The sequence below is a fragment of the Agelaius phoeniceus genome, chromosome W (assembly GCF_051311805.1).
Source record: "Agelaius phoeniceus isolate bAgePho1 chromosome W, bAgePho1.hap1, whole genome shotgun sequence".
Classification (NCBI taxonomy): Eukaryota; Metazoa; Chordata; class Aves; order Passeriformes; family Icteridae; genus Agelaius; species Agelaius phoeniceus.
Genome location: NC_135301.1, coordinates 5,899,741 through 6,188,098, shown reverse-complemented (window position 1 = coordinate 6,188,098; position 288,358 = coordinate 5,899,741). Strand labels below are relative to the sequence as shown.

The window sequence follows — 288,358 nt, the reverse complement described above, 5'->3', positions numbered from 1 at the left end:
GGAACACAGAAGCAGGTTTGGGGACATGCAGTGGGTGTGCCCCCACCGAGGGAACCCGGGGAGGGGGCGGGGACGCAATGGGAAGAGGGGGCGGGGACAGGGGGAAGGCAGGGGGCAGGGATACCGTGGGAACAGGGGGCGGGGACACCTGGTGATGTCACATCGGCAGACGCCCCCTGGGAGGAGTAGAGGGGCGGAGCTGAGGGTAAAGCAGGTAGAGGAGGGAAGGTGTCACGAGGAACAGGAGGAGAGGGGGATGGGGAAGGAATTTTGGGATGCTCAAGGGGATCTTGGGAAGAAGATGACCAGGTTTGGGAGGGTGCCACGTGGCATCCTCCATCTTGGGTACCCCCTAGGCACTGGGGGCCATTTTGGGGGATCACTGCTCTCCGAAAAACTGACACGTGCTCTGGGTTTCAGAGCAGGGGAAACGGTGTTTTGGGAAGTTTTCCACGAGGCCTGGCCAGGGCCTTGTGGACAAGGGAACTCAGGCATTATAATCTGCTCTGGGAGTCGACTTCCCAATGCATGAGCAGGATTTGCTCTCTTTAAAATACCAAGTTTTGGGTTAAGAAGTTTAGGGCTGGAGGGGGGAGAACCAGGGAGAGCAGAGGTACATGGCTTGATACTGGGCTTTTTCTCCAATTCCCTTTGTTTGAGCAATGCTGTCCGAATTTGTAAGCTCCAGAACACAAATTTAGCTGAAGATGTATTCCCAGACTGTCCCAAGGTTATCAATTCATGCCCTACTTTATCCCAAAACTTCCTCAGGAAGTTTGTGGATTTCCTCAGGAGAAGTTTGTGGGAAGTGTAGAAAAAACCACCTTATAAACTGTTTCAATTTTCCTTTAGAAAACTTTACATTTGCACTAACTAAAATTCCAATAATATCATAATACACTCCTTTTTGTGCTGTGCTTAATTTCGAGCCCATGTTAGATGTAAATGGCACAGAACACAGTCCCGCTGACCGAATACAAAACCAAAATCAGCTACCTATTTCTAAAAAAGACCATGGCTAAAAAGCGATAAAGATGCAAAAGCTCTCACAATGCAGCTGTATACACTGCTTTTAAAATTGCCATGGCAGCAGCAGCAGGGAGTCAGGACCCACCCCGGCCGTGTGGAGACAGACAAAGCCTCCCCCGCCCGGGAACCCAGCCCCCCCCTCGCCACGTGGCGAGCCGAAACCGGGGCCGCCCCGCGCACGTGTAGAGACAGACAAAGCCTCCCCCATGCCGAGAGAGCTCCCCCCCTCGCACTGAGAGAGAGCAGGCTGCGCTGCCGCGCCAGGGGGAGGGGCAGGCAGTGCCGTCCCGCTCCTCCGAGCCGGCGTGAATTCTAAAAGCGGCGAGAACACGCCGCACAGTTAAAGCTTTACACAGTATGAATCGCCTTTGCTCCGCAGGGCTGCGCAGCCTAGATGCAAGAGCAAAAAAGAAAGGACACGTCTCACGGCAGAGACGGATTTTGAGGTTCTACCCTCCCAAGGAGCAGAAATACTCACCGAAATCGAAGCTGTTGCTGGCAAAGTCAGGCAGGCTGGTCTCTTCACTGAATAGGACCCCTTGGGCAGGAGGGGCTCCCCTATTCTCCCCTGGAAAATTCGCTCACCAGGAAGGAGCTGTTTTTCCAAAGGCGCAATGCGTTCCTCGAGGCTTCTTGTAGGTTCAGTCCCAAAGTCTCTCTGGAGAGCTGTGCAATCACAGCTCTTCCAGCGGAAGCAAAAGCTGCCGTAACTCTTTTCCAAAGTTCTGAGATTCCTTCTGGGGCTGCAGATTCGAGCAGCCTCACGTTGGGCGCCAATATATAGAGTATTAGTCCTGATGTTTCCGGGTGTGTCATGCCTGGCTTCGTCTGGCTCTCTCTGCTGGACCAAAGGCTGCAGCTGTGGTGTTTTCACTGCAGAGATACCTTTGGCCGGCTGGGTGCTGCAGCTGGGCACTTGGAACAAATCCAGGCAAAGTAGGAACTCAGTTTACCTTTGGTGGAAAAGGTTCAGGCGACAGTGAAGAGAAAAGGAGCGGGTTCTATCGTAGAGTCTTAATCCAGAGTTTTATTTCAGCATGGTAGACCTCTGAATGTGGTAACAGCTCACCGATAGACCACCCCAGCCACATGGTCTCGTGTCCTTTTAAGCCCCGGGGACAGGGGGAGGGGAGGGACAGGTGAGGGCCAACCAGGTGTGAGGAGGGGAAGGCTCAAGGGATATGGACGCTAGGACAGGCCAATGAGCCCAGAGCTGAAGGGCATCTGCCAACCACACGATGCCTTGCTGGAATGTTAAGATTGATGGACAGCTCTTAGGCAGGAGGGCAAAAGGGGGAGGGGGAAAGGTTGGCACACCTGAGGGGGTTGGGATAGGTGAAACAGGAAATCACACTGCAACACATCCTGCTTCAGGAGGGCTGGGGGACAGCAGGACTCCTGGATAACTAATCAGTGTGATTAAGCAGAAGCCCCTTTATTGTTTACATTATGCTCTATTTATACATTCTAATACTACTGCACAGGCGATCACGCATTTCTTCATTGGTGCCTCTATCTTGTCCATGTGCTCTGCATGCACTTTTGAGGATATATGATTGGTTACAGTCCAGTGTTTAAAGGCTCTCCTTTATCTAGTTCTTGTGGTCTTGGCATTTTGTTTCTCAGCCTTTTTTTTTTCTTAATTTAGCACAATTTATGTCTTAGTAACCTTGATGAATTCCAGAGGGCTCCGATAAGAAGAACTAAAAATGGTTTGTCTGGAGCACACTGTGGCCTAAGCTGTTTAAGTACATTTCTACAGAGGGCATTCCAGGCTCTGCACAAGCTGCTCAGTGGCTCTGCATGGTAGCACAGGGATGGACAGAGGATTAGCATCCTGTTGCCAGGGCCAGGCTAATCCCTGGAGATATGGCTGGCCCTAAGCCTGTGCAGTGTCCGGAGGGAGCCACACAGGCTGGTTTCACTGTGGACATTTTGATAAAAGTTGATGATTTTACAACTCAATTTTCCCTCCATGTTTCCTGCCCTTTTCCCCTCACATTTTCCATACTTCCCCCCCACACACTTCTTGTGCTTTCCCCATACTGATTCCTTGCCCTTTTTTCTCCTCCAATGTCCAGTCATTTTTCCCCTCATGTTTCCCTCTCTTTTCCCCTCAGGCTTTTCACACTTTCTCCCTCACGTTTCCTGTCCTTATTCCACTCATGTTTCCCACTCTCTTCCCATCATGTTTCCTGCCCTTTCTCCTCTCATGTTTTCCTCCCACCCTGTCCCACTCACATTTCCCACCTCTTTAAATAGCTGGCAGATGGGGGTACAAACTGTCTTGTGGTTTTTTGCATGTACAGAGCAAAGCTGCAATGCTGCATTAATGAATCTATTGTCTGTTAATGGTCATCTAAACATATGCCTCACAATGGAGAGTCCTGCCTGCCCTGCACTGCTCTGGCCTGGAGACACACCGTGCCTCAGGTAGGCCAGCCTCAGGAAGCCCAGGGGCAGTGCTAGGAATGACAGCCATGGCTGGCCAGGCCTCTGGCGGGAAAGCCTGCAGGGAGTGGCAGGAGGCACTACCTCCTCGGATCAACGGCCTTGGCCACCATCTTTTGCCTGGCGCCAGCCCCTGCAGCATGGACCCCGCTCCAGTCCCGACTGCTGCTCCTGGGTACGTGCTTTCTGGGAGAGGCATACACTGTTTTCTGTCTCTGTAGGGACTGGTCTCAGCTGAGGCTGCCCCTGTTAGCCAGACAGCCGGCAGGACAGACTTTCTCACTCTGGCAGCAGTCACTCCCTGTCTCCCTCCCTCCCTCCCTCCCAAGCATGCCCGTGCCTTCCATGCTCATTCCGGTTTGGCAGCGCACAGAGATTGGCTTTTCAATCCTGACATTTGAATGATAATGGACTCTCTAGGCTGCTCTGCTGTGGGGTCACTGCCTTGGGACGCGGTAACACTTGGGACAGCTTCTGGCGACAGCACCCAAAGAAATGGAGTGGGACTCGAGGGTCTTCTGGCCTCTGCGACTCAGGACCGCAGCATTCCTGTGCCTGTCGCTGGGCAGCCGTGACAGGTCTGTAGGAACAGCAGCTGCTCCACCCTCCCTGGGGGCTGCTGCTGAGTCGCTTCCTGTGTCCAAAAGCATGAACGCAATCTGTGGTCTCCCCTTGCAGGTGCTGAGAAGAGCTGCCCGCGTCCTGCGGGTCGCAGAATGGCCGGAGATAACTATGAGGAAATTCTCAAGCACTATGAATTACATGGAACAATCTGCACAGGTGGGCTCAGTCTGTGAATGCGAACAAGTGTGTGTGTATGTGATGTATCCACTCACCTCAACATTTATCTGAGAGATTAACTATTACTTCAGAGTCTGTGGGTGTGAGAAATGACTGCTCACTTAAAAAATTTAAAGGGTTTATTAAACCTTAACAAAAATACAACAAAAGGACTAAATAAGGAAAAGAAGGCCTGGAAGCTGCCCTCATGGTTGCCTACCACATGGCTGTCTTGTCTTCAAAATGGATGCTTAGTCTTTTTTACTCCTGGGGGTTGCATCAGCCAACCCTGGCCTCTCCCAAAGACTGTCAATCAACTCTTCTTTGCCATTTATTGGTGGAGACTGCTTTCTTGTAACTTGATTGGAGGGTCAGGTGTTGTCATGCCACCCCCCACACCCCCAGCAACAAGCTTTTCCATTCCCAAATACCCCATGTAAGTGACACATGTGCGCGCCTTCTTTCTACCCATCCTAGACAACCCAGGCTGTCTGATGGCAACAATACGGGGGGGGGGGGGGAAGGGAACTATGGGGAGAACAGAGGACAGCTAAACTTCAATAACATAACTATACATCACTAAAGCTTCTCTAAATATTCACACAATATTCATCCCTTAATTGCGAGAGCCAATCATCTTATTATCCATCTATAACAAACCCCCCTTTTCTTTTTTATAAGTTATTTGGCTCAAGCAAATAATTTGTTGTTTTTTTGGGTTTTTTTATGAACTGCTCAGGTTTTTCTTGAATCAAGTTTGATTTTAGATTAGTTATAATAGCATCTGTTGATGTGGGTGAGGACAGTGGAAAAGAGTTTTAAGCAAAATGATTGGTGGAGTTTGTGAACAGAGGTCCATTATGGCTTTTACCCCCACCTACCAGGCCTACAGGGTTGCTGCCTGAAGCAGGGTTATAATCTTCTCAGTGGCGAGTACAGGGGCCAATCTGGTCTTGCCCTCTGGTTCCCACCATACTTCAGTTTTAATCAAATAATTTTAACACATTTCACTGTTCCTCCCCTTAACAGATACTTGTAATTTTCATAGGACAATTATATTATTGACTAATATAATTTAAATTCTCTGTTCAAAATATTACTTAAACAGTTATATAAAGCACTTAGAGTAGCCGTGAGGCTTTCATTTGTCATTCACAAAGTACAGTGTCAGAACCCAGGACGTCCCTCTGGCTGCCCTGGATGGCTTGAGCCCCTGCTAGGGGGCTCAGAAGCCTTGGCGTGAAGCCAAAGACACCTATGCTTTTGATTTTAACCCATGGAGAAAATTACCAACTTTATGTGAAGATTTACAAGCCCCAAGAGTTTAAGTAGAATGATAGTTTGTCACAAGATAGAAAAGTAGATTTTTGGGTTTTTAGAATGGGGGTTCAGAAGCCAAGATGGAGGGATTTGGGCGTGCCTTGTCCTTCTTCTTTCTTCTCCTTAGCCTCCATCTTCTGGGTGATGGTGGTACTTTTGGATTGGTTTAGAGTAGAAACACACTGTCTAACATAGGTGATAGGTATTAGAAAATTATTGTAAATAATGTACATGTAGTTTTTAGTATAAAAAGATAACACTGCCTCTGGGGCAGTCAGTGTGCCACAGACCAACTTGCTAGACAGACCTCAGCAGGTCAGAAAAAGAATGTTATCTATAACACAGAAAAAGAATGTTATAGATAACAGAAAATAAACAACCTTGAAAACCACAGCCGTGGAATCCTGACTCCTTCTTTGATCTTGGGGCTGGGAAAAAGAGACTTTGTAACACCTCGGGGTCATCTCGACCACAGAGACTCCAAGATCTTGGTTTCCCTGGGTGGGCCTGGGCTCGGGTTAATGAGCTCAGTCCACTGAACATCAGATGTTGAATCCCAGCCCGGGAAGAGGCACACCATCGAAGACAAATTCCAGAACAGACAACTTGACCTCTGCCGAGAGACAAGTTGCTTCAAGCTCGACCTGGAAAGGAGGAAATCCGGAAGGCGCCTGGGAATGCCTCACCTGTGAGCTGCTGGCCAGTGACCAGGACAACCTCTGGATCAACCTTGCAGACAACCCAGCTTTTGGTGACAGGTCAAAATTGAGAACATGGGGCCAACATATTCCCAGGAGCAACTTAGCGTTTTATCCGCTCTACAGGGCGTGATGGCCACACATCCTGTGGAGATTCCTGAGAAAGAACTCAGGGACCTTTTGCTATGGGTGCGTTGTAATTATCCACACTCAGAATCCCATTTGTTGTTTGAGCCAGGCTTTTGGCAAGAAATCAACAGACACCTTTATCATTTGGCAACAAAAAAGATAGAACGGCCTTGAAGCTTTTATCTCCAGCGAGAATAATGCTGGAAGCAATTTCATGGAATACCACGGGAACTGCCAGACATCAGCAGGCAGCAAATATTCCCCCAAGAGTTGGGGGAGGGGAGTCGCCTTGCTATCAGCTAGCAGCAGTTGCTCCTGCCAATCCAGGAGGAGCAGAAATAATTCCCACTGCAAAGGTGCGGGAGGAACTGTCATCACCCCCAGGGTCTCCAGGGTCCCCAGACATACCTCTACCGGTCCCGAGAAAGCTTAAATTAGAGATTTTCCCAAGCGAGTTGGAGTATTTGGATTTTGCCTTTTTCGAGGCTTGTTATCAGAGCAGAGCCTCACCACGGAGGCGGCGGGACCATTGGGGAGGGGGGCGGAGAAGATTGCGGGACCCAAGGGAGAGCTGCCTCTTGGCAACTGGCAAAGCTGTGCCGCGGCAATGCCAGGCGGCCAGCAGCAGCCAGGGGCGGCTACGGAGGCAGCAGGGGGGCCCACAGGGGCAACAGTGATGGCACGTGGGGCGGAAACGGCTCGCGCGATTGCCGCGGGAGGCCAGCAGCGGCCCGGGAAATGCTTACGTATTCTAGGATCTGCGTCGGGAGGGGCCAGGCCAGGCGGAACAGGGCACAAGGCCACGGGAGCGGAATATACGGTGCCGGCGGTGGTGTGCGCGGTGCCAGCAGCGGCGGAACGTGGCGGACACACGCTGATGATGCAAAACCCGGAAGTTGGAACGGGGGGGTTTTTCTCCTGTTTCGCAGACGCGGCAGAGGTGCCGGCGGGGTGGGATTTGCCGGCGCTGGGTGCAGGTGTTGACGCAGAGTGGGGAGGGGCGGGCCCCAGTGGGGATCAAAGCAGGGCGGAGACACCAGACCCGGAATGGGATCGGGGCAGCGAGAGTGACGGTTGCGGGGAGGAGGAAGGCATTCCCGAGAGCGCAGCTGTGCCAGAGCAGGCTGAGGGGAGCGTGGCCAGGGTGGAGATGTCCGCACTGCCGTGGTGACACAAGCAGGGATGGGGTGTGGTCAGAGAGGAGAGTTCTCAAGGCACCACCACGTCACAGTTCCCATGGCAACAAGCGCGCAGCCATCCCCAGCAGCCAGCACAGCCTCAATCTCAGTTAAAATCTTAAATTGGAGGGTTTCCACAAATACGGCAAATGTTATGTGAGGCACTCAAAAACCTGCCAGAGCCACAAGCTGAGAATTTTAGCAAAAATATGCAACCATCGCAGCCGGTCACAATGCTGACCCCAGCCAGTCGAGCGACAGCGCCACCTAGTGGCGGGACGGTAACATTACGACATTTCTTTCCGGTCTCATATAAAAGAAAAGCTAGTTCAAAGGGAATGTATCCAGCGCAGCGAGCGAAACATCTGTCAGCTCCTGAACACCATGGGACTCAGGACATTCCTGCTGAAGCGCAGCAACAGGATGATGCAGTACATATTACTGCTTCAGTGGGTGTTCCAGATTGGATGGTTCCAACATCAGAAACTGCTGGCTCATCCAGCCAGGAACAGTCAGTTTTGATGCCAAAGGGAGTTGCTAAATTTCTTTTACAGTATATAGATACAGCTCCAGAATCTTGTCCAGAGTTTTTGGCTCAGCTTCCACAAGTTTTTCAGTCAATGCAAGGCAGTTGTGCTTTTTCCTCATCAGCAAATATTCCTCTTTCATTTATGACTGTTGGATCCTCATCTTCACAGAGTTTGCAAGCAACTCAAGAATCTCAAATCCCTATTCCTCATCCAGGACCAAGGGCAACACTAGGAGTGTCAACGCCTCAGCAGGGTGTGCAGATGCCACTGCTGCCAGTGAGTCCCAAGATGGGAGAGACTGCAGCATGGCAGCAGCCACAACAGTTGGCTCCACTCTACAGGCAAGTGCCCATGGAGACACAGGTACCTACAGCACAGACACCTCCAATGATAGATTGGGCAGATATCAGGAAGAAACTATTGAAAGAAAGAAATGTCCCTATGATTGGCACAGGAGACATTGCAATGCCGCTGAATTACGATCCACAGGGCCAGAATCCAAGGTGGGAACGATTAGATCATGAAGTAGTCAAAGATCTAATCAAAGTTATCAGAGACAATGGCCTGGGATCTTCATATTTTAAGCAGATTTTAAAAGTCACTTTTAATATATATGATTTAACACCATATGATCTTAGGTCTCTTGTGTCAATGATTCTCACAGACACGCAAGCCCTCGTGTGGGACACAAGATGGAGAAGAGCTCTTGGTGAGCTAAGAGCCAGGTAACAAGGCAGACTCAATGCAGCCATCACCATGGCACAGTTAGCAGGTGATCCTCCTGAGGACAACCCAGTACAACAAGCGCAAAGACTTCCACGAGAGGTGTAGAGCAACATGAAGGAAGCAGCGCGAAAGGCAATTTTACAAATTGCACCAGCAGGAACTCAAGACACCATTTATACAGACATCAGGCAAGGTGCTTCGTAATATTTCTCTTCGTTCACAGATCGTCTCACACAAGCAGTGGACAGACAGGTGGCTGAAGAGGCGGAAAAACCACATCTACTTAGAAGCCTTGCATTTGCCAATGCTAACCTGGAATGCAAACGAATCATCAGTGCAATGCCAGGTCAACCCTCTCTGGCAGAGATGGTGGAAGCATGCAGCAAGGTGGGACCACCTCAATACGTTGCGTCCATCTTGGAAGAACAGATGGAGGGAATGTTGAAAGCACAAAGTAAAAGCTTCAAAAAAGTTCTCTCAACCTTTCAAAAGAACAACAATTCTAAAGGACAATGTTACAAATGTGGAGCCCACAGGCACTTCAGGAAAAACTGTCCACAACTTGCAAAGACTGGAATATCACCAGATGTTTGTCCAAGATGCAGAAGAGGAAAGCACCTTGCAAGTGAATGCTGTTCTCAGATGGATATGGACAGAAGACCTCTACCTCTTCCGGGAAACTCAAAAAAAGAGGGCGAATCATCAATGCGCAATGAGTCAAGTGATGGCGATGACGCAAGATCAAACACCGAAAACAGGACAATCATTGGGGAACATCAATCAGACTCCCTCAGCAGGACAATCAGTGGAATCCCCAGTGACCTAGAGTTACTACCACCTGGAGCACAGTGCATCCTGGCAGGTTCTAAAATGACATGTTTCATGGATGAAAATCATGCAGTGATATCCACAGCTGTCACTGGAACTTGGCGGAAAAGACAAGATTTTTTAATAATAGGCAAAGATAGAAGCAGCATTCTCGGACTCATCATTTATCCTTCGATCATCTCGGCAAATCGCAACGAAGAGTTGACAGTTCTATCTAAACCTCTTCGACCACCATTGATTGTTCTGGAAAATACCCCAATAGCCAAAGCTATTGCTTTGCCACCCCATGCAGCAGAACGAGTCATGCCGGTGTTTGATCAGCAAGACCTTTCTTCTGGTGACCATGTGGAAGTTCATGCTTCCTGGGTGAAACACATAAGTCGAGATTGACCCATGGTCGCCTGCCAATTGACCTGCAGCGAAAAGTCGGTCACCATCAGACGGATGCTTGACACGGAGCCCAATGTCACAGTCATATCACACATCTTTTGGCCCCGGGAATGGAATTTAGTCACACCATTGGGTTCTCTCACAGGCATAGGAGGAAGCTTTATATGTCTGCAGAGCAATAATGCAATTGTTGTCTCAGGACCAGGGGGGAAGACAGTGATCATTCATCCTTTCATTGTGCAGAAGCCCATCACAGTATGGGGAAGGAACCTCTTAACACAATGGGGCCTGAAATTGGAAGTGGATTTTTAGTGGGGGTCACTGTGGCACACACCACTCTGAAACTGACCTGGAAAACAGACAATCCTGTCTGGGTGGATCAGTGGCCCCTTGAGGGAAAGAAATTGAGTGTTTTGAAGAAGTTGGTCAAAGAGCAACTGCAAAAGGGACACATCAAACCAGCGAATAGTCCCTGGAATTCTCCAGCATTTGTCATTCACAAGAAGACTTCATGGAGATTACTTCATGATCTCATGAAAATCAATGAGGTCCTTGAGGACATGGGACCACTTCAGTTGGGACTTCCTTCTCTCTCCATGATTCCGAGACATTGGCCACTTGTGATCATTGATCTCAAGGATTGTTTTTTCCGCATCCTACTTCATACAGATGATGCTCCTCGATTCGCGTTCTCTGTCCCAAGCATCAACAGGGAGGACCCTCTGTAAAGGTACCATTGGGTTGTTCTACCACAAGGCTTGAAGAACTCGCCAACTATCTGCCAATAGTACGTGGCTCAAGCTTTCTCTCCAGCATGGAAAAAATATCCAGGGACAAAAATCATTCATTATATGGATGATTTTCTCATTGCAGCAGCAAAACAACAGGACCTGCAAAAAGCTCGTGACTGTGTGATTGCAGAAGTGCAAAAAGCAGGATTGGAAATCAGCACTTCGAAAATTCAAGAGATCGCACCATGGAAATATCTGGGATGGAAATTCACGGGGCAAACAATCAGACCGCAGAAAATAGAAATCAGCTCAAAAATCAAAAATCTGCAAGACTTGCAACAATTTCTAGGAGAAATCAACTGGATGAGACCAATCTTGGGGATCATGAATGATGATCTCTCATGGCTTCTCAACCTTTTAAGAGGAGACAATGAAACCAAATCTCCCAGAACTCTCACACCAGAAGCACAGAAAACCCTTCAGAGAATTGCAGAGATCATCCAGCAGAGACGGGCACATCGTTTCGTGACTTCACTGCCCTTCTATCTGGCAGTGTTGGGGGAAGAAATACAGCTGTATGGTTTGATTTTTCAGTGGGATTTGTCTCAAAGAGACCCTCTTTTGATCGTAGAGTTGATTTTTCTATCTTACAGGTCCCCAAAAAAAATCCTCACGGACCTGGAGATGTCAGCTCAGATCATAGTGAAAGCAAGGACACGGTTTCTGACAATGGCAGGCAAACACTTTTCAATAATCTACCTACCCTTGTGTCCTGGTTTAGGGCAAATTTGGGAGAGAATCTCCAAAGGGGGCCCCTCCAGAAAGCAAACCCACACGGCCCCTCCCCCCAACCGGTTCGGGAAGAATTCCTCGGAGAGAAGTGGAAAGAACCTGTTTATTTAACAAGCACAGCACCCCCCAGCACACAAAATGAACAATACCGGATGACACCACTCTTTCACCGCTCTGAAAAATATGAAAAGTTCAGAAAGTCTCTCTTGGGGGTAGTCGCTCTGTTATCAGTCCCTCCGGTGCTGGGGCAGCTGCTGCAGGCCACAAGGTGCAAACTCTCGTTGTTCCAGGTCCCAGTCTGGAGCAGGTTCAAGTAGGTCCAAAAACAAAAAGGAGAAACAGTCCAGGAAGAAATTTGGACTGTTTAGCTAAACTAGATAACGAGCAGAAGCAAGAGCAAACAGAAGCAAAGCAGAAGCAAGAGTGAGAGCAAAGTGAAAAGCCAGGCAAAAAGCAAAAGCAGCACAATGTACTGCCCTGTCTGTATGTCCCGCCAGCCGTGGGGGAGGGGCTGATAAGAAACCAAAACAAAACATTCACTCTTCAGAGCCAGTCTTGAAGGCACAGAACATAATATCCAGCATAAACAGCACACACAAATGGGGATACAAGCATCCTAATGTCACCCTAGGACACCTTGAAAAAGCAATATTTTGATTGGGCAATGCAGAAATCAAAATATTTGCTAATTGCGTTGTTAGAATATTCCAGTACTTGCACAATCCATTTTCAGCCATAGATTACTGAAAGCAAAAATAAGTTTTAGGGAAAACCCAAAAATAAGTGAAGAACTATTTGACGGGATGATGGTATTTACTGATGGTTCAGGAAAGACTCACAAATCAGTAATCACGTGGCAAAATTCAGTTACAGGACAATGGGATTCAGACATAGAATGCAAGGCTCACCACAAATTGTAGAATTGACAGCAGTGGTCAGAGCTTTTGAATTGCTCCAGCAACCCCTCAATTTGATCACAAATTCAGCATATGTTGCGAATGTGGTCAAAAGACTGGAGGGATCACTTTTGAAAGAAACAAACAATGAAATTTTATATTCATACTTATCATGTATGAAAACACTGCTGTAAAACAGGAAACATAAATATTTTGTTACCCACATCAGAGCACATTCTTCTCTTCCAGGACTTTTAGCGGAAGGAAATGCTCATGCAGACAAATTAACCATGTCCATTTTACAAACCTTGCCAGACATCTTTGAACAGGAAAACGGAGTCATGAATTTTTTCATCAAAATGCATAGGCACTGATGGAATACTTTCACATCTTGAAAAGCCAAGCAAGGGAAATCATCAGTGCTTGTCCAGACTGTCAGCTTGTACAGCCACCTGCATCCACAGGAGCAGTCAATCTGAGAGGATTGCAGAGTCTCCAGTTGTGGCAAGCTGATGCCACAAAGTATCCATCTTTTGGGAACCTCAAAAATATTCATGTTTCAGTTGATACTTTTTCAGGGGCAATTTTTGCATCATTGCACACAGGAGAAACCGCACAACATGCCTGTCCACATTTTTTGCAAGCATTTGCATCATTAGGGGTGCCACAAGAAGTGAAAACAGATAATGGTCCAACTTATACAGGGAAAGTGCTTGACAAATTTCTGAAAAAGTGGGGTGTCAAACATACCTTTGGTATTCCCCACTCTCCCACAGGTCAAGCGATCATTGAAAGAACACATCACACCCTAAAATCCCTTTTGGACAAACAGAAAAGGGGGGAGGCCGAGGCAACGCCTCACATGCGGTTGAACAAAGCTTTATATGTGTTGAACTTTTTAAACGGCTCTTTTTCAGAGCCCATTCCACCAATAATTAGACATTTCTCAAACAGCACACAGGCAAAACTAAGGGACAATCCTTTAGTTTTGATCCAGAACCTGGAGACAGGACAAATTAAGGGTCCTTTCAAATTAATAACTTGGGGCAAGGGTTTCGCTTGTGTCTCCACAGGGTGAGGACCAAAGTGGGTGTCGGCAAGACACGTGAAGCCCTACTGGACCCAGAAGCAAGCAGACATGGACCCCGAAAACAAAGAGGCAATCACACAGACGGAAGCAGAAGACAAGACCACGAACATCTCCTCGATCAACATCTAAGGAGTTCAGTACAGTAACAGGGCAGTTGTGTTAGTCTATCAATATACAAGAATGAGTTCACACATTTATAAGTTGTAACAAGTCTACAGGAAAGTTAAGGCACGAGGTAAGAACATAAAGAACAGCAGTTTGAATGGGTTGGTTTGTACTTCTGTTATAAAATAAGTTGAACTCTACACACTTTAAAAGAGTGTACACAGGGAGTTAGGAGCTACTCTGGTCAGCAGAGCTCAGTAGTGACACATACACATTGACGCACACAAACACACACGTCTGTTTTCTCAAGTGGGACAGCAGCCAGATGCACTGGGCTGTGCATCCAGAGCCATGTTTCTGGGTGTGCTCAGCCCATGTCTGCACATAGTGGTATGTGCAGAACTAGTACACACACATAGGTACTTGCTTATTGGTATAGAGACTTGGTGTACAGAGGTACCTGTCAGCAGTACACACTTGTACACACACACAGAGCTGTGCACACTCTACTTGTGTAAGATTCCGTGTAACTCGGGCTGCTGTATGAGACCAATCCGGCTAGCACTGGACTCTAACCCACACAGTCTTACATGGACAAAAGTAAAAGACAAGAAGCGCTCTTCTCCACATGGGGACGAGTGTCCTGTTTATTGGCTTGGGACGGGATGCTTCTGGTTCCGGCGACCACCCAAGTGGAAAAGAGGGCATGACATTCCTGAAGTGGACTTTTATACCCAAGGGGATGGGGATGGGGGTGGGGAAAGAGGACCGCGGCCAATGGGATACCATTGAGGAGGGGCGAGGAGAGGGGTAACCAGGGAACAGTCAACCAGGGTGTATAGCAGGGGGGTGCATGAGGGATACACTATGTGATGGGAGAGGGGAAATAACAATCTACATGATGTACCATACTCAGTACAAATTTCCCATCACCCAGTGCAAAACAACAACTAAATTAACTATTTAGTGCAATACAACATACTTGCACACACTAGCACACATGTGCCACAGAGACACTCACTTATGTACAGTCTCTACTAATGCAGACGTGCTCACAAACACAAGACTTACTCGTACATAGAACTTGTGTACATGTCGCTGTCGAGGCGGTCACGACACAAAGCAGAGACCACAAGCAGTCTCAGATGGCAACTCTTTTTTATTGAGCATGGCTGACCTTTTATACACTTTCCAATTGTTTATACTTCTTCTACCCTAACTATTGGCCACAATAAATCAACATAACACTATTGGTGAAAAGTTACAGTGACTTCAACTAACTTTCTAAAAATACTTCATCCAGCTGCACAGTTCTCTTATCTTTCTTCAGTTCCTCACTTCTCTGGGTCTCCTTGAGTTACAACCTTGGAGATAGCTGCTTATCAGCTTCTTCTTGCTTCTCAGCTTCTTCTCGCTCCTTTAGCTAACAGGCCTGCTGTTAGCCCCTTCCACAATTCCCCTTTTTTGTTTTCGAACTGTAAATACAGCTGCTGTAGATTTTTGCAGGGCCCTTTGCAAAAATCCAAGCAGACAGGGGAAACACAAAACAACAATCACAACCATCAACAAAATTAACATTCCCATTTTTAATACAATCGTTCCTGCCCTTCATCCATCTTTAAGTGCTTTTAAATTTCTCAACTACTTTATCCTATAAATTTATATGTCTAGTACTCAAACCTTAAACTATAACCACCCCAAGTGCTCAAAAGGAGATGCAGGAATACTAGAACAAAGGTTCCAAAAAACCTGCATTGTCCTGATCGGTGCAAACCAAAACCAGATGCTTTAATTACTATGAATGCACATTAAACTGATTAAATACATGTCCTGATATATGGCATTAGCCAGTGTCATCCGCACCTTCTGCTTCAGCTGCGGAACCATCCATCCTCTCCCTTCCTGCACGCTCCAGATAAGGTTTCACACAGCGAGCAGGAACCCATCAAGGACCATTATCTGTCAAAACACAAGCATAACCTCTCCCCCATGTTATTAGTTCCACTGGACCAGACCACATACCAGTAATTAAATCCTTGACCCATACCTTGACATTTCTACGGAAATCTGGTTGCTTAGAATTCAAAGAGGAAAAATGGTAAAAGATTGGAGATAACTGTGAGTCAGGTTGGGGATGCAAAAAGTTTAACACATAAACAGCTTTATCTAATCTCACTTGAGGTGACTCCTGTTGCATTCCCCCTTTTTGTTTTTGAACCTGACGTTTAAGAAGACCATGAGCCCTTTCAATGATTGCTTGGCCCGAGAGGACATGTGGAATGTCTGTAGAATGCTCAGTGCCCCAAGCACGAAAGAATGCTTGCATTTTCTGCGAAGCATATGCTGGGCCATTATCTGTTTTTACATGACACGGAACACCTAGGATAGAAAAAGCATGATAAAAATGATGAATAGCATAACAAGCTTTTTCTCCTGTGAATGCTGAAGCAACCATTGCATGAGAAAAGGTATCAACTGTGACATGAACATACTTAAAGGGACCAAATTCTGGCATTTTAATAACATCAGTTTGCCATTCCTCTAAAGCAGAAAGACCCCTAGGGTTGGTACCATAATACTGAGTGACATGAGTCATGTGACAGTCAGGACAAGAAGAAAGAATTGATTTTGCTTCACCAGGAGACAATTTGAATTGATGCTGTAAAGCTTGAGCACTGATGAAAAAATTGATGAGATAAAATTGCCTGCTGCAACACATTAGGTACAGTTTTAATTGCAGCAGCAGCAACGAGAGAATCTACATAGGAATTACCTTCAACAAAAAATCCAGGTAATGATGTATGGCTACGAATATGCATGATGAAGTAAGGATGTTTTGGAGCACCAATAACTGTCCATAACTTCACTAACATGATAAACAATGGCTTCTCTTGAATATTATACAACACTGCTTGATCTAAATGCTTAACCAAATTGGCAACATAAATGGAATCAGTAACTATATTTACAAAACCAGGAAACAAAGTAAAAGCCAAAAGAACAGCAGAAAGTTCAACCAGTTGAGGAGATCCCTGCTCAATCATTGTCTCATATTCCTGGTGATCATCCTTTCTCCAAGCAACAGCTGCTTTTCCGGTTTTCCTGGATCCATCTGTAAAAACTGTTATACCTTCCACTGAAACAGGAGAACAAATTTGTTTCCCTTCAAAAGGAATCTCTTTGGCCAGTTTTAGAACAGGATGAGAAGGCAAATGGTATTTTATTTGGCCTGTAAAACAAGATAAGGCAGATATTGCAACTCATGATTATTTTGAAAGCACCATTCAAAATACCACTGTTGTACAGGTATCACAATGGTCACAGGGTCGCGTCCCAAAATCTCATGACAACACCTGCGGCCCTTGATGATAATATCTGCAAAAAGCTCATAAAGTCCTGGAGCTGTTTTCTGAGATCTGAAAGATAAAAATATCCATTCCAGAATATGCTGTTGATCTTCCCAATTATCACTCCATTGACACAGTATTCCACATGATATTTCATGGTCCTTCAAATTAAACAATTGAACATCAACAGAGGTATCTGTTCTGTTCACAAATTTGTGTCCTAAGGCTAATTCAATTTCTTCTAGGGTCTTTTTTGCTGCTGGGGTCAATTGCCTCTCATAAGCAGAGGAAGTGATGCCTGAGAGCAAATCAAACAATGGTTGCATCTGATGATTGTTTATGCCTAAATATGATCGAATCCAACCTATTAAACCAAATAATTTCTGTACATCAGTAGCAGTTTTAACATCAAATTCTAACTTCACAGGTTGAGGCATAACTTGAGTGTTAGTCACCAACATACCTAGATAGTTCCAAGGCATGTGTTCCTGCACTTTCTCTGGGGCAATGATCAGACCAAAAGCTTTCAAATTTGTCACAGCACATTGTTTAAGAGCTGATAACTGTTGTTTGTTGTCAGATGCCAACAAGATATCATCCATGTAATGATAACAGTAGCAGTTATTAAATTGCTCCCGCACTTTTGACAAGGCCTGTGCCACAAACCATTGACAAATAGTTGGCGAATTTCTCATGCCTTGGGGGAGTACACTCCATTGATATCTTTTATTGAGTTCAGCATTATTAAATATTTGTCCCCGAAGTGTTTCCGGGTGTGTCCTGCCTGGCTTCGTCTGGCTCTCGCTGCTGGACCAAAGGCTGCAGCTGTGGTGTTTTCACTGCAGAGATACCTTTGGCCGGCTGGGTGCTGCAGCTGGGTACCCAGAACAAATCCAGGCAAAATAGGAACTCAGTTTACCTTTGGTGGAAAAGGTTGAAGCGACGGTGAAGAGAAAAGAAGCGGGTTCTGCCGTAGAGCTTAAATCCAGAGTTTTATTTCAGCATGGTAGACTTCTGAATGTGGTAACAGCTCCCAGACAGACACCTGACTGCATGGTCTCATGTCCTTTTAAGCCCCGGGGACAGGGGGAGGGGAGGGACAGGTGAGGGCCAACCAGGTGTGAGGAGGGGAAGGCCCAGGGGATATACAGGCCAATGAGCCCGGACCTGGGGGCATCTTTTGAAATTCTGCCAACCATACGACGCCTTGCTGGAATGTTAAGATTGATGGACAGCTCTTAGGCAGGAGGGCAAAAGGGGGAGGGGGAAGGGTTGGCGCACCTGAGGGGGCTGGGACGGGTCAAACAGGAAACCGCACTGCAACACAGCATAATTTATGGAAGGCACAGTAAAAGCAAATTTTTCTTTGTCTTGCTCAGCCAATGGAATAGTGAAGAAACAACCTTTCAGATCAATGACAACTATTTGCCATTCCTGTGGAATCATCGTAGGTGTAGGAAGGCCTAGTTGTAAAGCTCCCATTGTTGCCATTATTGCATTTATCTGCCGTAAATCATGTAAAAGTCTCCATTTTCCCCATTTCTTTTTTATTACAAAAACAGGGGTATTCCAGGGGCTGAATGATTCTTCAGTATGTCCTTCTTGCAATTGTTCTGTGACTAATTCTTGCAGGGCAGTAAGCTTTTCGGTATTAAGGGGCCACTGGTCAACCCAGACAGGTTTATCTGTCAATCATGTCAAGGCTACAACTGGACGTTCATTGCCCTGCATCACAGTGGCCCCTAATAAAAATCCATAGTAATTCTGACGCCCCATTGAGATAAACAATCTCATCCCCACCAACTTTGAGGAGCATCAGCAACATAGGGTCTAATGTTAGCTTGTTGGCCATCAGGATGTTTCACATTAATTACAATGGCTGACAAACCACCTGTTGTAGCACCACCCAACCCCAGAAGTGTGACTGTGGTCACAAGGGTTTTCAGGATGAAGAAGAGACGAGAATGTTGACTCCATGATCAGAAGGCTTGATTTATTATTTTATGATATATGTTACATTAGACTATACTAAAAAGCAATAGAAAGGAAAAGGTTTCTTCAGAAGCTAGCTAAGCTAAGAATAGAAAAGAATGAATAACAAAGATCTGTGTCTCAGACAGAGCAAGAGCCAGCTCTGCCATGAGTGGTCAAGAAATCCAAACACCCACAGGAGACCAATCATGGGTCTACCTGTTGCATTCCACAGCAGCAGATAACCATTGTTTACTTTGGTTGCTGAAACTGAAGCTTCTCACAAGGAAAAATCCTAAGAAAGGATTTTTCATGAAAGATGTCTGCGACACCAGAGTCCAAAACTTGCATGAGTGAGAGGCCACGATTGAAGCCAGCAAAGTCACAAGAGTATTGTGACATCTGCTCCAGTGTCAATCAAACCTGTTACTGATATAGTTCCTGGATGACATCCACTGGCGGTGAGAGTGCATGTCTTTTCTGGATGATTCTCCATTACTTTCTCAGTCCAGAACATTTGAGACTTGAGGTACTCCTGTTGATCCAAAACTTCCTGTGCCATGACTTCAGTCCACTGTATTTGGAACAGAACTCACAAAAGGTACAATTTGAGCAATGCAAGTTCCTTTCTGAATAGTGACAGGAGGGTCATCGATGGATACCATGGCATGAATCTGTCCTAAATAATCAGCATCAATAAGCCCTAGATGCACATGAATACCTCTAAGTGTAGTACTTGATCTTCCTATCAAAAACGCACTCAATCCCCATCCTATCGGACCATAGGCATTGCGGGGCACTGTATCTATTTCTTTTGTCAGAATGGTTACTGTGTCAGCGGTGGGTATATCAATCCCTGCGGAACCACTTGTTGCCCCTGAGTATTGTTCGCAAATGGGTAGCTTTGCAGTGCTGGGAAGGCCCGCATTTGCTGTTGTGGTTGTTGGGGTATTTGTTTTCCCATGCACCCCTTCACGCTCCTCTTTGCGTTTCCCTGCAATAGCTGACCATTTGCATGATATTTACTACTGCATTGTTTAGCATAGTGCCCAAATTTAGCACAATGATTGCACACAACATTACTACTTGCACTTGACTTAGATGTTATTTTCTGGGTATTACACTGTGCCCTTACATGCCCTTGTTGTCCACAATTATAGCATTTCGATGAAGGTCTTAGAACTACAGCAAGAGCTGCCATTTTATGCTCGACTGAACCAACTTTCAAGCAAGCAGTAATCATTTCAGGCAATGTGGGTTCCCCAGGTAAAGTGTCAATAATCTTTCTGCAGTCTGGGTTTGCATTTTCTTTAGCCAATTGTATACACAATTTGTGTCGCAAAGATTCATCATCTACCTGTTTTTCAATAGCTGCAGCAAGCTTTTCCATAAATTGCAAAAATGGTTCTCTCATCCCTTGTTGTGTAGTAACATATCTCTGTTTTGGAGCTGCCATTTCCATTGTTTTAATTAAAGCACTCATGCCAATTTGCTGAGCTTGTGCCAAAATCGAAGGATCCCACCTTGCCTGCAAATCTGGGTAAGCAAAAGGCCCATTGCCCAGTAAGGCATCAACACCCATAGCATGACAAGGATCATGTTGAGGCAGCTGCATATTTGTTAAAGCTGTGAGCTCAGCCACTCGCCTCCAAGTTTCTTGAAATACACTGTATTGTACTGGCTGGAATAGAATTGTAGCAAGATGCGTGATGTCATAAGGTGCAAGCATATCTGCATTAATTACACATAATAATTGCATTACCTCTGAGGAATTAATACCATACTGAGCCACTTTTGATTGGAGATCTTGCACAACCTTCCAAGCAAAGACGTGATAACTATCATCCTGCCTTGTTCCAGGAGCTGCTTTAAAAACTGGAAAAGCCATAGGGTTATCACAGGCAACATTTGCATTAGTACTGTTCTCCTGAGGTACTCTGGGAGCACCTAATCTTTCTATCATGTCCCAATTCTTTTCTTCAGCTGCTTTCTTCCTAACAAATTCCCAAAACTCCTGAGGCTGTCAAGGAAGCACAGTTACTTGACATGGGAGCAAAGTCCATGGGGCAGTAGGGCTAGAGCTATTAGTAGGTGAACTGTCAACAGTTCCTTGCCCCAACTCAGGTGTTACTGCAGGCAACTCATCACTTGATTCGCTGTTGCTGTCACTGTCAGGTAACGGAGGATACGACCTTGCTGATTGTTCATGCAGCTCAGCGGGGAGCGGGGTGGCAGATGGCTGGACTAGAGCAGAGGGAAGTGGGGGGACAGACGGCTGGGTTTCTCTCTCCGCTAAAGACATTTCAGCTAACTGGCGTAGCGGTGTAGTATATATAGGCACCATCACGAGCTGCTGTGAAGGTGTGAGATAGAGAGGTTTAAAGGTCTGATAAGGAGATACTATGGAAGTTTGCCCAGAAGTTTTGGCAGCTTTCCCAGAAGCTTAAGCATCCAGCCCAGAAGCTCTGGAAGCTTTCCCGGAAGCTTTGGTAGCCTGTCTGGTAACTTGCATGGCACCTGCACCTTCTTCAAGGATAGATTCACCAAGTTCCCCATCAGAGGCCCCCTCTGCCTCATCCCCCCGTCAGTTTCTGTTATCAGCCCCTATTCTTTGTCCTCATCCCACTCTGCTTGTTCTCGCTCTGTTTTCCATTCCTTCAATGCCTCAAAGAGAGATCCCCAAGTAACAGCTAGATCGACAACAGTTTTATCTCCCACTCAGATGACTTCCCACAGTCTGTCCCCAACTTTTTTCCATGCTTTAACACTAAATGCTGTGTCAGGATCAGTGCCAAAATCCTGTGATTTAGCCTACAGCAATATACTATGAAGGGCATAGTCCGAAGTATTAATTCCCTTATTTCTTAACAAAACTTTCCATGTAGCCAAAACAGTCTATTTCTCTTTAGATAAATTATTTCCCATTATTACTAGTTGGTGGCTTGCCTACTTCCAGGTGTCTTGATAGGAGAAAATCAGGTCTGGACCTCCCTGTGGCTTCCACCCGCCACACTCAGCTGCACCAATGCCGCCTCCCCCACTACATCCCAGTGGGTCACGGCTGCCAGTTGCTAGGACGTCATATGGGTCCAGACAGAGTATATTTTTAAGGGTGTTGTGTCACTCGGCGATCACCAGGTGTCGCTATCGAGGCGGTCACGACACAAAGCAGAGACCACAAGCAGTCTCAGATGGCAACTCTTTTTTATTGAGCATGGCTGACCTTTTATACACTTTCCAATTGTTTATACTTCTTCTACCCTAACTATTGGCCACAATAAATCAACATAACACTATTGGTGAAAAGTTACAGTGACTTCAAATAACTTTCTAAAAATACTTCATCCAGCTGCACAGTTCTCTTATCTTTCTTCAGTTCCTCACTTCTCTTGGTCTCCTTGGTTACAGCCTTGAAGAGAGCTCCCTATCAGCTTCTTGCTTCTCAGCTTCTTCTCACTCCTTTAGCTAACAGGCCCACTGTTAGTCCCTTCCACATGTACATTAACATAAGCATATAAATCTGTGCACACTAATATGTGTAATATGATCAGCACACATATCTTACACAGGGATGTGCTCACACTTGCAGAGCCTGTGCACAAACTTAGTAGCACCTGAGAGGGGCTAATTTAACACACATGTATATAGTAATGCACATAACACGTGTACACCTTGGTACTTGTGTGTGCACCCAGAGCTGTGCACACCTGCACACACAGGTATTGTATGTGTAGACTCACACACCTTAGTACGCATATACCCATAGATACACACTGGCACATACGTGTAAAGCACTCCCCAGAGCTCTTCTGGGAAGAGAGTAGTAAGACATCTACTGTTTGTTACCACCCTGCCACTTTTAGGCAGTATTTTACCCTCTGTGCCTTTGGGGTGGGAACAGACAGTGTTGTTTTAAAGGAAAGGTTAAAGAAAGACTGTGTTGGATTGTCTTCTGTCTCTTACCCTACAATGGCAGGAGGGCACAAAACGGAGCACTTTTTATTGTTTTGTCTTTCCTAGGGGCTTGATCGGCATGAAGGAGAGGTCATTTATTTAGATTGTGGAGATTTGGACAAGTATTTCTCTTACAAAGAATAATTTCAGCATAACAAGTATAAAAAATGTGGCTTATCTCCTTTATAAGGAAAAGAGGTTTCTCCTTTGAAATGAATACATGTTAGAATCAGAGAGAAAGGCACTGAAAAGAGAGATAACAAGGCATAGCACTGGCTGTCCCCTGTTCTCAGAATGATGAAAATACTGAGGCACTTTCCAGTAGATGAGACTGAAGACTTTGAAATGAAGATGTGTTAAATTTTCAAATTCTCTCAGTGTTCCCATGGGATATATTAATATGTCTCATCCTGTACCTCTATTCCTTTAAGACTAAGTATAGATTTGTTGCATCTTCTGTTGCATCTTCTCTGAAGAGGGCAATGCAAAAACCAAACCCAAGTCCCCTTCCCCCAGCTGCTTAAATAAGAAGCTATCTTTCCTCTCGTTAGGCAAAATTCAAGAGGATTTCTGATATAATGAACAGCATTTAGAAATATAATACAAAAATTCTTATTAAACTAGTTTCTGAATTGCCCAAATTATTCAATACAATCAGGCAGTGTATCAAACTTCCCACACAGAGAGAACAGTTTGGCTCTGGTATCATTAAGATGTCATGTCGTTAACAGCATTTCTGTGTAAAGTCTCCACAAGGTATTTGGAAACTGCTTGCTCTGGAAGGCTTTGCAAGTTTGCAAATGAAGTTATTTCAAATGCATTAATGAAAGCAGAATGTTAGTAGAGGTTTCCTAATTTATTTCATAACTTCAATTACAATTGGATCTGCATACAAAACTGTGGGATTCACATTCTCTGGACCTGAGAGAAGCAGTGAGAGAAGCAGAGAAAAGAATGATCAAAACAATTCTTATTCGCTGCTCCTGTGTTGTGCCAAAGTAGAATGCAATATGGAGATTGTTTATCCAAAGTGATGGTCTTTTGTTTCCTTGGCCTATCAGGGCCAAGCGCATGTCCAGACTGTTGGTCAGCAGACAGTCACAAGATTCTGGGCAGTTGAGTTGAGCTGAGTTGAGTTGGGTGCTTGTGCAGATTCAGTTTAGATGTAATGTAATATAGTGTAATATAGTATAGAATAATATAGTATAATAAAATAATTAGCCTTCTGATATCCATGGAGTCAGATGCATCATTTTCTCCCTGTGTTGATGCCCTGCTTTCCGATACAAAACCTATCAGTAATGTACAATATCCAAATATGTGACAGTGATTAGGTAATCCCTACAAGTGTACTGTTCAAAGAGTAAATAAATAGGTTCTGGCATTCCTCACCCTTTACACAGCTACACTGTTGTGTTTTGTTAAGGGATACTTCTTACCTTTTAACTAAAGGGGGGTACTTGTGGTCCCTATCATTGTGGAGGTTTGTTCACAGTTCATTCTAATTACAGGCTCTCTAGACAGAGTCTGCCTCTCTGATAGACTACAGGCTTTCCTGACAGAACCCATCTCCCTGATTAGTTAGGCGAGAGAAAGAAAGGAGAGGGGAAAAAAAAGAGAAAGAAGAAGCTTTGCCTTCTTCTTGAAAAATAAAAGCAAATCATTAGCTTATACTCTTGGAACACTAGTGGAAGCAGCTGCCGAGCCGCTCATGTGGTGCTCTCGTGTTCGCGTGGTTCTACGCTGGTGAACATCGCAGGGGTGTCTCCGCAGCCTGGTGCCCCTGGGCCAGCCCCTCCAGGCACAGCTGCCCCCAGCATCCTTGAGTCACCACCCCCTCCCCGTCGAGCTGGCACTGCGTCTTCGTGCATACCCGCTCCGTATCAGCTCAGCCCCATACTCGTGGGTCATGGAGAAGCCCGTGCATAACCAGGAGTTTTCGACTCTCAGCGGTTTCCACACAGAACATGTCCTGTGGCACCACCGCCGGGCTAGTGACCTCTGCCATCCACAAGGTTCTGGCACAGCCAAGCCCACCCCCAACCCTTGGCAGCTCTGTGCACCAAGCGCCCCACGTGCCCAGCCACACCCAGCAGCTGCCCCTTGCCGCCTGCGGCCCCCACCACCCGTGGCTCTGCACCTCCATAGCTCTCGGTCCACAAGAGCGTGGCCCCCACCACCGACAGCCCATGCCAACGGATGGCCTCCAACGCCCTGACCCCCGGCAGTGCCGAGCCCAAAGGCTCTTGGTGCCCGTGGCTCTTGCTGCCGGAAGCCCTGTGCCTCCAAACTCCTCCAGTCCATGAGTGCAGCCTTTGTCACTGGCAGCCCTGCACCGGCAGCTCTGGGCTCAAACGCCCCCAACCGCCAAGGCCAACCCTAGTCAGGTCAGTAACGCTGAAAGTCACCGTACTGGGTGCCTTCCCTGGCCCACCACTGGCCGTGTAGGCCAGCACGGTCCCTGGCTTGGAAACCCCGCGCGGTCTCCAGCTCAGAAACTCTGTGCACTCGGCGAGAGCGAAATAGTTGGCAAAATATTTGCCACCGGCAGCCTCCCCGCTTCCCACGGTCTTCCGCCGCTTTTGGGCACTGCTGGCCACACAGTGCCCTGATTTCAAGAAAGCCACCCTACCAAGCGTGGCCATGAAAGTGACTCTATGCAGACTCAGCCCCTGGCCTCCTCTGCTCCCATGGGTCAGGAGAACCACCACGGCAGCCCGGGAAACCTCGCTCGCCCTCTCCTGTGGCCCCCATCTGGGAAACCCCATGTACTTGGCCCATCCCGAGCAGAGGCCCCGCCGGCGCCGGCCACCACCAAGTCACCACAGGCAGGCATGTGCCTCAGCTGGTAAGCTCTGGAAGTTATTGCGCTGCTAGCGCACTAGAAGCTCACAGCACCGAGCGCTGCACACCCCGCTCCTCCAAGTGGAGTAGCTACGCGGTTTCCTTCCCCTCCCCACATGCTGTGACCACTCGCCTCGACATGAGCACCATTTCTACTGAATGATGACTTTCGCCATCACTAACACCGTTTCAATCTGGTGATCCTCAATCTGATGTTTCCCGATGCTCTTGGGTCTCCATAACTCTAATATCTCTCTATCACATGCATCCTGCCAGCCACAGGGTCCTCACTTTCTACAGGATCCCTGCTTTCATCTCCTACGTGTCCCGCCTTAAAATGTCTAACCACCCCCCTTGTCTTTAAGGTCCAATGGACTTTCAGAGTGGGTCCCGTGTACGACTTGCCTGGAGCTGGTTTTTGTACACTCGGATTACAGACAAAAATTTGACCAAAATGATTATGAGGACATTTTAAGCTCCATATCTACCCCAAGCACACTCCCGAAATTACTCCACTCATACTTCAAGCATACATGCACTCAAATACTCGCAGTCCTCTGGATTTGCATTTTTCAGGGGTTTGGGTTGTTTTCTTCTTCCCCCTTTTCTTTTTTGTTATTTAGTCCTCTCTTGTCCCCGGTGCTGACCTGCAATCACTGATGGTTGCAGGAGAACTTGATGGAGCTGTTGAACTTGCAGCAGAGCGCACTTCTCCTTTGATATCTTCTGCAGCCACAGAGACGAGGTGTTGATCGTTGATGAAGCCCCATTTTGTGAGAAACAACTGCTCACTTAAAAAATTTAAAGGGCTTATTAAACCTTAACAAAAATATAAAAAAAGGACTAAATAAGGATGTGAAAAATGCATATTATATGATTGGCTTTTAGCAAATATTAAAATTAATATTATATGTGTTATGTTAGAAAGTTATGCTGTATTAACTTTCTTAAGTAGTGTGTTAAATATAGTTTTAGGTTATAACATAATGTTAAAATAGAAACTATGCTATGTAAGATACTTTTTCTAACTAGCTCAAGGAGAGATAACAGTAACAAGACACCAAAAACCCCAAGAGAAAAATTATTGCTTCCTTATCAGGGAGAACCAGACTTTGAGGTACCAAGACGATTGATTTACAAGATGAGGGAAGAAGTTGACAATAATCAGAGAACACCCTTTGTTTGAAAATAATTTTTGAATCATCTATGAGATGTATGAATATGTAATAGGCTATTGCTTTTAAGAGTTAATCCTTTGTTAGCGAGCCATGCTTTTTTGAGGAAAGCATCCGAACGTTCGTAATTTTTCGGGGTTTTATTGTCCTTGATTGTCCTAACTCTGATTGTCCAAATTCTTATTGCTCTAATTTGTATTACTATTTTTATAACCATTTTATTACTATTAAACTTTTACAATTTTAAAACAAGTGATTGGCATTTTTCACAAGGAAAAGCAGGCCTGGAAGCTGCCCTCATGGCTGCCTACCACATGGCTAGCTCATCTTCAAGATGGATGTTTTAGTCTTTTATACTCCTGGGGGGTTGCATCAGCCAACCCTGGCCCCTCCCAATGTCTGTCAGTCAGCTCTTCTTTGCCATTTATTGGTGGAGACTGCTTTCTTGTAACTTGATTGATTGGAGGGTCAGGTGTTGTCATGCCATGCCCCCTCCCCAACGCCCCAGCAACAAGCTTTTCCATTCCCAAATGCCCCATGTAAGGGGCACGTGCACGCCTTCTTTCTACCCGTCCTAGACAACCCAGGTTCTCTGATGGCAACAATACTGAGGAGGGGAAAAGGGAACTATGGGGACAACAGAGGACATCTAAACTACAGTAACATAACTATACATCACTAAAGCTTCTCTTAATATTCACACAATATTCATCCCTTAATTGCGAGACCGAATAATCTCATTTTCCATATATAACAGTGCATCATGTTTTCTCAGTGTATTTTGCAGGGCACAACTGTGGAAGTGTAACTTGAAGGTGGTGGCAGCAATTGCTTCTTCCTCTAGCAATGATGCTACATGCTGTGCATATGGTATTTGCTTCAGGGAGACTAAAATCAGGGTGAGAAAGCTTGTCACCATGCAGAGCTTTATACATCTCTGTTTCAAATTCTAGGTGGATTTGCAAAGGTAAAAATTGTGCAACATTGTCTCACTGGTGAAAATGTTGCAATAAAAGTCATGGACAAGCTTGCTTTATAGGTAATCCAAAAGATACTTCAGAGCTAGTAATTTGCTGTTCCTGTGGAGTTCTCAGGAGCACAGGTGCGACCTGTCACTGTGGGCTAGTGGTAGATGCTGTAGAGTTGAAAGAATTTTAATGGCACCATGTCCAGGTTTAGAGCAAATTTGGGAGAGAATCCCCCAAAGGAGCTTCGGTAGGAAAGCAGATCCAATTGGCCCCTCCCCCCAACCCATCCGGGAGAAAATACCTCCTTGGAGAAAGGTGGAAAAAAACTGTTTATTAAACAATAAAACCTAAACAATATCAAACAATAAAATCCCTTGCTGCTCCAAAAGAGATGACACACTAACAAAGTCCCTCCCTGGGTTGCAGCTCAGCTCACTCAGTCTCTAAGCAGTCCCTCCGGTGCTGGAAATGTCACAGCCCAGGCCTGGCCTGGTGTCCCACAGATGCAGCTGCCGGTGCTCCCCTGGGTGTTCAGTCCAAAGCAGGTTTCAAGAGGTCCAAGGAAAAGGGAAAAAAAACACAGTCCAGGGAACTTCTTTGCCTCAGCTAGCTAAAACTAACTAAAAGCAAAAGAGAGCTCTGTCCCGCTGTCTGTCCATCCGCAGACAACAACAGTCCAGGAGCAGGAATGTTGAGGAGTGAGTACAGTGTCTGAAAAAAACCTGCCGCTTCTTCTCTCCCCCCCTTCACTCTCTGGAACACTCTTAAAGGTGCAAAACTTATTATTCAACATAAACAGAATGAGACGATAGGGTATAAAAGCATCATATAGTCAACCCAGGACACACCATAAATCTTGTGCCCTCATGTGGAGAGGGCAATGTTCTCTGGATGTAAAACTGAGGCAGTTACAGCTTTAAATATTAAATAACTAAAAAACTATTGTAAGTCAAATAGAGTGCTGATGAGAATAGTAGCATTGTACATCTGCCCCTTTGGGTTTTATTGACCGGTGTGTGAGGAGGGCAGGTGAGCAGTGACAGAGCTGGTGCTGGTTTGAGTTTGAGCAGTTCTGATGTGCAGGCTTACTGTGATGTACAGGCGGTCAAACTACTTGGCAATTTCATACCTTGCTGTTGTGATCTTTTAGGATGACTTGCCTTGTGTTAAATTAGAAATCAATGCCATGAAGGACTTGAGTCACCAGCACATTTGCCAGTTGTATCATGTGATTGAGACACCCAAGAAAATATTCATGGTTTTAGAGCTAAGGAATGGTGTTTCTGCTATGGCAAAAATCTCTGGGTTTAGCTGTAGCAGTAGATGGTAGCAGAGTCCAAATGAAACAATTCTTAGAAAATCATCTCAATGATGAGTATGTCCAAGGTGCTGTAGTTTAAAAATGAAGCTGACAATGTGTTCTGTCTCATTGTAAAAGCCACTTTTCACTGTTTGCAATAAACAAACTGATTTAATTTCCACCTCGCACTCCAAAAAACAGCACCATAAGGATTTGCGGGACCTGAGAAGTGCCATCAATTTGTTACATCTTGGGCAGTTTCTGTCGCCTGTGCTGGTAGTGTGATATGGATGTGGCAATCATCGAGCAAGAGTTGGGCTCTTGGGCTTGTTGGATCTGTGGCACACTGGCCTGGGGCATGCCTGGGCACTGTGGGGATTAAGCAGAGGGAAGGAAAGAGAAGAGTGCCTTCTCACTGTCCAGTGCCCTTGTTCATGTTTACATTTCATGACTGTATCCCAAATGTATTCTTTTTTTCCTGCTTTCATGCAGTACTGTCCTGGAGGAGAGCTGTTTGATTTCAGCAATTGCTTATGTGCACAGTCAGGGATATGCCCACAGGGATCTCAAACCAGTAAGTCTGAACAGTAGTCAAATTTGCACAAATAATGAAGACCCAGTGTCCTAGGTTGACTATATGATGCTTTTCTCCCCAATCGTCATGTTCTGTTTATGCTGAATACTAAGTTTTGCACCTCTAAGACTTGTTCCAGGGAGGAAAAGGGGGAGAGAAGAAGCATGCAGTTTGTTTTCAGACACTGCACACACTCCTCCACATTCCTGCTCCGATTCGGTCTCCTGCTGGGTGTAGATTTGCCCCCGAGCAGGCTGCACAGGCCAGATAGCTTAGTCCTTTATGGGGACAGACTGCCCAAAAACCCAAGCAGTTCTTAGCCGCTGGCAACCTTAGCAAGCTTAAGGGATATCAGCTCTTTTAGTGATTATCAGCTCTTTGTGATTCCAGCTCTTAGCTTGCAAGGTGCTGTGTAAGATCCATGTCTCTCGGGCTGTTGTTTGAGTCCACTCTGGCTAGCTATGGACCCTGGCCCACACGGTCTTACATGGACAAAAGCAAAAGAAATGCTCTTCTCCACGTGGGAACGAGTGTCCAGTTTATTAGCTTGGGAAGGGACACCTCAGACTCTGGCGACCTCCCAGGTAGGAAAGAGAGGGCGTTGCCTTCTTGCAGGGGACTTTTATACCCGAGAGAATGGGGGCGGGGGAAGAGGACCGCAGCCAATGGGATACCATTGAGGAGGGGCGAGGGGAGGGGTAACCAGGGGCCATACCACCAGGGGGGTATAGGGCACAGGGGTAGGTAAGGGAGAGACCATGTGATGGGAGAAGGGGAATAACAATCTACATGACATAACATACTCAGTGCAAATTTCAAATCATCCAGTGCAAAACAACAACTATATAAACTATTTAGTGCAATACAACAGTGCCGCAGGCAGGCAGACACAGGGCAAGAGAGGAGAAGGCCGTTCTGATGTTCCGCATCAATGTCTTTATTGGATGGCCTGCGAAGGGTTCCAGCGACAGCGCTTCTCCTGAACTGGGCTAACACAGCCCATTATATAGGGTATAGGGGGATCAGAAATATTCCAATAGCAGGGGTTAAGGAGAAATGACCTATGGGCTTACAGAGAGATAAGCAGGTGTACGAAAGGCGGAAGACAGGGGCTTGCCATGACTTGGCATTTCCTATCTTTAGGTCTCTGCCCTCCACGGGGCCCTAGTAGGCCCTGTGCCTGCTACAACTCCACTTTCTGTTTTTAGAAAAAAAGCGTTCCCTATATGAAGCAGTCCAGCTGGAGAAAGATTGTCCTTCTCGGATGTCCCGGCTATCTATCCAGCACCGCTAGCAGTAGTGGGAGCACTATCCCAATCTCCGTGGTTCGGGACAGCACCTAAGCCAAACGCTCTGTGCTATGACAGCAGCGCGACCTTGTGGTAGGACATGGCTTGGCTTATGGCTACAGTCAGCAGAAATAAGAGAGCGCTCTCCAGCTGTGGTGAATCCAGGTTTATTGGGTCCCAGGGGAAACCGACAACTGAAGAGAGTGAGGTTGCAACAGCTTATAAGGAGGGAGGGACACAAGGGAGGAGTCAGTCCTTGGACGAAGAGGGTTCCAGAAAGGAGTGGGATACAAAAGATTGACTTAGGGAGAACACCAATGGGGATAACTTGAGGGTGGGGCCCCGGCCCCTGAGCCAATCACTCGACGCTCCAGCTGGAAGTTTCTAGAGAGTTCTAGAGAGAAGGGTGGGACCGCCGAGTGACGGACAGGGCACCAGGGAGGGATTTGAGAAAGGGTACATTGATCTGCAAGGCAACTGGGGAGGAGTTGGGATAACTGGCAGCATAAAGGAGGGAAGGGAGAACCAGGGCAGAACCATTGCATGATAGGGGGAACAGAACAGTCTAACTTATACAGACACAACACAACACCTATAGTTCTCTTGAAACAGTGAACAAGGCATGAGAACATAGCTAATGCATTAACAACTACAAGAAGAATCCACAACATTCCCTTAACCAAAGATGCAACCCATCCTGTTAATCCCCATTGACTGAAAAGGTCATTGACGCAGTCTGGGGTTTTTTCTACTTTCAAGTTCTTCACGAGTTCCTTCAGTTTCTGGATGTTCGCATTGATGGATTCCGAGCATGAAGAGAGATTGAAGCAGCACATCCCTTCGAAGTCTTCACAGCCGTGTCCGTGGGCAAGCAGCAGGAAGTCAATCGCTGCTTGATTTTGGAGTGAAGCATGTCTTGTGGTTTCTTCTTCCTTTAAGAGATTGCTCAGGGCAGCAGATGTAGCGTTAGCTTGCTTACTGAGCCAGCACCCGAGGTGATTTATTTCACTGAGGGCTTTAGCTGCAGCTACCCATGGTAAGAATAGGGAGACAGCGATCTTTTTGGGTTTGTTCCAATCGTATAATTTGGGATTGCAATTTTCATCAAATTCAGTGTAGGACCTTTTGTGGCGTTTTAATTCACTTTCTTTTTTCCAATTATGTAACAGGGTGATATTTGGAGTGAGGGTAGAAAGTTTTCCAAGGGTACAGGGGCCTCCCTGGAGTTGGGAGGGGATCCCAGCCCATACTCTGTCACCACAGATGAGAAACATTCCCTTGAGTAATACTTTGCAGTGGAGAGAGGACACAGAGGTCACACAAGCTGTGTAATTGCACCAATCGGGATAGTTATAGGCTTTGTTAATGGGTGATATGTCTTTTCTAAATGTGTTTTTTGTCTGGTCAATTTCTGGCCAATTGTTTTTCAGACGTCTAAAGTAAAATCTGACACAGTATGTGGCCTTGGAGGACCCCAACAGGTCCAATTCTTGGGGTTCCTCTAGAGCATTGGGCAGCATTTTTGTCCACTCGTCCCAAGTATCTACCAGGTTGGGTCTCTTACCTGTGGTGCGAAGGAGCTCTGAGTTAAAGACGGGCCAATCATCTGTTACAAAGGGAATTCCTACTAGACATGTGGAAAGTGGATTATCAATGCTTCCCATGGACAAGCACATGTTGTCCTGTTTTAATGTTTTTGCTAAGGTTACCCAAACATTATGGCTAGGCTGTGGGCTAATCCAGCTGAAGGCATACAGTACGTAAGAACATCCAGGCAGTAGTGAGGACAGCACCAACGGAAATATTTTTCATCTTTGGTCAGGAATGGGGCTTCTGTTAGGGAATATAAGGAAATTTGTTATCTTTATGGTGGGAGGGGAGGGTTTTCTTCCTTGTTTCTTTTCTCTGTTCCTTCCCCTCCTCCCTCCCCCCTTTTTTTTTTCTTTTCTTTTTATTTCTAAGCTAAGTGAGGGGGAGTGGGTATAAGGTTAAGGGATTTTGGAAAAAGTTAGGAAAATGGAATAATAGTGTTTTTTAGGCTACAAAAGGGGTAACAACATATAATTCAGAGAACACTTGTGTTCAAGCTATCTTTGGCTTATGATTGGATGCAGCAGAATGTTATTCAGCTTTCTATTTTGTCTGCTGTCAGGTCGTGGGGCAGTCTGTTCTTCTGTTTGCGGGTATTCGGCGATGTCTTCATTTCCAGGCAGAACTGGTTTGTTTTTGAGGAGGTCTTGTGTTTGATTCAGGGCAGTACTTGTCATCGTTTGTAGGAGTAGTGTTTGCAGTGCCTAGGTATGGTTTTATGTTTTTTCCTGGGTACCATCTTGGACCAGATGGTAGTAGCACGCAAGCATATCCTCTACCCCAGGTAATCAACTGGAAAGACCCAGAAATGTGGTGGTTTTTGGGGTCCTTCATGAGCACAGGTGGTTTCTCAGTGAGCTTTGCTTGGGTGGTATTTGCAAAGTGGCGAAGTATTGGTGGGTCAGGCTCTGATGCTGTACAGTTTAGGAAGTTGATGACATAGAGAGCCTTGCAAAGTCTTTCCACTGGAGATATGATTCTTGTGTCTCTGTTCTGTTGATTGAGGACTCTTTTGAGGGTTTGATGTGTCGTTTCCACGATGGATTGTCCTGTGGGGTTTACAGGTATGCCGGTCTTGTGTGCTATTCCCCATTCACTGAAGAACTCCTTTAACTTACGGGAGGTATAGGCAGGTCCATTATCTGTTTTGATCTCCTTTGGTACTCCTAGGGTGGCAAAGGTGAGGAGGAAGTGTTTTATTGTGTGCTGCGTAGTTTCTCCTGGATGTGAAGATGCAAATACTGCTCCTGAAAACGTGTTGACTGACACATGCACGTATTTTGACCTTTCAAAAGGTGCGAAGTGAGTCACATGTCTGCCACAGCTTGCAGTTGTTCAGACGTTGGGCATTGACTCCCGTCCCCATAGATGTTATCTGATAGTTTTGACAGTTTGGGCATGTAGCAACAATAGCTTTTGCCTGATCTTTTGAGAGCTTGAACATTCTGATAAGGGGAGGTACATTTTGATGAAAAAAAATGTGTGTGAAAACTTTGCTGGGGCAAAGATGTTAGGAACATTAGCAGTTTCCATGGCCACGGCTAATGCGTCCACTTTCCTGTTCCCTTCTGCAATGATACCTGGGAGGTCAGTGTGTGACCTCACATGCATTATATGGTAAGGTTGCTTTCTGTGGGAGATTAAGTGTATTATTTAGAAATCAATTGGTATAACTTTGGAGTGGAAACCTCTTTGAGAAGAGCATGTTCTGCTCTCATAGCTATACCAGCAACATAAGCTGAATCTGTGACCAGATTGAAAGGTTCATTTTTGAATTTCTCAAAGGCTCTGACAACAGCTGCTAACTCCGCAATCTGTGGAGATCCCTTCACTATTTGTATGTCAGATTCCCAATTTTGTGTCTGAGGGTCTTTCCATGTCATTACAGACTTGTGGGAAGACCCTGAGCCATCTGTAAAGATGGTTAGAGCTTTGAGAGGTATTTTACATTGGACTAATTTTGGGGTCAGATGAAAGGTTACATCACGATTAAAAAGTTTGTGTTTTGGGATGTGAACTGAAATTTGGCCTGTATAGCTATCTAGGGCAAACTGAACATTTTCATTGGTCTGGAGCAAATCCTCCAAGTCCCCAGTGGTAATTGGCAAGTATATGCATGTGAACTCATACCCTGCAAGAGAGCAGAGGCGAGTTCTAGCCTTTTTTATTAAATGTGCCATGATTTCTTGGAAGGTGGTATTTGTCTTTGTAGGTTGGTTGTTTGTAAAGATCCATTCCAGTATCAGCAAAGAGTCTCGAAGCTGAGTGTCCCATTGAAAAATCAGTCCATAGAACCGAGGTGCTTTTCCCAGAATGACAAACTGGAAAGGCAGGCTGGGCTCGAAGCGATGGGCTTTTTGGGAAGACAGGGCTTCTTGGACCTTGGTGATGGCACCTCTGGCTTCTGTTGTGAGAGTGCAGAAAGAGTCCAGGTCTTTGTTGCCATGGAGAAGGTTGGACAGGGGAAGAAGGTCCTCTGTTGTAATTCCTAGCAAGTGGACGTACCCAGTTGATGGATCCACACAGGCTATGTAAGTCTCTCAGGGTTTTTGGGTCGTCTCGGATGGTGAGCTGCTGGGGTACGATGGTCCTTTCCCAGATCTGGACTCCAAGGTAAGTCCATGTTTTGGCTGTACTGTATTTTGTCCTCAGGGATCTCAAATCCTGCCTTTTCTATGGTTTCAATGGTCTTTTTAACTGCTTTGTCTAAGTAAGCGTTTTTTGATGCACAAACCAGGATATCATCCATATAGTGGTGGATGATAGCATTTGGAAATAATTTCTGAACGGGAGACAGGATGTGAGCCACGTACCACTGGCAAATAGTCAGACTGTTTTTCATGCCTTGAGGAAGATAACACCAATTATATCTTTTGAGTGGGGCCTCTCTGTTAAGAAAGGGAACGGAGAAAGCAAACCGTGGAGCATCCTGGGGGTGCAGTGGAATGCTGAAGAAACAGTCCTTAATATCTATGATAGCAAGTGTCCAGTCTCTAGGCAGCATTGATGGGGAGGGCAGGCCAGGCTGGAGGGGGCCCATGTCCTCGATGACCTCGTTGATTTTGCAAAGGTCGTAGAGGAGCCTCCACCTGTCAGTTCCAGGCTTTGGTAGTACGAAGACTGGAGAGTTCCAAGGGCTGGTGGTCTCGACAATGTGGCCTTTGGCGAGCTGTTCTTCGACGAGGGCTTGTAGTGCATGCAGCTTGACTTTAGAGAGGGGCCACTGTTCGATCCAGATTGGGTCATGGTGTTTCCAGGTGAGACGAGAGGTATCTGGCAGTGCGCACTCCTTAGTGGCCCCAATTAGAAATCCCGAGTGGGAATACATAGGGAAGCCCCCGATTAGGACAGAATGTCCCTGCCCCAAAGGGCAATGGAGGTCCTTACCACAAATGGGCGGATGGTTGCCAACTTGCCTTCAGGCCCTTCGATGAGGATATTGTTCTTGCTTTGCATGGATACCATAGCTCCACCAATCCCTGAAATCATGCCTGCAACAGGTTGTAGATCCCAGCGTGCTGGCCATTCTGAGAGAGCGATGATGGTCACATCAGCACCGGTGTCCAGCATCCCTGGTAGGTGGATCTTCTCTCCTCAGCAGGTAAGACCACACTCGATGGTAGGCTTGCTTGGTCCCACGACTTGTGCCCACATTGCTGTAGGGTTGAGAGGAATCTGTTCCCTTTGATTCTTTGGGAGTAGAAAGGCTTGTGCGATTGGAGCTCCCTTTGAAAGGAGAAATGGCAAGTCAATGCAATACACCTGGACAAGAATCTCTTGTCCCGGGTGCACTGTTTGTACTTCTGGAACAATGAAGATTTCCTTTGGGCTATGGAGAGTGTCACCTATAATTAAGATGTCAGAAGGACCACCTTTTGGCCCACATTTGCCTGTGGGAACACGATAAACATCCTCATTATTAAAGTCAATGGACAGAGCAGTTACCAGGTGGCGGCGGGTTCCCATCTGTATCGCCCCATGTGTTGGATCCTCTTCTTGTGGTTTGGTACCTCCTGGGATGGTGCGGGGTTGGGTCTGGGTGGCCTTTGATTTGCTGTCGTAGCCTGGGGCTCCACCGGGCTGCGCAAGGCGTTTCCCAGATGCTGCTGGTAGCGCTGCTGATTCTGGGGTCTTTGATAGGTATTGTAGGGGTATCAGGGCGGTGACCTCTCTGGGCAGTCCTTTATAAAATGTCCAAAAACCCCACAGTGAAAGCAGTGGGCCTGGTCTTTAGAAGCCATTACTGCATATGTACCAGAAACTCCTCCAGCAATACCCTTAGCAACTGCTTGGGACACTGTATTTTCAGTGGACAAGTGACCTGTACAGTTTTCCAGCATTTCCTCTATGGTAGGATCTGTATCCAAGAGTAGAGACCTCAGAATCATTTTGCATTGTTCGCTTGAGTTACTCATGGCAAGCTTGCATGACAGTTCCTTTCTTGCCTCTGTGCTGTTTTTCCAGAGCATCTTTAATTCTGTCCACAAATTTGATTAAGCTTTCATCTACTCCTTGTTTAATATTAGAAAAATGCATAGTGGGAACTGAGTCATCGGGCATGAGAAGTAAGGAGGTTTTTGCTGCCAGTGCCACATCCTGCAGTGCATCCTTGGTCAATTTGTCCGCTTGGTCAGACGGTTTCTGTAAATCCCCTTCCCCAGCCAGCGGTTCTACCATAAAATTTGTCTTATCAGCATTTGTAGAATATGAGTCTGATAATGTTTTTAATTGTCTTTTCCAATGCCTTTCCCATAACATATATTCTGCTGGGGAAAGGAGGCAGTGGGCAATATTTTTAATATTGTGGGGTACTAAAACATGTGCCGAGAACATAGCTTCTAGGAAATTTCTAAAAATATATGAGCTTCTGCCATGTTCTTTTGCTATATTTCTTAATTGTATGAGGTCCTTATTTGAGTTAGGTTCCCACATCTTTATACTAGAGGCTCCGCCTTTCTTTCCCTTTCTATAATCTACTGGGAAGGCATTGATTTTCTGTGCAATCTGCCAATCACCAGCCTTAGTCGCTTCTATCTTAATTAGTGCCCATGGACCAACGTCCTCTGTATCAGAATCAGAGTCACTGGAACTGCTGTCGTCCTCAGAGGAGGAGTGAGAACGTGCAGGCCGTGCCCTATGCTTTTTACGGCGTGTTGGAGCGAGATTTTTCAGGGGCTTTGGGGGCTGTGAGGAGGCACATGACAGAGCTTGGCCAGAGGGAGGCAGCGGTGGGGCTGGAATGGCAGCATAGCATGCACAGGGTTGGGGGAGTGGGGTGGCACTGTGGGGGGTCTCTGGGATTCCGTTTGGGTGACATTGAGGGTAGGTAGGCGGCTGGAAAGCCTGGGGGTGGGGGCAGTGAGACCGGTCTGGGGTGCTGCGGATACAGGGTGGTGTGCTGGGGCTGGGGCATGTCGGCACGCAGGGGGACCTCCTGCTATGGCAGGCAGGCTGGAAGGGGTGGGGGTGGGTGGTACACGCGGGGACGGTAGGGGTTGGGGCTGGGATCAGGGGACTGGCGGCGGGGGTAGGAAGGACCGGGGCAGGGATGGGGGGGGGGGAAGCCGTGGCAGAAGCAGGCAGAGACACAACGGGGGGGGCTGCAGCGGGTACGGGGGAAGCGGCGATAGGGGTAGGGGGGGCAGGAGGGGTGGGGGGACCCGAGCTGGCAGAAAAGGACATGGCTGAGCTCACAGATAGGATAGTGGACGCCGCGGAATTCGTGTTTGCCGCATCCGGGGGGATGGGCGGGGGAAGGAATGACGGCGCAGACCCCGCAGGCATGGGGGCAGGTGGGGGGGGACGATGCAAGCTTTGCAGGGAGAGGGGCTGGGCCAGCGGCGGCAGCGCTAAGAACCAGAGAACCCGTGATCAGGGGGCTGCATTCCAGAGAAGGATCATTACCAGCGTGATTAGCATTTGATGGGAGATAGTCTGTGCCTGTTGCGAAATGCTTTAGGATGTGCGAGTTATCTCTGTTAGCTTTCTCTACTGTCTTAGTTATAATGTGAAACAGAGGCATATATTGAGTTACTGAAAAATCTTGGTTAGTTTGCAAATTATATATCGCGGTCCCAACTTTCTCCCAAAAGAAGTCTTTAGTGATAATGTCTGTGTTAGTATCTGGAAACTGAGAAAGAATCCATTTTATAAATATTTTTAGGTTAGCATTTGAGAGTTTACCTTTAGAGAAAGAAAAGTTGTTAGAAGATAAGATTTCTAGGATTAGTAAATATAAATCTCTCTCGTTCTGGGATCGTTTCAGTGTACTAAGATTTGATCCCATTTTTTCCCATCCCATCCAGGAGACAAAACAAGACAAAAAAAGAAAAAAAAACCCAAAAAAAGAGAGAAGGACCCAAAGAAAAAAGCACGCAATAGAGGCTGTTTTAAAACTTACTCTTCTTTAGCCGTGCCGGTCCGAGGTCTGCCTTGTCAGTCTCCTCGAACAATTTCGTTCAGATGTCAATTTCTGAGGGTCGATCTGACACCCCTGCAGAGAAGTCCTGCTAAAACGAAGGCTCTCTCCACAAGGGCGGCAGCGTTCCAAAAGGCAGTTACAATTTCAAAGAAATGCTGCTCTTGAGTTGTTTCCTTCTGTTCGGTGCGCCACAGTAATTCGGTCTCCTGCTGGGTGCAGATTTGCCCCCGAGCAGGCTGCACAGGCCAGATAGCTTAGTCCTTTATGGGGACAGACTGCCCAAAAACCCAAGCAGTTCTTAGCCGCTGGCAACCTTAGCAAGCTTAAGGGATATCAGCTCTTTTAGTGATTATCAGCTCTTTGTGATTCCAGCTCTTAGCTTGCAAGGTGCTGTGTAAGATCCATGTCTCTCGGGCTGTTGTTTGAGTCCACTCTGGCTAGCTATGGACCCTGGCCCACACGGTCTTACATGGACAAAAGCAAAAGAAATGCTCTTCTCCACGTGGGAACGAGTGTCCAGTTTATTAGCTTGGGAAGGGACACCTCAGACTCTGGCGACCTCCCAGGTAGGAAAGAGAGGGCGTTGCCTTCTTGCAGGGGACTTTTATACCCGAGAGAATGGGGGCGGGGGAAGAGGACCGCAGCCAATGGGATACCATTGAGGAGGGGCGAGGGGAGGGGTAACCAGGGGCCATACCACCAGGGGGGTATAGGGCACAGGGGTAGGTAAGGGAGAGACCATGTGATGGGAGAAGGGGAATAACAATCTACATGACATAACATACTCAGTGCAAATTTCAAATCATCCAGTGCAAAACAACAACTATATAAACTATTTAGTGCAATACAACAGTGCCGCAGGCAGGCAGACACAGGGCAAGAGAGGAGAAGGCCGTTCTGATGTTCCGCATCAATGTCTTTATTGGATGGCCTGCGAAGGGTTCCAGCGACAGCGCTTCTCCTGAACTGGGCTAACACAGCCCATTATATAGGGTATAGGGGGATCAGAAATATTCCAATAGCAGGGGTTAAGGAGAAATGACCTATGGGCTTACAGAGAGATAAGCAGGTGTACGAAAGGCGGAAGACAGGGGCTTGCCATGACTTGGCATTTCCTATCTTTAGGTCTCTGCCCTCCACGGGGCCCTAGCAGGCCCTGTGCCTGCTACACTGCTCCTGGACTGTGTTGTCTGCAGATGGACAGACAGCGGGACAGAGCTCTCCTCCACTTTTAGTTAGTTTAGCTAGCTGATGCAAAGAAGTTCCCTGGACTGTAGTTTTTTTCCTTTTCTTTGGATCTGTTTAACCTGCTCTGGACTGAACACCCAGAAGAGCACCGGCAGCTCGCATCTGTGGGCCACCAGGCCAGGCCTGGTCTGTGACATTTCCAGCGCCAGAGGGACTGATAAGAGACTGAGTGATCCAAGCTACAACCCAGGGAGGGGACTTTTCTGAGTTTGTCATCTCTTTTGGAGCAGCAAGGGGTTTTATTGTTTAATATTGTTTAGGTTTTATTGTTTAATAAACAGGTTTTTTTCCACTTTTCTCCAAGGAGTTATTTTCTCCCAGACGGGTTGGGGGGAGGGGTCGATTGAATCTGCTTTCCTAGAGGAGCCCCTTTGGGGGGGTCTCTGCAAAATTTGCCCTGAACCGGGACAAATACATTTAGTGGCACCCAATGTGTGGCCCAAGAAAGTGAAAAAACCTTTATTGATTGCATGTTGGTTGTGCTTGCTCGGTTGTGAGTTCAGGCAGTGAGTAGCCATGTTGCTTGAATTCGTAATGTCTCTTGGGGTGGAGGCCTTCATGTGGTTCTGGTCCGTAGACCTTTTTGAGGTTTCAATACCTTTCTGGTCACTAGGATTATTGTCCCTAACACATAATTTTTACAGTAGAAGGGCACAGATTGGAATAGCTATTGTGCTGGCCTTAGTGAAAATGATTTATAGGGCCTTTACAAAGATAGTGGAGTCTGTTTACAATATGTATGGTTTATGGTTTCTTTGTCCTACCCTGCGTCCCAGTTCCAGCAGTATGTTTTGGGGATTTGTTAGTAATTGCACCCAGTTTCTTTGAGGAGGAGCAGGGAATGAGGCTTTCCAGCCTTTCTTTTCCTTCTTCTCCTTTGAAACTGTTATGTCACTTTTAGAAAATGTTCAGTTTCCCCTGAATGTTAAAGAGACCATCTTTCTGGAATTTAATCTGGTAAGCTTCCTCTATATGGTCTGCAGCTTCTCTAGAATGAGGGCTGAGATGTCCAGAGGAGCTGATGAGACCCCTGACCCAGAAGTAGACCCAGGCGTGGAAAATCCTGAGTCGGGTGGAGAATGGGAAAATATAGGCCAAACCCTGAAGGAATTTTCTGATCCTGTAGACTGGGATTTTCCACGTGAACAAATTCAGAACCCACCTGCGGTGGGGAAATATCTGGAAGAGAACTGCCATGATGACTCTAAGGAGAAAAGGCTCATTGCAATAAGCTGGGCCCTGGCCTATGCTTATCGAACACTGCTAGATACTGTAGGGCAGCAGACAGAGGCAGGGGGGCAGGGAGATAAATCAGCAGCTATCCCAGCCACTCAGGCTGTAGCTAAACCAGACAGTAACCCTAAGCCACTGGCAGTTCCTGCAGGAAAGAAGTGCACAAGTAAAACCAATTGGCCCGTGACCGACAATGATGATCCGGGGGAAGAACCCTCAACACCAATTACTGATACAAAAGCCAAAGTTAATGCAACTGACACAGCATCAGAAGCCACTATTGAGTCCTATTCCCTGGAGGACCTTTGTGGCCTAAGAAAGGATTACACTCGAAGACCTGATTAATCTATAATAAGTTGGTTAGTTCGTCTTTGGGATGCTGCAGGCAAGGCTACAGTTTTGAGCGGTAGTGAAACAAGGCATTTGGGATCCCTGTCACATGATCCTGTCATTGGCGAGGGGGGCTAACCCTCACAGCCTCTGGGCACGGGTCCTGGGAAGTGTAGCACAGAGATACCTGTATGCAGACGACTTCTATATGCAGCAAACCCAGCGGAAGATCATAGAACAAGGGATTCAACGCTTGAGGGAAATGGCAGTGGCAGAGATTGTCTTCTCAGATGACGTAAACACTATAAATCAAGACTTGGTACCATGTACCTCTGTGATGTGGCAAAAACTTGTATGACTTGGGCGACAAGAATTCGCTTCTGCTTTAGCAGTAATGAAGGGGGATGATGGTGAGGAGACTGTGCTTGATATGGCAAAGAAGCTCTGAGCATATGCGGATGCTGTACATGGCCCAACACATGCCAGAATCGCAGCGGTGGAAACACGTCTGCAGAAGTTAGAAGACAAGATGGAGCAGAATCACAAGAAACTGAGGAAGGACATTAAAGAGGACTTTCTCCAAATCTAGGCAGTACAGATCAGAGGTTCTGGTACCCAACACAGATGTTCCCCAGATGGGGAGAGAAGGTACACCCCACGAGCTGAGCTGTGGTTCTTCCCACGTGATTGGGGAGAAAACATGAAGAGATGGGATGAAAAATCTACTGCTGCTCTGGCACAATGGGTGCATGAACTGAAGACTCAGAAAGTAAGTTCCAAAAGGGAAGCAGCTCCTGTGGCCCGTAACCGAACTGCCATATATGATGATCATGGCAATATTTTCAATCCCCTTGAAGGAACCTCCAAGACATATGCCCAGGGAAAGAAGGATAACCAGGCTTAGAGGGGCCCTGCCTCTAGCCAGGTAGAGGCTAGGGAAAACCATGGTTTTTGGACTGTGTGGATTTGTTGGCCTGGCACATCGAAACCACAAGAATATAAAGCTTTGGTCGACACTGGTGCACAGTGCACATTAATACCATCAAGACATGTGGGGACAGAATCTGTTTCTATTGCTGGTGTGACAGGGGGATCCCAGGATTTTACTTTGGTGGAAGATGATGTGAGCCTGACTGGAAATGAGTGGAAGAAACATCCTATTGTGACTGGCCCAGAGGCCCCATGCATTTTAGGCCTAGACTTCCTCCAAAGTGGGTATTTCAAAGACCCAAAAGGACTCAGGTGGGCATTTGGAATAGCTGCTGTAGACACAGAGGGCATCAAGCAATTGAACACCTTGCCTGGACTATCAGAAAAACCATCTGCAGTAGGACTCCTGAAGGTGGAAGAGCAACGAGTGCTGATTGCCACCTCGACAGTGCACCGCCAACAGTACCGAATGAATCGAGATGCCGTGATCCCCATCCACAAAATGATCCGTGAGCTGGAGACCCAAGGGGTGGTCAGGAAGACTCACTCACCCTTCAACATCCCCATTTGGCCTGTGCATAAATCCGAAGGAGAATGGAGATTGACTGTGGACTACTGTGCATTGAATGAAGTGACTCCACCACTGAGTGCTGCTGTGCCAGACATGCTGGAACTCCAGTATGAGCTGGAGTCCAAGGCAGTGAAGTCGTATGCAACTATCGATATTGCAAATGCATTTTTCTCCATTCCTCTGGCAGCAGAATGCAGGCCTCAGTTTGTCTTCACCTGGAGAGGCGTGCAGTACACCTGGAACTGACTGCCCCGGGGGTGGAAGCACAGTCCTACCATCTGCCATGGACTGATCCAGAGTGCACTAGAAAAGGCTGAGGCTACAGAACATCTGCAATATATTGGAGACATCATTGTGTGGGGGAAGATGGCAGCAGAAGTGTTTGAGAAAGGAGAGAAAATCATCCAGATTCTCCTGAAAGCCAGCTTTGCTATCAAGAAGAGCAAAGTTAAGGGACCTGCTCAAGAGATCCAGTTTCTGGGAGTGAAGTGGCAAGATGGACGGCATCAGATTCCCACCGATGTCATCAACAAGATCACAGCAATGTCTCCACCAACCAATAAGAAGAAAATCTTTCCTAGGTGCCATAGGCTTTTAGAGAATGCACATTCCTGAGTACAGTCAGATTGTGAGCCCTCTTTACCTGGTCACCCGTAAGAAGAACAATTTCCACTGAGGCCCTTAGCAGCAACAAGCCTTCATCCAGATCAAGCAGGAGATCGCTCATGCGGTAGCCCTTGGCCCTGTCAGGACAGGACCAGATGTGAAGAACGTGCTCTACTCTGCAGCCGGGAACCATGGCTTGTCCTGGAGCCTTTGGCAGAAGGTGCCTGGAGAGACTCGAGGCCGACCACTAGGATTTTGGAGTTGAAGCTACAGAGGCTCTGAAGCCAACTATAATCCAACAGGGAAGGAAATTTTAGCAGCCTATGAAGGTGTCCAAGCCACTGCAGAGGTAAGAGGCACTGAAGCACAACTCCTCCTGGCACCTCGACTACCAGTTCTGGGGTGGCTGTTCAAAGCAAAGGTTCTCTCTACCCACCATGCCACCAGTGCTTCATAGAGCAAATGGATTGCTCTCATCACACAGCGCGCCCGTATTGGAAAACTGAATCGCCCTGGAATTCTGGAAATAATTACAAACTGGCTGGAAGGTGAAAACTTTCGTCTCGCTGATGAAGAGGAACAAGAAGTGACACATGCTGAAGAAGTGCCACCATATAACCAACTGCCAGCAGAAGAAACAAGATACTCTCTTTTCACTGATGGTTCCTGTCGCATTGTAGGAATGAATCAGAAGTGGAAAGCAGCTGTATGGAGCCCCACATGACAGGTCGCAGAGGCCACTGAAGGAGGAGGTGGATCAAGCCAACTTGCTGAACTCCAAGTTGTTCAATTGGCCCTGGACGTTGCAGAAAGAGAAGAAGTGGCCAAAGCTCTACCTCTACACTGATTCATGGATGGTAGCCAATGCTCTGTGTGGATGGCTGGAGAGGTGGAAAGAGGCTAACTGGCAGCATAGAGGAAAACCAATTTGTGCTGCTGATGAGTGGAAAGACATTGCTACCAGGGTAGGGAGGCTACTTGTGAAATTCCGCCATGTCCCCAAGAGTAGAGACAATGAGGAGCACCAAAACAATGAGCAGGTAGACCGGGCTGTAAAAATAGAGATGTCTAAGATAGACATATATTGGCAACACAAGGGAGAGTTATTCCTAGCTCGATGGGCCCATGATGCCTCAGGCCATCAGGGTAGAGATGCCACCTATAAGTGGGCATGAGACCGAGGGGTGGATCTAACAATGGACTGTATTTCTCAGGTTATTCACGACTGTGAGACATGTGCTGCCGTCAAGCAGGCCAAGCAAGTGAAGCCCCTATGGTATGGTGGGTGGTGATCCAAGTACAAGTATGGGGAGGCCTGGCAGATTGACTACATCACACTGCCCCAGACACGCCAAGGCAAGTGCCACGTGCTCACAATGGTGGAAGCCACCACGGGATGGCTGGAAACCTACCCTGTGCCTCATGATACTGCCTGTAACACCATCCATGACCTTGAAAAGCAGGTCCTTTGGAGACATGGCACCCCTGAGAGGATTGAGGCAAACAACGGGACTCATTTCAAGAACAGTCTTATCAACACCTGGGCTAGGGAACATGGCATTGAGTGGGTGCACCATATCCCCTACCACGCACCAGCTGCAGGCAAAGTGGAGAGGTACAACGGACTGTTAAAAACCACCTTGAAAGCATTAGGTGGGGGATCCTTCAAAAATTGGGAGCAGCATCTGGCAAAAGCCACCTGGTTAGTTAACACCCGAGGCTCTGCTAACTGAATGGGCCCTCTGAGCCTTTGCATAGAGTAGATGGAGACAAAGTCCCAGTGGTACATGTCAGAGGTTTGTTAGGGAAGACAGTTTGGATTAATTCTGCCTCGAGTACAGACAAACCCATTTGTGGGGTTGTTTTTGCTCAGGGACCAGGTTGCACATGGTGGATAATGCAAAAAGATGGAACAACACGATGTGTACCTCAGAGAGATCTGATTGTTAAGTGAAACCTATGTGTAAATATCACTGTTTGCTGAATGTTACTACCATCGTCTGTGTATAGCTGTATATTGGATGTATACTGTATGCGTTTGTAGAGTTAGAATATATATTAGTTTTAGTAGTAAGCTGACAATATGGGGATAAGGGGTGGAATGTCCTGGGTTGACTATATGATGCATTTATCCCCAATTGGCTTGTTCTGTTTATGCTGAATAATAAGTTTTGCACCTTTAAGAATTGTTCCAGAAAGTGAAGGGGGAGAGAAGAAGTGCGCAGTTTGTTTTCAGACACTGCACTCGCTCCTCCACATTCCTGCTCCTGGACTGTGTTGTCTGCGGATGGACAGACAGGGGAACAGAGCTCTCCTTCACTTTTAGTTAGTTTAGCTAGCTGAGGCAAAGAAGTTCCCTGGACTGTGGTTTTTTCCCTTTTCTTTGGACCTGTTTAAACCTGCTCTGGACTGAACACCCAGAAGAGCACCGGCAGCTCGCACCTGTGGCCCACTGGGCCAGGCCTGGGCTGTGACATTTCCAGCATCAGAGGGACTGATAAGAGACTGAGTGATCCAAGCTACAACCCAGGGAGGGGACTTTTCTGAGTTTGTCATCTCTTTTGGAGCAGCAAGGGGTTTTATTGTTTAATAAACAGGTTTTTTTCCACTTTTCTCCAAGGAGTTATTTTCTCCCAGACGGGTTGGGGGGAGGGGTCGATTGAATCTGCTTTCCTAGAGGAGCCCCTTTGGGGGGGTCTCTGCAAAATTTGCCCTGAACCAGGACACCCACTTTTATTTCTCTGAATGGAGTCAGTGTGAGTTGTCTTCTCTGTTCTCCTGTGCTTAGAGCTCTTTAGTTAACATTTGCTGAAAGAGTGTTATTTCTACTTATTGCTTTGTTCCTCAACTGAGCTGGATGTAGCTGTATCTGAGGAAGGAGTTTCCTCTGGAAGAGAAGCAGAATAGTGCACTCCAGTTGATAGTGGAGCAGACACAGATTTGATTTTGACTGTTGGTTAGGCATTTTTGCGATGCCCTTTATTCCAGCAGGTACCCTGGGAGAGATGTTATGGTTCCTCTCTATTGTGCAAATTGTTCTGTTCTAAAAATCAAAGGAAAATGTGACTCCCACAATGTCAACAAGTGAGGACTGGGGAGGGATGTGCCACAAGACTGATCCTGTGGCTTTGCTGTCACCACAAGAATTAAGCATGGGCTTTGGGAATGGAAGCCTTGAGACCATTTCTCCTAGAAGGGGTTAGAAGTTTGCATGTCCAGAGACAATGATAACTGAGAAAAGCAAATTCTTAGGGTACAAGCATTTTACTAGACAGCTAATGAAATCCTTGTTTCCAAAGAGCTTCACTCCAAGCAAAGCCTTCTGTGTCCCTCTTGGAAGGATTTGGATTGTAGCTGGAGACCTGATGGATTCATAGGATTGTTAGATAACTTGGTTGGGAATTGACTTCTAGTGGCTTCTGCTTTTATCTCCTGTTTAAAACAATGTCAGACCAAACTTCTTCATCCAGTCACATCTTGGACTTGTCCCTAGGATGACACACCATAATGTTGCTGGGAAACCTGTTAGGCTCTTCACTTCCTTTTTTATGAGAAAGGCTTTTTCTTAGTATCAGTCTGAATGTCTCCTGATGCTTGTTGACTGTCATCATCCCACCATGTGCTTCTGTGGAGGGGCTGGCTCTGTCTCTATGCCCCCTTTGTAGGAATGAAAAGGCTGCCATGAAGTCTCCACTGAAGCTTTGTCACCTACAGGCTGAAAACCATCTCTCCCTCAGCCTCTTCTCATGGAACAAGTGCTCCAGCACCTTGGACAGGCTGGTGTCCATCCACAAAGTTTACCTCAGTTTGGTGTCTTTCCTATGCTAGAGGGTGGGCAGAAACTGAATGTGCTGTTATCACTGTGGTGAACAGAGGGCAAGTGGCTTCCCCCACTTTGCCAGCTCTGCTTCTTTTCACACCATCTGGGATATCACTGGCTGCCTTTTCTACCAGGGCAAGCTGCTGCCTCAGTTTTTACTTTCTGTCTAGCAGCCTCCTAGGCCTTTCTGAGCAGGTAGGAGCTTGTATTCCCTATCTGGAATACAGGATATATTCATTAGCAACAGGTCAAAATCTCCAGAGGAGAGCTTCAGGTAAATTATGGCTGGTAATGGCAAGAAGAAATAAGGTGAAAGAAAATGTGGTTTCTTGGATACCTGGCATTATGTAAGAATTCATTATCAGTTTCTCTTTTACCAGGAAAATTTGCTGATTGATGAGGAATGTAATCTGAAGCTGATAGACTGTTGTATTGCACTAAGTAGTTTCTTTAGTTATTATTTTGCACTGAGTGGTTTTGTTATTTTGCACTGAATAGTTTATGTTGTATCACGTTTTGTTCCATTCCCCCCTCTCCCCCAAAGTCCTGTGGTGGTGGTCTTCCCCTGGGTTACTTCCTTCCCTTCGCCCCTCCCATCAGTTGTATCCCATTGGCTGTGGTCCCTCTCCTCTGCCCCCCTCCCCCCGGGTTTAAAATTGCCTGCCACGAGATCCCCGATCTCTTTCCTGGACCCTCTCTTTCCCTGGAGGTGTTCCACAATAAAGTTGTGGGACATTTGTCCTGAGAAGAAGAGCGCCTCTCGTCTTTTGCTTTTGTCCTTGTCAGTGAAGCTGGGGTCCAGAGCTAGCCAAACCGGACCCCCACGAGGCTTTCAATCTGACAATAGACTTTGGACTTTGTGCAAAACCAAAGGTAAAGGTGTCAGTTGCTCTCATAGCAGAGCTTAATCAGCTACAGTGCACACATAAAAATTTCAGGCATGACTTCAGGGTGCAGTGCAGAGCCTTGCCCTGAATTCGAGCTGTTGGTGTAGTTGTCCCACTGCTAATTGATTGGTAGGGTCTTAGCAGTGTGAGACAGTTTTACATTTTCTGCACAGAATATCAGTTTTTCTCCTCTTACACTTCATCTTTCATCCCAATATAAGGCACAGATTGCCTTGTGTGTAGAGTATCTACTCCCACAAAGGTTTGTACTGTAGAGCTTACGTTGGTGTCCTTTTGCCCCCAATAATTTTCATAGGATTTGTCTATGCGTGGAGATTGTGGAGCAAATCAAATAGATTCCCCTTACCTTTACAAAGCCTCTAGATCCACATGGTTGTACTGAGTTGTTTAACAAGTTTATAGTTGGTTTCTACATTTCTGCTCTGTTTGTCATCTTCACATATGAGATGGGTGCTGGGAAGAAGGAATTTAATGGGAAGAAGACCTTATTGATCCAAAGTCCTCAGATTGTTTTAGCTGAGTCAAGTCAAAGCACCTTGCAGGAAATCAGCAGTATTAGACCCCCATCTTGGTGGTACAATGTCATCTCACTCTGATCTGCTTAGAACAAAGCCCAGGTTAAGGAATAACACTTTTTTTAATAAGGAAGCATTTTAGTGGCTCTTCATGAAGTTATTGCCTTAAATATTGATATAAATATCCAACCAACCTCATGCCCAGTAGCTCTTGGATTACTGATTTCCAAGTTCCATCTGTTTTGTTTCTGGTCACAAAGGGAAGTATTCCTATCACAGGAGGAGCTGCAGAAAAGGCTGCTGGGATAACATGTGAAGGAGCAGCTTGGGATCTGACCATTTACAGAATTCTCCTGGTCTTGGACAGTTTTTGCCTGATGAAGCCATATATTATACCAAAGCAAAATGCTGTCGCAGACATCTTTTCATTAAAAATCCTTCTTTAGGATTTTTCCTTCTGAGAAGCTGAGAGGCCTCAGAAACAAAATGTAAACAATGGTTATCTGCTGCTGTGGAATGCAATAGGTGCATCTGTGATTGGCCCATCTTGGATGTTTATAATTAATGGCCAATCACAGCTGAGTTAGCTTGGACTCTCTGTCCGAGACACAAACCTTTATTATTCATTCCTTTCTATTCTTAGCTTAGCTAGCCTTCTGAGATGAAACTTTTCCTTCTATTCTTTTTAGTATAGTTTTAATGTAATATATATCATAAAATAATAAATCAAGCCTTCTGAACATGGAGTCAACATTCTCATCTCTTCCCTCACCTGAAGACCCCTGTGAACACCGTCACAAAATGTTAGGTGACTATATATACACAGCATTGGAAAATGAAGCTTCTGAAGCCACTAATATGTTGTTGCTAGAAGACACCATTCGTGTTAGAGCCACTGCTTCTTTTTCATCAGTTTTGTCTTGTTCTGGGGTGGCCTTGATTACCATCTGAACACCTGCTGTGGAAGCCCAGCTTATGCAGCACCAGATCTGATTCAGGGTAAAGCATACATTGGCTCAGGGGTAGGTGATACAATTGTAGGTTAGGGTGTTTTGTTCCCTGTGCACCATGTATTTAAAGGTGGTGAGATTCAGATATACTCCCTTGGTGTCTTTCTTCAATGTCACATTGCCTCAGTGGCTCTCAGAAGCTGTGTGACTGAGACCAGTCACAGCCTCGAATCGCCCCTGACCACAGGTTCTGCACCTGGCTTCTTCACCTGACTAATCCTTCACTGTCCCCAGGTGTTGCTCTACAAAAAATAACTGCCTTCTACCACATCATTCCAAGCAGAAATTTGTTCTGTTAATTATCCAAGTCTTATTGCAAATTTCTGTGCAGTCTCAGTATCTTGCGCACTTTGCCTTTGAAATCTTTTATGAAAACTCACTCTTTGTACTGTGCAGTGTAGTCAAATTAAAGAGAACAAAAACTGTGGCATTTATCCAGCTTTGAATCCATGTCTAGAACATTGGGGTCTGCTACATGCACTTGTCAATCCATTCAAAATGCTGCAATTTCAATCTCCTCGAACTTCCTAACAGTCTCTGATGTTGGATGGAGTCAGTCTTTTTTCCTTTACCTCCTTTGCACCACTGTCCCTGACCTCTGTCTTGCTTTCTTTTTGTTTTCCACAAAGTCAGTGCTTCTCAAACCTCCTTTATCTTTATGATTGAAGTGGGAGTTGCAATATGAGGCACATAGACCTTGTCATGTCTATGCAGAGAAGAAACAGTGGGGCTTTAAAGCTGATTGTAACTGTACTGACAGCTGTCATAATCACGAATACTTTTGAGTATAAAATCCCTTCATATGGAGTTTGATTTCCTTTTTGTCAGTGAAATCCTTGTAGGTTGAAAGTAATGCAGTAATTTGGCAACCTAAGGAAAAGGGTAATGGTTTTACTAGTACTCTAGTTTCAGTGCATTGAAAATTGTGGGCTTTCACTTGGACTATAAGAGTTCTGTCCAGAGTTAAGGAACCTGCTTTCCACAAGTTGCATGTGGGCTTTGCCAAAAGGAGACAATGTGATCAGTCTCTAAGCCATTTTAGACAGATGAGGTTTGTGAACTCTCACTTTAATTATTTAGGCAGATATTTGGAGTATGGGACTATTGCTGTATGCTCTGCTGTGTGGCTTTCTTCCCTTTCATGATGATAATGTCATGGCTGTCTACAGAAAGATCATGGTAGGTATTGATGATACTAGAATACAAGAGGAACAGGAATCACTCAGCATTATGGGAGATTTTTGTTGCCATTGAGTTAGGAAAGGCTGAAGGAAGGCAACATTGACTCCAATGCTCAGAAGACATGAAGCAAGATTTATTAGGAACGTCACATATTTATAAACAGGATTGTTCACCCAGAACCTGATTGGTCCTTAAGCAACACCCCTCACACCATTGGTTAATTAGGAACAACACATTTTTGTAAATATCTTTCCATAAACATCACATACAAACATTCCACATGTTCACAAACACCAGGTGGAGAGATTAGGATAAAAATTGTTTTAATTCTTTCTCTGAGTGTTCTCACAACTTTCCTAGGACAATGCCTGGGAAAGTTATCTGTTTCTCTCTCTGTCAGCACTCACAGGTCCCCCTTTTTTGTTTAAAGCAGAAGGCGGTATTTGTAATCCTCTCTGGGGCCCCTTGCAGGAAGGAGAACAAACACAGCTCAAGAGGTCCCTTTTGCAATGTGCTGGTTATCAATCAGAACCTCAATCATATGCTGACTTAGAATGGTCAGGGAGATTCTTCAACACATACCATTGAATTCTTTACAATCACATCCTTTTACCAACATCATATCTTGTTGTTCCTTCTTACAAGAAATCCTTACTAATTCTAATACAGTAACAAAACATTGTTAGTCTGCTCAAAGAACTGGCAGTCTAACTTGTCAACAACCCTTTTCCAGAAACAAAGAAAATGATAGAATGCTCATTCCCTACTCGTAGAGGGACCATCTGATTGATGATCAGCATCTTGGTCATCATTTGAAGGTTGCCTGTTGGCCACATTCTGGTTTCAGTATCACAAGTCAGGGCAAACACACGTTGCAGGTATCCACCATACCCCAGTATCTGTGGAAATGCATGCATACCGGCAACCCTAAGCGATAAGCTTGCACAGGCTCTCCCACTTATTAGTGGTTAGGTCCCATATCCAGACATTTGCTCGAGGCAGGTGCATCTCCCCTGAAGACTGCAATGAGAAAAAGTTATTTAAAATTACAGGATTGTTAGAGTTTTGTGGCACTGTAAGATGATTGATTGTATATAGAGCTTTTTCCAATCGGCTGTGCGGAGTTTCTCCAGAACACGCTTTAAAGTACCATGAGCACGTTCAACAATAACTTGACCAATTGGAGAATGCAGAATACCGAGTTTATGTGAGACTCCCCATAAGCGCAAAACCTGCCACGTCTTCTGCAAGACATAGGCGGGGCCATTGTCAGTTTTCACAGAAGAAGGTATACCCATAATCACCAAAGCCATCCTCCAATGGGCAATCATGTTGCGACCCTTTTCTCCAGTATGAGCAGATGCCATCATAGCACACAAGAAGGTGTCAATAGACACGTGCACATACTTATGTCAGCCAAATTCAGCAATATGAGTGACATCTGTTTGCCAAAGCTGTAAGGCTTTTAGGCCTCTGGGGTACACCTCTGCTGGTAAAGGTGCAGCAAGTCCATGACAGTCAGCACAAGAACTGACAATGTCAGGAGCCTCAGTTGGCGTCAAGTGAAATTGTTTCTGCAGGATATGTACACTTTGATAGAAAAAATCATGTGATGCTTTGGCTTGCGCAATCTTGTCAGGCTTAAGCGCTACCCAGGCAGGGTTAGCCAACCTGTCGGCCCTGGCATTACCTTCTGTTATGAAACCTGGTAAATTGATGTGACTCCAAATGTGCAGGATGTAATACGTATGAACTTGTGTCTGAATTGCACACCACAAAGTTTTCAATAACTGAAACAAAACTGCATTATTGACTTCTTTCAGAAGTGAACAATCCAAATGTTTGGTTATGTCTGCAACATAGGCAGAATCAGTGACCAAGTTCAGAGGCACCTGAGAAAATTTCTGGAATGCCATGGCAACAGCCTTTAATTCAGCCAATTGGGCCGAGCCTGACTCATGGCCTTCCAGCGCCTGACATCCAGATTCATCCTTCCAAGTAACAATGGCTTTCCCTGTTTTTCCTGAGCCATCAGGGAAGACGGTGGGTCCCTGCACCGGCACCCAACTATTTTTTGACCGCAAAGACAGATTGGTTGATTTTGCCAACTGCAATAACTTATGACTGGGCAGATGATAGGCAATCTGCCCTGAAAAGTTCTGCAGCGCACTTTGCAAAGGAGCACTGTTAATGAAGCTCCATTCAAAGACTTCCCGCTCTGTTGGAAGAATAATTTTTGTGGGATCAGCTTCCATTAATTGCAAACACTGTTGACAGCCTTTGATTATCAAATGAGCAATCAATTCAAACAACATGGGTGCTGTCTTTTTCAGTTGATGGGGCAAGAAGACCCATTCCAAGATGTGCAAGGGATCAGACCATTTGTCACTCCATTGGCCAGTGATACCTGTAGGAAGAAAATCTGGATTGGTAATGAAAACCGTGATATCAATGGAGGGATCTACTCGATAAACCTGAGAGCAGAAATAGCTTGTGGGGACAATTGTGTCGTGGTTAGTCCCAAATAGGAACGCAACCAAGTGTTGGCAACGAGCAATTTCTGGGCATCATTCAGAGTCTAAATAGAATCTATGAATTGTACCTTTTTTTTCCTTTTTTTTTTTTTTTATTATTTATTGTGTGTAATTTGGTTTTTGAATAAAGATAATTTTATGGATGGGTTTGCTTACATTCGAGGTAGAACTGATTTAAATTGGGGTTCTTTTGTATAGTTGGTTTTGGTTTTTTATTTTCCTTAATAAATTTTAATATGTATTATCGGGATTTTGTTTCTGTTTATTATATGTAGAGGTTTTAGATTGGGTAGGGTTTATTTGGTTGGTAGAGTTTTAGGTATTAATTACTTAGGTCATTTTTTTTAGACATTATTTTTTTATTTGCTTCTGTAATAATAACTGAAAAAAGCCATGAGACTCGTAGTCTGGATAAAAAAGATCTATAAGCAGTTAGAAGATAAAGCAGGATCCTGAAGAGACACATGTCATGTAAGTGATCACATAAAGATATAGTAAAACATATAAAAGCCAGCTGTAAATACTATAACAATACCTTATAAATAATTCTTATCACAAAAATCAGCGAATTCACATTATATAGTTAATATACTAATAGTAAGTATTTGAATGGGTTAAGACAATCTTTTTCAAACATTTATGCCATATTAATAACAATCTTGAAAGATTTTTTTTTAAAGTTTTTAAAGGTAGTTTTTAATAGTTCCCTGTATTTTTTTTCCTTCATATTTTGTTCGTAGTTTTTGTACAGTAGGGGATATGGTATATTTATGTAATGTTATATTTTTAGTTTAGGTGTTGATAAGGTTGTTTTTGAAAATAAAATTTGTTGTTTGAGTTAATATCTTTTAGGGGTGTTATGTTTTTATAGGATTTGTTTTTTAAGGTTTAGGGTGGTGTTATGGGTTGTAGTATGAGGTATAGGGAAGGTTTTTAATTATTTAATGGTGGTTTTTATTATTGTGAGTATATTGTGTTTATTTTGGTGTGTTTGGGGTAGTGTGATGTAATTTATTTGTTAGGTATCTTTTTATTTATATTTGGATTATTATTTATTATATTAAAGGGGTTTTGTTGTTTGATTTGTTTGATTATAGTATACATTTTATAGTTATGGATAATGTGCAAAATATTGTTTATGGTTAAACTTATGGTTTTGTGTTTATTTATAGGTAGTATTCTTATTTTGATGATTTGAGGTGTTATGAGTTCATTTAGTTAGGAATAATGTTCTTTTTTGTGTTGTTAATTTAAGTTTATTTGTGAGATTTTTTATTTTTGTAGTTTGATTTATTTGTCGATTGTTTTGGTGTTTTATTTTATTTTTATTTTATTTTATTTCGAGGATATGGGTATTTATATAGCAAATTTTTATTTTTTGTTTATTTTTATGATGTGATAGAATTGTTAGTGAAGAGTGTGATGTGTTTCTTTATTGGTAGCTGATTGTATGGTAGAATTTCTTTTAGTATGTGTTAGTTGTTTTCATTTTTCTTTGTTAGTGAGATTTTATATTTTGGTTAGTCTGTAATTATTATTTTTCTTAGAAGCTGGAACAACCACCCAACTCTCCCCTGAGTTTCCCCTCGCCTCAAGTCATTGTCACTGTCCACATCCTGGGGCGGGTGGGACAGCCTGCAGGAAGTGGAGATGGTGGGCTGGCTGGAGGCACTGAAGCAGTGGACCCAGCTGCAAGCCCTGATATAAAATTTCAGTAGTCAATCCGAATTTTATTCCTAAATCTTCTTCTGGCTCCAGTATCCCATAGGGGGTTCTGGCTGCCAGAACTTGCTTTTGGTGTTTGACTTCACTGTCAGGGTAGATACATACGGGGTGTATCCCACCATTTTGGTGTAGTCCTTTCCTTCTCAACTGATACAGATGGTTCAAATCACCCTCTGGTCCAAAATCCATCCCTCAGGTCTCTGTGCCAATTTTGAGACCCTCAGATTGTCCCATTTCAGAAGCTGTTCTGGACCCAAACCTTCCCCTTTCCAAGGCCATTTCTCTGCTGACTTCAGCCCCCCAAAAATCCAGCAATTTGACAATCCTAGTTTGGTTGCAATTTCTTGCATCAGGTCAATTAACAGGTTCCTGTCCGGGGAAGGTAGTTCCCCATCAGCATATTGTTTCTCCAGCAATTCATACTGTTCTCCCAGGGTTTTCAATCTTTCCTGTTCAACTCGTTTTCTCTTCATTTCTGACTCCCTTCGCTTCAGTTCCTGAGTTATTTTTCTCATTCTTCCCTCAGGATCCTCACCATCTTTATTTTTGTGAAACAGACAACCCGGTCATATTGCAGGCACACCCTATCATCATTCGCCTGTGCCAAATCCAATATGATTGGGTCTCTGTTCAAGGTAAATTTGCTATCAAATTTAACATTTCTTCCCATCCAATACATTTTCCTGTTCATCATGCATATCCCCAGCCTCGCATTGTCATAACACAATAGGTTCACCTGGTGATACGCGACAAAGATCGATTCCATCTTTCCCCCAACCCACATGGTTTGGTTGCATTGGTTACAAATGGGGATTGACATTATTTCTGCATTTCGTTTCCGTATCTGGTGTTTGTGCTTGTCTGACTGCCCGTTCCTTGGCCCTGCCTCGGGATTGATACACCAAATCCCTGTTTCCAATTCACACAATTTGACCCTTGTGCCGTTTCTCCAGCAGTACCTGCCAGGCTCCTTGAGACATTCTTCTGGGGCTTGGTATGCTGAGGGTCTCCCGTCCCCTTGCACAACTGGGACCACCTCAGTGCAATTTCCACACTCATCTGCTGAGCTCTCGTTTCCGCCTTTCATTGGGACCTCAGTGTGCAGACTCTGCGTCCCGCACATGACTAGGCTCAGGCCAATCAGGATTCCCACCAGACGTACTCCTCTGCCTTTGCCTTCACCCACTGGGGTGCCACCAGTGGCAAGGAAGACCATCTTCACGGCAGCAGGAGTATTCTTCAGGGAACACATTCTCTCACCTAGCCACATACCTCCTTTTAAAAGCGCCCCACCGTGAAACCCTGATGGCATCGGAGCTGCACGGTACTTTGATTGACTTCCGACACTCCACATCCAGAATTTCCACTTTTGATCTAAGCTTCTCACGCACCCTGTTCTGAAAAATTTGGAACCACTCCTGTGAATCTAATTCAATGATTCCCAAATTTGTGGCTAAGGTTAGGATTTGGTCAGTCAGCTCGAGCTCTTCCTCCAGACACTGAGTGCACAGCCCCTTCAGCCACTGTCCCCTTCTACAGTGAACAACAAACACCCCTGACAATATTCACACTTTAAGTGTACAAACGGATAGCATACACAATCAGACAGTATACAACTTATCCGCTCGCTGTTGGTCATTTACAAGGATGTTGGAGTCTGAGTTTCAAGTCGCCTGGGGAAGAAGTGACCCTCCACTCGGGCGCTTCCTCCTGATGCTCGACTTTCTTCACCCTAGACGCATGTGTCCAGCCTTTCTCCACCGTCAGACTGGCCGTGTCTGTTGTCAGGAGCACAAGAAAGGGACCTTCCCAGTGGGGAGAGAGGGGTGCCTCCTTCCACACTTTCACAAGCACTCTGTCCCCCGGTTGGATTTTGTGGATAGCGAATCCCAGAGGAGCACTCTTAGCCACTATCCCTTGTTTTCTGAGTTCTTGCAAATTTTTGTTGATTGCAACCAGATATGGTTGAATCTGACAGTCCTCAAACCTGGGGTGTCCCACCGGCATTCCATGTCTATATGGCATTCCATATAACATTTCAAACTGTAAGACCCCTGTCTCTGAATGAGGCATCATTCGGATATTAAGCAATGCTAAAGGCAGGCATTTCAACCAGGATATCCGAGTTTCTAAAATCAATTTAGATAACTGCGCCTTCAAGGTCTGATTCATCCTTTCCACTTGCCCTGAGCTCTGGGTATGCCATGGAGTGTGGTATTCCCACCAAATGCCTGGCGCATCAGCCATCTGCTTAATAACCTTTGATGTGAAATGTGTCCCTTGGTCCGAATCAATGCAATTCACCACCCCATATTGAGGTACAATTTCTTCTAACAATTTTCTGGACACCGTCTGAGCCGTTGCCCGTGGGCTAGGAAAAGACTCCACCCAATGAGTCAATTTTTCCACTATCACAAGCACAAATTTGAATCTCCCCACTTTTGGCAACTCTGTGAAATCAACTTGAATTCTTTCAAATGGTCGGTATGCAATGGGGCGGCTCCCCAGGGTGGCCTGTTTTGACCTCGTCTTGTTAATTCTCTGACAAATCAGGCACCCTTGAACCTCTTTTTTGGCCAATTTGTAAATTCCCTTGCACCCGAAAAATTTCAAAAATTGTTCAGCCAGGGCCTGTGCCCCCCAACGCGTTCGCTGGTGCGACTTCTGCAAAATCCTCCTGGTAAAACCTTTAGAAACTAGTTCTCTCCCCTCAGGTAATCTCCACTTACCTTCTTTCAATTCTCCTCCAATCTTTTTATAACATTTGACCTCCTTTTGGGAAGGCTGTGGAGGATCATCAGGGACCTCAGTCCCTGTGATCTCCGGGGTACTCACCATCATCATTGCTGCGGTTTTGGCTTCCTGGTCCGCCAAATTGTTTCCCCTGGTCCGGAACTGAATTCCTGCCTGGTGTCCTTTTACATGGACCACCGCAATTTCCTCCGGCCCCCTTAGAGCTTCTAAGATTTGCTGGATTAGTTCTCCGTGCATCAGTCCCTTCCCCCTTGTGTTGATCAGCCCCCTTTCCTCCCAAATTTTCCCAAAAGTGTGAACCACACCAAAGGCATGCCTAGAATCTGTAAAAAATAGTTCCCTTTCTTCCTTTCAGTCCCTTCAAGGCCCTCAGAACTGATTTCCTTTTCCCCTCAACTACTCTGCTTGATCCATCCACAAACCACTTTTCTCCCTCATCCAACTCTTCCTCTTCTAAATCCTCCCTGATTTTTGTTTGCAATTCAACCACCTCCACGCAATCATGAATCAGTTCCTCTGAAGCTTCCCCAAACAAAAATTGCGCAGGGTTCTGCACGGTTGTTTTTCTCAATTCCAAGTCCTGCAAGTGAATCAAAATGGCCTCATACTTCAGCAACCTTGCATCAGTGAGCCATTTGTCTGCCTTCTGCTGTAGTATTCCCTGCACATTGTGCGGTGCAAATACTACCAACGGTGCGCCGAAGGTTACCTTCTTGGCTTCCTCCACCAGCAATGCTACAGCTACAATCGCTTGCAAGCAGGTGGGCCAGCCCCTGCTGACCGGGTCCAAAAGCCTGGACAAGTAACCTACCGGTTTCCTGACCCCTGCCCAGTTCTGCGTCAGCACCCCATGTGCTGTGTGACTGCTCACATCCACGAACAACTGAAAGGGCTTCTTCATGTCAGGGAGGCTCAGCACTGATGCCGCTGTGAGTGCTTCCTTGACTCCCCTGAATTCCTCTTCATCAGGCCTTGTCCATTCGATCCGGTCCGTGGTGAGTTTCTCATATAGAAACTTCACCTTCTCACTGTACCCTTCAATCCACTGCCGGCAATATCCCAACAACCCCAAAAGCTGTCTGACCTCCCTTTTTGTTTGCGGAGGTGGTAAGGCAATAATCCCTGCCACCCTCTCTGGATACAATTTCTTCTTGCCCTTGGTTAACCAATGTCCCAAGTACTTGACCTCAGGCTCTGTGAACTGCAACTTTGACTTTGACACCTTCAACCCCTTTTCCCCCAAAAAGTTCAAAAGCTCGATTGTGCTCATCCTTATGACCTCCTCCCTCGGACCTGCAACCAACAAATCATCTACATATTGTAACAATTTTGTCCCTTCTGTTGGTACAAAATGACTTAAAACCTGCTCAAGTGCCTGCCCGAATAAGTTCGGGGAGTCCACGAAGCCCTGAGGCAACGACGTCCACCTGAGCTGCTGCTTTCTGTTCGTCTCCGGATCTTCCCACTGAAATGCAAAGTAATCTCTGCTGTCCTCCGCTAGAGGACAAGTCCAGAAAGCGTCCTTCAAGTCAATCACACTATACCACGTGTCCTCGGGAGAAATGTTATTTAACAAAGTATAAGGATTCGAGACTGTGGGGAACAAAGTCTTAGTTCTCTGATTCAGAGCCCTTAAATCTTGCACGAGCCTGAAGCTGCCGTCTGTTTTTCTCACAGCCAGAATTGGGGTGTTGTGCCGAGACATGCATGGCTCCAACGTTCCTTTCTTTATCAACTCGTCAATCACCAGTTTCAATCCCTTCCTTCCCCTCCATGGAGATGGGATATTGATTGACCCGTATAGGGTCTTCTGGTCTCTCAATTTCGACATGAATTGGCTCTATGTCCAGCCTCCCAGCCTCCCTGCCTCCCCTTGAACATACCACACCCTCGGGTCTACTTTCTCCTCATCCTGGACGGTGAGTTTGTACATCCTCACCTTGAGCCGGGATTTCTCCACCGCCAACCCAATTTCTAGAGCAACCATCATGTCCCGCCCCAGCAAATTGAAATCAGCATCCCGTATCAATAATATATTTCCTTTGCACTTTTTGTTTTCTGTTTCTATTTCTACATCCTTTATGAATGGAACCTCGAAAGGTTCCCCCTTTGCCCCAATTACGATCATGGAATCATCGCTCAGAGAGCACCTCTTCGGCAGCTGTTGCACTGCTGTCCGTTCCGCTCCCGAGTCTATCATAAACCACATCTCCTCCCTGTGGAGTCCTACTTTTAATTTTATCAAGGGCTCTCTTGGTGTTCCAGACCCCAAACTGAAAATCCCCTGACACTCCTAATCTTCTTGAAACATCACCTGGTCCTTGGCTTTGTTGGGACAATTCCTTTGGATGTGTCCCTTCTGTTTGCAGTAATAGCACTCAAAATCTCGCCTTTGAACGTTCGATCCTTTTCCCTGTGAAGAACTCTGTTTCTTCACCAGCGCCTTTTTCGCCGCATCCTTGCCCTGTTCTTGCTTTTGTGCTTCCCTTACCACAGCCCCCAATACCTTGGCTTGGATCTTCTGTTTCTCTTCATCCTGTCTCATGTAGACTTTCTGGGCTTCCCAGAGCAGCTCCTGCAATCCTTGTTCCTGCCACCCGTCTATCTTTTCTAACTTCTTCTGAATGTCCTCCCAAGATTTCGCTACAAACTTATTTTTTATCAAAACCATCCCCACCAGAGAATAGGGATCCGTCCCCGAATACATTCTCAGAACCTTGCGGAGTCTTTCCAGCCATTCCGTGGGGGTCTCATCTTTCCCTTGGCACTCTCTGAGTACCTTGCTCATGTTCTGTCCCTTGGGTACCGCCTCCCTGATACCCTGAATTATCATATTTCTCAAATTTATCATTTTCTGCCTCCCCTCCTCCATCTGGGCATTCCAAGATGGTTTCTGGCTTGGCCATCTCTCCTCCCCGCTCCCCCCGTTAGGGTTCCTCTTTTCCCAGTCTTTGATCGCAGCTTGCCTGATCATGTCTCTTTCCTCATTGTTAAACAGCGATCTTAGGATCGCTTGGAGATCCTCATAGGTGTATGTGCTGGTCCCTAGAAATTCATGTAGTCTTTCTGCCACCCCCAAAGGATCATCCATCAATTTTCCCATCTCTTTCTTGAACGCCCTTACATCATTTGTGTTGATCGGCGCATGTACGAAGCCGATCACTCCCGGAGCCATCAGCACTTCCCATAAGGGGAAGAAGCCAGGCTTCTCTTCCTCATCCCCACTGTCTCCCGTGATTGTCCTCCTTGTTAGCTGCCTTGTCCGATGGGCCGGGGGAGAGCTGTCTCTGGGCATGGTTACCTGTTTTTCTTCAGTTTTGGGAAGGGTCTGCAGCAGCGGTTGCTCACATGGGAGCAGAGTCGCCGCTGCCCCTTGTTCAAGTGGAAGGGAAGGCGCCACAGCCTGCTCCGGTGGGAGAGGCGGTGCCGAGACCTGACCCAGCAGGATCGCTGCCTCGAGAGGCGTCACGGGCACCAGTTGTGCCTGAGCTGGTTCGGGTTGTGGTGGAGGAACAAGGTAAGGAGGTGGAAGATTTTCCAAAGGCTCCCATTCCTTTCCCCTGTTTGCCGCGCATCAGAGGGCTCATATCGGGTATAGACTTGTACAAGCGTACCTCCACATCTCGGCATACTCAATCTCCTCAAAATCCTGCGGGTGGCGATCAAATACGTGATCATACAAGGACTCGCAAGTCCAAGCCTCAAAAGTGCCGAAAATCGGCCACACCATGTATTTTCCGATCTCCTTCCCTCCCCATTTTTCCATACAAAAATGGACCATTTTCTCCTTGGATCTGCCCGCTCTCCTTGGGTTTTTGTCCCAGTGTTCTAACATGCACCCCAACAGGCTGTCTCTTGGAGTTTCTGGCAGAACTTTCCCGGGACCCTGGGGAGATTTTTCCTGGGGTTTTCTTTGAAACCTGCTCTTTCCCAACCCCATTTTTCCAAAGATCCCTCCTGCGATTTTTCTTACCTTGTCTCCTCCGGCTGGGACACTCGTTGCGAGTCCTGATTCTTTGTCCGATGTTGATTTCCTGAGCTTGCGAAACACCGCCAGTCTTACTCAGTCACGCGGAGAACCATTCCGCTGACTTTTCAACTGATCTCTGGTTTTCTTACCCATTTTTCCTGGATCAGAAGGCAGACGGGCTCCTAGAATTTTCTAGGACCATCTCTTCCCCCTCCTGACCCAACCGTGACCGATTTTCCCCCTCGAACTCTCTCCGAGCCTCAGGTCCCGCATGTGTTGAGCAAAAAGCATTCTGCTTCCCCCTTGACCGACCATGTCCCTCGCGGGATGGTGGAACTGCGATCATGGGGTCCACACTCACTTCGTGACAGAGTCACGTCTCACACACACGTTTGGTCACACCCCACTCAACCACGCGATACTCACGGTTACTTTTCCCGCGTGGATTTCTTCGTGCACGTGGATTTTTCCGAGTGGAAAAAAAAACCTTGGGCTCAGAGATCTCCTGGATCTTGCCGAGTTTCCGAGAGCTGGGCCCGTTTTATCCCCCTTTGGCTCCAGTTTCAGTTCTTGTGATTTTTGATTGGCCTTGCGGACTCCAATCCCGCTCAGACCGCTGAAATCAGCGGGGCGCCTTCCAGGCGGGAAGGGGTCCCTAACCCCAAATTCAAATCACGTCGGGTTGTCACCAGATTGTTATAAATGATGAAATCGTGAGCCAAAATTATCAAAAATTTAGCAAAGATTTATTACTTTGTCCGTGAGACCGAAGTTCGTTCTTTGAAACCACCACAGCCAAAAAGACAGCATCAAGCCCGGGATCGGCGCCGGGTGAACACAGATCTGACCTCCCGAGTGTCAGAGTCTCCCCCATTGATACTTACGGCTTCGCGCAGCGAGGTTTTATACAGTTTATTCTGCCCGAGGCAAAGATGACCGAATTTTCTTTGTGTCTCTTCACATGTATCGCTGTTGCTTTCCATGTGCAGAGGTGGACAAAAGCCTCGTCCAGGTGTGCCTTGGTTGTCAATCGGCTCCGTGAGAAGCCATGTATTCAGATGTATCAGGCTGACGCAGCTGAATATCTTGATAGATGCAATCGGCAGGGCGATAATCGCTTTTGGGTGACCCCCGACAACTCGGGAAACCAGCCATCATCACTCTGGAAGCTTCTATTCTCATGTTAAAGCGTTGATGATTATCTTAATGTGCGTCAGGGAACTAGTTGAATCTGAATAAGACAGCTGCTCCCAGCCAGGGTAGTCAAAAGACATGGTTTGGATTTCACAATATTTTATATCATACATTAATAGCATGAATTATCCCTACCATATACTACAGGGGGAAGGATATTTCGGTGGAACATAGTCCCTGGGCGAGGGGTAGATTCTGCGGGGAATCCCCATGTCTCTCGGGGGTCCGGGCAGAGCCGAGAAAGGGCCCGCAGCCACCCACCCGGCCCCCTCTACCCCCCGGGCTGTCTGTGTCCACGGAGAAAGCATCTTCGCTTTCTGAGTTCCCCATCTCCATTTCACTTCCCCTTGGTGTCTGTGAAAAATGTGCATTTTATAACTGGCTTTTTGCAAATATTAAAATGAATATTATATGTGTTGTGTTAGAAAGTAATGCTGTATTAATTCTCTTAAGTACTGTGTTAAATATAGTTTTAGGTTATAAAAAACCATTAAAATAGAAACTATGCTATGTAGGATACTTTTTTAAAGAAAGGACTTGCACCAAGATAGCAGCCACAGGACACCTAAATCTTTCAGAGAAAAATAATTTATTGCCCTCTTATCAGAAGAAACTAACTTCTTCCCACCTCGAAGGTGCCGTTAGGATTCAGAGGAAGAAGTCGACAGATGACCAGACAGAATCCTGTATTTGAATGGAATTTATGCATCATTTATGAGGTGTATGAATATGCAACAGGCTATTGTTTTTAAGGGTTAATCCTTTGTTAATGGGTGTCCTTTTTTGGGCTTGTGCTGCCCAGAAAAAGGTACCCAGGCGTCCGTAACTGTTTGTTTCTATTGTCTCATATTGTCCTAATTCAAATTGTCCAAATTATTATTAGTCTAATTGTATTACTATTTTTATAACCATTTTATTACTGTTAAACTTTTAAAATTTTAAAAACAAGTGATTGGCGTTTTTCACAGGGTCCAACGTTGCAAAGCTCTTGAAGGGAATCCCCACGTGACTGCTAACTGAGGTGCAGTCTTATCTCCGTTGATGACCTCTTCCCACAGGCAGTTGCCTAGTAGCTGCCAAGTCTCTGGATTAAATGTGGTGTCCACATCTACTGAAAAGTCATGGGACCTTGCCCAAACAAGTAAGGCATGCACGGAATGATCTGACACAGGAACCCCCATACACAGCAAAGCGTCCTTCCATGCAGAAAGTTGGTTCCCCATGTTAAAGGAAAGCCTTCCCAGCAACCCACAGGAAGCAGTTATCTACCCCAGGATGTAGACAATTTAGCTATGCTGGGGAAAGCCATTCCACCCTAGCTCTTTGGCCATGAGCTACTACCTGTGGTCTGGAAAAGACCAGCCGTCTCAAGGAGGGTGTGGGGAAAATCACTGTTACCTCTCTTAAATGGAGGACAGAGGGCGTCCAGTCCATCCTACGAGGATCGGTGGGGCCACAGCGGTGTCTCCCGATGTGGTAGACCTGAAGCATCCCGTTTGTCCTGCAGTTTCCAGAGGGGTCACCAGATCTCGATGTTGAGTTAGGAATGGCTGAAGAAAGGTAATATTGACTCCAATGCTCAGAAGGCATAAAGCGAGATTTATTAGGGCCTTCGCATATTTATAGGCAGGATCGTTCACCCAGAACCTGATTGGTTCTTAAATAACACCCCTCACACCATTGGTTAATTAGGAACAACACATTTTTGTAAATATCTTTCCATAAACATCACATACAAACATTCCACATGTTCACAAACACCAGGTGGAGAGATTAGGATAAAAATTGTTTTAATTCTTTCTCTGAGCTTTCGCACAACTTCCCCAGGATGATGCCTGGGAAAGTTATCTGTGTCTGTCTCTGACTAAACTGTCGCATCCACAAGCCATTGTTTTTTTATTTACCTGGCATTTTGTGTTATATTGTTCTGGTGTGAGTGTAGGTGCGTGGGGGGGTGTCCTAGGTTACAATATTAAGATATATTCTATTCCCATCCTCAAGAGCTGCTGAAACCAGGAGGGGCATTGTTTCTTCCTTATCTCCTGTTTATGGGCCCATCAATACCTTTCCACATGACTCAGAGATAACTCCCTCCAGGAGCCATTTCTGTTTAATGGACCCACCACATGACTCACAGAATGATAACAGCCCATTGTGAGATGCTCCGCCCATGGGGGAGGAGCTAAGCATCCCCACCTGGATATAATCTAGGATTTGGGACAGAACAGTCAGTCTTTTCCACTGGATTTCCAGAGGAGTGGTTGTCTTTTCCACTGGATCTTCAGAGGAAGACTACACCCTTTCTACAGGATCCCTGCTCAAACAGAACCACATCTGCCAGTCCAGGAGGACTGCAGCCACCAATCCAACTGGACTGCTACCAACACCCTGACAAACAGGGTGTCAGGTTTTATTCTGACTTTGTCAGTGGTTTTTCTTTTGTATTATTGCATGTATTTTGGTTTTCTTTTCCCTTTTCCTAATAAATTGTATTTCTGACTTGGAGTCTCTCACTGGTTTTGCTTTCAAACCAGAACAGGGGGCAAGGTCTGACGGTTCAATATCTAGCATTTATTCACCATTTTTTCCTGTGCTGTGTTGGCACTCTGTCAATAAACAGTTCGGGTTTTCTGCTTTCATCCACTAGTGTTAATCTCTCATTGGCAGAAAGGGATTGTTGGAACCTGATGCCTGAAAGATAGGCTGGAAATAAAACCTCAGAGACCAGTGTCTATAGAGCAGGTATTTGTTAATTGCAGCACTGGAGGTGAGGGGCATTTATCCTCCTAACTCACTCACCTTTGTCAAGTGCTCTGGTATATTTATAGAGTAAGCATTGTTTAGTGTTGCTATGTCACTATAACATCATCACATATGCACCAGGACTAATTTACATAGTATGATTTCATGGTTATTAGATAGTTCTTTTGCACTGCACTTGCGCCTCCCCAATTTGGGGGTCGTCGGGGATCTTTGATGAAGTCTTCCAAAGTCTTCTTTGTGGGAACCCAGGAAATTCCTCTGGTTGCCCTGGAGGATGCAAGACCCTGTCAGGGGATTTGGAGACCTTGGCACAGAGCCCAAGACCCCTGTGCCTTTGATTTAGCCCTTGGAAAAAACAATTACCAACCTTATATGAAGAATTACAAGCCATGAAAGTTTAAGTAGAATGATAGTGAATTTATCACAGGGTGAAAAATAGATTTTTGAGGTTTTTAGAATGGGGGTTCAGGGGGCAAGATGGAGGAATCTGGGCGTGTCCAGCCTTCCTCCTTCTTCTTGGCTTCCATCTTCTGCTGTGATGTTGGCACTTTCAGATTGGTTTAGAGTAGAAGCTCACTGTCTAACATAGATGATAGGTATGGGAAAGTAATTGCAAATATTGTACACGTGGTTTTTAGTATAAAAAGATAACACCGCCCCGGGGGCAGGCAGAGTGCCTCTGACTGTCTTGCTGAGCAGACCTCAGCAGGTCAGGAGAAAGAATTTTATAGATAAGATACAATAAACAACCTTGAGACCGAGAAATGAAGAGTTCTGGCTCCTTCTTCGACCGCCAGGCTGAGAAAAGAGACTTTCTAACATATCTCGGGGTCACTGACCACCTAGAGACCCCGAGACACTTCTTAGCATCTGAACTTTTCAACTTTGTCTTTGGAGCATGTGCAGTTATGGTGTTCCTTGGTCTGTCTTGTCTTAACTGGCCTAAATTCTTTATTTTGTGGCTAATTTGATGCCTTAAGTTTTAGCTTTCATATTTTTCAGATTCTGTGCTGCATTGGTGTGTAGTTCTGAGCTTCATATTAAGAAAGTTCTCTTCACAGGGTAGGTAGATGAAACAGTCCTTTTCCAGCTTGAGAACCAAGGACTATCAGAACTCAGTACATCCCTTCAGGTGTCCAGAGTTGCCAAGGACCCCGCTGGGGGGCTCGGAGACCTTGGCATGCTGCCCAGAACACCTGGGGATTTGATTTTGACTGTTGGAGCAAGTTGCCAACTTTGTACGAGGACATGAAAGTCACACAGGTTTGAATAGTGTAATAACAAAAGGATCACAGGGTGAAAATGTAGATTTTAGGATTTTTGGTATGGGGGTTATGGGGACAAGATGGAGGAATCTGGGCGTGTCTAGCCTTTCTCCTTCTTGTTCTCCATTTTCTGCAGTGATGTTGGCACTTTGGGATTGGTTTAGAGTAGAAGTGCACTGTCTAACATTGGTGATAGGTATTGGGAATTAAGTGTAAATATGATATACGTAGTTTGTAGTATAAAAGGACAACACTGCCTTGGGGGCGGTCAGAGTGCTCGTGGCTGCCCTGCAGAGCGGACCTCCACTGGGCAGAAAGAAAATTTTATAGATAAGAATTAATAAACAACCTCAAGACCGAAAAGTGAAGAGTCCAGACTCGTTCTCGTTGCACAAGCCTAAGCAGAGACATCCTACTCATCTTGGGGCAGCAATTATCAACAGCTACCCGAGAAAGGACAACCATTACAAGCTTCAGGTCTAAAAAGCATAAAAAATGGTGAACTGAAGAGAGCAAACAAGGAGGATGGGACTTCATAATCTGAAGCTGTAATTGGACAATTAACCCCAGTATGCAAATGGACCAAAACTTATAAAAGTGTGAAACCTTGTGACCGGTCATCCATCTTGTGACCATCTTGGGTCCATTTTGGGTGTAGCCCTGGCCAGGCTGTTGTACTGCCCAAGGTGTATAATTTTAAGGCCTTTTAATAAATACCTATTTTATTCTTTAGCTCATTCTAGTCTCTTTTCTAGGTCAGCCTCTCCAGGCATCAAATTGGCTTTACATTTCCCAATTTCTCATTAGTACTATACTTATCTACCTCTGAAATTATCCTCCTGGTGAGTTTTTTTTCTTTTTTCTATCTATTCAGCATTAAGCAACTAGTTAACCATATACTAGCCATTACATTGTATAAAAAGTTATTTATATCAGGTTATATAGGTATAAAAAAGTTATGATTCAGGTTATATAGGTATAAAAAGCTATGATTCGGGTTATATTGATATCAGTTTATATAGATATATTAAGTTATATTGATATTTTATAACTCAACCTATATAAGCACTTTGTAACTTTGACCTAAGTTATATAGGCATAAACCCCTTTTTTTTAGAGGAAACACTCATTCCAGAGCATTTTATCCTAAACTTGTCTATAAACTGAGACAGGATTGATGTTGCTATAGTTGAAATCTGTATTCTCTGATTATGGACTTAATCTCAGGATATTCCTGTGCAATACTCTACAGTGCAACCCATAAGTGTGGTCTGGGCAACAAAAATAGATTTGTAGTAATTCCATTTGTTTGGGATTTTTTTGATTGCTTTTAAGTATATTTAAATACTTTGTTGTTTTGTTTTTGGGGTTTTTTTTGGGGGGGGGGTGATTTTTGTCAACTGTAAATTCAGGAAGCTGAAAACTGCTTCACCCTTCAAGGCAACAAGGTGTTTTAGCATAGATCAAAGCTTTCAGTGAGTCTTAGAGCAACTCATGCCTGTGTCCTGACAAAAAGACTTACTGAAGTCTTAATACAGTTTGAATTATATATATTTGTTTTTAAGGACAAGACAGTGTTTTCCCCCAAGTTTGCATTAGCTCTGCATAGCAGCTGTCAAAAGAAAAATCCCCTTTGGTCTGTCTTATGATTCAGGAAAACAGTAACTGTTAACATCATGCAGGTATGAAGGCCCCATTCTATGTATTCACTACCATAAGTAAATTTTTATTGTGTAGTATATTTCTTTCTATCAGACCACAGTAAATGGAGAAGAGGCAAATTACCAAAAACTCCTCTAAGATATAATTGCATTTTATCCATGTCCAATGTCAATACTTTAAAAGTCATTAGAAAAATCATGTAGAGAAATGCACTTGAATTTGCAGGCATGCTGAGAGATTGTCTTGGAAAACTGAATTGCTCATTTATTTTATATTTTAATTATTCTAATGCTGCTTCACTGCATATAGAACCAATTTATGAGTGAATATAAGTAGTCACAGCAATATGCACAGACCAATAAAAAAGGAACAAGTGTTAGAGATCTGTGTCATGTATCTGAAATGTTTTTGTTTTAGAGGACAGAAATCAAGATAAGCTTGTCTGAGTCCTATTCAAGTAATTCCAACCCATCAAAGAAATGGGCTAGAAGAATTCAAGTGCTGTATTAGTTTTTTAAATCTCCATTCTCGCTGATTCAGTAACAGTGTAGATATGATCTTTAAAACAGGTTCTATTGCAAAGCCTGTCTCTTAAGATTCCATCCCCCCGCCCAGTTGATGCAATTTTAGCTCACATGTGCTACCTGACAGGAAATGTCATTTACAAGACTTAGTAAAAAGTTGCTGAAATCTGCCTCTGTCCTTCCTGTCCTCTTTGATACCCCTAAGAATCACATTCTGCATGTGGCTCTGGGCTTGCATGGATGAATAGTAGGGAAACAACTGTTTCTCATGTAGGATGTCTCAGTCTTCAGAGGCTTTTTAGAAAGTAAGATTTCACTAGAAAGCTGTTACCTTCTATTTCATTGGGGTTTTTTCTTTTAGTTGTGATGGAAGACATTCTTAAATGTTCAGAAAGATGTGTGGTGTTTCTTTTAAGGTCTGTTGTAAAACTTGTCAGGATAGTCTTCTGGGGAGCATGGTCCTATACAACAAATTTGTACAGAAGAGTTCTAGAAGTAAATATTCATTTCTGAAATCAGAGGCCTTTTGAAAAGTGTAACTCAGATGTGTTTACAAAATCAAACCCTTTCCAAAGTGTAAAAGAACTTTCACAGAAGTAAATTCTCATTTGTAGTTCATTTAACAGCTTAATTTATTAAACACAGTATGTAAAATCTACATTGTTGTTTCACTTTAAATGTTTACACACAGGAATATTTTTAACCACAAAGCAACAGGAGCTTCCCAAACCCTGCCTTTCTATGGGACGCACAAATATTAAATGCTACAAGAATTCCTGGCTCATTAAACTCTCTTTTCATTGCCTTCCCTTTATTTCCCTCCAAGCCTGGCACAAACTAACAGGCTTGAATTACAAAAGTAATTTTTAAACAGTTCCGAGGGAAAGTCTGTTGATATGAACTCCTGGGAATGGGGAGAACTCCTAGAGAGGTCTACAATTCTTCATTTGGCAAGAAGTTCTTACACAAAAGGTTCTTATTTTTTGCATACTGACTTGCAAAAATAATTTGAGTGCCACCACCTAAATAGTGCTGATACCCATGGTGCCATTTGTGAGATTTCAGGTACTTATTGGATTTCTATTAGTACTAGGTAGAGGTATTGTGAAAATACTCAAATGATGAAATTTCACCTCACTTTTCAGCTGCTGGCAATGTACAAAGAGAAAAATAGGCATTAACTACTTTTTTTTTTTTAAAGAATCAGAGCTACTTAAACTATTTGCAAACTACAGTTAATGTACATGTAAGCTCGTCATGCATCAAAAGCCAAATTTTAGCAATATGTGAAAGGTCAATATGTATTTCTTTAACTGGATCCCTGAATTTTGACATTTAGCCTATCCATATGCAGAGGTCAGATGGTACCTTTATTCTGACAGCATTATCACACCATATCACACACTGTATATCTATCTGTATTACTCTGAGATCCAACTCTACTCAGTACCTAAATATTACCCTTTGTTATACATCAACCAGTGTATTTTTTGTTTGATTTTGCCTGTTTTGTGTTTTCTTTTTTAATTACATGTTATAATTATACAACTATTCTTTATGGTATGCAAATAAACCTAAATTTCAGATTTTTTACAACCAGGATGGAATGTCCAGCTGTATGTTCACTCTAACAGCTCTTGCAGTTCCTGTTTGAAGGATATGGCACATGCTGGGAAATGCACTAGCCACCAAAAAAAGTCTCAAAACACATTAAAAATATATACACACTAAAAGCAATTTATAATGACAAATATGAATGTTGTTTATTAAGGATGTGCTTCAGAAAGAGGCTATTCAGGGTTAAGTAGCCTTCATCAAGGCACAGAATGGGAAGAAGTAAGCACAGCTGTCTGTAGAAGATATGTAAAACCACTAGTTAGGTACACATGGAGCAAAGACAATTTCAAACTGCAAAACTGGTCTTTATAACAAAACTGAACATAGTTAAATGGAAATACTGTGACTTTTCAATTGTCACAGTTCTACTTCATTACTAAAAACATGGCAAATATTTCCAAACATAAAATTTACAATTTGAATAAATGAAATACTTTAAACAAATTGCTTCACAGGTCTGAACCCTGCATGGTTGTACTGTTTGGTCTAGAAGCATTTTGTAGACATCATAGGAGCATTTCACATAAAACTTAAAATATAATTCAGATGAGTAATAAACAGGACATTTCTAACATTTTTACACTTTCAAGTAGTTGAGTTCTTCCAACCACTGGGTTTTGTAACAAATGTGTCTTACAGCAGTACAGGTTCATAGATTCCTTTAGCAGCAGAGGTCTCCTTTCAAAGGGCACGTGGTCTTTTTGGGTTGATCTGTTTACTGGCCTGTTCCTCCTCTTGCAGAGCTGCCCGGAAAGATTTCACTTTATCTTTAATGAAAAAGAGAGAATGAGTACTAATATGCCTGTGTTCAACACAGATCCTGAAACTAAGGCCTGATGCCCCACATACTGGCCCTAATGCAAAACAAAGAACACTCCTCCACAAAAATAGCTGAAGATACAAACTACAAGAGGATTGAGATAAGCTTAAATTTAATACTTACCATACAAACAAATTGTTTAACAACTTAGTCCCTTCTTAGATGCTACCCCTGTGTCCTGGTTTAGGGCAATTTTGGGAGAAAAAACCTCTAAAGGGGTTTCCTCTAGAAAAGCAAATTCAAGTGGCCCCTCTCCCAACTGGTTTGGGAAAAAGATTTCCTTGGAGAAAAGTGGAAAAAACTGTTTATTTAACAGGCAAAGCATTCACCAGCACAAAAAAACCCCTGAACAATATTAAACAATAAAACCTCTTGCTGCTCCGAAAGAGATGACAAACTCAGAAAGTCCCCTTTGTGGGCTGTAGCTTGGCTCACTCAGTCTCTTATCAGTCCCTCTGGCACTGGAAATACCACAGGCCAGGCCAGGCCCTGGTGGGCCACAGGTGTGAGCTGCCAGTGCTGTTCTGGGTGTTCAGTCCAGAGCAGGTTTAAACAGGTCCAAAGAAAAATAAAAACCTCAGTCCAGGGAACTTCTCTGCCTCAGCTAGCTAAAAACTAAAAGCAAAAGAGAGCTCTGTCCTGACGTCTGTTCATCCACAGACAACACAGGAGCAGGAATGTGGAGGAGTGAGTGCAGTTTTTCTTCTTCTCCCCCCTTCACTCTCAAAACCAATCTTAAAGGTGCAAAACTTATTTCTGGGCTAAACAGACAAATGGGGAGATGAGCATCATAAAGTCACCCCAGGACACCCTACCTCTTCTTAGGAAGAAATTCTTCCCTGTGAGGGTGGTGAGGCCAAGGCACAGGTTGACCAGAGAACCTGTGGCTGCCCCATCCCTGAAAGTGTTCAAGGCCAGGTTGGACAGGGCTTGGAGCAACCTGGTCTAGTGGAAGATGTCCCTGCCCATGGCAGGGAGGGGAATGAGAGGATCTTTAATGTCCCTTCCAACCTAAACCATTCTGTGATTCTATGATAACAACTCTTCTATGAATGTGAAAAGCATTTGTGATTAAATTTTGGAAGTAAACAGAAATGCATCAATCATTTTTTTCATCATAGCTAGCATAAGAATAGGAGAAACCCTAGAAAATAAGTATGTCATCCTTTTCTATTTATATTCCTCCTCCACTCCTGTTCCACAGTAATATGCCCAAGAATGGGAAGAAGGAAACAAAACTGACAGCATAAAAAAGTCAGTCCCAAAGTGACAGGACTAAAAGCTGAAATATTCAGTGACCATTATGTTCCATGAGCATAACAGAAAAGTTACTGGGAGAAAGAAGCTTTAACAGATCTTCCCTCCTGTAAAGCTATATATGTTATATCATGCTATTTGTAAAGATGCAAGGATCTTTTAGATATCCTTTATCTCCAGTATCTTGTTTCAAAAGCAGTATCTAATAAGTTATGGAAGAACAGGGAGTCACCTAAACTGTTTTTTTACTGCTGTTGTCTCCAATTGTCTTTCCCTGAAGAGGAAGCCATCATCCATAAGAAACAAAGGAATGTACATCAAATTCTTTGCTAAAGTATACTGTTATGAATACACGCATAAAAACAAGCAGGCCACATCTGATTTGCTTGATGTATTCTAATTTACACCAGATACTCAGACTGAGTAAAATGTAAGATTTTATCTTATAAAGAGTTTTCTAACACAGATTTAAAAAATCCAAACTAAACCAGTATAGCATGTCTGCTGGAATGCAGATACATAAACTAAAATGAAAAATTAATCTCCATGAGGTACCAAGCTGACATGCTAAATTTAAAAGACAAAGAGTCAATTTTGGTAACTAAACATTATCTGCAGTTGGTTTTTCAACAAAGAGAGGCTGACGAAATTTTGACAGAAAGGCTGCTAAGGAAAAAAGTAGGCTAAAAACCATGCTACTCGGAACTCAACATTACTCTTAAGCACAGACTGAAAATCAGCAGCAGGTTTTGGGTTTTTTTTCCTTTATTCTTTTGGAACAAAGGAAAAGAAAAAAACAACTCAAAGTTGCAGGATCAAGTTTATACTTCCTGAAGGTAAAGCAGACTCTTCCATTAAACTAGGATGGATTGAATACAGATGTGAACTTGTTCTTAAATAAATGTTCCTTTCTCAGAACATTACAGGACAGCATGAGGTGAAAAAAGACCCCAAAACATAACCACACTCTTTTTATCCCCTTATTATTACTGCAAGTGTCCATGGCATATGAAAATGCACACAAAATTGATTAAAAGCAATCTACCTCTAAGTTCGGTCAGAATATCAATTTTTTGCTCTAGAATTGCTTCAAGTTGGGTTGCATAAGAATCCACATCATAGTCTACTTCTTCTGTCATCTCAAGAAGAGCTTTTTCATGTTCCAGCCATCTAATAGATTCCTAGGTAAAAGTTAAAAAACCTCAACTAAATACATTAACAAAGTTTCAATGCAAGTTTCAAGACAATTCATGAGCTGAATTATTCCTTTTCTCAAGATGATCACACTTTTACTGTCTAGTCACCTCACTATAATGTTTAAATCCTAAAATGAATCCTTATTCCTAATTTAGCAAAATTGTATGTTTTCTACATAGTTTCTTAACTCCAATGGTCATAACAGCAACAGACAAATCCCAGCTACCCCAGTTCTCTTCAAATTCAGAAAATTAGGTGGTTGTAAAACTAAGAAATTAAGAACTTTATTTCATGGATATGTGCTCTTAGGTAGGTATCAAACTTTGAAGCCAGATTTCATTTTTAAGTATGGGCTGGTTGCCACTGACAATAATCATAATCATTGTTGTGTCATTGCGGTCAAGGAGCCAAAATAATTCTGTCCATACTCAAAACCAGTTTTGCCAGAAACTGTATAAAAGAAGAGCTAACTCTCCGGACAGATAAGAGTACTGTAAAAGATGGTTAAAGCAGATCTATGCAAAGCTGTGATTAGACGAACTGATGTCCTTGGAAATGCTTTGATTAAAAATAAAGTAAGCAGATGACAGTTCTATGCATGCTGAGCCTGAAATACTGAAATTAAGTCTCCCTCTGTGCTCAGTAGTTCAAGTAATATTGAAAGCATAGTCCAAACACCATAAAAGTTTTGTTGGCTTTCAGGACAGATGGAGCTCTCACACTGGGATAGGATTTACGCCATCTAACGTAAACTTAGATATCCAAGAAACAAAGGAAGATCAAGACGTCCAGAGTACAGTTAATTCAGTTAATCTACTTTAGAGATTTTTTTGTTAGGATGGGATGTTTTGTACCCCAAAATCAACAGCTTCCAGGTAAAATCAGACAGAAGACAACTTCTGCATGTTACAGCTTGTATATTTTATATTCGTGCAACCCATCTTCACCCATGGCATAAACTAACAAGTAATGCTGCAAATGAAAGTCACTTGAGACTCAGACACATTTCCTTCTAATGACTGCTGTGAGGAGCAGTAATCTCCAGCATAAGGCCAGATGGACACACAGAGGCAGTAACATCTTAACCTAATTCAGTTTGTCTCTCCAGAAGTTGCAAGTATTAGGACACAGCTATGGCATATGGCATGACTTTCATACTTCTGCATGCTTTACTTCAGGGTTAATGTTTCAAAATAACTAAATATCTACATCTGTTGTAAAATGTGTTATTTAGCATCATTACTGTATTACATGAACACATATCAATATTCCACTGAGTTACATACCTAAATTGAGATGTGTTTTATTGGTTTGGCACGGCCTGGTTTTTGGCAGCAGGGGGGGCCACAAAGATGTCTCCTGTGAGGAGTTGCTGGAAGCTTCCACCATGTCCAGCAGAGCCAATGTCTGATGGCTCTGAAGATGGACATGCTGCTGGCCAAAACTGGGCCAATGAGAGGGATTGTTAATGCCTCTGCGATGACATATTTAAGAAGAAAATCAAAACAAAGTCACGGGGTTTTACTTCTAGTCAGAGAAGAGGAGGAGGTGAGAATATGTGAAAGAAAACAAAATGGTGACACCAAGGTGGGTGGAGAAGGAGGGGAAAGAGGCACTCCAGGCGCCAGAGTCGAGATTCCTCTGCAGGCCATGGTGAAGACCATGGTGAAGCAGGTTGTGCCCCTGCAGCCCATGAGGATCCACGGGGCATGCAGAGATCCACTCACAGCCCTGGGCAGGAGGTGCCCATGCCAGAGAGGGTGGATGACTGGAGAAGGCTGTGATCCAGTGGAAAATCCGGTGGAGAGAGGGGGCCCCTGCTTCCAGGCTGGAGCAGCCTGTCCTTGGAGGACTGCACCCCATGGAAAGAGAGACCCACGTGGCAGCAGTTTTAGGAGGACTGTGTGCCTGTGGAGAGGAGTTCACATTGCAGCAGGTGCAGTATGGCTGCTGTTCATGAGAGTGGACCCACACCAGAGAAGTTCATGGAGAACTGTCTCCTGTGGGAGGGACCCCACAGTCTCTCAGGAGAAGGACTCCTCTCCCAGAGCAGCGGAAGAAAATCTTGGTGATGAACTGACCAAAACCCCAATACCCTGTCTCCCTGTGATGTTGGTGGGAAGGAAGGAGGGAATGGGGGGAAAACGGCGTTTTAAGGGCTAATTTTACTTCTCATATTCCTCCTCTGAATCTGTTAGTAATAAAATTCACTTTGCAACTTAAGTTGAGCCTGGTTTGCCCTTGAAATATTTCTCCCAGTCCTTATCTCACTCATTAACTGTTTGTTAATTTTTTCCCCTCCTCTGCCCAGCTGTGGCAGGAGAGGGTGAGCAAGCGACTCTCGTGGGTGCCTGGCATTGGGCCAGTCTCAAACCATGACGTGTGTATTCCCTCTAGGTTTAATGTTTTACTATTTTCTTGTAGCAGATGCTCCAAATGGACAGCCTGACTAAAGATTCTAAGGTTATGAACCAAAACAACTCACATTTCCTTCTGAAAACTAGCAACTCATACATATTAGAATTTATTTTGCAACTATAAAAGGTTCTGTGGTGCTGATCAGCATTACACTATGTGGTCAGTATTCCTTTCAATGACCCTGACTAGTATCAAATGAAAACTTTATGTATCTGCAAAAAGGAAGAAAACAGGCACTTAGAAATATATTTGTTTCTTCTGGATCTCAGTATCTCAGAGAAACATGTCACAGAAGGATATTTAAAGAAAATACTACGAGGGAGTATTGCTGTATTTTAGAGGGAGATGACCACACAGAAATGGTGCTGATAGGGACATTACTATATAGACACATTAGTATTAATTGCCAGCTTTGGCATTGGAATACTGGAGTAGACTAGACAGTGAAATTGAAAATTTTGAGACCAATCTGAGTAAGCACCCTACAACTAGAAAGAAACAGTTACTAATGCTGGAAAAGGACTAACGCAAAATATATAGTAAATAGCTGAAATAGTAAAAAAGAAAATAGCAACTTTTCTTGCAATAAAGACAGTCTGTTTAGGAAATCTCTGAAAGCAGCAGAATGACCAGATGATATCCTACATCTTCAAGAGTATGCACTTTTATTGGCAAAACCGGAATTCTAGTATTAGGATAAAACAAGGTAGGGTCCATCTTTTACCTGGAAGACAGCCCTGTGGTCTTCTACTACTTGCTCTTCCATTTCCACCATTTGTGACACAGCTTCATGGAAAGTAAACAACTGTGGAGAAACTTCCTCTTCCTAAAAACAATAGTTAAGCCTGTTAGACTCAAAAGAACTGTGGCTACACAAAATATATTGAATATAATCATAGATCATGAAAAGAAATGTGCATAAAGCAGAACCTGTCAAAAATAAAACTTAATACTTTCTAACAAGAAAATATCCAGAAATGAGTGGACAGAGCAATAAATTTAAACTGTTCAAAGAGTTAAATTTAATTCATATTCATAAAAAATTTCCAGCCACTAATCCTAATGGATACTGGAAAACAGAATATTCCCCATGAAAAAAAACCCAGGTTAAAATAGTGGGAGGAGGAATTAATAAGGGAAGAATGTTAATTTCTAGTAGGTTTTAATAAGAAAACTTGCTTTCTGTCAGGAATTTTTGTTGTGCCAATTTTCAAAAAAGAGAACAGCAATTACATTCAATGCATTTCAAGAAAACAAAATTAAATTAACCCTTTGGAAAAAAAGTGTAATAAACGTAAAGTAAAAAAATAAAATATGTTGTGATTAATACATTAGAAAAATGCACAACTCAGATTTACAAACTGCGACAAACAAGAGTTCTTTAAACATAAATAGTTAATCACAATAAAAGGGGAAAGCACTAGGTAGGCTGCAATTAATGTTTTAGCAAAACAGTATGGTTCCTTCTACCATGCTTTTAAAATCTTTTTAAAAACACATTGAAAAGCGTGATTGAATTCCACATGAACAAGGAAAAAGTATGATATGAAAGGATATCTGGCTGTAAGTACTGTTCGGTGGGAAGCTCTAGGAATCACTAGCATGTTCTTATAAAATGAAGTCCAGGAAGAAGAGACAGCTATTAAAATGAGATATACAGCCAACACCATATAGAGGTGCTTGAAAAGGCAGAGAGTCTGGACAAAATAATTTAGGGTAGTAAGGATTTTTCTTCTGTACCTTTCATCAGCATTTTCACAAACCAACTTGAACATTTAAGGAACCAGGACTAGAGCTGATAATCAGTAGTGAGGGAAAAAAAATGCCCTTTATAAGGTGCCTCTCAATCCCAGCTCTCCATTCATGCAGCCCAAGGAGACATCCTGGGAACATGATGTGGCTTTCTCTCAAACATCGCTCTGGGGCTTCACTCCATGAAAATCGGGATGTTGGGAAGAGGAATGATGGGTAGCCAGATTTCTAAACACGGAGAAAGACAAACTCGCTCGAAACAGGGTTCCATGCAGGAAAAATAATGGTCAAACCACAGGAGTGTTAAATAAAATGGATGCATTTCCCAGGCTACTTCTAACTATCTAATATGAGATAAAACTATACTGGAAAAATGCACACTAAAAATGTGAGAGCCTAGAACAGACCCTGCCTAGATATTACAAGTCATAATCAGCAAGGAAGATAAGGAAAAGTAAAACATTCTTCTCTCACCATTCAGGAAACTTTTTTTTTTGTGTATATGGGAATGAACATAATAGCATAAAGTGAAAAGGTGAAAAGGCATGCTGTATCTACTAAATGATATTGCTAACAGACTATAAATGCACATTACTCTGGATTTGTTTTGCCGCTGTATTATCACCGCTTTCCATGCAATGCTGTAAACCACTCACATTTTGTTTCCAAAGCAGTTTGAGATCATCTCTCTGAGGAGAACTCCCCACATCCCACTGTGTCTCTAAGTCATCAATCTGATTGGGAGCATGGTGTATAATAGGTGAGATATCTCCTGCAACACTAGGATCAACCATCAACTCCTTCACCCTACATTCAGAAAATATTTAAATTGTAAATTAGTAACTTCCTGTTCAAAAGAGTCACAACCAAAAATAAAGCTCATTTATGCACAATTTATTTCATTTAATAAGGATGCTGATTTTAGCTTCACAAATTTAATGTACTTTCAGTGACAAAAAGATGTTAGTTCAACTCCTAAAAAGCACAGACTTTCAACTATTTGCAGGTGGATTGCAGTCCATCTTCTCACAAGAGGCATTTTGATTGAAATCTTAGTACTTATTAACTGTTAAGAGGGCAAAAATGTCCAGACCCTCAATATTAACTCCTCAATAAGGAATAATATTTGAAAGAAAAGTTCATTCAGCATCTTAAACTTGACCATTGTTTTTTATCTGTGCACACAATTGTTCTTTAAAAATATTAGTCAATCAGTACCCTACTAGATGTTATAAGCAAATCCACCAAGAATTTTGAAGAAAATAATAACTTGCAGCCAACTATCTCAGAGAATGAATAGATCCTTTTATTAAAATAATTTAAAAGGTGAAAATATATTATTAAAATGTAAGGTTCTTGCAGCATGAAAATAGTTTAAAGATGATAATGATTCTATCAAAAAAAGGCCCATTTAAAAGAACGCTTATGAAATAGACATCAAATTCTGCAAGTATAGCAAGTTTTAGAACAAATTCTTAATTTTTAAGAGGAATTTCTTTTTGAAGTAGCACATATTTAGTACAATGGAAACTATATTTCATTCATCTTTTCAATGATTAAAAGTTTTTAAAATATATATGTATTAAAATGGTTTTCTTTTTAAATTATTTATATTCAAATTACCCTAAACACAGACTGATCAGATTTGGTCTGCTAATGTATGAAGGAGACATAATTTCTTTTTTTTTTTTTTTAATGTATGAAGGAAACTAGCAAGCCTGGATACAGAATGTGGTCTTGTGAACAAAATAATGGAAAGATGATTGCAGATCATGCAGAACCATCACCTGACAAACAAAATAAAAACAAAGTATGTGTGACTCAAGGAAAGGGGACTAATGAAAGGTTTGTCTGTAAAATTGCATTGCCAAAAAGAAAATTAAAAAATAAACATTCTGTATATAGAATGAAGCAGACCTGGTGATTGAAGGAGAAAAGTCATCATACTCATAGGAAGGAGAGAGATCAGAGCGACTGCCACTACCCTGTGAGAAGGGAATGTCTGAAGGACTAATTCCAAATTCCTTTACTCTGCAGCCACAAAATACAGCAGCAAATTAAAAGAAAATTATCTCAAACACAGTTAAAATAACTGTTTTGCATTCTTTAATAGTTTAACAATAAAATTATTTTTACAATAAAAAAGAAGACTGTTGACATATTTAAATCTTCTGCAAATGGTTACGGATCACTAACAAAATTGAACAATATCAGTGCTGGTAATTTGCAGGAGACTATAATAGCAGTGTTTTCAGAAGAGTAACTCCAGATTTCAGGTTTTGCAGTTAATAAAATTTGCTCTACATTCAGTATTTCATTAAACTGATCCTTTTAACATATCAAACCACTACAGTGCCTTAAATTCTATACTGCACCATCTGACACTGCACAGACACTGGTGTTCAGCACTTGAAAACTACTTACTTGTCCTATGAAAACTATATATTGGTAGAAAAAATTAAAATACTACACAAAACATATGAAGCAACTTTACAGCGATAGGCATAAAAAATTAACTCTACCCCAGCCAAAACCAGCACAACCCCCTAACAACATATGAATTTAACAGCAAGGGGTAGAAACAGTTTCTGCACACCAATTTAGCATACTAGGAATAGGTATTTGTTTTTCAGTGTCCATTTCTGAAGTCACTTCAGCAATACATATTCTATAAGGGATAGAAAGATACAACTAGTTTTGATTGATGTGACACATCCTTCATTATGTTACTGTAAGCAGGGGACTAGATGCCCCCTTCTCACCAGGAAGGGAATCACATAGACTGGTTCAAGCCAGGTGGATTTGCTACTACCTTGATCTAAACAGAAAGATATTTGGATACCAAGAGGAACGGATGATAAGTTACCCTAGCAGCCCTTTGTGCCCGATTAATGACTGGCTGCAGGGAGGGGGTAGGGGAAGCAAAACAGGAGAAGATGTGGTTCTGCCCTATCTTTCACTGGGGCAAGCAGACCACTTGGTGGTAGCTTCTTCTGGCAAAACCAGGCTTTCTGATGGCCCGGAAACTTGTTTGCCTCCTTTGTTCTTTGCAGCAAAGTGGTGGATGGGTCTCTGGGGTGCAAGGTCTGATTGCAGGCATATGCAGGACCCAATCTCCCCAAAGATTAATCATAGAACTGCAGCTGTGGAAGGCTCCTTTCACACTGACTGAAGAGACAAACACTTTCAGAGAGCAGTACAGGTCTCAAAGATGATGCATCAGGCTCTGGAGGCACTAACTTCTTCTCCACTGATTATGTCACTGTTTGATTAGCTGACTGTATTTAGGGGTCTCAGATATTTGCCAGAAGTTGGGAAATATAAAATTTAGGCCACAGAAACTGCTGAATTTTCATAAGAATAAGCTAGTTGATATAGATCTATATATGATGTGATATATCATATATATAAAAGAAACATGCTGGCAACTGAATGCAATTCCACCAAGGGGATGAAAAATCACATTGCAGAAAGGTATTTCAGCTAACGCCCCAGGGAATCATCATGAAAACTGCCTACCCCTAATGCAAGAGGTGATACATCCAGAGCAGGGATAAAACTAAAAGAGGCATCTCCCAGATTCCTTGCAATCCCCACTATATCAATTTCTGGATATGGCTAAAATGCGGTTTCTATTGATTCTCTTGTAATGGTTGCAAAAAGTTACAAATTTAATTAAATGTGAGCCTGAATCAGTAATCAGTATTTTGAGGTAAATCTTATTAAGAAATGCAAGTACACTAAAATTATTCAAGTAGTTAAAATAATTATACATTATGGAACAGTAATATTCCAAATATCAGCGACCATCAGCCAATAAAGCAATAACATTTTCCATACCTATTTGCATATCTCAATGTATTTAGTGTGTTTTCGCATGATGCTATCCCTGGAGAAATTGTAGCAATCTAGAGAAAACAAACCATGCATTAATAAATCACTTTGTACAGATGAAACAGTAGATTAATTTAAATTAATTTTTTATGTCCACTTTGATTTGAGATGTTCTACAAAAACTGTCTACTATGTACAACTGTCCTAATGTTCGAAATGATACAAAGTTTCAAATTTTTTTGTAACTTTAGTCAGTCTTGTTCGCCTTTGCCCTGGGGGAAGAGAACTGAGGTTTCTTTTCAAAGGACTGTTTCATCACTCAAGGTGTGATTAGCTTAACATCCCAAGAGACTGGGAGTAGCATAGAAGATACACAAAAGATAACAACCATTAATGACCATTATAACCATTAACGACCATAAACTCCAAACATCACCCGTGGCATGGTCAGAGACACCTGGTCCATAAAAGACTGATAAGAGAACCAAGGAATGAGGACTAAATTAGCATCAGAGCCGAAGAAATCCATAACTGATAAGAAACCAAATACTAAGAACTGTGAGACTTGGGACCAATGAACATTGAACCAATTAATTTCTCTGGGTTTTGACTGTATAAGTATGTGAAAAATCTAGTAAAGAGTCATGTGTCATTTAATGATTTTCTCTGCACACCCGGGCAATGTGTGGATGAAATTATTTCTGTTGCACATCCTGGCCAGAATAAATTAATGCCTCGATACTCTAACACTAAAAATGTGGGAAAGTTTTAGTTTTTCCCATAGTTTCAATGATACTAATAAAATGGCATCTCAAGAAGAGACACGTCAAGTCAAATCTTCAATTTAATTTTTTCAACCATACCTGAAATATTAGGAATCAAAGAAATTTCAATTTCCCCCATCTCACAGTCTTCCTAAATAATATGTAAATGAAAAACCCTAATTAAAAAAAAATAAGACTCCTCAAGGAGGGAAATATGCAACTCAGTAGAAAGTCAGTCTAATGTATCCTACAAACAATTACCAGATTATTGATCTATATATCTATATCTATCTATCTTTGTAGTCTGTTCAAGCAAATTGAGAGACCTATTTTGGCCAGCCTACAACTGTACTTAATAATACTAAAGATATACATGTTTATTTCTATAAGATTTTTTTTTCTGAACTGAATATTATCTGTAAATAATACTTAATAGCTCACTTCTTATGAAACCTAAGTGGTATGTAACAAAAGGTTAACCACAAGTAACATTGTAACAAGATGTGCAAGTAAAGCAAGCACGACAACAAATAAGAGATGACAAGTGAGATAACAAGTGCCATCAAAAGCAAGATAGCAAGTTTTAATGGAACTTGCAAACTGCAAAATTAGCTAAAAACAAGTTAGATTGAAAAACAAGAAGCACCAGGCATGTGCTGAAGATAGAGGTAAAAAGTTCAAATGTGAGGAAGACTACAGAAGTCTTTCATTTTCCAGTTAAATAAAATACCCTAAAGATCTCACCCTCTTTTCAGCATTCAGCAAAAATAACTGGTCAGGCATTATTTGCACTAGCTTCTCTCATTAGTCCAATTTTCTCATCTGTGCTCCTTTCAGGAGATCCATAAAGGCTCTACCCAGGACAAACACCTCTATGATCCTACACACTAACATTTTTTTTTGGCAGCACAGAATCAGGAGACAAACTGATGAATATTAGATAATGCTTGTGCTGGGGGTTAGGTTTATTAAGAAAATTTTTTTCCCATTTGTTGTAATGGAAATGAAAAATGAACCTCATTAAGAGACAAAAAGTGCAGCTAGGGCCTTGGCATACCATTGGAATGGTTCTGGGGGAGCAGGTGACATGGTGGGGTTTTTTGGCAGTTCCTTAGCAGGGTGTGGTGCAGTCTTTGCTGGCTTGTAGGGCAGACGGTTGTTGGTTTTGGTGCTAGACTTCTGCCCAGGGGACTTGCTGCTTCTGCTGAGCCTTCCTTGCTGTTTCTTCTTGCTGTTGGTAAGCCAGAAGAGTGGCCGTTTGACTGGGACTTTTCGGCACCCATCCTTGCTGGGAGAGACCCTCACCATCTGCATGGGTGCTTCAGGGCAAAACTGGTCCCCCACCTCCTTCCTCTCTCCAGAAGGAACACCTCCCATCTGCTTACTGGAGCCTCAGCTGCTGCTGCCATCACCAGAACACTGCACAGGAGATGTGAGAGCCAGGGGAAAACCAAAACACACCTCACCCTCCACCTTCTCTCTCTCCCTCGGGCCGCCATTACCCCCTGGGGAGGCTCAGAGCTTGTGGCAGCTGCCCTCTGAAGCTGCCTGAGCAAACAGCGCCCACTGGAGCCACAGGGGGTTCACTGCAGCCTCTCTGCCTTAACACCAGCCATCAGCGCCCCTTGCCAGTTGTGATCGTAACTACACCAAAGGGGAAATTGCTTGATGGGCAGAATAAAGGCTGTTATTGGGCTTTTTTTTCTGTTTTGTTGTTACCATTGTCATTGTTGTTTGTCTGCCTTGTTTTATATATATTGTGGTGGAATTGTATGGGAGGCATTCACGGAAGTGATGCAAAGTTTCCAGCCACTGAAAAGCTGTACAAGCCTGTGTGAAAAATACATGTTAAAGACAAAAGAAACCAGGGAACTTCCTCTTTCCCTTCTGGCTGTCAACCAAGTAATATGGCCGGCCTGGCCCCAGACTCAGCCAGGCCAGGGTCAGGCAGCCCCTGCCATGGGCCCAGGACCCCCCCATCAACTGCCGGGTGGGGAGAGGGGAGTGCCACGGGACCAGGCTGGGCCATGGCTGTGATTGCTAACATCTTACCACCAGCCTGGGGCCAAGCCGAGTCCAGGAGAATCCCTGGCCAGGCTGGCTCAGCCAAGATTCTACCACCGTTGAAATTCATCCGCAACCAGTGGGCAGGGGAGAGGAGAAAACCATCAATCCCCCCCAGCTGAAGTTCCTGCCACAAGCTACCAAGCCCGGCCGGGGTCAGGTGACCATCTACAGGCCCCAGGTGAGATATTAACTCTTTCAGTTCTTCAATCCTCCCTCGAGTGAGAGAAAAGAACAAAATACAGGTAATATAGAAGGACAACATAAAAACACTGAAGTCAGTGAAGAAGAAGTCAAATCCCAGATGGGAGGGATGAGGAGATACCTTAATCTTAGGGCTGAAATCCTCTTGTAAAACTATAGCGAAAAGACTCTTTTCCCTATAACACATGAAGGTATAGGGAGATGAAAGTGTTCAAATTATAGATATCGAACAAAGGCCTCCATACTAAGTAAACAAATGTTAAAGTAGCTGTGATCCTATGAGAAGTTTGACAATGAAGGAGAGAAGAGTAATGAAAATCCTATACCCCCAAGAAAAAGGTGATTTTAGAGATAGATAATGAGAACCTTTACCTTTGAACAACTCATCTTTAAAACAGTACCCCATAAGTTAACATAGCCCATAAACACAGCTATAAGAAAAGCTTATGGAAAATGGGAGGGATTTCATGATTACAGATTTCCCTGGGTGGCTACTATCCGTGAGAATTGAGAACCATGAAAGAACTATTTTCTTGTGGAGAAGTCTCCATAACATTAACAAGAGGGACTTCCCTCCCTAAGTGAACTGAAGAAAGACTATTCTATTGGTAGTAAACTGACTGAAATTTTAAGTTTTGTTTCTTTACATTTTCTTTGGGAAAAAAAAAGGTTGTAGGTAGAGGAGAAGTGTCCTGAAGATTTTATTTTGATTCTTACTAATTTTTCTTTTAATTATTAAAATAAATTTCTCTTCATACCCTTTTGAAGTTTTGAGCCTACTTTACCTTTCTCCTAGTCCTACCTCACAACAAGAAATAGGTCAGTACGTCCTAATAAATACACTAGTGATTGGCCAGCACTGAACCCCCCACACTCATTAGTACATTAGCTGAAAAATCTCAAATTAACAAACCAAAACCACAAACCAAAACCACTAATATATATATATGTATATTCTAGTAAGGAACTGTTATTCCTTTTCCCATGTCTTTGCCTGAAAGCCCAATAATTTCAAAGTTATAATTTGGAGGAAAGGGGGTAATATTTTTCCATTCCAGGAAGGTTCCTGCCTTCCTTGGCAGACACCTGTCTTAAACCAGGACACCTGCTCTCTTCATTCATACTGCTGCTGACATAAGTGTGCAAAAATCATCCTGAGAAGAATTTCTCCTACTGGGAGGAAAGGAAAAATATGCAGTGAGAGGGGATTAGAAAGTCTAAAGACCCTACTACCATGTAGACTAAAGTTTTAATCTTTAATACTATTATGCATTAGTTGCTAATGAAAATGTGTAGATTTAAAAATATCATGATTCCATGTTTTTCTATAAAGCATTCTGGGTGCTAATTAACTAAACCCCTAAAAGTTCCTAAAATCCTTCCAAAGTCATTTAACATGAAAGATGCATGCACCTCTTCCATCAGTTTAATCTTCAGAGTACATGATACATGGCAAATGTCATAACATCGGTGGACTGTTCCAACTTTTTGAAGAGTTTAAGGTACAGCTACTATAGGGAAGTGTCACTGTACGTGCTGTCAGACATAATGATACCCCCTTCAGGGCACAAGAACCCATGAATAAGACTCAGTCTGTAGAATAGAAATGTGCACTACATCATATATCCTCATGCCTCAACAAGTCCAGTCCCAGCAGGACAGGAGGACTACAATCTCTCCATCCCTTGCTTCCCCATTTGTAATTTCAAATGAGGATGGAAAAAGCAGCCCTATTTATGGACAGGAAGATCTTTAAGACATGTAATTATCCTTCTTCCTATTTTGAATGTTTCTGCATTGCTTATAAACCATCACAGTGGTATCAATGGTCCTTTTGGGACACTGAAGTCACCAAGTTCCCACTTTTTTTTCCCTGGAGAGCTGAGGGGTCTGGCACTCCAGCTATGGCTGAAGCATGTCAAGAATGCAGCATGTAAAGGATGCAGTACTGGTTAAAACATGAGACTATTCTCTTATCTACCTGTGTTGATCTTGGCTGGATACCAGGTGTCCACCAAAGCCACTCTATCACTCCCCTCCTTAACTGGACAAGGGAGAGAAAATATAATGAAAGGTTCATGAGTTGAGATAAGGGTAGGGAGAGATCACTCACCAGTTGCCATCACAGGCAAAACAGACTCGACTTGGGGATATTAACTGAATTTACTGCCAATCAAATCAGAGTAGGATAATGAGAAGTAAAATCAAATCTTAAAAACACTTTCCCTCCACCCCTCCCTTCTTCCAAGGGTCAACTTTATTCCCAATTCTCTACCTCCTCCCCCCAGTGGAAATGGGGGTTATAGTCAGTTCATCACATGATGTTTCTGCCACTCCTTCCTCCTCAGGGATAGGACTCCTTCCCCTGCTCTACTGTGGGGTTCCTCCCACAGGAAACAGTCCTCCACAAACTTCTCCAATGTGAGTCTTTCCCACAGGCTGCAGTTCCTCACAAACTGCTCCAACGTGTGTGCCTTTCAATGGGCAGCAGTCCTTCAGCATTAGGCTGCTCCACTGTGGATCCCCCAGGGGGTCACAGACTCCTTTGAGTATCCACCTGCTCCAGTGCAGGGTCATCCACAGGCTGCACGTAGATCTCTGCTCCCCCATGGTCCTCCATGGACTGCACGGGGAACAGCTGCTTCATCATGGTCTTCACCACAGACTGCAAGTAAATCTCAGCTCCAGCGCCTGGAGCAGCTCCTCTCTCTCTTTCTCCATTGACCTTGGTGTCTGTATAGCTGATCCTCTCACATATTCTCACTCTGCTCTTCTCTGTCTGCAATTGCTTCTGTGCAATAACTTTTTTTCATTCTTAAATTTGTTATCCCAGTGGTGCTACCACCATCACTGATGGGCTAAGTCTTAGCCAGTGATGGATCTGTCTTGGAGACAGGTGGCATTGGCTCCACTGAACATAGGGGAAGCTTCTTGCAGCTTCTCACATAAGCCACCCCTATAGCTCCCCCTGCTACCACAACCTTGTCATGCAAACTCAACATACTACCTTGCAAATGTCAAATAATGTTATATTATCCTACTATGTAGCTCTTCAAAAACAACTTAAAATACTGTGTTCAGTTTTGGGCCACTTGCTACAAGGACATTGAGGTGCTACAGCATTCCAAAGTGCATCAATGAAGCTGGTGAAGGATGTAGAGCACAAGTTTTATGAGGAGTGGCTGAGAGAACTGGGGGTGTTTAATCTGGTGAAAAGGAGATTCGGGGGAACCTTCTCACTCTCTACAACTACCAAAATGAGTTTATAGTGAGGTGAGTGTTGGTTTCTTTTCCCAAGTATCAAGCAATAGGATGAAAGGAAACTGCCTCAAGTTATGTCAGGGGAGGTTTAGAGTGGATATTAAGAAAAACTTCACTGAAAGCATTGTCAAACCCTGGCACAGGCTGCTCAGGGCCGTGGTGGAGTCACTATCCCTGGAGACATTTAAAAGACAGTTGGATGTGGCACTTGGGGATATGGTTTAGTGGTGGGCTTGGCAGTACTGGGGGAACGGTTGAACTTGATCATATTAAGGGTCTTTTTCAACCTTAACGATTCTATGATTCTATGAAATGGTTTTTGAAAGTATTTAAGGACAAGAACTTCATTAAAATTTCAATGACTAATTAAGTTATAAAAGACTATTTATGCTGACTGTATGTCTCTGGATTTCTTTAGAATGACATGGATCCTAGTCATAACTGTTCACAGGGAAGCTGTTCTCAAAATAAGTTTTTGATTTTTTTTTTTTGAATTTCACAAAAATAAATTTCCAAATCATATTTTAACATTTTATACAGATGTGATGCTCCAAAAATTAAGTGTAGAAATTACCAAAATAAATTTGACTCAAACATCCCATTCAAAGATTATATATCAGAAAGGAAGTGGGAAAACCTAGTAGGTATTTTATACCCAGATGTTTCAGGAATCTCTCAAAGTTAAAATCACAAGTTTTTACTATATAATTTTATATGCTTTCCATATTAAAAAGTATCACATATTTTCAAAATGTCTTATTCTCTAATAGCACATTAGAAATCCTTTTACAATAAATGCCTTCTCATTGACAAGCAAAACCGGCATCTTGAAACAGGTACAATTTTGATGATTTATCTTACATTTTCAATAAATAATATTCTCCAATTGAATAATACTTCTATGTTTCAATCTCTTCAATTTATTTTGCCTGTAACATGCTAAAATATTTTGGATGAAATGGTATCATTATCTACATGTTACAGTTCTATTAGGTTTTCATGTCCAGGTTTTGCAAGATGAGGCAACAGGTGTGGCTTCTGTGAGCAGCTGCCAGAAGCTTCCCTTATATCTGATGGACCCAATGTCAGCCAGCTCCAAGACAGGCACTCTGCTGGCCAAGGCTGAGCCTGTCAGCAACAATGATAGCTGATTTGATTTGCAATAAATTAAACAAATGTTTTTCCCCAATTTGAGTTTGTTTTGCCTATGATGGTAATTGGTGAGTGACTAAGGCTTTCAGGGCCTTGAGACAGTTGGTAAGGGAATCTGGGGCACAAGTTATAGTCTCCTCTTTTCTTGGGGGTGTTTCATAATGATAAGGTATCCCAGATCATCTGGGCCCAAAAATTTTTACTGCATCTTAAAGACTATACAACGAGGGACCGTTTGTGTGGAGGGGGGGGAGGGAATTTGCTTTAGCGTGCACTTTTTTTAAAAGCTGCCCAAGCAGTCTCTCTTCCTCTCAGGTTGGAGATATCGCACAAAGGAAGCGGCAGCAATGCCGGTTGCAGCCCCAGGCTCGTCTCTTCCCCTCTGGCAGTTCAGGGAGTTGGAGTCACCACGCTGGGAGAAAACAGCAGTGAAAGCCTTCCATTCCTGCTGCAGTCTCGGTCTCTCCTCCTCCTCGTGATTTTGGGAAGCTGGAGGCACCTCCAAGAGAAAAGGGCAGTGACTGCCCACCGCAGTTCAAGCCACCATTTAGCTGCAGCCAGCCAAGAGGGTCCAGCCCAGCTGCTTGGTCTTGACTATCCCTGCCTCTGGGAATACAAATTCCCTCTGTGAGTTTCCAGCCCCTGGGTCCAAAGAACTCCAGTTGGAGCTCCAGCTGTCAGGAAATAAGCAGAGCAAGGGATAAGACAAAGGAGGAGGGGGGCAGTTGGGAAAAGACTGACACAATTTTCCCCTTTGTCCTTTGACCAGCGCAGTCAAAATCCAGGGCAGCATTCTGGAGTTGTGGGGAGCAATTTTTTGGGGTCTCTGATTTGGGGAGTCTGCAGGATTGAGCACTTTGTATCTGGTGGTTATTTGCTGTTGTTTCCTGACTGTTGCTGCCTTAGGGTGAATTCCGCAACTGCCTGTCCACAGTCAGGGGCATTGTACTGGCAGGAGCAGAGCAAAGGACCTCACTCTGTCCCAGGTCGCTGTCAATAGCGCCAAGCCAGGGAGCGAAAACACCGAGTGGCCCCAGCCCAGCTCCTTAACTTTGCCATGCCTGCTCTGTTGTGCTTTGCCATGGAGAAAGGGTTGACCCCAGGTGAGTAGTCAGGCCTTCATCTGCTACTGGAACTGCTCTGTGAAGCTCCTGCCTTTCTGAGAGGGATCTGATGCCATCTTATCCCTTTGGCCTACAAGCCCGAAGTCATCCCTGCTGGGTGCCATATGGGGAAGGGTATTTAGAGCATTTAGTGTCTCTCTTTGTTCCTGTAAGGGTAGGGGCATGAGTTTTTAGCAGTTTGGTATTTAGCAGTTATTTGCTGTTATGGATGAGTAATGTGATAGTTGACTCTCATAATTAAGGGGTGAATATTATGTATATGTTAAGAGAAGTTTTGTAGATGTACAGTTATGTTTGCCCTCCCCCTTACATTGTTATCACTGGATGGCCTGGGGAGCCGGGGCATTTGGGAGGGTCGGCTTGTTATTATGGCAGCACCTGACCTCCAATCAAGATGTAAGAAAGTGATGTCCACCACTGGACAGCAAAGAAGGAGTCGACTGACAAGACTTTGAGAGGGGCTAGAGGTATAAAAAGCAAAGCATCCATTTTGTGGATGAGCACATGGCAGTTGAGTCCTTTGCTCCCAGCGCTGTAATTTTTCCTTATTCAGTTTTCTGCTGTATTTTTGATAAGGTTTAATAAACCTTTAAAATTTTAAAAGTGAACATAGTTTCTCACATTTACTGTTATTTTTTGCCTGTTGCTGTTCTGCTTGTTAGTAAACTTATTTTTTAAACTTATTTACTTGTATTTGTTCCTTATTAGTGGAAAGGGATTGTTTGAGCCTATAAAGGGAAACAACTCATTTCAGAGTGTTCTCCTTTAAATTGCCTCAAACTGAGACATTGCCATTATTGAAATTTGGTGGGATGAATCCCATGACTGGAGTGCAACTATTGATGGCTACAGGCTGTTCAGAAGAGACAGGGGAGGAAGGAAAGGAGAAGGGTTTCCCTGTACATCAAGAGGTGGCTTGAGTGTGAAGAGCTGTCTCTGAATGTTATAGATATATTCTATAATATTGGCTTTTCGCAAATGTTAAAATGGATTTTATATGAGTGATGTTAAAGTAACTTTGTTATAAAGATACAGTTTTTATTTCTGCTGTTAATTAAGCTTAGACATAGTAGTGAAATAGCTGAAACCAACTGGGTCCAGCCAGGCTGAAAGGGAGCAAGGAGGCTGACACTGCAGGGCTGGAGCTGCCCCAGAGAGTGCTGACAGGAATGAGAAGGAGGTGTCTTTACAAACAAACTGTGGGCCTGCTGGTACAGATACTGAGAGGTGAAAGAAGCAATGGGTGGAACCATAAATTCCATAGGAATTCCACTAATTGACACAGACTGTTACTCACTCAGGACTGTGTTAAATCCCTGGATTTAGAGAAAAAGAACATAGACACAAGGAAAAAGGGGGGAGTACTCATTAGAAGGGGGTCTGTATTAGGCGATGCGGGAAGTCTGTACCTCTCAAGTACCTCAGCCAATGGGGGAAGAGAGAGGGAAATGTGGTCGGGAAATTAGGAAAAAAGGAGGCTGCATCCTCTAGCAATTTGAGAGACCCCATGGGAAATACCCCATGACCTTTCCCTTTATTCAAATAAAGTTACAGGACTCCTCTGTCTCCTTTTTGAACATAAACCTCTGACATCGTGGATTAATTTTCCTGACAAAGGCTAGGTTGGCTGGAGCTCTGAGAAACCTGGTCTAATGAAAGGTGTTCCTGCCCATGGCAGTGGGGTTGCAACTTGATGATTACAGGAATTCACAGAATTCACAAAATGACTAGGTTGGAAGAGACCTTAAAGATCATCAAGTCCAATCCATGCCCTAACACCTCAACTAAACCATGGCACCGAGTGCCATATCCAGTCTTTTCTTAAGCACATCCAGGGATGGTGACTCCACCACCTCCCCAGGTAGACCATTCCAGAACTTTATCACCCTTTCTGTAAAAAGCTTCTTCCTAATATCCAACCTATATTTCCCTTGACACAGCTTGAGACTGTGTCCTCTGGTTCTGTCAGTTGCTGCGTGGTGAAAGAGACCAACCCCCACCTAACTACAGCCACCTTTCAGGAAGTTGTAGAGAGTGATAAGGTCACCTCTGAGTCTCCTTTTCTCCAGGCTAAACAACCCCAGCTCCCTCAGTCGTTCCTCATAGGTCTTGTGTTCCAAGCCCCTCACCAGCCCCATTGCCCTCCTCTGGACACGCTCAAGCATCTCAACGTCCTTCCTAAACTGAGGGGCCCAGAACTGGACGCAGTACTCAAGGTGCAGTCTCACCAGTGCTGAGTATAGGGGAAGGATGACCTCCGTGCTCCTGCTGGCCACACTATTCCTGATACAGGCCAGGATGCCATTGGCCTTCTTGGTCACCAGGGCACACTGCTGGCTCATGTTTAGCCAGCTGTCGACCAGTACCCCCAGGTCCCTTTCTGCCTGGGCAGATCTTTAAAGTCCCTTTCAACCCAGGAAAATCTATGACCTCTCCCCATCCTTATCTCAACCCACGAGCCTTTCATTATATTTTCTCTCTGTTATCCAGCTCAGGAGGGAAGTGATAGAACAGCTTTGGTGGATACCTGGTGGCCAGCCAAGGTCAAACCACAACAACAGAATTATTCCTCAAAATTTCTTCTATGCTTTAATTTTTTTCACATAAATACTTCTAGAGAACATAGCAGTGACCTCTACAGTCAACTGCAGAAACCTGATATGAAGCTACCCATTATTAAACTATATTTGCATTAATCTTTAGAAGTTTGAAGCACCCCAGTTAATAGCTCTGCTGCAAACAAACAGTCAGTGTACCTGCAGGATAAGTACTCTTTTAATTTAATAAAATACTATTATAAACCATAATGATATGCCTTTTTCTTTACCTGTATATTTAATCAGTAGGATTTTGCCAGTGTATCATATAAAACCTAAACATGAACATGCTTTAAAACTAGGCCCTCTGCCAAAGAACCAATTGCAAATACCCCACTGGAAGGCTGAATGCATTTTCTTGATAAAAAAGCAAAGGAAGACCCAGAAGCTGCAGATCATTGTCCACTCTTCTCACCACTTGGTCACTGGAGTGTAAATCTCCTCTCCTCTTTCCAGGGAACTGGGGATGACTGGAAGTAATTTCAGGCTAAGGTATCTCCTACACCTCCCTCAATTCAATATATGTTGTTCAGAAACGTGTCAGATCTCTAGACAGGCAGATTGTTTCTGCATTCATCTAGTTATCACAGGAACAAGTGCTGCAAATACAAGAACTCAATTCAAACAACTGTAAAGATGCACTGTGCTACTCTTCGTACATCACTGTCTTAAGAGAAAACATTGCTGATTAAATTCTGGATAAAAATTACATGCAAACAAACACCAAACCCAGAATGCTACAAGTGGTCCTAATACTGAGAAACTATATGGAATAGTAACAGGAAGAATGAGTTTGAAAGCAGTGTCTCATCATGAAAGAGTTTTCTTACTCTTAAAGTGACTGCAGTTATGTGAATAACATAAATAATTCAAGCATATTTTCGCTCACTTTCAGAGGAGATTTTTTTTTCCTAATTTAGAACTATATTTAATATAAAATGAAGGAATGCAAGCTTTATCAGAAATTAAACACCCATACATCATGGATTATTCTCGATGTTATTTTCATGCATTTAAACAGGAAAAATGTTACGTTAACTCTATGAGAAGAATAATAATTAAATAAAAAAGCTTCACCAAAATGAAGACAGCTTGTTAGCACTTTAAGCAGTGGTAAATGTGATGGTGAGAATGTCACAAAACATTCACAAATGTTACTCCTTCTATGTACAGAAAGGAATTCCCAACAGGCTAACTTTCCAAAACTTTAGCAGTGAGGACACATTGCCTAGAGATGCATGGTTTAGCTTTCTGATCTTGAATATGATTTATGAAGTTGTCCCAGTGGAAAGAAAAAAATTCCGTGTTTTCATTAGAAAACCAAAGAAAAACTATTAGTCAAAAATGCTATTTTACCACAAATTTCATATTAGAACCATACCTAACATCCAAAGAGAAGACTAGGCTGCCCTAACACCATGGTTTTCATGTTGTGGTCTGAAGATTTCTGTCACCTCTAGACTAATTCCAAGAAGCCTGTGGAAAGTAACCAACACAAATATATTGGGTCTGGCTGAGCTGGAGTTCATTCTCCCATGGCAGCCCTCCCAGTGCTGTGCTTTGCATTGGGAGCTGGAAAGGTGTTGAGAACACACCAGTGTTTTGGCTACTGCTGAGCAGTGCTGCCACAGCATCAGTGCTGTCTCAACATTCTGCCCCCTCACCCTTGAAGGCCTGTAGGCTGGGTGTGGGCAAGATCCTAGGAGGGAACATAGCAAGGCCAGCTGACCCAAAGGATATTCCATACCATATGATGTCTGCTTAGATATAAAAGCTAAGAAAAAGGAGGAGGAAGGGGGACATTCATTTTTATGACATCTGTCTTCCAGAGCAACTGCTACACATGCTGAAGCCCTGCCTCCTAGGAAGTGGCTGGACATTGTATGCTGATGGGAAATAGAGAATAAAACTCTTTGGTTTTCCTTTGTTTTCACATGCAGCCTTTGCTTTTGCTTTATTAAACTGCCTTTATCTTGACCCATGACTTCCATCTTATTTCCCCCCCCAGTACTGCTGAGGAGGGGAATGATAGAGTGGTTTGGTGGGCACCTGAAAGCCAGCCAAGATCAACCCACCGTAGCAAACAAGCTTAACAGTCAGTGTCCGCTGCAGAGAATTTACATTTCCATAAGGAGAAAAATTAAGGATGCACAAATAAAACCACTGGACATCTGTGCTTTTATCTGTTCTTTCCTCCATCTAACAGAAGGATTTTATTTTTTCAGATTGATGCAAATGCACTTTTATACAGTACACAACTATTCATCTCATCTGTCCCAACTACTTCCCTTTACAGCCAAGAGGGTATTCTGATACCTTTGATACCAATTAAATTAGCCTTTGTCATTTAAAGATCATAACTTACCACTATACTTCCAGTGTACACCACCTTTTCCAAAATTCTGATTCAACAAGCAATATTATAATATAATTAAGACATTATTAAAAACAAACAAAAAAATCCTCAACCTAAAGTGTTTCTAGCTATTTGTCTAGCTAGAAAACTAGAACAAGCAATCCAAAAGGTCAATAAAAAGTGAGAAAAGAGAAAGTTATCTGAAATGGCTCCACTGAAAGACTAACTTCAAATACAGTCTCAGTTAATGTATAACCTCAATTAATTGTTAAAGCATACAGTTAACTAAACAAACTTACCATACAGGTACGGGAGTTTTCTCCTATGAATGAATCTCTTAGCACCTGAGTAAGTTTACTTGCTCTGAATGGCGTATGAGGTTTATTTCGGCCTAAGGCTCTAATGCACTCCTGAAAGAACAAACAGGTTTATATTTAATAAAATCAGAGTAAAACCTCATATGTATAGAATCCCCATTAAAGAAAAATGCATAATACAAATGCAATTCAAAATCAGAAAATATATGCCTTAGTTATGTTGCTGAAGTTATGCAAAATTTAATTTAAGAAGTGTTAGACTTTCATCTCTCATTAAGCTCAGTAGAGAGGTTGGAACTTTAAAAGGACTTAGGAGCCTAAGTACTTTCTGAATCTCATCTAAAACAGTTACATGTATTGTACTCAACAAGAACAAAAAAATCATTGTTGATGTTAAATCTCCAGACTAACAACTATTTCTGATTATGATCTGCAAAAGCCTGAATGATATACAGCCTCTGCCAGCAGAAGCAGTGTGGACCATGACTCACGTTAACTCTATCAGTTAAAAGCAGTAGCTTTGATTCTGGCTTCACCACTGACTTTCTTTACAGCTCAGAAGAAAACACTGGTGCCCAAATTTTCTGAAAGCTTCCACCGGTCACAAACCTAGTAAGTATAAGCTCTGTATTGATGTACTCAATACTGGAAAACACTTGAAAATGCAAGCCACTCCCTGTTTACGAACACTCTTCATGAGAACAAAGATAACATTTACCTCCCCTTTCAGTCACAAGAATGGTATGGGGCTAAAGTAATATCTGTAATTGGTTGAAGAGTTCCAGAGAGAAATACTGTACAGAATAGTAAGAAATTAGTATAGAAGTTACAGCAGCAACTAAGTACAATAGCACAAACCAAGATCGCAGTAATCAAGACATCACTTCTGCCCACTCAGAATTCTAACATTAGCTAATAAATTACTTCTTACAGAAAGTTAGTTCAAATTTAAATTTGTTTTGCTGTTGTCATATTTGGATCATTAATTCCAGTTTCTGCCTTTGCCTTAATACTTTGTGTACAGGCATCTCTTAAGATTCAGGGCTTTCCTGGTACAGCTTTAACATGTTTACACACAGAACTTCTTCAAACAACTATACATCAAAATCTTTTCATATTATGGCTTTGCTTTTAGCAAGACTAACAGATGGAATGGCTTTTGTGTTACATGAATAGTTCTACAGCAGTTCAGCTAATCCTTGAGCTGCATCCATATCCTTGTGGCCTACTGAAATTTCCTAGAAACAGTTTCTTACAAAAGCCAGGCTATAAACTCTGGGATGATAACCCAAGAAAGCATTGCAACAGTGAAACAGCATAAAACAACTAAATGGGCTCAGAATAAAAATGCCCCTATTTAGACTGAATGCCTTTCGAGCATTATAAAGCAAATTATAAAAGCATTTGATTATTTAAATAATATTTCATAGCTTTCTTGATGTCTTCTTGAATAATGTATAAAAAACTGCAGTGATTTCAAGGCCTCACCTTGAATATTGTGAGCAGTTTGGGGCAGCACAATAACAGAAAGATATTAAACTATTAGAGAGTGTTTGTAAAAAAAGACCAGATAATATTGGCTTTTGCATTTATGTATTAGCTTCTGCATGTTGTTAGTGATTAAAGAAATTTAGAGATAGTATCACTTATAACTCTTTTAGCTGCTTTTTAATATAATATAATCTATCCGCTTAAGTATGCACTGTGTTGATCATAGAAATAGTAGTGTATGAATGAAATATCTATGTACCATTTATGGAAATAATAGTGTGATGAATGTATTGTATTATAGACCTTAGCAAAACAAAAGACATAAAAAAAGGTTTTTGTGTAACTAAAAACAGTGTAAGGCCATCCACTGAACAACCTGTTCAAAATAAGATAACTGTGACACAAACCAGAGCACTGCAGGACAATTAGAGAATACCATGTTAAATTTAAGGAGGACATACTAAATCCTTATCCGAGGATGTGAAACAACAGGATAGAGACACAAGAAGAAATAAAATATATTGACCTGACACACAGGATGTCATGCAGTGTCTTGGTTTGAAAAGACAGGTGTCTGCTAAGGAAGGCAGGAGCCTCCTCTGAAATGGAAAATGTAATTTTGAAATTGAGGGGCTCTCAGGCAAAGATATGGGAGCAGGAATAACAGTTTTTTATTAGAGAATGAAATAAAAAATAAAATAAACAATGCAGTAATACAAAACAACACTGTCAGAGTCAGAATATGACCTAACACACTGTTGGTCAGGGTGTCGGTAGCAGTCCAATTGAAATGGTGCCTGCAGTCCTCCTGGAGTGACAGATGTGGTTCTGTTGAGGCAGTGGTCCTGTAGAAGGGTGTAGTCTTTCTCTGAAGATCCAGTGGTAGTGTAGATGGGCCTGGTCTTCCTCTGGGAATCCAGTGGGAAAGGGCTGGCTGTGGTCTTCCAAATCTCAGATTATATCCAGGTAGGAATGCTTGGCTCCTCCCTCTGGGCGGAGCTTCTCACAATGGGATGATGTAATTTTATCAGTCATGCAGTGAGATTCAATGGCCCATTAACAGAAGATATCTCCTCAAGAAAACCGCCCAATTAATAGACGATAACTGCCCCACGTCTAACAGATAGGAATAGAATACACACCCCCATTTCCAAATTAAGACATGCAGATAAGCTGGAGTGTAAAGAAGTCAAAGAAAGAAGTTCCCAAAACATCAGAAAGTTAGCAAGAATGTTTGAATAATGCATGACACACATGAATATCCATGCATCTCAGCGATGTAGTAACAGTATAAAGATAACATTGTCTGTATACATTGGTGTGTTCTTTGGCTGTTGTCCAGGAGCCCCCCAGCACTGGACATATTGTCCTTTTTTATCCTATTGTTATTAAACTTTTAAAAATTCTAAGCAGTGAATTCTGGTTTTCCACATGTTCAAAGGATGGCAACAAAGATGGTAAAGGGCTTTGAGGGGAAGCTGTATGAGAAAGTGGCTGTGGACCCTTGGTCTGTTCAGTCTGGAAAAGAGGAGAGTGAGGGGGACCTCATTGCAGTCTACAACTTCCTAGTGAGGGGAAGAAGGGCAGACACTGATCTCTTCTCTCTGGTGTCCAGTGACAGGACCCGAGGGAATGGCCTGAAGTTGTGTCAGGGGAGGTTTAGGTTGGATATTAGAAAAAAGGTTCTTTACCAGAGGATGGTTGGGCACTGGAACAGCGTCCCCAAGGAAGTGGTCACAGCACTAAGCCTGACAGAGTTCAAGAAGCATTTGTTATTATGACCCACCCCTGAAGGCGAGTGTGGTGGTTTTTTGCATGGCTTGATTTTTGGTGAAGAGGGAAGAAGCCTGGCACAGAAGTGATTTTCTGTGAGGAGCTGCTAAAAGCTTCCTCCATGCCTGGCAAAACCAGTCGCTGGCTGGCTCTGAGAATAGGCACACTACTAAGCCAATTAGGAAAGCTGGTAATGCCTCTATGATAACATATTTAAAAGAAGAAAAACCACGGGAAGCTCTCTTTCTTCCTCGCCTTCGAGGAGTGGTGACAGGGCAGTCAAGCCCCCTCCTGGCCAGCCTGCCAGGCGCGTTCTTGGCGGGGCGGCTGAGGCCCTTTCCCAACACAGCTGCCAGGTTCATGCTGCCGTAAGGGGGCCATCCTGGCACTGCAAACAGCCCTGAGGAGGAGGCCAGGAGCAGCTGGGGCTAGGACCAGCTGCTGCCACCCCAGTCCAGGAGGGACCACGCAGCCAGGACTGCATGTCTGAGGCAGCACCAGGTGGCCTCTCCCATCTCAGCATGGTTTACAATGAACTTTATTTGCTTTTAGCAAGCTACGCTGCAGACAGAGGGGCAGAGGTGGCAGCAGCAGCTTTTCTTTTTTGGTGCCCCACATGAGGAGCTGAAATTCTTCTGCAAGCCATGGTGAGGACTATAATACAACAGACTGTTTCCCTGTAATTCATTAAGTGCATGGGGGGGGGGGTTGCAGAATTCACCTGCAGCCTGTGAGAAAAAGGTACTCATGCTGGAGCATGTGGATGCTGAGAAACTGTGATCTGGTGAGAGGTTTAAATAGAGAGAGAGAGAACCCTTGCTTCCAGAGATAGAGGATGAAGACCCTTGCTTTCATACTAGAACAGCTCATCCTTAAAACTGCACCCCATGAACTAATGGACCACACAAAAACAGTTGTGGGAAGACTGTTTTGCCCGTAAGAGGGATTCACATTGCAGCAGGTTTGGGCAGGACTGCTACTTGTGAAAATTTAAACCAGGTTGGAAAAGTTAACAGAAAACTGTTTCCTGTAAGAAAGACCCCATGGCATAGCAAAAGAAACTCATATCCCTAAGCAAACTGAAGAAAGATTCTTTAGAAGTGGCAGATTGACTAAAAACCCTATGTTTTGTCTCCCTGCACTGTCAGTAGGAAGGAAAGAAGGGGGGGAAGTGTTCTAATGGTTTATTTTAGTTCTCATTATCCTCCCTTTAAATTCTGTTAATAAATTTTTCTATCTTTCAAGTTTTAAGCCTGTTTTGCCCTTAGAGTGTTTTCTCCTAATCATTATCTCACCCCATGAGCTTTTTAATTTCTTTTTCTTTTTCCCTCCTCTTCTCAACTATAGCCGAGGAGAATGAGTGAATGATTTTTTGTGAGTGCACTGGGGTTTAGCCAGCATCAATCTGCAACAGCAAGGGTAAGCCAGGTTCTTGTTAATAGATCCCTTGGGGTGGATTTGGGTGAAAAAACATTGAATGATCAGTGTTTGTAAATATATATGTGTAGGGTTTATTTTATAACAATTTGGTTGCAATGGAAAGCAGATATTGATACCTAAAGATTTTTGCATTTTATGTATTTTTCATATATTCATAGCTCTGTAGACTTCTATTACATAGGTAAATAGCTACTAGTATTTTTCCTACCCTTTCTCTTAGATTTTAGAATAATAGGCTAACCTTCTAACACATTCATGAAGTACTGTTAATCTTATTTTCAAGAAGAGAAGCCTGACAAGGATATTTTGTTTTCCAACCAGAATCTGAGAAGACACAATGTCACGGTTTGATGCTGGAGTAATGCCAGTGCCCCCATGAAAATACATTTTCCCTGGTGTCTGCTGTGAGATGTGACCAGGAATAGCACAAAGCAAGCTCCAACTTAGGAATAAAGAAGAGAAAACTTTATTACCCTACAACTATATGTAAAAAGAAACACACAGAAAGAATGAAAACTTTCCAAAAACATTCCTCCTCTCCCCACCAAATTTCCAATACATCCACCCCTCAGATCACCAACTCTCAGTCCATCACCACCCTTTAGATATTCAATTCTCAGTTCATCAAGGAGTGAGGAGTCCCTCTTGTGCCATAGGCTTCCCCTGGAAACACAGCTGAAACCTCTTGTGTTTCCATGTCACACGTGGCACCACCCGGAGATCATTTGCCATCGTGACATCTTCCTTCCATGCCCAGTGCTCTCACCACTGCGCATGGACCAGAGCTGCTTCTAGGGTTGTCCTTTTAAGGGTGCTTTGTCCAGTTCCAAAAAGAGCACAGTCTCTCACTTTCGGGACACCTGTCCCCCATAAATTTCACCCCCTGGGGCCAAGGGGTCTCGCAAACAGAGATCTTCTCCTCCACTGAAGATCGAGAGCACCAACCACCCTCCTCACCCATCATCTCTGTTCACACACTCCTTCACATAACAACACTGAACTCTCTTGGCTCCGAGCCATTGCCTCCCCTTAAATGCAGTCTCTGTGTCACAGGAAAAATGGTTCTGTCCATGGCTATACAAGAAAAGTCCAGCCAAAGGCCACTCCATCACCTCCGCCCACCTAGGATTCTTCTCCACTTCTCTCGTGCCCCATTTCCTCTTATCTCATCTCTATCTCTCTTCTCATTCAACTCCAGGAGGATCAGCATTTGTAAGGTTTCCATCATCCAAGAAAAGGGTTAAAAATCTCAGTCTCTGCCTGTCCAGAACTCCTACGCTGCCCTGCCGGGCACCTTCTCGCCGCACCTCCCCCTTCTCCTTCTCAGCCGGCCATGCTATCAAATTCAAGGTGGCACAGGCACAGGCTGGCTCTCTCTCTCTCCTGGGGGGGGGGGGTGGCGTGGCTGCCCAATGCTTCTTGATGCTCCTCCACCCTTCCATCCTCAGGGCCCTGGCTCACCTCACCCGACCGCATGGCTTCCCAGCCGGCAGCAGCTGGGCAGGGGAGGTCTGAACCTTTCACTGACCGGAACCAAGAGAAAGTTTTCCTGGGAGTTCTCTGCTTTTAACCCTCTGTGTTCTCAGAAGCGTATCCATGTCCTCAGTGGCCACACCAGGTACCAATATTCAAATCTGAGCACCTATTGGTTTGACCACAGCATCCCAGAAAAACTCCCTCTCAAACCATGACACACAAGAAGTAATGGTGAAAAGAAGCCCCTGGACCAATTCCAATGGGGCAGTACCTGGGGAAAAATTACCTAACTGCTATTCTAATTGGACTATATTAGTTAGATATGCTAATTTGTTCCACTTAAAAAAATTGTAGAAGTCCGATGCAGGGTGTGTCCATGATTATCGGGACACCTGGAAGCTTCCAAATAAAGGTCTGCTTTTTATTTTACTATTTTAACACTCTTGCAAGTTTTTCTCTTTTGATATAAGACAACAGTATATAGCTGTTTTGGTTATCATTATCTCTAGTGATATGGCAATATAAAAGCATAAAAATATCACTCTCTTGAAAAAATTAATAAGGGAAAAGAATGGAAGAAAGAGAGAAAGGGTAAGAGTAGAAAGATACATAAGCACCATCCATGGATCTGTGACAAGACTTGATTGTTGCTGTTGGTCAAAGCGATGATCAAAGGTCTTGATCTGTTGGGGGTGGGGGAAAAAGCCCACAAAATACAAAGTCCAGTCGATTAAATATATGCTTAGGTTCAGATGGGAATGCCCAAGAACCTACCCTGGGGGGGTGGGGGGAGTTTTACAGTCTTTTGATCATGTGCAGTCCTTTTGCGGAAGGCCTCAGAAATGAGTCTGGGAGAGCTTTGGAGGTCTTTGATGGTTTATGACTCCTCCTAAGACATGACAGCTGCCTCTCGTGTCAGTAGGTTTATGTGTGCATGTGACCTTCCCTGGGAAGGGTGTGTGTGTGTAAGGGAGGACAAATTGGCAAGATAAAAAGCACCATCTTGTCTCCACAGGGTTTCCCTCTTATCAGCCTCAAAGCACAGTTTGTAGCCTCTGGTGGTAATAAGTTCACCCCCTCTGCCTTATTTGGACCAGAGGTTTGTCATTACACAACGAAAAACTCACCTCCTCTTCAGGGTGTGCAAAACTGGCCTCAACAAACCACCCTGTTGCCTCCACAAGGGTGAGTGTTTAGAGTCATAGTCCAGTCTCTCACAATTGTATCAGATGATTTGCTATAAAGAGCACTTAAAAAAAACTCAAAAAGGAGCAGAGTTTCAAATGCTTTTTCTGTAAAATATTGTAATGATACAAGAGTCCTCAAATCCTCATTTAGGCAAAATCTATCAGTATTGGGATAAGTTTCTTTGGGAGAGAAAGACTTCACTGAAAGTACTGTCAAGCCCTGGCACAGGGGAATCAGGACAGTGGTGGAGTCATCATTCCTGGAGGGATTTAAAGGAAATGTAGATGTGGCACTTGGGGACATGGGTTAGTGGTGGGCTTGGAAGTTCTGGGTTAATGACTGGACTCGATGATCTTAAAGGTATTTTCCAACCTAAATGAGTCCATGATTCTATGATAAATGGATTCCTACTTTTAAGGGTGTCCTGGGGTGACTTTATGATGCTTGTATCCCCAATCATCTGTTCTGTTTATGCTGGATGTTAAGTGCTGCACCTTTGAGACTGGTTCCAAGAGCGAAGGGGAGGGAAAAAAAGAGGTTCACAGTTTACAGTTTGTTTTCAGAAACTGTACTTGCTCCTTCTCCTTCCTGCCCCCCCTCCCCCCCCTGCATTCCTACATACAGACTGCGTTGTCTGCAGTACGGACAGTGGGAGAGAGCTCTCCTTTGCTTTTAGTTAGTTTTTTTGATAGCTGAGGCAGAGAAATTCCCCAGACTGTGGCTTTTCTCTTTCCTGGAACTGTTCAAACCTGCTCTGGACTGGAAATCCAGAAGAACACCAGGAGCTCGCACCTGTCGCCCACCAGGGCCTGGGCCATGGCATTTTCCAGCACCGGAGAGACTGATAAGAGACTGAGCCAAGCTACACTTCACAAAAAGGACTTTCTGAATTTGCCATCTCTTCACAACAGCAAGAGGTTTTGTCGTTTAATATTGTTCATTTTTTGTGCTGGTGAATGCTTTGCCAGTTAAAACAACAGGGTTTTTTTTCCACTTTTCTCCAAGGAAATATTTTCCTGAACTGGTTGGGGGAGGGGCCACTTGAATTTGCTTTTTAGAGGGACCCCATTTGAAGGTTTCCTCCAAAATTTGCCCTAAACCAAGACAAAGGGTTATTATAGTTTATTTCTTAATTCTTCCTGGATGCAGTACTGTGGTGTTGTTTTCTTCTTCAGTTAATTAATTAACAGTGGTAAATAAATCTGTCATAATGGTGCTCTGGTTTCATTTGAGATAGAATTCATTTTGTTCCTAGTAGTTGGCATAGTGCTGTGTTTTGGACTCAGTATAAGAATAGTGCTGATAACACACTGAGTTAAGGGCCTTTCAGTGTCTTATGTGTTGCCAGGGAAGCTGGGAGGGAGCACAGCTGGTACAGCTGATCAGAACTGACCAAAGAACATTCCATACCATGCAGTGTCATGCCCAATATATAAACTGGGAGTTACCCAGAAGGGGGGAGGCTGATCACTGCTTGGGGACAGATTGAACCCCAGTCAGCATGTAGTGAGCAATTGTATTGTGCATTACTTGTCATTTTTGGGTTTCATTACTCTCTCCCTCTCTCCTTTTCATTAGTATTATTAGTAGCAGTATTTTTTATTTTGTTTCAATTATTAAGCTGTTTTTACCTCAACCCACAATTTTTACTTTATTGTCCTGATTCTTCTCCCCATCCCACTGGACAGGAAGTGGGGAGTGAGCGAACATCTGCATGGTTCTTAGTTGCCAACTGAAGTTAAACCCCAACAGTTGCTTTTGGTGCCCAATGTGGGGTACAAAGAGTTAAGATAATGACGTATCTGACCAGAGAGTGTTAAAACAAATTTGTTATTGGCATTCATTATTTTAGTTTAATTGGCAGCGGTTACAATGTTGATTTATTTACTCTCAGAACTGTCGCACTTGTTCTCAGGGTTGTGGTATGAAATACCTTACTTCCTGCATGTGTTCCCTGTGGTGATGTTTATCCCCCATGGGGCCTGGGCTAAAATTATTTTGTTGTACTTCGCAGTATTGGTTTATGTTGCCATCTGTTGTAGTGTGTTTTATATATTTTGTAATACTTTGAAGTAGTTTTGTTTTGTATTCCCATATTTTTCCCAAATGGTTTATCCCAGACTGTACCCCCCTCCCTTTACCTGTGTAATTCCTCTCCCAGGATGAGATCATCTCCAAACCCCCACCCTGGCTCCCTGTCAATCACTCAGCATCCCATCCCCCCCATCCAGAAGTTTCAGTCCAAGTCGTCGAGTGATTAGCCAGAGGCCAGGGGTCAGCCCCCCAAGCCCTGCCCTATACGCTGTCCTATATGTCTATCCCCCAGCACCCATCCCTCAGAGATACCTATTGGTTGGTAAAATGTTATCTACTTTTGGTTTCCACCTCCCTTTAAATGTAACCTTGGGACATCCCCCGGGGCTCTCAGCAGGAGGCCCCCTGAGGTGCAGGAGCTCCTTCGGGACTCCTAATAAAACCTTGGATTAACCCCTGCTAAGAGTCGGCCCTTTCTCTTCTACCGATGTCTCTGCTGTCTCTGCTGCAGCGAAGGCAACCAGCCTAGGTGCCCTCAGTACCCTCGGGGCACAGAGAGTGTCTCCCTGCTGTCGGCTGTGTCGGGGCTGCCCTCCCCAGTGTCTGCCGACTCAGGACTGGCCCAGGGCTCCTGAGAGGCTCGCAGAGAGACTGAGACAGCTTGGCGACCAACGTGCGGCTCTGAGATCATCCCCGGAGCTGACGGACGGGGCTCGGACATTCTTTCAGACTGTTCGCAAAGCCTTTGGCCGGCAAGCTACCTCAGAAGAACACACTCCATTTTAGTGAGTTGCTCTCCTGTGGAGGAAACTGGTAGCTTTTGAAGTACCCTCAAAAGTCAGTTTCAGGTAGAAGGCACCATCCCAGGATCTTCCATTTTCCTGTCCTACAGCTGGATTGGTAAGTTTTACCTTTCTCCTGTTTCTCCCCTCTTTGGGAGGGGGGTGTTTCCCTGCCTTTGTTTTCAGGCTCGCCCCGGAGAGCCAAAGTTTCTTTTCTCTATTTTTGGCAGGCTGCCAGCTGCAGGCTTTTTTTTTCCTCCCCCCCCCCACCTGGGTTGGTGAAATTTGAGATACAAAATTTAAAATCATAGCTACAATGGGTGCTAAGCTTTCTGTATCTCACAAAGGTGTCTACTATCATCTTTTGAATATTCTTAAGAGTGAAAAAATCTGATTTTCAAAAACAGATGTTAAACAATTTGTTAGATGGTTGTTCCTTCATTTTCCCGATGTATCAACTGAAAATATTAGTGATTTGGCTTTTTGGGACAAAATTGGTAATGAGTTATTGAGAGCAGGGAAGTCAGGTGACATATCTCCGACAAAGTTTGCTTTTTTAGCCATGCAGATAAGAAATGTTGTAAAATCTAATTCAAAGATGCAGGAACAGCCATCCGGGAACAGTTTCAACACCTCTGCTTCCCAAGAACCTGATCTACCCCCCTCCAAGTTATGTTGTTCCTCTCCTAACCCTCTTTCCTCACCCCCAGCCCAGGACATTCTGAAGAAAGCTACACTCCCTAGCTTCCCTCAGAAGCTCCCTGTCTCCAACCCGGACAGTTCTAGACAAACTCCCCGGGACCCCACCCTTCCCCCTGCTTCCCCAAGTTCTGATACCCCATCCCACAATCTTAGTGCCCGCCTTTGTACCCCCGACCCGCTTCAGGTAACTTCCCCAGACCATAATGGTGGTTACCACATGGCCATGCCTGTTTCTTCTTCTTCCCACAATCCTTTTCGCTCTCCCAACAACCCATTCTGCTCAGAACACCCCGCCCCCAAAACCCACCCTCCCCGCACCCTCCCCCCGCCCCCTCCTCCTGCCCCAGCCCCAGCCCCCCCTCCTGCTCCGGCCCTGCCCCCCTCCACCCCCTCAGGGCTTTGCCCACCAGCCGCGGCCTCCCTCCACCCCTCCCGCAGCCCGCCCTCCAGCTCCCAGGTCAGAGAAACCAGAGATTCTGAGTTTGGCGGCCAGAAGCCGGAAACATCACTGGTTCTTTCTGCAGCCCCTGTGTCATATATTTCAGATTTAAACGGGGGGATTCAGCCACATTATACCCCCCTTTCTGTTGATTCTGTCAAAGAACTTGCCAAAGCCCAAAAAGATTTTGATCGATCAAGTGAATATTTTAGAGGACTCCTTAAAGCTACACTTTTTGCTAATACTCTAACCCCCGCTGATATCAAGCACCTTTTTTTCTGCCTGTTATCCTCATCTGAATATCTCTTGTGGGATGCAGCATGGAAAAAAGGATTGAGAGAAATTTTACCAGCTCTGTGGGCTGATGAAGCTACTGTCCATGATGTTTATGGTAAATTGATATCTCTCGACCATCTCTGTGGACAAGGGGAATGGGAGGATGGAGCAAGTCAGGCAGAGGGCATTCCCAGAAAGGTTTTCAAAGAATGTGCTAGAGCAGCTGAGAAAGCTTTCTTTGGGCTCCGTCCTGGTGTTCCACTTGAAAATTATTTGAAAATAACACAATCTTCATCTGAGTCCTTTTTGAGTTTTGTGGAAAGGTTGAGAAAAGCTGTTGAATTGCAAGTTCAGAACGAAGGAGCCAGGATGGAAATCCTCACCGAGATTGCTAAAGAAAATGCCAATGAGAAGTGTAAAGCTGCCATCCTGAGCCTGCCTCTCGAGCCAACACCAACACTACAAGCAATGTTAGAAGTGTGTGAGAGGAAAGTTACCATCACCCTTGCTGACCAAGACGAGAGACCAAAACCACAGAGAAGGATTGCAGCTGTGGACGCCTCTGATCCACCATTCACCAGCCAGCTTCAGCACGTCACAATGCCACAAGAGAGAATCTCCAACTCTAATCAACCTTGCCATCTTTGTGAGAAGTTAGGGCATTGGATGCCTGACTGCCCTCTGAAAAAGCAGTTTTTAGATTTTAAATACAATAACCTTGAAGATCAGAATTCCCTAAAAGACAACCTTTCAAAAAACTGAATAGAGAGCGCTCTTTTTCCCAGCGCTATGACAAAAATAGGGTGTGTTCAATTCCAGCACAGGACAGGGCCGAGCCTGAGCGCGGCCTTCAGTGCCAGGAGCGGAATGCATTTCATACGGCAGTGCACCAGCAATGCCAACACAAACCCACTGGCAAAGGTAAAAAAGTCCTTGCCATGAACATTTTGGGGACCGTAAAATGGTTCAATGTAAAAAACAAATATGGTTTCATAACTCGGAATGATAACAAAGAAGATGTGTTTGTTCATCAGACTGCTATAAAAAAGAATAACCCCAGGAAATATCTCCCCAGTTTAGGAGATGGAGAAATTGTGGAATTTAATATAGTACAAGGAAGAAAAGGCCCCCAAGCAGCCGATGTGACAGGACCTGGTGGAGTTCCAGTACAAGGCAGTAAACATGCTCCAGACTACAAACCTGTAAAATACTATCTACATCATGGAAGTCCTCCACACATCTACCAAGGAAACAGAACCCAAAACCAACAACCATCAAGCCCCAGCAACAGCCTAAAAGCAAGAAGAGCACAGAACACGGGCAAGCTGCCCTGCATTCAAAAGCCCATGTCAATAATAAAAGAACCTTCCAGTCCGATAAGTCCCACTTCTAATACCCTTCCCCAATTCCTGTGGCCTTCCTACCCCTCTCCCACTTTCCCCTTTTCCCTTCCATTGTGTTATTACCCCTTTTTTATGTTCCCACAAATTCCTACCACCCTTTCCCCTCTCCCATGGTCTCCCTCCACTAATCCCTATCCCCAGAGTTCCTTTAGAATACCAGAGAGAGCATGAAGTTTCCCTAAAGTAACCATCCTTTTCTTAAACTAATGATTTCTATTTGAAGTTTTCAACAGGCACACCACCACTACACTGCCTTGTGCAGAGTTTATCACAGCCAACCACTTTACCACAGGAGACAAAGAAACAGCCCCTGTTGAAGAAACCTTTTCCTGACTCAGTTTCCTGAAAAACCACGTCTTTTTAGTGTTTCCCCTTAATCTGAACTCAGCCCCTGTACCATCAGAATGAGCCCCATCCTTCTGCTGCTCATGTTGACAGCCATCCATCCAAGTCAGATGTGGAAGAGTTTGAAGGTCTCTGTTGCCTGAATCTTTGCCTGAATCTGTCATCCAAGGCTGAGGATGTCCACAAAATCATCAGAAAGATGCAACAAATGGTGCAAGACATCAAGCAAGAAACAGCGGACTGGATGGATGGACTTTTCCAAAAATGGGGACTCTCAGGCTGGGTCAGATCCATATTGAAATCTGTATTTTTAGTTTTGTTTGTTTTTCTTGTTATTTTGATCAGCTTCGGGATCATCAAGAGCATCGTGACCAAACTGATATCGAAAGCTATTTCCCCTTTAGAGATCAATCAGGTGACTGTTCCCACCTCCTCTGAGGAAGAGACAGAAACCTCTGCAGAATTTACAAAACAGCCTTGGTTTGCTGATGCTTGATATCACTCCGAGCTGAAATTTAATGTTTAGGTGCCTCCCTTTTTTTTATTTAAACAAAAAGAGGGAGATGTTGTAGTGTGTTTTATATATTTTGTAATACTTTGAAGTAGTTTTGTTTTGTATTCCCATATTTTTCCCAAATGGTTTATCCCAGACTGTACCCCCCTCCCTTTACCTGTGTAATTCCTCTCCCAGGATGAGATCATCTCCAAACCCCCACCCTGGCTCCCTGTCAATCACTCAGCATCCCATCCCCCCCATCCAGAAGTTTCAGTCCAAGTCGTCGAGTGATTAGCCAGAGGCCAGGGGTCAGCCCCCCAAGCCCTGCCCTATACGCTGTCCTATATGTCTATCCCCCAGCACCCATCCCTCAGAGATACCTATTGGTTGGTAAAATGTTATCTACTTTTGGTTTCCACCTCCCTTTAAATGTAACCTTGGGACATCCCCCGGGGCTCTCAGCAGGAGGCCCCCTGAGGTGCAGGAGCTCCTTCGGGACTCCTAATAAAACCTTGGATTAACCCCTGCTGAGAGTCGGCCCTTTCTCTTCTACCGATGTCTCTGCTGTCTCTGCTGCAGCGAAGGCAACCAGCCTAGGTGCCCTCAGTACCCTCGGGGCACAGAGAGTGTCTCCCTGCTGTCGGCCGTGTCGGGGCTGCCCTCCCCGGTGTCTGCCGACTCAGGACTGGCCCAGGGCTCCTGAGAGGCTCGCAGAGAGACCGAGACAGCCATCTTACTGCAAAAGTTCCATACTGTTGTCTCCTATTGCAAAAGTTTCATACCTTCTTGGTGTTTTCTCATGGGCTTCTCCTCCAAGCACTGACTCTTTCTTCTTCACAAAATAGCCAGCTGACTCCAGTTCCTTCTCAACCAGCCACCCCACTCTTTTATAGCACTCTTCTTCTCATTGGTTACAGCTGTGGCCTGTTAAAGTCAGGCCTGTCCCTAATCTTTGATAATTGGCCCAGCTGCAACCCATTAGGGGTAAGATTACTTTCTAAGCTATCTTTATTTTCTTATATTCTATCCCCCTACAGGCTTATGATAGGATAGGATAGCTGGTATGTGTACTCAGCTCTGCAGTCACCTCTATACTTAAGGAGTCATCTCTTGGGATCTTTGAATAATTACACCTTTTGTCTTTTCTCCTTTAAGAGCCAACCTATGGAGGAGACCCTCCCTCTTGAAACCAACCTGCCCCTTTTGCTTGGAACCAGCATGTTGTTAGATGTGGTTCAGGTCTTGTTTAAACAGCTATTTAAGAACATCACCCAGAGATCTGCCCCAAGGCTGGATAGTTATGAGCAGCAGGGTGTGTGGGATAGTATGGGCAAGTGCCTAGGATAGTGAGCACCTCCAATGTTTTTGAACCTCACTCCTGAACAAGTGCAGAATATGGAAAAACTAGTAAAAGATTTGGAAAAAGTATGCTGTCACCTTAGTAATTCCAGAGAGATACAAATCACTGCAACATGCTGGAACCTGGCCCAGGTCTAGCAAGCCCTGTTCAACACTGCTCAGCACCCTCAGGGAGAAAAGAAAGTCTCTGGATCTGACAACAAAACCACAGGCCCAACGGCTACTCCAACCCCAGTGACAGGCACTGCAGCTACTCCCTTGTGGCTGTGGAAAAAATCTCCCAGAGGTATAAAAAGTTCTTCTAGGAGTTTCATCAAGAAAAAGAGGTCCTACTCCCCACCTGTGTGGACCTACATCTCATCTATTAACAGTAAGAGTTCTTTTTCTCAAAAGGGAGGATATAGAAAATACACACCACAGGGTACCCTATGGTTTTACTTGCAGGACCAAGGAAAGAACATGAGGAAGTGGGATGGAAAACCTACCTTGACCCTAGAGGCACAGGTATATGAATTGCAGGGAAAAACAATCAGAAATGAGGGTTCTTCCAGGAAAGTTACTGTCTCAGTCTTCAGTGGCAGTTTCCCACGCAGAGTGGAAGGGCTGATTTTACTTCTGATTCTATGGAATGGAATTCTAATCCATTTCTACAAGTAAATGGAGAATCCTATGACCAGGACTAGAAGGGCCCTGCCTCCAGCCAGGTGGAAGAAAGGGATATCCAGGTTTACTGGAGAGTGTGAATCCAGTGGTCTGGCACAGCAGCCCCACAGGAGTACAAGGCTTTCATAGACACTGGTGCACAGTGTACTCCAATGCCATCAGGCTATGCAGGGGCAGAATCCATCTGTATTTCTGGAGTGACAGGAGGATTCCAACAGCTGACTGTACTGGAGGCTGATCTTAGCCTGACTGGGAATGAGTGGTAAAAGCATCCCATTGAGACTGGCCCAGAGGCTCTGTGCATCCTTGGCACAGACTATCTCAGGAGAGGGTATTTCAAGGGTGGGTTTTTGATATAGCTGTCTTGAAGATGGAGGAAGTTAAACAGTTGTCTACCTTGCCTGGTCTCTTGGAGGACCCTTCTGTTGTGGGGTTGCTGAAGGTTGAAGAACAGCAGTTGTCAATTGTTACCATAATGGTGCACCACCAGCAATATTGCACCAACCAAGACTCCCTAATTTCTATCCATAAACTGATTTGTCAACTGGAGAGCCAAGGAGTGATCTGCAGGACCCACTCACCATTTAATAGTCCCATATGGCCAGTGTGAAAGTCTAACAGAGAATGGTGATTAACAGTAGATTGTCGTGGACTGATTGAAGTCACACCATCACTGAGTGCTGCCATACTGAACATGTTGGAACTTCAATAGGAACTGGAGTCAAAGGCAGCCCAGCACTGCTACAATTGATAATGTTAATGTGTTTTTCTCAATCCCTCTGGTGACAGAGTACAGGCCACAGTTTGCTTTGACTTGGAGGGGCATCCAGTACACCTGGAATCAACTGGTGGAAACACAGCCTAACCATCTGCCATGGACTGATCCAGACTGTACTGGAACAAGGCAAAGCTCCAGAACTCCTGCAATATATTGATGATATCATTGTGTGGGGCAATATAGCAGAAGAAGTTTCTGAGAGGGAAGAAAATAGTTCAAATCCTTCTGAAGGACGGTTTTACTATAAAACAAAGTAAGGTCAATGGACCTGCACAGGAGATCCAGGTTTTAGGAATAAAATGGCAAGATGAATGTTGTCAGTAGCAATGTCTCCACCAACTAGTAAGAAAGAAACAAACTTTCTTAGGTGTTGTGGGATTCTGGGGAACGCACATTCAAAATTACAGTCTGATTGTCAGCACTTGGTATGAAGTGACCCGGAAGAAAAATTATTTCAAATGAGGACCTGAGCAACAACAAGCTTTTAAACAAATCAAACAGGAGACAGTTGATGCTCTAGCCCTTGGGCCAGTCCAAATAGAGCAAGATGTAAAAAATGTGCTCTATACTACACCTGGGGAGAATGGTCCTACCTGGAATCTCTGGCAGAAAGCACCCGGGGAGACTCGAGGTTGACCTCTAGGTTTTTGGAGTCAGGCATACAGAGGATCAGAAGTCTGCTATACTTCAAATGAAAAGGACATACTGGCAGCTTATGAAGGGGTTCAAGCTGCTTCTGAAGTGATTGGCACTGAAGCCCAGTTCCTCCTGGCACTCTGGTTACCAATGTTGGATTGGATGTTCAAAGGCAGGGTCTCCTCTGCACATCATGAAACAGATGCTACATGGAGTAAGTGGGTCGCACTGATCACATGATGAGCTCTGATAGGAAACCCCAGTCATCCAGGAATCTTGGAAATTATCATGAACTGGCCAGAAGGCAAAGATTTCAGAATGTCACTAGAGGAGAAGGTGATGTGCTGAAGAGACCCCACTGTATAATGAAGTGCCAGAACATGAGAAGTAATATGACTTGTTTACTGATGGGTCCTGCTGTTTTGTGGGAAAGTATTGGAGATGGAAAGCAGCTGTATGGAGTCCCTTACGACAAGTCACAAAAACTTCTGAAGGAGAAGGTGAATTGAGTCAGTTTGAAGAGGTGAAAGCCATCCAGTTGGCCTTAGACATTGCTGAATGAGAGAAATGGCCGATTCTTTATACTGATTCATGGATAGTGGCAAATGCCCGGTGGGAGTGGTTGCAGCAATAGAAGCAGATAAACTGGCAGCACAGAGATAAACCTGCCCAGGTGGAGAACCTGGTTGTGAAGGTACACCATGTGGATGCTCATGAACCCAAGAGTCAGGCCACTGAATGACATCAGAACAACCAGCAGGTGAATCGGGCTGCTAGGATTGAAGTGCTCAGGTGGATTTGGATTGGCAAGATAAGGGTGAATTATTTCTGGCTTGGTGGGTCCATGACACCTTGGGACATCAAGGAAGAGATGCAACATCTAGGTGGGCTCGTGATTGAGGGATGGACTTAACCATGGACAATATTGCACAGGTTATCCTGGAATGTGAAATGTGCTGCAATTAAGCAGGGCCAGGCAGGTAATGCCTCTGTGGTATGGGGGACGATGGCTGAAATATAAGTATGGGGAAGCCTGGCAGATTGACTATATCACACTCCCCCAAACCTGTAACAGCAAGCATTGTGTGCTTACAAAGGTGGAAACACACCCTGTGCCCCATGGCACTGCCTGGAACGGTGTCCTGGGCCTTGGAAAGGAAGTCTTATGGTGACATGGTACTCCAGAAAGAATTGAGTCAGTGATATAACCTCAGATGCACAGAATCGGACAATGGAAACCATTTTCGAAACAACCTCATAGACACTTGTGCCAAATAACATGGAACTGAGTAGGTGTATCATATTCCCTATTATGCACCAGCCTCTGTAAAGATCAAACAGTGTAATGGACTGTTAAAGACTACACTGAAGAGAATTTGTGGTGGAACCTTTAGACACTGGGATATACATTTAGCAAAGGCCATCTGCCTAGTCAATACCAGAGGATCTGCCAATCAGGCTGGCCCTGCCCAATCAAAACTGTTAAGTACTTTAAAATGGGATAGAATTCCTGTGCACATTAAAAATATGCTGGGGAAAACAGTCTGGGTAATTCCTGCCTCAGGCAAAGGTAAACCCATCTGTGGGACTGCTTTTGCTCAAGGACCTGGGTGTACTTGGTGGGTAATGTGGAAGGATGGGCAAGTCTGGTGTGTGCCTCAAGGGGATTTGATTTTGGGTAAGAATAGCCAATGAATTAAATTGTATTATGTTAATAACTATCCAAGATTGATCTGGCTTCAACTGCAACAATCCAATACCACACACCATCTTTCCTGTCCTGAAGGACTGCTATGACAGATGGAGCCCAAGGTCATGGACTAAATGAACTCAACAGACTTTTATAGGGATGATCCATAGACTAAGGGAATGATATCTGTGTGTATATCTATCAAAAAATAGGAAAGGTGACGGGGTATTGAAAAGCGTGGGACCTGGCATGATGTAAATGTTATGGAATAAGGGGTGGAGACTGTCCTGGTTTTGGCTAACATAGAGTTCATTTTCTTCTTAGTAGCTTGTAGTACTGTGTTTTGGATTCAGTGTGAGAATAATGCTGATAACACACTGATGTTTTGGTTGTTGTTGAGCAGTGCTTACCTTCAGTCAAGGGCCTTTCAGTGTCTCATGCTTTGCCAGGGAGAAGCTGCACAAGAAGCTGTGAGGGAGCACAGCCAGGACAGCTGACCAGAACTGGCCAAAGGGATATTCCATGCCATATAATATTCCCAGTATATAAACTGGGGGAAGTTGGTCAGGACGGGATGATAGCTGCTGGGGAATGGGCTGGGCATCAGTCAGTGTGGTGAGGAACTGTATTGTGCATCACTTGTTTCTCTTGGGGTTTATTTCTCTCTCTGTGTCTCTCTCTCCTTTTCAATACAATTATTATGATTGTTATTATCTTTTACTTTAGCTCAATTATTAAGCTGTTCTTATCTAAACCCGTGGGTTTTCCCTTATTTCAGATACTCCTTCCCATCCCACTGGGGAAGGGGGTGAGGGGATTGAGTGAGCAGCTGCATGGTACTTAGTTTCTAGCTAAGGTTAGACCACTAAAAAAGGTATCTTTTTAAAAAAAAATCTTTTCTTAATTAAAAAAAAACCCAACTGAGATCAGTAAGTATATTTCCAGTTAGTATTTCAGACCTTGAGTACAAAAGTAAGTTATCTTTTCCCCCATTTTAAGTGTATATATAAAAAAAAGTGTTCAAATTCAACTACTGGGGATTTCATTTGATTTTTTTTTTAACTACATGAAAATAGATAGCACAATGTTTCTGCAATGTTTCTACTTGGTAATTACCAAGTGTTTTTTCAGGTATTTAAAGGAAAAACAAGATTATATTTTACAAGTCACATCAGTAGACAATGCAAAGAAGCAAAGCCTGCAAAACCACTAATTTCAATAGTCATTGCTATTATATGTGGAAGGCTTTCACATACTCAAAGGCAATGGAAACATTTCAGTTACCTTGAGTGCTAAAAGGCTCTTGTTAATTTCTGCACCTTCCAGTCGAGTCTGCCTATCTGCACTAGAAGTATCTGCTCCTCTTTCGTTGCCAGCCAAATCAATCAGAGAAAATTTACCATGCAATTTCCCTTTCCTTCTGAGAATAATCTGAAACACTGCATGGCTTCGAGATGAGTGTGCATTTGCAGATGTCTGGCCGGATGTCCTTTAAGAAAAGGAAAGAAAAGAAGAACATATGAACAGGCAAAGGACCATATATGTTAAACACATTGCCCTCAGAACATTAGTTTTCAGGGCATAGTCCTGTGTTTACCCATATAATTTGATGCACACGGTATAATTATACCTATTTTTCCAATTCTTGAAACAGAAATGGAAGATTAGTAGCATTTTACTACTCTCTTAAAAGCAAGAATAAACAGATCTCCAAATATTTCAGACTATCAGAGAGTTTATATGCAAAACGCTGCATGTGGTACTTTTATCTGATCAGTCAGCAGTCTGTCACAAGGCTAATTTTAAAAACAATAAAGCTGGATCTTAAACAAACCCCAACTTTTATACTTTTGTCACTACATATCAAGGCCTTTTAGAACTGAAGAATCTGGCAGTATTCCAGATTATAAATGATGTGAATTTAAGTCAGTAAACTGCTTATATAATGCATACAATTCACATCCTGTAGAAAAATCAGTTCATATTTCTCTCTGGCTGAAAAACTCAAAACTATATCCAAAAGATAGGTAGATTTCTTACTTGCAGCCAACATTATAAAAAATGCCACTGCATATTAAGAAGCCATCACTATGAAGAGACCAAAAAAAAAATCTTGTAGCATTTCTTTCATTTACAATGAAAAATTGGTGAAAGCTATGGGAGATACCTGCAGCTGTTGCCTATTTCAATAAGCTTAAGAACATCTTCAACACATTTAACTTCCCGTTCCTGTAATCCCACCACCTGGACTTGCTGTTTACCATCTTCTAACACTCTTAATTTTGTCTTCCTGTTCAACAAGTCAAAAACCTTGGGGAGGAGGGAAAAATAACAGTTAAAGAGGAGCTTTAAAAGACATTTTTGCTTCAAATGTCATATCAAAATATGCAAAGCATTCCATGCACAATCCTGCTTGAGCAGGGAGGTTGGACCAGATGACCCACTGTGGTCCCTTCCAACCTGTGATTGAAAGGGAAGTATAAAGAATTATCTGAAATAAAGCTTTTAGTACAAAAAGGAAAAAATCTTTTATGTGACAAACTCAAAATCTTGTTTGTGAAAGAGAAATTCCACCTTCCTCAGAAAAAAATCAGGTACTTACCTTACCACTATAGATCTCAAAAAATGTTGCATATACTTGAAGTTCTAACTTGTTATAATTTGGCTTCTTTAGCATTAAAAAGACATCTCTAGCTGTGAATACATTTACAAAATAAAAAGAAATGTAGTTATGTATTTTCATTTAGTGAAGACATTAATACATAGAAGTCTATTTTACAGTATCTCGTATTTTGCAAGTGTAACAGTCAATCAAGTCAATCAATTAAGAAACACTGCAGTTTAAACTGCCACATTACATTGGAAGATGCAGAAGACTCAAAAATTGTAAACTTGATAATTTATATTTCTTACATTTCTAAAGTTATCTGTAAATATTTACCTTACCATGTAAAAACTACCCACCTAGAAACTACATTTTATGTTACCAAAGCTCCACTGTAATGCAAAATATGCAGACCCTTATGTTTGTACAACAGGAAGTGGAAATGTATTGACCTCAACTAATTTGCGCAAAGCCAACAAAACAATAAAGTTTCACCTGCAAGTGCATATATTCCTTTAGAACAATCTTGGTTCTTTGCTGAAAAGTCACCACCCATAGTCTAAATTAAAAAACAAAAGACCAAAAATACACAATAAAGATCACAGAACTGTAACTTACATATTTGTTACTTATTAGAATTTATTGAAGCGTAAAATACACAAAAAGAAGTGTATTGCTGACACGTAGAGGAAATACTTACATGGGTTTTTCCACTGCCTGTTTGTCCATATGCAAAGCAAGTGGCCATTCCCCTTTCAAATATGGTCTCTACTAATGGTCGAGCTGTAAACCTTAAATGTAAAAAACAAAAGTATTTTAGAAATTTAATTACTTTTTAAAACCCACACTACCACAAAGGCACTATAAATTTTAATGCCAGAAGTGACAAAGCTGGTTCTGAACTTTGAGAGGCCAAAGGACATCTCATTAATTCCTGAACTAAAGAGGCTACCATCTCTAGGGCATTCAAATATACTAAACAATTAGAGAAAAGCTACAAGATGTTTCCCATTTATTTTGCAAAAATTTTATTTTTCTTCAAACCCCAAGAAAAAGAATTTTCTTGTTTTAGTGTTGCAACATGGCACAGTTTGCTACATGGAGTTTGGAGCTCCCTAAAGAAGGCACCATTATAAGATGCAGAAGTAGGACAGTGCAGCAGTTAAATGCTCAGATTTTGCCAATACAAAAAATCCACTATAGTTTTTGCTCCCTAAATTAGCTTCCAATATTAAGTTCAGAAGACAAGTGGTCAAAAACACATTGCATGTCTTAATATTTTGAGAACATAGTTACACTGAGACAAGGCTCAATAAAATGTCTACCCAGGCTCATCAGAATGGAAAAATCCAGTAATCCCTTAAGCATTATTTGATGCGTCAAAAATATTTTCCAAAATATAATTTTTCTATTTTAAATAATTAATTTTTACTTAAATAAATGTAGCTATTGCTCCCAATTCATCTGCTTACTACCATTTCTTCATTAAAATCTCCAAAAGCAAAAGGTAACCTTATGGTGGTTACCTCCACCAAGTGATGGAGGCAAGAGTCACTCTTTCTAAACTTTTTCCAGGTGTTTACAAATAAAGTATGTTTAGTGACAGAAACAAGAATGATTGTTAACTGAAACACTGAGGTGTTACAACCTCCTTTCATTCCATTTTGGAACAAACATGTCACTTACAAAAATAATATGGGTAAGATTAAGCCATTCAGCAAACGAGGATTATGCAAAAATCTATGTTTAACCGAATCATCAGTTTTCATCAAAAATATACCAGATGATTCCTGATCAGTCTTAGTCTTTCTTTTTTGCATCCTCCAAGTATATACCTTTTTTTTTTTGTCCTCAAGAGGATATTACCAATCAGTTTCAGGAAACCTATCCACTTAAGAAGCACATTCCATTATCTCTGCTTAATTGCATTTGAAATTATTCATTTTGCTGATTTATAAAAAATTGACTTAATTATATGCATTTTAAAATAAGGCAAAATACAAACGTCTAGAAAATTTTTGTAGAGCATTATACAACTCCAAATGGTACCATGTCAAAAAAGTCAAACTCTCCTTCTAGTAGAACCTTTATTTGCAATCTTGAGCCTTCAGAAATATAAACTCTGATTCTCCTTTAAAATTCAAAAGGCATTTAAAGTTTTTTAATACTAAAAAACCTTGCAACTCAGTGTTGCAGCTCATGGATTTGAAAATACTTAAAATACAGCCTAAGTAAAGTAATAATAAGAAAATAAAGAGTAGTACATTTCTTGAGAACATTTTTCAGTATAGAAATAGGAGAAATTTTAGCATATTTAAGGAAACTGAAGTAACTTGTCATACTTTTTTTTCCCCATTGTGACCCTGGCAGTTCTGGTTAGAGCAGAACATGATACCTATCTTCTTCGCAATTGTGTTACTACAGGAGGCCTTAAAGTAGATTATCCTTCATGTGATAATCATTATTGTGCCATATGAAGGAGAAAAAAAAAGCCTGTACTGCTATACAGACTAGAGGTTTATTGTTTCAGTATGAATACAAGCATCTTTCAATATTCTCCCATATTACTATTAATTTATTATGCAAGTAATAAAAATTTTGCTGAAGAAACTCGGTACAAAAACATAATAACATTGTATGTCAAAAACATCCCTCACATTTAAACACTATGCTCACAAAGACAACATGAAGGAGGGAGATTACAGGAACTGGTTGTTAAGGGGGAGGAAAACTATTGCAAGAGGCTGTAAGGAAAAGGCTAGACAGAAAAGCAAAACTTGAGACAAAGGGAGGACATGGGGTGTAGGCCCCTTTGAGCCCTTCTGAGAAATGTCTCAAACACTTATAATGAAACAACTGGAAACAGACAGGTGTTCCATGACATGTGCCATGAGATATGTGTCCAAGGGATTTCCATGGGCATGATGGCCTGCTAATGGGTTAATAAGTTATCAGGTAAAGGCGCTCTCTCTCTCCTCCAACCTCCAGTGTTGTTTCACTGCATCTCTAGCCAAGTATTTTTGAATCTGAGTCACTTTCCTCCCCCTCTTGTGTTGGAAAATCCTAAGGGATACTGACTGTCTACCCAATAAGTGGGCAGGGAGAGCCAGGAAGTGACCTCTCAGCTAAAAGCCAGGAGAAGTTCAAGCAGTGCCAAGACAACAGATGTCTGGGAAAGGCCAAAGCTCAACTGCTCCTCTATGTGAAGATGTTATCTCCGTGTGACCCAGGCACACCTCACCAGCTAGATCACTCTCTAACAGCTCTTTACTATCTAGAAAGAAAATATGTTACCAGTAGTAGACAATCATTAGAGACACATTTTCAAGGGCACAGCTTTGTTGTTTAGAAGTATTGCATTAGTGTAAACTAACAGACTAAAAAGTTTTTACTTTTGCTACGCTTCTCCTTTTACTTCTATCAAACTTGAGACACAAGTTTTCATTTTCAAGGCCTTTTAATAAATCTCTTATCCACCAACAGGATGTTAACATCTAACATCAGTCAGGATACGATGCCAACTTTGACTTCCTAATTGTTGGATTAAAACCAAGATTTAAGAAAATTCTCTGTCCCTATTCCTTAAGACTATGGGAGGCACTTTCTAAGCATAAGGAAAATTATCTTAATCAAATTCCTTTCTAATATCAATATTCTTTGCAAAAATATTCACAATATTTAGACTACATACCGAGATTATGACCTGTGGTGTCTAACCTTGCCTGTATCTAATCCATTAAGCAACTTGGACAAGGTAAACAGATACTTTTTAACAAATTTTTAAAGTGTTGTGCATTATTCTCTTTCAGCTGTGGAAGTGAAACAGAAAAAGAAAGGCAAAAATGAAGATCCAAATACCATGGTGTCTCTCTCTCTGTGCTCTTTCCCCACCCTCTCCTGATTTGTTTGTCTCCTGAGGAAGCAATACACACTAGAGCCTGGAAAACTCTTGGAGGATAACTGAGAGCAGGATTCAGGATAAACAGAGCTAAACCAAAAGTAAACAGGCAAAAGAATGGAGTTAGCAACATACATATCTGATAACAGAGAGAATACAAGTCCATGACCAAGGTAAACCCACAGTTATTGACATCAAAGATATATGAGAAAAAAGATTCCCAAAAACCCCCATATACACATACCTGTAAACCATTTCATTAGGAGCCATGTCATCAAAGGCATAATCAAAACGAAAAGTTTGGTTTTCTAGGTACCTTGTTAAATCCACCTTTTGTTTTGGTTCATGTACCATCACAACATCTTTACTAGGAATTGTTATTACATCAAGGTCTTTCATTAAAGTTTCTATAAAATAAATGAAATATATATATTTGTGAAAAACGCCAATCACTTGTGTTAAAATTTTAGAAGTTCAATAGTAATAAAATAGTAATAAAAATTAAGACAATAAGAATTTGGACAATCAAAGTTAGGACAATAAGAGACAATAAAAAACAAAGAATTACGGCTGTCCAGATGCTCTTGGGCACTAAGCCAAAAAAGCACACACACTAACAAAGGATTAACCCTTAAAAGCAATAGCCTGTTGCATATTCATACATCTCATACATGATTCAAACATTTTTCAAACAAAGGGTGTCTTCTGCTTAATTTCTGCTCCCCCCCTCATCTTGTAAATCAATTTCTTGGCTCCTAGAAGGCTGGAAGAAGTCTGATAAGGAGGCAATAATTCTTCTCTTGAGATTTTGGTGTCTTGTTGCTGTTATCTTTATGCAAAGAATTTCTTGGTTATCTTATCCATTCCTTGAGCTAGTTACAAAAAGTATCTTACATCACGTAGTTTCTATTTTGATATTATGCTATAGCCTAAAAACTATATTTGCCACACTACTTAAAAAGATTAATATGGCACTACTAAAATTAATACAGTATAACTTTCCAACATAACACATATAGTACTCATTTCAATATTTGCGAAGAGATAATCATATAATATGCATCTTTCACATATTTAAGTAGCAACACATCACTATTTTTTACATATTTTCATTGTTTACACTCTTATAATATCTCAGATAACACAGCTCCTCCAAGCCACAACACTGCAATGGACTTGGGCTTCTGATACCTAGATAGTAATCTGCTAAGTAAGAGATTTCATTTTTGAAGTCTAGTTGTCCTCTCTTACCAGGTGCTAGAAGGTAAAGAAAGGTTGTACAAAGTTGATTAGAAAAACTAAGATAATTAATGATAGCACTGTCATTATAGCTTCATTTAAAAAATTTTTTTATTTTTCCTAAATCTTTTAAGTAATAGACATATCTTCACAGCTTTTAAAAAGAAAGAAAATTGTTTTCCTTCTACATAGTTTCATTTTTGTATTCCTTCTGGAATCTCAAGTCTTTAATATAGAATTTCTCTAAAGTAAAATGCTTTCTTTAAATTATCTTGTAAGCAGAAAAGGCTGAACATGCTAAAGATGTTTCTTATCACTAGGAATGAACAAAAGCCATCTAGATGCAATTTTAGTAGTGAGTTCTCAGGTTATAATTGCTAAATAGCACTGCGATTTATTGCTAATTGTTGTATGATATATGACAGCAAAACAGAGAACCCAGGGATCCACGAGATGCACAAAAATAATGATCCTTTCTGTGTACAGTCAGGATCACTGATGTGTCCTACTTGCATTTCTATGTTAAATTTCTTAAGGCATGCAGTTCAAGAATTTGATGTAACTCTATACAATCAGGTAGACATATTTTCATCAGTTAAAATGCCATTCAAACAGCACAAAGGTTACTATTGCATGACATTACACACCAACAGAAATATGCATTCAAGTCACTATATATTCTATTTTTCAACTGCACTGCAATAAAGTAAAATGCAATTATTCTGAAGCAATCAAAGAGAATAAATAAGGAATAATGGTGAAAAGATCTATATAAAGGTAATTTTTTTCAGAAAAAACTTTAGTCAAAGCAGTCAAAAGATGTTTTGTTTAAAACAATTGTTTTAAATATTTGTCACTGAAATAAAATCTTAAAATGTCAGTCTGAAGACCTTCGTCCTGCAAAGTCAATCCACAAAATGACTGGTGCTGAGAACACCTAAAGATTTTGGTGATACTTCTGTGTTTGTGAGACTACCTGAAATTGATTGATACACTTGATTTCTCGCAAATTATTTGAACATCTTACAGCATTTCAAAATACAGAACATGAAAGGGGAATGAGAATATTTTTGACATTTTATTGCAATAATAAAGGAAAAATTATTTATATGTTTCTCTTTAGGATATTACACACTAACATCTTCTATTTCTTGATATAATTTTAAAATGTAGCAAGAGAAATATTGTTTCTTATGAACTTTCAAAATTAATGTTCCCAGAATACTGCATTATGTGAGTACAAGATTATGGTTCCTCCCCAGTATATATTATTTCATTAATACCTTTTTATTATAGCTTATTCTTAAAAATGCAAAATAACTTTAGTGCAAATCTCATTTTTACTTAGACACTCATCTTCCTACCAACAACTCAGAACTATTCTTAATAGCTCCAAACCACTAATATCCAAGATATTTGCACAGAATCAAGTCCCACTTCTGAAACTTAATTTATGCCTCATACCAATTTGCTGTAAGTTATTGTATTTTCACTGTCTCCACCTTCAGTGCAAGTTGAAGGTAACATTCCCCCCATGGATCACATTTCTAAGTTATATTTTATTAAAGATAACCTCCAATGATAAAACAGAAATTGAACTGTTACCAGACTTGTATATTGAATGCCCCTATGACATATGTTGTGAAAAATAGTTTCAATCAATCAGTTTTTGAGATTATGCATTCCTTTCAGATCAATTAAAAAATACAGGGAATAAGAAAACAGTAAAAGTAATAAACAAAAAAAAGGAGGGGAAGCAGCAACATGGAGGGGAAAAAATAAGACAAAATAAAACTAACTATATACTAACATCAATATATGTTTTCCCTTTCCTATACAATTCTCCCATGTTCCTCTGGATATCCTCCAGATAACTCTCAATGTGTAGTTGACAGTACAAAAATAATAAATGCATCCCATGTTGTTTCAGAGTCAAAGTGATGTTCTTTGAGTCAAGCTAAAAAAAAAAAATAAAGAGAAGGAAAGAAACATCTTTCAAAATGAAAATCAGCTTACTTTAGTGTTGGATTCATACAGGCTTTGATCCAGATGCATTTGCAGTTCTTAATTTCTCATAAAAGTAAAGAACTTAATAGAAAGATTGGTATTTGACTCGAGTTGAAAACCTAAATGTTTTTTTTGGTGGGGGATATAGACTCCAGTCTGATCACCAGGCAGTAAGAAAGAAAGTTGTCAAGCAAATCATACATGAAGACAAGTCACTAAGGTGTGCTTCCAGTACCTAAAAATAATTGTTTAGTGCCATTTCATATGCCCTAAGGTATCCTGCCCAGCCCTGAGCAGCAATTCCAGGAGGTACATGTCTCCAGTTTGTCTATAACCTGCTAGCCCTGCAAGGATATCTTGGACACCCTTGAACACCTTAAATGTCAGAAGACACCAACATTCAGGCACCTGAATTGTACCCTTCATGTCAGATTCATGACTTGAAAGTACAAATATACACCTATAACAAAAAAGTGTAGGAAAGTTTTCATTGAGTAGCTCACTGATCAGAAGATCACTTCAAGATGCTTTAAAAGAATGGTGATACAAACACAACATAAAAATACTGAAGAAATTACAGTAGAATTAATTCCCAGATCAACAAAATGCATCCTAGATGACCTTGGGAAAAAATTACACTCCGTAAAATGGTGACAGTTTAACTACTTTTTTCCCCATCTTTATTCAGATTATGATAAGTTTATAAATTTTCTGGGTACCTCACACATATTGTCCAGTATAACAGAGTTTTGCCTTTGATCGGTATTTTTAGATCTCTTTAATATAAATAATATTACTCTATCAGAAGCAGCTTTTCAGAGAAAAAATTCTGCAAAATCTTAAATGGACATACCTTTTTTATTGAGTGGTCGTTTTCGTACACAAACACATATCCTGTGCTCATCAATCTACAAAGGAAACAATCTTTCAGTGAAATATACCCCAATTCCAGTTATACAGTATTTTACTTCTATTCTTGAACTGCAATATAATTTAAACAAATATAAATTTACAAGATAGTGAGTCATCTCAATGTGTAAAAGCCCCTTGTGTCTGCACAGTAACCTAGAATCCAAAAGGGAGAACCATACATTAATAAAACAGTGATCTGATCCTGCAGAGTACCTGCTATGTCTTGGAATATAGCAAGCTAAATCTAGGTGTAACAGGGTAGATATGCTATTGACAGAAATTGTCACAATATCTTTGATCATGCACAGGTAGAATTCTCAGTCTTGAGGGGTACAGAAGAGGTAAAAAGCAGAATCAGGACCCTAAACCTCAGAAAGGCAAACTTTCAGTGCTAGTGTATGTGATCCCTTGGGAAACTGTTCTCAGAAGTAAAGGAGCAAATGAGAGCTGGGAGATATTAAAAAGACATTTTTTTCATAAGGTGCAAGAGCTTGATATTGAGGTTTTGGGGGTTCACTGAAGTTAGCAATATGAATTAAGCATTTAAATTTTAGCTTGTAGAATTGTGTGTTGAATTTTAACCTTTTACTTAAGAAACTTCTGCCATGGTACAAAGGGCATTGGAAAATGCAAATTTCTGAAGCTTCTTGCAATAAAGAACAATACTGGGAGAAGACCAAGGAATACGAGAAACCCAGATAAAGGGGCTCCTCTGTCTGCAAGCTGATCAAAATCAACAGATGTACTCAGATAAGCACCAAGAGACCAAAGTGCACGTGCAAAGAAGAAAAGTTCAAAAGTTCAACCATGAGGAAGACCATGGCCTTCAGCTTCAGAGATCACCACCATGAACAACGCATGCCCAGAAAGGTGTGGATCTAATTACCATGCAAGGCGAAGACAGGTGGGGCCGGGGGTTGAATATGCATGAAAAGGTTGAGCAATGTAATGTATATGGAACACCTTTGTGTGTCGCTATAGGACACAAAAGAACACACGCTCACACCGTTCTCAAGGTGAAAGAGAAAAAAAAGGCCATTTATTTTCTGACTCCAACATTTATAGTTTTCCAAAAGTGACAGTGGATTGGAGGGTGACAGTGGCACCTCTCCAATACCACTGGTTAAACCAACAGTCCATCAACTCTCTCCTCCTCCATAAAGGAATGCAAAACAATGAGTTATTTACAGAAAGTGTGTGAGAAAATTCACTACAAGAATGTCAACATCAGAAGGCTTAGAAAATCTTAAAAACTCAGGGTGACATCTCACCCTTTTTCCATTTAAAAAGAAAAAGAAAAGAAAATGAACAATGTAAAAAGGAAAAACATGAACAATGCTCAGTGTCCACTTGCGGACGAATCATCAGAGCGATCACTCCCGTCATCTGCATCTGAGTCATCACTCAATGATCCGCCCGCTTGATCCCTTTCAGGTTGGTCACGGTCTCCGTCTTGCTCATCGGCTGGATTCTGCCTCTGCGGTCGCAGGTCAGGGCGAACACATTTCGAAGGTACCCAGCGTACCCCAGTATCTGTGGATACACAAGCATACCCGCGCCCCAAAGCGATAAGGTCATAGGGACCTTCCCACTGTTTGGTGACTAAATTCCGCACCCGAACCTTCGCTCGAGGCTGATGTGCCTCGTCCGCAGCCTGCAACGAGAGATGGTGATTCAAAATGACAGGATTATTTGAGTTCTGTGGCACAGTGAGATGATTGATTGTGTACAAAGCTTTTGCCAACCGACTGTGCGGGGTTTCACCCTGCATTCCCCGTTTTTGTTTTTGAAGAACCCGCTTCAGAGTACCATGAGCGCGTTCTACAATAGCTTGACCAGTCGGGGAATGAGGGATCCCGAACTTGTGCGAAACACCCCACAACTGCAGGAACTGCCGCACCTTTTGCGATGCGTAAGCAGGACCATTGTCGGTTTTCACCGCAGAAGGTATGCCCAAAACGGCAAAGGCCTGCCTCCAGTGGGCAAGGACATCGCGGGCCTTCTCCCCAGTGTGAGCCGAAGCCCACATCGCAGAGGAGAACGTGTCCACAGTGACATGCACATACTTGAGCCGGCCAAACTCGGCAACCAGGGTGACATTGGTCTGCCAAAGCTCCAAGGCCCTAAGGCCTCTGGGGTTCACCCCTGCCGGCAAAGGCGGGGCAAGTGCATGGCAGTCATCACATGACTCAACAATGTCACGAGCCTCAGTTGGCGTCAGCTGAAACTGCTTCTGCAGGGTATGTGCGTTTTGGTGGAAAAACCCACGTGATGCCTTGGCCTGCGCGAGTGTATCAGGCTGAGGCGCTACCCATGCTGGGTTAGCCAGCTTGTCAGCCCTCGCGTTACCTTCCACTATAAAGCCCGGCAAAGTGGTGTGACTCCTCACATGCAGAACATAGAATGGATGAACCCGGGCCTGAATGGCACACCACAAGGTCTTCAGTAAGTGAAACAAGGAAGGATTACTGACCTCCTTCAAGACCAAATGACCCAACCGCTGTGCGATATCAGCCACATAGGCGGAATCCGTGACCAAGTTGAAAGGCTCCTGGGAGAATCTTTCAAATGCCATGACAGCAGCCCTCAGTTCAACCAACTGGGCTGACCCATCCTCGTGGCCTTCCAGAACCTGCCACTCAGATCCGTCCCTCCAGCTAAAAATGGCCTTCCCAGTCCTCCCTGAACCATCAGTGAAGACAGTGGGTCCTTTCACGGGTTCCTGGCTATTTTTGGGCCGCAAAGAGATTTTTGTGGATTTTGCCATATGCAGTAGCCTATGGCTGGGCAGATGATAAGTGATCTGCCCGGAGAAATTTTCCAGAGCACTCTGCAGGGACACACTGTTTGCAAAGCTCCAGTCAAAATCCTCCCGTTGCACCGGGAGTATGATCTTTGCGGGATCCGCACCCATCAATTGCAAACACCGTTGCCGGCATTTGATTATCAAGCGAGCGATCAATTCAAACAATGCAGTTGCCGTCTTCTGCGGCTGATGGGGCAGGAAAACCCATTCCAAAATGTGCAAGGAATCAGACCAATTGTCACTCCACTGGCCAATGATACCTGTGGGATACGAATCCGGAGTGTTGACGAACACAGTGACATCAACGGAGGGATCAATGCGATAAATTTGGCAAGCCGAAACAGCTCGCTGAACTACCTCCAACGCCTTATGCGCCTCAGGGGTCAGTGTGCGAGGTGATTTTAGATCAGCGTCTCCTTTCAACAAATCATACAGAGGAGACAGCTGCGCATCGGTTACTCCCAAATACGGACGCAACCAAGTGATGACACCCACCAATTTCTGAACATCATTCAGTGTCCTCACAGGATGCACAAATTGCACCTCCTGGTGACGGATCGTCCGTTCCAGAATTTTGACCCCCAAATACTTCCAAGGTGGTTGCTGTTGGACCTTCTCCGGAGCCACCTGCAGTCCCTGAGCATGCAAAGCATCAAGCAACCGAGGCTGAATCCTCAGCAGCTCATCCTGGGTGGATGCGGCCACCAAAATGTCGTCCATATAATGATACAGACGTGCATCAGGAAACTGCCTGCGAACTCCAGACAAGGCACGGGCCACATACCACTGGCATATGGCCGGAGAATTGCGCATGCCCTGAGGCAATGTCCTCCATTGATACCTCTGTGCAGGCTCAGCCTCGTTAATTGCTGGCACTGAGAAGGCAAACTTCGGTCTGTCATCGGGATGCAAAGGAATTGTAAAGAAACAATCCTTCAGATCCACAATGAGGACCGGCCAGTCTGTAGGCGATGGCATGCCCGCCTGCAATGTTCCCATGCTTTCCATCACAGCATTAACCTTTCGGAGGTCTTGCAACAACCTCCATTTCCCAGACTTCTTTTTGATGCAGAAGACAGGGGTGTTCCAGGGGCTGGTGGAAGGCTCCAGATGACTCTGGTCCAACTGCTCCTGCACCAGATTCCGAAGGGCATTCAACTTCTCTTGAGGGAGGGGCCACTGCTTTTCCCATACAGGTTTGTCAACCAGCCACCGTATAGGAGGCGTCGGACACTCTGCACCCTTCACTGCAGCGGCCCCCATCAAAAATCCGTCCCAATGCGCACCCCCCAAGCAGACAGAACATCCCTCCCCCAAAGGTTGGCAGGAGTAGAAGTAACATGAGGCCTAACCCAGGCCACCTGTCCCTCTGGGTTCGTGACCAACACAGGCCGTTGGCTCACATAACATTGCGCCGTCCCTCCCAGGCCAGCGACAGATGTCCCCACCGGATCCAAGGGCCACTCTGAGGGCCAGGTCACAAGGGAGAGAACCATGACGTCAGCACCGCTGTCGAGAAGCCCACGGACGCGGACTTCTGGCGGCGTCGCACCAGGAACAGACAGGGTGCACAGCATCTCGGGACGGTCCTTGGTCAGGACAGCAGTCCAGTGAACTTGAGGCGGCCCAGTGGAGCCAAAACCGCCAGCTCCACGCGACTGATCAGCTGACCTGCAAACAGAGGACTTGAAAGGCACAAGTTGAGCAAGCCGCGTCCCTTTCGGGATCGTCACGGGGGGGGGTGGGTGTGGAGACCATGGCACAAATCTGCCCCGTGAAATCCGCATCGATGAGTCCCAGGTGCACAATGATGCCCTGAAGGGTGGCACTAGACCTCCCCATAAGGAGAGCACTCATGCCCCCACCCAAGGGACCAAAGGCATCCAGGGGAACCTTGCATATCTGAGAAGACTCTAACACAACTGTTGCTGCGGTGCAGACATCCACTCCTGCTGATCCACGGGTGCTGGCTGCAAGCTGGCAAAGGAGACCTCCATCGGCACCGGGGTCTGGAGAGAAGCTTGTGTCCGCACGCGTCCCCCCTGCGCGCTCCGCTTGCCGTTTCCCGAGCCTGGCAAAGCTTGGCCATTAGCATGAACAGTCGCCTTGCACACATCAGACATATGATTCGGCCTACCACACCGACCACACAAGAACATGGGGAACTTCACCTTCTGCGCTTTCTTCCCCTGCTTCTTGCCAGCCTGTGCAATCCCCCGCTGCGGCCGCTTGCCCTGCGGCGCTGCCCAAACCGGCTGCACAGCGGCAGCCACGGCAGCCAACTTCCGATCCAGGGGGACGATGTCCGCACAGGCCTCCGCCATCTCAGAGACAGTAGGATCACCAGGCAGAGCCACTATGACTTTCCTACAAGCAGCATTGCAATTGCACTTGACAAGGTTCGTAATCGTAACGCTCCTTGCCACAGGATCAGGCACCTGCCTCTCCACGGATGCAATCAGCCTTTCCGCAAACGTCATGAAAGGCTCGTCATCCCCCTGGACAATGGTCGGGAACGGCGGCCTCGGAGCAGCCATTTCCAGGGTCTGAACAATCGCAGCCATGCCCAGCGAGTGGCACTGTTCAAGCACAAGGGGATCAAATCCAACCTGCCCTTGAACATTCTCATAAAGCCCTGTTCCCAGCAGCATGTCAGCGACAACCCCATGCCTGGGGTCCTGCGGACCCAGCGTAGCATTCCACAACACCACGTGGGCCGCCAACCGAGCCCACTTGGTTTCAAAGACACCATACTGCACAGGGTCAAAAAGAGAACGTGCCACACGACGGAGATCGTAAGGCGTCAGCCTATCTGAATCAACCCTCCGGAGAGTCCGCATAACCTCAGCGGACCCCAAACCATGCTGAGCAACTGCCTCACGGAGCTCCTTCTCCAGCTTATATGAAAGGGGTTCATAGGTGTTATGAGCAACACCCCTGAGCACAGGGAAAACCTGAGGATCCCCTGGCAAAGCCACCGCACCTGATGCTCCCTGGTCCTCAGGCCCAACAGGGGCAAAAGACGAAAATCGCCTGGGAGCCAGGCCAACACCACTCGGCCCTGGGCCCCCCGCAGCACCGGCAGAGCCAAAGGAGCCCGCCCCACGACCCTGCAGGTGCCGCGAGGAAACAGGCTCATTCATCTCGTCAGTCTTGGTTTTCGCCTCTCGCCAAAAACGTTCGGGATGCCTGGGACGCACGGTCACCTGACAGGCAGGAAGCGTCCACAAATTCGACGAGGAAGTGCCGTGGCCCCAGGCACCCACCGGCCTCCCGCTGGCCGTGTCAACAGGTGCACTAAAGGTAAACACCCCAGTGCCCTGTTGTGTTACAGCTCCAGCAGGGGCCGCCCCGGCGGACGCAGGTACCGTCCCAGCCCGCAAATCCGGCGCGGGCCGGGACGAGACCGGCGCGGGGCCCCCGGCCCCCGACACAGGGGAGGGACGGGACGCCGAGAGAGACGCAGTCCACGCAGCTGCGTCGCTGCGGGATGGCACTAGGGAGCCCGGCAAGCCCCCTATGAGGGTCCGTCCCAAACCACAAGACTGCCCAGCGGGTACCGCCCCCACCGAGCAGAGAGGGGCGGGCTGCCCGCCCACCGGAGCGGGGCCGGACAGAACGCCGACTGATGCCCCGCCCCCGGCTGCGTCCACCGACTGCACACGCTCAGCGGGCTGCGCCGGCCCAGGGGCGGATGACGCCCTGCCCCCGGGTGCTTCCACCGACTGCGCACGCCCAGCAGGCTGCGCAGGCCCAGGGACGGGCGAAGTCACCCCCCCCGCCGATGAGCCCGGCTCGGAGGTGGGCGACCCCGCCCCCGCCGTGGCCAGGGGAAACTTCGTGGAAACACCGCAATTAGGACACCAGGTCGTCACCGAACCAGACTCAAGCCGAGGCGGAGGCTGGCCCTCAAGAACCGGAAAGGCACAAAGAAAAGGCAACCCGTCCCCCACCCCACCGCCCACGCCGGGCGAAGCAGGACAAGGACGGCCCGCCGAATCCACAGAGCCCGCAGAAACCCACGGGGCTCTGCCCCCCAGCACACCGTCCGGAGGCGGGGAGGGGGACTCCACATCGGACAAAAACTCAAACTCCCCCTCCTCCACATCCGAGGCAGAAGAGCTTCCCCGGGAACTCCGAGGGGTACAAGAGCCAGACCCCTCCCAAAGCTCCACACATCTCTTCCACTGCACCAGCAGCGGTCCCGCATCTAGAGTGCAATCGTCAAAAAGGGCCTCCATGAGGCGGGTCCCCACACGAGACCACTCCTCCCTGGAGAACACCCTCTCAGGACCCGAAAGAAACCCTCGCTCCCGGGCCCACAGAAACAATCTCTCAAAATCATCCCAGGAAACAGAAATCTGTTTCCACTCCAGGACCCCCCTCCAAAGATCCAAAAGGAGGAGATCCTCCTCAAAACGCACAGCGCTCGCCATTACCCCAAGAACCGCAGGCAAAGCACCAAAGAGAGGAGGGGGAAAACCTCACCGCAATCTGCTGCAATACACACGTCGGGGTCACCAAATGTCGCTATAGGACACAAAAGAACACACGCTCACACCGTTCTCAAGGTGAAAGAGAAAAAAAAGGCCGTTTATTTTCTGACTCCAACATTTATAGTTTTCCAAAAGTGACAGTGGATTGGAGGGTGACAGTGGCACCTCTCCAATGCCACTGGTTAAACCAACAGTCCATCAACTCTCTCCTCCTCCATAAAGGAATGCAAAACAATGAGTTATTTACAGAAAGTGTGTGAGAAAATTCACTACAAGAATGTCAACATCAGAAGGCTTAGAAAATCTTAAAAACTCAGGGTGACATTTGTGAATAAAAGATGGGGCTCAGACCAGGGCTCGGGGCACAAGTTTTCACGAGAGCTCCTCTTGCTCTCTTGCTCTCGGCATAGGAGGAGGACAGTCGAGCTGTTGTATACCACCGGGATGTTATAAATACACATTATAATATTGGTTTTTCGCAAATATTAATGGATGCTATATGTAAAATGTTAAAGTAACTTTGCTATAAAGATATAGTTGGGTTTTTTTATTTCTGTTGTTAATTAAACTTAGACATGGTAGTGAAATAGCTGATATAGTATGCTTGTGTTAAAATGCCTGCTTGGTTGGGATAACATTCAATGAACATGTGATGGAGACCCCTGCTACTGACATGCAAATTATCAGCACCCACCGTCTGTAGAAAATATGGACCAAAGCCCAAACTGGAGGTGATAACAAGAACGGACCAAAACCACAGCCAAGAAATACGCATGGTCTAAAAAGGTGGACCTAAGGAGGAGCCATGCTAAACAGTTCTTGGAACATGTGAACTAGTTTAGGGGAAATTTTAGATATGCATAATTGTTTATGAATATGCAGTAGGCTGATGCAATAGGAAAGGTATTTAAAGGCTCTCCGAAATAGCAGGTGTGTTCTCAGTGGAATGCCAAGCACCCAGCCGTAAATCTTTGCTTTATTGTCTTTGTCTTCTATTGTCCTTTATTAAACTTTTACATTTTTACAGGAGAGTGAACCTCGTTTTTCACAGGGAGAATCCACTGCCACCGCGAAGCCCAGCCCTGTACTGCTTCTTCTTCCTTACTGTGGGTGAACCTTTGCTCATAAGAGCAGTCGTTGCACTGGGACCTTATTAACACCCAATCTAACTGGAAAGGACCCTCACCATCTATTCGGGTGCCTCAGGGGAAAACTTGGGATCCTGAGCCCCTCCCTCTCTGCAGGAGCCTCTCCTAGCTGTGTTCAGGAGCCTGGCTGCCACTGTCCAGCCCCACCGTTTTTTTCTGTCACTGCTCCAGGTTCTTCACTACACTGTAACCAGCACCCTGTGTCTGCTGGGACACCTCATGGCTTCTGCTACAGCTGCAGAGTTTTTGTTACATTTTGCTTGTCACTCCAGGGTCTGCTCATCGCTGGTGTTCCAGCTTTCTGCTTCCAAGGTTCCTGCTACAGCTTATTTTGCTATCTGGAGGGGCACTGGGACTGATTGCCCCCCCCCCCCGCCCCCTCCTTCCCCCCGAGAGTTTGTAAAGGAAGCCCTTTTCTATCTCTTCCGCTGGCTGCACCTGCCATTACGGGGTGAGAGAGAGGCAGCTGAGCTCATGCCACAGCTACCCCTGCAGCCACGGGAGAATCATCACACCTGACCTGCCCAGCCAGGAGCCACCAGCACCCCTGCCAGCTGTGATCGTAACTACACCAAAGGGGAAAGTGCTTGACAGCCAAGAGAAGGCTGTTACTGGGTTTCTGGTTTTGTTTGTTGTTGCTGCTATTGTTGCTGTTTGTTGCCTTGTTATATATATACATACTAGTAAAGAACTGTTATTCCTTTTCCCATATGTTTGCCTGAAAGCCCCTTAAGTTCAAAGTTATAATAATTCAGAGGGAAGGGGGTCATATTTTCCATTCCAAGAGAGGTTCCTGCCTTCTTTGGCAAACACCTGTCTTTCAAACCAAGACAAGTGGCTAAGCCACTATCCATTATATTTGAGAAATCATGGCAGTCTGGTGAAGTTCCCATGACTGGAAAAGGGGAAACATAACCCCAATGTTCAAAAAGGGAAATAAGGAAGACCAGGAAACTACAGACCAATCAGTGTCACCTCAGTGCCCTGCTAAGGCAGGGTCACCCAGAGCAAATTACACAGGAACATGTCCAAGTGGGTTCTGAATGTCTCCAGAGAAGGAGACTCCATGCCCTCCCTGGGCAGCCTGTTCCAGTGCCTTGCCACCCTCACTGTAAAAACAAAGTTCTTTATGATGAGGTGAAACTTTTGCATTTTAGTTTATGGCCATTGCTCCTCATCCTGTCACTGGGCATCACTGAAAAGAGTCTAGCACCATCCTCTTGGCACCTGCCTTTGAGATATTTATATGCATTAATGAGATCCTGTCCTGGGGTGACTTTATGATCCCCAATCGTCTGTTCTGTTTATGCTGGATATTAAGTTTTTCACCTTTAAGACTGGTTCTGAGACCAAAGGAGAGGCAGAAGCACGCAGTTTGTTTTCAGAAACTGCATTCAATCCTCCACATTCCTTCTCCTGGACTGTGTTGTCTGCAGCATGAATGGACAGCAGGAGAGAGCTCTCCATTGCTTTTTAGTTAGTTTTTAGCTAGCTGAGGCAGAGAAGTTCCCCGGACTGTGTTTTTTCTTTTTCTTGGAACTGTTCAAACCTGCTCTGGACTGAAAACCCAGAAGAGCACTGGGAGCTCACACCTGTCACCCACCAGGGCCTAGGCCTGGGCCACGGCATTTTCCAGCACTGAAGAGACTGATAAGAGACTAAGAGAGCCAAGCTACACTCCACGACAAGTACTTTCTGAATTTTCCATCTCTTCAGAACAAGAGGTTCCACTGTTTAATACTATTAATTTTTTTATGCTTGTGAATACTTTGCTTGTTAAATAAACAGTTTTTTCTACTTTTCTCTGAGGAAATCTTTTCCCAAACCAGTAGGGGGAGGGGCTGCTTGAATTTGCTTTTCTAGAGGGACCCCATTTGGAGGTTTCCTCCCAAATTTTGTCCTAAACCAAGACAGATCCCCACTCAGTCTTCTCTAGACTAAACAGGCCCAGCTCCCACAGTCTCTCCCCATAACAGAGATGCTCCTGTTCCCTCATCATCTTTGTGGCCTTCTGCTGGACCCTGTGCCTGACAAACTTGGTGGCCTCTATTATAGGGTTACAACATTGGTGGATGAGAGAAGAGCGACTGTTGTCATCTACCTGGACTAGTGTAAAGCATTTGACACTATACTGCACAACATGGTAGTCTCTAAACTGGAGAGACATGGATTTGACAGATGGACCACTTGGTGGATAAGGAATTGGCTGGACAGTTGCACTCAAAGAGTTACAGTCAATGGCTCAATGTCCAAGTGGAGACCAGTGATGACTGGTGTTCCTCAGGGGTTGGTATTGGGACCAGCGCTGTTTAACATCTTTGTTAGTGACATGGACAGTAGGATTGAGTGCACCCTCAGAAATTTTGCTGACAACACCAAGCTGTGTGGTGTGGTTGACATGCTGGAGGGAAGGAATACCATCCAGAGGGACCTGGACAGGCTCCAGAGTTGGGCCCATGTGAAATTCATGAAGTCCAACAAGGCCAAATGCAAGGTCCTGAACCTGGGTTAAGGCAATTCCAAACATGGATACTGGCTGGGCAATGAGTAGATTGAGAGCAGGCCTGCCAAGAAGGACTTGGAGGTAGGAGGTATTGGTGGGTGAGAAACTGGATATGAGCTGGCAATGTGTGCTCACAGCCCAGAAAGTGAATCACATTCCAGACTGTATCAAAAGCAGTGTGACCAGCAGGTCGAGAGGTCATTCTCCTTTTCTACTCTGCTCTTGTCAGACCCCACCTGGAGTACTGCATCCAGCTCTGGGGCTTCCAGCATAAGGACGTGGACCTGTTGGAGTGAGTCTAGAGGAGGCCATGAAGATGATCAGGGGCTGGAGCACCTCTGCTATGGAGACAGGGTGGGAGAGCTGAGGGTGTTCAGCCTGGAGAAAAGATGGCTCTGGGGAAACCTTATAGCAGCCTTCTAGTACCTAAAGGTGTGGGAACCCAGAACATCCCTCTGGCTGTCCAGGACACCAGGACCCCTGCCAGGGGGCTCAGAAGCCCTGGCACAGAGCCCAAAACACCTGTGGTTTTGATTATGACACATGGAGAAAATTACCAACCTTATATGAAGATCAGCAAGCCACAACAGTTTAGGTAGAATAATAGTGAAGTTATCACGGGGTGAAAAAGTAGATTTTGGGGTTTTTGGTATGGGGGTTCAGGAGGCAAGATGGAGGGAACTGGGCATGTCCAGCCTTTCTCCTTCTTCTTCTTGGCCTCCATCTTCTGCTGTGATGTTGGCCCTTACAGATTAGTTTAGAGTAGAAGCTCACTGTCTAACATAGGTGATAGGTATTGGAAAGTAATTGTAAACATTGTATATGCAGTTTTTAGTATAAAGACATAACACCACCCCGGAGGCAGGCAGTGTGCCTGGAACTGTCCTGCTGGATGGACCTCAGCAGGGCAGGAAAAAATTTTTTATAGATAAGACGCAATAAACAACCTTGAGACTGAGAACTGAAGAGCTCTGACTCATTCTTCAAGCACTCAGGCTGGGAAAAGAGACTTTTAACATTCTCGGGGTCACAGCAACCCGAAAGACCCCGAGATAAAGGGGGCCCACAGGAAAGATGGGGAGGAACTCTTTAGCAGGGAGTATAGTGGTGAGGGGAAATGGTTTTAAACTAAAATAGGAGAGATTTATATTAGATGTTAGGAAGAAATTATTTACTGTGAGGGTGGTGAGACACAGATTTCCCAAAGAACTTGTGGATGCTCCCTCTGTGGAAGTGTTCAAGGCCAGGTACATACATCGGAAATAAATTGGAGACAAAGAGCAAAATTCAGAAGGATAAAAAATTTCCACATCACTTGGGTACTTACAGGATCTGCAGTTGTCAGTGGTCTATAATCCAAACTTCCCCTGAAATCTCTTATCATACACATAATTTCATAATTTGGATTTGTAGCATCAACATCCTAGGGAAATAAGCAACAGAATTTCTAATATACTTTTCCCCTGAAATTACCAAATTTCAATAACTTCTAAATTTATTTGTAAAAAAAATACACATTAACTGAAATGTTAATTTTTATCCAAAACGCCATAAATGTCTCAACTGCAAGTTTAATGCCTTTTTCTATTCTGATGTAGCTAATTTACTGGTCATAAAACACAACAATTATATACTTTCTATTTCATATTTTTGGTTGGCATGTATTAGAAAATACTTTTTAATTGAGGAGTCATTAAAATTCTACTCAACAAAGAAATGACTACTGCTTTTTGCCAGAATCTTCACATTAAAGAAACACAGTTAAACATCTTGCACAACAGATAACATATACAGTCAGTGCTTCTTAATCTGAGATAAATTGGTCCAATGGACAAATGGATACAAACTATTATACAGGTACAAAACAGACTGCAGAGTACAGTGCAGGTGCCCCAGCCACTCTAAACACAACCCTGCTGCATCCAAGTTGGTTAAAGGAGGTTGATCCTACTTGCTGGTCCTGAGTTAGCTCCTACAGTTACTTGGATGCATTGGAAACTGTTCTAAAACTCCTAGATCCCCCCCCCCCCCCCGAAAAAAAAAGCAGAATCAATCCAAATGATACACAGAAGGCTATATTCAGGCACACAAGGTCTCCTGTCCCTAAACCTGGAACCATGAGTATCTGAGTGAATGGACATATAAGAGGCCATGCACAGAGCCCCTCTAAACCTTGCAAAGCCTGAGCTACTGAGCCTACTGTGGGCTGTGCTGGTTCACTGCAGAATCACTCAAATGTTCTTCCTGTCCGTTCTCCCTGCAACTATCAGTTTTTACCCCATTTCAGAATATGCTGCTGATGCCATGCATAGCCAGCTCTGGTGCTCAGACCTTATTAAACTTTGCATGGTTTCCTACAGATGAGCTAAAACTCCTTCTGGATCATATCTGATGATGGGCACTTTCAGAAAGTACTGCATTAGGGTTAATAAGCTGAAATGTAGCCAGCTCATGTCTCTACACCTGTAACACAGCTGATCCACACTTCAGACAAAACTGTGCCCTGGTAATCAGAAGCTGACTGTACCTTTAAGTTGTTCACACTGACTACAGTGAACTAAAAAATACTTATAGTAAGTCAATAATAAATGTATTCCTGCTGAAACATTTCCTTCTAACATTCAGAAAGGGGTATTGCTTATTATGGAAAAGGTATTTGCCTAATATTCTTCAAACTCTGTTTAAAGGTCTTGCCCACCAGATGCCAGTGCTTGGCTAATTTTTGATGCATTTCACAAAAACAACAGAATATGCAAATGATGGATGAAAAGGGTTGTCACAGAAGTGATAAAAAGAAAATTTAAGCTGTAGCACCACATCAAAGAATTTTAACATATGGAACAAATTATTTGCTCCAATTATTTGCTCCTCACACATAAAGCCATAGTAATGCTTTGCATTTGTTTAAGTGAATGTAAATTAGAGAACAAGAATTCAAAATAAGTGATTTTAGGTAAACTTAGAAAAATCATTAAACCATGAAATAAATTGCCTGAATTGGTGGTGGTATTTCTTGTGTCACTAGCAGATTGGTAGTTGTATTGGGTTTGCATGGCCAGGTTTCAGGTAGAGGTAGGGCTACAGAGGTTGCTTCTGTGAGAAGCTGCAAGAAGCTTCCCCTATGTCAAATGAAGCCAATGACAGCCAGGTCCAAGATGGACTTGCCACCAGCAATGGCTGAACCCATCAGTGATGGTGGTAATGCCTCTGTAATAAAATATTTTTAAAAGGGAAAAAATTATTGCGTCAAAGTACTTGGGGCCAGAGAAGAGTGGAGTGAGAATATGTGAGAGGAACAACTCTGCAGACACCGAGGTCAGCAGAGAAGAAGGGGGAGGAGGTGCTCCAGGTGCCAGAGTTGAGATTCCCCTGCAGCCTGTGGCAAAGACCATGGTAAGACATCTGTGCCCCTGCAGCCCATGGAGGTCCACAGGGAGCAGAGGTCGACCCACGAGTCCATGAAGACCCACTATGGAGGAGGTGGATGCCCAAAGGAGGCTGTGACACCATCTGAAGCCCACGTTGGAGTTGGGTCCTGGCAGAACCTGTGGCCCTGTGGAGAGAGAAGCCCATGCTGCAACAGGTTTACTTGACAGGACTTGTGACCCTGTGGGGGATGCCTGCTGGAGCAGCCTGTCCTTGAAGGATTGCACCCTGTGGAAAGGGATCCACATTGGAGCAGTTTGTGAAGGACTGTAGCCTGTGGGAAGGACTTAAGTTGGAGAAGTTTGAGGAGGACTGTCTCCCATAGGAGGGACGCCACGCTGGAGAAGGGGAAGGAGTCCTGTCCCTGAGAAGGAAGCAAAAACAACATGTGATGAACTGACCATAACTGCCAATTCCTGTCTCCCTGTGTAATTGGGGGAAGGAGGTAGAGAACTGAAAATAAAGTTGAGACTGGGAATGAGGGAGGGTAGAGGGGAAGAGGTTCGTAGGATTTGTTTTGTTTCTCATTATCCTACTCTGAGTGGTAATAAATTCAATTAATATCCCCAACTCGAGTCTGTTTTGCCCATGATGGTAATCAGTGAGTGATTTCTCCCTACCCTTATCTCAACCCATGAGCCTTTCCTTATATTTTCCCTCCCCTGTCCAGCTGAGGAGGGGAGTGATAGAGCAGCTTTGGTGGGCACCTGGCATCCGGCCAGAGTCAGCCCACCACAGGAGTATCTCTTAGGAGAGACTAACACATACACATACAGGCTGCCAACAAGACTACGCTGCTAGTTTTGCTAAAGCTTTTACACTTCTATGACAGAAAGTCATTTAATATTAATTGATTTTCTCAAAAGATTAATGTAGTGGGTTGACTCCGGCTGGATGCCCAGGCACCCACCAAAACTGCTCTATCATTCCTCTTCACAGCTGGAGAGGGAGAGGGAAAAGAAAATATAACAAAGGGTTCATGGGTTGAGATAAGGACTGGGAGAGATCACTCATCAAATACTGTCATGGGTAAAACAGGCTCGAATTAGAGATAATAATTTAATTTATTACTAGCAAAATCAGAGCAGAATAATAATAAGAAAATTAGGACCTTAAAAACACCTTCCCTCCACTCCTCCCTCCTGCCTAGATCAACCTCCTTCCCCCAGTGGCACAGGGAGACAGGGAATGGGGGTTATGGTCAGTTTATCATATGTTGTTTCTGTGGCTGCTCAAGGAGAGGAGTCCTTCCTCTGCTTCATCGTGGGCTTCCTCCCATGGGAGACAGTTTTCCATTAACTTCTCCAACATGAGTCTACCTCACGGGCAATGGTTCTCTGTTAACTGCTGCAACGTGAGTCCATCCCATTGGCAACAGTCCTCCCCAATTTGCTGTAACATGGGTCACTCTTGACAGGTTGCAGTCCTTCAGGGACAGGCTGCTACAGTGTGGGTCCCCCACGGGCTCACAACTCCTACCAGGAGCCTGCTCCAACACAGGCTTCCCACAGGTTCACAGCCTCTTCCTAGGCATCCACCTCCTCTAGCATGGATCTCCTCCATGGGCTGCAAGTGGATATCTTCATCCCCATGGACCTCCATGGGCTGCAAGGGCACAGCCTCCTTCACCATGGTCTTCACCACAGGCTGCAGAGGAATCTCAGCTCCAGTGCCCAGAGCAGCTCCTCCCCCTCCTTCTCTGCTGACCTTGGTGTCTGCAGAGTTGTTCCTCTCACATGTTCTCACCCTGCTCTTTTCTGGCTGCCAATTGCAACTGCACAATACATTTTTTTTTTCTTCTTCTTAAATCTGTTATCACAGAGGCATTACCACCACTTCTAATTGGCCCAGCCTTGGCTAGCGGCCCATCTGTCTTGGAGCTGCCAGGGGTTGGCTCTGCCAGACATGGAGGAAGCTTCTAACAGCTTCTCTGAGAAGCCATCCCTGTAGTCCCCCTGCTACCAAAGCCTGGCCATATAAACTCAATAAAACTAACAACTTCATTTCTTTCACATAAGTTTATTACATCTTACTAGCAAACTGTTTGCATTATGCAAAGCTAATTTATAAATGCATAGACATGTATAAAGGAAAAAGAAAAAATCCCAGTTTCACTGTTCAAACATGAGTCTAAAAGAGATCTATAAAACATCAAAGATCATAAAGAACAATTTATCATAATGCTGTAATTAACCCCATGCAGCAAGGGGTTAGGCTTGGGGAAGAGTGGCTGGAAAGCTGCCTAGTGGAAATGTTATGCTAACAAACAGGGAAGGCCTTGTTGGAGATGTGAAGGTTGGGGGCAGCCTTTGCTCTAGTGACCATGAGATTGTGGAGTTCAGTATTGGGCAAGGAGGAAGCAGGGCAGCATGTAAGATTACAACCCTGGAGTTCAGGAGAGCTAACTTTAGCCTCTTCATGGATCTTCTTGGATGAATCCCATGGAAACAGACCCTGCAGGGAAGAGGGGTGGGTCCAAGAGTTTTGGTTGATATTCAAGGATTGCTTCCTCCAGGCTCAAGAACAATGCATCCCGATGATGAGCAAGAAATCGGGTACAGGGGGCAAAAGACTTGCCTGGATGAATTAAGAACTCCTGTCGTTACTCATGCAAAAGGAGAAAACACATAGGAGGTAGAAGCAGGGTCAGGCCACTTGGAATGAATATAGAGAGGTTGTCCGAGTAAGTAGAAATGAGATGAAGAAGGCCAAGGCCCATCTGGAATTAAGTCTGGCCAAAGATGTCCAGTATAACAAAAAGGGCTTTTTCAAATACATTAATAACAATAGGAAAACAAAGGATAATGTGGGCCTATTCCTAAATAGACAGAGGACCCTGGTAACAGAGGACACAGAGAAGACAGAGGTACTGAATGCCTTTTTTGCATCAGTCTTCACTAATAAGACCAACCCTCAGGGATCTCTGACCCAGGAGAGCAGGGTAAAGGAATGATGGGAGGAAGACATTCCCTTGGTCAAGGAGGATTGGGTCAGAGAACACCTAAGCAAACTGGACATCCAAAAGTCTGTGGGCCCTGAGGGGATGCATTGAGAAGTGCTGAAAGCACTGGCGGACATCATAGGGAGGCCACTCATGATCATCTTTGAAAGGTTGTGGAGATCAGGAGAGGTGCCTGAGGGACTGGAAGAAAGCAAATGTCACCCTGGTCTTCAAAAAGGGCAAGAAGGGGGACCCAGGGAATTACTGACTAGTCAGTCTCACCTTAATCCCTGGAAAGGTGATGGAGTGCCTCATTCTGGACGCCATTTCTATCCACATGGAGAACAAGAAAGTGATAAGAAGCAGTCAGCAAGGATTCACTAAAGGGAAGTCATGTTTGACCAGCCTGATAGCCTTCTAAGATGAAACAACTACCTGGATAGATGAGGAGAGAGCAATGGATTTTGTCCACCTGGACTTCAGCAAGGCTTTCAACACTGTCTCTCACAACATCCTCATAGGCAAACTCAGGAAGTGAGAAATGAATGAGGGGACAGTGAAGTAGGTTGAGAACTGGCTGAACAGTAGATCCCAGAGGGTCATGATCAGTGCCACAGGGTTCAGTTGGAGGCCTATCATTGGTGGTGTCCCCCAAGGTTCAATACTGGGCCAAGTATTGTTTGCCTCTTCAGCAAGTTCAATGATGCCACAAAGCTGGGAGGAGTGGCGGATACACTACAGTGCTGTGCAGCCCTTCAGAAGGACCTTGACAGGTTGGAGAGATGAGCAGACAGGAACCATCTGAAATTCAACAAGAGCAAATGCAGGGTCCTGCACCTGGGGAGGAATAACCCCGGGCATCAGCACAGGCTGTGGCTGACCTACTGGAAAGCAGCTCTATGGAGAAGGACCTGTGGGTCCTGGTGGACAACAAACTGTCCATGAGCCAGCAGTGTGCCCTTGTGGCCAAGAAGGCCAATGGTATCCTGAGGTGCATTGGGAAGAAGATTTACATCAGGTCAAGGGAGGTGATCCTGCCTCTCTACTCATAGAATCACAAAATGGCATGGGTCGAAAGGAACCTTAAAGATCATCTAGTTCCAACCCCCCTGCCAAAGATAGAGACACATTTCACTAGACCAGGTTGATCAGAGTTCCATCCAGCCTGGCCTTGAACACTTTGAGAGATGGGGCATCCACAAGTCTTCTGGGCAATCTGTTCCAGTGCCTCACCACCCTCACAGTCAAGAATTTCTTCCTAATATCTAGTCTAAACCTACTCTCAGTTTGAATCCATTGTCCCTTGTCCTGCCACTCCATGCTCTTGTAAAAAGTCCCTCTCCATCTTTCTTGTACGTGCCCTTCAGGTACTGGAAGGCCACAATTAGGTCATTCCAGAGACTTCTCTCCAAGCTAAACAAACCCAATTCTCTCAGCCTTTCCTCATAGGAGAGGTGCTCCATTCTCTTAATCAACTTGGTGACCTCCTCTGGACTTGCTCCAACAGGTCAATGTCCTTCCTGTCTTGGGGACCCCAGAGTTGGATGCAGTACTCAAGGTGGGGTCTCACCAGTGCAGAGGGGCAGAATCACCTCCCTCAACCTGCTGGCCATGCTTCTGATGCAGCCCAGGACATGGTTGGCTTTCTGGGCTGCCAGCACACGTAAGATCATGTCTAACTTCTCATCCACCAGCACCCCCCAAGTCCTTCTCTATTCGTATATGATCCCAATATTACTGGATGGAACGTGCCTGGGCTTATCCGGCCCTTGCTGCTTGACCAAAGGCGGCAGTTGTGGTGTTTCACTTCAGAGACACCTTTGGCTGGCTGTATGTTGCAGCTGGCACTTGGAACAAGTCCAGGCAAACAGGAACTCAGGTTTACCTCTAGTGGAAAGGTTTTAGGCGAGGTGAAGGAAAAGGAGACGGATTCTGCCATAGGGTTTAATCCAGAGTTTTATTCCAGGGTCACAGATCTCTGAATCTTGTAACAGCTACAACAGAATACCAACCGCATGGTCCCGTATCTTTTTAAGCCTGGGGAAAGGGGGAGGGGAAGGGGTAGGTGTGCCACCAACCAGGTGGGAGGGGGGGAGTCTCAGAGGACAATGACACCTAGATGGGCCAATGACCCCAGGGCTGAGAAGCATCTTTTGGACTTCACCAACCAGATGACGCCCTTGCTGGAATGTTAAGATTGACGGACAGCACTTAGCAAGGGGGCAAGGATGAGGGGAAGGGAGAGGTTGGCACACCTGAGGGACTGGGAAAGGTGAAACAGGATATTGCTTCACACCACAACACTTCTCATCAGGGCTGCTCTCAATCAGTTCATCCCCAAGCCTGGATTGATACTGGGGATTGCCCCAACCCAGATGCAGCACCTTGCACTTGGTCTTGTTAAATCTCATGAGATTCCCATGTGCCCACTTCTTGAGCTTGTCCAGGTCCCTCTGGATGACATCCAGTCCTTTAGGTGTACCAACCACAGCACTGAGCTTGCTGCCATCAGTCCTAATGAGGCCACATCTGGAGTGCTGTGTCCAGTTCTGGGCTCCTAAGTACAAGAGGGACATGGAGATCCTGAAGCGAGTCCAGCAGAGAACTAAGTTGATCACGGGTCTGGATAATCTCTTTTACGATGAGAGGCTGAGACAGTAGGGCCTGTTCAGCCTCAAAAAGAGATGACTGAGAGGGGACCTCATCAATGTATATAAATATCTAAAGGGTGGGTGCCAAGAGGCTGGAGTCAGGCTCTTCTTGGTGGTGCCAAACAATAGGACAAGACACAATGGGCAGAAACTGATGCCCAGGAAGTTCCATCTGAACATGAGGAAGAACTTCTTTACTGTGCAGGTGACCATGCACAGGAACAGATTGCCCAGAGCGGTTGTGGAGTCTCCCTCACTGGAAATATTCAAGAACCACCTGAATGCAATCCTGTGTAATGTGCTCTGGGATAACCCTGTTTGATCAGGGAGGTTGAACCAGAAGACCCCATTGCGGTCCCTTCCAACCTTACCCATTCTGTGAAAAGGACCTGGGGGTGCTGGTCAACAGCAACTGAACATAAGCCAGCATGTGCCCAGGTGGCCAAGAAGGCCAATGGCATCCTGGCTTGTCTCAGCAATAGTGTGGCCAAGAGGACCAGGGCAGTGACCATCCCCCTGTACTTGGCACTGGTGAGGCTGCACTTGGAATCCTGTGTTCAGTTTCGGGTCACTCACAACAAGAAAGACATTGAGGTGCTGGAGTGTGTCCAGAGAAAGGCAATAGAGATGGGGAAGGGTCTAGAGCAAAAGCCTGATATGGAGCAGATGAGGGAGCTGGGGGGGAGCTCAGTGTGGAGAAAAGAAGGCTCAAGGGACTTTATTGCTCTCTACAACTCCCTGACAGGAGGTTGTGGTGAGGTGGGCATTGGCCTCTTCTCCCAAGTAACAAGTGACAAGACAAGAGGACATGGCCTCAAAACATTTGTTTCACAGAAAGGGTTGTCAAGCATTGGAACATGCTGCCCAGGGAAGTGTTAGAATCACCATCTCTGGAAGTGTTCAAAAAACATGTGGATGTGGCACTTGGGGGCATGGTTTAGTGGTGAACACAGTGGTGCTAGGTTGATGGTTAGACTTGGCGATCTTAAAGGCCTTTTCTAACCTTAACCATTCTATGATTCTATTAATGTCTCCTGTAGAATAACAGCCCTATCTAAATGCCAAATATTTGATTATTTTCATTAATATACTTTCCTTAAGCAATAGCTGTCATCAGGACCTCATTTTTAAATAAAACACAGAATGCTAAGAAATTGTAAGCAATTATTTCTGTAGGAAAGAAAAGAGAGGGAAAACCGACTAAATAAATAGTTATCAAAGCAATGCAACCATGTACCAAAATACTTATTGAAACCACATACAGGATGAAAGCATTTAAATTCAAGATCATTATAGTTCATAAAAATTGTTGAAGACTGAAAAAAGCACATAATTTTGCAAGCAACTTCTTTTCCTGATATACATTTTCCATCTGAGCTAAAAATACTAACCTGAGCTCTTTTTTCTCTAAGTTCCTGCTGCTGTAATCTTCTTTTTTCACGTTTCTCTTGCAGTTTTTCAACCTCTTTTACACAATTGGACTTTCTACGTGCTTAAAGAAAATATAATTGAAAAATATTTTTAATGTTGCATGAATTTAGTATTTATACCATAATATTTCAATTTTATTATTTATGAATAATTAAAATTAATTCATTTATATCAAGTATCTTTTCAAGCATATCAGTATTAGGACAAAATAATTACAGCAATTTAATTTCTAAAATGTATATAATAAATGAATGCAAAAAAGCCATACTAATGGGACAATCATTACAGAACCAAAAACAGAGCAACGACCCTCAAAAAATATTTGGATGTGATGATATTTGGATACATGTGATCTCTTGGTGTGAATTAAAAGAAAGCCCAGGTAAATGAAAAAAACCCCACTGTCATAGTTAAAAAGAGATAAATGAAAAATAAATTTGACACAAAGAACAGCTATGACAAAAGTGAACATTTCTTTAGCCACAGAACTCTGAAAAAGCTTCTTGAGGAAGCCTACAGGCAACTGCATATAGAGAACATTTGTCATTTATGGACAACAACATAATTGAAAAAAATGTACATGTAATGCCTGCCCAGAATGAATCCTTGATACATGGTTTACATACAAGGGGGTCCGAATTCCTTTTTTGCAGCTTGAACTGGAGATATATCTGAAAAACTACCATTCTGTTGTGAGGAGGAAGACTGTTCAGGAAGCTGAGTAGGTCGTGTGTGTGCAGAACCAACCACTGCAAATGAAAAGCACAAAGCTCATCTAGATATGGAAGAGTAACATTTCTATCCGATAGTGCAATGCTTTATGACAGGATAAAAAGAGGCCCCTTTCAAGACACAAAAAATTATTGAGAGGAGGGAAGGGGGGAGCCATACATGTAAAAAATCTATTAATAAAGACATTCAGTATGCATCTTCTTTTATCCTAGTGTTATACACCAATACAACATAATTAATAAGTACCAATTCTGCATGTGCATATTTTTAAACACTCCCCTACATAATTAATAGAACGTATTAGGTGCATAAAATTTATTATGTACTTGGAGAGATGCAGTTTTGAAGTTTAAAGCACTGAAATTTTATTTATATTGTAATTATGCACAAAAACCCAGTAAAAAAAGGACTCAGTTTCACATTCTCTAGCTGTTACAAAACGGTCCCACCCCATTGAACCTACAACATGTGGATGAATAGAGTGATAGAAATGAAAGGCAGCAAAGCACAGTTTAATCTATAAGTGGAATAAACAAGCCTTTTTGACACTATTCTGGAAAGCTAAACTTATTGATTCTATGATATGTGATAATGGACTCTAATTTCTGAAGATGCAGAGTGATGTCTGTTCCCAGTGAATGAGGTGAGAGTGGCATGCATGCAAGCCTCTTTGGTAGAGCTGAATGTTTTGTTTTTCAGAGTTGCTTCAAGCAGTTCTGCTTCAGATGGCCATTTTCCTATACATGTTCCTAACAAGATCTGCCAGAAGAGTACAAAAGTGAAGGTAACACTTTTGATTAGTAGCCTGGAGATGACATTCCAAATGAAGACCAGCACACTGCAAAATGGAGAAAACTATGGAAACAGGCATCAAATGGGATAGAGAAAACAAATCTCCAGATCATCCCAAATATGATAGGAGATCTAGCTTATAGCATGAATTAACTACACTAAACACGACAGTGTGCTGAGAAAAGTTTAATTATAAGGCCAACAAAGAACAAATACTTAGTCCAACTGTGAATAGTAAGATGCACAGGACTGTGGCAGCAGCTCTCTGGCCACAGAGAGCAGGCACAAACTTTCCCAGACATTTTCCTGGGGAAGGCTGTGAGAAGATCAGAGGAAAAAAATGAGAAACAAGTCTTATCTCCGCTTGCTGCACCTGTTGTTGTGCACATGTGGAATGCATTATGGAGATTTGTTTACCAAAGGGTGATTTCTTAATTGGACACTGGATGGTGTTTGGATGGATTGACCAATTAGATCAAAGCTGTATTGGACTGTCTGTAAGGGTTACAAGCTTCTTAATAAGTATAGTATAGTATAGTGTAGTATAGTATAATATAGTATGCTATAATAAAGCAATTGATCAACCTTCTGCAATCATGGAGTCAATGCTAATTATTACCCAGCTGGGGGCCTGCGGCGACACAGGACCTATTAAAATATAAGCTACAAGGTTATTCCATACAAAACAGACCGTTTACTACAAATGATGACATATACGTATGTGAGGAAAACCCACCAAGAAGATATCTCAAATTTAAACCATACTCGTTTGAAAAAAATTCCCCTTTTCATGAGATTTCTGATTTAACACCCCCAGAGGCAAATGGCAGAAAGTGATCCCAATCATCCACCAGAGGAGTCTGAACACATAAAAAGATGTACAAAACCACTTGTTTTACAAGCTTAAACAGATGTAATGGAATCTAGCCTGAGTTAATGACGGTAGATTAACATTTGGAAAAAGAATCATTACCATCATCAGTACAAGCTAACTTTAATGCAAGAGAGAAAATGGAAACTGTTATAGATAGATAATGAGATTATTGGCTCTCGCAATTAAGGGATGAATATTGTATGAATATTAAAAGAAGCTTTACTGATGTATAATTATGTTATTGTAGTTTAGATGTCCTCTGTTCTCACCAATAAGCCATAATCCCCCCCCCCTCCCGTATTGTTGCCATCAGACAGCCTGGGTTGTCTAGGACAGGTAGAAAGAAGGCATGCACATGTGCCCCTTACATGGGGCAGTTTGGAATGGAAAAGCTTGTTGCTAGGGGGGTGCAGCATGACGACACCTGACCCTCTAATCAAGTTACAAGGAAGCAGTCTCCATCAATAAATGGCAAAGAAGAGTTGACTGACAGACTTTGGGAGGGGCCAGGGTTGGCTGATGCAACCCCCAGGAGTATAAAAGACTGAGCATCCATCTTGAAGAGGAGCCAGCCATGTGGTAGGCAGCTACAAGGGCAGTTCCCAGCCCTGAAATTTTTCCTTATGTAGTCCTTTTGTTGTATTTTTGTTAAGGTTTAATAAATGTTTAAAATGTTAAAAGTGAGTGGTCATTTCTTAAAGAATGGGGCCTCGTCCGGGATATAAAGCTTCTTCTCACATGGCCCAGGAGATTTCGGACTAATGGTGCCCCTGCTGATTTTAGCAGATTGAATGACTTCTCTTGGGACCATCAGAGACAGGAAAGGACTATATAACGAAAAAGAAGAAAGAGAAGGATCTAGAAGATTGTGAGTATAAGTGTGTGTATGCCTGAAGTGTGAGTGAGGTAGTTTTGGGAGTGTGCTTAGGGTAAAAGATTCTCATAATTATTTTGACCAGAATATAGTTCTGTAATTCCAGTATATGAACGTGAGCGATGCATTAGTAATATACGGTTCCGTCCTGATCGTTTGAAGCTTCAGGATAATGGACGGTTGGAAGCAGGGTGGGACACGTAAGAGAAGAAGGGGGGGCCCCTGTTGTCTGCTAGACAGGCATGGAAGAAGGGCAGAAACGTGGCAGGCGGGATGCATAAAAGACAAAAGCAGGGACCCCTAGCCTGGCGGGATGTGTGAGATTGAAAGATTTGTAAGAGCTCAAGAGCACTTGGAGGTTGCCAAGTTGAGAGCAACAATGTTAAAGTGATAGCGAAAGTCACCATTCAGTAGAAATGGTGCTCATCTTGGGATAGGTAGTTGAGGTAACTTTCCCAGCCCATGGGTAGCGGGGAGGGGAAGGACTGCATGGCTACCCCACATGGAGCAGCGGTGCATTGAGTGCAGTGAGCTTCTGGTGCGCTAGCAGCGCAATAACTTCCAGAGCTTATCAGCCAAAACACACACCTGCCCATGGTGACTAAGTGGTGGCCGGCGCCAGCAGGGCCATCGCTCGGGACAAGCCAAGTGCATGGGGTTCCCCAGGTTGGGACTGCGGGAGAGGGCAAGCGGGGTTTTGCGGGGCCGCTATGGTGGTTCTCCTGACCCGCTGGCAGGGAGGAGTCCAGGGGCCATCTCCCTGGAGTGGTGTTCGCAGCCGAGCTCAGCACTGCAGGTTTACAGTACGTGCCAACCCTGTGAGGATGGGGGAAGGCCAGTGGGGCCATAGTGCAGAGATTACATGTGGCGCTGCTGGCGATTGGAGACCTGCCAGGATGTGGGTGTCCCCAGGCCGAGGTGCAGGGTCCACCATGGCTCCCCTGTGGAGCAGTGAGATCGAGACACTACATGGGTGATGGCACCCAGAGGCGACGGAGGGCCATGGGCAGCAAGAGGGCTGCCGGCTGCGACTGGAACAACTTTCACTGAATGCATGGGGTTACCAAGCCAGGGACCGCGCGGGCCCGCATGGGCAGTAGCAGGCCAGGGGAGTCCGACGCGGTGGTTTTCAATGGTGCCAACCCGACAGGGGTGACCGCGGTGGTTGGAGGCCCTGGAGCCTGGACCCTCTAGTCTGCCGGTGTGGGCTGCCGGCAGTGGGGGCCACACTCTCGTGGACCGAGAGATTTGGATGCGCTATGTGCGCGGTGCTGCTGAGGGTCGGGGGCGGGCTCAGTTGTGTGAGGACCTTGCGGACCACAGTGATCACTAGCATGGCGAGGGTGTCGTGACGTGTTCTGCATGAAGACTACTGAGAGTTCAAAACTCCTGGCTGTACAGGGGCTTCTCTGCAACACACCACTGTGGGGCAGAGCAGACACGGAGCAGGGACGCGCGAAGGCGCAGTGCCAGTTCAACGGGGAGGGAGTGGCGGCTTAGGATGCAGGGTGCAATCGCGTCTGGCACGACAAGCAGTAGGTGCCTCTTGGGGGGGTGACCCGGGCATTGTGGGCTCACCTGTATGGAGCTGCCTGCAGCGAGTCAGGGATGCCGGGGGCAGTTGTGCCCGGAAGGGCTAATGCAGGGCATCAGGCTGTGGAGACTCCCCTGCAATGTTCAACAGCGTGGAACCGCGTGAACACGAGAGCACCACGGGAGCAGCTCAGCAGCTGCTTCCACTGATGTTCTGAGAATATAAGCTAATGATTTGCTTTTATTTTCCAAGAAGAAGGCAAAGCTTCTTCTTTCTTTTTTCTCTCTTTTCTTTCTTTCTCTCTCCTTTTAACTAATCAGGGAGACAGGGTCTGTCAGGAGAACCTGTAGTTAGAATTAACTGTGAGCCGCCCTCCACAATGATAGGGATCTCAAGTATCCCCCCCTTTTAGTTAAAAGGTAAGAAGTATCCCTTGACAAAACACAATAGTGTAGCTGTGTAAAGGGTGGAGAATACCATAACCTATTTATTTACTCTTTGAACAGTATACTTATAGGCATTTCTTATTCACTGTCACATATTTAGATGTTGTGCATTACTAATAGGTTTTGTGTGGATGTGACAGCCTGGTCAGAGAGTGAGAAAATGAGATTAGTTTTCTCACAGCAGACTTGCGAGACTTTTTAGGGAGTTGTAGAGAAATGATGATAACTTATTAGTATAAGCAACCTGCAAGTGGTGTTTTCCTACTCTGTTTTTCTGTTCTTCTCAAGGACTGTTTCTGAGAAAAGTGCTTTTGTTAATTAGCCAATCACGTGGAATGTATCAGAACTGTCTATAAAAAGAGAAGAGTTTTTCACATTAAATCTGCTGTTGTGCAAATCAGCCTGCTTGGAGTCTGTGCCGCTTTCTTACTCGATATCGACATCTGGTGACCAACAACGTGTATTGCACCAATTGGCCCCTCATGGATCACAGGACGGACGGAGACACCTGAAACCTCCGCCGGGACCCCTGCCAGACCTCCGCCGGCATCCCGCAGCGCCTGTGCAGCCTGCCTGCATCTGGCCACCCTCTGCTTCCCCAGAGAGGTAACGACCTTTCCCCGCATCCTTCTGAAAGGGACTAGGTCCATGGTTTTGCCCTGGTAGCTTAGACCAGCAGGCAGGGATGAATCCCCCAGCGCAGTGGACAGTCTGTGCTTTGCTGGGGTTGGGTGCCAGTGTTTCCGCGATGGGAAACAATGCTTTTAAAGAAGAAAAGACTTTTTTTCCATGTGGAGGGACCTGATTTCCTTTAGGGGACATGGGCCAAGTCTTATGATTTCCTGGTGGATCTGGACGCTGCTTTTAGTCTGATCCTGTGGGAGGCATTGGGCCACAGGCTTGCAGAGAAGTTTTCTGGAGGGCACTTCACCGTGCCTCGACTTATGGCTGTGTGGAAACTTCTGTTCTGTGCCATCCCAGCACTGGATAGTGCATCGGAGAGGGGGAGTTCGGAGGGCGGGGATGGTACCGGCACCCCGGGGGGAAGGTCGTCAGACTGGGCAGCTGCCACCTTCTCTCCGGCTGCAAGCTTCTCTCCGGCTCTGCACGGACTGGCGGGAGGCGTGGGGACTCTCCGCAGAACCCATATCTCATCTGGAGATTGTGTTCCACCAACAAGTCCTGGTCCCTACGTCTTTGAGAGGTCACCATCTTGTCTTTCTGCAACATCACTGCCGCCGAGAGTGATAGCCACATCTCGGCCGCGACTGGGAGACGGCACTTCTCCTCCTGCGCTGCTTTCGGCCCCTCCGTCGCCTGTGGGTTGGTTCTCCACTTTCCTGCAAAGAGCGGCTGGCAGGTCGCTGCGGTGGTCAGCCCCGCCCTTCCCCCACCTGCACACCGGGGACCGACTCTCTCACAGCCGGCAGGAGGTGCAGTTCCCGGCTCAAGATCCCCCCCCCCCGCAAAGTGGGTGAGGGTGGAGTTGGCTCCAGCATCGACGGTCGCCACGACAACACTGGTCACTCCATCAGCTTCCTTGTCGTTAACCACGGAGCCTGCGCAGCTGTTCTGGCCATGTCCATCGTCGATGCCTGCTGGAGAGTTTGCTCCAGCTGACGTCACACCCCCGGCCGGTTTCCCCCTCCTTTTCCATGGCACCTGGGCAGATGACAGCAACTGTGACCACCACTGCAGTACCGTCTCTCCAAATAGTAAATCACACTGCAGGAGCTGTGTCTCCTTTCGTTCCCCTGCCTTTGGTTGTGGAGCAACTGCCCCCTCCTCCTCCCAGCACGGCAGCTGGCTTGGTTGACTTAATGTCTTTTACACCTCTGCCAGTGCAGCCTGTAGGGGTGGCGAAAGTGCCACCAGCCACGGCAGCACTGCCCACTGCCCCGCCTCCAGCCACGCCATCCGTGGCTGGGCCCCCAGCACCGACACAGCCAGCAGCTGGCCCCCCTGCATCTGGACTTGTAACTAGCCCTTCGGTCTCACAGCCTGTGGTCAGCCTCTTAAGTCCAAACCCTTTAGCCAACCCACCACCCCCTGCTACCCACTGGCCGTCCTCCCCATCCCTAGATGGGGACACGGACAGCGACGACTGCCAACAGCCAGTCTCCTGGTGAGGGCGTGCCCTGGTGGTAGACCGCTGGCACTGACAGGTGGAATCATTGTCCGCGAGTAACCTCTGGACTTCGCCTCCCTGTCGGGTGACCGTACACCCCCAGAATCCCCGCAGCTCTTGGGACGCAGTTAAGATGTGAGCTTCAGAAGCTGGGAATGGGGATCTGTTGGACAGGGCGGGAAGGCCACGGTGTACACCACACTTGCCTCAGGGGGAGGAGCCACAGGTGTCGGTCATATAGCTTGTCCAGCATCTGAAGGAGGAGCACGGGTGGTTCAGGAGGACCATGTTCTGCCTCAGGGCCAGGTGCAAGCTCTTCCTGTGTATAAGCCTGTCCCAAATTCAGGACACGCCGACAGGTGTGTTGTGATTGTCTGGCGGGTGACCCAGGATTTGAGAGACAAGGCTGCGAAACATGGCCTTGGCTCTGTGCAAGTCATGCAGGCTCTCAGAGTGATAAACTTGGACCTGCTTGCTCCATTTGATATTAGACATATTGCTCAGGCACTGTTCCAGCCTGTGCAATATGAGGTTTTTTTGAAGTACTGCATGCAGGCTGCTGCAAAGGTTGCAGCAAGCAACAGGCTTCTGCCTCAGGGTGACCCTAGGTATGGCATGGGGGTGGATACTCTCCTCGGAGAGCAGGCCTTTTAGAATCCTAATTTTCAGGCTACCTGGGACTCTGCTGTTCTTGAGCAGTGTCAAAGGGTAGGATTTAATGCATTGTTAAAGACTATTGAGACGGCCTCCCCCAGGCCACAATTTACAATGATAGTTCAAGAGAGTTCAAGAGGCAGGTGAGCCTTTTTTTGCCATTTGCCGAGAAGCTTGCAGCTGCCCTGGAGAAACAGGTTGAGGTGGACGCCATAAGGCAAATTCTATGCAAGCAGTTAGCTCCGTTTAACTCAAACAATGAGTGCTGGAAGATCATAGATGCTCTTCCAAGTGACCCGTTGGTGGCAGACATGGTTGATGCATGTGCCAAGACAGGTGCTGTAGACCATAGGGTATCTGCTCTGGCAGTTGTTACATGGCCAGGCCAGGTACCCTTAGGGGGCGGACAACAGAAGAGGAACAAAAATAAGGGCAAGAAAAAGCAGGGAACACCCAAACCAACGGGGATGGGTGCCTCCTTCTTGTGTGCTAGATGCCTAAGTGCAGGTCATTATGCACACCAATGCAAGGCTAAATTTCATGCTAGTGGCCAGCCTTTGGCAGGCCTGGGAAACGGGCCTAAGAGCGCACAGGGGAATTGCGCCTGACACAAGTGATTCCTCAGAGCACGGCGCCAGGTCAGGTTTGCCCAGCCAGCTCAGAGGCATCACCCATGGCTCTGCCAGCATGGATGTATGTACTGCTGGCGCAGCCATCTTAGAATCCTGTTGTGAACATAAGGTTCCTTTGGATGTGCTTGGACCTTTGGGACAGGGACTGGGCGCACTGCTTGTGGGGAAATCTAGTGTCACCCACCAAGGAATCTATGTTCACCCAAGAGTTATTGACTCTGACTTTTCAGGTCTGATTTTTTGCCACAGTTTTCATGCCCTCAACCCCCACCCCCCCCACCAGTCCAGCAGGGACTCGGATTGCTCAACTTGTGCTTTTTCAATCATGTGTCCCCAGGACTGACTTGCAGACTCATGGGAGTGGTGGCTTCGGATCCATGGGACGGCCACAAACCCTCTGGTCTGCAAACATTTTTGCTCAGTGACCCCAGATGGTGTGTACCCTGACCCTAGTGGGTGCCCACCCGCTGATGATTGAGCTTCAAAGTTTGATTGATACCTGGGCGGACGTGAAAGTCATCTCCCTCTCTGCGTGGCCTCCTGCGTGGCCTTTGGCTCCCGTGGGATTGCCCGTTGTAGGGGTGGGGGGTCCGGCACATACCATGATGAGCCAACGGTTCGTGCTCATCAGCAACGCAAATGGGCAGAAGGTTGCAGTTTGACCCTATGTCATTCCAATCCAAATCAATCTATGGGGGCAGGATGTATTGGCTGCCTGGGGGGTGCTAATTGGGACAGATTTTTAATTGGGACCACTGTGTTGAAGGGTGAAAGATATCCTCTGCTTCCTTTATGGTGGCTGGTGGACAAACCCATTTGGGTTTATCAGTGGCCCTTGACAGAAGAGAAACTGGTCGCCCTTCGTGAATTGGTTTAGGAACAACTGCAGCAGGGACACATTGAGCCTTCTACAAGTCCCTGGAATACTCCCGTCTTTGTGATAAAGAAAAAATCTGGGAAATGGAGGTTGTTACAAGACCTCCAGAAAATTAATGTGGTGATGGAAAGCATGGCGTCCCTGGAGCCTGGTATGCCCTCACCCACCATGATCCCAGCGGGTTGGGAAATCTTGATCATTGATCTGAAGGTCTGTTTTTTTACGATTCCTTTGCATCCTGATGATAAGCCAAAGTTTGCCTTCACAGTGCCTTCAGTCAAAAATGCCAAACCTGCGCAGAAGTATCAATGGAAGGCTTTGCCACAGGGCTGTCGCAATAGCCTGACTATCTGTCAGTGGTATGTGGCTCAGGCCTTGTCCGGAGTCCTTGAGCAGTTTCCTGATGCATGTTGTTATCATTATATGGATGACATTCTGGTGGCGGCACCCACCCAGGATGAGTTGCTGAGGATACGGACTCAGCTGTTTGCTGCTCTGCGTTCTTATGGGCTGCAGGTGGCCCCAGAGGAGGTTCAACAGCACCCCACCTGCAAGTATCTGGGGTCAAAATTCTTGACCAAACCATTCAGCATCAGGAGGTGCAATTCTGCATGGGTAGCGCCTCAGCCTGATGTGATTGCGCAAGCCAAAGCGTTGCATGATTTTTTCCATCAAAGTGCACATACTTTGCAGAAACAGTTTCATTTGACGCCAACTGAGGCTCATGACATTGTTGGTTCTTGTGCTGAGTATTACAGATTTGCTGCACCTTTACTGGGGGGGGGGGGCGCGAAGTTTTGCCCGCAGCCGAAGAAGTTTTTTTATCTTCTGCGTTTTTGGAGCGTGCTAAGATGGAGTCGCTTTTTCCCCCCCCTCGTTGCTCTCAGGGGGGATGGGAGTGGGCAACGCTGCCCTGGCCAGCATCGCAGGCACCGCCCCGGCCAGCCCCGTGGACCCCGCCCCGCTCAGCGCCGCGGGAGGCATCGGTGCACGTGGCCCCGCCTTCCGGGCCTGCGGGGCCGCCCCAACCCGCCCTGCGGCTGCCTCTCCAGGCAGCCCCGCCCGCGGCTCTGCCGGTTTCTGTGCCTGCGCAGCCGACCTCAGAAGCACCGCTTCCCGCGGCTTCGCCTGTGTTGCTAGGCAACGCACTCGGTGACGACAGCAACTGGCGAGCGGTGCCGCCCCCCTCGGCTGTCCCGCCACCTTCTGTGCGGACTCCGCCGGATTCTGCGACTGCGCTTCCGCGGCCGATCCCAGAGCCAGGGGCAGAAGCTGCTGCCAACCCCGTACCGCCCCCACCCGCCCCCCTGGTGGCCTCGCTGCCTTCCGCCAAACCGATCCCGGTTCGGGATGACGCTGACAACAGCGCCGAGCCTGCGGGACCCTCAGAGCCGCCCGCAGTCCTGCCGCCCCCAGCAGCACTTCCTGCAACAAGCGTGACTTCCCCCCCGAGTTTTTCAGGCTGTCCTGGGGCTACCCTTGTGAGAGGAGCTGGGACAGGGGGAGGGGGCGCCGGCCTCTCCTTCCGTGGGGAAGGCGTGGCCCGACAGCTGAGTGCGGGCGCAGCCCGGCTGCCTGCTTTCAAACTCAGCGGTTTTGGCGGGTTTGTGGGCATTTGGTTGGCAGTTCCCCCTTGGAGGTTCCAGAAATGCCTGCCGTCCCTCGTGCGCCCCAGCAGCGAGGGGGAGGTGGTTCCCAAAAGTTCTGCCTTTGGTCCCCAGACCGGGAGGCAGATGGGAGGAACACCTTTTGCATTTGCATTGCAGAGGCAGGGGGAACAGTAGAAAGCCATCATCGCTTGCTTGCTGTGGGGAAAAAACATTCCCAGACCCGAGAGGGAGATTCTCAGGACAGCTTCTATTCCCCCACTGCCGGCATGCGTCGGTGGTTTGGGTGGGAGGAAGCGTTTGGTCGCTCATTCTGCCATTGCATTGGCAGTGTGGTGCCAGGTTGTGACAACGCAGAGCCCACCTGGCGAGCTGGGCCTGGGCTGTTTGGCTTGGTTCCCTGGGCCAGGGCCACCACCCGGCCTCCTGTTGGCCTTGGGGGTTTTGCTTCCCCCGTCAGGTCCTGGGCCACCGTTTTGTGGGCCAGGTCTGGGGTTCCTGATCCTTCCAAGAGGGCCAGGGTCCCCCAGGGCCTCTCAGGCTGTCTGCTGCTGCTGGTCTTTCAAAAAAAAAAAAAAATTAAATAAAAAGGGTTGAAAGAGCTGGCAGCAGCTCAAAAGCATTGAAGAGCCAAAAATTAGCTTCAGCCCAAGTTGTTCAATAAAGGGCTGTGACCAAGACATTCCAGAAATTTTCTCAAATTTGTTTGAAATTGTTTGATGACTGTCAATGGATTTTTGATAACTATTGATGGATTTTTCTTTAGCAATTTGTTGTTTCAGGATTCTGCAAGCCTGTTTCAGGACCGAAAGGGACTTTCAGAGATGGCAAAGAGGAACATCTTCAGTCCATGGACTTTTCCTGAAACTCAGCTGTTTGGACTTGAATTTTCTTTGCATTGTTTTTGCATTTTCTTATATTGTAAGATTGTTTTAGTGATATGATAGAATTTTATGTTCTACAGGTGAAGAATTTCCCTGTTACATTCCACATCAGCACTTGATTGAGGTTTTGATTGGCAACAGATAACCTGTCAAGTGTTTGTTCTTTCCTCTGCATGAGCCCAGCAGAGAAAATTGTAAACATTTTTCTTTTTAATTCAACTAAATAAAAAAAGGTGACATGTCGCAGACATCTTTTCATGAAAATCCTTTCATTAGGATTTTTCCTGCTGAGAAGCTGAGAAGCTTCAGCAACAAAATGTAAACAATGGTTATCTGCTGCTGTGGAATGCAACAGGTGCATCTGTGATTGGCCCATCTTGGATGTTTACAATTAATGGCCAACCACAGCCCAGTTAGCTTGGACTCTGTCCGAGACACAAACCTTTATTATTCATTCCTTTCTATTCTTAGCTTAGCTAGCCTTCTGAGATGAAACTTTTCCTTCTATTCTTTTTAGTATAGTTTTAATGTAATATATATCATAAAATAATAAATCAAGCCTTCTGAACATGGAGTCAATATTCTCGTCTCTTCCCTTACCTGAAAACCCCTGTGAACACCGTCACAGGGTATGCCTGTGTTTCCACAGATACTGGAGTATGATGGGTACCTGTGAGATGTGTCTGCCCTAAATTGCAACACCAAAACCCGAATGTGGCCAACAGACAACCTCTGAATGATGATCAAGATGATGACCATCAATCAGATGGCCCCTCCACGAGTGGGGAGTGAACATTTTATCCTGCTTCTGAAAAAGGACTGTTGACAGGCTAAGACTGTCAGTTTTGAACAAATCAATAATTAGTTACTATATTAGATTCAGTATTGAGATTGTATTAGAATAAGTAAATGATTTAGGATTAGATAGCACACTTCTTGTAAGAGGGAATCACAAGATCCAATCTCTCTGACCATTTTTAATTGGCGTCCAATTGAGGAACCTCTGGAGTAGTGTTCGTTCTCCTTCCTGCAAGGGGCCCTGCAGAGGATTAAAAACACCGCCTCCATCTTTAAACAAAAAGGGGGACCTGTGGATGTGACATCCTGGTCAGAGAGTGAGAAAATGAGATTAGTTTTCTCACAGTGGACTTGCGAGACTTTTTAGGGAGTTGTAGAGAAATGATGATAACTTATTAGTATAAACAACCTGCAAGTGGTGTTTTCCTACTCTGTTTTTCTGTTCCTCTCAAGGACTGTTTCTGAGAAAAGTGCTTTTGTTAATTAGCCAATCACGTGGAATGTATCAGAACTGTCTATAAAAAGAGAAGAGTTTTTCACATTAAATCTGCTGTTGTGCAAATCAGCCTGCTTAGAGTCTGTGCCACTTTCTTACTCAATAGCGACAGTTTTGTATGCAGATCCAATTGAAATTAAAGTTATGAGATAAGTTAGGAAACCTCTACTAACATTCTGCATTCATTAGTGCATTTGAAATTACTTCATTTACAAACTTACAAAGCCTTCCAGAGAAAGCAGTTTCCAAATACCTTGTGGAAACTTTGCACAAAAATGTTGTTAATGACATGACATCTTAATGATATCAGAAAGAGCTGAGCTGTTCTCTCTGTGTGGGAAGTTTGATACACTGCCTGATTGTATTGAATAATTTGGGCAATTCAGAAACTAGTTTAATAAGAATTTTTGTATTGTATTTCTAAATGCTGTTCATTATATCAGAAATCCTCTTGAATTTTGCCTAACAAGAGAGGAAAGATAGCGTCTTATTTAAGGAGCTGGGGGAAGGAGACTTGGGTTTGGTTTTTGTATTGCCCTCTTCAGAGAAGATGCAATAAATCTATACTTAGCCTTAAAAGAATAGAGGCACAGTATGAGACATATTAATATATCCCATGGGAACATGAGAATTTGAAAATTTAGCACCTCTTCATTTCAAAGCCTTCAGTCTCATCTACTGGAAAGTGCCTCAGCATTTTCTTTCATCATTCTGAGAACAGGGGACAGCCAGTCTATGCCTTGTTCTCTCTCTTTTTAGTACTTTTCTCTCTGGTTTTAGTTGGTATTGATTTCAAAAGAGAAACCTCTTTTCCTTATAAAGGAGATAGGCCAAATTTTTTTTATATACTTGTTATGCTAAAATTGTTCTCTGCAAGAGAAGTACTTGTCCAAATCTCCACAATCTAAATAAATGACCTCCCCTTTGTGCCGATTAAGCCTCTAGGAAAGACGAAACAACAAAAAGGTGCTCAGTTTTGTGCCCTCCTGCCATTGTAAGGTAAGAGGCAGGAAGCAAAAATCCAACACAGTCTTTCTTTAACCTTTCTTTTAAAACAACACTGTCTGATCCCACCCCAAAGGCACAGAGAGTAAAATACTACCTAGAAGTGGCAAGGTGGTAACAAGCAGTGCAAATGTCCTACTACTCTCTTTCCAGAAGAGCTCTGGGGAGTGTTTTACACGTATATGCCAGTGTGTATCTATGGGGACATGTGTACCAAGGTGTGTAAGTCTACACATACAATACCTGTGTGCGCCAGTGTGCACGACACTGGGTGCACACACACAAGTACCAAGGTGTACACGTGTTATGTGCATTACTATATACATGTGTGTTAAATTACCCCCTCTCAGGTGTGACTAAGTTTGTCTACAGCTCTGTGTTTGTGAGTGTGCACAGGCTCTACAAGTGTGAGCATAGCCCTGTGTAAGATATGTGTGTTGATGACATTACACATATTAGTGTGCACAGATTCATATACTTGCGTTAATGTACACAAGTTCTACATACAAGCAAGTCTTGTGTTTGTGAGTGCATGTGCATTGGTAGAGACTGTACATGAATGTCTCTGTGGCACACGTGCTAGCATGTGCAAGTAGAGCGTGCACAGCTCCATGTGTGTGTACAAGTGTGTGCTGCTTACAAGTACCTCTGTACTCCAAGATTCTGTACCAATAAACAAGTACCTGTGTGTGTGTACTACTTCTGCACATACCCCTACGTGCAGACATGGACTGGGCATGCCCAGAAACATGGCTCTGGATGCACAACTCAGTGCATCCGGTTGCTGACTCACCTGAGAAAACAAACGTTTGTTTGTGTGTGTCAATGTGTATGTATCACTACTGAGCTCTACTGACCAGAGGAGCCCCTAACTCCCTGTGTACAATATGTAGAGCTCAACTGAGCTTATAACAGAGATACAAACCAACCCATTCAAACTGCTGTTATTTATATTCTTACCTCGTGCCTTAATTTTGCTGTAGACTTGTTAGAACTTATAAATGTGTGAACTCATTCTCGTATATTGATAGACTAACACTACTCCCCTGTTACTGTACTTTGTGAAAGACAATTGAAAGCCTCACAAGACTACTCTACATGCTTTAGATAACTGTTTAAGTAACATTTTAAACAGAATTAAAATTATATTAGTCATTAATATAATTGTCCTATGAAAATTACAAGTATCTGTTAAGGAGAGGAACAGTGAAAAGCACTAAAATGATTTTTAAAACATTTTAAAATTTCTAAAGTGAGCGGTTGCTTCTCACAGAAACAATGAGAAATAATTATTCTTTCTCTTGTTATTAGATGCATCTATATTCATACAACACAAACTTTTCACTTATCCTCTTGTGATATTTAAATATTTTTATAGATTTTTCACTATTAACTGTAAAGTGAGAAATAATCCTGAGGCAGGGGGTTAGAAATTTAACTTGGGGTAGAAACCAATTTTGGATTTAGCTGAAGAGTGCTGTTTTAGCTTGTTTAGTCTATAGCCTGCTAAACTTATTTAGTCTGCTAAATTGCTGAGCTCGAAAAAGGCCTGCAGAGAGAACAGAGGAGATTCAAGGCTACTTAGAAAGGAATGCAAGCTTCCAAGCTGAAGAGAGATGAGGAGGGGTCCCACCGACCTTGGAAAGAAAACTCAAGCTGGGTTGCAGGCACAGTGGACATTACAGTGACGTTACTGGAGAACTGCGCAGGCTCATAAAAACTGATAAGACAGTTTTAATACGAAACGGGGCTATGAAATGAATATGCATGAACCTATCGTGAAACTTTATGCATATGCAACAAATTAAGGGATAAAATATATTCGGGAATTCTTGGGGGTGCACATGTCCTTTGAGGGAGCTATCCTGCATGCGTCCGGCACTGAAATAAATCATACTGGCTTTACAACTTTTACAAGTTGTGGAGTTTTTTTCTGCAAATCACCCATAGGGTTAGAATTAGAAATGCAGAATTATCAAGAAATGTTATATGAGCAGGAGATAAAAATGTTCTCATATTTTTTTACTTCCTTGAAAGGGTCTGTTAGTTTAACACAATCTGGCTTTTATCTGGGGCGGAGGAAGACACAGAGGCTGCTTCTGAGAGAAAAGTTCCTTGAAGCTTTTATGTCCAGCAGAGCCAATCCCTGAAAGCTCTGATGATGGACATATTGGCTGTCCTGATTAGAGAAGTTTGTAACACCTCTGTGATGACATATTTAAGAATGAAAAAAAGCACGCAATCTCTCTTTCTTCCTCCCCTCAGAAGGGTGGCAAGGGGGCTGCCAGGCCCCTTCCCTGAATGGCTGCCGGAGCCCTTCTCAGCCAGGGCCATTCCGCCAGGGGGGCCATCCCAGTGCCATGAGCAGCCACATGGCCAGGATCAGTGCTGGGAGCACCCATGTGGCCGAGACGGGGCCGCTGAAATCGCGCAGCCAGGGGGGCCATCCCAGTGCCATGAGCAGCCACATGGCCAGGATCAGTGCTGGGAGCACCCATGTGGCCGAGACGGGGCCGCTGAAATCGCGCAGCCAGGGGGACATGGTTGGGGTGGTGCCATGTGGCTGCTGCTCTCTCAGCATGGCTTGCAATGAACTTTACTTGCTTAGCTGGTTTTAACCAGCCATGCTGCAGACAGAAAGGCAGGAGTGGCAGCAGTAGCTTTTCTTTTTTTTCAGTGCCTCGCATTAAAAAAGGCACTGAATGGAGCTGGCGGCTGCCACTGCCTGCATGGTGCCATCAGGGACCACATGGCCAGCAGGTGAGGGAACTTGACAACAAAAAAACCTATGGAGACCAATTTTCTCCCAAGACAGAGAAAAAGAAAAGGTGAAGACATGTGAGGAGAACAATATTGTGACACTAAGGTCAGTGAAAAGAAGGGAGGGGGGAAGGAGGTGCTCCGGGCATCGGAGCTGATCTACAAGCCATGGTGAGGACTATAAAACAACAAACTGTTTCCCTTTAATTCATGAAGTGCATAGGGGGATGTAGAAGTCTACCCACAGCTCATGAGAAAAAGGTGCTCACATTGGAGCATGTGGATACTTAAAAGCTATAACCTAGTGACAAACTTGAAGAGAGAAAGAGGACCCTTGCTTCCAGAGATAGAGGAAGAGGACCCTTGATTTTATACTAGAACAGCTCATCCTTAAAAACTGTACTCCATGAGCTAAATGACCCATAAAAAACAGTTGTGGGAAGACTGTTTTGCCCGTGGAAGGGACTCACATTGCAGCAGGTTTGGGCAGGACTGCTACTTGTGAAAATTAGAATGGCATTGGAGAAGTTCACAAAGAACTGTCTCCCATGGGAAGGATCCCACGGCATAGTAGAAGAGACTCGTCTCCCTAAGCGAACTGAAGAAAGATTTTTAGAAGTGACAAACTGACTAAAAACACCATGTTTTGTCTCCCTGTGCTGTCGGTGGGAAGGAAAAAAGGGCTGGGGGGAGGGGAAGTGTTCTAAAGGTTTATTTTAATTCTTATTATCCTCTTTTAATTCTGTTAATAAATTTTTCTTTATATCTTTCAAGTTTTGAGCCTGTTTTGCCCTTAAAGTGTTTCTTTCCAATCCTTACCTCAACTCATGAACCCCTTTAGTTGTTTTTTTCCCCTCCTCTGCTCAACTATAGCAGAGAAGAATGAATAAATGATTTTTTGTGGGTGCCTGGCGCTTAGCCAGTGTCAAACGTGGACAAAGGGAAAGAGATAACATTTACCTCTGTTATCTCTGGCAGGAATGTCATTCTTAATTGGTGCCATGGTTCGTCGACTCTGTAAAAGAAAGAAATATCTGTTATTTGATCACCTTATTATTGAAAATGTAAACTGCAGCCCTACCTCTGCTTCTTTCCAGTAAATAAAAATAACATGACATCAATACAAAGAAGTGATTGCTGCCAAGTCCTTCCCATAAGAGCCCAGGGTGAAGACTGAACTATGTATACTGTTTCAAAACAACCTCCAAAACATTTTCTATATTTTTCCTTGAGATATATTTAGTTATATAAATATTAGTCCCCAACTCCCTTTCTGCCAAACCTGTTCTTATAAAATTGTTAGAAACCCCTATTCAGCATAGGAAAAAGAAAGGAACACATTTATCAAGTAGTTCCACAGACACAAAAGTTAGATTTAAAAATTCAAGCATAACAACATGTGTAGGAGTACTGAAAGTTTAATATGAACATGCTGCATAGGTATTACCAACCTTCATGATTTTGTTTACTTTAGCTGCTGAAGTAGATGGTGTCTCTGGACTAGGTTCAATATCTTCATCAGGTGCAAGATCTGGGTTAAGTGAAAATATGCTCTCCAAGTCAATCTGTGTAAAAGAATATAAAATACATTTATGATTCTTAGAACAATATTTACCCTCTCTATTTCTCCTGATATTTTGAGAATAAACAATAAATATATTTAGTGCTTTTACCCCACAATTTTTTAATTTTATAACCTGAATGATCTTATTTTATTTTCACTAAAAACAGTGTAAGCTTTGGTCTTCATGTAAGTTGAAAACAGATCCTTCAGAAAAGATAGTAATTAAAAATAACCAATTGTCAAAGCCTGGACAACAAGGAGTTAATGCACTGCTATGTCTCAAACACTGATAGCTAAGCAGGTGGGCAAGTTAGAACAGGATGTGGCTGGAGAGGAAGACCATACAAAAGGTAGGGCAGCACCTTTCTGCGGCCCACTTCCCTGTTGTGGTTCACGGTGACTTCACAATGACAGTGCAAGCGCAGAAGTGGGGTCAAGAAATGGGCATAAACTGTGGGCAGAAGGCCAATCCAATAGAGGAGGATTGAGACCACCAAAGACCCTCATAGTCCCCCAACCCATTTCCAGAAAGGCTTAGAAGAGCAGACTGTGCATGCTACTTCATTGACGAGGAGAGCAAGAAACCTAATCCTAAGGCGGGGAAAACTTATCTATAAAAAGATACCCCCACAAAGCCTGGGTGGTACCTCCAGGACCTTGAACACCCCATCAGCTGGATCAACACTGGAACCAGGACTGGTGATCTCCTTTCCTCTCCTACCTGATCTCTCATTCTCTCTCTATTCCTTCTTTTCTTCTATTTCTCCTACTACTAGAAAATAAGGACAAAACTTATACCAATTTCCACACCAAGTGTATGATTTGATAATAAAACTTTGTAAGCTTTTTCAGACCCTTCTAGCTTTTGACATTTTCAACCACAGGCATCTATGAATCTTGGGTGTTCCCTTCTTCTTAGGAGTGGGATGTGATACCAATAAGTATTGATAATTCTGTAAAGTGATTAAATTAAAACAGAAGTAGCTAGTATTACTGTGGTAATTTGTCAGTTACTGCAGAATATGAAAGACATTTTGTAACATAAAAAGAAAGAGATCTCAATTATTTGAAATTTCCCAGACAGTGCAAAAGAAACAGATGAACTACAATCACCCAAGAAATAATAAGCAGAGTTGAAGCCACATCAAATTTATGATGCTATTTTTTTCCTTGTAAGTGCTCCTCATTCAAAAAGCTGCAAAATGTAAGGGGGATAAGACAGGAACTTAAAAATAACTGGCTTCAGATCTATTGAAACTCGGTTTCCTAAAAATCTTAAATAGCTTTGGTCTCTATAGACTGCTACTTCCTCTGGCTGGACCTTTCAAAGACCTCACTACTCTATGGATTCTGTGTCTAGCAAGATGAGTTCAGCTGATGAGATCACCAGGACATTCTCACAACCTTTTTTTTCCTTTTCCCCATGTTTTGACAAAACTGGTGAAATGCAATTATTTCTGAGCTGCTTCTCCAAATCTCAGCTGAAACTGGCTAACATGGTCCAAAATTTACAGGAAGACGGGACAGCAAAGCATAACTGAGACAGACACAGTTTCTTAAAGAAAGCAGGGCTGGAAAACTATTGCTTAAAACAAACAGACTAGCAGTTTAATCCCTCAATAATACAAACAGAAAAGGATTTTTAATCCAGTTCCCACTGGCTTCCTGTCTGAATTGCAAGTCATTCTCCCTCTTGAAAATTTGATTTTTCAACTTGTAAAAAAGGGTAACAAGTTCAGACTTTGTAATCTGTTTCAAAATCAAAATATGAACAGCACTATATAAAAGCTATAACAAAGAACTCAGGAAGTAAAATTTAATACAACAGAAACCAGCATTTGCCTAAAAACTCCCATTTAAAACAGTCTGTAAACAAAGAATCGTCTGATGCCATTTTGGTTTTTGCCTTTTTTTCCCTTATATATTCTCTGTATTCTTTACACGTATATTTGTAACCTATTGCATTAGTGACTCATTTTCCCAGTAATTTTCCATGCCCTTTCCCTAGACAGAAAGAAAACAAATTCCAGAGCTCCAAGCCCTGGGGGGTACAAGGCCCCTATTCTATCTTGGTTCTTCCTGGCTACCAAGGTTGAGAAGAACTCTTCACGATAAACAAAGTACAGCTAGTACTGAAGAAGGGAAGACTTAGAAGGGGCTTGACCCAGGGGGAATTGCCTCACCACCTGTGCTCCTAATTGGTGTTTTTTGTCAATTATGCTAATTTACAAACGCTATAAAACTGTATGCACCCCTTATAGGGGTGGGCTTTTGTGGTCATTCCCCATAAATGCCCCTGGAGGCCTCCAAATAAAGATACGCTTTTATATTACCTCCTATATTAAAACTCTCTTGAGTTTCATTTCTAGGTTGAAAAAGGCAACAGTTATGTAAATTAAGATTTATATTTTCTCCATTTCCAGTGCAAATTCCAAAGCATACTTCATGCAGATGGCACATTTTTTTAAAGAGAAAAGTTCTAAAATAATTAGGTTTACCTCTTTGCCTTTAGTATCTCCATTTTCAATCCATTCAACAGTTACACTTTCATTATCTTTGTTTAGAGATGTTACCATAGCTTGGTGAATTCGGCCTAGAAAGGAAACACAAAAGATGAATTACCAGATGAAAAATTTTTCAAAAAGTTATTTTTATCCCTGCTCTGAGAAATGCAGATAGAAGCAGAAAAAAAAAGGGGTTAAAAAAAATGTGATAAATAGAAAATGATTCCTGGCCACACTGTAAAATGGCTCAGATTTGATCTAGTCAGAGGCCAGATCTAGCCAGAGGCTCTAATGGGACAGTCAAGTGTACAAGTGAAAAACTTAATGAACAAAAAACTAAAAGTGGCAAGTAAATAAAATACCATGTGAAAGCCACACCACTTGGACTCTTTTCTGAGTCTCCCTTGGGTGGGAATGTTTCCTGAGGTGCATTTCACAAAGGCTTGTTTGTCTCCCTTCTAGGCTGATATAAAATTAAAGATCCTGACATAGGAGGGAAGTCCCCTGAAACTGTATTCTGATATCCACTTCTTGTGGGTATTCAATCAGCTGGTAATTCAACTAAAATTAAATTGCTTGCAATTTAATACAAATCATAATTTTAAAAACAATTATTAACACAGACTGTTAAGCTGAAGTTAAGGTGCCATTGCTGACTTCTTCAGGGAAATAGCCAAAGCCAGAAAGCCCCCAAAAAGTACAAAACAGCCAGTAAATCTTCAGTAGGAATAAGGGTTTTCCTTCTCAAATACATAGTGTATTGCATTTTTTAAATGCCATCCGTCATACTTTATCTTATTTCTTATGTGTGGTAGCAAGAAGCAATTGGAAGAGCAGAGCAGCCATGCACTGACACAAAGGTGCATGTCACATTGATTTCACATCTGTTTTGCACTAAGAGTACCAAGTACTGGAGTTTGAAAAGAACATGAGTCCAATGTGACTGCTCCTCTAACATCCTTCTTTAATGAGCCATAGCAAATTTAAGCAACCCCTTATTCCATCTCATTTGAGAGGGAAACATAGGGGATACAGTAAAAACAGAAACTGTAGCAGACAAGAAAAGTCTCATAGAATAATTAGAAAGCCCTTGCACACTTTGTTCATTCTTGCTCTCTGACAATTCACGAAAATGTGGTGGGTCTAGCGCTGGCAACACGCCAGTGCACCTACTAGAATATACTTACTCATTTCCTGCTGTGGGATAGGATTAGGAGGAAGGCAAAGCAGGTTCAAAACTTTAAAAAGGTATAAAGAAATCTTTATTAAAAGTAACTAAAAAAAAGAAAAATAAGAATCAGAATAAAACCTATAGAACACTTCTCCTCCCCCCTACAACCTTTTCTTTCCCACTCACAATGTACAGAAACAATTCAGTCAGTTTATCACTTCTAGAATAGTCTCTCTTCAGTTCACTTAGGGAGAGGAGTCCATCTTGTCGATTTATGGAGACTTCTCCACAAGAAAACAGTTCTCTCGTAGCTTTTAATTTCCATGAATAGCAGCCGCCCGGAAAATCTGCAATCATGAAGTCCCTCCCATTTTTCACAGCTTTTCCCACAGCTGTGTTTATGGGCCATGTCAACTTATGGGGTTGTCATGGTTTGACACTGGCACAATGCCAGTGCCCCCATGAGAATACTCTCCCTGGTTTCTGCTGTGAGATGTGACCGGGAATAAGCAAAGCAAGCTCCCACTTAGAAAAAAAAAATTATTAACTAAACTACAAGGGAAAGGAAAAAAAAAGAAACACACAAGGAAAATGAAAACTTCACAAATACATCTCCTCCTCCTCCCCACCAAATTCCCAATACAATATATCTCCCAAATCTTCGACTCTTGGTCCGGCACCACCCTTCAGAATACTCAATCCTCAGTTCATCAAGAGGAGAAGGAGTCCTTCTTGTGCCAATGATGACCTCTTCCTTTCATGTCCAGCTCTCTCACCACTGAACACGGACCAGAGCTGCTTCTAGGGTCGACATTTAAGGATGCTTCATCCCACTCCAAAAAGGCACAGTCTCAACTTTGGGACATCTGTCCCCCCCATATTTTTCACCCCCTGGGGCCGAGGGGTACCCACACTGAACCCTCTTGGTCCTGAGGCATTGCCTCCCCCTAGAATGCAGTCTCTGTATCACAAGGAAACATGTCTCTGTCCATGGCTACACAAAAAGAGTCCAGCATAAGCTACTACACCATCTCTTCTACCTGATTTCTTCTCTATTCTTTTCATATCTCTCCCTTGCTCAGACCTCCAACTCTTACTCAGTTCCCTCTTCATCTTCTGCTCCATCCCCCTCCAGGAGAGGTCAATGCTCTGCAGAGTTTTCATTGTCCACAAAAGGGTTAAAAGCTCTTACAAGCAGCCGAACACATCGCTGCACGGTATTCCCCCCCCCCCCCCCCCCCCCCCTTCTCCGGCCAGCACGGGAGGGGGCTGCCCAGTACATGGCTATACAAACTCCGGTGCTTCTCTCTCTCCTCCACCCTTGGGCCAGGCCTACCTCATGGCCACGTGGCTTCCCCTCCCCCCACCCAGCCGGCAACTGGGGGGGGAGAGATCCAAACTCTTTCCCGCCCAAAATCCAAAGAGCCTCCCAGGGCGAGAGCCCTGCTTTTAACCCCGTGTTCTCAGAGGCGGATCCAATGTCCCAATGGACACATTAGGTGCCAATATTAAAATCTGAGCACCCACTGGCCTGACCACAGCATCCCAGAAAACATATTTCCTGTCAAACCACCACAGGGGTACTATTTTAAGGATGAGCTGTTCAAGAGCAAGGGTTCTCTTTATCTATATCTGAGATCATCCCTGAGAACAGAGGTTTTCTTCTTCTTTCCCTGGGGCAGAGGGTCTTCATCACTCCTCTCTCTGTTCAAGCTTCTCACGAAATTACAGCTACTTGAACATCTGCTTGCTTTAGCATAGATGCCTTTGCTCATATCTACAATTTGAACGCTTCATCCCCCATACTTTTCAATGGGTTACAGGGAAGAAGAATCTGATGTATCAATTATATCTTCTCCACGGCTTTACAAGAGTATTTCATCCCCAAGATCAAGGCATGGCCTCATCCCTTCCATCTGGGACTTGAACTGTTCTTCACAGACCTTGGTGTCTTCATGTTGTTCCTCTACATGTTCTCACTCTGTCCTTTTCTCTCACCCGAGGGACGATTGATGCCTGTAGGTCACATCTGTGTACTAAAAGAGTTAATATCTCACCCAGGCCTGGTGAGAGGTCATATGATTTCTGCCAGGCAGTGGTGGAGCTGTTTACGGTAGAGGATTTCTTTGACAGCCTTGCTGGTGAGGGGAGGCAACTATCTCAGTAGCCAGGCTAGAACACAGCAGCAGCATGCTGGGGGCCAATGGCTTCTCCTCCCCCTGCTCAGTGGTTGCAGCCGAACCTCAATGGCGGCAGAAGCTTGGCCGAGCTGACCCAGCCCGGGGCTGCTCCCGGGGGCCTGGTGAACCGTGGCTTGGCCTGGGCTGGCAGCGGGGCAGGGCTTAGTAGTGTCAAGAAGTTAGCAGCCGTAGCCGTGGCCCGGCCTGGCCTTGGCCCTGCAGCCTCCCCTCCCCCTGCCCAGCAGCTGATGGGGCCTGGCCCCGCAGCAAAGCCTGCCTAGCCCAGCCCAGCCGAGACAGGAGGCCGGGCTGGCCTTGTTACCTGCTCTCAGGCTGGAAGAGAAAAAGAGAATTCCCGGGATTTTTCGTTTTTAACATGTGCATTTACAGGGGCATGTTCAGTTTTCTAGTGGTTTAAAAAAGTCTTAGTATTCAAAACGACTCACTGACTGGTTTTATCAGTGTGATGGTTTTCCATGGGAGGCATTCATGGAAGTGATGCAAAGCTTCCAGCCACTGGAAAGTTATATACGCCTCTGTGAAAAACACATGTTAAAGATGAAAGAAACACGGGAACTTCTTTCTTTTCTGGTTGGCAAAGAGGTAACAGGGGCCAGGAAGCCCCTGCTGTGGGGCCAGGCCCCCTTCTCAGGCTGTCCACCGGGTCCCCCTTCCCCCCCCCCACATCGGCTGCCGGGCAGGGGAGGGATTGGCCATGGAGCCGATGCTGGGCCAGGCCATGGCTGCGATTTCTAACATCTTGCTGCTACTAAGTGAGGCCGAGCTGGGTCCACCGGCCCCCAGGAGCAGCCTCAGGCTGGCTCAGCCAAGATTCTACCACTGTTGAGATTTGCCTGCAACCACCATGCAGGGGAGAGAAGCCATCCTCCCCCCCCGCCCCGCCACCCCAGCCACAGTTCCCACTGTGTCGTGAACGGCGGAAGAAATGCCTCACACAATATGCGTGGATGGCAAATCCCAAAGTTTATTGAAAGCTCACACATATTTATATTGGTGTTAATGAAGCTTATACATATTGCAAAAGCTGAGCTCATTATTGGTTAAAGCACACTTAGATCAACCACACCTACTTCTATGCTCTAATGATTATTTTGTTTCTATGTTTGCATTCTTCTAGCTTCTCTACCTAGGATATCTACATTTTCTGGCAAGCGATTTTCTCCCCCGTCTTCCCGTTTCAGCGAAGGTCACTATGACCTTTGTCAGTGATTGGACACCGGTTAATCCCCAGCTTGTTTCCCCTATCCTTATCCATCGGTATCACATCGAAGTGGCTTTTCTCAGCTAGCTAATTATCCAAAAAGCTCTCTACATTTCCCCCATTTTTCTGTTGAACAAGCATGGTTTGGTTAAATGCGGTAGTTATCATCTTTCGCACCATATTCTGTAAGCATATACAAAAACATGGCAAGACTAATATTAACAACAAAGCTACAATAGCTACTACAATGCTAACCTTAACAATAGAACGTAACCATGACCCTAAGCTTAAAGATTTGAGCCATCCATCAATACCAAGGCCTGATTCTACCTGTAAATTCCCAGGTAACCTTCGTAACTCAGAGAGCTGTGAGTGTACAGACTGTGCATGATCAGAAAGATTCATGCAACATGCCCTCAAATTCATCACAGCCATGGCCTTGTGCAAGTAAAAGAAAATCAATTGCAGCTCTATTTTGAAGTGTCGCATGGCGAATAAAATCTACATCAAGCAAAAGACTAGAAATCGCTAAAGAAGTTGCATTTGTTTGTTTAGAAAGCCAACACCCTAACCTATTTAAAATAGCATGAGCATGTGCTGCTGATACCCCTGGAGCTAAGAAGGATGCTGCGATTATGGCCGCTGGGGACCAAAACTTTACATCATCCTGGCAGTCTGCTGCAAATGCATGAGCCATTCGTTTGCCTCTACAATGGCAGCGGCTCATGTTCAGTATCATGGACATGTTAGGTGTAAGTAGAGACAGCCGTCCAAGTGTACATGGTCCCCCGTGCAGCATTGATGGGATACCGGCCCAAGCACGGTCCCCACATATCAGGAAATATCCTTCTGGCTATTGAATAGGGTCATTTGATGAGACTGACACCCTCTTTGTTGTATAATTGCACCAGGCCGATGCATTTCGGTAGACAGCCATGCTAAAAGTTACAACATTAGAATGGTTCTTGACTGACAGCAGGCTTCTATGGTTAAAATGAATACATGCATCTGCCATCACTGACCCTAACAACTCCAACTCTTGGGGCTCTTGTGGTGCTATAGGAAAGTGGGATATCCACTGATCCCAATTATCTACACTCGTCCTAGCATTGCTGACCTTACAAGTTGGTACATGTAAAGGGCATGGCCAGGGATCTGCTGGTAATCCAACCAAACAAGTTGTGAATGGATTGCTAGGAGAAGACAATGACAGGCAAATAGTCTCCTGTTTAGTTAAGTTTGCCAGGGTGACCCATATGTTAGTTTTGGGCTGAGGTGGGGCCCATGCCTGATGGTCTACACTGTCCCCAAAAGAAGCAAAAATTAATAAAGCGATAACATAAAGTTTCCATCAAACACAGCTGCTCGGGTCCATTTAGCAGGTACCCACAGAGATCCTGTAGGGGTAGAAACACAAAGATATCCGCGGCCCCAATATAACACCTTAGCAGGACCTTGCCATTGTCCTGTTTTAGGATCCCTGTATCTCACCCATACATCTTTCTTTACACCATCTGTTTCATGTACATAGTGACAAATCACAGCAGGAACCTTATTTTCCCCAAAAACACACAAGAGGTTCAAAACAAACAAACACTTTAACAATCTCTCTTGTGGCTCTCTGGTATCCATATATTTACTCAAATATCTTTTCAAGGTACCATTTGCTCTCTGCAACTGCACAAACAGCTCATGTAACCTCCTGTTCTGAACCTCTTTTATAGAGGCATCCTCTATTCGCTCACACACGCCTGCAACATACAAGGAATCTGTTACAATGTTAAGAGGTCCAGAGAAATGCATCATGGCCCATACAACAGCCAATAGCTCCATCGTTTGCAAAGTGTCCAACTCAGTAGCTCGGAGTATATGATGATGCCATTGTCCCTTTTCTCGCCAGGTCACTGCAGCAGTTTTGGATTTTCTTCCTGCATCTGTGTAGACAGCTATAGCATCCGATAAGGGCTTTAGTGATCTCTTTGGACACTGAATCCAACCCCACTGTCCTATCCAATTCAATGGTACATTGGGGATATCATCAGTGGCAGTCACACTACCGGCTCCCAACAGGGCCTCTTGTAACTCCATACTGTTTGCCAGATACCAGGTTAATGTATCTTTCTTCATTGGTATTTGTATCTGATCAGGTTCCTTTCCCATAATCTGTATTGTCCGTTCACGACCCTTTTTGAGCAGATCAGCTAAAATCTCAATTTTCTGAAGAAGGGTTTTATGTTGTTGAAGTGGAGGAGATATCCATTCCAAGGCCCATATCTCCCCCGTTTTTCTGTTATGCTGAATAAGTGCACCCAGTAAAAATTTTGGTCCACACCAAACTGTCAGCTGTATAGGGAGATCAAGATCACGTCTCCGAACACTGCCTTGTGTGACACAGTCCAATATCTGCTGCAGTGTCTCAAGGATGAAGAGCAATATTAAAGAAGCAGTCCTTCAGATCAATAATCAAAAGTGGCCAGTCCCTTGGCAGCATAGCCGGATTAGGTAATCCTGGTTGTAAGGGTCCCATAGGTAATCCATCAATAATGAGTGGTCCCTTTACCCCAGTTGGAACCTTTTCTGGGTGGGTAGTCACCAGGGTCACTGTGGCTGCAGCTGCTGCCAGGTCCAATCTGAGGCTCCCGGCGGTGGCGGGCTGGAGGCAGGTTGAGCTGAAGCAGTGACAGCTGCTACTTGTGTCTGGGCGCGGCGGCTGGTGGCCGGGAAGCAGAACCGCGCCGGGCAGCCGCGGGGCGGGTGGACCTCCTGGAGCCCGCTGCCCCACGGGGGGTGGGAGGCCCGTCCTGCTGCCCCCCGGCCGGGGGTCAGGGCGGCTGCGGAGCGGAGCGGGAGGCGGTGGAGGAGGTGTAGGGTTTAACACCAGGGCAGGCAGCGCGGACGGCACGGCTGGAGTATGCGCGGGGGGGGGGGGGGGGGGGGGGGGCTGCTGTCCGAAGCAGGAGCTGATAGCTGCAGGGAGCTGCTGTTTAGAGCAGGAACTAGCGTCGGCGGGGAACCAAACCAGTCTCCGTAATTCCTGTTTCTTTAACGGGCTGCACTAGCCTGCTGGGCAGCTCTCTCCTCTGCCTGGTATTTCAACAATTCAGCATGCACGACTCGCCATAACTTTCCCAACTTTCTCGCGGCTTTATCATCATCTATGACTGCCTGCCACAACTAATCCCCAAATATACGGCACTCTGATAACCTATGCACTGTGCGAGGATTCCGAAAAAGTCCTTGTGCATAACCATGAGCTAACAACCCATGAAGCTCTTTCTGCGAATCTATACCCTTAACCTTACGCTTTTATAAAAAGCTAGGAAATAAATCATATGCTGCTTGCCTTTCTTTATCCGTGTTAAAGATAACAGCGTGCTTCTTGCAGCCCTTTCAGACTCCGGCAGCACGTCTTGGCCAGGCTCTCCTTTGAGGTCACCCGGGGCACTGCACTTTCCCTTTTTCAGCGGTGCTTTTGCCGTCCTCAGCTGCGATAGGACCCGAACTCCGTTATGCCGCTCGACCGTGGCTAGTGTCGAAGAACATCCGGGGTCGCCATTTGTCGTGATACGGCGGAAGAAATGCCTCACACAATATGCGTGGATGGCAAATCCCAAAGTTTATTGAAAGCTCACACATATTTATATTGGTGTTAATGAAGCTTATACATATTGCAAAAGCTGAGCTCATTATTGGTTAAAGCACACTTAGATCAACCACACCTACTTCTATGCTCTAATGATTATTTTGTTTCTATGTTTGCATTCTTCTAGCTTCTCTACCTAGGATATCTACATTTTCTGGCAAGCAATTTTCTCCCCCGTCTTCCCGTTTCAGCGAAGGTCACTATGACCTTTGTCAGTGATTGGACACCGGTTAATCCCCAGCTTGTTTCCCTTATCCTTATCCATCGGTATCACATCGAAGTGGCTTTTCTCAGCTAGCTAATTATCCAAAAAGCTCTCTACACCACTGCAAGCTACTAAGCCCAGCCTGGGTCAGATGACCATCTGCAGGCCCCAGGCAAGATATTAACTCTTCCAGTGCTTTAATCCTCCCTCAAGTGAGAGAAAGGAACAATATGCAGGCAATGTAGGGGAGCAACATGAAAACACCAAAGTCAGTGAAGAAGAGGTTGAGTCCCAGATGAGAGGGATGAGGAGATGCCTTTAATTTTAGGCTGAAATCCTCTTGTATAGATATGGAGAAAGACTCTTTTTCCCTATAATGCATGAAGTTATGGGGAGATGAAAGTGTTCAAATTGTAGGTATCAAGCAAAGGCCTCCATGCCAAAGTAAGCAGATGTTAAAGTAGCTGTGATCCTATGAGAAGTTTGAACAGAGAAGGAGAGAAGAATGATAAAGATCCTGAGCCCCCAGAAAGAAGATGATTTCAGAGATAGATAATGCGAACCTTTGCCTTTGAACAGCTCATCTTTAAAACAGTACCCCATAAGTTGACATGGCCCATAAACACAGCTGTAGGAAAAGCTTGTGGGAAATGGGAGTGATTTCACTATTGCAGATTTCCCCAGGCAGCTGCTATTCCTGGAGAGAGTCACAAGAGAACTGTTTTCTTGTGGAGAAGTCTCCATAACATTAACAAGAGGGACTTCTCTCCCTAAGTGAACTGAATAAAGACTATTCTAGAGGTGGTAAACTGACTGAAATTTTAGGGTTTGTTTCTTTACATTGTCATTGGGAAAGAAAAGTTTGTGGGGGGAGGAGAAGTGTCCTGAAGGTTTTGTTCTAATTCTTATTACCCTTTCTTTTTGTTACTGTTAATAAACTTTTCTTTATATCCTTTTAAAGTTTTGAACCTGCTTTGTCTTTCTCCTGATCCAACCTCTGAGGCAGAGTGGAAATTTTCCAGGGTAGAAATCCATTTTGATTTAGGTGGAATGTACATCTTTAAGTATGTAGCTTGCTGTGTAGTCTGACTGCAAAAGCCTAGGCTCAGAGAAACTGCTTCAGTGAAGGACAGAGATAAGGGGGGGGGAGGGGGAGGAGAGAGACAGAAGGTGATAGAGGGAGGCAGAGACTGCTGTGAGAGCAGGTCAACCTGACCTAGGAATTCTTTCTGATAAAGAAGAACTAGCAGCAAATACCATACGAAATTCGTAAAAATGAATATGTATGAACCTATTGTGAAATTGTATGCACATGTATTTGAGAGGGGGATAAAAAGGGACCTGAAGTTCCCAGAAGGACGCATGTCATTTTAGGGGAACGATTCCCACGTGCGTCCAGCGCTGTAATAAACATACCGGCTTTACAACTTTCACAAAAGTTGTCGAGTTTTGTTTATCTCCGCAAAACACCTCACAGCAGGAAATGGGTGAGTGCATCCTAGTGAATGCACTGGTGATTGGCCAGCACTGAACCCACCACACTCATTGGTGCATTGGCCGGGAAATCTCAAATTGGCGAACCAAAACCACTACAATCAGGCACAGAGGAAGCTCTCAGCAGTTCCTCTCAAAAAACCTCACTTCCGTGATGGCTCCAATGATAAAACCAGCACAGAAAGGTACTCTGAGAAGTGTATGGGTGGCATGAAAGACCAAAAAAAAATTATATAACCAGAAAACAAGTTATATAACCAGTGCCTAGACACCTCATGTTTTGGGTGTTGATTGGTTAGGGGTACGTGTGAACACTGTGTGATCAGATAGCTTATTGGGTAAGAGAACATGTGAACAGCAACACTTGCAGTGGCAGGCAGCCAATACATGTTTGTTTTTCTTCACAGGAATGTAAACAGATGAGAGCTTAGCCTCTGAATACAGCATAAAATGGCCTGGATTTTTGCAATAAACTTTTTCTCTCTGTGATTGCCAAGGGGAGTCCGTGACTCTTCATTTAACATCGCTACAAGAAACCTAAATAATATTTTGTTACCTCCCCAAAAGAAAAAAAAGGACATGTAAAGTTTTATACACCCAGCAAGAAGTATTTGCATTGCAACTCTACTTAATTCTTCCATGAACTCTCTGAAAACCACAGAATTTTAACTTGCTTATAGCTTGCGGCCTGCAGCCCATACACACCCACAGAGACACCCAGAAGTGTTTCTACCAGGCCATCCTCAGTCTCACCAAGCTCACCTGGGCACATGCCCATGCACCGACACAGCTCCCCAGCGGCTCTGCAGGACCAGTGCTGTCTGGTAATTCTCACATCCACACACTATAGTGTGCACTTCCTCTTGTAGCACAGGCAAATCCACTCCTCCAATGCCAGCAAGTCCCAACTGTCTGCCACCCGTGAATCACCCCCCAGAAGTCCAAGAGCCTCATACAACTCCAAAAGCACAAGCCAATTGTCCTGGAGCAGTCCGTGCATACGCTGCTGCTGCTGCTAGGCATCCACTTCACAGTGAAACACAGCATGGTCATTACACATCTGCTCTTGTCTGGGTCTCCACCTTGCATCTTCACTCCTTTCCTAAGTCTCCCAACCTCATAAATCCCCTCCTGTTTTCTCCTCCACTGATGGTTTCAAACTTCTGTTTCAACCATTTCAGTCACAATTTGACAATTTTCCAAAGTTAATGCTTTTTGTACAGTCTAAGACACTTGGGGCCTGCTGAGGGACAAAAAGGAAGAAAAACCTTGTCCCAAATTATCTCACCTAAGAGTGCTAGTAACAGATGTATATTGTTAATATATTTTTTATTGCAAAGGCTGCCTAAACATTCACATCTACCTAAAATTAGGCAGAAAGGCTGCAGGGAAACATCATGGATGGTAACAGCAAATCTGTGTACTCAAATATAACATGCAGAGAGAGACACTGAAACTCAGGCCAAGTATAGCACATGGGGGGACTTACAGACCTGTGAGCATGCCTGGGGCAGCACTGCTTTCACATCACCAGCAACAGTACATTATATGTAACGGACATATTTTATGAGAATCCTTTTGTTAGGATCTTTTCTCCTGAGAAGCTGAGAGGCCTCAGAAACGAAATGTAAACAATAATTATCTGCTGCTGTGGAATGCAACAGGTGCATCTTTGGTTGGTCTCATGTGGTTGTTTTTAAATTATGGCCAATCACAGTCCAGCTGTCTCGGACTCTGGTCAGTCACAAGATTTTATTATCATTACATTCCTTTCTATTCCTTGCTAGCTTTCTGATGAAATACTTTCTTCTGTTCTTAAGTATAGTTTTAGTATATCATTTTCTGTTACTATAATATATATCATAAAATAATAAATCAGCGTTCTGAAACATGGAGTCAAGATTCTCATCTCTTCCCATGTCGGGGTTGCCTGCAAATTCCTACAATTATATACACATTTCTAACCTCCACACTTTTTGCCTAAAGCATAAGATTCAGTCCACCACTAAAGAAAATTTTTTAAAAACCCCAAAACCCAAACTCCCAAATTTCTCCCTTTGTGTCACTTGGTTCCTTTCCTCTAGCATTTGCTAGGTTTTCTTTCCCTGACCTGTATTTTGTCTGAGTAGATCCTTCCATTTGTGCTTCCTGAGCATCAGTCTCCCAGGTGGCTCAGCTGTGTGCACTGCAGGGATGAACTGGATTCCTCGCTGAAGCATTGCCAGCAGAAGATGCGCAGGCAGGATCACAGCCATGCCCTCTCCTCCATACACAAATGTTACTCCATTTCCCCTCATCCAAATGACATTGTGCAGGCACACATCCATCTCTTGGAACCATGCAAAATTCTGCTGGTGGCTTGTTTTGATTTGAATTTATGTTACTGATTCCTTGTTAAGTGGTTCATTCTGTTGTACCCCCATGATCTCCCCGAGTTGGTTTACCCCTGGGTTTTACCCTCCCTCAAAGCTGTCCTTCATGCCATTCCCTGCCCCTTGTTCCAGCTCTTTCCCTTCCTGTCAAGGCAACCAAGTCCCTTCTGTTCCTGAACCTTCCCTGCCACTCTCACCTTGGGCCAATCCCTGACTACACTACCCCTTTGGAATTCCCCTATTCCTCAAAGCCCCATTGGCCCATGTGACCCATCTTTTCCACCCTCCTACCCCAATTGGCTCCAGACACTTGATGTAATCCCCTCACTCCTCCCCTGAGGATTCCCTATTGGTTAGCTGTTTGTATCCACCCCCTGACTTGTATCTGTATAAAACCCCTTGCACAAGAATGCTCAGTGCTCTTTTGTCCTGCTCCCTTCACCTGAAATAAACTCTTCCTTGTAGAACCTCAAGATGGAGAGCCTCTTCCTTTCTCCTCTGCCTGGTCCCTGTCGTGGCTTGTATCTGGCACTGTAGAGCAAGTGGCTCTAAAGGTTCTGCCTCTGGTAAATTCCCATACCGAGGTAGTTCCCCACTCCTGGTGCAGCACCGGAGTTCTAAGAGCTAGCCCAGGCTTCGGTGGGCTGCGTCAGTGGCTGGGCTGAAGCAGACTCACTCAGCATGACATTCTCAAGCCACATTTCCTTGGACAAGCATTTTTATGTAAGTTTTTTTTGGCGCGAGGTCCTCAATACACCCCTCTATTATTTTTTCTGCATTTAATAACCTCTTGTGGCTTCATTTGGTGCAAGAACACCCTGTCGTAGAACTGCTTTGATTAACTATCTGGTCTTTTAGTAAACTAGAAACAGAAGATACTTTCTTCCTGTAGCAGTGCCACTTCTATAAACAGCATGCAGAGATGCAAGGATAACAATTTTTAGCACTGTGAGAAGTGGAATACTCTTCAAGCTTCCAGTGATATAAGCTTCTGCTACTGTTTTGAGGCTTGGCCCAGCTGTCAATCCAGAGTCAAGAGAAAACTGAAATATGAAAAATGTAAATTTAGAGAAACATATGCTATACAATACTATAATAATTTTTGTATTTGGTTTGCATGGCCAAGCTTTGACAGCAGGGGGGATACAGGGGCAGCTTCTGTGAGAAGCTGCCAGAAGCTTCCCCCATGTCCAGCAGAGCCAACCCCTGGCAGCTTCAAAGGTGGACGTGCCACTGGCCAAGGCTGGGCCAATCAGAAATGGTGGTAATGCCACTGATAACATATTTAAGAAGAAGAAGAAAAAAAGTACTGTGTAGTTGTAATTGTGGCCAGAGCAGGGTGAGAATATGTGAGAAGAACAACTTTGCAGATACCAAGGTCACTGGAAGAGATGGCAGTGGTGCTCCAGGCACCAGAGCTGGGATTCCTCTACAGCCTGTGGTGAAGACCATGGTGAGGCAGCTGAGCATTTGCAGCCCATGGAAGACCATGGGGATGCAGAGATCCACCTGTAGCCTGTGGAGGAGACCCATGCTAGAGCTCCCCCCGCCCCTCCCCAGGGTCCCACACTGGAGCAGCCTCTCCCTGAAGGACTGCACCCTGTGGAAGAGCAACCCACGTTGCAGCAGTTCACGGAGAACTGTTGCTCATGAGATGGAGTCAGGTCGCAGCAGTTCGTGCAGAACTATTTCCTGTGGGAGGGACCCCATGGAGCAGCAGGGGAGCAGGGTAACGGCTCGTCTCCCTGAGCAACGGGAGAAACCACAGTTGATGAACTGACCATAATCCCCATTCCCTGTCTTCCTGAACCACTGGGGGAATGAGGTATAGCTGGAAAGGAGGGAGGGATGAGGGGGAATCTGTTAATAGATTTTATAAATTTTGAAAAAAGATCCTATTCACAGCCTGTGACACTATATTAGTCACACAGCCATCATATAAAGCCTATTACCTGCTCCGGTACTCTATTACTTTTGAAAGAGAACAAACAATTTTTTAAATTATTAATCTTTGCCATAACAAGTGAAAGGAGATCAAAGCAGGCTGATGAAAGAATAGAAAATACTGAATCCTCTCACAAACACAGTAAACCAGCATATTGTAACAAAAAAAAAAAAAAATCACAATAAATCTTCCATCTTTATGCCAGATTTTATCAGCTCCCTGGTCAAAAAAAGTAGAGTCATCATGGTAATACTCCATTTTTTCACTCAGTGTTTTTTTAATTTTATTTTCTCTCCTCACATGATTAGACTTTACATCACAGGCAAAACATTTTCTCGGAAGTTGATCTATTGCTATAGAACTCAAAGTAATGGAGAAGTTTGAAAAGGCTAATATTTGTGTAACTAAGTTCTGCCATACTGAATCCAAAACACAGCACTGTGCCAGCTTCTAGGAAGAAATAAACTCTATCCCAGCTGAAACCAGGACAATCTACCATTTATGCTTTATTTCTGTTTTACTTTATCATATATAATTAATTGCTTCTTTGTTTAATTTTTGCCATGTCACTCTTCATTATTGTCTTGTCTCTTGCCTTGGTTATAGTGTTATCACACTGTCAAATGGGTCACTAAACATACACGGTACCTGTCACATTTCTAAAGCAAGTTCTTAAATACTTTTTAAAATTCCATATAATAAAGATATATTTTAATATTTTTGTGAACGATCCCTAGCTACCAACTAATTTTGTTTTATTCTCTAAATTATCACAGCAACACCCAAATCCTTCCAATGACAAGCCTATTGCAACTGCATTTTATGATCTCCATAAACCTCTACAACATAACATAGGAATTTTAAGAACAGAAATTAACATTCACCAAATCAGGTTTCCCATATCTGCCTGCATATTTCACTATTTGAAATAAAATCCAACTCAATCTAGTCAAAAATTGCAAAATTGCAAAAACCCATCAAACACAGTGCTTTAGAAAAACAAAGTTCACAGATCTTATTGACAATCCACTAAAAAATGAAGGGAAAAAAAAAAGCACAGACATGCCACTGAACTGTGTATAATGTTTAGCTACAAAACACAAAGAACACATTTAATGTTGTTTGTACAGCAAACAGAACACAAGCAACTTTTTGGTCCTTCTTGCATTCAATAACAACAACATCCTCCACCCCCTCCCTGCCTGTACAATCATAGCTAATATATACTACCATAAATACCCTATAAACTGAACTCAATTCACCTTTATGTTAGTGAATAGTCAACCTCTGCTATTCACCCCAGAAAGCTGTACTAACACCTTGCTGCCAACGTATACAAACATTTTTCCAGATTACATGTGTTCACAGTCATTTAGTAGTCTGTGCTTTCTTTTATAGCTGTCCAAGAATGATGAGTTTATCTGTATGTGTTTTGGCCTGAGTGTTGCCTTTTCCAACACTGGCAACAAGGATGAAGTGCAGTATCCCACACAGGCTCCAGACTGCTTTCCACATAAATACTCACTGCCAAATTACAGTAATTCTAAAATTGCACTCATTTTCCCATTTGTCACTTCACCCTGGTAGTCCACACTTATTTTGAGATTAACTAAAATATCAAGAATTATCTCCTGTCATTTAGAGTTTATGATTTCCCAATTTATAGCAAAAGCATATTTACTTTTTTTGGCATGTTTTACCCCAGTCATATAATTTCATATCTCCTAACCTTCCCACATAATATAAATTTTCACAGAGATGATACTCCTAGTCTAGCATAGTAATGAAGTTTCCTGAGAACAGTGTTACTTTCTTTGTTATGACCAGAGATTAATAAATTTAATGGATGGAAAAAAACAGCCATCCAGTCTCAAAACTGATCCCAGAAGGCACACTATTAAGTAGAAATTATTAGGTACACTATCATCACCTGTCTTAAACACATTACTGTTCTTGTATTAAACTTCATCAGAATGTTTTCACAGAATCACAGAATGACTAGGTTGGAAGAGACCTTCAAGATCATCGAGTTCAACCCATGCCTTAACACCTCAACTAAACCATGGCACCGAGTGCCATATCCAGTCTTTTCTTAAACACATCCAGGGATGGTGACTCCACCACCTCCCCAGGCAGATGATTCCAGTACTTTATTACTTTTTCCGTAAAAAACTTTTCCTAATATCCAACCTATATTTCCCTTGGCGCAGCTTAAGACTGTGTCCTCTCATTCTGTCAGTTGCTGCCTGGAGAAATAGACCAACCCCCACCTGACTACAACCACCTTTCAGGAAGTTGTAGAGAGTGATAAGGTCACTTCTGAGTCTCCTTTTCTCCAGGCTAAACAACCCGCATCTCCCTCAGTCATTCCTCATAGGGCTTGTGTTCCAAGCCCCTCACCAGCCTCATTGCCCTCCTCTGGACACGCTCAAGCATCTCAACATCCTTCCTAAACTGAGGGGCCCAGAACTGGACACAGTACTCAAGATGTGGCCTCACTAGTGCCAAGTACAGGGGAAGAATGACCTCCCTGCTCCTACTGGCCTCACTATTCCTGATACAGGCCAGGATGCTGTAGGCCTTCTTGGCCACCAGGGCACACTGCTGGCTCATGTTCAGTCGGTTGTCGACCAGTACCCCCAGGTCCCTTTCTGCCTGGGCATTGTTCAGCCACACCATCCCCAGCCTATAACATTGCAGGGGGTTATTGTGGCCAAAATGCAGGACTCGTCACTTCGACTTATTAAACTTCATCTTATTGGACTCTGCCCATCTATCCAATCCTTCCAGGTCTCTTTGCAGAGCCCTCCTACCTTCCAACAGATCAACACATGCTGCCACCTTAGTGTCGTCTGTAAATCTACTAATGATAGACTCAATACCCTCATCCATGTAATCAATAAAAATATTAAACAGAACTGGCCCGAGCACTGATCCCTGAGGGACACCACTAGTGACTGGCTGCCAGCTGGATGCAGCACCGTTCACCACTCTGTGGGCCCAGCCATCCAGCCAGTTCTTAACCCAGCAAAGAGTGTACCTGTCCAAGCCATGGACTTCCAGCTTTTCCAGGAGTTTACTGTGGGAGACAGTGTCAAATGCCTTGCTGAAGTCCAAATAGACAACATCCACAGCCTTTCCCACACCCACCAGGTGGGTCACTTGGTCATAAAAGGAGATCAGGTCATAAAAGGATCACCCATTTTAAACATTCCTATGAGGTTTTCCAACACCCACAGGTCCCTTTTATCACCTATATGAATCCCTGCCATTCTGAGATTTAAGGAGGATTAGCAGTTAGAGCTGCAAATTTATTCAAATAAGAACAAGACATACCATGATAGTATTTTCTGTTGTCTCAACACATTTTTGTTTTCCTACTACTTCATAAGTGAAGGTCTTCATTCAATCTCTGGTAATGACATTCACATCTTTCCTATGAGTTGACAGCTTGTAAAGAAGTTATACAAATGGTTCTATGTCTTCTTATATGTATTTTTAAAATTCCATAAAACTGAACATAATTTGTCTTCTCCTTACACATTTAGTCAGCAATTCCTTGGACTCTTTTAAAATAATTTTGCTGGTAGCTTTTTAAAAATCTTTTAGAACTGTTTCTGAAATTTCCTCTCCAGAATCCTTCGTTATACATTTTAACAGCTCAAAGTCCTCTGTGTTCAGTACAAATTTCAATACAATTATGGTATTATGCGCAAAGGGAGATACAGCCAAGTATCTTTGTGGTGGTTTGACAGGAAATATGTTTTCTGGGATGCTGTGGTCAGGCCAATGGGTGCTCAGATTTTAATATTGGCACCTAATGTGGCCATTGGGACATTGGGTCTGCCTCTGAGAACACGGGGTTAAAAGCAGGGCTCTCCCCCTGGGAGGCTCTCTTGGGTTCTGGTCAGTGAAAGGTTCAGACCTCCCCTGCCTGGCTGCGGGCTGGGTGGGGGGGGGGGGGGGGGGGAAGCCATGCTGCCAGGTGAGGTAGGCCGGGGCCCTGGACAGAAGGGAGGTGAAGGCCCCTGCAGGATGGAAGGGTGGAGGAGCACTGAGAGGCATTGGGCAGCCACCCACCCCCCCCAGCCCCCCCCCGGGAGAGACAGAGAGAGAGCCTGTGCCTGTGCTTGGGCCACCTTGAAATTTAATAGTGGCCGGCCAAGAAGGAGAAGGGGGGGTGCGGCGAGAAGGTGCCCGGCTGGGCAGCCGTGAGAGTTCTGGACAGACAGAGCCTCAGATTTTTAACCCTTTTCTTGGATGATGGAAACTTTACAAATGCTAATCCTCCTGGAGCTGAATGAGAAGAGAGATAGAGATAAGAGGAAATGGGCCACGAGAGAAATAGAGAAGAACTCAGGTAGAAGAGATGATGGAGTAGCTTATGCTGGACTCTTTTTGTGTAGCCATGGACAGACCCATGTTTCCTTGTGATACAGAGACTGCATTCTAGGGGGAGGCAATGCCTCAGGACCAAGAGGGTTCAGTGTGGGTACCCCTCGGCCCCAGGGGGAAAAATATATGGGGGGGACAGATGTCCCAAAGTTGAGACTGTGCCTTTTTGGAGTGGGATGAAGCATCCTTAAAAGTCGACCCTAGAAGCAGCTCTGGTCCGTATTCAGTGGTGAGAGCGCTGGACATGAAAGGAAGAGGTCACCATTGGCACAAGAAGAACTCCTTCTCCTCTTGATGAACTGAGGATTGAGTATTCTGAAGGGTGGTGCCAGACCAAGAGTCGAAGATTTGGGGGATTTATTGTATTGGGAATTTGGTGGGGAGGAGGAGGAGATGTATTTGTGAAGTTTTCATTTTCCTTGTGTGTTTCTTTTTTTTTCCTTTCCCTTGTAGTTTAGTTAATAATTTTTTTTTTTCTAAGTGGGAGCTTGCTTTGCTTATTCCCGGTCACATCTCACAGCAGAAACCAGGGAGAGGGAATTCTCATGGGGGCACTGGCATTGTGCCAGTGTCAAACCATGACACTCTTTCAAACAGCATTGGGGTTTAGTGGTTGTGTATTTGGTTTGCACGGCCAAACTTTGGTAGCAGGGTAGCTACAGGGGTGGCTTCTGTGAGAAGCTGCCAGAAATTTCCTCCATGTCCAACAGAGCCATTCCCTGGCGGCTCCAAAGATGGATGTGCCACTGGTCAAGGCTGGACCAATTAGAAATGGTGGTAACACCTCTGTGATAACATATTTAAGAAGAAAGGAAAAAAAGTGATTGTATGGTTGTAATTTCAGAAAGAGAAGAACAGAGTAAGAATATGTGAGAGGAACAACTCTGCAGACACCAAGGTCAGTGGAGAAGGAGGGGGAGGAGCTGCTCCAGGCACTGGAGCTGAGATTCCTCTGCAGCCCATGGTGAAGACCATGGTGAAGCAGCTGTGCCCCTTCAGCCTATGGAGGTCCATGGGGATGCAGTGATCCATCTGCAGCCCATGGAGGAGACCCACTATGGAGCAGGGGGATGCCTGAGAGGAGGCTGTGAATCCGAGAGGAGCCATGCTGGAGCAGCCTGTCCTTGAAGGACTGCACCCTGTGGAAGAGCGACCCATGCTGCAGCAGTTTGGGGAGGTCTGTTGCCCATGGGATGGACTCACGTTGGAGAAGTTTGCAGAGAACTGTCTCCTGTGGGAGGGACCCCACGGTGGAGCAGAGGAAGGACTCCTCTCCCTGTGCAGTTGGAGAAACAACGGGTGATGAACTGACCATAACCCGCATTCTCTGTCTCCCTGTGCTGCTGGGGTAGTAGGTAGAGCTGGGAAGGAGAGAGGAGTGTTTTTAAGGTGTTTTTAAGGATTTATTTTACTTCTCATTATCCTGCTCTGATTTTGTTAGCAATAAATTCAATTCATATCTCTAATTTGAGCCTGTTTTGCCCATGATGGTATTTGATGAGTGATCTCTCCTAGTCCTTATCTCAATCCATGAACCCTTTGTTATATTTTCTCTCCCCTATCCAGCTGCAGAGGGGAGTGATAGAGCGGCTATGGTGGGTGCTTGGCATCCAGCCAAGGTTAAACCACTACAAAATATTTTTAGTTGTTCTACAACAGGATTTAAGACTGTGGTAGATTAAAATAGTGTAGTGAATACTCTCTGCTGAAAGACTGAAATTACTTAACCAGTCTTCTCCCTCCCTTCCCCCTTTCTCATTTTGTTCACTGCTTGAATAAATAGAAGATACCTCCTACCTCCTTCTCATCATTAACTCTGCTTTTTCTGAAGCTGACCGTACCTGCCTAGAAGCAATACCTTTTGCATCACATAGAAAAATTCTACCAGCCACTGTTAAAGATATTTTGAACTGGTACTATTTGCCTTTTATGACCTAACCTGTCAAAGAGGGGTGCCTTTTTGTTTGTTGTTTTGTTTGGTTTTTTTTAATTCCTCTTACTTTTCAATATTACATTTAGTAATAATATTAACCATTACTTACTATATTGCAGAGCTGCCAACTGTTGCTCCTGGGTAAAAGTCAGAAGCCTTTAGTTTAATGCAAGTTTAAAGCCTGTATTTTTCCCTTAACTCAATAAGGTTCTAAATGCTCAAATCAATAAGTAAACTTTGAGCACTATTCTACTTCAAATTATAGAATATCTCAAGTTGAAAGGGACCCACAAGGATCAGCAAGTCCAACTTCCTTGCAGGACTACCTAAAACTAAACCATGTGACCAAGTGCATCATCCAGATGCTCCTTGAATTCTGACAGGTTTGGTGCCATGACCACTTCTCTGGGGAGTCTGTTCTAGTGATCAACCACTCTCTCAGTGAAGAACTTTTTCCTAATGTCCAATCTGAAATTCCCTCTATGCAGTTTCATTCCATTTCCTCATGTCCTGTTGTTGGTCACCAGAGAGAGATCAACACCTTCCCCTCCACTGCTCTTGAGGAAGTTTCAGACTGTGACAAGGTCCCCCCCTCATCCTTCTCTTCTCCAACCTGAACAAACCAAACAACTTCAGCTGCTCCTCTTAAGTTTTACCCTTGAGACCTTTCGCCATCTTGGTCGCCCTCCTCTGGACACACTGATATTTTGATATCCTTCTTGTATAGTGGTGTCCATAACTGCAAACGGTACTCAAGGTGAGGCTGCACCAGTGCAGAGAAGTATGGGATAATCACAATTATACGGCAATTCTGTGCCATATGCACCCCAGGACACAGTTGACCCTCCCAGATGCCAGGGCACACTTGAGTCATATTCAACTTGCCATCATCCCAAATGGCCAGATCTTTCCACAGAGCTGCTCCCCTGCTTCTCATCCCTCAATTTGTATGTATAACCGGGATTACCCTGTCCCAGGTGCAGAATCTTGCTCTTGTTAACTTCCATATGGTTGGTGATTGCCCAGTTCTCTAGTCTACCTAGATCTCTGTGTAAGGACTCTCTACCCTCAAGGGAGTTATCTCAGGGATGGTTTATTATCCCATCCCATTTTTAGGGTCTTCGATTGTCACCCTGGTTTTTTAAGATTTTCTAAGCCTTCTGATGTTGACATTCTTGTAGTGAACTTTCTCACACACTTTCTGTAAATAACTCATTGTTTTGCATTCCTTTATGGAAGAAGAGAGTTGATGGACTGTTAGTTTGACCAGTGGCATTGGAGAGGTGTCACTGTCACCCTCCAATCCGCTGTCACTTTTGGAAAACTATAAATGTTAGAGTCAGAAAATAAACTACCTGTTCTTCTTCACCTTGAGAACAGCGGTGTGAGCTTGTGTTCTTTCGTGTCCTATAGTAACATTTGATTTGTTTTGCTTTGTGCCCAGGGGTGGCGTCTGTCCCCACCCCACCCCCTATCCTCCCTGGCTCCGGAGCTGTCCCGATGAATGGGAACCGAGCTGGGGTTTCCGAGGGGAGTTGGGGGCAGGGCGAGAGGCAATGTCGTCTTTTCTGGCGGCAGTTCAATTGGACTCATGCGGCTGGTATCTCTGCATGTCCCGCAAGGACCCGGGACCTCCCTCGTTTCCTGCCGGGGGGTTGCCCCCACTCTCCGCACAGCCCGGATCCGAAGGACCAGCCAGTGCTGGTGAGAACATCCCGAAGAGCCTTTTACTGCATTCGGGAGCCGGACTGCTACTGCCCAACCCCCACCGTACCTCCGCCATTGCTCCGGGTTTATGCTACACTGTAGCTTTTCACCTTCTGCCTGCCAGGAGGTCCTGCCGTTCCAGCTTGCTGCTTCCGAGAGTCCTTCTGGGACACCGGAATCGGCTGCCTCTGGGGGGGTTTGTAAAAGCAAGCCATTTTTCCATCCTTTCCTGTCTCTGTCAAGCTGCCAGAACTGCGTGGTGCCCCAACTCACAGTCACAGCCGCAGGGGAATCATCGCACCTGCCCTGCCCACTGGGAACCTGCCAGTGCTCCTGCCGGCTGTGACCATAACTCCACCAAAGGGGGGAAGTGCTAGCAGCCGTGAAGGCTGTTACTGGATTTCTGGTTCTGTTTGTTGTCGCTGCCACTGTTGTCTGTTTGCCTTGTTATATATACAAGTAAAAAACTGCTATTCCTTTTCCCTTATCTTTGCCTGAAAGCCTCTTAAATTCAAAATTATAACAATTTGAAGGGAAGGGGGTCATATTTTCCATTCCAAGGGAGGGTCCTGCCTTTCTTCGCAGACATGTCTTTCAAACCAAGACAGGAATCCACAACACCTCTTAATTTAGTATAATCAGCAAACTTACTGTACATTTAACTCCTGCATCCCAACCATTTACAAAAACATTAAAGAACACTGGCTCTAAAATTGAGCCTGTGGAAACCCCACTGGTGACTGGCCACCAGCCTGATGTAACCCCATTTACTATAACCCTTCATGTCCAACTTGTCAGCCAATTGTTCAGACAGTGTATTATAGACATGTCTAGCTATGTGCTGGATATTTTGTGCAGAAGGATACCATAAGAGACAATATCAAAAGCTTTGCTAAAATTGCAAAAATACCACATCTACTGGTTTCCCTTGGTCCACTAGATGGGCAACCTTGACATAAAAGGAAATTAGGTTGGTTAAGCAGACTCTCCCCTTGTGAACCTGTGCTGGCTGCATTGTCTCTCAAGTGTTTTTCAATAACTCCCAGAATAACTTTCTCCACAATTTTACCAGGCACTGAGGCGAGACTGACAGGCCTGTAATTACCAAGGTCATCCTTATCTTTCTTGAAAGTTGGGGCAACATTTTCCAGCTTCCAGTTGACTGGGACCTCTCCAGACTCCTAGGACTGTTGAAAAATAATGGAGACAGGTCCCATGATAATATTGACCAACTCTTTCAGTACCCTGGGATGAATCCCATTGGGCCAAATAGACTGCTAGAGATCTAGATGGAGCAGCAGATCCCACACAAGTTCAGAGTTGGCTGGGAGTTTATCATCCCCCCAGTATGGTTTTCCAACACAGGGCTCTGGGGTTCCCAGGGCCCAACATCAGTATTAATGACAGAGACATTAAATGTCTCTGCTTTGTCTATGTCCCCATTTGTGAGATGACTGATCTCATCAAGTAACAAGCCAATGCTATCTCTGATCTTCCTTTCCTTTTTGTTGTCCTTCACAGTGCTGACCAGCTTGAACTCTAATCAAGCTTTGTCCACACAATGGTGAACAGCATCTCTGTAGTCCTCATGTGTCACCTGTCCCTGCTTCCAATACACTTCCCTTATCCACCTAAGTTCTAGGAGAAGATCCCTGCTCAGCCAAGACAGCTTTCTGCCTCACTTGCCTGATGTTAGACACTTTGGAAATTCCTGCTCCTTCATGTTTAAGAGATGGCTTTTAAAAAATGACCAGCATTCATGCACCCCTTGGCACAACTTGAGGCTGTTTCCTCTGGTCCTATCAATTGATGTTTTGGAGAAGGACCCCCACCTCACCACAACCTCCTTTCAGATAGTTCTAGAGACTGAAGAGGTCCCCCTGAGCCTCCTTTTCTCTAGACCGAACATCCCCAGCTCCCTCCTCCTCTCTCCTCATCAGACCTGTGCTCCAGGCCCTTCCCTATCTCTGTTGCCCTTCTCTGGACATGCTCCAGCCCCTCAATGTCTTTCCTGAAGTGAAGGGCCCAGAACTGGACATGGCACTTGAGGTACAGCCTCACCAGTGCCAAGTACAGAGGGACAATCACTTTCCTGGTCCTGCTGGCCACACTATTTCTGATACAAGACAGGATGCCATTGGCCTTCTTGGCCACCTGGGCACATGCTGGCTCATGTTCAGCCACTGTCGACCAGTATCCCCATGGCCTTTTCCACTGGGCCACTTTCCAGCCACTCTGCCCACAGCCTGCAGCACTGCAGGAGGTTGGTGTGACAGAAGTGCAGGACCCAACACTTGACTTTGTTGAACCTCATACAATTGGCCTCAGCCCATCATCCAGCCTCTCCAGATCCCTCTGCAGAGCCTCTCTACCTTCCAGAAGAGCAACACCAATTTGGTGTCACCTGCAAACTTGCTGAGGGTGCACTTGATCCCCTTATCCAGATCATCAATAAAGATATTCAACAGGATTGGCCCCAATACTGAGCTCTGGGGAACACCACTAGTGACCAGTCACCGGCTGGATTTAACTCCATTCACCACCACTCTCTGGGCCCAGCCATCCAGACAGTTTTTTACCCAGTGAAGAGTACACCATCCAAGCCCTAAACAGCCAGTTTCTCCAGGAGAATGCTGTGGGAAACAGTGTCAAAGCCTTTACCGAAGTCCAGGTAGACAACATCCACAGCCTTTCCATCACTGACTGAGTCAACTAGCTTCTTCAGCAACCTGAAGTCTGCTCTTCCAATATCCAGGGACAAAGTTTTGCAAGCAGTTTATTTCCTATGGCAAATTGATGCCTTAAGTTTTATCTTTCATATTTTCCAGATTCTGTACTGCATTAGTATATAACTCTGAACTTCATATAAAGTGTTAGCAAGTTCTCTTCACAGTTTAGCTAGACAAAACAATCCTTTTCCAGCCCGAGAACCAAGGACACCATTGCAGCTTCAGGCCCAAAAAGTGTAAACAACAGCGAATTGAAGAGATCAATCTGGGAAGATGGGACTTCGTAACCCAAAGCCATAATTGGACAATTAACCCCAATATGTAAATGGACAAAAACTTATAAAAGTCTGTGAAAACTCATGATCAGTTGTTCATCTTGGATGTAGCCATGGCTGGGCTCCTGTACTTCCCAAGGTGTATCCTCTGAAGGCCTTTTTAATAAATACCTACTTTAACTCTGTCTAGCCTCTGTTCTAGATAGCCTCTCAAGGCATCAAAACAATTTGAAACTCAACTACTTCCTGGTCACTGTGACCATTACAGCCATCAATTACCACCAGAGTTCTTGTCTATGGTTTGATGAAAGCTTATTGCAACATAAAAATCATCAAGGTTCTGATTTATATTTACCTCATTCATCACCACCTGAATTCCTATCCTATTAAAATGTCAAGATGACCTGGGAAGTTCAAGTCATAAATGTAGTATAGAAGAACATGCAAACATAACCCAAAATTAAATCAGAAACCTGGAGTATTAGAATAAAAAAGACTATTTCAGTTGGAAGGGACTTACAACAATCATCTAGTCCAACTGCCTGACCAAAAGTTAAAGCATGTTATTAAGGGTATTGTCTAAATGCCTCTTAAACCCCAACAGGCTTGGGGTATCAACCACTCTCTCTAGGAAGTCTGTTTCAGTGTTTGACCACCCTCTTGGTAATGAAATGATGCCTCAGGTCCAGTCTGAACTTCCCCTGGCACAGCTGTGAACCATACCCATGCATCCTGTTGCTAGATCCCAGGGAAAAGAGTTCAGCGCCTCCCTCTCTACTTCCTCTCCTCAGGAAGCCATAGAGAGCCATGAGTTCACCTTTCAGCCTCCTTTTCTCCAAACTAGACAAACTCAGCGTCCTCAGTCACTCCTCATAGGACATGCCTTCCAGCCCTTTCATCAGCTTTCCTGCCCTCCTCTGGATGCATTCAAGGACTTTCACATCCTTCTTAGATGGTGCATGCAGTTTCCAAAATCTAAGTGTAAATGTGTTTTTCAAACTTAATTCATTTTCACTGCCCTCGTCCTAGAGTATGAGATTATCATCACCACATCATTATGTATACCTGCATCTCTAGCCAACGCTTTTATAGATCATCTGGGAATACACCTCAAACTCCTTATGCAGTTCAGCCACAACGAAAAAGTAGCACATTTTAGTGATCGCAAGATGTGCAACATTGTGCAACAAAAATTCTAGATCCAATCTCTGCAAGAGAACAACTATTCTACATACTTTGCTTCTAAAGAGAAAGCTTTAAAGAAAGCACATGTTCTATCTCACTCTACTCACATACACATTCAGTGTGTTCATCTACTGAAGGCATCTCTTAACATACTATCTTGTAACTAACAGAAGAGACTGAAAATACTCACACTTCCAGTACCTAGGATTACAGAGCTTTCAGTGTCTGATGGGAGCCATGAGAAACTCAAACTTGCACTTGACAAAGCTTCAATGGGACTATCAATAACGTGAAAGCGAATAACATTCCTCTATGTGAAAAGCATGACCACCCACCGATAAAAATGCAACTTAAGTCAAAGACTTATTGTTACTTGAACTCACTTTGTTACTGCTTGGGATTCAACAATTATGTTTTACAGAGTTGGAATTGCAGAAGGAATAATAGAACCATAGAATTGTTAAGGTTGGAAAAGACCTCTAGGATCACTGAGTCCAACCATTAACCTAGCACTGCCATCTACACCACTAAACTATTTCCACAAGTGACTCTACCACTTGCCTGGGCAGTCTTTTCCAATGCTTTACAAGACTTTCAGTGAAGAAATTCTTCATAATGTCCAATCTAAACCTCCCCTGGTGCAATTTGAGGCCATTTCCTCTGGTCCTGTCGCTTGTTACCTGGGAGAAGAGTCTGACCCCCACCTCAATACAACCTCCTGTCAGGGAGTTGTAGAGAGCAATAAGGTTCCCCCCAAGCCTCCTTTCCTCCAGGCTGAACAACCCTAGCTCCCTCAGATACTCCTCATAAAACTTGTTTTCTAGACCCTTCACCAGCTTTGTTGCCTTTCTCTGGACATTCTCCAGAACCTCAATGTCTTTCCAAAAAAAAGAACACCAAAAGTATAAGTCTGATAAAATTATTCCCTTTTCCAGGAAAAGCTAATTTTAATGTAGGTTTTCACACAGCTTTATTACCTTTTGTCTAACAGATATAAAATTTAGTTTTAAACACTTTGCAATGGCCAAATTCTAAGACTGCAAAATTAACTCCACATAACACTTTTCAATAGAAAAATAGCAATGTCATCTTCATAACACCCTCACAGAAAACTACTGATACTGAAATTGGCCAGAGAATAAACTTTCAAATACAATGTGAAGTATTAGAAAGCAGGCATTCTTTATTGCAGCGTGGAACACACCTGGAGGATCTCTCCTCTAATTGAATGTGTTGTGAAACTTTACAACAGGGCATTTATTCCATCATGATCATACATATTCATTACTACATACTTCCTAGCTAATACATAAACATCACTTTTTCTAGAACTAATTTGCATGCAACTGCCACCTACTGGAAGTCTTTTTATGGTCCCAGAGGGTCATCTAAAGGGGTCTCTGGTGGCCATATTCACTGAATGCTTCAACATTACAGGTGAACTTTCCTTGAATTTTTTCTTTGGGCATGCACTGTTGCCTTTTGTTACATAACTTGCCAAAACCCCCACTATATTCCTTATCTGCTTATTTACTGGTTCCAGCTACATTATCATCTTGTATACATACTTTGACATTATTTTATACTTTTTTGTTAGTTAATCTTTAAGCTCTATCTAGCAACTTCAGAGGACCTGAAAATTTTTATTCTCTGTTGTTTATCACTACTCATGGCTACTTTGTTTCCCAGGAGCAATTACAAGGCACAGAAAAGACTGGCATGAGACAAGGAGATCTAGGCCTGTATTCTGCCTCTAACAGTGGTTCCACTTGGGAAAAGCATTTAACATAGCAGGTGTACTTCACTGTTATCTAGTAAAGCAATGGTTTATGGATGTTCTAAGCCACAACTTTGTTTATCATTATACTTTCTGGGGATATGCAGAAAATGCATTTCCAGGGTATCAGTCACAGTACTGTCTTATAGCTAAGCATTTATTATAGAATTCAAAGTGTCTCTTTACAGAGGTCAAAGTTGTAGGAACATCATGTCAACCACCTGTCTCTCTATTTGGAACACTATAGTAGGCTATAGTCATTTGTCCTGGGTAACCCAATAGGTTATTGTATTCCATATTTATCTGTGCCAGAATTGTTACAGTCTCTTTAAGACCCTGCATCTGGAAAACAGAATGGCAGGGCAGGGGCCAGGGGGTTCCCCAGGCTTTTACAAGTCAGAGTTGCCCAAGCAACGCTCTCTCTTGCTTTGTAGCTCTTGCTCAAGGCAGAGGCTCCCCTTTGTGGTTTGTTTGTTGTTGTTGTTGTTGTTTCTCTCTGGCCTCCGAAGGAGGGGGTTGTTTTGGACAGGTTTCTGGACTCACAACAGTATCAACTTGAGAAACTGCATTTTACAATCAAAAACTGTTTCAGAGTGAAATTTGCAACACCTTTGGTGGCATGAAGCCAGACCCGGCCCAGGCTTGTCAGTGTTTGAGAGTCCATCTTTTTCTTCTTCCACCCCCAATCAGAACAGGGACCCGAGACAGCAGCACCAACACTGGCAGAGTCCAGTGGGTGGCAGGAAGCAGCAGAGAACAGCAGCACTGACCTCACACACGCCATCAATTCCCATCTGCCACTAGAACTGCTTTGTAAGCTCCTACCTTCCCTCTTTTCTTGTTCCGGGGGAAGGTTGAGTCAAGCAGGGTTTGTTCACCATCTCCCTTTTGTCTCCTGGACTGTGCGGTTGCCTGTGGAGCGTGCCATCTTGAGGAAGAGGTCACTCCGCCATTTTGAATTTCTCTTTGCTGCCAGGGAGTCCACAAGATTTCAGCAACTTAGTAACTAATGATTATTGCTCTTATTTTTTGCCCGTTGCTATTTCATTTTTTTTAGTAAACTGTTATTTTTTCCCCCACTTATATCTACTTGTATTCGTTTCTCCTTATCGGTAGAAAAAGATTGGTTAAAGCTATAAGGGGAGGTAACTCAGAGTGTTCACCTCTTAAAATTTTCTTAAACCAAGAAAGCTTTTTAATTCTTCAAGTGAAAAATAATAAATAGTGCTCAAACAGCATTATAACAGCTGTGAACATTTTAAGGAGAGGAATGAGGACAAAAAAAAAAAGAAACAGTGCATGTGCCTGTATGTATACAATATGAACAGGTTCACAGCTATAACTAACATCAGTTTAAGGCAATCTACATCTGAATTATCATAGGTTTAGTTCCCTAAATTTAACTAAAAACTAACACTGATGCAGTAGACTGACAAAAGTGGCCCTAAGTTAATCGCAAACAACTGTGGAATCACACCAATAGTCAAAATTAACTGTAGCTAACTTAATTGTGATGAGTGTCTAACAGTCTTAAGTAAGTATCTAAATCTCTACTAAAACCCAGGAAAAACTGGTCCAAATACTGTAGCCAGGAACATTTGTTTTAATGTCTAGGTTCCATTCAGTATTGAGAACAATTTAAATAAACCCCCAAATATCAAGTCGCAATAAAACTTAAGGGGTTTGGAATATACAACTGCAAGCAAATTTTCAAAATTGTATTAGAAGAAACTGTAACTATTCCCTCCTTAAAAAAATCAAAATAAATACAAGGAAACATTCACTTCTGAAAAGACACAAGTGGCAAAACTGGATAACATAGATAAACTTTCAAGCAAACAAAAAGAATTGCTAATATACCTAAAAGCTTGTTCATGTTTTTGAAAGAGATGAACGAACAGAAATAACAGAAAATTTATTCCAGCTCCAAAACACCTACCTTACATTTAAAAATACACAGTGAGAGCATCTAGGCTTCCAAATACCTCTAACTATGCTACCGAGGCATTATGAGAAATTATTATCAGTCAATGTTTTCTAAAAAACCTGTCAGAACCCAGGAAATTCCTCTGGCTGCCCTGGAGGGCTCAAGCCCCTGCCCGGGGGGGCTCAGAGACTTTGGCACAGAGTCCAAGACCCCTGTGATTTTGATTTAGCCCTTGGAAAAAACAATTACCAACCTTTATATGAAGAATTACAAGTCAAAAGAGTTTAAGTAGAATAATAGTTTGTCACGGGGTGAAAAATAGATTTTTGAGGTTTTTAGAATGGGGGCTCAGGATACGAAGATGGAGGAATTTGGATGTGCTTTGTCCTTTTTCCTTCTTCTTCCTCTCCTCCATCTTCTGGGTGATGTTGGCACTTTTAGATTGGTTTAGAGTAGAAGCTCACTGTCTAACATAGGTGATAGGTATTGGGAAGTTATTTTAAATAGTGTACATGTAGTTTTTAGTATAAAAAGACAACACCGCCTCTGAGGTGGGCAGTGTGCCTCAACCCGACCTGCCAGACAGACTTGCGGCGGGTCAGAGAAAGAATGTTATAGATAAGAAATAATAAACAACCTTGAGAACGAGAACAGAAAAGTTCTGGCTCCTTCTTCGACTGCTGGGCTGGGAAAAAGAAGCTTGTACGTATCTCAGGGTCACTCTGACCAGCTAAAGTCCCAAGAAAAACCCTTTAAATTATAAACACCATCATGCTTGACCATGTATTTTGTTTACTACTGTCATGGTTTAGGAATGGTATTCCCCCATTTAGTGCTCCCACTCAAACACCCCAGACCATGCACCACTTGCTCACTCCCCCCTCTTCCCTTGTGGTAGAATGGAGAGGAGAATTGGAGGTACAAAAGGTAAAGATCACGGGTTGAGAGAAGAACAATTTACTGGAAACAGCAATGAGATAAGACAACGAATAGTAACAACAACAATATTAACAGAGTGCAAAAGAGAGGAGAATGATTCACATGCGAGTGCTCATCATGCAGAAACCAGCACCACCTGACTGCACACCAGGACAACTGCACATTCTCACTACAAAATTAAGACTGCTTGGGAGTCCTTACTGTGGACTTCTGCATCTTACTTTTTGCATTACATTAAGAATTTAACTCAATTCTGAAAAGTTAACATAAACCTTTAATTTAGCAAAAGTAAATGGTTTCTTTTCCTCTCAGACTAAACATACTGTGGATATTTAGAGTGAATATCATATTTTAGTGTTCCCAAGGGGCTGAACACAGCATTCTCCTTCTGATCCCAAGAGTCCAGCCATATAGTATGGTAAGGAAGACAAGATGACCCAATAAGCAATAAGATGGGAAAAAAGTTAAAAAAAAAAACCCAAACTCTATAAGGTTTGCAAAGGAATAACTTAAACAAGAACACCATAATGAAGTGAATGTACTCCATTCTGTTACTTATTTCTCAAGCACCAAAAAAAAAAAAAATCACAATGGCACATTCCACAGGTCAAGCTAACAAAAATGTTACAGATTTTGTGCTCCAGGAAAGGAGAAAAGGAGCTTACGTGCTAAATACTTCATAGTGTTCACTCATTTCTCTACATTGTCCTACAGTAAGTGGATGTATTATAAGAACTCAAAAGGCTAATTTTTCTTCTGGAGCAAATAGATACTTTTGCATTAACATTACTCTTCTCTCATGCATGACCTCTTTCCAACAATTTAATGCCTTTTCTCACCTCAGCAAGATGGGAAGCCATGCTTGCTGCTGTGCTGCCAAGCAGCAGCACGGCAAAGTCTTCAGCTCATAAAACCATAAGAAGAAAACATGAGTAAAACTGAGCCTGATGTCCAGGTGGTAGGAAGACAAATTACTTGTCTGTATAATTGCCTTGTTAAGGTTTAGGGCTTGACATGCTTCAATGATCGCAGACCCCAGGGGGAGGTTAACAAAGCATGGGAAGAAGGATGTACTATGATAGTGGGCACAAAGAATGCAGAATTTATGGGCCACAGGGACATCTGCAGTACCCCCAAGATAAGGAAAAACTAATAAAGTCAACTCAGCAGCTCTGCTGAAATCAGCTCCAAGTGGGCAAAAGGTAATTCTGGTAGGGGCAGATCACAACCACCAACTCATGGACCACCAAACCAAGAAACCCACCAGCTCAAAAGAAGAGAAAAACTGAACATGAAGACTAATTAGCATGGGAAGTGAGAGAATCATTAACCAATAGAAGAGAGAATACTAATAATAAGTGTCGTTATAGAGCATGACACAGCACAAAGTACCACGACTCCATCAGAAGGGTGCAAGAGAGATTTATTACAGCAACATGTTGCTTTTATACTTTTTCAAGATATTTACATTCACTTAACATACACATTCACTGTCCATTGGTTATGAAAAAGAAACAAAGTTCTCAGTGGGTGACAAAGGAGCCACGTCATTCTGTGAGCCAGCTAGAGTCCGTATCTCTTAACTTTCTCTCCTTCATCACATCTCCATGGTGACAACCTTGGTGTCTTCCTCAGGAGAGATATGGGGCTTTCCTTATCATCAGGAAGCCTTTGCTGGCTCACAAGAACAGCACAGAATGTCTTTCCTACAATAAGAGAACTATGTAACTTGTAGCCAATGAACATTAATGCCTTTGTTTGCTAAATGTTTAAATACTGAAAAGTTTTGGTAGTTGTGCTAGCTTTGTGGATTTGCCACCCAGCACCCCTTTCTGCTCAGAACTGTACATAAATCAAATACTTTGGGTGTTGATTGGCCTCTTGCACACCAGGTGAAAGAACCTGTTTTGGGACAGTAAACACAGGCAACAGGCCATTATAGAGAGTGGGTGGAAAGAACAATAATTTCATCCACTGAACAGAAATAAAGGATAGATTCCCCTAAAGGGAAAAACACACAATACAAACTGTGTAGTCCTAGTAGCCATATACAGCTACAGACATTATTGCCAGTATGTAATGCTGTGTTAAACACACTTATGGAACAAACATGAGATTCTCTGAAGATCATGACTTCAACTCTTGTCAAAGGCTATATATACAAAACACATAAGGCCTACATAAATACCTGAGAATCTGGGAGTAACAGTGGAAATATACTTACGGTGCAACAAAAAGCCAAACACTTAGTTATTTGAAAAAGGACACAGAAAATTTAACAAATCCTCTTCCAAAAATCCCCAGAAACTCTGGATGTATCAATTTGAGGACCTACACTGGATAAGTAGGCCTAAATGTTGGATCCATTAGATCAACCAGCAAAAGTAAATTTGAAACCCTGCATGTGATCTGGCCACTATGGAAAGACAGACACATTGTGTCCATATGTCTTTGTTGTGGTTTGACACTGGCCAAATTCCAGGCACCCATGAAAAGCTGCTCAGTCACCCTCCCCTGCTACATCTGGGCAGAGGAGAGAAAAAAAAATTAAACAAAGGGTTCATGAGTTGAGATAAGAACTGAGAGAAAACACTCCAAGGGCAAAACAGGTTCAACTTAGAGATACAAAGTTAATTTATTGCTAACAAAATCAGAGGAGGATAATGAGAAGTAAAATAAGCCCTTAAAACCACTGTTTCTTCCCCCAACCCATCCCTCCTTCCCACCGACAACGCAGGAGACAGGGCATGGGGGGTGGTCAGTTCATCACCCGAGATTTTCTTCTGCTGCTCAGGGAGAGGAGTCCTTTCCCTGCTACGTCGTGGGGTCCCTTCCCATGGGAGATAGTTCTCCATGAACTTCTCCAACATGGGTCCACTCTCACAAGCAGCAGTCCTCCAAAAACTGCTGCAACATGAGTCCCTCCCATGGGCAAACAGTCCTCCCAAAACTGCTGCAATGTGGGTCACTATTACACAGGGTGCAGCTCTCCAAGGACGGGCTGCTCCAATCTGGAAGCAGGGGTCCCCTTTTTCTACTGTCTTCCACTGGACCACAGCCTCCCATGGGCATCCACCCACTCTGGTGTGAGAACCTCACCCACAGGCTGCGGGTGGATCTCTGTATCCCCTGTGGATCTCCATGGGCTTCAGGGAGACGACCTGCTTCCCCATGGTCTTCACCACAGCCTGCAGAGGAATCTTGGTTCTGGTGCCTGGAGTACCTCCTCCCCCTCCTTCTTCACTGACCTTGGTGTCTCCATGTTGCTTCCCTTACATGTTCTTACCTCCTCCTCTTCTGCGGCTAGGAAAAAAACCTGTACCCCTACTCTGTTTTGATTTTCTTCTGTCCTGGTTTGAAAAGGAAGTGAGTTTTTTGGTAGTTTGGTGGTCAAACCGATAGGTGCTCAGATTTGAATACTGGCACCTGGTGTGGCCACTGAGGACATGGATACACCTCTGAGAACACAGGGGGTTAAAAGCAGAGAACTCCCAGGGGGAAGCTCTCTTGGTTCCAGTCCATGAAAGAGGTCAGACCTCCCCTGCCCAGCTGTGGGCTGGGCGGGGGAGGGGAAGCCATGCAGCCTGGCGAGGTAGGTCAGAGCCTTAGACAGAGAAGGGAGGTGAAGGCCCCTGAAGGATGGAAGGGTGGAGGAGCACTGAGAGGCATCGGGCAGTTGTCCCCCCCCAGGAGAGAGAGAGAGCCTGTGCCTGTGCTTGTGCCACCTTGAAATTCGATATCATGTGCTGGCAGCATGGCCGGCAGCCGTGGGAGTTCTGGGCAGGCAGAGCCCAAGACTTTTAACCCTTTTCTTGAATGATGGAAACCTTACAAATACTGATCCTCCTGGATCTGAATGAGAAGAGAGATAGAGATGAAATGGGAGGAAATGGACAAGTGTGGTGAAAATCCGTGCAAGTGAAAGATATCAGAAGAGTTGAGAAGAATCCTAGGTGAGAGGAGATGATGGAGTGGCCTTTGGCTGGACTTTTCTTTTATAGCCATGGACAGAACCATTTTTTTCCTGTGACACAGAGACTGCATTTAGGAGGAGGCAATGGCTTGGAGCCAAGAGAGTGCAGTAATGTTATGTGAAGGAGTGGCGTGAACAGAGACGATGGGTAAGGAGGGTGGTGGTGCCCTCGATCTTCAGTGAAGAAGAAGATCTCTGTTTGCGAGACCCCTCGGCCCCAGGGGGTGAAATTTGGGGGGGACAGGTGTCCCAAAAGTGAGAGACTCTGCTTTTTTGGAACTGGGCAAAGCACCCTTAAAAGGACAACCCTAGAAGCAGCTCTGGTCCATGTGCAGTGGTGAGAGCACTGGGCATGGAAGGAAGATGTCACGATGGCAAATTATCTCCGGGCGGTGCCACATGTGACATAGAAACACAAGAGGTTTCAGCTGTGTTTCCAGGGGAAGCCTATGGTACAAGAGGGACTCCTCTCTTCTTGATGAACTGAGAATTGAGTATCTGAAAGGTGGTGATGGACTGAGAGTTGGTGATCTGAGAGGTGGTAACTGAATTGAGAATCCAAGGTTTTGTCTTACTGTGATGTGTTGGAATTTGGTGGGGGCAGGAGGAATGTTTTTGGAAGGTTTTTATTCTGAGTTCTGTGTGTGTTTCTTTTTACATATAGTTGTAGGTTAATAAAGTTTTTTTCTCTATTCCTAAGTTGGAGCCTGCTTTGCTCTATTCCTGGTCACATCTCACAGCAGACACCAGGGAGAATATATTTTCATGGGGGCACTGGCATTGTGCCAGCATCAAACCATGACACCTCTTAAATATGTTTTCACATAGGCATTACCATCATCTCTAATTGGCTCAGTCTTGGCCAGTGACATATCCATCTTCAGAGCCATCAGGGATTGGGTCTGGCGGACATGGTGGAAGCTTCTAGCAGCTTCTTATAGAAGTCACCTCCATGGCCCTCCTGCTACCAAAAACCAGGCCATCCAAAACCAACACAGGCTTACTTAGGGATTAGGTAATTGAGTGAAATTATTTAAAGCAATAACAAAAAAAAAAAAAAAAAAAACCCAAAACAAAACATCTTAATAACAAGGAAGGAATAGATGCATATCACAAAAGGAAAGAATAAAAGCACATTACCATTTAAATCTATCCTCAAGAGCTTGTAAAATAGGGTGACTACCCAAACTTGAATGGTGTTGCATTACAAAAATTTAGTCTTGTTCATGTTTAAGGGTGAAACAGTTACAATGATGTTTGGGCAAGTCTAAGAAGAAAGGAGCTGCCAGTAGGTTTTTGGACTAGATCATCTTTGACGGTGACCAATTCCAGCTGCTTAAGAGACAAGTGAAGAAAATTCTTAAGTAGACAATTACAAAAAACTCAGCTACATGCAAGATTTCTTTCTACTTCCCATCAGTTAGAGGTTATTTAAACTACAACTCAGGGAAAACAGAAACCACCTTTTACAGTTGCTGGTAGTTTTTTGAAAATTTTTTAGTGTAAAATTGGATATTCCTACAATCTACATCAACATCCTTAAAAGTCTGCTATGCTTCTAGCTTCCATCTCCTCTGGTAACAAGCTCCATGTGCTAACTGTACCTAGTTTGTTCTCCTTTATCAGTTTAAAGTTTTCTCTTTCAAACACTGACAGCTCTCCTGTTCTTGTATTATGAAAAACAATGGGCACAAGCTCATGATCTTTCTTTTTTACACTATTTGAAGGTTAATACATAAAATTCACCATTCTTTCATTCATGGAAGTTCTGTCAAATCTTTAATCACTCTTCCAATTGCATGAACATCCCTTCTCCTCATGCCTGTTACATTGATTCTGACAGAGCGAGACCAGAAATGTATTTTCCCCTGCTTTTCAGATGAGAAAACATATAATTAATTTCTCTGTCCTAGGTAATATTTCAGATCTGCAAAGACAGAGAAAACAGAAACAGCCTGAGGAAGAAATGGACAGAACACAATTTGACTAAAAACATATACGAAAAACAGTAATCAGCCTACTAAAGGGCTGCAGTGCAGAAGAAATATATCCTATTTCAGCAAAAGACTGAAATTATGGAGAAAAAAAGTGAGATATTATTTCTCCAGGTAGTTATATAAGTCTTTGTCATCATTGTGCTGGTTTTGCATTGGAGGCACTCACAGAAGTGACTTTCTAAGAGAGGCCGTCAGCAGTTTCCTCCGTGTCTGACAAAAAACCAACCAGTAATTGGTTTTGACAGTCTGTTAAACCACTGAGAAAGGTAGACACTCCTCTATGAATACACGTTTAAGATGAAAAAACCCCGGGAAGCTCTCTTTTCCTTCCAGTGGGGAAACAGGTAACAACTCCGGCCCAGCTCTCATCTCGGCCGGGCCGGGTGGGCCCTGCCGCAGGACCAGGCCCCCAGCAGCTGCCGGGCAGGGGGAGGGGAGGCCATCAGCTGCAGAGTCAAGCCTGGCTGCTGAGATCCTGGCCCTCCCCCCCAGTGCAGCCGCCGAAAAAAACCCGGACGCAGCTCTGCAGCCCGTGCAGAAAGCAGCCCCATGGCTGGAATTGAACGCAGCAGGGGCCGGAAAACAGCCATGCAGCCAGAGCGGTTGCCGCCATTCTCGCCCGGGCCTCCTGAGATTCTGACAAAGCCCCCAGTGTGGCCTGAAAATCCAACACCATGAGTGCTCCGGCCACTGCCCAGCAGGGATCACGTGACCATCTGCAGGCCCCGGGTGAGATACTAACTCTTTCAGTGCACAGATAAGACTTGCAGATCTTTGATCCTCCCTCGGGTGAGAGAAAAGAACAGAGTAAAGAAACATAGAGAACAACATGAGACATGAAGGTCAGTAAGAAGTCAAGTCCTAGATGGGAGGGTTGAGGAGATGCTTCAAGTCCTGGGCTGGAAATTCTCTTGTAAGGCTATGGAGAAGTTATAATTGATACATCAGACTCATTTTCCCTGTAACTCATTTAAAGTATAGGGGGATGAAGTGTTCAAATTATAGATATTGTGAATGTGACAGCCTGGTCAGAGAGCGATAAAACTAGATAAGTTTTCCCAGAATCGGCTTGAGAGACTTTAGGGAGTTGAAGATAAACAATGATAGCTTATTATTATACACAACCTGCAGGGGTTGTTTTCCTACTCTCTGTTTTCTTGTTTTTCTCAGATTGTTTATAAGAAGGGCTTCTTGTTAATTAGCCAATCAGGTGAAATGTATTAACTGAATGACCAATCAAACCACCTGGATCGGAACAGCTTATAAAAAGGAGCAGTTTCAAATATACAGTGTGTTATGCCAATCAGCCGGCTCATGAGTCTGTGTCATTTCTTATGCAATAGCGACATCTGGTGACCACGCTGTGTATTGCATCAGTCAGCCCCTCGTGGATCACGGGACAGAAGAAGGGACGCCTCAGACCTCCACCGGAACTCTGCTGGGATCCCGCGGCGCCCACGCAGCCCGTCCACGTCTGGACACCCTCTGTTCCCCCGGAGAGGTAATGAACTTTCCCCATGTCCTTCTGGAAGGGACTGGGATCGTGGTTTTGCCTTGATAGCTTAAAAGATCGGTCAGGAACGAATTCCCCAGCAAAGTGGACAGTCAGTACCTCTTGCTGGAGGTTGGGGGCCAGTGTTTTCATGATGGGGAGTCACCTCTCCAGGGAAGAACGTGCGATCGTTTCTGTGTGAAAGGACACGATTTCCTTTATTGGAGTCTCTCTGTGTCAGATTATTCACTCTGCACTCTACTTGCCTGAGCCAAATCTCATGACTTTCCAGTAGATATAGAGACCACTTTTAGTCTGCAATTGTGGGATGCATTGGGCTACTGGCTCTTGGAAGAAGTTACTAATGAGGATTCCACTGTGCCTCGACTTATACCTGTATGGGGACTCCTGTCCTCTGTCTTCCGAGGCCACACCCAGAGGGAAAGCGAGTAGGAAATGGGGGCTTCAGAGGGTGACAATGTTGCCTCTGGGGGCACTGACATGGCGGGGGGAGGATGGGTGGGCCGGGCGGCTGCCAGTTTCTCTCCAGCTCCACGCAGACCGGCAGGGGATGTGGGGACCCCCCGTGGAACCTATCTCTCACCTAGAGATTATGTTCCACTGAAATATCCTCATCCCTATGATTCTGTGAGACCAATGTATCCTCCTCCCAAAAACTGGCACCGCCGAGCACAATAACCGCAACCTGACCGTGCCTGAGCACAATAACCGCAACCTGACCGTGCCTGGGCAATGGCCCCTCCCCATTTACACTGCTTTCAGCCCCTCCACCACTGCTGGCTGCGCCAAAACTGTCGCCGCCGCGCCCAGCGGATCAGCTTTCCCCTGCCCCACAAGAAGCGGCTGGTGAGCCGCTGAGACAGCTGGCCCCGCTCCAGCCACCAATGATGCCTGCCTCCACTCCGCAGGATGCAGTGGACATGTCTGTGTTTCGGGCAGCCTTGCCCCGCCCAGTGGAATGGCCTTGCACTGCCCCACAAGCCACTTGACTCCGCCTGCCAGCCCTGTCTTCCCCCTCCTGCAAGCCAGGGACAGACTCTTTCACGGCCGGCAGGAGCTGCTGCTCCCAACTCAGATTCCCCCCTGCACCGCAGGTGAGGGCGAAACCATCTCCATCATCAGTGGTTGCCACAGCCGTACCAGTTGCTCCATCAGCTCCCTTGTCGTCATTCCCCCTCTTTTTCCATGGCGTCTGTGCAGACGATCAGCGACAGTGACCGCAGCACCAGCAGCGTCTCTTCAGTCGGTAAATCACACAACAGGAGCTGTGTTCCCTTTAGCCCTCCCACCTTTAGTTGTGGAACAACTGCCTCCTCCTTCTCCCTGTGCGACAGCTGACTCAGTTGACTTAATGTCTTTTGCAGCTTTCCCATTGCAGCCTGCGCCGGTGGCAGCCATGCCTGTAGCCTCCACAGCGGCCACGTCACCCACCTCTGTGACGCCGGCCGTGGCAGTCACAGCTTGGCCCCCGGCTGCAGCACTGCCGGGGCCCGGACCCCCCACAGCAGGGCTTGTAACCAGCCCCTTGTCTCCGCAGTCTGCAGTTGGCCCCTAAACTTCGGAGCCTCCGGACAACCCACCACCGCCTGCTGCCCGCAGGCTGTTGTCCCCATCCCAGGATGGGAACAGCCACAGCAATGAATGCCAACAGCCAGCCCCCTGGCAGAGGCATGCCCTAGGAGCAGAACACCGGCACTGACAGGCGGCGTCATCGTCCCTGAGTAATCTTTGGACTTTGCCCCCCTGTCGGGTGACCGTGCACCCCAAGAACCCTTGCCACTTTTAGGAAGCAGTTAAGATGTGAGCTTTAGAGACTGGGGATTGGAACCTGTTAGAAAGTGTGGGAATGCCATGCTGTGAAGCTGACACCACACCAGATCCAGGGCAAGGGGCCACAGATGTCAGTCAGTTAATACAGCATCTGTAGAGGAAACACAGGTGGTTCAGGAAGAAAATGTTCCGCCACAAAGAAAAATTCAAGCTTTTCCCGTGTATAAAGCTGTCCCAAATACAGGACAAGCTGACAGGCATGATGTGATTGCCTAGCGAGTGGTCCAAGATTTGCAAGATAAGGTGGCAAAATATGGCCTTGGCTCTGCACAAGTTATGCAAGTTCTGAGTGCTAAACACAGACCTGCTTGCTTCATTTAATATTAAACATATAGCTCAAATATTGTTCCAGCCTGTGCAATTTAGGGTTTTTCTGGACAACTTGAGGCAGGTTGCTGAAAGGATTGCAGCAGACAACAGGCAATTGCCTCAGGGAGTTCCTAGGTTTTACGTGGGAGTGGATGTTCTCCTTGAAGAACAGGCCTTTTCCAATCCTGATCTTCAGGCTACCTGGGACCCTGCCATTCTTGAGCAAAGGGTAGGATTTAATGCATTGCTAAGAACTATAGAATGGCCTCTCCCAAGCCACGATATGCGACAATAACTCAAGGAGCAGGTGAACCCTTTCTGCCATTTGTTGAGAAACTTGCAGCAGCCCTGGAGAAACAGGTTGAGGATAATATCTTGAGGCAGGTTTTATGCAAGCAGTTAGCACGGGACAACGCTAACAGTGATTGCCAGAAAATCATAGATGCTCTTCCAGGCAACCCGACGCTAACAGATGTGGTCCACGCCTGTGACAAACTGGGTGCTGTAGACCACAAAGTGTCTGCTCTGACAGTTGCTTTGCATCCAGGCCAGAAATCCTCAGGGGGCAGACAACAGAAATAAGGCAAAAACAAGGGCAAGAAGCAGGGAACACACAAGCAAACAGGACCAAATACCAATTTCTTGTGATTTCCTTTGCTCTAAGTGCCTAAGGGCAGGTCATTTTGCAAATCAATGTAAGTCCAAATATCATGCCAATGGCCAGCCTTTATCAGGCCTAGGAAATGGGAGGATGAGCACACAGGGGAACTGCACTCTGACACAAGTGATTCCTCAGGGCATGGCACCGGCACAGGCCTGCTCAGCCAGTTCAGGGGCAGCACCCATGGCTCTGCTGGGGTGGATGTACATACTGCAACCGCAGTCATTTTAGAATCCTGTCATGAACAAAAGGTTCCTTTGGATGTATTCGGACCTTTGGTACAAGGACTGAGCGCACTGCTTGTGGGAAGATCTATTGTCACCCACCAAGGAATCTTTGTTCACCCAGGTGTCATTGACTCTGGCTTTTAGGGTCAAATTTGTGCTACGGTTTCCACCCCCCCCCCCCCCCCCCGCCATCACTATTCCGGCAGGGACTTGGATTGCTCAACTTGTGCCTTTTCAGTCGTGTATCCCCAGGATGGGCCAGTGGACTCGTGGGAATGGTGTCTTCGAATCCACGGGACTGCCACAAGTCTTCTGGTCTGTGGATCTTTCTGCTCAGCAACCCCAGATGATGTGTACCCTGACCCTACTGGGTGCCTGTCAGCCAAAGACCTGGCTTCAAGGTTTGATCGACACGGGCAGATGTGACAGTCATCTCAGTCATCTCCTTCTCTGCCTGGCCTCCTACGTGGCCTTTTGTGGAAGGGGCTAACAGCGGGCCTGTTAGCTAAAGGAGCGAGAAGAAGCTGAGAAGTAAGAAGAAGCTGATAAGGAGCTCTCTTCAAGGCTGTAACCAAGGAGACTGAGAGAAGAAAGATAAGAGAACCTTGCAGCTGGACGAAGTATTTTTAGAAAGTTAGTTGAAGTCACTATAACTTTTCACCAATAGTATTATGTTGACTTATTGTGGCCAATAGTTAGGGTAGAAGAAGCATAAACAATTGGAAAGTATATAAAAGTCAGCCATGTTCAATAATAAAGAGTTGCCAACCGAGACTGCTTGTGGTCTCTGCTTTGTGTCGTGACCTCCTCGATAATGACATCCGGTGATCGCCGATGTGATAAGAACATAGTTGGTGGGGGCCCATACGAGGTCCTAGCAATTGGCAACCGTGACCTACTGGGATGTAGTGGGGGAGGCGGCGTTGGTGCAGCTGAGAGTGGCAGGTGGAAGCCGCAGGGAGGTCCGGACCTGATTTTCTCCAATCAAGACACCTGGAAGAAGGTGAGCCACCAACTAGTAATAATGGGACATAATTTATCTGAAGAGGAAGAAAATGTTTTGGCTACATGGAAAGTTTTGTTAAGAAATAAGGGAATTAATATGTCAGACTATGCCCTTCGAAATATATTGCTGTGGGCTAAATCACAGAATTTTGGCACTGATCCCAACACAGCATTTAGTGTTAAGGCATGGAAAAAAGTCGGGGACAGACTGTGGGAAGTCATCCGAGCGGGAGATAAAATGGTTGTCGATCTAGCAGTTACTTGGGAATTGCTCTTTGAGGCATTAAAGGAATGGAAAACAGAGCGAGAACAAGCAGAGCGGGATGCGGACGAAGAGTTGGGGCTGATAACAGAACCTGACGGGGGATGAGGCAGAGGGGGCCTCTGATGGGGAACTTGGTGAATCTATCCTTGAAGAAAGTCCGGGTGCCATGCAAGTTACCTGGCAAGCTGCCAAAGTTTCTGGGAAAGCTGCCAAGGCTTCTGGGAAAGCTGCCATAGCATCTTCTTATCAGACCCCTAAACCTCTTAATCTCACACCTGCACAGCAGCTAGCTATGGTGCCTGTATATAGTACACCACTACGCCAGTTAGCTGAAATGTCTTTAGCAGCGAGAGAAACCCAGCCATCTGCTCCCCCACTTCCCTCCGCTCTAGTCCAGCCATCCACCCCCCCCGCTCCCCTCTGAGCGGCTTGAACAACCTGCAAGGCTGTATCCTCAGTTACCTGACAGTGACAGCAACAGCAAATCAAGTGATGAGTCGCCTGCAGTAACACCTGAGTTGGGGCAAGGAGCTCTGGTCCCTTTACCTCCTAAGAGCTCTAGCCTTGCTGCCCCATGGACTTTGCCCCCATGCCAAGTAACTGTGCTTCCTCGACAGCCTCAGGAGTTTTGGGAATTTGTTAGGAGGAAAGCAGTTGAAGAAAAGAATTGGGACATCATAGAAAGGTTAGGTGCTCCAAGAGTACCTCAGAAGAACAGTGCCAATGCAAATGTTGCTTGTGATAACCCTATGGCTCTTCCAGTTTTTAAAGCAGCTCCTGGAACAGGGCAGGGTGACAGTCATCACGTCTTTGCCTGGAGGGTTGTGCAAGACCTCCAATCGAAAGTGGCTCAGTATGGTATTAATTCCTCAGAGGTAATGCAATTATTATGTGTAATTAATGCAGATATGCTTGCACCTTATGACATCACGCATCTTGCTACAATTCTATTCCAGCCAGTGCAATACGGTGTATTTCAAGAAATTTGGAGGCGAGTGGTGAGCACACCGCTTTAACAAATATGCAGTTGCCTCAACATGACCCTCGTCATGCTGTGGGTGTTGATGCCCTACTGGGCACTGGGCCTTTTGCCAATCCAGATTTACAGGCAAGGTGGGATCTTTAGATTTTGGCGCAAGCTCAGCAAATTGGCATGAGTGCCTTAACTAAAACAATGGAAATGGCAGCTCCAAAACAGAAATATGTCACTATACAGCAAGGGATGAGAGAACCATTTTTGCAATTTGCAGAAAAACTTGCTGCAGCTATTGAGAAACAGGTAGAAGATGAAACTTTGCGAGACAAATTGTGCATACAATTGGCTAAAGAAAATGCAAACCCAGATTGCAGAAAGATTATTGACACTTTACCTGGGGAACCCACCTTGTCTGAAATGGTTACTGCTTGCTTGAAAGTTGGTTCAGTCAAGCATAAAATGGCAGCTCTTGCTGCAGTGCTAAGACCTTCAGCGAAATGTTATAATTGTGGACAACAAGGGCACGTAAGGTCACAGTGTACTGTCTGGAAAACATTTAAGCCAAGTGCAAGCAGCGATATTGTATGCAATCGTTGTGCTAAACCTGGGCACTATGCTAAACAATGCAGGAGTAAATATCATGCAAATGGTCAGCTATTGCCAGGAAACCCAGAGGAGCGCGAAGGGGCGCGTGGGGAAACAAATACCCGAACAACCACCACAACAGCAAATGCGGGCCTTCCCAGCACTGCAAAGCTACCCATTTGCGAACAATACTCAGGGGCAACAAGCGGGTCCGCAAGGATTGATATACCCACCGCTGACACAGTAACCATTCTAACAAAAGAAATATGTAAAGTGCCCCTCGATGCCTATGGTCCGATAGGATGGGGATTGAGTACGTTTTTGATAGGGAGATCAAGTACTACACTGAGAGGTATTCATGTGCATCTAGGGCTTATTGATGCTGATTATTTAGGACAGATTCATGCCATGGTATCCATCGATGACCCTCCTGTCACTATTCAGAAAGGAACTTGCATTGCTCAAATTGTACCTTTTGTAAGTTCTGTTCCAAATACAGTGGACCGAAGTCGCGGCACAGGAAGTTTTGGATCGACAGGAGTACCTCAAGTGTTCTGGACTGAGAAAGTAACGGAGAGCCGTCCAGAAAAGACATGCACTCTCACCGCCAGTGGATGTCATCCAGGAACTATATCAGTAACAGGTTTGATTGACACTGGAGCAGATGTCACAATACTCTTGTGACTTTGCTGGCCTCAATCGTGACCTCTCACTCGTTCAAGTTTTGGACTTCTGGGGTTGGGTGGTGCTACAACAGGTGGCCTGTCAGCCATTGTAATTAATGTGAAACATCCTGATGGCCAACAAGCTAACATCAGACCCTATGTTGCTGATGCTCCTCAAAGTTTGTGGGGACGAGATTGTTTATCTCAATGGGGTGTCAAAATTACTACGGATTTTTAATGGGGGGCACTGTGATGCAGGGCAATGAACGTCCAGTTGTGGCCCTGACATGGTTGACAGATAAGCCTGTCTGGGTTCGCCAGTGGCCCCTTACTACTGAAAAGCTTACTGCCCTGCAAGAATTAGTCACAGAACAATTGCAAGCGGGACATATTGAGGAATCATTCAGTCCCTGGAATACCCCTGTTTTTGTAATAAAAAAGAAATGGGGAAAATGGAGACTTTTACATGATTTACAGCAGATAAATGCAGTAATGGCAACAATGGGAGCTTTACAACTAGGCCTTCCTACACCTACGATGATTCCACAGGAATGGCAAATAGTTGTCATTGATCTGAAAGATTGTTTCTTCACTATTCCATTGGCTGAGCAGGACAAAGAAAAATTTGCTTTTACTGTGCCTTCTATAAATCATGCTGAACCCAATAAAAGGTATCAATGAAAGGTACTTCCCCAAGGCATGAAAAATTCGCCAACTATTTGTCAATGGTTTGTGGCACAGGCCTTGTCAAAAGTGCGGGAGCAATTTAATAACTGCTACTGTTATCATTACATGGATGATATCTTGTTGGCATCTGACAACAAACAACAGTTATCAGCTCTTAAACAATGTGCTGTGACAAATTTGAAGGCTTTTGGTCTGATCATTGCTCCAGAGAAAGTGCAGGAACACATGCCTTGGAAATATCTAGGTATGTTGGTGACCAACACTCAAGTTATGCCTCAACCTGTAAAGTTAGACATTGATGTTAAAACTGCTACTGATGTACAGAAATTGGTTGGTTTAATAGGTTGGATTCGATCATATTTAGGTATAACTAATCATCAGATGCAGCCATTGTTTGATTTGCTGTCAGGCATTACCTCCTCTACTGACAGGAGGCAATTGACCCCAGCAGCAAAAAAGACCCTAGAAGAAATTGAATTAGCCTTAGCACACAAATTTGTTAACAGGATAGATGTCTCTGTTGGTGTTCAATTGTTTCTTTTGAAAGACCATGAAATACCATGTGGGATACTGTGTCAATGGAATGATAATTGGGAAGATCAACTGCATATTCTGGAATGGATATTTTTATCTTTCAGTTCTCAGAAAACAGCTCCAGGACTTTATGAGCTTTTTGCAGATATTATCATCAAGGGCCGCAGGCGTTGTCATGAGATTTTGGGACACGACCCTGTGACCATTGTGATACCTGTACAACAGTGGTATTTTGAATGGTGCTTTCAAAATAATCATGAATTGCAATCTGCCTTATCTTGTTTTACAGGCCAAATCACATACCATTTGCTTTCTCATCCTGTTCTAACACTGACTAAAGAGATTCCTTTTGAAGGGAAACAAATTTGTTCTCCTGTTCCAGTGGAAGGTATAACGGTTTTTACAGATGGATCCGGGAAAACCGGAAAAGCAGCTGTTGCTTAGAGAAAGGATGATCACTGGGAATATGAGACAATGATTCAGCAGGGATCTCCTCAACTGGTTGAACTTTCTGCTGTTCTTTTGGCTTTTACTTTATTTCCTGGTTCTGTAAATATAGTTACTGATTCCATTTATGTTGTCAATTTGGTTAAGCATTTAGATCAAGCAGTGTTGTATAATATTCAAGAGAAGCCATTGTTTAACATGTTAGTGAAGTTATGGACAGTTATTGGTGCTCTAAAACATCCTTACTTCATCATGCACCTTCGCAGCCATACATCATTACCAGGATTTTTTGTTGAAGGCAATGCCTATGTAGATTCTTTAGTAGCTGCTGCTGCTGCAATCAAAACTGTACCTAATGTGTTGCAGCAGGCAATTTTATCTCATCAAGTCTTTCATCAGAGTGCTCAAGCTTTACAGCAGCAATTCAAATTGTCTCCTGGTGAAGCAAAATCAATTCTTTCTTCTTGTCCTGACTGTCACATGACTCATGTCACTCAGTATTATGGTATCAACCCTAGGGGTCTTTCTGCGTTAGAGGAATGGCAAACTGATGTTACTAAAATGCCAGAATTTGGTCGCTTTAAGTATGTTCATGTTACAGTTGATAATTTTCTCATGCAATGGTTGCTTCAGCATTCACAGGAGAAAAAACTCGTGATGCTATTCATCATTTTTATCATGCCTTTTCTATTCTAGGTGTTCCGTGTCATGTAAAAACAGATAACGCCCCAGCATATGCTTCGCAGAAAATGCAAGCATTCCTCCATGCTTGGGGCATTGAGTGTTCAACAGCAATTATTGAAAGAGCTCACGGACTTCTTAAATGTCAGGTTCAAGAACAAAAAGGGGGAATGCAACAGGAGTCACCTCAAGTGAGATTAGATAAAGCTGTTTATGTGTTAAACTTTTTGCGTCCCCTACCTGACTCACAGTTATCTCCAATCTTTTACCATTTTTCTTCTTTGAATTCTAAGCAACCAGATTTCCGTAGAAATGTCAAGGTATGGGTCAAGGATTTAATTACTGGTATGTGGTCTGTTCCAGTGGAACTAATAACCTGGGGGAGGGGTAATGCTTGTGTTTTGACAGATAATGATCCTCGATGGGTTCCTGCTCGCTGTGTTAAACCTTACCTAGAGTGCGCGGGAAAGGACAGGATGGATGGTTCCACAGCTGAAGCAGAACCTGCGGATGACATGGCTAAGACCATATATCAGTACTTAAAGATGGATGAAGGACAGGAATGATTGTATTAAGAATGGGAATTTTGTTGATGGTTGTGATTGTTGTCTTGTGTGTCCCCTCTCTGCTTGGATTTTTGCAAAGGGCCCTGCAAAAATCCATAGCAGCTGTATTTACAGTTCAAAAACAAAAAGGGGGAATTGAGGAAGGGGCTAACAGCGGGCCTGTTAGCTAAAGGAGTGAGAAGAAGCTGAGAAGTAAGAAGAAGCTGATAAGGAGCTCTCTCCAAGGCTGTAACCAAGGAGACCGAGAGAAGAAAGATAAGAGAACCTTGCAGCTGGACGAAGTATTTTTAGAAAGTTAGTTGAAGTCACTATAACTTTTCACCAATAGTATTATGTTGACTTATTGTGGCCAATAGTTAGGGTAGAAGAAGCATAAACAATTGGAAAGTGTATAAAAGTCAGCCATGTTCAATAATAAAGAGTTGCCAACTGAGACTGCTTGTGGTCTCTGCTTTGTGTCGTGACCACCTCGACAGTGACAGCCTTTGGCTTCCATAGGGTCAGCCATCCACGGGTTGGGGGGTGAGGTGCAGACCTTTGTAAGCCAACCGTCTGTGCTGATCAGAAACATGGATGGGCAGACAGCTGCAGTTCGGCTCTATGTCACTCCAGATCCGATAAATCTCTGGGGGCAGGATGTATTGGCAGCCTGGGGGGTAGGAATTGGGATGGATTTTTAATTGGGACCACTGCGTGTGGAAACCCAGAGCACCGGTAATATTCTTCTGTCTGCTCTGGGGTGTCATGACCCCCAGGGGAGCACTGACTTTGACCCTCATTCATTAAGAGGGTCAAAGTCACACACACACACACACCCCAGCAGCATTGGTAGAACCTGAGAAATCGCTCACCACAGCTCACCCAGGGGACAGGGGGCATTTTAACCCAGCGGAAGCGCTCACCACAGACAGGGGACCCATTGATTTACTGGAGACCAGCCAGAGAGCGGGCGGATCTCTTCCCGGCGTGAAACAGTTTACAACTGCGAAAAGTTCGCAAGATACGCAATCTGCGCAGCCAGGAACTGCACAGACAGATCAGGCTACGCAAAGTGCGCAACCACCGCAAACAGCGGAAAATAAGGAAGTAACGCAGCCCGGTGCGGGTGGAACTGCATTTAGTGACAGCGGGGCTGGCTCAGCGGCTCCGTGGCAACTTTTAAACGTAACAAGCACGGCTTTGCTTTCAGCAAGTTCGCAGAGCCCGGCGGGAATGAGCCGGGGGCAGACGGAGGTTGCGGGAAAATAGAAACTGCTCGGAACGAGCGAACGGGAACACGGTCCAGGTTCCGGACCGGGGATTGCAAACACAGACCGCACGGCAATACCCGCGGTGTTCCCGAGTTCTTGGATGCCCTTATACATCTCGGCAGCACCGATGACTTCTCCCTTCACACCGTCCGTCACATATCATGCCGCAGTACCGCGGGAATTCCTCACAGACATTCTCTTTCAGCTCAGAGACTGTACGCAGGATCTGTCGCTTTCAACAATGGCGGCGTCTTCCACCCATCTTCCGTACAACAAAATGGCGGCGCCTTGCATACAATTTCCGTACAGCAAAATGGCGGCATCCTCGGCGCTTCCGTAAACAATGCTACGTATTTCCGCCGACGCCATTTTGCGACCAACAAGATGATAAACCTCCTGCTGCACCGCCATCTCTGGCCGCTTCTTGTATTGCATCCTTCAATTCTAATTATATACAACAACGAATGCAACCACCAATTCCTTATACAGAAGGAGAAGAAATGAATACAGCTTCAAAGCCTGAAGAAGGAGCATCTTTGCAGGACACAAACCCACAAAATACAAAGTATCAGTCCCCTTTACTTACATTCCAGAAGCCACCTCAAATAATAACACAAAAGTTCCTTCAAGAGACACATCCAATTCTGCCAATTGGACAGATATAGAAAAGCATTAAAGGAAGGAGATTTCCCCATGGCATCAACACAATTAATGGCCATGCCAATAAAATATGGCAGGCAAAGTGCAAATCTCAAGTGGATCAACAACATCCAGTTAAAGTTCCCATAAAGGAATTTGAATCCCTGCTGCTGTGAGCAAAGAAAACCTACCCATCTCTTACAGAAAAGAAAAAAAAATCTATTTAAACCCTGTTTATGGACAGATGCTAACATGAAGTTATTTCATTGCGCTACCTTGCGGTACCCTAAAGCAGGAGTGCAGTTGTTTGCTTGCAGAATTCTTTATGAAGCAACATATGATGCGAAATACCCATATTCTGCTGCACACTCACCTTTGTAAACCCCCTCAACTATAGAGGGCTTTTCTCCAGGGGCAGAAGGGCAGGGGTTTACTTTCCCCCCCCCCCCATCTGGGGTTGCAGAACCTTTCCCCCGCAACTCGTGACCCCCTTGTACACCCCCCATCCCGGTCCCAGAACAGGCCACTCCCTTTGGGATTCCTGAAGAATCCCCCGGGGAGGAGGGGGACTCGGAGGGGGTCATCAAAGATTTATCAGAAGCTGTGAAAACCAATGGCCTTGGCTCACCATATTTCAAGCAGCTTTTGAGAGGCATTTCCAGCAATTACGACTTGGTGCCTTTCGATTGTAGGTACATTGCCTTGACAATTTTTACAGATTCACAACTCCTGCTGTGGGATGCAAGATGGTGAAGGACTCTCATTCAACTGAGAAACAGATATGCAGGAGAGCCACATGCAGGTCTCACATTGGCTCAATTAGCAGGAGATGAATCCCATGACAGACCTGAAGATCAGTCAGCAGTTGCCTCGAGACATGACTGAAGACATCAAAGAGACAGCACAAAGGGCAATTTTGCAAATTCAATTGGAACTCCAGAAGGTATTTACACAGAAGTAAAGCAAGGTCTCTCCGAGCCTTTCATTGCATTCATTGATTGTCTCATGCAAGCAGTGGACTGACAAGTGAGTGATGAAGCGTCAAAGCCACACTTGCTTCGAAGTCTCGCTTTTGCAAATGCCAATGCAGAGTGCAAACGTATAATTAGTGCCATGCCTGGTCAACCAACTCTGACTGAAATGACAGAGGCATGCAACAAGGTAGGCACACCTCAGCACATTTCAGCCATTCAAGCAGGCGTTTGGATGGAATAGGTTGGAAAATTCTTCAAGAGCAGCATGAAGAATTCTCAAAAATGCTCAAGGCGCTGCATCCAGCTCTTCAACAGGCTGGTTCCACAGAAGTGATGGCAACAGCATTTGCTGGAGGACCATGCTTCAGATGCAGAAGATATGGGCACATGAAAAAGAACTGTCCAGAACCAGTGAAAAGCGAGAAAGCTCCAGGCCTTTGCCCAAGATGCAGAAAAAAGGGAACACTATGCAAATCAATGTTATTCCGAATATGATATAGATGGAAATCTTCTATTGTGAAAAATGTTTCCCAGGGAGGGAAACCACCATGTAAAGATAAGAGTATTAGTAATGATTTAACTGCCCAAAATGTCTCTGAAGACAGAGCATTTGGGAAACGTCAATCAGATCCTATCTGTGGGGTCATCAGCTGATTCCCCAATGGTTCAAAGCTCTAGGGGTTGTTAGTACTGAGTTTGTAACCTTTGTTATTTTGGGTTTTTATAAGTAATGCTGATAAATAGTGATTGTTGTTAATGTTATATGAATGCTTTAAAAAGGTTGTCTTAACCTCTTCAAACACTTCCTGTTGAAAAGTTGATGATATAATGTGAATTCTCAGATTTTTGTGATAAGAATTAAGGTATTGTAGTATTTGCAGCCGGCTTTCATGTGTTTTACTATCTCTTTGTGTGATCACCTACAAGACACGTGTCTCTTCAGGATCCTGCATTTTTGTTTCTTAACTACTCATATGTTTGGCTTTTTTTTTAATCCAGATTGCCAGTCTCGTGGTTTTCTTCAGTTATTTTTACAGAGATACTACAGCAGAGAGTTCAGTTGTAACATTTAACTTCTTTTTTTGGGTTTCAATTTTGTACTAGGTAATCAGTCTTTCATTCAGCTGCACTTCCTCCACTCTCAGTGTCCAGATCCAGGCTCACAATCCTGCCTGTGACCACTTTCAGATCTCTGAAGAAGAGATTGGCTGTGTTTGAAGAATCTCTATCCTGAAAGAAACTTCAGAGGGATTCAATTACTTGATGGTTTGTTTGGTTTTTAACCCTAGGGTTTGTTATTCGTAACTGTTATTTTTAAGAGTCTTGTTTTAAAATGTGTTAAGTGATACCCACCAATTAGAGTTCGGGCTCTGGCCAAGCTCTAGCTCTACTTGGATGGAGTGATTGACAATCAACCCAGATGTTTTCTGCATCAAAAAGTATTCAAGCCCTTTTGGCTTGGCAATTTGACCATATATGACAGCTGAGTTTGTTTTCAGAAGGAGTTTGGAGAAACATGAATCTGGACATGATTTCTCCAATTTTCTGTTGTTTTAAGGTTTATCAGCTGTTGCAGACTCTGGGATGACAGTTCAGTGTTGTAGTGCTTGGTAATTGTATGATTTCACATGTGTTATTGATTATGTGTATTATCTGCTTGATTCCTAATTGCTGTTAGTTTCTTCTTTGCTACATGCATTGTTTTGCTCTTGATCTTTTCTCCTCTTCATAACCAAAGAATGTTAGTAATATCAACTTATGTTGATATTTTATATTTCTCTATGCAATTTTGCAAAACAGAACTGATCAATGTTTTATTTTCACATCAGGACCCATTCTTCACCTCCGGGATTCTGAGAAAATCCTCCAGTCCCTGTGGGTACATGGATTTGTTTGTGTTTTAACAGGTACAAAGTCCAGGTGGATTTCAGTGAAGAATGTGAAACTCTATCAAGTGCAAGAAAATGCTGACCACTCCACAAGCAAAGACATACAGATGTGGACTGCACAGAGATTCCAACCCTTGTGCTTTGCCCACAGAAGATTGTGGACTTTGGGTTTCTTCATGAGTGTGGGAATCAGTGATGTTGTAGAATTTTTGTTAGATGATAGCTTAAGCGAAATATGGGGTGTGGTCGAATGTGTGTCTGACAGATGGTTGACAAAATTGCCAATGCAGTGTTCATGGTTCAAGCAAGAAGGGGAATTTCAACCAAATTTCTCCCTGAGGCTCTTTATGAACCTCAAGAATTGGAAATTCTTGGCTCAGTGAAGATGGATTTCTGTATAGTATTTAGTCTTCCTGAGTAGAAACAAAATAAGGACAAAATAAGAGATGTAACCCCAAATCACATCATATATAGAAATGTGACATCTTGGTGCAATTTCACAGCAAGGATGATCACACTGTCCAACAAGGTTCCATTGCAATTACCACAAAGAATCGTTTTCATTTGTGGGGACAGAATTTGGCCCGCCATGCCATCCAGTGTCAAAGATGGTCCATGCAGCATTGGGAGACTTTCTTTACTGACACCCAACATGACAATGATAAGGGAACAAAGACGTAGAGAAAAAGATCTGTCAGTTGATACGATCCCAATTGTGATGACAATGTTAATACATGGAAAAAGGGCCTGAGATTTATAGCACCTCTGCTTCTGCCACAGGCAGCTGCAGGAGCGGCCTTGAAGCAATTGGATCAAATAGGATGTTGGTTGAGTAAGCACTCTTGTGCTTCCTCTCTTGAACTGAGCAATTTATTAGCTGCTGTTCAAGGTGTGAGACAGCCGACTCTGCAAAACAGAGCAGCAATTGATTATCTTTTGTTAGTGCATGGACATGAATGTGAGGAATTTGAAAGAACGTGTTGCATGAATTAGTCTGATCATTCAAAATCTATTCATGAAAGCATACAACAGTAAGAAGATGGAGTGGCCAAACTCAGAGAAGAGAATGGGTCATGGCTGGATGGTGTGTTCAGTTGATTTAATCTTGCACCAGCATGGAGAGAATTTTTGAAGATAGGTGTGTACGTACTGATTGGTGTTGCAGTCCTTTTAATATTTGTGCCATGTCTACTTTAGTGTATCCAACAGATGATGGATGAGGCTGTCAAAGGAGTGTTTTTGGTTCAAAGAGAAGGGGGACATGTGGAAACCCAGAGCACCAGGAATATTTCTCTGTCTGCTCTGGGGTGCCCTGACCCCCAGGGGAGCACTGACTTTGACCCTCATTCGTGGGGAAAGTTTCCTAGACGTCAAGATAGACTAGAATCCACAAAAGTGTGAAATAGATTATAGAGAGTTGTGTAGGTGTATCACTTGGTGAGAAATTTAGGTTTTGGGATTTTTAGTATGTTGTGAATGGAAGCAAGATGGAGGGCACAGGGTGCCATCCTGGGATTCTTCATGCTTCTTCCTTCTTCTTCATGGGTTTGGGTGGCATTTTGTAATTGGGCAGAAAAGTCCGCATTGCGGGCTCTTTGGGATCAGTTATTGGGTTAAAAGGGAAAATAATCTAGGTGTCAGTTCTTAATTGGATAGTTTAGTCTTAAAAGACCTTATAACTAGAGACTGTTAGCCATTTTGTGCCTTCTAATGAAAAGCTGCTGAACTCACAGAAGTGAGACTGTTTTACTGATAAGAAATAATAAACACTTGAGTCCGAACATGAATTACTGTCTCAAGTACCTTCAATCCAGACCCAGAGAAACTGACGACTGGTACCCCCACAACTGCACTAAAGAGCGGAAAAGATCCTATGCCGCCTTTACGGTGGCTGGTGGACAAACCCATTTGGGTACACCAGTGGCCCATGACAAAAGAAAAACTGGTCACCCTTCCTGAATTAGTTCAGGAACAATTGCAACAGGAACACATTGAGCCTTCTACTAGTCCCTGTAATACTCCTTTCTTTATGATAAAGAAAAAATCTAGGAAATGGAGGCTCTTACAGGACCTCCAAAAAATTAACACAGCGATGGAAAGCATGGGGGCACTGCAGCCTGGTATGCCCTCACCCACCATGCTCCCCACAGGATAGACCTTGATCATTGATCTGAAGGATTGTTTATTCACAATCCCATTGCATCCTGATGACAAACTAGTTTGCCTTCACAGTGCCTTCAATCAAGAATGCTGAACCTGTGCCGAGATATCAATGGAAGGCTTTGCCACAGGGCTGTCGCAATAGCCCGACTATTTGTCAGTGGTATGTGGCTCAGGCCTTGTCCGGAGTCTGTGAGCAGTTTCCTCACACATGTTGTTATCATTACATGGATGACATCCTGGTGGCAGCATCCACCAAGGATGAGTTGCTGAGGATACGGCCTCAGCTGTTTGCTGCTCTGCATTCTTATGGGCTGCAGGTGGCTCCAGAGGAGGTTCAACAGCACCCTCCTTGGAAATATCTGGGAGTCAAAATTCTTGACTGAACTATTCAGCATCAGGAGGTACAATAATAAAGCCTCTCTGATTTGGCTTTATCATAAAGCAGAGCAATAGGGCTCAGGAGCTCAGTCCCTGAGTAGGGACCGGGTGCCCAAAGCTAGCTCGCTCATGCCAACGCCGCGGGGCTACCATCTAGCAAGCATGGTGATTATCAGCTCTATAGTGATTGCAAGCTCTTAGGATTTCAGCTTTGCTTGCTAGGTAGTGGTGTCCCGGGCTTGAGGCTGCAACAGACGGAGAGAGAGGAGAAGGAGAAGGTGCAGGCTGTTCCACGGAGATGGCTTTATTTGGGGAGGTCCGTGAAGGGTCTCTGCTCTTCTTCTTTCTCCCCTAATGGGGTACAGTATGCTTCTTTTATAGGGTTGGAAAGGATCCAAGCTTGACCAATGGTAAGGGGTTAACATGACATTGCCTTATAGGGTTACAGAGATAGGTTAAGGGCGGAGGACAGGGAAACAGGAATTTTCTTTTGCTGTTTCAGCATTCCTATTTTTCATATTCTCCATGGTGCTTTTCCTAAATCTATGGGGTTTACTACAGTACAATTCTAGGATTCTATTAAGACCTTGAATGATGCCCAGAAATTGATGGGTGCCATCAGTTGGTTGCATCCTTACTTGGGACTAACCGAAAAACTGTTCCTGCTGTATGGTAATCTAAAGGGGGACCCTGACCTGAGATCACCTTGGAAATTGACTCCTGAGGTGTGACAAGTGCTGGGGAAGGTCCAAAAGGCTGTTTCTGCTTGTCAGGTTCATCGAGTAGACCTTTCCATTGATATCACTGTCTTCATTACCAATCCAGATTTTATCCTATGGGTATCATTGGCCAATGGAGTGACAAATGGTCTTATCCTTTGCACATTTTGTAATAGGTCTTTTTGCCCCATCAACCAAAAAAGACAGCACCCACATTATTTGAACTGATCACTCATTTGATAATCAAATGCTGTCGACAGTGTTTGCAATTGATGGCAGCCAATCCTGCAACAATCATTCTTCCAGTAGAATGGGTAGACTTTGAATGGAGCTTTGCTAACAGTGCTCCTTTGCAAAGTGCTCTGCAGAACTTTTCAGGGCAGATTGCCTATCATATGCCCAGTCATAAGTTATTACAGTTGGTAAAAACAACCAATCTTTCATTGCAGCCAAAAAGCAGCCAGGTGCCAGTGCAAGGACCCACTGTCTTCCCTGACAGTTCCACAAAAAGGGGGAAAGCCATTGTTACTTGGAAGGATGAATCTGGATGGCAAATGTTGGAGGGCCATTGTAGAGAGCTTTTTGGATTATTGGTTAGCTGAGAAAGGACATTCCGATGTGATACCAATGGATAAGGGTAAGAGAAACAAGCTGGGAACTGAGCAACCGATGCCTAATTACTGACGAAGGTCACAGTGACCTTCTCTAAAACGGGAAGACGGGGGAGAAAATTGCTTGTCAGAAAATGTAGTTATCCCAAGGTAGAGAAATTAGAAGAATGTACACATAGAAGCAAAATAATTGTTAAGAGATAGAAGTAGGTGTGTTTGATTATAGTGTGCTTTAACCAATAATGAGCTCAGATTTTGCAATATGCATAAGCTTCATTAACACTATTATAAAAATGTGTAAGCTTTCAATAAACTTCGAGATTTGCTATTCATCGCATATGGTGTGTCGCATCTCTCCCGCCGTTACGACAAATGGTGACCCCCGACGTGTACCTTCGGGACTAGCCACGGTCGGAGGCGTAAAAGTCAAGTGCAGGTCCTTTCGCGGCTGGGGACGGCAAAAAACACTGCTGAAAAAGGAAGGTGTTCGTGCCCCGGGCGACCTGATAGCAGGGCCCGGCTGCTACGTGCTGCCGGACCTGAATAGAGCCGCAAGAAGCGCGCAATCGTCGTTAAAATGGATAAAGACAGGCAAGCAGCATATGATTTATTTACTGACTTTTTACGAGGGCGTCAGATTAGAGGGATAGATTTACAGAAAGAACTTCCTGGGTTGTTAGCTTATGGGTGTGCACAGGAGTTTTTTCGTAATCCACATACAGTGCATGAATTGTCAGAATGGCGTATATTCGGAGATAAGTTGTGGCGTGCAATCATAGATGAGGATAAGACCGCGAAAGAGTTGGGAAATTTATGGCGAGTCGTGCACGCTGAATTCTTGAAATACCAGGCGGAGGAAAGAGCTGCCCAGCAGACTAGTGCAGCCCGTGAAAGCAACAGGAGTTGCAGAGACTGGTTTGGGTCCCCGCCGATACAAACTCCTGCTCTAAAAAGCAGCTCCCTGCAGCTATCGGCTGCTGCCGCGGGCAGCAGCCTCCCCGCGCGTATTCCAGCCGTGCCGTCCGCGCCGCCTGCCCCGGTGTTAAACCCTGCACCGCCTCCGCCTCCTCCCGCTCCGGACCCGCACCCTCCGCAGCCCTGCCGCAGCGCACAGCCCGCAGCCGCCCCGCCGGAGAGGCTCGTGCCGGCCCCGGCCCTGGGCGACTCAGCAGCTGCAGCGCGGCCGCCTCCCGCTCCGCAGCCGCCAGCACCGCTCCGCAGCCGCCCCGCCCCCGAGCCGAGGGGGGGACGGCAGGACGGGCCTTCCGCCCCCCGTGGAGCAGCGGGCTCCGGTGAGTCCGCCCGCCCCGCGGCTGCCCGCAGCTATCACCACTTCGGCTAAACCTGCCTTCAGCCCGCAACCGCCGGGAGCCTCGTGGTAGACCTAGCAACAGCAGCAGACAGTGACTTTGGTAAATATTCACCCACAAAAGTCCCAACGAGAGTAAAGAGACCACTCATTATTGATGGATTATCTGTGAGAGTTTTGCTTTTAGGACATTTCTCGGCTACAGTGTTAAGATTGTTTGTTTTATCTAGAATAATAGACGCTGGCTATGTAAGGGAGAGTTCTATTATGCTGTATATTCTTTTTCCACGTATGCGAATCGAACACTGAACTGTTAGATGCACTTTGACCTTTGTTAAAGGGAACTGATCCTGCACAGCCTGTTCGTATAGCCCCTGAACAGGCTGAAACACTGCAGCAGATATTAGACCGTGTTACACAAGGCAGTGTTCAGAGACGTGATCTTGATCTCCCTGTACAGCTGACAGTTTGGTGTGGGAAAAAAAAAAAAAAAAAAAAAAAAAAAAAAAAAAAAAAAAAAAAAAAAAAAAAAAAAAATTTTATTGGGTGCACTTACTTAGCATAACAGAAAAACGGGGGAGATATGGGCCTTGGAATGGATATCTCCTCCACTTCAACAACATAAAACTCTTCTTCAGAAAATTGACATTTTAACTGATTTGCTCAAAAAGGTCGTGATAGGACAGTGGAGTTAGATTTAATGCCCAAAAAGATCACTAAAGTCCTTATCAGATGCTATAACTGCTTATACAGATGCAGGAAGAAAATCCAAACAACTGTTACTCATTGTATACATTTATATGTTTAGAAAACTGGACTGGATGTCATGTAACATTTAGAATTATAATTTAACCTGAATGTTAGTTTGCACAAAAAAACAACTCCCTCCAAACAACAAAAACAACAAAACTTCCACTCCAAACAGATACTAAAATATATAATAGACTTCCAACCATAATATTAATATTATTATTATTATTGTGGACAATTTTGATAAATAATTACCAAAAAGAATGTATTCATCCCTACTGTTTAAGCATCAATTGACTTTTAAAACATAAAGCATAAACACTGATGTTTGAGGCCTAGAAAACATTCATTCTGTTGTTTGAATAATGATTTCAGTCTACAAGAAAACTGTTGCTTAGCTTTTCCTGTAACATCGAACAAAGAGTATTTTGTACTTAGTTGTTATCCTTTTTCTTTGTCCAAGTGAGAACACAATATGTCATTTAAAATATTCTCTCATTTAATTTACATTTTAATCTGAAAGAGAATATGAATTTAAAAAATCATACCACAGCAGTAATGTCCCTTTGTACTTAGAAACATATTTCTTGTACCTGTTCAATTTAAAGCAAACCTGCAATACTCTAAGCACCTGACTCAACTTGTAACTTCTCCATCACTTCTTATATTTTTTTCTCCTCTGAAAATAACCAGTGTGAGCTGTAGCTTGTCTCACATGTGTTAAGTTCTTCACTGGCTTTGCATAAGGAGATTCACAAGCACATGAGTTATTCTACACTGCTTATTTGTCTTAAATATCCGATCTAAAACACGTCATCTGATTTGTATTTCTTAATATTTTATAGGTGAGTTAGTTCTGAGTTATTTTTCTCTGTTTCCTGTGTTTAACCAAGATGCTGAAAGACTTTGTTGATACGTCAGACTTCACTGAAACAAAGGCTTCACACAGATCAAGCATCTAAACTATTTGTTCATTTCAAAAGTGGTATTTTGGCTACAGTATATTTTTCCACTTGTGTGGTATGCATTTACAGCTGACTGCCAGGACGATGTAAAGTTTTGGTCCCCAGCAGCCATAGTTGCAGCATCTTTCTTAACTCCAGGGGTATCAGCCGCAGATGCTTATGCTAGTTTAAATAAGTTAGGGTGTTGGCTTGCTAAACAAACAAATGCAACTTCTTTAGCAATTTCCAGTCTTTTGCTTGATGTAGATTCTATTTGCCATGCAACGCTTCAAAATAGAGCTGCGATTGATTTTCTCTTACTTGCACAAGGCCATGGTTGTGATGAATTTGAGGGCATGTGTTGCATGAAATGCACGATCTGTACACTCACAGCTCTCTGAGTTACGGAGGTTAACTGGGAACTTACAGGTGGAATCAGGCCTTGGTATTGATGGATGGCTCAAATCTTTAAACTTAGGATTGTGGTTACGTTCACTTATTAAGGTTAGCATTGTAGTAGCTATTGTAGTTTTGCTGTTAGTATTAGTCTTGCCTTGTTTTTGTATATGCTTGCAGAATATGGTGCAAAAGATGATAACTACTGCATTTAATCAAACTATGCTTGTTCAACAGAAAAACAGGGGAGATGTAGAGAGCTTTTTGGATTATTGGTTAGCTGAGAAAGGACATTCCGATGTGATACCAATGGATAAGGGTAAGAGAAACAAGCTGGGAACTGAGCAACCGATGCCTAATTACTGACGAAGGTCACAGTGACCTTCTCTAAAACGGGAAGACGGGGGAGAAAATTGCTTGTCAGAAAATGTAGTTATCCCAAGGTAGAGAAATTAGAAGAATGTACACATAGAAGCAAAATAATTGTTAAGAGATAGAAGTAGGTGTGTTTGATTATAGTGTGCTTTAACCAATAATGAGCTCAGATTTTGCAATATGCATAAGCTTCATTAACACTATTATAAAAATGTGTAAGCTTTCAATAAACTTCGAGATTTGCTATTCATCGCATATGGTGTGTCGCATCTCTCCCGCCGTTACGACAGGCCATGAGTCGGGCTCGGCCCAACTGGTTGAGTTAAAGGCCATTGCCATGGCATTCCATAAATTTTCTCAGGTGCCTCTGAACTTGCTCACTGATTCTGCCTATGTTGCAGACATAACCAAGCATTTGGATTGTTCACTCCTGACGGAAGTCAATAACACAGTTTTGTTTCAGTTGAGAACCTTGTGGAGTGCAATTCAGGCCTGAGTTTGTTCGTATTACATCCTGCACATTCAGAGTCACACCAATTTACCAGGTTTCATAACAGAAGGTAATGCCAGGGCTGAGAGGTTGGCTAACCCTGCCTGGGTAGCGCCTCAGCCTGACAAGATTGCGCAAGCCAAAGCGGAGCATGATTTTTTCCATCAAAGTGCACATACTTTGCAGAAACAATTTCACTTGACACCAACTGAGGCTCGTGACATTGTCAGTTCTTGCACTGACTGTCATGGACTTGCTGCACCTTTACCAGCAGGGCTAAAACCCAGAGGCTTAAAGGTCTTGCAGCTTTGCAAACAGATGTTACTCACATCGCTGAATTTGGCCGAATTGAATATGTGCACGTGTCTATTGACACCTTCTCCTCTGCCATGTGGGCCTCTGCTCACACTGGAGAAAAGAGTCGCGACGTGATTGCCCATTGGAGGATGGCTTTTGCAGTTTTGCAAATACCTTCTTCTGTGAAAACTGATAATGTCCCCGCCTATGGGGCAGAAGACACATCAGTTTTTGTATTTATGGAGAGTGTCACACAAACTTGGTATCCTGCACTCTACAATGGGCCAGGCCATTGTTGAATGTGCTCATGGTACCTTAAAGCTTGTTCTGGACAAACGAAAAAGGGGAATGCCTGGAGAAACGCCACACAGTCGAATGGAAACATCTCTATATACAATCAATCATCTTACAGTGCCACAGAATTCAGAGAATCCTGTCATTCTAAATCACTTTCTCTCACTTCACTCTTCAGGTGAGACGCACCTGCCTCAAGCAAAAGTCTGGATACGGGACCTAGTCCCTAATAAGTGGGACGGCCCATACAACCTTATCACTTGGGGTCACGGGTATGCCTGTGTTGCCACAGATACTGGGGTACGGTGGGTACCTGCGAGGTGTGTTCACCCTGACCTGTGACACCAAAAACAGAATGTGGCCAACAGGCAACCTCCGAATGATGATCAAGATGACGACCTCCAATCAGATGGCCCCTCCACGAGTGGGGAATGAACATTCTATCCTTTCTATGTTTCTGGAAATAGGCTGTTGACAAATTAAGACTGTCAGTTCTTTGAACAAACTAATGATAAGTTGTTACTATATTAGAACTAGTATAGATATTGTATTAGAATAGGTAACTGATTTTAAGATTGATAGTGTATTTCTTGTAAGAGGAAATCACAAGATTTGATCTCTCCGACCATTTCAAAATTGCCTCCGATTGAGGTTCTGATTGATAATTAGCAACTGCTAGAGGAACCCCTGGAGTTGTGTTTGTTCTCCTTTCTGCAAGGGGCACCACAGAGGATTACAAACACCTCCTTTAAACAAAAAGGGGGACCTGTGGATGTGACATCCTGGTCAGAGAGCGATAAAACTAGATAAGTTTTCCCAGAATCGGCTTGAGAGACTTTAGGGAGTTGAAGATAAACAATGATAGCTTATTATTATAAACACCTGCAGGTGTTGTTTTCCTACTCTCTGTTTTCTTGTTTTTCTCAAAGATTGTTTATAAGAAGGGCTTCTTGTTAATTAGCCAATCAGGTGAAATGTATTAACTGAATGACCAATCAAATCTACCTGGATTGGAACAGCTTATAAAAAGGAGCAGTTCCAAATATACAGTGTGCGTTATGCCAATCAACCTTCTGATGAGTCTGCGTCATTACTTACTCAAGAGTGACAGATATTAGCAAAGGCACCTATGCTAAAGCAAGCAGATGTTGAAGTAGCTGTGATCCCATGAGAAATTTGGACAGAAAGAGAGAAGAGTGATGAAGATTCTTTGCCCCCAGGGAAAAAAGAAGACCTCTGCTCCTAGAGATGAGGACAATTTCAGAAATAGATAAAGAGAACCTTTGCTCTTGAACAGCTCATCCTTAAAAAAGTACCCCATGAGTTGACATGGCCCATAAACACAACTGTGGGAAAGCTGTGAAAAATGGGAGGGACTCCACTATTGCAGATTCCCAGGCAGCTTCTATTCGTGGACATTAAAAGCCCTGAGAGAACTGTTTCTTGTGGAGAAGTCTCCATGGCATGGCAAGGGAAACTCCTCTCCCTAAATGAACTGAAGAAAGACTATTTTAGAGGTGGTAAACTGACTGAATTGTTTCTGTACATTGTTAGTGGGAAGAAAAGGTTGTAGGGGGGAGGAGAAATGTTCTAAAGGTTTTATTCTGATTCTCATTATTCTTTATTTACTGTTAATAAAGTTTCCTATATATCCTTTTAAAGCTTTGAGCCTGCTTTGCCTTCCTCCTAATCCTGTCTCACAGCAGGAAATGAGTAAGTATATTCTAGTAGGTACACTGGCATTTGGCCATCACTGAACACACCACATGGATTCAGCAAATAAACAGGTAAATAAGAAAATTTAAAATTATTATACTTACATCTCAAAACAATTTTCATTTTAAAAAAGGACTTCATACATATTGGGGTGCACAAGACAGAGAGTACTTTGGACCTTATCAGCATAAGAAAACTGATAGATAAAATGCCTTGGCAAAAGCAAACGGAACTTTGAAAATTAGATCTAGATAGCAAGAAGATTTAATTAGACAGGTTTACCGGAAAAAGAAAATCCTATTAAACTCTGTAAGCAAGAGGTGTTGTTATATGCATAAGTTTGTGTATATGATTCTAACCTAATCATTGTAGTGCACATTACTAATCTCCCTAAAATAGTATATAAGTGCTTGTATCCCACAATAAAATCAGATTCTGATCACCGAGTCAGTCTCCCCGTCTCTCTCCATCGCCGACACGTACAGATAAGGCAATGGGAAAAAAAGCCCAGACCAACACACCATTTTCTCCAAAAGTTTTTTAAATGGTTTTAATCATGCTTTCATGCTAGGATAGTTGGCACAATACACAGCTCTGATTCTACCTAGAATGTAGTTTTGGGTAGAGCAGATTCAGGTAGCTCACAGTTACTGAACAAGATCATACTTTTAACCTTAACCTTGTCCATGCGTTTCCTATACACTGATAGTATTGAGGTCGCAGATCCCTCTAAATCATTTGATCTCAGTAATCCTGAAGAAAACCAACACATTCAAAAGTTTTCTGCTGTGTTTAGTGAATCCAATCATCAATTAAATGTATTAATGTATTAGAGGAAAAAAACATTGCTCTGTTGCTTTTGGCTGGGGTAGAGTTGGTTTTCTTCCAAGTGGCTGGTATGGGGCTATGTTTTGGACTTGTGCTGAACACAGGGTTGATAATATAAATGGTTTTTTTATTCCGGAGCAGGGTTTACACAGATCCAAGGTCTTTGCTGCTTTTTGTACTGCCATGCTGGGGAAGGGGCTGGGGCATGCATGGGAGGTTGGGAGGAGACAGCTGAGATAGCTGACCCCAACTGGCCAAAGGGATATCCCAGACCATATGACATCATGCTCAGTATTTACAATGAGGGAAAGAAGAAGGAGGAGGGAGATATTTGAAGTTATGGCATTTGTCTTCCCAAATAACCAATACATGTGATGTATCCCTGCTTTCCTGGAGATGGGTGAACATCTGCCTGCTCATAGGAAGTGGTGAATTAATTCTTTGGTTTGCTTGTGTGTGTGGCTTTTGCTTTTCCTATTAAACTGTCTTTATCTCAACCTGTGAGTTCTCTCACTTTTACCCTTACAATTCTCTCCCTGATCCTACTGGGGGGAGATTGAGCGAGTGACTGCATGGGGCTTGCTGGGATTAAACCATGACAACTGGCCACACTGGATGGGAGAGTTAGTAGAAACAACACAGCTGACAGGCAACAAGACCCTCCCCCTGTCAGAAACAGATAGATCAATCTCAATTGCCTGTGCAACCACAGCTCAGGTCAGAAACCTACCTTCTGAAAGGCAATGCAAGCTAAATGCAATCTAGTGCTGTCTGTCCTTTGATATATTTCTTAAAATGCTCCCTTCCACATACCTAGGACAGTTCCTCCTACAGTTTACTGGAAAGAGAATGACAGAACAGAGGAGTAGCTGGAATTATAACAGAGCATCTCCTCCTCCAGTCCCAATGGAAAACAAGCAAACCTCACAATAACCAGGACTCGCTAACTCTGGTATGACACTGCAGTCTGGTTGCTCACAAGGGCCAAATTAATACAAATGCTCAAAATTCTATAGTTTGAGCAACTGCTGTGAAGGCATCTCCCTATTATCAATGTGTAATATATTTAATGTGCTGCATCACATATGTAAGTGATACGGCGAAATATGTAAACCATTAACAATACTGAAAATAAGGATTGTTATGTTCAAGAGTTACTGTCCTCACTTCTGACATTACAGACAGCAGAACCTGGGGGGAAGGGGAGGAAAGAAGCAAAGCTTTCTCATACTTTATTTTCCAAAGGCATACAAAACAAACAGCAACATTTATTAGAAGTTCACACAAGCCTCAGAAAAAGTTTTACAAGTTGCTACAGTGAGGTTTTCTGAAACCTCAGACAGAGATCTGCAGGAGTTATGTAAATAACTGCCAGACCAATCAGATCCTTCACATGACATACAAGCCATTAAGCACAAATTAAGGGCTTAGGTTTAATATAGTGTCCAGGTAACACCGACTAATATTTTATTGTAGGGTTGAATGGCAGTATGGGACATGAGTAGACAAGCTGCATAAAGCTTGTTCGATGCTCATTTCCTGTCTTATGACCATGCTAACTTCAGTGCCTTTGACCTCCAGGTCTTTCTTTCCTTAAAAACACCTGCTTATTCTTTAGGAAGCTCCTGAATCTAGGAGATGAGAAAAAAAAATAAAAAATAAAAAATACTTTCCAGAAAATCCCAGCAGAACCCCACCCCAGTTTAGTAGATGTCATAGATCTCACAGAGGCATTCCCTCCCCTCTGTGCACTGCAGTCCAGAGTGTGAAGAACAAGTCGGCTTTCTTCGCTGACAAGATCTACAACAGATTACATATTCCCACTCAAATTGAAGACCTGAAGTCACAAATGACTTGTCATTGATTCAGTCAGTGAACTTCCCATTTCAGTTCTCATTCTGGACGAATATGATGAATTAGTACCCTAAACCTAACACACACACTTCCTTTATTCGTGTGTATTTTTAGTCAGCAACATACATCCTCCCATCAAGAGATACTGGACAAGATGAGAAACACTGGATCCCCAACAGAGAAAAAAGAATCCATAGGCATAAACAGAAAATACTTTTTGTGTATTTTAATCATAAGGAACAACCGGAATAATAATACCAAGTTTTTTTGTCAAATGATGAAAGCATCTAAAGGCATTTCTGTCAGAGCATACTGCTGTCATTTTTTCTGAACACGGCTCAAACGCCAAAGCAAACAAGAAGTCGTTACTTTGCATTGAAAGCCTTTCCTCCTTCCATCACCTCATCCCCTCCCACCTATCCGCCAAAACCTCCCCGTGCTTTTCTCCCACCCACACCCCTCTTTCCCCCAAATCACCTCAACCCCATCCACAGCGACCCCGCACATCTCATAGCTCACCCTAAACTTGTCCCGTTTTCTCCTCCCACATGAGCCCCTTCCATCTCGTCTTCATCCCTCTCGCACCCCTCTTCTCCCCCCCATTTCAGCCCCTTAACTCACCGCCGCGCCCCCCCCGTCGCCTCCCCGGCCTGCTGCAGCCTCCCCGCCACCAGCGGTAGCCGCCGCTCACGCCCCACGCAACCGCCCTCCACCGCCAAGCGCGAGCACTCCCCTGACAACCGCAGCGCGCACCAGGCCCAGCCACTTCCCAGCCCCGCGCACACAATGGGCCCCGCGGGCAGCCTCCCCCGCGCCACGCACCGGGGCGACGGCACTCGGCCACTTCGTCGAACTGGCTCCCTCCCGCCGCCCCTGCCCTACTGACCATCGCTGCGCTTGATCTCCACGTAGATCCCTATCTGAACCTTGCTGAAGTTGGCCGCTGCCATCGCTTCATGGGGCAGCCGGGGATATCGGAGGCACTGCCGGACAGCGCACAGGGGGCAGTGAGGGCGCACACAGCAGCGAAGGCGGCGGCTTCGAGAGGGCAGGCGGGCGGAAAGCGGGGGGCGGAGAGAAAGAGTAAAGGCGCCGGCCGGATATAACAAACACTGGTACTTGCAGCGCCTGTGCAGCTCGCCGCGGCATCACGACAGGCCCGGCTCACGGAGAAGGCGGGGGTAGAAGCTCCGCCGCGGTTTGTTCTCCGCCCTTCACAGCACCTGGGCAGGGCTGGCACAAGATGGGCGCCCCCACTCCCCAGGGGCTGCCTCCCTGCTCGCTTTAGCCTGGACCAGATGTTCGTCCCAGCTGCGAGCTGCCTATGCGAGCCTCTCCTCTTGGCCTTGTCCCTGACTTAAAAACACACACGTGTACCTATTTGGCACAAAATTGTGACTCTGCTGCTGTTATACATATATATTATAATATTGGCTTTTCACAAATATTAAAATGGATTTTATATGTGCAGTGTTAAAGTAACTTTGTTATAAAGATATAGTTTTCATTTCTGTTGTTATTAAGCTTAGACATAGTAGTGAAATAAGTATGCTTGTGTTAAAATGCCTGCTTGGATGGGATAACATCCAATGAACATAGGATAAGGACACCTGCTACAGATATGCCAACTATCAGCACTCACCGTCTGAAGACTGTGGACCAAGGCCCAAAAACTGGAGGTGATAAGAATGGACTAAATACAACAACCAAGGAATATGCATGCTCTAAAACAGCAGACCCAAGGAGGAGCCATGCTAAACAATTCTTGGAACATGTAAACTTGTTTGGGGAAAATGTTTACTATGCATAAGGGTCTATGAATATGCAACAGGCTGATACAATGGAAAAGGTATTTAAGGGGTATCCTAGAAGACAAGTGTGCTCTTGGCTGTGTGCCAAGATGCACCCGGCCGTAATAACCTTTGCTCTATGGTCCTTGTCTCCTATTGTCCTTTATTAAACTTCTTAAATTTTCACAGGACAGTGAACGTGTTTTTCACAGCTGCCTTGAAGTTTTAATGTAATAGCTTTATCTGCCTAATATCAACTCATAAGGCTCCCATGTGCCAAGTAAAGCAGCTTAGAAGCATGCTTTGTACTTGCTCCCCAAACTGCCAGCATCAGTCCAAATAAGTCCACACTGTCAACAGCACCCATCCATCTTCACCTCATGATTGATTTTATACAATTTTAAAACACCTCAAAACTCATTTCATCTTCCTTGTTTGCCTATAATGATTACTGTACCTTAGGTGAAATAAATAGGACAGGAGATCTTTCTTGTGAAAAACGCCAATCACTTGTTTTCAAAATTTTAAAAGTTTAATAGTAATAAAATGGTTATAAAAATAGTAATACAATTAGAGTAATAATAATTTGGACAAGTTGAATTAGGACAATATGAGACAATAAAGACAAAGAGTTACGGACGTCCGGGTACCTTTTTCTGGGCAGCATGCCCAAAAAAGGACACCCGTTAATAAAGGATTAACCCTTAAAAACAGTAGCCTGTTGCATATTCATACACTTCATATACGATGCATAAATTCCATTCAAATACTGGATTCTGTCTGGTCATCATCAACTTCTTCCTCCAAATCCTAACAGTGCCTTCGAGGTGGGAAGAAGTTGCTTTCTTCTGATAAGAGGGCCATAAATTCTTCTTCTCTGAAAGATTTAGGTGTCCTGTGGCTGCTATCTCCCTGCGAGTCCTTTCTTTTTAAAAAGAGTATCCTACATAGCATTGTTTCTATTTTAACAATTTTTATAACCTAAAACTATATTTAACACAGTACTTAAGAGAATTAATACAGAATTCCTTTCTAACACAACACATATAATATTCATTTTAATATTTGCGAAAAGCCAATCATAAAATACATGCATTTTTCACAATCCCCACTCTTATTCTTTGTAAATCATTTGGCTTGAGCAATATTTCTTATCTACTTGCATCTTCTGGACTATGCTGGCAAAATAAAAGAGGGGATTACACAAGGAAGAGATATAAAAACAGTTGTAACACATAAAATGAAAGATCTTAATTTCTTCTAATACATTACCCCACCAGCTAGGTTTTAACATTGTTTTCTAATTATTCTGGACCAGTACCTGGGTTATTATATGCATATATATTTTTTTTTTTCTTCTTTGATTTCTTTCGCTTTTGCTAGAATGACTTTTCTGTGGTCATCAATCTTCAACAATCTGATAAATTAAACTTTCCACAAACATCCCCTTCTTTTGCCAATAAATAGTCTAAAGTCAACCTATTCTGATACACTACAGGTTTTGTTTGGCTTAGCTGACTTGATATTAACTCTAATGCCTGGGCAGCTTTATTTGCTATCATTTCTATAACTGCTTGGAGTCTTGTAATACGACTCAATAGATAATTTGGGGTCAATACAGAGTTAAATTGCTGTGCTGGTTTTACCTTTATATTTACTTTTTTTTTTTACCAAATCTTGAACTGTATCTTCAAGATTAAATGTAAAAAAATCCATCTCTCTCCTTTTAGACATTCAAATCCAAATCTATTACCACTTTTTCCTAAGTTTCTTGTGATCTAATAAATTTCTCCTTTTTGCCTACAGGTTCTTAATTTGGATGGGTTATAACAGTGGCTGTTGACATGGGTATGTGTAATAAAAGAGGAACTTTGGTTTCTTTTTATGTGATGCTTTCCGTAGCATTTGTGACACAATCTTGCTGGTATCCCAAAAGGGAAAAGACGACAAATGAGTGCCAGAAACAGGAATAACAGAGGTCCAGTATGGCTTATACTCCCACCTCCCATGCCTGTGAGGTTGCAACCCACAGCAGGTGTATTTGATCTTCTCGGTGGCAAAATACAGAGGCCAATCTGGTCTTGCCCTCTATTTCCTTGTCACTTTCTCTTAAGTATTTTCTAGGCAAATTGTTTTTGACACCCTTTAACTGTGGTCTCTTACCGTTCCTCAGGTATCTCTCATTCAACAGGCACTAATAATTCCCATCCACAAAACAAAGTTATTACTTTAACACTTTTTGCAATAAGAGCATAAATTTTGTGAACCACAATACTAATTATTCCCACAATTCAAGCATTTACTTATAACCCAGATAGCATGTCCAGTATTGGAATGAATCAAATAAAGTTTACTAATGGAAATAGTAATTCCCCTTCCCCCCTGTACAATTCACAGGCTAAGGTCAGAATACAAAAACAGTCTTGATCTTTTTATCTGAAGTATTCCTCCCCAAAGGAGATGTTTTATTCAGGTAGTGCTTGAAACCAGTGATATAAGCACTGTCTTACTTCTTAATTCAGTGTTATTCTTTGTACATTTCTTGGATCATTTGGGTTTTTCTAAACTATTAAATATTAGACCCCGAATGTTTTGGGGTGTGTCCTGCCTGGCTTCGTCTGGCCTCGCTGCTGGACCAAAGGCTGCAGCTGTGGTGTTTTCACCTCAGAGATACCTTTGGCCGGCTGGGTGCTGCAGCTGGGCACTCAGAACAAATCCAGGCAAAATAGGAACTCAGTTTACCTCTGGTGGAAAAGGTTCAGGCAACAGTGAAGAGAAAAGAAGCGGGTTCTGCTGTAGAGCTTAAATCCAGAGTTTTATTGTAGCATGGCAGACTTCTGAATGTGGTAACAGCTCCAGACAGAGACCCCGGCCGCGTGGTCTCATGTCCTTTTAAGCCCCGGGGACAGGGGGAGGGGAGGGACAGGTGAGGGCCAACCAAGTGTGAGGAGGGGAGGGGGCAAGGGATGTGGATGCTAGGACAAACCAATGAGCCCAGGCCTGGGGGGCATCTGCCAATCACACGACGCCTTGCTGGAAGGTGAAGATTGATGGACAGCTCCCAGGCAGGAGGGCAAAGGGGGAGGGGGAAAGGTTGGCGTACCTGAGGGGGATGGGATAGGTGAGACAGGAAACCACACTGCAACATTAAACTATTACCATTCAGTCCCCATTGGAAAGTCAGTTTGGTATCACCTGGTTTAAATGTGATAGTCTATTCTTCAGGTTTCTTCACAAGTCTTTTGATTCTGTTGGCATTAATTCACCCTCTTTCCGTGATTCCGATTGTTGCTTCAGTAGTACCTTGAAAGGACTTCTTAATAGCATAGTAATAAAAGAAAGACAATACTGTATTAACTTCTACCATTTGCTTTTCTTCTAAACTTTCTGGGTTTAGCTAAAAGCTTTCTCCACAGCAGCCTCTTCTTCTTATATCCAGCTGTGCTAATAGCTGCAGAGGCAAATTCTTCTTTCTGTGAGTTACAGTTAGTTAAATAAGAAAAGCCTGACCAATTTCAACACGAGAGGTATCACATCTATTGCTTTTTACTTTTTGGGCAGCATTTAATTGTTTTAGCCTTACAAACCCATTCTTCAGGGAAAAAAAAAACAACTTCTTTTTAACAGCAAAAAAAAACACACAAAAGAAAAAAAACTTCTTACTTAAGAAAAACAACCTACTTTGTGAGGTTTGGAGAGTCATCAATCTCTGCTTTGATTTTATCTTTTAGTGCTAGCCCCCCTCCCCCTCTCTTCACAGCCTTGCTGTCAATGCTCTTCTTTGCCCTTTCCCCGGTGCTGCCACTTTGCTGCAGGGCCAGAGCAGGGGGGAACAGCCACGGGCATGGGGACCCTGGGGGCATGCCTTGGGTATCTTTTGCCCTCTCTCTCTCTCTTCTTCTCTCTCTTTCTCTTTCCTTCTCTCTCTCGGCCCACTTACCGGGGCCGACACTGCCATCCTCGACTCGGGACCCCGACAATCTGGGAGCCACCCCGGTAGTTCTGCCACGGAGCCAGCCCGCTCCTGCCTGGCAAACCTGTGTCCTCTTCTCCCAGCACCGCTGCCAGGTCACCTCCATGGATTGGTCCCTGCCGCAGCCCCCAAGACCCCGCCGCTCCTAGGGAGTGGTCAGACACCTCCCAACCTTGACAACCCCAAACTTGGCATCCTCAGGTGCTCCTGACATTCTTTTTCTTTCTCTAGTCAACTTATCCTCTTTTCTCTTCAAGGAGGGTCCGTCCTGCTAAACCCTTTCTGGACAACAGTTCTATAGTGGAAGAAATGTTTTGTATTTGAATATCTGTATAGAAGCTTTGCCCCAGAAGTCTCAGTTGTCCGTGATAAGCTGCAGCTGCGATGTCCTTAATTGGGCTGCAGCTGTGACCAATGAAGCTAACTGAGATAAAAAAAGGGCAAGTCAGCCAGTCAAAGAGACCCTTAGAAGAACCCTGAACTTAGAAAGAACAACATGCAGAAGAAAGAGTCTGTGCTGTGAAGATCTGCAGCCATAAAAACACGCTGAAGAAGTATAGACTTTAGAGATCCGATAACAACAATATAAGACTCTAGAAATAGAACAACAACAATTGGTGACCCTGATGTGATAGTTAGCAGAAAATAAGACAGCCAAGAGCTGCAGTGATATTTGTTGTGGCAGCCAAGAGCTGCGGTGATATTTGCTGTGGCAGCCAAGAGCTGCGGTAATAGTTGGCAGAAGATAAGACAGCTGAAAGCTGTACCAGCCAAGAGCTACGAGAGAACATAGCCTTTGAGTCAAAGAGCTGTGAAAGAGTATAGCCTTTGAGCAAAGAGCTATGTGTGTTGTACATAGCCTGTAAGTCATAAAAAAATATGTGTGTTGTACATAGCCTTTGAGTCATAGAGAAATGTATGTATTGTACTTGAACATCTGTACAACTGTTAACTCAAGTAAAAGAAAAGGGGGAAATATAGTGGAAGAAATGTTTTGTATTTGAATATCTGTATAGAAGCTTTGCCCCAGAAGTCCCAGTTGTCCGTGATAAGCTGCAGCTGCGATGTCCTTAATTGGGCTGCAGCTGTGACCAATGAAGCTAACTGAGATAAAAAAAAAGGGCAAGTCAGCCAGTCAAAGAGAGCCTTAGAAGAACCCTAAACTGAGAAAGATCAACATGCAGAAGAAAGAGTCTGTGCTGTGAAAATCTACAGCCATAAAAACACGCTGAAGAAGTATAGACTTTAGAGATCCAATGACGACAATATAAGACTCTAGAAATAGAACAACACAGTTTGGCATTGAATAACCTCCTAACAACCATGTGTTAAGACACTTCCCTGCCTTTCATGCAAAGAACCTGCATTCACACTCCTGCTCTCTTCTAGCACCAAGATGTCATCACTCCACATTCTAACATCTCAGAGTTTGCTAACCACCTCCCTACTTCAACTTCTCTCTTCCTTTCCTTCTTACCTGTTTTGCTTTTTGTTTGGTTTTTTTTTTTTTTTTTTGATTCAACACACCTCAGACGGTACAAGGTGAACTTAAATAATTTACTGCCAAAAGTAAGCTTAGAACTTTTTTTTACTAGGATTGCAGTAGCTATTATAACTTAAATACATGCTGGCTAGCTGTGGCTTACTGGGTCTAACATCTTTTGATATATAAGCTACTAGATATTTTTTACTCTTCTTCACTCCTGAATTGAAATTTTATGAGCTACTCCATTTTCTGTATTTATGTATAAATGATAAAGGATTTTTCAAACAAGGGTAAGCTTAAAGCTAGTACTTAGGCTAGTTTTAAATTAACTCTTTTAATTTAACAATATCTTCCTTGGTCTGTTTTATATCATCTCTTTCTGTCAATTTTTTTTTTCATACACAAATTTTGCTACCTGTGTGTACCCCTCAATCTATAATCTATAATATTTCAATAATCTAGGTAATTTTCTGATCTCCCTCTTTGAAGAGGGAGGGAGAAGGAATAAAATTCTTACAATTTTCTCATGGTTGGGTTTCCAGCTACTTTTATTTATTAAGTGTCTAAGATATTTTACCACTGAGTAGTGAGTCTGAGTTCTTTTATTAACCTCCCTTAAATCTTGTACTAGTCTATAACTCCCCTCAGACTTTACTGGGGGAATAGGGATATTATGAGGAGACATACAAGGTTCTAATGCCCCATCCTTTATTAGTCCTTCTATTACTGGCTTCAAACCTTCCTGTCCTTCTAAAGATACAGGATACTGACATACACGTATGGGACAATCTTCTCTCTCAATTGTAACCCTTATGGGGTTGATATTTAATCCTCTCCTATTTCCTTCTCCAGCCCAAACTTCTTTGTTGATTTTTTTTTCTTCATCTTGTTGGCCTAATTTTAAAACCCTAGCTGTCATTTTCCCATTTTCTGATATAACTCCTATTCTTAATTGCACTTGTAAGACTCTTTCCAATAAATTGCTACCTGCCCCTGGGACCAATAAGACATCTCCCATCCAAATTCTAGTTTCTTCTCTCAATTACCACATCTTTAATGACCAGAAATGTAAAACTTTCTCCTTTTGCCCCTGTTACTTTCACTATATGTTTGCTCACACTATAACTTTTGGAACATATAACAGGCAGGTTCTCTCTGCCCCTGTGTCTATTACAAATTCTAATTCTTCTTCTTGGGGACCCACTTTTAAAGTTATCACAGGCTCCAGATGGTATTTGTCCCCCCAAAAAAATTAGAGCTTATGACCTCCCTATTCCTCCTATGTGCCCATCTCTTTAAAGATTTGCAGATCTTCTGCTTACTTAAGACCATTTTCCTATTTCTCTTAAGTCTATCTATTTAGTTGGAGTTTCTTCTTTCTCTTCTAAAAGCCGTCCCTCAAAAACCTTTTGTTTTTGCATTTTGCCTTTGATATGCTGTCTCATTTATTCCCTTGGTTATGTAATTACGATAATTATTCATGTGTTTATTCCTCTCCTCAATATTTTCACTTTATTTAGGAGGTACAGTTGACATTTTGTCTTTTCTGGGGGTCCCCGTGGATTATCTTTTTCCTAAGCTTTTATTTCAGTTGCTCTGATTAATTACCTTTCTTCTTGAGAAAAATATTATTTTCATTACAGACCGCATCTCTTCTCAAGTATAAATGTTTGGACCTAAAAATTGGTCTAATTGTTCAGCTATGCCTATGGAATCCTCTAAATATCCCTTTTATTTATTTCTTAAAATTTCAGACCTCAGATGAAGTCAAAGGAGCGTTTACAAACTCTGGTCCGTCCCTTCCTATGAGAACCTCTCTTAATGGAAATAGACTAATCCCTTTATCCCATTCTTTTTGGATTTTTATCTTCTATAGTCTTTCTCCCATATTTTTAGGAAGAATCAGGAGAGGGCTTTCTTTTAACTGAACTTTTAGTGTTTCGATAAGGTGATTCCTCTAGAGAGTTCCCCTGAGCAGCCGGAGCTGTGGTTACCAAGGGAACGGAGCTCAGGGCAGGACTCGGCACAGCTCAGGGTCTGGGTCCTCCAAAGGCGGGGTCTGCAGCCGGGATCGCCCGAGGGGCTGTTTCAGTGCAGACCGAGCTGGAGCGTGGATAGCCCCCACATGGCTGATCCGGCAGAGACAAAGCCAGCGACTGACCCCGGCTGCAGCGGCGGGAGCCGACCAGAGTCAGGGCAGCCGGGGATGGGACAGACGGGACAGGCGGGACCCCCCCTCGGTGCAGTCAGCACGGTAACCACGGTGCACACGGCAGGACAGACCCCCACCCCCCCGGCACGGCCAGCGGAGCGGCCGCGGGCCAGGCGGCCGGACTGGGACAGACGGACTGTGCCGGAGCCGGCACAGGGGCTGGGGGGGTGGTGCAGCTGCGAACGAGTGGGGGAGCAGACGGGAATGGATGAGGTAATACTTTGTTCCCAGCTTTATACTTTCCCTGTTTTTTTCTTTTATTGCTTTTCAAAAATGTTATTTTCTTACAACCTCCCCCCTCCCCAGCATGTGGTATACTCTTTTTCTTCTGGATTAAACGGTTTTTACAAATAAATCCAGAGCTTAACAAATCCAAACTTCTGCTTGGTTACTTTGAAATGGTCGACGAGCTAACTTACGACCTTCTCATGTTGTTTTTCTCATCACTTTTTTATTTACCTTTTGGCAAATTATACATCTTTCAGTCACTTGCTTTTCTACTCCAAAAATCTCAATGCACCTATAGTTCCTTAAAAAAAAAAGAAAAAAAACAAAAACGATCACACAAAGCCCGAGTATCCCACTGGGCTTTTTGATATATGTCCTCTGCTATTCCCTAGTAAGCATTTTATTATCTAATTGTCTTTCATCAAGAGGTTTCTATTTCCCCGATTTATCTTGTTCCCCACCTGTCCTAATTCCCCTTTTTTGCTTCCCTAAACTTTGGAATTTCCAATTTTTCCTCATTTGGATTTAATATTAACTCTTTCAGCTCCATTTTCTGCTGCATCTTTAGCTTCTTGATCCGCCACATTATTTCCCCTTATTTCTGGGGTCTTTACCTTTTGCTGTCCCTTAATATGTACTATAGCTACCTCTCTTAGGTAATTTTAATGCCTCTAAAATCTCTAAGATAAGTTTCTCATGTACTAATCCTTTTCCTCTTGAATTAAGTAATCTCTCTTTTAAAATTTTTCTTAAGGTATGTGCTGCTCTAAAGGCATACCTTGAATCAATATATAACTCCTTTCTTTTGTGTTAAATATTCTAATGCTCTTTTTAGAGTATGTAATTCACAAGTTTGCATGTTTTTTCTCATCAACATCTACATACCCTGTATTTTGGAAGGAGTTGTATTTTTGTTTGCTAACATAACTCCCAAAGGGCTATCTTGGGGTATTTCTGTTGGTAATTTTTTTCCCGCTTTTCTTTCCCGTATCCACCTTACTGGATTTCTGCCCCATTTCTCAATATTCTATCTATTTTTCCCCTGCTTCTATTTTCCACTTTTTACTAACAACTTAAATACCACTTTTCTTTCAATTACTTACACTCAAAAAAAAATCCCACACCTTTTTCTCACACTGCTTTTCAATACAATACACCTCCCTCCAAGGAGATATGGTAAGGCTTAAAATGCACAATCCACATTACCTATACTTTCATTCGTCTACATTCACTCACTTTTATTTCTCATTTATTAAATATTGGACCCCGAATGTTTCGGGATGTGTCCTGCCTGGCTTTGTCTGGCCTCGCTGCTGGACCAAAGGCTGCAGCTGTGGTGTTTTCACCTCAGAGATACCTTTGGCCGGCTGGATGCTGCAGCTGGGCACCCAGAACAAATCCAGGCAAAATAGGAACTCAGTTTACCTCTGGTGGAAAAGGTTCAGGCAACGGTGAAGAGAAAAGGAGCAGGTTCTGCCGTAGCGCTTAAATCCAGAGTTTTATTGCAGCATGGCAGACTTCTGAATGTGGTAACAGCTCCAGACAGAGACCCCGGCCGCGTGGTCTCATGTCCTTTTAAGCCCCGGGGACAGGGGGAGGGGAGGGACAGGTGAGGGCCAACCAAGTGTGAGGAGGGGAGGGGGCAAGGGATGTGGATGCTAGGACAAACCAATGAGCCCAGGCCTGGGGGGCATCTGCCAATCACACGACGCCTTGCTGGAAGGTGAAGATTGATGGACAGCTCCCAGGCAGGAGGGCAAAGGGGGAGGGGGAAAGGTTGGCGTACCTGAGGGGGATGGGATAGGTGAGACAGGAAACCACACTGCAACACTCATTCACTTTTACACATTCCTTCACACCCTCAAGACACAAAGTGGATCGCTGTTGCCAGAAAATCACTGGTCCCTGTGGCCCCCCTCGTCTTGGGGTTGGCCTCTAGGTCTCAGTATCTCCGGGCCTCCTGGAAGGGCCCTGACTCTGGCTGCCTCCAGTGCCCGTTCACCTGTGAGGCTGTCTGCGTGTCACTCACACTCTTCAGCTATGGCCCCCTCACACACCCGGGGAACACTAGCTTGGTTTGCAGGTTACACACTCTCTTCGGCCCAAAAGTCCCCACCTACCCAGGAACAATAGGCTGGTGTGCAGGTCACTCATACCCTTGGCCCAAAAGTTCCCACCTACCCGGGAACAATAGCCTGGTGTGCAGGTCACTCACTCCTCTTTCCACTGCCTCCCCATTCCCACCCGCCCGGGAAGTTGAGGCTGACTTTGTGTATGACTCACTCTCACACACCACAAAACAACAATAAGGTACCTTTTACTTTCACATCACCTATTACAAGTTTAGGTGTTACTGGCCAGTCCCGGTGCTATTGGATATCCCTCAACCCAGCTGTGTTGTCCAACCCCAGATGCTCTCGGGCAATTTTCCCTCAGTTCTGCCGTGTTGTCCAGCCCCAGATGCTTTTGGGTATTTTTCCCTCAATCCAGCTGTGTTGTTCAACTCCAGATGCTCTTGGGCATTTTCTGTCCCTCAACCCAGTGGTGTGATACAACTACAGATGCTCTTGGGCATTTAATTTGTTTTGCTGTGTTGTTCAACCCTGGATCCTGTTGGGCAAAACTTTTTCCCTCAATCTAGCTGTGTTGTCCAACCCCGGATACTGTTGGGCAAAATTTTCATCCCTCAATCTAGCTGTGTTGTCCCACCCTGAGTGTTCTTGGGTATATCCTCACTCCGACAGAATTCTGCTCAACCTTGCTCTTAGATGCTCTTGGAATATAAATCCCTCAACCCAGCAGGTTTTTAGGGACCCCTCCTGTCCTGTTTCCTAGTGGATTGGGCTAGGAAACCTTGCTCCCTACCTCCAAGGCGTCCAACCCCTCCCTGAGACCCAGCCCCAGTAACCCCAGGGGATTCTTTCACTCTCTTATCACTCGCTTCGTCTCTTTACTGGCTGCTTTTCTCGCGAAAAGACAGAAACCCAGCATGGGAGACTCCGCACTCACATGGCAGGTCTGGGACAACCAGCCCGCCTCTCATTCACACACATTCATCCCCCCGTACCTGCCCCCCCCCCCCCCCCGAGAAATACTTACCAATCCTTTTTCCTTCCCAGGTTCTTCGTGGGCACTACTAATCTTAGGGGGCCAATTACCGCGGTTCTAGGGAGCCTTTTTCCATTCTCTTTGTTTTATTGCCTCCTTTTGTCCACAGATCGTAACCTGCGTCTGTCGGTCACTTCAGGGGAGACAGAGCGAGGCTGCCAAAGAGGACAGGGCGCGCCTTTCCCACTCTGACTCTCCTAAAGCACCGGCAGTGAGGTGTTAACCATCCTCTGCTACCAAATTGTTGAAAACGCCAATCACTTGTTTTCAAAATTTTAAAAGTTTGATAGTAATAAAATGGTTATAAAAATAGTAATACAATTAGAATAATAATAATTTGGACAAGTTGAATTAGGACAATATGAGACAATAGAAACAAATAGTTACAGACGTCTGGGTACTTTTTTCTGGGCAGCACGCCCAAAAAAGGACACCCGTTAATAAAGGATTAACTCTTAAAAACAATAGCCTGTTGCATATTCATACACTTCATACATGATGCATAAATTCCATTCAAATACAGGATTCTGTCTGGTCATCGTCAACTTCTTCCTCCAAATCCTAACAGCACCTTCGAGGTGGGAAGAAGTTGGTTTTTTCTGATAAGAGGGCCATAAATTCTTCTTCTCTGAAAGATTTAGGTGTCCTGTGGCTGCTATCTCCCTGCGAGTCCTTTCTTTTTAAAAAGAGTATCCTACATAGCATTGTTTCTATTTTAACAATTTTTATAACCTAAAACTATATTTAACACAGTACTTAAGAGAATTAATACGGCATTACTTTCTAACACAACACATATAATATTCATTTCAATATTTGCGAAAAGCCAATCATAAAATACATGCATTTTTCACATTTCTCCTTTTTAATGCCTTTATTAAAAATCAGCTCGGGTGGGGAGAACCGCCCAGTCATGCTCACGATGCTGCTGCTCCTAGGAATGGTGAGGAAGAGTGCAGCTGTGTCCACTGGTATGCAGGCAGAGCTGGGGCTTCTGTCCTCATGAGAGCACCAGTAGATTCCCGGTTTTAAGGCTTGACATTCGAGGTCCTCTTTCTAGCCGATGTCTTATTAGGTTAGGGTAAGAGGTAAAAAGGGTCTTAGCGGACACTTCATTCCGTTCCTCATGTCTAGGCATCACTTCAATCTCTTAATTCCATCGTGGCTCATTGTTTTAGGACTTTTTCCTGCTAGATTTGGTGAGGGGTTTCCTCATTTGCATGCCAACCCCGATGTCACCTCCTCCTCACAGTCCCGGGTGCCACCTTCCAGGAAGCAGCAGGGGGATACTCGACAAAGGGGGATTTCCAACCATCAAGAACAGGTAATTAAAGAAAAACTATTAACAACAGGGGATTACAACATGAAATTATTAACAACAAATAGTTAGAACTCCAACTTGGCAGCAATTGGTTTAACTTGTGACCTCTGCAACCTTTAAAAAAATGGACAACTTTTCTACTCATAACATTAGGCAAGCCATTTTGTTAAATGCTGGCCCTTGGGTTTCTCTTTTGAGGGTTGTTCCTAACATAATGAAGCCCTAACAGGGTTAGGATTGCATTTCCTGTACAGTTTCCTAGTCACTTTGAGCAGCATCACATTTGTAACTACTATTTGATCATTTAATTTTCTGTAGTAATTGCTTGTGTGCAGAAAATCTACACTGTGAAAAGCCAGTGTCCACAAAGGAGACCAAGAAGTCCTATACCTTTATTCTAATAAAGGGAGAGAGTTCACTAAAGCATACCACCTGGGGTCTTTGTCGAGGTCTCAGAGGACACAGCCTTCTTTTATCCTAAACTCCTGGCTGCATGTTGCCCTCTTCTGTTCCCCATTGGCTGAGGTACTAGGAAAGTACAGCCTTCCTGAACCGCTTACCACACATTCTCCCCTTGAACCTCCAAAGTTCAGAAACTCAGGCTTGTACCAACCCATTTGTCTCTTTCAGGAGTCAAACTGTCTGGGTTCTGTAACAAACCTGGGGCATGAAGTTGCTAGAGACATTAAGACCCATTTCAAAGATGTTAACACCCATACCCTCACCTATCAAATTGTTTGTAAAGACACTAGCACACATCTTTCCTATCAACCCCTCCTCTTCTTATTTCTCAATTCGTCTTTACAAACCGTAGTTATCATTACATTTTTTTAAGCACCCAGAATGGTTTAAAAATTAACATTTGAACTCCCCCTCCCCAACTTTTCCACATCTGATCCCTGCAGCAGGTGTGGCAAGTAAATATAGAGAAACAGCATAAAGAAGATAATGACAGTTTGTATTAGCCCACTAATATTTGGGGCTACTGATCTGGTCCACCTCTGCAGAGAGTTAGCAATTAGAGGTTTCCCATATTTTTCTTCCATCTGAGAAGTCCAAATCTCTGGAGCTTGAGAGACCTTGACCCAGGTATGATGGGTCCACCCATGTTCAGCTGTCTTGATGGCTGTTTCTGTGGTCAGTAACACCTGGTATGGTCCATGCCACTTTGCCACCAGTGGTGCTTCTTTCTACTCCTTTATTAGGACCTAATCTCCTGGTTGGATGTTGTGAACAGCAAAGTCCAAAGGCAGGGTCTGTGCCAGCTGAGCTTCCTGTCAGAGACTTCACGAGAGACAGTATTCTGGCCACATACTGGTTTAAATACATACATCACTTATCTCCACTTCCCACTAGGTTGAGAATTAACTGGGTGAGTGTTACGTGGGTGGTTGGTTGGAGACAGAGATGACATGAATTCACCGAGGGTCCTCAAAAAACAGCCGCTTTTATTGTTCAGAACTTCTTTTTATAGGGGGTTTGAATTTCCCGGGCCTGGATAACTGATTGATTGGGATCCCTGTACCACCCAGATCTCTGGCCAGTGATGTGTTTGCATCCATGGTTGAACAGGGTTGGCTGATGTCTCTGTTTGAGTTCAAATCTATCCTATCATTGTTCATCCAGAGACTTGTTCATCAAACAAGGCTAGCCAAACTGGATTTCTTATTTATGGCCAAATTTCTTTTCCCAGCTACAGTCCAGCTGTGCTGTGACAGGTGAGTATCCCAAACACCAATTCAAAGGGAGATAATTGAATATCTTCTCTAGGTTTGACTCTTATTCTTGCCAAAGCTAATGTCAAAAGCAATATCCATGGCATCTTAGTTTCTATCACCTGCATCAAAAGGTGTTTCTTTATTTCCCCATTCATTCTTTCTATCCGCCCTGAGCTCTGGGGGTGGCAGGGGGTATGGAGGTCCCATTGTATTCCTAAAGCAGCCATAACCCCTTGAAGGATCCTTCTTGTAAAATGAGTTCCTCTGAGTCCATTACTTCTTGTGAAAAACGCCAATCACTTGTTTTAAAATTTTTAAAAGTTTAATAGTAATAAAATGGTTATTAAAAATAGTAATACAATTAGAGTGATAATAATTTGGACAAGTTGAATTAGGACAATATGAGACAATAGAAACAAATAGTTACAGACGTCTGGGTACCTTTTTCTGGGCAGCATGAGCCCAAAAAAGGACCCCCGTTAACAAAGGATTAACCCTTAAAAACAATAGCCTGTTGCATATTCATACATCACATACATGGTGCATAAATTCCATTCAAACACAGGATTCTGTCAGGTCATTGTCAACTTCTTCCTCTGAATCCTCTCAGCATCTTCGAGGTGGGAAGAAGTTCATTTCTTCTGATAAGAGGGCAATAAATTCTTTTTCTCTGAAAGATTTAGGTGTCCTGTGGCTGCTATCTCCCTGCGAGTCTTTTCTTTAAAAAAGTATCTTACATAGCATAGTTTCTATTTTAACTTTTTTTATAGCCTAAAACTATATTTAACACAGTACTTAAGAGAATTAATACAGCATTACTTTCTAACACAACACATATAATATTCATTTTAATATTTGCGAAAAGCCAATCATAAAATATTAATTTTTCACACTTCCATAATCCCATATCTTGGAATTATTTGTTAAAAAAATACCTTAATAACTGATTCAATAGTTGCTTAAGTGGTCAGGAATGCTTCTGGCCACCCTGTTAGCTGACATACTATTACCAGAAGGTATTTAAGCCTTCCCCCTCAGGGCATTTTAGTAAAATATACCTGGCATCATTGGAAAGGATGTACAGCCCAAGGTTGCCCCCGCCCCCTGCCTTGTAATCTCCTTTGTAGTCCAGCTATCAACATTAGCACAAACCAGGCACCCCTCAACAGCTCGTTTTGCTAAAACAAAAAGACCCAAAGCAGCATGCATCATGAGGCAGGCTTCTGCCAATCCTCAAGACCCCCAATGACTTCCTTCATGGAGTTGTTTTAATATTTGTAGGGCCAAATATTTTGGTATCCACTGTTTCCCATTCTTTGTAAGCCACTTATCCTCTCTTTCCTCTACTCCACTATTCTTAATGATCTCCAACTCCTCTGGTGGAAAAGACAGTTTCTCTGGCAACCATTGAGCCACTGGGAGCAAAGTGCAGATCTTAGAGACTTCTGGCAAAAGTGCTGCTTTCCGAGCCTCTTCATCTGCCAGTTGATTACCTATTGCCTCCTCTGAGTACCCTGCCTGGTGTCCCCCAATGTGTATTATTGCCACTTCTTTTGCTAAATTCACTGTCGGAATAAATCAGGCGAGACTCCATTTTCGTCATGCGGGAAAAAGCCGAATCTTTATTCACATAACTTATTTTATACAGTTTTCACAGACCTCATGTGCAACATGTATTGGCTGGTAGTTTTCTTACTACTTCATTTATTGGTCAGAAAGTGATTTGTGTGTACATGCTAAGGTTCAGGTTGTTTACATTTTTCTTTTGTGGGTTCTCATGGAACAGAGCTAATGTTTATGCAGGTGCACATATTTTTCATCCAAGAATAAGTTATGTTAACAAACTGTTCATACCAAGATTGTTTTTCATGGGAACTTGCAAAGTACTAGCTGCACTTAGAAGAAATGACAGGCTAGCCATAGATTTAACAGAGCAGGCCCGATTTTATGAGGCCTTTCTTTTATAACTTTTCTACCTGTCTGCAACAATTCACCACCTCCAATAGGCGAGTATTTCAGTTTTCATAAGCCAATGTTTTTCCTCTGCAGGTTAACAAACCTTTTTCCTCCCACAGTTTTCCAAATGCATGTACCACTCCATATGCATACTTTGAGTCTGTAAATATATTTACCACCTTTCCATGACACAATTCACAGGCTCTTATTAAGGCATACAATTCTGCAGTCTGTGCTGACCATGTGGATGGTAGCTTCCCACCTTCTTTCAATCCCCTTCCTTTTACAATAGCAATAGGGGCTCATTGATGGATTATGATACCCCCTCTGAGAAAGGGGCTGACAGCTAGTCTGTGAGCCAGAGAGAGTTGGTTGGAGAAGAAGTTGATAAGAGTCGTGTTTACCCCTGAAAGGAATTCTATCAAGATCGTCGACATGGAAACCAAGAAGAAGAAAAGATAAACAAGGGGGGCCTGCAGTAGACCGCTCTGTGCCAATGAGCACTGCGTTGATTTGTTGCGACCAATGAATAAGTATAAACTTTCTGAAAAGGTATAAAAGACAGCATGCTGTTAAAATAAACAGATAGAAGCCTTCTGAAATGCATGGTATTCTTCTGTGTGTTGTGACTGTCTCAACAGCAACATCTGGTGAGGCCAAACATGAATGCAATTGGGCTGTGGGGCGAAGCACAGCCAGAGATGGGGCCCAGCATAGCTTTTGAGAGCAGTGGGGAGATGCTGCCAGTCTGGACTAGACTGATTTTGACACCTGTGATACAGGTGAGCCACTGGGAACATTATGGGGAATAACATATCCAGTGAAGAATAGACTGTTTTGTCTACTTGGAAGGCTTCGTTGAAGAGAAAAGATATTGAGACTACTGATTATGCTCTTCGTAGTATGCTATTGTGGGCCAGGTTGCAAGATTTTGAAACTGATTTAAGTATGGCATTCAGTGTGAGAGTGTAAGAGCTGAAATGAGGGATGCAGGACTCCAGGCGGCTCTCCAAAATGAAGTTTATTACATCCAAGACATTACAGCAGTCCAGGGTCGTGGGCAACAAAGCCTGTGCATACCGATGTCAGCTCCAGCTGCAGGCAGGCCTGGAGACCCTTTGGTTTTGGTTACAATGCATTATATACTTTGCTGAGCATCTTAATACAGTAGAACCAATCTATACCTTAACTATTATATATAGCCTATCATAACTACCATAATTACCATATTCATGTTACTATTCTCCAATCACTAAAAGTTAGTACATTACAGTTTAAGCTAGAAGTTGTTTTTCAGTTTTCTTGCAGTGGAAAATTCTGAGACCTTTTTTCTACTTGCAACATTTGCTGACTTGTTTGCCTGTGCTATCTTTCTGCTTGGTAAAAACATCTTCTTGTTTGAGGTGCGTTTATCCTTTGTTCTAAGTCATAAAAAACCCCTTCTAACTAACATACCCTTTGTCTCCTTGGTTATCCAGTAAGACTGGCTCAGCAATTCTTTTCTTCTATATCAAAACTTGCTTCCATCTCTATTCCTTCATCAGACTCTACATTTAAAAATCCTTCTGCTAAGCATACATATCTGTGAGACTTTCTTGTCAAACTTTCATCCTTCCCAACAGTTGTAGAGAGTGATAAGGTCTCCCCTGAGCCTTCTTTTTTTCCAGGCTGAACAACTCCAGCTCACTCAGCTGTTCTTCATAGGGCTTGTGTTCCAAGCTCTTCACCAGCCTTGTTGCCCTCCTCTGGACACGTTCAAGCATTTCAATGTCCTTCCTAAACTGAGGGGCCCAGAACTAGACACGGTACTCAAGGTGTGGCCTCACTAGTACCGAGTAGAGGGGAAGAATTACTTCCCTGGTCCTGCTGGCCACACTATTCCTGATACAGGCCAGGATGCCATTGGCCTTCTTGGCCACCAGGGCACACTGCTGGCTAATGTTCAGTCGACTGTCAATCAGTACCCCACAGGTCCCCTTCTGCCTAGCCACTGTCCAGCCACTCTGTCTCCAGCCTGTAGTGCTGCAGGGGGTTATTGCGGCCAAAGTGCAGGACTCGGCACTTGGACTTCTTAAACTTCATGTTGTTGGACTCAGTCCATCTATCCAGCCTGTCCAGGTCCCTTTGCAAAGCCCTCCTACCCTCCAGCAGACTGACACATGCTCCCAGCTTGGTGTCATCTGCAAATTTACTGATGATGGACTCAATACCCTCATCCACATTGTGGAGACCCTGGGGGGCATCCCCTAGGTTAGGGAGACAGAAGAAGCTTCTCTCAAAAAGCTGTTAACACCCCATTGGCTCCTTGCCCTGTTCCTATGTCCCTGAGCCACTCCCTCCCTGTTTCCTGATTGGCCCTTATCTTTTACGTCCCAGACACCAGCGTCACCCCTGGCCCCTTAGGAGAGAGAAACCTGGACCCAACATGTGTGTGCCTTGGACCTGAACATCTTACCAGGCGGCTGAATTAAATATCTGACGCTGTTGAGTCAGGGATGGAAAGAAAGACTCCAGTCTTCAGGTGGATCAGAAGGCTCAAGAATAATTTTATTAGCAAGAAGTTGAGAGCTTTATAGTCTCACTCACTAAGTGGGACCTGATTGATCTCAAAGTAGAAACATCTCACATTATTGGTGACTATGAATAGCAGGCTGTGGAGAACCATAACTATAAACAATGGTTACAGAAAGAGAGATAATAATTGTTTGAATTCTTTCGTCTAAGATTCCCAGGCTCAGCCTGTGAGAAACTGTCTCTGTTCTTTCTTTGACTGAACTGAGAATAGCCACAAACATCTGTGGATATCATGCACAGGCCCTTTTTGCTTCTTTACCCTGGACTTTACTAGCAGCTATTCAGGCTGCAACACACATCATCAATGAAGATATTAAACAGGACTGGCCCCAGCACTGATTCCTGGGGGACACCACTAGTGACTGGCTGCCAGCTGGATGCAACACCATTCACCACCACTCTCTGGGCCCAGCCATCCAGCCAGTTCTTAACCCAGCAAAGAGTGCACCTGTCCAAGCTGTGGGCTGCAGATTTTCCAGAAGTATGCTGTGGGAGATAATGTCAAAGGCCTTGCTGAAGTCCAAGTAGACAACATCCACAGCCTTTCCCACATCCACCAGGTGGGTCACCTGGTCATAACAGGAGATCAGGTTGGTCAGGCACGACCTGCCCCTCCTAAACTCATGCTGGCTGGGTCTGATGCCCCAGCTGTCCTGTAGTTGCCGTGGGATGGCACTCAAGATGATCTGTTCCATAATCTTGCCTGGCACCAAGGTCAGGCTGACTGGTCTGTAGTTTCCCAGATCCTCCTTCCGGCCCTTTTTGTGGATGGGCCTCACATTGGCCAGCTTTCAGTCATCTGGGACCTCCCTGGTGAGCCAGGACTGATAGTAAATGATGGAGAGTGGATTTTCAAGCTCACCTGCCAGCTTCCTCATCACCCTAGGATGGATCCCATCTGGTCCCATAGATTTGTGAGCATCTAAGTGGCTCAGCAAGTCTCTGAATGCTTCCTCCTGAATAACAGGGGGACCATTCTGCTCCCTGACACCATCTACCAAACCAGTAGGACAGTTTTCCTGAGTACAACCTGTCTTTCTGTTGAAAATTGAGGCAAAGAAAGTGTTAAGTACCTCTGCCATTTCCTCAGTTTTAGTTACTAAATTCTAAATTCCCTCCTTGCCCTTCCTTTTGCCATTAATGTATTTATAAGAATATTTTTATTGTCCTTTACAGAAGAGGCCAAATTGAATTCTAACTGGGCTTTTGCCTCTACAATTTTTTCCTACATGACCTAGCAACTCCCTTAAGCATTTCCTGAGATACCTGATCCTCCTTCCAAAGGTGATATATCCTCTTTTTATTCCTATGTTTCTTCATGTCTCGGTTTGGAAAGACAGGTGTCTGCTAAGGAAGCCAGGAGCCTCTCTGGAAATGGAAAATGTAAACCTCTTCTTTCGAAATTGTTATAAATTTGAAAATAAGGAGGGCTCTCAGGCAAAGATATGGGAGCAGGAATAACAGTTCTTTATTAGGGAAGAAAATAAAAATAAAATAAACAATGCAGTAAATCAAAACAACACTGACAGAGTCAGAATACAACCTGACACCTTGTGGGTCAGGGTGCTGGTAGCAGTCTAATTGGAATTGTGGCTACAGTCCTCCTGGAGTAGCAGGTGTGATTCTATTGGAGCAGTGATTCTGTAGAAGGGTGTAGTCTTTCTCTGAAGATCCAGTGGAAGAGGTAGCTGTTCCTCTGGGAATCCAGTGGAAAGGCTGTTCTGCTGTCTCAGAATCTCAGATTATATCCAGGAATAGGATTAGGAATGCTTGTCTCCTCCCTCTGGGCAGACCATCTCACAATGGGATGCTGTAATTTTATCAGTCATGCAGTGACAGTCAATGGCCCATTAACAGATTATATCTGTCTGGAGGGAGGATGGGTTGTGGAAGAGATAAGGAAAACTGCCTAATTAACAGAAGATAACTGCCACACCTCTAACAGATGGCAAATAGAATACACATTGCTCGGCAATCTAGGACACTTCAAAAACTCCTTGCCCATCCAGGCTGGTCATTTTCCTCATCGGCTCATCTTTTGGCACATAGTGACAGTCTGTTCCTGTGCCTTCAAGATCTGTTTTGAAGCATGCCCATCCTTCCTGGACTCCTTTGTTTTTAAGGGTTGCTTCCCAAGGAAGTCTCTTGAATAGGCCAAAGTCTGCCCTCCGTAAATCCAATGTGGAAGTTTTATTGATGCCCCTCCTTGTTTCACCAAATATTGAAAACTCTATAATTTCATGATCACTGTGCCACAGACAGCCTCCAAACACCACATCTCCCACCAGCCCATCTCTGTTTGCAAACAGCAGGTCTAGTGTAGTCCCTCCCCTGGTAGGCTCGCTCACCAGCTGTGACAAGAAGTTGCCCTCTATAAACTCTAAGAACCTCCTAGAATGCCTTTTTTATGCTGTATTGAGTTTGCAGAAGATATCTGTCAGGTTAAAGTCATCTACAAGAACAAGGGCTGGTGATCTTGAAACACTCTCCAACTGCTTGTAGAATAAGTTATCCACCTCTTCATCCTGGTTGTGTGGTCTATAACAGATTCCCACCAGAATGTTGGCCTTGTTGGCCTTCCCTCTGATTCTTACCCATAGGCACTCAACTTTATCATCATTAGTCTCAATTTCCATGGCATTGAGAGACTCCCTAATAAAAAGAAGAGCCACCCCTCCACCTCTTTTCCCTCTCCTGTCTCTTCTGAAGAGCTTGTAGCCATCCGTTGCAGAGCTCCAATTATGCGAGTCATCCCACCACATTTCCATAATGGCGACTATGTCATAGCTTTCTTTCTGTACCATGGCTTCCAGCTCCTCTTTTTTGTTACCCATGCTGAATGCATTAGTGTACATACACTTCAACTGGGCTGCTGATTTCACCCCTGGCTCTGGCTTACCACTTTTGGGCTTGTTTCTGGAGAGCCTAGTTGCATCCCCTTCCCTCTTCAAACCTAGTTTAAAGCCCTCTCAATGAGTTCTGCCAACTCATGGGCTAGAATTGTTTTGCCCTTAATAGACAGATGGAGCCCTTCTGGCTCCAGCAGTCCAGGTGCCATAAAAGTTGCTCCATGATCAAAGAATACAAAATTCTGCCTGTGGCACCAGCCCCTAAGCCACTTGTTGATAATGCAGCTTCTCCTGTTCCTTTTATCATTTGTCCCTGCCACCAAAGGGACTGAGCAGAACACCACCTGTGCTCCTGCCCTATCAATCACTTGACTCAGAGCCCTGAAGTCTCTTTTAATTGCCCTGGTGCTCTTCTTTTCAATCTCATCATTGCCAGCCTGGAGTATCAGCAGTGGATAATAATCAGAGGGCTGAATCAGCCTAGGGAGTCTCCTGGTAATATCCCTTACCTGTGCCCCAGGGAGGCAACAGATTTCCCTGTGGGATGGGTCCAGTCGACATACGGGGCCCTCCGTTCCTCTCAGAAGGGAGTTACCTACTACAACTACCCTTCTTTTTTTTTTAATGCTAGAGGTAGTGATCCATCTGAAATACAAAGTGTAATTGGGAGGCTCTCCAGGCAGATTATTTTCTTCTGTGTCATCTGGCTGACCCTCTGGATCCAGGGCCTCATACCTATTTTGAAGTGGCATCTGGGTAGGTGATGGGGATTGGGAGGAATTTTTATTAACTCCCCTAGTAGGGACCCATTTCCATTCTCCTTCATCTACTAGGTCTCCATTTTCCTGATCGTAGGAGGCATGGGAGTTCTCTGACTCTTGGTGGGCTTCTCTCAGGGATGGAAGGGTGAAACTCCACCAGTCGATTTCCCTTTCACTTTCCTTAACACTCCTTAGTCTTTGTAGCTCCTCCTTAAGCTCAGCCGCCAGGCAGAGGCAATCATTCACCTGTTCACACCACATGACATCTTTTCCACTGTTCCCCAGTACCACTGACAGGCTCAAACACTCCGTACAGGTGAGACAGAGTGGAAATTTTCCAGAGTAGAAATCCATTTTGATTTAGGTGAAATGTACATCTTTGAATTAAGTCTGTAGCTTGCAAACATAGGTGTTTAGTCTGACTGCCTGTTCTCACAAAAAGCCTATGCTCAAAGAAACTGCTTCAGCCGAAGGACAGAGATAAGGGAAGGCCCCTTGAACTTTGAAACAGATGGAGAGGCTGCTGTGGGAGACAGGGCAGAATGACCCAGGAATTCTTTCTGATAAAAAAATAGCGGCAAATGTTAGGCGAAATGAGTAGAATGAATATGTATGAACCCATTGTGAAATTGCATGCATATGTATTAGAGAGGGAGATTAAAAAAGGATCTGGAGTTCCCAGAGGTACGCATGTCATTTTAAGGGAAATGATCCCCACATACGTCTAGTGCTGTAATAAACATACTGGCTTTACAACTTTCACAAAAGTTGTGGAGTTTGCTTCCGCAAATCACAGGAAGGGGTCTGGACAGACACGTCCTTCTGGGGGGGTTCTGTTTGGGTTGGTACACTTTTACTAGCTATAGCCTTTTATCGTTTGGAGACCATTGCTGAAAAATACCCAAACCAACCAACCAACCAACCAACCAATCAAACCCTAACACAAAAAAAAAAACAAACCCACTAGCAGAAGGATGACTGCAACTCTGCCTGCTTGCTCTGCCTTCCTGAACTGACATTCGAACTGCCATGCCACACCCTCAAAGATGTGCCACGCCCCTGTTTGTCTGCTCCTGGTCACCGTGCTCCCTAGAGCTTTATTTTAATGGCACCTCTGATGGCTGGAGGAGGCCCCGCCCAGTGTCTGAATGGCTGGTGAGAGGAGATAGGTGGAAATTGAGTACAAATCCAGCAGTAATCCAGCAGTTGTTCTTATTAAGAGCTTTGGATACATTTTGGACTAAAGTTGCATGCAAATCTTGGGGCCAACCCTGAGTCATGGTTACCAATTGTGCGGATAACAGACATGAAAAGAACAGTTTAAACCACATCATCCTGATTTGCATCAGTCTCATCAGTCTCTGTTTTCCTAATGGTTTCAGGAGCAGAAGCCGTCCTAACTCTGGAGTAATGGATCTGTGGTCCATTGCCAGCAACCTTGACTGTGGTGAGGGTGGTCAGCAAAACTTGGAACGGTCCTTTCCACTTAGCTTGCAGGGAATCACTGTCCCACCATTTAACACGGACCCAGCCTCCAGGCTGGAAAGGATGAGCAGGTGCATCCAGTCCTATCAGCCTGGATAACACAATGAATCTCCGGAGCTTCTGCAAAGTGGAACTTAAAGTCATTAAGTACTTCTGTAAATCATTTCTACCCTTCATACAAATTTCTCCCAGGATATGTGGAATCTGATATGGCCTGCCATATAATATTTCATAGGAACTTATGTTGTCTCTCTGCCTTGGTTGTATGCAAATTCTCAGTAAGGCTATAGGCAAGGCCTGAACCCATGTCATGGATGTTTCTTGACAGATCTTAATAATCTGGGCTTTAAGGGTTCCATTCACATGTTCAACTTTGCTGTAGGTACACAGTTTGTGGTAATTGGGAATAGGGTTGCTGCAGAGCCTCATCCCTAATGGGCTACAGCTGTGAAAAGCAGGTGACCAGTATTGAAAGTAATGAGACATGGAGTGCCGAGGTGTACTGACCAATCAGGAAAGGGAACAGAAGGCACACAGGTGCAATGCATTAAAAAAAAAACAATGAGGGGTATAAAAGGTCTGGCTAAAGCACAAAAAGGGCAGATGCTTGCTGCCTTCTGAAGTGATATATGTTGTTACTCTGTATGGGCAGACACCTCAAGCCTTCTGAAGTGGTATGGTGTTACTCTGTATGGGCAAATGCTTAAAGCCTTCTGAAATTGTATGGCGATACTCTGTATATCGTGGCCATCTTGACTGCAGCATGTGCTGTGATATATGCTGTGACACTTGTCTACTTGCTTGGGGCCTGTATGGTTTGTGCAGGTCCCAAGTAATTCCCATAAACCTGCTAACTTCCCTGAGCACTGTTGCAACAGCGTGGTCCCCTATCTGATGACATCCCCAAAGGAACCCCAAACCTTGGAATTAAATGGTTGAGCAAAACTTTTACTACCTCCTTTGCTGTGTTGGTGCAATAGGGGTAAGCCTTAAGCCATCCACTGAAGGTGTCAACGAATACCAATACATACCTGTATCCCTCTTTGCCTGGTAACTCAGTAAAATCTATTCTCCAGTAATCTCCATGGAGACCCCCTGCCTTTGTTATTCCTAACACAACTCTTTTGCTCATTTCAGGATTGTTTCTACAAGAGATTTCACACTTGCTTGTTCTAGATTGTACAATAGCAGTCATTTCTCTCCCTATTACTACCTTCCTCAGATGTTTTAAAAGATTTTCTGTTCCCAATGGGTACTTTCATGCTCTCACAGCACTCTTTCTCAAAGAAGCAGAGGTGGGACTACAACTTGTCCCCATGGGGTGACATCCCATCTGTCTTCTTTAACATCAGCCTTAAGGAACCTAATTAACTTTTGGTCTCTGGTCATATTTTGAGGTAAACTGACAAATATATTTCTTTCCGTGGTACCACTGATGCTGAATTGATTTTTGCTTTTTTCATTTATATATTCTCTATAATATATATTCATAGCTCTGTACACTGTTTTGTATAATTATATAGTTCCTAGCTAGCCCCAGTACTTTTCCCTGCCCTGATAGGCAGAAAGACAAAACACATTTCAGAGCTCCAAGCTGGGGGTACAAGGCCCTGTCTTAGGTTGCAAATGCAAGATGTGGCTGGGGATGTGTATTCTATTGCCACCTGTTAGAGGTGGGGCACTTATTTTCTGTTGATTGGGCCACCTGTTAAAAACAGGCAGGGCAGTTTTCTTTGTCTCTTCCACAACCAAACCTCCCTCCCTCTGGGAAATATCTTCTGTTAATGTGCCATTGAGTCTCACTGCATGACTGATAAAATTACATCATCCAATTGTGAGATGCTCTGCCCAGGGGGAGGAGCCAAGCATTCCTACCTGGATATAATCTGAGATTTAGAACCCCACAGGCAGCCTTTTCCCACTGGATTCCCAGAGGAGCAGCTTTCTTTTTCACTAGATTCCCAGAGGTAGACCAGGCCCATCTACACCACCACTGGACTTTCAGAAGAAAACTACACCCTTCTACAGGATCACTGCTTCAACAGAACCACATGTTACTCCAGGAGCACTGCAGCCACCATTTAATCACACTGCTACCAACACCCTGACCAACAGGGTGTCAGGTCATATTCTGACTCTGTCAGTGTTGTTTTGTATTACTGCATTTTTAATTTTTTTTTATTTTTATTTTTTCCTAATAAAGAACTGTTAGCTCTACTCCTATATTGCGGTAACCGTGACTTTAAAAATCCCGCCTGCGCCGCCGTTCCCGCCTGCCAGCTGACGGAACCGGGGGGGGGGGGGGGGGGGTGCGGTTTCGTGGCTCGGTGAGCAGGAGCCGCTCTGTCATCAGGGATGCACTGGATCGGCGTTCAGCTCTGCCAGAGGTGGATAAAAAGGCACGGTACCACAGACAGGGATGGGAGAGCGTCCCCTCGACCGGGGCCAGTCCAGGTTTTATTCCAGAACGCGGAGTAACACCCAGGGGAAGCCGCCGGATCGAAGGGCGGTGGGGGGAGGGAATACATGTGTTATATAGGAGAAACGGGAGGGGGAGAGCTCAGACAGGCAGCGAATGGGGGCCCACGGTGAGCGCGGGCTTTTCAGAGAGACAGGACGGGTGGCCAACCGAGAGAGCTCAAAGGTGGGACCCCGGTCCCCCGCCCAATAGTTCCATGTATAACACCGAAGTTTCTGGATAAAAGGGGGGCATTTGGGGGTGACAGAAACGGCGCGGGTTTCCAGGGTAACTGGTGATTGACAGATAACTGGGAAAGAGGGGGAATTCCAGACAGAACCATTATACAGAAAAAGGGGGTAACAGAACATTCCAGCTTAAACCGGGGGAGCATAATAACACAACACAACATCTCCCCATTTTTTGTTTAAAAAAAAATAAATAAAAACTTAAAATGAGGAGAACTGAGTCTGACTAAGGCAGCCTGAGTCCAGGATGGAATCTCCGAACCAGGGGTGGCTGAAAGGTGCAGAAGCCCATTGGTCGTCATCCACGGCTGAGGAGGCCTCCGATCGATCCGATTCCGAAGCTTCTGCTTCGCTGTACGATCCCGGAGCCACCACCTGGTTTACCTCGAGGGTAGGAACAATCCTACCCAGCAGTCTCTTCATCAGACTCTAAATTATAGAACAAGCAACTAAAACTACAACTAAAATAAAACAAAAAAAACAGGGTGAAAAGGTGAACTTAAAATTTTGGTTCTGCCCAGAGGGAAACTTAGAGGACATCAAAGTCAAGGGAAAAGGGTTTCCGCCTCCTCCTCCAACAAGCCTCCTCAACCTGTGCCACGCCTCCAACCTTTGGTGCCTTTTTCAGAAGGAAGGGCCTGACCCACTTAGATGGTACCCACTTAAGCCCCGAGGGAGTGGACACGCAAGCATATCCCCTCCCCCACGTGACCAGGTCGAAAGGCCCTTCTGTTTTCCAGGTCTCTGGGTCCTTAACTAGGACCGGAGGCCTGGGTTTCAGCTGCAGCTGGTTGTGTTGCCCAATGTGTCGCACTATTGGAGGATTTAAATTCTCAAAGGAACAGTTTAGAAAATTGATGGTAAAAAGTGCATTTGCGAGACGGACATGGGGAGATTCCACCTTCACAGCCATATGTTGTTGCTCTAAAACCCTCTTAAGGCTCTGGTGGGTCCTCTCCACCACGGCTTGGCCTGTTGGGGAATAGGGGATGCCTGTTTTGTGCTCTTTTCCCCATTGCTGCAGGAAACTTCGCAGTTCCCTGGACTTGTATGCTGGGCCGTTGTCGGTTTTGATGACCTTGGGGATGCCCAGGACAGCAAATGTTGTAGTGCGTTCTTATATTTTGTGATACTTTGAAGTAGTTTGTTTTGTATTCCCATATTTTTCCCAAATGGTTTATCCCAGACTGTACCCCCCTCCCTCTACCTGTGTTATCCCTTTCCCGGGATGAGATCATCTCCAAACCCCCACCCTGGCTCTCTGTCAATCACTCAGCATCCCATCCCCCCCATCCAGAAGTTTCGGTCCAAGTCGTCGAGTGATTAGCCAGAGGCTAGGGGTCAGCCCCCCAAACCCTGCCCCATACGCTGTTTTGTATGTCTATTCCCCCAGCACCCATCCCCCAGAGATACCTATTGGTTAGTACAATGTTATCTACTTTTGGTTTCCACCTCCCTTTAAATGTAACCTTGGGACAGCCCTCGGGGCTCTCGGCAGGAGGCCCCCTGAGGTGCAGGAGCTCCTTCGGGACTCCTTAATAAAACCTTGGATTAACCCCTGCTGGGAGTCGGCCCCTTCTCTTCTACCGATGTCTCTGCCGTCTCTGCTGCAGCAAAGGCAACCAGCCTGAGTGCCCTCAGCACCCTCGGGGCACAGAGAGTGTCTCCCCGCTGTCGGCCGTGTTGGGGCTGCTCCCCCCAGTGTCTGCCGACTCGGGTAAGGCCCAGGGGCTTGAGAGGCCTGCAGAGAGACTGAGACAAGCAAACGCCTGCACAAGATGTTTTTCAGCGTCAGCTGCCTTTGCACCTGTGTGGGCAGAGGCGTAGACTGCACTGGAGAAAGTGTCCACTGAAACGTGTACATAACTCAACTGGCCAAAAGAAGGGATATGTGTAACATCCATTTGCCACACCTCGCAGCTAGAAAGACTTCGGGGCTTAGCTCTGGTGCTGAGTGATGGGAGCTGATGGGACTGGCACTGGGGACATGTAGCCACGATCGCCTTGGCCTGTTCGCGTGTGAGCTGGAACTGATGAACCAGACCAGGGGCGTTCTGATGGAACTGCTGGTGGCTGATCTTAGCTTGACCAAACAGATCTGGGAGCGGGGCCATCTGAACGGGAGCAGCCAGGGCATCAGCTCTTCGATTGCCCTCTGCAATGAACCCCAGCAGATCAGTGTATGACCTGACACGCATCACAAAGAAAGGTTGCTCTCAGTGGGAGATCAGTTTTACCAATTTTGAGAGCAAGTTAAATAGGGGAATGTTGGACACCTCTTGAAGAACTGCTTCTTCAGCGACATATGCTGAATCAGTTACAAGATTGAATGGTTCAGAGAACCTCTCAAAGGCCCTGATGACAGCGTCCAACTCAGCTACTTGTGGAGAACCTTCCACCTTGGCAACATCGGCCTCCCACCGCTGAGTTTGAGGATCCTTCCAAGTCAGTACTGACTTGTGGGATGCTCCAGACGTGTCAGTAAACACAGTCAGTGCCTCCAAAGGGGTTCGGCTCTGAATTCTTTTTAATGATAATGAAAATTCTTGATTAAACAATTTGTGGGCCGGCCGATCAACTGCAATTTGGCCGGTGTAACTGTCCAGCGCAAATTGCAACATTTCATTAATCTCGAGCAGTTTATCAAAGGTTTTCTTTTTGAATTGGCCCGACTTTAATTTGATTGGAATGTGGATGCATTCAAAGTCACACCCCGCCAACTCCCTGATCCGCGATCTTGCTTTTCTGATCAATTCTGCAATCTGCTCTGATGGCCGTGTCATCCTTTTGGACCTGTGGTGGCTGAGGAAAACCCACTCTATGATCAAGAGGCAGTCCTCCGAGCCTTGGTCCTTGCCTTTGATAGAATCGTCCCATTGAAAAATCACCCCATGGAGGTGTGGCAATTTCCCTAAGATGATAAATTTGAACGGCAGACCCGGTTGGTATCTGTGGGCCTGCCTGGCCGAAATGGATTGCTGGATTTTTTCCAGTGCTGCCTGAGCCTCTGGAGTAAGGGCCCTAGGAGAACTAAGCTCCTCTCCCCCTTTCAATAAATCGAAAAGAGGGGCTAGGACATCAGAAGGAATGCCCAGCCAAGGCCTTACCCAGTTCAAAGACCCACACAGCTCATGGGCATCTGCCAAGGTCTTGATATTTGTACGAATAGCCAATTTTTGCAGAACAGTGGTCCGCTTATTTATCTCCAAACCCAGATACTTCCAGGGTGGCATCCTTTGAATCTTGTCCTGCTGAAGCTCGAACCCTGCAGCAATCAATGCATTGATTGTCAAGTCAAGCACGTGTGTGAGTATGTCGTCGGTCGGAGCACAAACGAGGATTTCATCCATATAATGATATATTATTGCATCCTCGGCGGCTGCACGAATGGGGGACAGCAAGGAAGCAACATACCACTGGCAAATCATAGGGCTGTTCTTCATCCCCTGAGGAAGAACACGCCAGTGGTAGTGCTTGCTTGGGGCCTCACGGTTGATGGCAGGAACCGTGAACGCAAAATGCGGGGCGTTGTCCGGGTGAAGTGGAATATGGAAAAAACAATCTTTGATATCTATAATTGCCAGATTCCAATTTGGAGGGAGCATCGTCGGGGATGGCATCCCGGGTTGGAGGGGACCCATATCTTCAATAATATTATTAATTTGTCGGAGTGTTGTAGTGTGTTTTGTTAAGTTATTAGGTTGGTTTATTCCAATCCCCTTCTGTCTGAAAATGGTTCTGCCCCAGTTCTCCCTTCCCGCCTTTGGAGCTGTCTGTCTTCCTGGCTCCACCCTAGCCAACAATGTATCCCCTAAACTCCGCCCTGGTTTCCCTGGAAACCCTTGTATTTTTTCTTCTGATCCCTCCCCAGTACCCCGCCAATCACTCTCACTCCCCACCCTTACTGCTAGAATGTTCCAGCAGGGGAGTTCGATGGTTGGCTGAGGAACCGGGGCCCCTCCCCAGAATGTTTCCTGTTGGTGTTGGCCACGTGTCAATCCCTTGGACCCCACTCCCCACTGCACCCCCATTGGCCCAATGCCCGGCACCTCCCTACCCCTAAAAACCTGTTGTCAGCCCCCCCCCCGTCTTCTCCTGTCGGTCCTTCTGGGGTTCATTAAAGCCTGGATTAAGCCACAGTTGGAGTCCGCCATCTTCTTTCCGCTGGTTGCAGCCTTTACTAGACTCTGTCCTGCACAAGGTGTGCCTACAGCCGCAAGCTGGGCACTGCCTTAGGCGCTATCCCGAAGCCAGCTCTCGGGAGAAGTGCCCCCTCGTGCTGCTAGCAGTGCTGGAGCTAGCCGGACGCTGACAATAGAGTCACACTGCTGCAGTAGAGTGTTGGCCATTTCTCTTGTTCAGCAATATCTACAGCCAGCTGGATGGCTTTAGCTCTGCAACCTGACTTGATCCCCCTTGTCCCTTGATAGCTTCTGCAACTAGGGTTCTATACAGGAGCTTTCCATTTTCAATTTGTCCCTACAATACAGCAGGAACCATCAGTGAAGAGGCCATATCCCTTTTCATTTTCTGGTAGCTGATTATATGGTAGGGCCTCATCAGCACATGTAATTTCTCCTCTGATGATGATAATGATAGTTCAAAATTTTCACCTTCAGGCCATTTTGTGATGACGTCCAAGATCCCTGGGCAATTGGGATTTCCTATCTGAGCTTGCTGTATGATCAGAGCGATTCACTTACTCCACATAGCATGAGTGGCATGATGTGTTGCAGGGACTTGTCCTTTTAACACCCAGCCCAGCACTGGCAATCAGGATGCCAGGAGGAGCTGTGCTTCAGTGCCACTCACTTTTGAAGCAACTCAAACCCCTTCATAAGGTGCCATCATCTCTTTTTCACTTGAGGTGTAACAGTCCTTGGATCCTTTGTATCCCCAACTCTAGAACCCAAGCAGTCCTCCTTGAGTTTCCCAAGGTACTTTTTGTCATGAAGCATGGAATAGAACTCTCCAACTAGTTAATGTTAGAAAGTGGTATATTTATAAACAGCGCTGGGCACATGGGGAGTAGCCTCCCAAAGATGTTTGCAATATCACAAGGCTATGGCTCCCTTATTTATCAAAAAAAGTCTTACATATTCATATAATTTCTCAGAACACCTATACATATTCATTACCTAACCCCACCTGCCCCTGCTTTGTATTAAAATGTATTATAATGAGTTCAAAGTTCCTTCAAGCCTGCACAGTCTCTCAATTGATTTAAGTTGGTGGGCTTAAAATGGGTCGTTGATTCCTTTGAAGTTGATGTAATAAACATCTTCCTCAAGGTGACCATTTCACCTTTGTGTGTTGGCAGGCTTTCTGACCCCTGGGCCAGAGTCCAAACTCCTCAACCTGGTCTTAGTTGGTTTCGGGGCACAGGTGCAGGCCACGGTTTCTTCATTTTCACAATAGCTCCAAATTCCTATCCTGCTTCTTCAAACACAGCAAAGACAAGTAAGTGATTTATAGCTTAGCCTTAACTAGCTCCATCTGATAATAATTAACTATTCCCCATTGTGGCGATACCCGTTGCTGGTTTTTCTGGGTCTGGATTGAAGGCACTTGAGACAGTAATTCAAGTTCAGACTCAAGTGTTTATTATTTCTTATCAGTAAAACAGTCTCATTACTGTGAGTTCGGCAGCTTTTCATTAGAAGGCACAAAATGGCTAACAGTCTCTAGTTATAAGGTCTTTTAAGACTAAACTATCCAATTAAGAACTGACACCTAGATTATTTTCCCTTTTAACCCAATAACTGATCCCAAAGAGCCCGCAATGCGGACTTTTCTGCCCAATTACAAAATGCCACTCAAACCCTTGAAGAAGAAGGAAGAAGAAGCATGAAGAAGAAACCCAGGACGACACCCTGTGCCCTCCATCTTGCTTCCATCCACAACATACTAAAAATCCCAAAACCTAAATTTCTCACCAAGTGATACACCTACACGACTGTCTATAATCTATTTCACACTTTTGTGAATTCTAGTCTATCTTGAAGTCTAGGAAACTTTCTCCATGAATGAGGGTCAAAGTCAGTGCTCCCCTAGGGGTCAGGGCACCCCAGAGCAAACAGAGAAATATTCCTGGTGTCCTGGGTTTCCACACCCCATTATTTCTACTCTTCTTGGTATACTCTTAATCATTATAAATTGTTTCTATCCTCCTAACTAAATCTAGCTAAACACTTAACTCTTTCAGTTTCTTTAAACCCTCGATTCAGTCAGAGGCTCCAGGAAGGACCATTACCTCTAGCTGTAGTGTAGAGCACATTTTTCACATCTTGTCCTGTCCTGACTGGCCCATGGGCTACTTCATGAACGATTTCTTGTTTAATTTGTTCAAAAGCTTGTTGTTGTTGAGGACACCACTTGAAATCATTCTTCTTCCATGTCACATGATAGAGAGGGCTTGCAATCTGACTGTACTCTGGGATATGCATCCTCCAAAAACCAGCAACACCTAGCAAAGCTTGTGTTTCTTTTTTGCTGGTCAGTGGGGACATAGCTGCTATCTTGTTCAACATGTCCATTGGAATCTGACAACATCCACCTTGCCATTTAACTCCTAAAAACTGAATTTCCTGGGCAGGTCCCTTGACCTTACTTTGCTTTATGGCAAAATGTTCTTTCAGGAGGATTTGGATTATCTTCTCCCCTTTCTCAAAAACTTCCTCTGATGCGTTACACCACACAATGATGTCATCAATGTATCGCAAGTGTTCTGGAATCTCACCCTTTTCGAATGCAGTCTGGTTTGGTCCGCTGCAAATCGTGGGACTGTGCTTCCACCCCTTGGGCAGTCAGTTCCAAGTATAATGGATGTCCCTCCAAGTGAAAGCAAACTGGGGCCTGCACTCTGCTGCTAAAGGAATAGAGGAAAATGCATTAACAATGTTGATGGTGATACCACTTTGCTGCCTTGGACTCCAGCTTGTACTGAAGTTCCAGCATGTCCAGTACAGTGGCACTCAGTGATGGTGTGATACTGTTCAGGCCACGATAATCCACTGTCAGTCTCTACTCTCCATTGGACTTATGCACTGGCCATATGGGGCTATTAAAGGGTGAGTCCTGCTAACTACTCCCCGGCTCTCCAGTTCATGAAGCCTCTTATGAATGAGGGTCAGGGAGGCCTGCTTGGTGCAGTATTGCAGATGGTGCACTGTTGTGGTAGCAATTGGTACCTGTTCTTCAACCTTCAGCAGTCCCACAACAGAAGGGCCCTCTGAGAGACCAGATAAGGTATTCAGCTGTCTAATTCCCTGTCTCTGCTGCAGATATCCCAAAAGCCCAACTGCCCTTTTGGAACCTTGAAATATGCTCTCCTGAGGTAATCTCTGCCAAGGATACACAGGACCTCTGGGCCAGTCTCAGTGGAGTATTTTTGCCATTGATTCCCAGTCAGACTCACTTCAGCTTCCAGTTGTCAGCTGTTGGGAACCCCCTGACACCCCAAAAATAGAGATTAATTCTGTCCCTACATATCTCAATGGCATCAGGGTACATTGTGCACCAGTGTCAACTAAAGCCTTATACTCTTGTGGGTCTGATGTGCCAGGCCATGGATCCACACAGTCCAATATATCTGATTATCCTTTTCCTCCACCAGGCTAGAGGCAGGGCCCCTCTAGTTCTGGTCATAGTACTTGTTTCTCACTTCTTTTAAATATGAACTGGAGGTCCCTTCAAGAGGACTGGAAATAACATCATCCCTTCTATTCTACCTGAACACTTGCCCACTGGAAACTGAAGCACCATTTATCCTTGAAGAATTTCCCGCAGTTGTTGTTCATCCTCTCAACTCATCTACCCCTGCTCCAAGGGCAGAGATGGGTTTTCCATCCCACCTCCTTGTCTTAGGTTGCAAATGCAAAATGTGGCTGGGGGTGTGTATTCTATTGCCATCTATTAGAGGTGGGGAAATTATCTTCTGTTGATTGGGCCACCTGTTAAAACCAGGCAGGGCAGTTATCTTTATCTCTTCCACAACCAAACCTCCCTCCAGAAAAATATCTTTTGTTAATGGGCCATTGAATCTCACTGCATGACTGATAAAATTACATCATCCCATTGTGAGATGCTTCGCCCAGGAGGAGGAGTCAAGCATTCCTACCTGGATATAATCTGAGATTTAGAACATCACAGGCAGCCTTTTCCCACTGGATTCCCAGAGGAGCAGCTTTCTTTTTCACTAGATTCCCAGAGGAAGACCAGGCCCATCTATACCACTGTTGGACCTTCAGAGGAAAACTACACCCTTCTACAGGATCACTGCTTCAACAGAACCACATGTGTTACTCCAGGAGCACTGCAGCCACCATTTAATCAGACTGCTACCAACACCCTGACCAATAGGGTGTCAGGTCATATTCTGACTTTGTCAGTGTTGTTTTGTGTCACAGTCATATTTTCTGAAAAATCCCTCCACCCAGGATTTTCTCCTGGGAAGCTGAAAAGCCTCAGAGAAAAAGGAAAACAAATTCTTATCTCATTTGCTTCTCCTGTGTTGTGCTCACATGTGGAATGTGTTTGGAGATTGTTTATCCAACTGGTGATTGTTTCACTGGTTTCATGTGAATCGTTTTGACTTATTGGCCAATCAGGGTCAAGCTGTGTCGGATTCTGGAGAGAGAGTCATGAGTTTCATTATTATCTTTTTAGCCTTCTGTAAGTATCCTTTCTGCATTCTTTAGTATAGTTTAGTTTAGTATTCTTTAATATAATATAGTATCATAAAATAATAAATTAGCCTTCTAAGAACATGGAGTCAGATTCATCATTCCTTCCTTCGTCTGGGAACCCTGCAAATACAATAGTTTTGTATTACTGCATTTTTATTTTTATTTTTTCCTAATAAAGATCTGTTATTCCTACTCCAATATCTTTGCCTGAGAGCCCTTTAATTTCGAAACTATAGTAATTCGGAGGGAGGGAGTTTGCATTTTCCGTTTCAAGGGAGGCTCCTGCCTTCCTTAGCAGACACCTGTCTTTTCAAACCAAGACACTCCTCATGTCCTCTCCATGGTCATGCAGGTTTGGTATGAAGTGAGAGGGGAGAGCTTAGACAAGTCCCTGTCTTTGACAGGTTTCTGGCAGTAGACAGTAGCTTTATTGAGGTGGCCAGCACCCCAAAACCCACTCTTTCTCACAAGTTCCTAATAATGACTGGTCAGGCCTATTATAATGAGAATTATTTATTGAACAGGTCAAGGAAAACAGACATAAGACTTTACACAGGATAACATAAAAGAACTACTAGTAGATAAAAATACAGTCCATGATAATAAAGGTACCTATGTTACAGCTAGCAAAGAAATAGTATAGATTAGGAGCCAATGTCACTGACCAATGAATGATAGTGGAGTGCAGAGAATCTCCTAATTCCTCTCAATCTCCAGGGAAGCAACTCTATGTGAATTTCTTCACCTTCAAGAAGAATTCTCTACACACTCAGAGAGTGTATAAGAGATTTCTGATTTAATGAAAATCATAGTGGTCTTTTATAGTTGTAAAAGATGCTTGTGTTCTGTCAGTCACTAATTTTGGCTTATCTTTTTCTCATGCCAAGACAGGATGTTTATTGCTGGCTAAGGAGGTTTTCAGCCAAGATAATTCCTCACATGACAGGGAGATAAGCTTTTGCTGTATCAGGGCATGAAAGGTTCTGCCACAAGGTAAAAGCACAGGTTACCTTGTGGTGTGGACCCTCTCTCTTGATCAGAGGGGCGCTTGCTCCCAGTAGCAGAGACTCTGGTCTGTACTAGTGAAGCATGGGACATTTCCTCTCTAGCTTGCTTGAGTCTTTCAAGTCTATCCACAATCTTGGACAGTCTTTCCATAGCCAAGGTGCAGGGAGGAGAAAGGATGATCTTCATATTGCTGGACTCAAATAATCACCTGAAGCACTTTTTGTTCTTCTTTCATTGACATCGATGGCAATGAGTTGGCATATGACAATGGTGTGCTCTGTACAAATTTCTACCACATGCACTGTGTGCACTGGACCTCATCTGGATGCACAGGGGACTGCTCGTTATTTGAATTTCTATAGATTACTTCCAGCACAGATAATTCTCTCAGGTACTGGATACCTTTCTCCATGGCATCCCACCTACCTGGGTGCAGTACTAGATCATCCTTGAGACAATACCTTTCCCTCACGCTCACAGAGGCTGAGAGTTTCTGTCCTCTTTCCAATCCCCTTGTCAATGCCCACATGTTGGGGGTTGGGTTTTTTCTTTCCTTTTCTTTCCTTGTTACTTATGGAATTTTTTCCCATTGAGTTGCTAAGAAGCACTGATGACTGGGTGCTTGAGATGTCGGAGAGGGAACTCCTCTGGTTTTTGGGAGTTTCTCTTGGGGCGGGAGGTGGGGGAGGACAGAGATACCAGGAGAATAGAGGCAGGAAAAAGACGAGGGATGGGGAGTTGAGGACGCTCTCTCTCTCTGGGCCTCAGAGGAGGACGGTCGGACCTGCAGCTTGGGGAAAGGAAATTGCTGCCATCACCATAACCCTGCTGGGACAACCCGCAGTCTCCAGTTATCACTGCGGAGTTTCCGATACATCTCATCCACCGCCCTGGAATTTCTGCTCATCCCTGCCATTCCAGCTTGCTGCTTCCAAGAGTCCTGTTGGGGCACTGGGATCGACTGTCCCAGGGGTTTTGTGAAGCAAAGCCTCTCTTCCACCCCTTCCTGTCTCGGCCAAGCCACCATTGCCTAGTGCTCCGTGAGCCTGTGCCGGAGCGCCCCCTGCAGCCACTTTGGGATCATCACACCTGCCCTGTCCACCGGGAGTCACCAGCACCCCTGTCGGCTGTGACCGTAACTACACCAAAGGGGAAAGTGCCTGTGGCCAGAACAGCTGTCACTGAGTTCCTGGTTCTGCTTATTATTAATGCTGTAGTTGTTGTTTTGTTTGCCTTGTTATACATACTAGTAAAGAACTGTTATTCCTATTCCCATATCTTTGCCTGAAAGCCCCCTTAATTTCAAACTTATAATAATTCGGAGGGAGGGGGTTTACATTCTCCATTCCAAGGGATGCTCCTGCCTTCCCTATCAGACATCTGGCTTTCAAACCAAGACACCACATCCTGGGACAGGGTTCCTAGTTGCTTGGCTTCACCACTGTCTAGTTTCATATTGTGGGCTGCAATAGCCCAGTATTAGAGCAGCCGGGTCAGTAGGGGCTCACCTGACTGGTAGCTCATATATTTTTGCATATCTTGCAGCTCACCAGGGAAGAGGGATCTCTGACCCTGCCTCTTCCTTCTGTTGTGAGGGCCCTGTTTCCTCTTCCTCCCTCACTAAGTGAACTGATTTGGTCTAGGATTTCTTCTTCTGTATAGGGGCAACTGCTACTGGTACAGGATGTTCCTCTGGTTCAGCTGCAGTTTGAGTGGCCACAGTGCCTGTTGGTCTGCTTTCCTTCTCCTCCCCTTGAGGGTGCTGTCTAGTGACGAGCAGTGTCCAAAAAAAGTAGTGAGAGGAATGACAGATTTGTCTTTACAAACAAGCTGTGGGTCTGCTGGTAGATAAAACTAGAACTGAGAGATAAAAGAAACAATGGGAAAGATTCCACTGATTGATGAATAGAAAAAGATATTTGCCTTTACAAACTGTCCTGGGTTGACTATATGCTTTTATCCCCAATCATCTGTTCTGTTTATGCTGGATAATAAGTTTTGCACCTTTAAGACTTCTTCTGAGAGTGAAGGGAGGCGAGAAGAAGCATGCAGTTTGTTTTCAGACACTGCACCCACTCCTCCACGCCCGCCACGCAGCTGGAGGAGGTTGGAGCCGGGGACAGCGATCAGCAAGCGGCGCCGCCCCCACCACCCCCCCCCCCCCCCCCCCGGCTGTCCCACCGCCTCCTGTGTCGGCTCCGTTGCTTTGGCTGTCTGCGCCTGCGCTGCAGATTCCGGAACCCGGAGTAGACGCAGCTGCTGCCTCCAGGCCAGCAGGGGATGCACTCCCTCTGGCTTCGCCGCCTTCCACCAAACCGGTCCTGGTTCGGGATGACATTGCAAATGGCGCCGAGCCCGCGGGACTGTCTTCGGAGTCGCCTGCAGTCCCGCCGCCCCCAGCGGCAGCGGCTGGGGCTACGGCTCTGGTGGCCAGCCTGTTCCTCTGTGGGGGAGGCATGGCTCGGCAGCTGATTGCGGGCGCAGCCTGGCTGCCTGCTTTCAAACTCAGCATTTTTCGTGGGCCGGTTTCCCCTTGGGGGTTGCAATCCTTGCCGTCCCTGGCACACCCCAGCAGCGAGGGGGAGGTGGCTCCCGAAAGTTCTGCCTCTGGTCCCCAGTCCAGAGGGAATGGGGGTGGTACCGGGAGGCAGATGGGAGGAACACCTTTTGCATTTGCATTGCAGAGGCAGAGGAAACAGCGGAAAGCGACCATCGCTCAATTGCCGTGGGGAAAAAACATTCCCAGACCCGAGATGAAGATTCTCGGGACAGCTTCTATTCCCCCACTGCCGATATGGGTTGGTGGTTTGGGGGGAAGGAAACGTTTGGTCACTCATTCTGCCATTCCATTGGCAGCAGGGTGCAGGGTTGTGACAACACAGAGCCCACCTGGCGGGCTGGGCCTGGGCTGTTTGGCTTGGTTCCCTGGGCCAGGGCCACCACCCGGCCAGCTGTTGCGTTTGGGGGCTTTGCTTCCCCCTTCAGGTCCTGGGCCACTGTTCTGTGGGTCAGGTCTGGGGTTCCTGATCCTTCCAAGAGGGCCAGGGTCCCCCAGGGCCTCTCAGGCTGTCTGCTGCTGCTGGTCTTTCTGGGAAAAAAAAAAAACCAACCAAAAAAAAAAAATAAATAAAAAGAATTGAAAGAGCTGGCAGCAGCTCAGAAGCATTGAAGAGCCAAAAACTTAGCTTCAGCCCAAGTGGTTCAATAAAGGGCTGTGGCCAAGACATTCCAGAAATTTTCTCAAAATTGTTTGATGACTGTCAATGGATTTTTGATAACTATTGATGGATTTTTCTGTAGCAATTTGTTGTTTCAGGATTCTGCAAGCCTGTTTCAGGACCGAAAGGGACTTTCAGAGATGTCAAAGAGGAACATCTTCAGTCCATGGACTTTTCTTGAAACTCAGCTGTTTGGACTTGAACTTTCTTTGCATTATTTTTGCATTTTCTTATATTGTAAGATTGTTTTAGTGATATGATAGAATTTTATGTTCTACAGGTGAAGAATTTCCCTGATCATTCCACATCAGCACTTGATTGAGGTTTTGATTGGCAACAGATAACCTGTCAAGTGCTTGTTCTTTCCTCTGCATGAGCCCAGCGGATGAAATTACAAACACTTTTCTTTTTAATTTAACTAAATAAAAAAAGGTGACGTCACAGACATCTTTTCATGAAAATCCTTTCCTTAGGATTTTTTCCTCCTGAGAAGCTGAGAGGCCTCAGGAACAAAATGTAAACAATGGTTATCTGCTGCTGAGGAATGCAACAGGTGGATCTTTGATTGTCCCATCTTGGATGTTTATAATTAATGGCCAATCACAGCCCAGCTAGCTCAGACTCTCAGCCTGAGCCACAAACCTTTGTTATTCATTCTTTTCTATGCTTAGCCTAGCCTTCTGATGAAACCTTTTCTTCTATTCTTTTAGTATAGTTTTAATGTAATATATATCATAAAATAATAAATCAAGCCTTCTGAAATATGGAGTCAGATCTCCATTTCTTCCCTCAACATAAGACCCCTGTGAACACTGTCACACGGAGGGACTGATAAGAGTCTGAGTGAGCCAAGGTGCAACCCAGGTAGGGGACTTTTCTGCGTTTGTCATCTCTTTTGGAGCAGCAAGAGGTTTTATTGTTTAATATTGTTTAGGTTTTATTGTTTAATAACAGTTTTTTCCACTTTTCTCCAAAGAGGTATTTTTTCCAAACCAGTTGGGGGAGGGCCCAATTAAATCTGCTTTTCTAGAGGAACCCTCTGGGGGTTCGCTCCCAAATTTGCCCTGAACCAGGACACAAACAAACTGTAGGTTGGCTGATAAATAAAATTGAACATTGAAAGATGAAAGAAACAATGGGGAAAAACCCTAAATTCCGTAAGAATTAAAAATTAAAAGAGAGGGTTATACATTAGAGGGAAATCTTCAGTATCAGGAAGTCTGTACCTCTCAAGTACCTCAGCCAATGGGGAAAGAGAGAAGGGAAATGCGGCTGGGAAATTAGGATAAAAAGGAGGCTGTGTCCTCCAAAAATTCGAGAGACCCCAGGGGAATGCCCCATGGCCTCTCCCTTTATTCAAATAAAGTAAAAGGACTCCTCTGTCTCCTTTTTGGACATAAACCTCTGATGTTTGTGGATTAATTTTCTTAACAGTAGCCATGGTTGAGCACACTACAATACGTTACTAGTCTCTGGATTTGCCACAGCATTGTGCTTGCAAATATCCTGGCACTTCATTAGAGTCCTGTAGTTGTTCAGGTGATGCCTTAGGTTTTGGCTTTTATGTTTTTTCAGATCCTGTGCTGATTTAGTTTGTAGTTCTGTGCTTCATGTTAAGGGATGGCAAGCTCTCTTCACAGAGTAGCTAGACAAAACAATTCCTTTCCTAGCTTGGGACCAAGGACAACTGATCCAAATCTCAGGCCCAAGAGCATAAACAACGTGGACTGAAGAGAGAAAAACAAGAAGGATGGGATTTCATAACCTAAAGCTATAATTAGACAATTAACTCCAATATGCCAATGAACCAGAACTTATAAAAGTGAGAGACCTTGTGACCAGCGTAGCCCTGGCTGGGTTCTTGTACTACCCAAGGTGTATCCACTGAGGCCTTTTAATAAATACCTACTTTATTCTTTAACTCCATCTAGCCTCTGTTTTAGGTCAGCCTTCACAAAGCATCACAGGGATGAACTCCCAAACCATGGGAGCAGAGAATTTCTCCAAGAACTGGCCCATTTTCTCCCACATTCCATGCCACTCATGACTATCTACCCTCAGAACAGATATCTGAACAACCTCCCTAGAAATCTTTTTATTGGCTCTAAACATGGTGTGGACCGCACTGAGACCTGGCAGACTCAGCAACAAGAACATGCTTTCCTTAACATCCAAAGGGAATCCAAAAATTCTCAAAAGCTGCTGCAACAGGCCTGAAGAAGGAAAAAGGGGGTGAAAATCTGGGGAAAATCATCCTCCCCTCTTCTCCCCACAAACTGTGAGCAATTTTTAATGAATCCTGAGAGGTAATGCTCGAAGTAAGGGTAGGCTAGTGTGTTGGTTTTGCTCAACCAAGTTTCTGGTAGTGGGGGGGGGGGAGCCACAGAGGTGGCTTCTGTAAGAAACTGCTAGAAGCTTCCACCATGTCTGGCACAGCCAATCCCTGATGGGTCTGATGATGGATGAGCCGCTGGCCAAAGCTGGGCCAATTAGAGATGATGGTAACGCCTCTGTGATAACATATTTAAGAAGAAAATCAAAACAGAGTGGGATGCACTCAGTTTTAATTCCAGCTAGAGAAGAGGAGGAGGTGAGAACATGTGAGGGAAACAACATGAAGGCACCAAGGGCAGTGAAGAAGGAGGGGGAGGAAGTGCTCCAGGTGCCAGAGCTGAGATTCCTCTGCAGGCTGTGGTGAAGACCATGGGGAAGCAGGTTGTCCCCCTGCAGCCAATGGGGATACACAGGGGATGCAGAGATCCACCCACAGCCCATGGGGGAGGTGCTCACACCAGAGTGGGTGGATGCCCATGGGAGGCTGTGATCCGGCGGAAGACACAGTGGAGAGAGGGGACCCCTGCTTCCAGGTTGGAGCAGCCTGTCCTTGGAGAACTGCACCCTGTGGAAGAGTGACTCACATCACAGGAGTTTTGGGAGGACTGTTTGCCCATGGGAGGGACTCATGTTGCAGCAGTTTTAGGAGGACTGCTGCTTGTGAGAGTGGACCCATGTTGGAGAAGTTCATGGAGAACTGTCTCCCATGGGAAGGGACCCCATGATGTAGCAGGGGAAGGACTCCTCTCCCTGAGCAGCGGAAGAAAATCTTGGGTGATGAACTGACCAAAACCCCCACCCCATCTCCCTGCACTGTTGGTGGGAAGGAAGGAGGGGTTGGGGGAAGAAATGGTGGTTTTAAGGGCTTATTTTACTTCTCATTATCCTCCTCTGATTTTGTTAACAATAAACTCCCTTTGTATCTCTAAGTTGAGCCTGCTTTGCCCTTGGACTGTTTTGTACCAGTCTTTATTTCAACCCTTCATTTAAATTTTCCCTCTCCTTTGCCCAGCTGTAGCAGGGGGTGGTGAGTAAGTGGCTTTTGTGGGTGCCTGGAGTTCAGCCAGTGTCAAACTATGGCAGAGAGCAACACTGAATATACATCCCAAATGACCATCATTGTCCTTGATGTTATCATGTCATAAACTGACATTCCACAGTACAGCAACAAAGCAATCCTGAACCCTCTCCCTGCTCTGAAAAAGAGCACTGTGAGGAGCACATATGGGAATATATACAGGGGTAGGTACCACACCCACGTGAACAGACCAAGTAACATTGTGACCAGTGGCTCTGTACCTAATACAGCAAAATCTTAAATGAAATGTTTCTAACCCACTCTGGGCCAATCTGTTGTTATCTCAACCCTTTGAGCCTCATGTTGGTGTCAGAGACTGGAAAAGGTAATTTGTTTCAAGACCTCTTGGAGCCTTGGAACATGTGGTATGGGGTGGGTCAGATCTTCCTCTAGTGAGGTAGTGCCCTGCCCCCCATACCCCTCAATTCCACAGCATCTGTCAATCATGACACACTGGAGGCATTACCTCAGTGTAGCCTAACTCAGCCCCTAAGTGGCTGAACAACCAGAAGCCCCGCCTGGGAGTGAAGCCTAATGATTTTTGCCTTTTTTCTTTTATATATTCTCTGTATTCTTTACACATAGATTTGGAGCTCTGTAGTCTATTATTGCACTCATAGCTACTTTTGCCAGTACTTTTCCCTGCCCTGATATGCAGAAAGACAAAATACATTCCAAGACCCCTATGCTATCTTGGTTCTTCCTGGGAACCAAGGCTGAAAAACAGCTCTTTGAGGCACATTTTCATCAAAAAAGTTAAGTCCCATCTGAGGGGGAGAGGATTTAGAAGGGGCATGAACTGGGGGGAATTGCATCACCACTTGTGCTCCTAATTGGTGATTTTGTCAATTATGCAAATTTACTAAACTTATAAATCTGTATTTACCCTGTGGGGCTGGGCTTTTGTGGACATTTTCTATATCTGCCCCTGGAGGTCTCCAATAAATATCAACCTTTATCTTACCTCCTATACTAATATCTCAAAAGTGCGTGTTGTTTCATTTACAGGTTTGTTAAGGCATCAGTTTTTCTGGCACCCCAGATGGGACTAGACCTGGGAGCCTTCTCTCCAGATCAAATCAGGTACATCTTGCAAGGAATTCTTTCCTGCTGGCAACTGAAGCAGAAAACTGGGCAAGAAAATAAAACTCCATAGTCAGACAGCTACAGAGAAGGTATTTGTTTATTCAGAGCTGGGAGTGAGAGGGATCTCTCTGCCAAAAACTCACTCCATCTTCTTTAGCTTGCAGTTACATTTTAAAAGTCTTTCCACTCAACATCATGATTACAACATATAATTAGCATACTCATATTTGCATAAAGCTGTGTCATGGTTTTACAACTGTTTGTTGCTTCTGCGCATACCTCAGTTCCTTCTGTGGTGGTCGTCAGTCTTCTGGTGGTCTTTTGATGAAGACTTCTGTAGTCTTCCTCATGTTTGAACTTTTTACCTCTATCTTCAGCGCATGCCTGGTGCTTCTTGTTTTTCAGTCTAACTTGTTTATAGCTAATTTTGCAGTTTGCAAGTTCCATCAAAACTTGCTGTCTTGCTCTTTATGGCGTTTGTTATCTCACTTGCCCTGCTATCTTGGTTGTTTTACCTGCACATCTTGTTACAATGTTACTTGTGGTTAACCTTTTGTTACATACCACTTAGGATTCTATCACTGAAGGGGTATCGGGGACAGCTAAAGGTGATACAGAGACTTTATCATCAGAAGGCATGAAAAGACACTTTATTATTAGAAATCTACAGTTCTTATAGAAGCAATGGTGGACCTAAGTCCTGATTGACCTTTAGGAATCTTCTCTCACACTATTGGTGAACAATGAATAGCACACTCTGGAGAACCATATCTATAAACAATGGTTACAGAAAGAGAGATAATAATTGTTTGAATTCTTTCCTCTAAGTTTCTCCCCCCTTTCTTTTTACTTTTGTGAATTTGTTCCCAAATCATTGTGTGTTTATTCTCTGGAAATATGTTCCTCTTTACACTATGTTTCATTTTATGTCTCTTCTAATCATCATAAGACATTGTGGTTCACTGACAGCACCACAAAAAGCACTGGCTAAATATGCATGTACACAAAATGATTATTCCTAACAACAAGATTTCCATAAATAATTGTTTCAACCAATTTAGATTAGGAAGCCAAGATGTGTCTCCCATAAGTGAGTTGACCAAGATGTATCATGCTTTGTTACTTCATGGAGTATCTTTGCATGTTGCCAGATTGTATTTATATCTGTTGTTATTTGCCTTGATTGATTGATGTAAGTACAACAACTGGTATTTATCAATGTACAGACTCCTCCCATTTGTGCTGTGATCATATCTAATACCATGTGATTTTGAAATACTACTTCTTTTAAAGAATTTATTTCTGTTTGCAACTATCCAGTGGCATCTGCCACTGAGTTTGCAATTATTTTCATCTCTGCTGAGATGTTCACTATTGCTTTTTTCTAAGTGTACAATTCCTAAAGTTGGGAATACAGCTCTAACAAAGTTTTGAAGACCTGTATTATATCTAGTCAGAGGATTAGAAGGTATACTTCAACTAAATCAGTTTCTCCAAATTCCTCTAACAATTCCTCTAATTAAACGAGTATGATTTATAACTTGTATAAGTGGGACGAGATACCCCATAGTACACTGACCTAATTTCCAGGTAGTTGCTTAAGGGCTATTCCATTTCCACACAACCACCAAAAGCCATCTGGCAAATCACAGTTAGTTGTGATGCTCATGTTGGAATTGTCAGTATGCCTTGCAAACAAATAGTTATGCCATTGAGCAAATTGAACTTTAAAATCTGGTGAGGTAGGTGGTGAATTTATATCTGACATGTCTTGTAGAATGGCAGTAATTCTGGTCCAATTGGTAGTATTATTAAACTGGCCGAAGTTTGGTCCTGTAAAGTTTGACTCCACATAAATAACGGATTGATTGATGAGTGATAACTGTAAAGGGGATTTTCCTAAAGGTGAACCTATTTGTTTGCATTTTGTACTACTATTATACAAGGTATACGGGCTTAATTCGGTCCAATTACTAGAGGGCACCCCTAACAATGGTAAGTGCAATTGTTGTACCATTCCCCACAGCCAACAGTCTCTTATTCCAGTATGATTAGCTATTGCCTCAAGCAAAGCTACATACTTATTTATATAAAAAGTTACTACAATCTGCCAAAAAGCAACAAAGCATAACAAAGTGTTCTTGATTACGGCTGAGTTTCAGCTTCAGTGTATCGTTATTAATGGTTGTTACTGTCCAAGTTGCAACAGGAGATTTCTTCACTCAGGTATGGTGAATCCAGGTGGGATTTTCTCCCACATGAATTGCATTGAAGGCTGTCAGGAGGACTTGCAATGGTCCCTCCCACGTCTCCTGTAGAGGATCACCTGAAAAATTCTTAACATAAACCCAGTCACCAAGATCAATTGTATGCCATTTATGATCTGGTTGCTTAGGGTGGTTTTCAAATACAGTGTTATACTTCTGGTGCAACTAAGTGTTAATGGTTTTTAAGTATTCATAAATATATTGATTACCAACCTGGGTCAGGTTTTCATCATGAGTGGCGTTTAACCCATGAGGTCTACCATACAAAATTTCAAATGTGCTAATCTTTTCTTTTGACCATGGCTTTATCCTGATTCTGATGAGGGCAATGGGTAAGGACTGGTACCAGTACAAATTTGTCTCTTGACAGATCTTATCTATTTGTTGTTCAAACATGGGGTTCATTTTCTCTACTTGACCACTAGCTTGTGGCCTGTAAGGAGTATGGAATTGCCACTCAATTCTCAAGGCCTTGCTGACAGCTTGTACAATTTGTGCACAAAAATGTGATCCTCTATCAGAGAATATTTCCCTAGGTACACCAAATCTAGGTATGATCTCATTCAACAGTACTTTTATTACTTCCCTAGCTTTATTTATCTTACAAAGTAATGCTTCTAGCCACCTAGAGAAAGTATCAGCAAGTGCCAGCAAATACTGAAAATCCCCCTTTCTTGGGAGTTCAGAAAAGTCTATCTGCCACAAGTCTTCAGGAAAAGCTCCTCTGCTAATAACCCCTTGTTCTAGCCTAACTATTCTATTTGGATTATTCTTCAAACAAGTCACACATTGTGATGTTACTTGTTAAACAATGTCTTGCAAGCCTGGTCCTGCAATTCGTTCCTTTAGGTATTAGTGTAAGGGTTCTGCTCCCCAGTGTGTCTTATCATGTTCAGATTTCACAGTGTCTCATAAACTTTTCTGGTATTAGTAGTTGACCCGTTTCTAGTTGTCCCCAACCATTTTCTAAAAGTTTTCCTTTATTTTCATTAATCCATTTATAATCAGAGGGTTGGTATTTTATAGGCTACTTAGTTGATACTACATTAGGTATTAGAGCTGCCACAATTGGTTCATTTCTTTCAGCAGTGATTTTAACTTCATAATCTCCAAATTGTACCTGCTTCTGGAGGGTGTTACCTTTAGAGTGCCCTCGGCAATGTATAATTGCCACTTGCAATGGGAGTTTCACCGCCTCAAGGAGCCTGGGGATTTTGGTTGCATATTTGATGATATTTAGTGCAGTCAGGAGTCCTCTTTCCCTCCATATGGCTCCGTGGGCATGAACAATTCCACTAGCATATTTGGAATCAGTGCAAATATTAACTTTTTTTCCTTTTGCCAGTTCTAATGCTCTAGTGAGGGCTATCAGCTCAGCCTTTTGTGATGAGGTTCCTGCGGGTAATGGGTTTGACTCGATTACCTCCGAGACTGTAGTCGCAGCGTACCCTGCCATTCACACTCCCTGTCTCAGAAAACTGCTGCCATCAGTGAAGCAGTTCATGGCATCTGGGAGCAGCTCCTATTTTAGATCTGGGCAGCTGGAGTACACAGCTTCCATGGTCTCTAGGCAGTTGCGTACTGCAAGTTCAGCTTCAGACTGTTAAAGATGGGCAATGCCATGGTTGGCTCTTGCAATTAAGGGATGAATATTATGTGTATGTTTAGAGAAGTTTTATTGATGCATAGTTATGCTATTGTGATTTGTTCTCCCCATAGTCCCTGAGAAAAACGCCATTCACTTTTGTTAAAATTTTAGAAGTTTAATAGTAATGAAAATAGTAATAAAAATTAGGACAATAAGAGACAATAAAAAGCAAAGAATTATGGACATCCGGGTGCTTGGCACTCTGCCACAAAGCACACCTTGCTAACAAAGGATTACTCCTTACGAGCAATAGCCTATTGCATATTAATATATCTCATACATGATTCAAACATTCCTTTCAAACTAGGGTGTTTCTGCTTAATGTCAGCTTCCCCCCCCCCTTCATGTAAATCAATCTTCTTGGTTCCTCGAAGTCTGAGATTTCCCAATAAGGAGGCAATAATTCTTCTCTTGGATTCTAGGTGTCTGTTGCTGTTATCTCTGCTAAGGATTTCTTGATTATCTTTTCCATTCCTTGAGCTAGTTACAAAAAGTATCTTACATCACATAGTTTCTATTTTAATATTATGCTATAGCCTAAAAACTATATTTACCACACTACTTAAAAGAGATTAATACAACATTACATAAAAGAGATTAATACAGCATAACTTTCCAACATAACACATATAGTATTCATTTTAATATTTGCAAAGAGCTAATCATATAATATGCATTTTTCACAGTCACCTTTCCCCTCCCCCTTGTATGGTTGCCACCGGACTGCCTAGGTAGTCAGGTCATTTGGGAGGAGGGCAGGCTTGTTACTAGGAGGCGTGACATGACGACACCTGACCTCCAATCAAGTTGCAAGGAAGTAGCCTCCACCAATGGACGGCAAAGAGTTGACTGGCAGACTTTGGGAAAAGCTAGTGAGACATGGGGTTAGGAATTAGCTTGGGTTAGAAATCCATTTCAGATTTAGGTGTAGTGTATTGTTTTGAACTGTTTTGAATAGTTTAACTTTTTTAGTCTGTTAATTTGCTGTGCTCGTAAAAAGCCTGTAGCCTGTAGCCTGTAACAAAACTACTTCAAACAAGGTGAAAGGAATGTGAACTTCAAAAAGCTAGAGGAAGATAAGAGGGGCCCCTTGGACCTTGAAACAAGAAGCAAGCCAAAACTGAAGCTGCAGGAGAGAATGGACAACCAGAGAGCTCTGTCTGCACAAGGACTGTGAAGAACTGACCGGAACACAAAACTAGCAAATGAATATGCATGAAGCTATTGTGAAACTTAACGCATATTGTGAAAAACGCCAATCACTTGTTTTTTAAATTTTAAAAGTTTAATAGTAATAAAATGGTTATAAAAATAGTAATACAATTAGAGTTATAATAATTTGGAAAATTTGAATTAGGACAATATGAGACAGAAACAAAGAGTTATGGACGTCCGGATACCTTTTTTCTGGGCATCACAAGCCCAAAAAAGGACACCCATTAACAAAGGATTAACCCTTAACAACAATAGCCTTTTGCATATTCATACACCTCATACATGATGCATAAATTCCATTCAAACACAGGATTCTGTCTGGTCAGTGTCAACTTCTTCATCTTAATCCTAAGGCGCCTTTGATCCTTAGCCGGGCAGGAAGAAGTTCATTTCTTCTGATAAGAGGGCAATAAATTCTTTTTCTCTGAAAGATTTAGGTGTCCTGTGGCTGCCATCTCACTGCGAGTCCTTTCTTTAAAAAAAGTATCCTACATAGCATAGTTTATATTTTAAGATTTTTTTTTTAGACTTAAAACTATATTTAACACACTACTTAAGAGAATTAATACAGCATTATTTTCTAACACAACACATATAATATTCATTTTAATATTTGTGAAAAGCCAATCATAAAATATGCATTTTTCACACATATGCAACAAATCAGAGGACAAAGGGGAGTTTGGACTCTCGGAGGGTTTGCATGTTCTTTAAGGAGCTATCCTGCATGAGCCCGGCACTGAATAAAAATACAAACCCACTTCACAACTTTTACTAGTTGTGGAGGGTTTTTTTCCACAAATCATTTTTCTGGTGAGCCAGGCAGGAGAATCGTCTCAGTACCCCACAGCGGGAAGGCAGGGAGGCAGACCTCCCTGGCACGACCCAGGGGACTTTGACTGGAGGGGCCCCGTGTCCCTGGCTTGCCCCCTGCAGAGACAGACAATGGCCTGCTGGTGTGCGGAGATAAACTGTATGTATCAATCTTAAAGAAGCCTTGGCCAAAAGGGTTGCTGATTAGCCACTCAGAGACATCTGGCGCACAGCTCAGTCCCTGAGTAAAAGTTTGGGACTTGCAAGCAGCCAGCGGGAGGGGCAAGAGCCCACTTGCTGATAGAGCGGCAGGGGGAAGGGTCCACTGGCTGATAGAGCAGCTGGTGAAGGGGTTCACTGTTCAATTGCGTGACCGCTAGCGACTCTGAGAGTGAGTTGAGTGAATCTGGACCTTAGTGCTGCTATTATATACTTACTGCTATTGTGTGCTTGTGGTGTTCGGACATTGTGGTAAATGTTAGTGGGCTTTTGTGATTGTGTGAGTGAGTGGTTTTGTAGGCTCAGTTATATGAAAGAGGGGGCGAGTGAGTGAGTGTTTCCATGGTATGGGGCGGGGGGGGGGGGGGAGACTCTACCCGTGACTGAGGTGGCTGAGTGAGGCCCAGGGTGGCAGCTGGGAGGATGTGGGGCAGATAGCATCCTGCAGGGAGGCAGTTAGGGACAAGCAGAGCAAAGAGCAAGCGGAAAAGTGTGGGTGAGGACATGTAGCGTGTTTAAATGTGTTTGTGTAGATTGTGCATGTTTTAACTGTGGCTAGATGAACAGAGGGGATTCTACTGCCTTAGTGGTTCAGGCTTGACCCCTGGGAGTTTGTGAATCCAGTAAATCACTGGATAGATAGAGGGGATGAATGGGTTTATTTAGAGGGGCTTTATCAGACCTCAGCTGTAATGTAGTTTCTCTAGATTGGGAGCAACCTGCCATGGAGAATTTAGAAATTCATGAAGGGGCAAATGGAATAGCCTGCCTTTGCAGACAATTCTTGGGAGCCTTCGTCACCTCAAGAGACTGGCGCCCTGCGTGGGTACTATTGCAGTGCGGAGTTTGTGAGAGGCGTTGGTATTGCTGTTCTTGTAGGTGGCAGGGCACATGCCCTGAGTGTGAACGGAGGTTTCCTAATTGAGCCGATTTTGAACCTCAGATTTTAAAGCTTGTGTGTGGAAAGTCACATCTGGCACCCACAATCTGGGTTTGCATGTGGGAGGAAGATTGGGAAAGGACTGTGAGGCTTTGTGAAGAGAGGTGTCCTGGTTTAGGGCAAATTTGGAGGAGAATTTCCAAATTAGGGCCCCTCCAGTAAGCAAATCCCCACGGCCCCTCCTCCCAACTGGTTCGGGAAGGATTCCTCAGAGAGAAGTGGAAAGAACCTGTTTATTTAATAGGCACAGCACCCCCCAGCACACAAAATGAACAATACCGGATGGCAACACTCTGAAAAGAGATGACAAATTCAGAAAGTCTCTCTTGGGGGGTGGTCACTCTGTTCTCAGTCCCTCCGGCGCTGGGGCAGCTGCTGCAGGCCACAAGGTGCAGACTCTTGGTGTTTCCCAGGTCCCAGTCCGGAGCGGGATCGAAATGGTCAGAAAAAGGAAAGGAGAAACAGTCCAGGAAGAAATTTGGACAGTTTAGCTAAACTAGCTAATGAGCAAAAGCAAGCAGAAGTGAAGGAAGCAAGAGCGAGAGAGAGAGAGCAAAGCAAAAAGCAAAAGCAGAAAAAAGAAAAAGCTGCAGTCTCTGTGTCCCGCCAGGCTGATAAGAAAACCAAAACAAAACTTTCCCTCTTCAGAGCCAGTCTTAAAGGTACAGAACATAATATCCAACATTAACAGAACACATGAATCATAACGTCACCCTAGGACAAGAGGTTTGGGTGGAAGTGAGATAGGACAAGGAGAAGGAGATAATGGGAACTAACCAGAGCAAAGAAGTTCCCCGAGCTAGCCCTTTGGGGCGTATCTTAACCTGTGACGGTGTTCACAGGGGTCTTATGTTGAGGGAAGAGACAGAGATCTGACTCCATATTTCAGAAGGCTTGATTTATTATTTTATGATATATATTATATTAAAACTATACTAAAATAATAGAAGAAAAGGTTTCATCAGAAGGCTAGGCTAAGCATAGAAAAGAATGAATAACAAAG

The 288,358-nt window shown here is 44.3% G+C and overlaps 1 protein-coding gene across 2 annotated transcripts; it reads right to left on the bottom strand.

Annotated features, from left to right (window-relative positions):
- Positions 1-70,464: 70,464 nt before the first annotated feature.
- LOC129133654 (kinesin-like protein KIF2A) lies at positions 70,465-235,661 on the bottom strand. 2 transcript variants are annotated; one of them, XM_054653280.1, is made up of 21 exons: positions 235,562-235,661; positions 168,774-168,868; positions 166,163-166,276; positions 165,672-165,726; positions 148,245-148,367; positions 147,579-147,679; positions 138,497-138,592; positions 126,158-126,212; positions 122,303-122,465; positions 118,861-118,951; positions 118,656-118,719; positions 118,158-118,249; positions 117,723-117,865; positions 116,840-117,044; positions 96,567-96,677; positions 82,752-82,819; positions 80,829-80,942; positions 79,568-79,718; positions 77,884-77,985; positions 74,590-74,725; positions 70,465-72,234 (listed from the first exon to the last, which is right to left on the bottom strand). In XM_054653280.1, exons 1-21 carry the CDS (start codon positions 235,623-235,625, stop codon positions 72,149-72,151), a joined length of 2,229 nt encoding a protein of 742 aa, XP_054509255.1. In that variant the 5' UTR covers positions 235,626-235,661; the 3' UTR covers positions 70,465-72,148. The 2 variants fall into 2 exon arrangements, with proteins under 2 accessions (XP_054509255.1, XP_054509256.1); XM_054653281.1 differs by lacking the exon at positions 80,829-80,942.
- Positions 235,662-288,358: the final 52,697 nt, after the last annotated feature.

Bases quoted from the DNA above. Each gene is read 5' to 3' on its own strand.
- LOC129133654 (XM_054653280.1), bottom strand. From the start codon at position 235,625: ATGGCAGCGGCCAACTTCAGCAAGGTTCAGATAGGGATCTACGTGGAG. The intron at 138,593-147,578 runs GTTAGTATTTTT...TTATTTCCCTAG, and splicing joins TTAGAGAAAAAAGAGCTCAG to GATGTTGATGCTACAAATCC. The intron at 82,820-96,566 runs GTAAGTTTGTTT...TGTTTTCTCTAG, and splicing joins AAAACTCCCGTACCTGTATG to ATTGCTACAATTTCTCCAGG.